The sequence below is a fragment of the Pristis pectinata genome, chromosome 14 (genome assembly GCF_009764475.1).
Source record: "Pristis pectinata isolate sPriPec2 chromosome 14, sPriPec2.1.pri, whole genome shotgun sequence".
Classification (NCBI taxonomy): Eukaryota; Metazoa; Chordata; class Chondrichthyes; order Rhinopristiformes; family Pristidae; genus Pristis; species Pristis pectinata.
The window spans coordinates 26,041,804-26,253,056 of NC_067418.1; the positions used below are offsets into that span (position 1 = coordinate 26,041,804).

General features: G+C 39.3%; 1 protein-coding gene and 1 non-coding gene across 3 annotated transcripts; both read left to right on the forward strand.

Annotated features, from left to right (window-relative positions):
• Window positions 1-11,961: 11,961 nt before the first annotated feature.
• On the forward strand, window positions 11,962-192,121 carry lrp5 (low density lipoprotein receptor-related protein 5). 2 transcript variants are annotated; one of them, XM_052029526.1, is made up of 23 exons: window positions 11,962-12,196; window positions 42,026-42,419; window positions 65,897-66,094; window positions 90,056-90,252; window positions 102,776-102,907; window positions 112,187-112,583; window positions 112,761-112,932; window positions 161,525-161,741; window positions 163,438-163,727; window positions 164,596-164,822; window positions 167,863-168,047; window positions 168,756-169,079; window positions 170,318-170,520; window positions 171,313-171,524; window positions 172,343-172,533; window positions 175,947-176,156; window positions 176,704-176,829; window positions 178,640-178,876; window positions 180,222-180,332; window positions 182,532-182,771; window positions 183,716-183,855; window positions 185,872-185,969; window positions 191,345-192,121. In XM_052029526.1, exons 1-23 carry the CDS (start codon window positions 12,142-12,144, stop codon window positions 191,616-191,618), a joined length of 4,830 nt encoding a protein of 1,609 aa, XP_051885486.1. In that variant the 5' UTR covers window positions 11,962-12,141; the 3' UTR covers window positions 191,619-192,121. The 2 variants fall into 2 exon arrangements, with proteins under 2 accessions (XP_051885486.1, XP_051885487.1); XM_052029527.1 differs by having other exon boundaries at window positions 11,993-12,196; window positions 182,535-182,771.
• Window positions 192,122-201,300: 9,179 nt separating this feature from the next.
• On the forward strand, window positions 201,301-201,373 carry trnav-aac (transfer RNA valine (anticodon AAC)). The gene has a single exon. It is a non-coding gene; the product is annotated as a tRNA-Val (tRNA).
• The last annotated feature ends 9,880 nt before the right edge of the window (window positions 201,374-211,253 follow it).

Sequence of the window (211,253 nt, forward strand, 5' to 3'; positions counted from 1 at the left end):
TGGAGGATTTTGCAGAGACACTATTAGAGGTAGTTTTCCAATGCTTTGAGATGCCTATTGTAGGTAGTCCAGGTGTCATAAGCATATAGGAAGCCAGGGATCACTGCTGCCCTGTAGACCATGAGTTATGTGCCAGGTCTGAAGTTTTGATCTTCAAATACCCTTTTCCTCAATCAACTAAAGGCTATGGTGGTGCGTTGAAGGGGGTGGTAAATTTCATCATCAATGTCCATCTTCACCAAGTGATGACTCCCAAGAAATAAGAAATAGTCCACATTTTCCAATCTTGTCAAAAATCTACTCTCTATACCCTCATGACTGCATGGCCAGGTTCTGCTCCAATGCCATCTACAAATTTGCAGATGATACCACCGTAGTGGGCCGTATTTCAAATAATGATGAGTCAGAGTACAGGAAGGAGATAGAAGGCTTAGTGACATGGTGTCATGACAACAACCTTTCCCTCAATGTCAGCAAAACAAAAGAGCTGGTCACTGACTTCAGGAAGGCGGGTGGTGCACATGCACCTGTCTACATCAATGCTGAGGTCGAGAGAGTTGAGAGCTTCAAGTTCCTAGGAGTGAACATCACCAATAGCCTGTCCTGGTCCAACCACGTAGACATCATGGCCAAGAAAGCTCACCAGTGCCTCTACTTCCTCAGGAGGCTAAAGAAATTTGGCATGTCCCCTTTGACACTCACCAACTTTTATCAATGCACCACAGAAAGCATCCTATCTGTATGCATCATGGCTTGGTATGGCAACTGCTCTGCCTGAGACTGCAAGAACCTGCAGAGAGTTGTGGACACAGCCCAGCACATCACGGAAACAGCCTCTCCTCCATGGACTCTGCCTATACTTCTTGCTGCCTTGGTAAAGCAGCCGACATAATCAAAGACCCCACCCACCCAGGACATTCTCTCTTCTCCCCTCTCCCCTCGGGCAGAAGATACAAAGGCCTGAAAGCACTTACCACCAGGCTCAAGGACAGCTTCTATCCCACTGTTATAAGACTATTGCATGGTTCCCTAGTATGATAAGATGGACTCTTGACCTCACACCTTATTTTCTACCCATACTGCACTTTCTCTGTAGCTGTGACACTTTACTCTGCATTCTTTATTGCTTTACCTTGTACTACCTCAATGTACTGTGTAATGAATTACAGTATCTGTATGATCGGTATGCAAGACAAGTTTTTCACTGTACATCGGTGCAAGTGATGATAATTGACCAATTCCAATTCCATTACTACTGGAGGGTAAGTCTGAAGCAGCAGGGGCAGGTTGCAAGAGAACTTTTATCTTAGAGATGTAAAGTGTAAGGCCCATCCTTTCATATGCTTCAGTGAAAGCATTGAAAATGGCTTGGAATGGAACCTCTGATTGTGTGTATCATTTTCCTACTGCAGCTTGATACTCAGGTGTGGTCCTGGAGCACAGTCACTGTAGGTTGAACAGATTTTCATTAGTTCTGAAGATTAGCTTTACTCCCACAGGAAGTTTGTTTGAGCTAAGATTCAAAACGCAGGAAGTAACTTTGAGAAAAGTGTTAAGGGCAATGATATGGCCTTGTTTGATACCACTCCTCATTGAGAATGATTGGTTGTAGGCCTTGTAATATTACAGCTTGCTTACCGCTATGAAGCAAGTTCAAGATGGAGACAAATTTCTATGGGTGGCTGAATTTGAGAAGGGTTTCCATAGTTCCACCCATCTGATGAAGTCAAAGGCTTTGGTGAGGTTCAAAAGGATCACGCACAGCAGCTGGCATTGTTTCCTGCATTTTCCTTGAAGTTGTTGCATGGGAAAGATTATTCCCACTGTGCATCTGAATGGCTGGAATCCACCCTGTGATTTGGGGAAGCAGCACTGTGAGGAAGTGGCTGAGGAGGACACTAGCAATGACTTTCCCTGTGGTTTCCCTGGTATATCATCCTCTTCCCAGACATGGGCAACGAGGCTGAATACTTTGACTTAAGCTTTTCACCAGTGAGTTTTAGGATTTCAGCATGGATCTAGAGGCCTTGTTATTTTTTAGTTAGGATAAGGCCTTCTCAACTTCTTATCCATCAGGAGTGGTGGCAAGGTAACCCTGATGAGTTTACCCCCCCACCCCCTTTCCCTTCCTGGCTCTCAGCAGTGTAAGGCCTTGGACACTGTGACCACAGATAGCTTTTACAGTTGAAGATTGCTCATATGTTTTGGATATTGATGAGTTGTTGAGTCTCCTGTGGACACACTTGGTCACTCAGTGACTTGCTTGTTCGAGGAAAACTCAGTTATATTGCACTTCCAAGAGCATACCAAGTGTGCCCTTGAATTAAACTTCTGTGCAATCCTAATGTTGCCTCCCAGCATTTTATTAGCCTACCAATTCAGATGATGTGCATGTAACCCATGTCTATTTGTCCCAGTGATGTTACTGTGCAATTACCTTTATGCATGCATCCTGCAAGCACTTAAAGTTTGTCCCATTAATGCACATTAAATATAAATACTAAACATTGCCGCTTGATGTTGTGCCTACATCTCTTAAAGTGAAGTGGCCACTGAATCCAACTGCAGCTGGAACTCATTGTGCACCTTGGCGAACACTCACAGGACCCACAGCACAAGAAGAATGGAAGTGGGCACTGTTGTTCACAAAAGCTCATCCTGAGACTTAGTGCAATAGGTGGATACTGGGAGTAAAGTTCTGCACATCAGGGTGACCAGAAGGCTACCAAGTGCGAGCTGATCTGGTGAATGTGCCTGTCAGATGATTGTGTGATGTCTTCCACCTCCTCCATCTGATACATCATCTATGCCTGGGATTTGTCTTAGTATTCTGTAGAGATAAACAGATAAGCACACAGTAGATATTTTCATAGTGAGGAGAAGGAGCATGTGCAGGTTATAAGCCAGAAGAAATCATGGTATGAAGAGGTGATGAGATGTGAAAAGCATTAAATGTGTTATACTCTATTATCTCTGTTCCAAGTGAAGCAATAGTGGAAAATAGTCCAGTGGCCAGCAGTGGAACACAGATCACAGAGTATGAGGCATTTCATCCTTCTACCCATCCTTCACAACTTCATATGAAAGCCCAAATATTCCTAACCCTAAATTAGCTTGGCTGCAGCCACCAGTGGAGCCTTGTGCAAAAATTGTATGACAGGCAAAGGCATGAGGAGGACAGGCACTAAGGGATGCACAGGTGCGATAAGTCTATGACTGTAGGGTGTTGCCCTTTATTGGATGTATAAAATGTTTGGCCTGTTGATTTGTTTGGTTCCCTTTGAACAGAGGGAAAACTGAATTTAACAATAACTGGAAGAGCAACTTGGAACTGTGTCACCTTGCACATTTAGATTTTTCATTATTTGTTGTGACTCATGGGTAATGGACATCACTCAGAGGCAAGCATTTGCTGTCCATTCTTATCTGCCCTTGACAGTAATGAGAAGCCACTTTCATGACCCACTGCAGTGCTAATGGTAAGGGATTTCTAACATTTTTTATGTGGGTAGCTCCAGCAACATGAATGAAAGGGCTCACAGGAAAGGAAGGATATATTTCCAAAACTTGGATTGCATATTGTCTGTGTTAATACATCAATGCAGCAGCTGCCTTCATCTTTATAACTGTTGCAGGTTGAGATCTTGCCTTGTGATGGACAGAAAACTTTCACAAGTTGCTGCCATCTAGTTGGTAAACAGCATATAATGTGTCAATGCTGGACAATGCTGATTGTCACTTCCCTCCAGTCCAGACTCCTGGGCATGGTGAGAGTCCAATTATAACTGCAGCCATGAGGTCACTATGCATTGGTGGAGTTCCATTTGGACCCTCAGATTGAGATTTTATTTCTGGGACTGCTTGGGATGCCCTACAGTACTCTCCAAAAATATTCTCACCCTTCATCATCTTCTGTAGCATCCTCCATGACCTCATAATCACAAGGGTATGCAGCGGGGGAGAAGGAACAGGAAGTGGACTGCAGGCAAATGAAACAAGGTTATGCTGGTATCAGGATGTCTTGTTATGGCCTTCTTTATAGCACTGATGTTCACATGAGGAGCTCACTCCACCAACCCTGGACGGAAAAACTATATCTATCCATAAGCCTTGTCCTTCAGTGTGGCAGAGATCACTGGTTTGGGAAGGGCTGCCCCACCAGCCTAAGTGAGCAACTACAGTGCAATTTGTATTTGATACACACATCTACTGTCTGCTGGTAGGAAATGAATGTTCAAGGTGGTTGATTGGGTGCTAACCAAGCAGGTTGCTTTAGCCTGGATGGTGTCAAGGTTCTTGAGAGTTGTTGGAGCTGCACTCATTCTGAGAATTCACACTCCTGATTTGTGTCTTGCAGGTGGCTGAAAGGCTTTGGGGTGTTGTGAGGTGAGTCACTTGCCAAAGGATACCCAGGGCATAACCTGCTCTTTTAATTACAGTATTTATGTAGCTGATCCAGTTGAGTTTCTGGTTAACGGTCACCCCAGGATGTTATTGGTGGCATTCCACGGCAATGCCATTGAATTTCAAGTGTAGGAGTTTTAACTCTCTCTTGTCAGAGATGGCCATTGTCTGGCACTTCTGTGGTGTGAACGTTACTTGCCATTTATCAGCCTATGCCTGAATGTTGTCTGAATGGTCTCGCTGCATGTAGACGTGGATGCAGCAGTGCTCAGTCATCATGCACAGGCAGCTTCTACTCCACAACATAAAGTTTGGGATCTGGAATGTCAGGACCTTCATGGACAATCCTGATAGGAGCAGACATAAAATCCTAAAGTTCAGCAGTGAAGAGCTTCAGTCACAAATCCATAGCTTTATCGCCCACATCTGGGAAGAGGAGGATATTCCAGGGAACATCAAAGATGTTATAATAGTAACCATCTTTGATAAAGGAGACTACAGCGGAGATTCCCTGTTGACCACCACGGGGAATGTCATTGCCAGTGTTCTCCTCAATTGCATCCTACAGTGTCTGAAGAGCTACTCTCCAAAATCACACTGTGGATTCTGTCAGTCCAGATGCACAGTGGACATGACTTTCACCACCCAGCAACTCCTAGAAAAATGCAGGGAACATCACCAGCCAGTATACATGGCCTTTCTCAACCTCACCAAAGCCCTTGACTACATCAATCAGGAGTGACTGTGGAACACATTCCTCAAATTCGGTTCCTTTTTACTCATGCAGTTTGACAGCATGCCAGCTGAGATACTAAGCAGTGGCCAACAACAGAACCATTTTCAGTGAACATTGGTATCGAACAAGGCAAAGAGATTGCCCCTACACTTTTCTCAAACCTTAGTAAAGAGAACTTTTGGCACTGAGTACAGGAGTTGGGATGTAATGTTGAAGTTGTATAAGATGTTGGTGAGGCCAAACTTAAGAGTATTGTCTGCAGTTTTGTTCACCTACCTACAGGAAAGATATCAATAAGCTTGAAAGAGTGCAGAGGAAATTTACATGGATGTTGCCAGGACTTGAAGACTTGAGTTATAGGGAAAGGTTGAATAGGTTAGGACTTCACTCCCTGGAGCGCAGGAGAATGAGGGAGATCTTATAGAGGTATACAAAATTATGAGGGGTATAAATAGGGTGAATGCATGCAGGCTTTTTCCCCTCATGTTGGGTGAAACTAGAACTAGAGGCCAGAGGTTTAGGGTGAAAGGTGAAATATTTAAGGGGAATCTGAGGAGGAACTACTTCACTTAGAGGGTGGTGCAAGTGTGGAATGAGCTGCCAGCGGAAGTGGCGGATGCGAGTTCAGTTGTGACATTTAAGAGAGGTTTGAATGGGTACATGATGGGAAGGGTATGGAGGGCTATGGTCCGGGTGCAGTGGATGGGACTAGGCAGAAAACCAGGCCGGCATGGACTGGATGGGATGAAGGCATGTTTCTGTGCTGTATTGCTCTATGACTCTAATGCTGCAATGTTGCATCCCACTTCCAATAAACATTCAAAGTTGTGGAGCTAATCTTCAAAACTAACAGGAAGTTATTCAAATTACCATATTTATACTTCAAAACCAAAGTTACCTAAATCTCCATAGTTGAGCTACAGTATGCAGATGTTTACATTTGCACATACTCAGAGGCCAACTTCTAAAGCATCATCAATGCTTTCACTGAAGCATGAGAAGATGGGCCTCACACATAGCATTCACAAGATAAATATCCTCTAACACCCTGCTGCACTGCACACTTAATGGTAATGGTTTATGACAAAACCCTGGAAAATTTGGACCACTTCCCATATCTCAAGTGTACTCAGGGAAAGTGGAATTCAGTGATGAAATTGACCAACATCATCAATGTATCAGCACGGCCTTTGGTTGATTGAACAAAAAGGTAGTTCAAGATCAAAACCTTAGAACTGGCACAAAGTTCATGGTCCATCAGACAACAGTGATCCCTACCCTCCTTTGTGCTCCTGAGACATAGACTACTTGTAGCAGATATCTCAATGCTCTGGAAAAATATACTATCAACATTGTCTCTGACAAATCCTCCAAATTCACTGGAAGGACAAACAAAGCAACACAGGTGGCCTCTCCAGGCCAACACCCCCATTACTGAAGCCTTAGTTACACTGAATCAGCTACATTGGGCGACTCACCTTGTTCGTATTTGCAAAACAAGAAGCAGACATTTTATTCCAAGCTCCAGCATGGGAAGAGATGATCAGGTGGACTAAGGAAGATATTCAAGGATATGCTCAAAGTGCCCTTGAAGAAATGCATCACTGCCACTGACTCCAAGGAACCTCTGGACCATAACAGCTCAAGGTGGAGGAGTATTCAGGATGTATTGAAAACCTTAAGTCCATGCATTGGGAGTGCACGAAGGCTCCTTGTAAGTGGCAGAATGAGCAGACCACCTCATAAGCTACCCATCTGCCCACCTTCATTGGCCACCACCTGCCACATCTGTGGAAGACTCTGCAATTCTCATTATGGCCTCATTAGCCAGCTCAGAACCCATTAAATCCAAGGGACTGGCTAAGAAAAGCTTTGCTGAGGAGCTGCAAATGGAATTGAACATTATGAAATCGTCAGTGAACATCTCTACTTCTGATCTTATGACGGAAGGAAGGTCACAGAGTGATACATAATGGAAACAAGCTCTTTGGTCCACTGAGCCCATGCCGACCATTCAAGCATGTATTTATGCTAATCCTACACTAACCCCATTTTATCCTTCCTACATTCCCATCAACTTCTCCCAGATTCTACCACTGATCTACATATTAGGCGCAATTTACAGTGGACAATTAACCTACCAACCTGCATGTCTTTGGGATGTGGGAGGAAACTGGAGCACAAGGAAGAAACCCATGTGGTTAGAGGGAGACTTCACACAGACAGCACCAAAGGTCAGGATTGAACCCAGGTCTCTGGAGCTGTGAGGCAGCAGCTGTACTGGTGCACCACTGTTCTCCCCATAGTGATCCTGGCAAAACCCAACTGGGCATCAGTGAACAGATTACTGGCCAGTAAGTGGTGCTTAATAGCACCATCGATGACACTTTCCATCATTTTGCTGATATTTGAGAGTAGACTGCTGGTGATTATTCTGGAAGCCTGGTGGGATTGCAATGAAGGATTCCATCCATGTAGCCATGAAAGGCAACCTAGTCCTCACAAGATAAAAAATACAGGAATAGACAAGAAAATAGGAGTATACCATCTGGCCCCTCAATATGATCATGACTGATCTGCCCCAGGCCTTAACTCCTCTTCTATGCCATTCCTCACAGTCCTGATTCCTCCATCTTTCAAAAATTAATCTATCTCCTTTTTAAATCATCTAGACTGCAACCCTTCAGGATAGAGAATGCTAGAGATTCACTATCCTCTGGAAGAAGAAATTCCTACACACCTCAGTTTTAAATGATCATCCTCTTGTTTTGTAACTATGTTCCCTCATTCGGGATTCTCTCAGTGGTGGAAATACCTCAACATCTACCCTATCATCCCCCTTAGGAACTTATATGTTTCAATAACATCACTTGCAATTCTTCTGAAATCCAAAGAATACAAATTCAACTTCTTTAGCTGCTCATAGTAGGTCATTCCTTTCATTCTAGGAATTAGCCTACAGAATCTTTGTTGGACTGCTTCCAATGCTTGTATATCCTTTCTTAAATAAGGGGACCACAAATGTTCACAATACTCCAGGTGTGGCCTCACTAATACTCTGTACAATTGTGACAATACTTCCCTGTTTCTAAACTTCAATCCCTTTGCATTAAAGGCCAATATGCCATTTGCCTTCTCAATTATTTGTTCCATCCGCCTGCTAACTCGGTGCTCACCCAAATACACCAAGCCTCCAGATGTAATCTTCAGTTCTACTGAATGCAGTGAGATCTCCTCAAGCCACCTACAAACATACAGGTTTAGGCCTGTTCAACACTGCAGGTTCACGGCTTGTCCCTGCTATTCAGATCTGACTTCCTATAGTGATTCACACTCTTATATTTGCAAATTCATAATGGAATGGCATCACCTGTGTATGCTCCACTGGTGTTGCTGGAACCTTAGCACTTATTACCCTTCCCTAATAGCTGTTGAGGTGTTGCCAAGCTGCATCTTTGAAATGGCAGTACCAGTGTGGTGAAGAAGCTCTGTTTGTGCTGTTAAAGAAACCTTGGTAAGTGGCTGCAGTGCATTTGTAGACAGCACACACCTCCACAGTGACGGACGGAGTGAATATTCAAGGTCAATCATTTATTGTCACTTCAATCTTCACAATGTTACCAAACTGCTCAAACCCACAATCTCTTCCACATGCCCTTGGGCTTATTCTTCTCAGGACAGAATTATGTATACACTACTATTTTGAAATACTCTTCTAAGTTAATCACCATCCTGAGTTGAATATGATAAAAAATTGAAGTTCACAGGACATAACTAAACAGATTTGGTCTGAGCAACCTTCTTATCTCAGGGTTTTCTTTTCATTAAGAAAAAAATAATTACAAACATCTAACAGGTACATACCAATGCAATATACTGGACTATAACTTGTGATGCATTTTATATTTTTACAATGAAATATTTCAGAAGGAATATGAAAAGGGAAATACAGTGTTGCGAATTGTATTATTTATTCTATCTACCCACAGATAGGCTGAAATACTGTCCCAAAATTTTCAACAATTTTCACATCATGAAATTCCTTCATTTCCCAAGGCACATAAACACTGAAATTAATGCTCCCTAAATAATCAGGCAAGGGTACCTAAATTTAACAAAAAAATGGTGCTGAGATAGAGAAAAGAAAAATCAATCCTACAATTAACAAGATCATCATGGAAAAATGAACTCTTCCTGGAAAGTAGAACTGATCAATGAACATTGTATTTACACCAATAGTTTGCTTTACAACTTACCAATGTTATTTAACTCCCAGCCAATAGCAATCACTAAAACTCTGGTATGGCAGACACTATTGGGCATCTAGCTTCTAGACAGATTCACTTACTCAGACCTGTTTGGGTGTTTAAGATCCTGGAAAATAGGGCTTACTTATTTTTATAACTGGTCTACCACTGGCAAGATGCAGTTTTGCAGCTCTGAACAAATACCAATACATAACTTAAGCATTTTCACAGCATCTGTGGAAGAAAATTCATTAATTTCAAATTGAAAGGTAGAACAATAGATTATCTAATGAGTGGAAGGTGTCTACGTTCCTTTTCAAAGATTATTGATCAACTTAGACTGATGAAATGTATTTTGTAATTGATACAGGTACAATACATGTTCAATTCAGGGTAAGTGATATCACATTCTTTGTCTGACATCCAATTTTGGATGAGCAGAAATATTGGGAAATATTGTCCTTGGCCTTCATTATAAACTCCATTCCCATACTACTGATTTAGTGTCTCTCTCTGGCAACTACTTTCTACTGAACCAGACTGTCTGAAGTCTTGGTGCCAAACATGATGCCAAATAAAACTTCTACTGCATATCTCAGACATTATTTAAGGCCACTCATTCTCAACATAATAAAATTGCTCAAAAGTGCCTGCCTCAGCTCATCTGCTGATAAATCCTTCATGCTGTTATCACCTCTAGTTTAACTATTTCAACAGACTCTGATTTGACTGTCTCATTCAACCCTCAAAAAATTAAGCCATCAAAAGTTTTGCTGCGTATCTCCTTAGGCTCACAAATTTCTGTTCACCCATCAGTCCTGTGCTTCACGCCCTAATTGGCTTCCAGTTAAGCAAAACCTCCACTGTTTACAAATACCTCCATGATCTCACCTTCCATGTCTTCAGCTGCATCCGTTCTCTCTGTAACTTCTCTCCCTTCTTTACTATGTCCCTTTTGGTCAATATCTTTGACCCAGCTTTTGAGTATTTGAACATGAAAAATTGTGCATTTATGTGGTGCCTTGTATGTCCCTCCCAGGAAGAACGAAAACATAGCAGAGCAAATGAGTACTTATGAAGAGTGGTAGTTTCTGTAATGGAGGAAATACTTCTTTATGTAGCTTAATGTCAAGCAGTTTGATAAATGCTTCTGAAGTTCCTTGAGATTTCAGCTACTAAAGTTGCTATATTATGTTGCAATTCCTCACAAAGCAGGTTCCTAATTTTAGCCAGGGTGAGGCTGACTGGAGTTGAGTTACTTTCTCTGGTGAGCAAAAAGTTGAATCAAACATACTGATGTTCATATCATGTAGTAAGGAAGCAGGAGAAAACAGATAATTGTTTTAAGTAATTTCCCTGGAGAGAATATCTAACCTCACACTGCTCAGTCTGAGTCACACTTCCACATCACTGTTGTGAATTGCTCCCAGACATGCTACTATTCAGAAAGCAAACAAAAATCTTAGTTTTAATGAAAGAAAATTGATCAGGTGAATTAAAACGGACCAAGTAAAAAAACTGTTCAATATTTCTATGTTGAAAATCATCTGGTAGAAGGGTGTCCAGGTTTTAATCTACCGTTGCTAAATGTAAATTAAAATGAACGTAGAACATAGAACAATTACAGCACAATTCAGGCCCTTCGGCCCACAAAGCTGTGAACTGTGGACATTTATTTCTCTGATTTTTCATAAGTCACATACAAATGTCTCTTTCCAAATCTCCAAGTCTGCAAAAATTAAAGTGAAATAGCAAAATGAATCAAGAAATCCGTGTAAGTACAATTGAACATTTGCAGTGACACGGTTCTGGTAGTTTGGGTAGGGGAGGGGAGCTCCAGATCCACACTTTGACAAAGCTAATCGGGTACGAAATTTTGTGTTTAATTTTTCTGGAATATTTAAGCAAAGAAAATAGCCATAATTGCGGTATATTTTCAATATTTCAATGGGCCAAGATTCCATGAAGGTGATAGTTGCCCATCACATTTGAACAAAGATAGTTTGCTGTTTGCCTTGACACCAATTGGTGGCAGTATTTTTTTCCCTGCATTTCGAGGCGAATGTTGGAATATCTGGCTAATTTTTTTTGAAAAAAAATGTAACCACATAGATAATCGTTCACTCTGTCTGGCTCATTTCCCTATCTTTACTGTCTAGAAGTAACAGGCGGAAACATTCACATCAGAGAGGTTTTTCATCTTTTCGATAGTTGAGAACCTACTTGATCAAAAAGAAAACACTTGTGGAAATACTTCTCGTTCCCGGGGCATATTTGACGCGCGTCTACAAACTGAACTTATGAAAAGAAGTATAAAACTACTTGTAACTTCACATGAACGCGATCGTTGCTCTACTTTAGCAACACTCTTTCAGACAGTCCTATGGCAAAGAGCCAAATCGACAAATTCTTCAGGTCAGCCGAACTTCTATTTGGAGGGAGGGAGGGCAGGGAGGCGAGAAAGTCCCACCTTCTCTCGTTTGTTACTGGACGGGTAGGAGTCAGTGATTTCGCAGCATGAAAGGGCAAACTTGCAGGACTCCCCTGGTGATTGGCCACGGAGCGCTGTCAATCAGAACGAGTGGCTAGGCTTCCGCTGGCGAGTTCGGTAGTGGCTGGGGGGAGGGAGGGAAAAGTTGTCCAGTGGGGACGGAGCTGGCGATAGGGTAGCGAGCGAAGGCGCTCTTGTGTGCGGCGGTACCTTGTAACTATGGGGCCCGAGTGAAGCGCTTTCACTTGTTCTTCCAACTACAAATGGAGACTCTGTTATTAACGTTGATCGCCTTCAGTCACTGTCTGATTGCAACAGGTAGGTGTGGGTTGTGTGTCTGTTGACCAACTGGGTGTTGTTATCTCTGATTTTACCAGGGGCTCTGCATTGTTGCTTCATTGCCTTTCTATTTGTAGTAAATGAAAGTTTTAGGGAAATCAACTGCTTCCAAGTGTTGTGTGGCAGCGCAAAAAAAGTCTTCAGACTGCTATCACTGTAAATCAATGTATTTTTTTCAAACAAAAAAGCGTGAAAGATCGTAATCCTTTTGATTACATATTCTCAGTTGGTTTTAAGTAGATTTTAATAACATTGTGGAACTTGGGCAGTAAATGTTAAACTGTGTTTTGATTAAATTGGAATAGGTTAGGTATGCAAAAAGCTTAAGTGAAAACATCAATTATTCTAAGGCCGCGGATACAGGCGTTTAAGACGTCGTGTCGGGTGTCACTTGGTCGTGTTCTGAAAAGTTCGTCAGAATGTATCTCGCGACTTGTGTAAAGTTGGCATTTGTAACGTATAATAGACCAAGCATTCGCAAAGGTAGTATTTGCCTGTGCGATTGTTGGCACTGTATTTGGCTTAGTATGATCACCTCATTTATTTAATGTGTATGTATGCCTATGTGAATGTATTTATAGTGCGATATTTCTGTTCTGGAAAATGACATCTGTACAATTTCAAAAAGCTGAGAGTTTCAAACTGTTAGCTAATCGGGTTAGTTAATGAATAATCTCCAGCAGACAGAAGCTAAAGATAAACGCACAGTTTTTCCACGAAATGTCGACCTTTTATGTAAGCATATGGTAGTGAACACGTTGAAACTAAAAACTGAAATTTTGGAATGTGAACGCTCAGGGGAAGTAAACAACTCTTAATAAAAATGTACCGGGAATGGGAGTTCATGTGCACGAAACTGTTAAAGAAATTTAAAATATTTACTTATTACTTGTGCTGACCTCCCACTTATCCAGGTTTGAAGCCAGTGTTTTATGGTTTTTTTGTAATATTAGGAAGTCTAGTGTAATCAATACTTTCTGTACTTTTTGTACCTCCAACGATTTTGTTCAATTTTAAAGGATGGGATTGATTAACTTGAAACACAAGGTGTTCTTTAAATTTATCATTCAGTGTATTGCAACTTTAAATACATTGGACTGGAAAATATCTAATTTTTAAAACAATTGTTCATCATTAAAATCTGAACATGTGTCAGTTTAACATTTACAATTAGAAAATATGGAAATCATAAATGATAGAAATGGTATTCCAAACTTTATTGGATATCTGTGCAGTGATATGCCAAATATTCTAAACTATTATATTAGGAATCCATAAATTTATTCATTTGTGAAGGATTTGGTCATGTGCTGAATACATATGTGTGATCCAGAGATTCAGATACTCTATTTGTAACTTAGCTCAGCTTTGGGAAAGCTCACCTCTGTATTAAAATATAAAACTAAATAATTGGTATGTTTCTGGTGAGCATTTTACTAGAAGAAACTTGTTATAGAATGTTCTTTGTCATAGTTTTGTAACATTGGGCTCTATTGCAGAATTGCCTCTTTTGTATATGAGAGGGTTTCAAAAACTGAGCATGTTAGCTATTTAAAATAATATTTCTCTTTTAAGCCACTATCCACACTTCAAAGATGGGTAGATGTATTTTGTTTTGGTTTAATTGTACTGAGTGGTCACGTAATAAAGAAGAGTTGAATTATCAAACTATGTATTAGTCAGTCATATGAGCCACGGAACAATGCAGATGTGTTAAAGAAAAATTCCCTCATTATGTAAAGACATTTTGGAGAATTAAAGAGGCCAAAATGACTTGGTGAATTTACTTAGCAAACTTATTCACTCCAGAAAGATCCCACGATTGTTTCTCCATTTTGTGTTGAGTAAGATAATCTCAGCTAGACAGTGATAATTGGATTGGTTTTGGGAAGGGAAAAGAAAGCTGGAATCAGCAGTGGTCAGCATGTAGTTACCAGACTGTTGTAAAAAAGCCATATGGTTCATTCATGTTCTTCGTGGACAGAAATTTGTTGCCCTTAATTGGTCTGGCAGATATGTGACCCTAAACCCATGAATGTAGTTGATTATTAACTGCCTTATGAAATAGTCTAGTTATATGAAAAACCACAACATTGGATCATAAGAATTAAACTGATGGACCACTTGACATGAACATGGGCACTGGATTCAGACACAACAGTGTTGCTCCTAGCCCAGCCAACCCATGTAAAAATCTTCTGTCTGAACATTTGGGGACAGGATCTAAATTGGGAGATCCATCCCACAGCAGGCTGATACTGTCATGCTCACAAAATTATACTTTTCAGCCAGTGCCCCACATTCCTACCTTTCAATCCATGGGTACATCCTGAATCATTGGGAGGTAGAAAATAATGATATGGAGTTGGGAAGAAGTGGCACTGGGAGTCATCAATGCTGATTCCAGACCCAGTGAGGCCCCATAGCATCAGGCTTAACATGTGCAAGAAACACTCCTGGTTACTGCCTGTCATCCTCACTCAACTGTTTAATCATTACTTGTCAATGTTGAACAAAATTTGGAAGAAGCACTGAAAGCAGCAAAGGCACAATGTATTGTTGGTGGGGATTTCATTGTTCACCACCAAGAATGGTTTGGTAACACCACTGAATTCTGAAGCATTTGGAAGAACAGAGCTGCCATGGTGGGTTACCAGTAGGTGATGAGTGAACCACATGAGAAGTAAACTAAACTGACCTCATCCTCACTTAGCTTCCTTCTGCAGATGATCTACCACAAGATAGGTAGGAAAGGGGACAATATCCTTCATGTTGTGTGGTATTACCATCGTGCATTATGGGATCCACTTGGAACAGATTTATCAGCTCATATCTGGGCATCCATGAAGCACCATACCATTAGCAGCAGGAGCAGAATTGTATTCTTTCACAATTTGTAACCTTATGTATGTTTATCGCAGTGCCACCACTATTGTGCCAGGGAACCAATCACTGTTTACTGGAGAATTTAGAAGGATATGCCAGGAGCAGCAACAGGTGTATCTAAGAATGAAATGCCAAATGGGCAAAGCAACAACATAAGACCATATGTGCGATAAACAGCATGTAATTGACAGAACTTAGTAAATCCACAACCAGCAGGCCAGATCAAAGATCTCGTTATGCCATACCTAATTCCGAATGATTACTGGCAATTATGTAGCTAACAGGAGGAGGTGGCTCCATTCACAAAAAGTGTGGAGCCCAACAAGAGACTGCAAAGATGAGGCTGAAGTATTTGCAGTCATCTTCAGTCAGAAGTCTGAATGGATAATTGATCTTGGCCACATCAAGCAAACTAGTCTTCAACCAATTCAATTCACTCCAGATAAGGTCAGGAAAAAGCTGGGGCAATGCTACACAACAAAAGCTTTTGGGACAAAACTTCAGTATCAACTGTATTTCCATCCAAGCTGCTTCAGTACAACTGCAACACTAGCATCAACTCACCAAGTGGAAAATTTCCCAGCTATATCCTGTTCACAAAAAAAAGATAAATCCACTCTGGCAAATTACCACCCCTTAATTTGCTCTTGGTCATCTGCTCACCAATGCTCAATTTAGGGTTCGCAAGGAGCACTCTACTTCAGGCTCCTTACAGATTTGGTCCAAAAATGGACAAAACAGTTGATCTTCAGAGAAACATTAGGGGGATGAACTTATCATTTGACAGAAATTGACATCAAGGAGCTCCGGTAGAAGTAAAGTTTATGGAAGTCGGAGAAAATCTTTCTACTTGCTGGAAAATTATACCAATGGAAGATGGTGGTGGTGTTAGAAGTCAGTCATCTCCACTCCAAGTCACCACTCCAGATAGTCTCTAGGGCCAGCCATCCATTTCATCGTTGACTTCATGTAAGAAATTCAGATGAGGAAATGTTTGCTAATCATTCCACAACATTCAATTCCATTTGCAATTCTGCAGAAAATGGTACAGCTTTTGTCTGTAAGCAGTAAAACCTAGCTAGCGTTCAAGCAAGGACTGATAAACAGCAAATAATATTCACACCAAATAAAAGCTATTTCTGCTAAGAGAGAATCAAATCACCTACCGTTGGCAAAGACAATGCCACTGAAAGTTAAATATCCTAGTGGTCAACAGTAACCAATAGCTTAACTGGACAAGTATTGTGGCTTCCAGAGAAAGTCAAAGGCTACTTTACTTTTGTGTGGCTTGCTTTGTCTCCTCAAAGCCTTTACATCATCTCAATGCACAAGTCAGGAGTGTGATGGAGTATTTTGCATTTGCGTGGATGAGTGCATCTGCAACACTGAAGAAGTTCAACACCATCCAGCATAAAGCAGCCCAATTGAATGGCAATCTATACATCACCCTTCCACTCCTTACTCCTACCCTACTCCTTCCACCACTTACATACTGGCTGTGTTGTGTGCAATCTACAAAATGCACTGCAGTTACTTTCAAAATTAAATGTTAGCCAACACTCATAAAATTGTGATTGATATTCAGTGACCTTTGCTGGAATAACACATAAATGGACTTGGATGAAGATACACGGACTAATACAAAAACATTAGATGATATGCTGAGGTTACAAAAGTCTAGTCCAGTCCAGTCTGCAACATTGGCCAGGGAGGAAGATAGTAACAGAGGCTAGTAAAAGGAGTTTGTGATGGGAGAGGGCTGAGTACAAAGACAATGCATCTTCAGTCCTCCTGTCCTTCAGTCTGAGAAGATTTCACTTCATCAAGGACTGAATGGTAAGCAGTTCACAATACAAAGAGTCAGAGGCAGAGGGGTTGACAGAAGTAGTGTTGAAGTCAAGCTTAGTGTCATTGGTATAAATATGGAATTTGCATTTTGGGGCTGCTTGAGGGCAGCCTGAAATGAATGATGGTAGTTGGGATCACCAGAGGTAATGGTAAAGGATAAGAAGAAAAGCTACAGTAGGAAATTCTCAGACCATACTACATAAATACAAAAGGAACCATATGAAAGTACACTCAATTAGTCAGACAAGACAAAGGCCACCATTGGGGAATGTGAAACAAGAGTGTTGAGAAAGATTGGTAGAAATTAGGAAGACAACAGCATGTTCAAGGACATTTGGAGAGAATCATACTACTTTTGCAGTTCATATGCAATGATTAGTCTAACAAGAGGATCTAACTATCCACCTTTATATTCAATGGCATGACCATTGCTGAAACCCCTCTTCTCCATCTTCAATATCCTGGAGACTAGCATTGAACAGAAACTGAACTAGACCAACCACATAAATACTGCAGCTGCAAGAGTTGGTCTGAGCCAGGGGTGTCCTGCAACGACCGTCTCACCTCCTGACACTCCAATGTCTTTTCATCATCTGCAAGGCATGTCAGATATGTGATGGAATATTCTACAGTTGCCTGAATGTGTGCAGTTCCCTCAATTCTCAGAAAGCTCAGCACCATTCAGGAAAATGGAGCATGTTTGATTGGCACTGCATTCACTGCCATTGATTTCATCCATTACCAGCACACTATGGCTATACCATCTACAAAATGCAGTACAGCTATTAGCCCTGGCTACTTCAACAACATTTCCCAGCCCACAATCTCTACCACTAAGAAGGACAAGGGCAGCAGATACATGCTTCCCTGTAAGTTTCCCTCCAAGCTACACACCATCCTGATTTGGAAATATCTTGCCAGCCCTTCATTGAATGTGGGTCTAAGTCCTGGAGCTCCTATACAGTAGCACTGTGGAATATTTTGACGAGAAGGCCTGCAGCAGTTCAAGGACAATTGGGAGTGGACTGTAAATACTTGCCTTGCTGGTGATGCCCAGAACCTGAAAATGAATTTTAAAAAATAGAAACTTTGGAGGCAGGATACTAAATTGCAGAGACAGTAAGTTGAGGGACTGATTTTTGAGAAGGGTGTGCTAATAGAAACATAGAAAAAACCTACAGCACAATTCAGGCCCTTCGGCCCACAAAGCTGTGCCGAACATGTCCCTACCCTAGAAATTACTAGGCTTACCCATAGCCCTCTATTTTTCTCATCTCCATGTACCTATCTAACAGTCTCTTAAAAGACCCTATCGTATCCGCCTCCACCACCGTTGCCGGCAGCCCATTCCACACACCACTCTGAGTAAAAAAACTTACCCCTGACATCTCCTCTATATCTGCTCCCCAGCACCTTAAATCTATGTCCTCTTGTGGCCACCATTTCAGCCCTGGGGAAAAGCCTCTGACTATCCACCCGATCAATGCCTCTCATCATCTTATATACCTCTATCAGGTCCCCCCTCATCCTCCATCGCTCCAAGGAGAAAAGGCCGAGTTCCCTCAACCTGCTTTCATAAGGCATGCTCTGCATTCCAGGCAGCATCCTTGTAAATCTCCTCTGCACCCTTTCTATGGCTTCCACATCCTTCCTGTAGTGAGGTGACCAGAACTCAGCACAGTACTCCAAGTGGGGTCTGACCAGGGTCCTATATAATGGATATTTTGACAGAGAAGAGGTGGTATCCCAAGGAAGGAAAGAATAGAAGCCAGGAGAGGAAGTTGTATAGTCATCAGTTTACTGAGGATAGAATTAAGAGAACACATTGAAATGATGGGTTTCATGGACCAAGAAAGTATATTAGGGAATTGGGAAAGAAAGTAGAAAAGATGCAAATTCTAGTCAAGGGCAGGGGTAACATTAGGAGAAGCTTTGACTTGGTGGGCAAGAGGAAAAGAGGAAGCAATTGAACAGATGGTCTCCATCTTAATGACAAAGAAGACCATGAGCTCCTCCTGTGTGGAGCAAAATGTTCTATTGAGGTGTGCCCTGGTTCTCTCACATCTCTTTCTTGTTATGCATGACACATGAAGTGTTACTTGGGACCTTTGCTTCCAGTGAAAAGCTCTCTGCTTTTCCCCTTTTAACAAATGAACTAATTGTCGTAGCATGTATTATGAAGTTTCATTATTTTAAAATGTAAGTTAGATGTGACTTTATAGTTTCTATATTGTTCATTTTAAAGAAAATATATTAAAGATTTAAATTCTGGTTTATTAAGATGTATTACAACAAATACTACTTTTAATATGTTAAAAGTGTTACATAATCAATATGTTTCACAGGAGTTGTAACAACCAAGTTTTAGCACCAGATCAAATAAGTTATTGGTCCAGATGACCAAAAGCTTTGTCCAGAAGGTTGAATTTGTGTAATTTCAGGACCCTGATACTTTTTATGACTTGGCAGCGCCAAAAATGTATACAGATGAAGATTTTTTTTCTGTTTATGATACTTGGAAAATTATAGGCCCCTTCCACTTCAAATTATTTTGCACAGCAGCTGCTTTGAACATTGTGCATCTGTTGGAGTCTGTTCAAAAGGTGCATGATTGATTTATGTTGCTTCTGAAATTTAAATTAACAACCTGAAAAGAAAAAAAGGAATGCCGTTTCTTTCAATTTTTTGGCCACCTCAGATTGTAGCTTCTGTCAGAAGCTTTTCTGACTTGTTCCTGTAATCAAGTTAAACAGATCTGCTGTTATTTCCCTTGTAACCAGAATTACTTTTTGAAAGTTAGCGATAATAGTTTACCCAGCTGCACTTGACTTCAGAGCTGATTTATTTGCAGAGGCAGAAGTTTTGAACTACGTATGCTGAATATGACTTGTATCTACTACAATGGAGAAGTTTAATGTTCTTTATAACATGTAATTATTGTCACAAAAAGATTTCTGTAACATGCTTATGGTGTCGTAATGTGCTTAGCTGTATGATGTTTCTAACTGAATTTGATAATCACTTAATCATTTCACATCTGTCCTGTTAAAACTTCCGTAATTGCATTTTGTAGCAGAGGCATAACTGGATGATTTGAATTGCTATGCAAGTGTTGTCATTGAGCATCTATAATACATCATTTTGTAATATGATAGAGAAAATTACACCAGATAGAATTTCATGTACCTTGCATTTAATTACTTTTTAAAAGCACTTGTGACTGTGTAACCAGTAGTGCTTCACTTTGCAGATTTGTATCGCTCAAAAAGCTCTTCAGACATACCCATGTTCGAAAATTTATGCCTGTGTTCTGTAAAAAGACAAAGTTGCATGTAAGCAGAATGCAAAAAGATTAATGCTGTCTCATGACCACATCTCATCCTGGAGCAGATTTTGCAGAAGAAGGACATCTAATAGCATCCGCTATTAAACCAGTCAAGTCATAACATACTTGTTCACAAAGGTGCTGACCACTCAAGCTAATAATGGTGGGGTGTGGGGGAAAGGGGGGTGGTGATTGTGGAGTGAATGAAGCATGCTGCACCACAATGTATGACGGAACCAACAACATATCTCCAGCAACTGTGAAATAAGAAGATGAAGGACTAAAAAGTCAGTTCAGGTACAGCAGGAGAAAGAGATTGGTTCAAGGACAGAACAGAATTACGAAGTAAAACCAAATAAAAAAACAGCATTTCAAAGTTTCACTGTGAAATTCAAAACCTGATAGATTGAGACTCCACACTTTTATTTGGTTTCAAAGAGATGACCTTGGGAGAAATTAACATCTATCATGTTTTTATGGTAAATTCTAGCTCGCTATATGGGGCTATCAGATAAGCTGCACGTCAGCCATTAATGGTTAGTTGCTTAACTAATAGTTTAATGGTTAGAACAAGAATGTATGAGTTTACAGTTTTTTTTATTTACGATTTTAGTTTAAATGGACTGTAACACTTTGATATACAACATAAGCCAAGTTGACTCCAAATAAACAAATGAGCAAACGATGAAGAATGTGAGCAATCCTAAAACTGATATCAGCATTCTTGGCTTTGCTGTATTATTAAAGTGTTACTTTGATAAATGAAAAACAGTAAATTTGGAAATTAAAAATAAAATTGAAAATGATACATTTTTTTCTGAGAGTTATTCTGTAAGCCTCACTTTTTACAATGCAAGCTTTAATAATAACAATGGTCTGTAAAGCTGAAGCCATCACATCAAGCAACAGATTGTAGGGTTTTAATTAGGTGTCATTACGAAGTATTTATAGCATAATAACAGGCCATTTGGTATTTCTGCCTAATCCCTCTTCATTTAACCCCAAGTATCCTTTTCTTCCTTGCACATTTATCTAGCTTCTCCTTCAATTCTTACATTGTTGTTATTCTCCCACCTATTACCTATGGTAGTAAGTTCCATATTTAACCATTTACATTTATATTTTCCATTGGATTTATAAATGACTATTAAAGACCCATGGTTTTTGTCTCATCTACACAGAAGTGGAATTGCAAACACTACACATGCCCTATGATATTCTTTAATAATATCAGAGATATCCAAATTCATTCCTTAGCCTTTGTTTTACCAAAGTTAAACCTTTAATGTAACTTCTCAGTTTTGGTATCATTTGAGTAACTTTTTTTCATCTTCAATCTTTTTTTATAAAATGGAGGTTGAAACTGTTTGGTTAGACCACATATGGGAGTGGTGTAATGTTCTGTATGGTTTAACATAATGTCTGATTTAAAATTCTCTTCCTCCGAAAATGAACCCATGTTCTATTTTGTTTACTGGCCTTATTGATTGTTAGAAGTAATGCTGCAAGTTAATAAGAGATAATAGATTACATGGAAATAAGTAGGGGAATGGGACTGATGGGATTGCACCGAGAGCCAGCAGTTATGTGAAGGGATGAATATCAGAAGAAAATATATTAAGAATCATATCTTCCTATGACTTTAAGGAGCAAATGTGACTAGTTTTAGACCAGGATAAAATTTTCATGTAAAAATCAAATGCAGGAATCTGAAACGGGTAAATACTGAGAGAATAGGTGAAATACCAGAGCAAGTCTGACTTGTGGAGCTGTTTCTTTAATCATAGAGCAGTACAGCACAATACAGGCCCTTCAGCCCACAATGTTGTGCCGACCTTTAAACCTCGCCTAAGACTATCTAACCCCTTCCTCCCACATATCCCTCTATTTTAAATTCCTCCATATGCTTATCTAGCAAGCTCTTGAATTTGGCCAATGTACCTGCCTCCACCACCACCCCAGGCAGTGCATTCCATGCCCCAACCACTCTCTGGGTAAAAAACCTTCCTCTGATATCTCCCTTGCACTTCCCACCCATTACTTTAAAGCCATGCCCTCTTGTATTGAGCTTTGGTGCCCTGGGAAAGAGGCGCTGGAAGGAGGTAATGAATATTGATAAAGAAAAAAAATGTTAGAACCTCAAATTACATGCTTTGGTTAAAATTTATTGAACAATACAGATACTTTGGCATCATCTTTACTGTAGGCATGCAAGTGCAGAGCTTCACCAGTTGTTGCTTGGATTGGAGGACTTCAGCTATGGGGAGAGATTGTATAGGCTGGATTTGTTTTCGCTGGAGCAAAGGAGGCTGAGGGGTGACCTGATAGAGATGTATGAAATTACAGGAGGCATAGATAGGATAGATAGTTAGAATCTATTTTCCCTGGTAAGGATATTAAAAACAAGAGGGCAGAGGTTTAAGGTGAGAAGGGGATTTGAGGGGAAAGTTATTTTTATACAGAGTGTGGTTGATATCTGGAACTCACTGCCAGAGGAGGTGGTGGACTCAGATATAATCTGTTTAAGAGGCATTAAGATACTTAAATAGGCAAGGCATTAGAAGGATATGGATCTAGTCTGGGCAAATGGGATCAGTGTAAATGGGCATAAAGGTCAGCATGGATCTAGTGAGTTCAGAGGTTTGTTTCTGTGCTGTACAACTCTGACTGCAAGGTACATACAATGTGGGATATGCTCTGATGAGGAATAAAGAGTGTGGTTATATAATTATTACATGTATTTTAAATTGGGAAAAAATGGATTGAAATCGTTTGGATGTGATACTTGAGTGGGTGGCAATCAAGTTAGTGATCCTATCTTAAGGCAGAATTGGGAAAAAAAGTGCCATATCTGTTATCGTTCCGATTCGATTAGCAGAGCACAAGTTGTGAGTTGGCAGCAGGGTTGAGGTTGTTGCCCACATGGAAACATAGCCAGTCAATTACAACCTGATTCTGATTTCTGTTTATCTTCTTTCTGAGTTTTGTTGGTGGAACATTCACATCTGTTAAGTTTAGGGTCTTCAGTTGGAGGAAAACTAATGGGAACATAGGAGCTTTATATGTATTCCTTCATTATTGAAGGAATTCCTCTAAGTCTTGGAATTCCCTTCCCAACAGCATTGCCCTGATCTTCACTAGAATGAATGTGGTGGTTCAACATTAATGGCTCCCACCACCTTCTCAAGGACGACAAGTGCAGACCTAGACAGTAAGACCCACATTCCCCCCCAAAAAAACTAAAAATAGGCACCATCAGACTTTTTTTATTGTGCTGTTACTACCTGAACGGTGTCCCAGACACCTGTTAAAATGGAACTTTCTACCACGCAATAATTTTACATTGAGTTTGTCAACATTTTGGAAGGTCACAAGGAACCCATATATGCAGACACAAGAGATTGTAGATGCTGGAATCTGGAACAGAAAAAAACAAGCTGCTGGAGAAACTCAGTGGGTTGAGCAGTATCTGTTGGGGAGAAAGGAATTGTGAATGTTTTGGGTCAAGACCTTGCAAAATTTGGTTGTATGAGATTTGTGCATTTATAATATTAGGGCAAAAAGGATTAGAGAGTATTAGTGAAACTTGGATTGTTTTCTCTGGAGAATCAGAGGCTGAGGGACTACCTGATAAAAGTATATAAAATTATGAGAGACATAGGTAAGGTGGATAGAGTCTTTTCCTAGGGTGGAAATGCCAAATACTAGATGGCACAGACCTTGTGGGCCGAATGGCCTATTCCTATGCTGTACTGTTCTAAGTTTCTTCTCCAAAAGATCAGAAAGCTTGGATCCTATTGGGTTGGAGGTAACAATAGGTTGTTAATTAGGTTTCCTGTTTTTGTGCTGCTTGGAGATCATTTATTTAGAATGTGCTTTAATGCTCTACCCTCATGTTAAAAGGTTAATTGATGAGACAGCCCACTTTGAGCCCACCACATTCACAGCACATATGAGACCAAACATTTTGTATTTCATGAATGTTTTCTTATAGGGTGAATAAAGGAGAGTTGTTAATTTTGTCAATCCCACAGTGTGCTTTGAATCATACTGTTCTTTCAGTTAAAGCTGAAAATTATTTGCTGGAAGTGGGTAATTATGGTTGAGTGTGTATCCTTTAATCCACCCTATTTTCATAGTTTTTTTATATATAAATTTCTAGACTTAAAAATTTTGTCAATTGAAAACATTTCCACATCGGGAGGGAATAAATAATTAATAAACCATTAATCTGGGTTTTGTACAGAATCGCATTCTTTTTGCTGTGGTTTCCTTTAGCCTGACAGAGGAAAAGAAAGATACAGTGCAAGGAAGCATTGAGTTTAGTGGATGGAGCCACATTCACAAATTGTTCTTTTAACATCCCTCGGGTGAGAATGGTTTAGGTAAGGAGATGAAACTTGGTTCAGTCTCATTAGTTTGTACATTGCAATGGCCAGAAGTTGCTAGAAAAATAATAACTAGTTCAAGCTGCCTGCTGTTATTGCTTTAAAGTGACAATGAACTACATTTGAGGAAGGGATATACTGTGAGTTGTAAAATGCCACAAGTAGTTGGACAATTTGTGCCTCACCATTGGTGTCAGGAAATGGCAATATTTTTGTTGCAAATATGTATGAACCTCCACAGATATTTATGATTGGTTTTTCATGGTGTAAGGACAATAAATGCTGAGATGTATGCTTCTAACATGAAACTTAACCTTGGTGGTGCAGAAGGGGGACAGTTGAAACTGCCTTTGTTAGGAGATTGTTAACATTAAGTTAGTGCACAATATCACAAATGCCCCATTGACCTCGCCTCCCAATTAGCAAAAATAACACAATCTGAATTGTAAGAAGAAAAGGGCAGCTGTCAAGTGGGTGATTCTTGGCCAATGTTCATGCAATTACTGTATCAGCAGTACAGTAAGGTATATGTTAGTCTTGCAAAACCATTTGAGTAAGTATGTGTTGATTTGATGACACCCTGAATGTAAAGAAAGCATGCACTGATTGTATTATATTTTTCCTGTATATGGTTTGTTGAATAAAAATTATTTTTGAAATTAAAAAAGTGCAGGTCCCAATGGATCCCATTTAATAAGATGGGAGGAAAAATAAACAGAACGGCTATTTGTTACTGTGCCATGCACCAACCAATGAGAGCTGCCAGGGTGCCATTTTTTTGATCTGAACAATGCCATTTTAAAATGTTAATAACCTCAAGATGTTAATGGAAGGGGACCTAGTGGAAATGCTGTGGAAAGTCAAGGGGAGTTAGTTTGACAGTCTCTTGTTGGAAATTGTCATCTTGCAGTTGTGTGGTACAAATGTTGTTTCTTGCACTACCACACATGCAAGAAATGCTGCAATTGGGCAAGTACCATGTCTGCAGTACAGTGAAGAAATAAAGTTAAGACTTCAAAACCTGCTGAGTAAAAGATGTTGGGCTATTAAATAACGGGTGGAAGAAATTACATTAGAGTGGGCTCCCCTGCTTCACAATCTGAGGAGTAGCAGATGGAATTAAACATTGAAAATTGATGCAATCTTTAATGGACATTCCAGTTTGTGAATGAGGGAATGTCATTACTTATAGTTTTCCTCCCCCAAACACAAGTCCTTTGTGAATTGTAATAGCTCTATGGCCAATTTGGTTAATGCAAATATGGCTCGTGATTGAAACTGAGACCACCTTGGTGCACATGACACACATGCTTGCTGATTAAAATTTATTGCAAGCATTAAATAGTTTTGATTCTATTCCATACAATTTTTAACAAGTTTTGTTTGCTTGACACTTAATCAATTTTATTAATATATGGTCTGAATAGTAAATATTTATTGTTCCCTTGCACAGTGAAAGATAACAGTGCAAAAATGCATTTTATGGATAAACTAATACTACACTGACACCTAAACCACTATATCTTTAAATATTTGAGTATTTGTACTGAATGAATGTGTATAAGAATCCATGGGAATATTTGCCCAGAAATTGGATTTTCCCTCTTTTGGTGTGCTAAAAGCACTGTCACCCAGTTAAGTCTCCCAAAAATAAACTGAAATTGGGCAAAAATATGTTAAAAACAGTGATTAAGGGGTATTACATACAGAATCATGTTAGCAGGCACGGTAGTGTAGCAGTTAGCATAACGGGTTCAATTCCGGCCATTGTGTGTAAGGTGTTTGTACGTTCTCCCTGTGTCTGTGTGGGTTTCCTCCAGGTGCTCTGGTTTCCTCCCACATTCCAAAGACGTACGGGTTAGAAAGTTGTGGGCATGCTCTGTTGGTGCCGGAAGCGTGGCGACACTTGTGGGCTGCCACCAGAACACTACGCAAAAGGTGTATTTCGCTGTGTGTTTCGATGTACATGTGATTAATAAAGATATCTTATAAAAAAAAGGGATCCATGGGATCTGCACTTTTTTAATTTCAAAAATAAATTTTATTTAACAAACTATGTACAGGCAAAATATAATACAATCAGTATGTGCTTTCTTTACATTCAGCGTGTCATTAAAACAATACATTCAATTTACAAATCATAAATATCATTCATGTGGCCTCTTTGAACTATACACCCATAAAGTGTTTGAGAGGGTTTTGAACAGGACACAGCCCCACTGGACTGGAGATAGCAGGATCTTAGATTGCAGTTCTTCTGCACAAAGACTCTGTTGGCTGCACCAAGCTTCAGTGCATCCCTTAGCATGTACTTCTGCAGCCTGGAATGTGCCAGGCAACATTCACTTAAGGACATCTTGTTGTACTGGAAGACCAACAAGTTTCAGGTAGACCAAGAGTGCCACCAAGTTGATGATCTTCCAGCAGCAGAAGATGCATGCAGAACTTGCAGCTGCTGCATATTTGCTACATGGACTAGAGGGAAGTGAGTCAGAGCTTAAAGAGCTTTGGAAATCAAAAAGAACTGCAGAGGCTGAAAGTCTAAAATAAAAACAGGAAATGCTGGAAATACTCAGCAGGTCAGGCTGCGACTGTGGGGACAGAAACAGAATTAATGATTCATGTTGAAGATCCTTCATCAAAAATTGGAGCTTTCCACATGGCAGCCACAGTAGAGTGACGGACAAGAGACTGCAGATGCTGGAATCTGAAGCAAAAAGCAAATTGCTGAAGGAATTCAGTGGGTTGAGCAGAATCCTTTGGGTGTGGGGTGGAGAAGGAATTGTTGACACTCCAGGTATGATGCAGTGTCTCGACCCAAAATGTTGGCTATTCCTTTCCTCCCACAAATGTTGCTTGACCCACAGAGTTCTTCCAGCAGTTTGTTTTTTGTGGAGTATAGTGCAGTATGGCTGCCACGGAGATGAGAATAAACAGGGATGGAAAGGGAAGGAACATATATCTGGAATCCAAACCCTCCTGCCACTCGATGGTCTGACCCAGATGACTGCTATGTTATGAGAGGATCAAATCCACTCTGAGGTGCAGATTTAATCAGAGAGCAAGAGCATAGGATACTTCTTAAAATTAATTTACACAGAGAGGCTGCAGTCAATGAAAGAAGCACTCCTGAATCATTGTCCATAATGCTGATGGTTGAAAACTGCAGCTGGCAGATACTATGAGCAAGATATCGCTGTTACAGTGCAGACACTTCAATTGCTGTCCCATGGTGATCCCTGAGCGATCAACTAAAGATCCAGTTTCTGCCAGTAATGGAGGAAACACGCACTGCGTGATCCATGACATCTTAAGGTGCGTATTTAATGCCAGGGAAACATCAGCTGCGCTAAGGCAAACCACGCAAGGAAGTGCCTGAGCCATTTTCCCAAAGGGTGCAATTTTGCATGGGAGTGGCAGGCAGCCCAATTTGCACATAAAAGCATGCACAAATGGGTCCAATTTCCAGGCTATTTAAAGAAAACTAGAGAATTCTCCAGAGTGTCCTGACCAAAGTTCATGTCTCACTTAAACGACAGGTTATCCAATCATTAACATATTGCTATTGTGGGGCCTTGTGTTGTAACTGATTGTTAATTTTTTGGACTATCGAATTACTTCTAAAGTATTTTATTGGATGTAATGCACTTTGGAACATCTTGAAGTCATGGGGACAAAATGAAAGGTGCTTCATACATGCTTCTTTCTACCCCCACCCTCTTTCTCTCTCTCTTTCTCTCTCTCTCTCTGTCTCTATCTCTTTCTCTGTCTCTCTCTCTCTCTCTGTCTCTGTCTCTATCTCTCTACCTCTCTCTCTACCCTCTCTTTCTACCCCCCCCCCCCCACCTCTCTCTCCCCTTCTCTCGCTACCTCTCTCTCTCTATTCCAATTTTACTGGCTGAGACACCAGAAAATACAATAAAATGCCAGCTGAAGCAGTAATGTGAAGGATGGTATAGAGTTTGTTATCTTTGTCTTTCATTTGTGGCTATTTAAAGCCTGGTGCAGGCATTGTTAAAGACATTAATTGATAAATATTTGCTCACAGAACAACAGTAATTGCACATTAGAAATGATCCATTGGTTGTAAAATTAGCAAGGCTTAAGGCCATCCAATGAATGTGATGAGAGACTACTTAAATGCATGTTCTTCCTTTCATATTGTGCGATGGTCTTCTTGCTCCCGGCAGTCTACCAGAACAATGATAAATGGGTGTATTGAGAGGTGGTTTTAGTGCAATGAAACAATGTGGTGTGCAGCTGCATGAATTGGGTGCAGCAATGGTAAAGCTACATGAATTTTGAACTTGCAGACTTGTAATGACACACTTATTAAAAACTTGTGAAGCCTCTGATGTTTAGATTTAAAAAAGAAATTTTGATGTTCAGACTTTAATCCAATCTTTTGACTTATCTACAATTACCATTTGCTTTAAGCAGAAATGCAGATAGAAATTGTGCTTTTCATAGAAGGAAGAGTAAACATTAACTTTCTTTGACATTGAGGCATGGCCTTCACCAAATTGTTCAACCATCTAATCCTTATTTGAAGTTATTTGCCTGCCAAAAAATATATATTTCAAAATTCAGTTTATGGTATTATTTGCAGAGGAAAGGACTTAGTCATATATGTATACATGAATTAATTTTATTAGTTTTAGTATTTGGTAATTGGTTATTTAAGAAATAAGTAGTAATAATCATGTGGGGAAACTACAGATGGTACAAGTAAGAATGTAAGTTTCTACTTGTATATTTGTTTTTCTTGCCACTGGCTTGTTGAGAATTAACAGCTTATTCTGCTTTCATGTAGATTTTCAGTATCCTCCGAGCTTTGCTTTTCTATTTAAGAGGTTCGTATACCCTTATGGTCCAAAATCTATCTCTGCTTGATATACTCTTCTTCTTAGGGGGTCCTACAGGATCAATGATGACTTGTTTCCACTCTGGTTATATGAGTGTAATATGGAAGCTCCAGACTCCCCCACAGGTGGGGAAGGATATGCCTGATGTGGTGGACATGTGGGTAGTTTGTGAGGTATTGTGCTCCTTCTGCTGCTTGCACATGGCTTTTGTATGCTTGTATAATAATGATTCACCCACAGCCGTCTTGGGTAGAGAATTCAAAAGATTCACAGCCCTCTCACCTTGGTGTTAAACATATGACTATTTTATTGAGTATGCCCCTCCCCAGTTTTAGTCTCCCCTAATAAGGAAACATCCTCATGACATCTATCCTTCCATGTACCCTCAAAGTTTTGTGCTTCAATAAATCCCTCCCATTCATCTAAGTTCTAGAAAGTATAAGTTCAATCTACACTCATGAAATGTGAAGAATTAGAAATATTTATATAGTGTGGGTTTACACAAAGGCAATGAAAGTACAAGTTAGAAGCAGGAACAGTAACATTCGACCCCTTCAGGCCTGCTCTGCCATTTTTAAGATTATGGCTGATCTGACTGTAACCTCTTGTCTACCCACAGTAACCTTTCACCTCCTCTAATGTAAGTGGCACCAATTGCAAAAGTAAACCTGGCTGTTCCTTATACAGTTTTGGTATAAATTTAGCATCATTACCTTCCGAAATGCAATTACCCAGATGTTTTACCTGGGAGGTAGGCGGGGGGATTTGGGGGTGGCCAGGTGAATGTTGGTATGCACGGGCTGCTGGAATATCTGGCGGCCATAGGCCCGATCAAGGGCTATGGTGCAGAAAAGCAGCATTGTGTGACTTACTTTCTCAGCCGATTGTACTAAGTTCTACAAATGAATGCAGAACATTCCATTTTTTGTTTTGTATTTCTGACTGCTTTAGTGAATTTCCTTTTTAAAGCAAACTACTAGAAAATATATAATTTAACTTCCATTCCATGACCAGAATATTTTAAGTAGTCAACCTATCTAACTTTATGGCAAAGATAAAATTAATAGTTTTGATTGGTCAAAATGGTTTTGATTGGTCATGATCTGACTAACTTCAGTCTGACTGCTGGATTCTAAATAGTCTGTAAGTGTACATGTAAGTACAAGGAGGCTCATTTCCATGGGAACACTGATAGCCACACCTATACCCATATATACTCTGATATTATGTTTTTCCAATTAGTACTTTTAACCATTAATATCAATAAACTTTGTAAACTTATCGAAAAAAATTATAAAAATATAAGTTATCACGGTTTGCAAAACACTCAAAGTTTTGAGTATTTCTGTAGTTTGTTACTTGAATCAATATGGTGGAGTCTGTAATTGCTCCTTCTAATTTATGTCATATATTTTTGTTTTCAGATTGGTCTGTGTCTTCAGGCTGTGTGGTTTATTGGGGGTGGGTAGGATGACATGTGAGAATGCCAAAATTACACATGGAAAGCAAACTGAGGGATTTGAGAAAAAAAAGATAATTATATAGCTTTTGCTTGGCAATCATCAGTCTAGAATCTAAAGAAGATAGTGCATGGCACGTGGAGGATCACTTCTGTGGGATGCCTGCTGACTAAGTTACAGCAAAGTGAGATGCCACATAAAAGATAGCAAATTAAAGGCATATAGAGAGCTAAAAGAAAAAGATGATATTGCAAGCTGTCCAGACAAAATGCAAGTTAAGACACACTTGAGACACTCGGGTCTTAAGTGAAACACACCAAAACATTGCTCCAACAATGGGTATAGCTTCAGGAAGCCATCATTCATCATTGCAAAAATAAAAACAGAAATTGCTGGAAATACTCAGCAGGTCAGACCACATCTGTGGGAAGAGAAACAGAATTAATGTTTCAGGTTGGAGATCCTTCATCAGAACTGTCTTTGTCAGAACTATTTTAGACTTCCAGCTTCTATAGTTTGTAATTTTCATTAAACATTGCAATATAATTTAAGCATCAAAGAACAGTGAATATCCAGCTTGCTGTGCTCAACACTTTGAAAATTATATTTATAACAATTCAGTAAGTGTAATTTCTGTGAGGAAGTTTGTAATGAAGGCCCCAGAATAAGTGCAAGAACATTAAAATTAATGTGACTTGCCAAAAAAAAGGAATATTACAAAAGGTAGTTTTGTCTCCTTGAGCATGATGACTTCATTTTTGCCCGCTCTCAGTCCACCATCTATGCATTGATCACCAACAATACATTTTAGTTCCAGAATTCTCAGTTTTATTTATTGGCCCAATATATAGCTCAACAAAAAAATCAGGTATGGTCACATGTAAGTGATCTCCTTTTAACAATACTTTTTAAAAATTACTTTCTCCCATGATTTTGTTCCCTTGTCTTTATACTCTGTTTGACATCTCTAGAATCAGCAATGGGTTCCCATGTCATGCCAGTATCCCTAACTGTTAACTGATTTATTTTCTTGTTGGATATGCAAAATGATTGTTTAAAACAAAAACTGAGTGTTTCCCCTGACTTTGACATCTTTTACTAAAAAAATAGGCAGAAGGGATTAGTGTGATTAGGCATCGTTAGGTTAATTAGTTCAGCACAATATTGTGGGCTGAAAGGCCTGCTGCTGTGCTTTGCTGTTCTATGTTCGATGCAAAGAAACCTTTACTTTGAGTGGGGGCACGGGATCAGGGGATTGAATTCCAAAACAGAATTAAAGAATTTCTTGTTTTAGAAAAATTTTAACACCCCTGAGTAATCAAAAACATAATAATCCATTGGACACAAATGAATCTGCTTATAAAAAAATTTGTGTATAGTCAAAAGGTATTAAACAGCCCTGGATTTGATAATCAGAGTTTCAGTTTGCCTGGAATACTGCATGTGCAACAGTTATTATTTAATGCATTTTCACACACCATGTGCAAGACCCTTTCATACGAAATGCACTTCCTCAGTCAAAAAATTTCAGTAGATGTCCCCCAGTTGTCTGCAGTCAAAGTGCAGAATACTGCCAAGATCTCTTCTTTTAACTTTGATTTCAGTCATGAAATCAAGAAACAAAGTTCATACCTCTTCCCTGTACAAAATCCTGCACAGAGTGAATTTATTGCACCCTTTGATCTATGATAAGGAAGGGGATTATAGATGCTGGTAGATCCATGAAAAAGGCAATCTGAAAAGGGGGAAAGGAATCCATTTAATTTGTGATTCTGTTTATTCTAATTATTCTATAACAATTTGATATAAAACTCAAATACTTTGATTTCTGTAGCCCCTCCAGCTCAACAATCTATCTTTCCACTGCTCCATTTCTGGCTTGCATATTCCCTATTTTAGATGCTCCACCTTTGGCAGCTGTCCTGTTCAGCTGCCTAGACCCTTAGCTCTCAGTCCCCTCCTAAAATTTTTTCACTGCTCTACTTCTCTCTTTAAGATCTTCCTTAAAACTAAGCTCTTTGATTTTGATCCTTACTACATGTTTATGACTTGGTGTCAAAGTTTGTTTCATAATGCATCTTAAGTTTTTTTTACATTTAAAGTGCTTTCTATGTACAAGCTGTGGCAAGAAAGGAAATATTCTTAACGAGGCTTATTAGGTAACAGAAGTAATTTCTCCAGGCAGTTAGTGTTTCCATTATTTCTGGGTGTTCCTGGACTCCTGCTGACTTTCTGGGAGTCTTGCAGTGCAGGCCCTGGAAGGGGATTGTATGTGAGGGTCTGGATTCCAGGTCTAACCAAGAATTTTGGATGTAGGCCAGTTCCAGCACATTGCTTCACAGAATTGTGCTGTTACAGTTAAGTGCATTGTTGAACAGATGTCTGGTGTTGTCCCATGAGTGACAGCCTTGTATGAAGTCAGTGTAACATATGTGGCAAAGATAATATTGGTTGGTACCACATTAAGGATTATATTATTTGGCCAGCTGCTCTCCATGTTGCAACATTGTCTGGTGTGCAAATTTTCAAAAGCTTCTGCCTTTGTGGAAAAAGCTACAATAAAAAAGGTGTCCTTGTGAGCTTTTCAATTGTTTAATAAACTACCCTTACTGATAGTTTGAAGTATTGGCAACCCTCGCGTTACGGCCATTCAGGTAATGGAAATCCGTCCTAACAGAATTCATAAATTCACCCAAAAACTTGAGATATAGAATAAAATTTGTTCTTGTGGAATTTATGTGGAAAAATAAATAAATACAAAACTTATCCTTTTTCAACTCACGGGGGTTGCCTGTATTATTATTTTCCAGACTGTTAGATACCAAGACAGTCAGGGTAGTATTAAATTAGATCATGGCCAACTGGATCCAATTTTGTAGCTCAGATCTTGGCCAAACTTCTGTGTTAATTGAGGATATAGATTTTCAGGAGGAATAAAGGGTGGGTGGAGTCTTTCCAAATGATCCCCAGTGCTCTGGTCAGTATTTATCGCTCACCCAGTATTACGGAAGAAGATGGGTAAATTTCAATTTATTATTTGTCAAACTTGCTGAGCATAAATTTTGGCTGCTGTGTTTCCTTCATTACAACAATGACTGTAGTTCTAAAGCACTGGTTGTAAACTATGTTGGGAAACCCAAATTGCTAGATTGGTTTATTATTGTCACATATACCGAGGTACAGTGAAAAACTTTTGTTTTGCATGCCTTCCATACAGATCATTTCATCACATCAGTACATCGAGGTAGAACAAGGGAAAAGCAATAAAAGAATGCAGAATATATTGCAGTGCAGGCAGATAATAAAGTGCAAGGCCATGACGAGGTAGATCGTGAGGTCAAAAGTCTGTCCGTTCAATAGTCTTCCTAACAGTGAAATAAAAACTTCCCTTTTTATCTTTTTATCCTCTTGTTTTTCTGCCTTAATTTGAGGAAGACTGCCTTAAATGTATTCTCATTTCATTACGGGTACTACTTAAGAACAAAAACTGTTAAATGTACAGTATTGATTGATGGAGCTTGGCTGCCCAGAAGATAATTGGGTAATTGTTATGCCTAATATGCAGTGGGTTTCTGTGGCATATAAATCAAGATATTGACTATCATCCAGAGGCCTGGATATTGATCCCTAGACCTGTTCAAGTCTCAGCATGGTCACCGGGGAACTTGTATTCAAGTAATTAAATTAAAATTAAAAAATCAGATAATTAAGTAAAAATACAGTATCAATCATGAAACTATGAAATTACCAAATTAATTCATGTGCATCCTCTTTCATAGATTTTTTTTTGAGAGATGTAAAATAATATTCAGTTTGATCAGCATTTCCAAGCATATACCCATTCCACCTCCAGGATTAGTTCTTCCCACCCTTGCAAGTAAAACAGTTTCATCCTATTCAGTGCAATCACTGGTCTGGAATTTCCTCAGCACTGAGCTACTTGCTAAATTCACCCTTGCCTTAACTGGATCACCTGCCAAGAGCTTCCTCAGTGAAATTGGCACTGACCTGATAGGAGAGATCCTGTTCCATGCAGAACCTTCTGATGCAAATTTCATAGAAAAGCTTTGGTCATGCTCCCCAGCCTGCACTAGCTGTCAAAGCTAACTAATGGCTTTTCCAGCAACAGTCCAAAACTATTAATAATTAAGTGTACCTTTTTAATTATTAAAACCTTTAATAAAATATAGTAACAACACAAGAATATAAAACAATTAAATTAATTAAACATAATTATATTAACTGAAACAATAATATGTAATTTACTGGAACCATGCCTGTTTCCATTGGAATGAAGGAAATTTAATCCAGAAGTAATTTTTGTATAATTTGTAGGTAGGTACCTCCTTGAAGTTCTAATGTGATGAGCCAAATTGACAGTGTGCACTTTCTTAAACTGTTGTTTCTGGTACTTCCATTCAGGTACAAATGTGTGTTGATGATGTTCGATCAAATTCTTTTCTGATTGGGAAAGAAAATGGTTGTTTGGATTTTAAAACCATGCACTTCGTCCCTTAATGAGATATTAGGTACTAAAATCATGGGGAGCATTTGCTAATGACTTTTTCTAGAATGATTTACATTAAGAGACCAAAAGACTATAGAGCTGAAGTTATTATAGTACATGCACAATGCAGAATATAAATCTAGGTTATATTTTAGTTAGTGATTGCTTAATGCTTTTGTTTGTTCACTAGTTTAACTCATGGAGTGACTCATTGCTAATGCTAAAAGCTCCGCCAAAATAGAAAAGACATACGTGTTTCATTTGCCAATACCTATAACAATTATTTCAAGGCTTCGCTCAGCATAGACATGATGAAAAGTGCCCGGAGATGAACTTTCCCATTTTTCAGTGTGATTTAGTTGGATTTTTACACCACTTTGCTGTTGTTATGCATGTAGATTTACCTTGTTCCCAGGATTGTAGGACCATGATCAACTTAAATCTAATAATATGTTTTTAAATTTTGCCACTATTTAAAAAGTTTAGTTATGTGGGAGTACATGATATTTTCACCCCATTTATACAGTTAAAATTTTCTGTTAAACTTCATTATCTGCAAGAGGTTTCATATAACAGTCCATGTTAGACTATTGATCCAACATTAAAATACTCAGATTCTGGAAAACTTCTTTGTGCTTGTTCTTAATGTACACTGTTTTAACCTTTTATATGAGTGTTAGTCAGGTAATGTTGATGGCTGTTAATGTGCTTTGTATCCTTGAAATACAATATGAAATAAATTAAAGACTGAGGTACCATTAATGCAAATATATTGAAAGATATTGGTAGTGTAGCGGTTAGCATAATGCTTTACAGCGCCAGCAACCTGGGTTCAAATCCAGCCACTGTCTGTAAGGAGTTTGTATGTTCTCCCTGTGTCTGCATGGGTTTCCTCCGGGTGCTCCGGTTTCCTCCCACATTCCAAAGATGTACAGGTTAGGAGTTGTGGGCATTCTATGTTGGCGCCGGAAATGTGGCGACACTTGCGGGCTGCCCCCAGAACACTACGCAAAAAGATGCATTTCACTCTCTGTTTTGAAGTACATATGACTAATAAAGATATCTTATCTTGACAGTACCAGTCTGTGGTGGGCTGCTGAGTTTTCTTGTATGAAATCCAAATGTTATTGCTCATGTTGGATGTAGAAATTATGGAAATTGTGTGAACTTATGTTCTTGGAATACCCTCATTTTCCACTCCTTGTTTCATAGAAAGGATTCAATGAAATACTAGTTTTTGGAAACATTAAATGTTTGCTTTTGTAGGAATGGACATAATACTTTCTTAGAATACTGTCTGTCAAGCTCTGTTTTCATATCTAGTTAGAATCAGAATTAGATTTATTATCACTGATGAGTATGAAGTGAAATTTGTTGTTTTGCGGCTGCAGTAAGTACAAAGATGTAAAATTACAATAAATTACAAAAAATAAATAAGTCATGCAAAAAAAGGAATAACAAGGTAATATTCATGGACCATTCAGAAATCTGATGGAGGAGGCGAAGAAGCTGTTTCTGGATCGTTGAGTGTGGGTCTTCAGGCTCCTGTAGCACCTCCTCTATGGTAGAGCAGTTCGATTAAATTAAGATTTACTCTGCCTGGAAACCATGCTTAAAATTCTGAAATCTGACACTTTGTTTAATTCAAAGTGAGCAACTGTGTGCATTACAAACATTCTGACGTCAAGTTCTCAAATTTGATAGTATTTTCTAAATACTAGACAGAAAAATCAGCAATTGTTTATCTTACTTCTGTGGTCTCTGACCTTCTCTATGAATTTTACTTTCAAACCTTAATCTTTATTATGTACTTTACATTCTTCTTTGGTCAATGTTATGTTTCTCTCTTGACTATGGATGATTCAGTAAACAGGACCTAATGATCGAGTTTATTCGTTTGGTTAGAAGAGAGCTTTGGGCTTGCTTGTTCATAGGTAAATTTATACTAAGAGCAAAACATCCTTGTTATTATTGGAAAAGTAATCGAGTAGTGGTTCTGAACTTCAGCAAATATGAAGTGCTTAGTCAAAGTACGCCTATTTATATTCTGTACAGATTTGCTGCTAATGTTTGGCATTTATGTGTAATAAATCCAGTGTAATAAGGGGCCATGAAGTTGGTTGTGAAAAAGAAATAGCTCCTGAACAATGTTCAAGAAAACACATTGCTCCATGAATATTTACTGATTTGTGGGATTACCCGCATCTGGACTCTGTTTCAAATATCTTCCAATACTTTCTAATATCTTCCAAATAGGGAGACATCTTAAATGGTAAGCAACTTTAATTTAACAATCATAATCAAATAATATAGTCCTCTCAAACCTTTCTCTCTGCTCTTCTCTTCCTTCTGATTCACTTGTATTTCATTTTACATTGGATTCCCTTTCCGAACAGATGGGTGAATAAGCTACGTAGGTTGTCAGGTCTCAGGTTATTTCAGAAATCAAACCTTGACCCTTCCTGCTCTATATGGCTTAACATTAGAAGGATTTTAATCCTACTATAGTGATTTTATGCTGGATGGCTTGGAGTTCATCTTATCTCCATCTGTGCAACTGTTAGTGGAAATCAAATTCCGAGTTAGATTGTTTGTAGAAATTAACCGCCCTGTGAGAATGGTGTAGATGAGTGTTCAATATAGTAGGGCTGATAAAAGAATTCATTTCTTAACCCATAAGCATCTCCCCCTCTACCCAAGTCAGTAAATTAACTTTAAGTAGGTATGAGTGCAGCAAACTGCTCCAGGCAGGCAGGTTCTGTTGAAACACCAGCGCCACAAGAAAATTTTAGCGTCCAAATTTTACTGTTGCGGACATGCAGAGGGGGAAGGTGCAAAGGAGTAACAAGTATTTGAAAAGTATGGCTGTTACAAATCAGTCAGAAGAGGTCAAGTTAGGTTTAAAAATGTAAATTTTCTTTGGAATCCTCAAGGACTAGGAGGAACAAGAATAATTCCTATGATTTCCACATGATGTCCTAGGGTCGCTCCAGCTTTGACTCTCTCCCTTCCTTCGTGGCTTGTGTCAATCATGAATACTCCTCCCCATTACTTGCTTCTACACCTGGGATCACTCCTTCCCACCAGGGATCTTTCAGTCAGGGACTGTACCTTTTACTGAATTTGTGGTACCTCGGACTCCTGACACAACGTCTGCTCCCTCCCACCAACTCTGATATCTTTTCCGGCAGCTTCAGCCTGTTGACATGTTATTCCAATGATATCCTTTTGCTAAAGTAACTCCATACGTGCACCCAATCAAAATTAAGCTTTTCATCTCAGTTGTAGGGCTTGAAATTCTGCACCCTGTTCTCAAAGACTTCCTTGCAGAATCTAGTTTACAGTACTGAGCCAGAAACATGTCTGTCTCTGAAACAAACATACAAATATAGGAATTAGGAGCTGGGGTAGGACACTTGGCTCCCTGAGCCTGCACCACCATTAATAAGATCATGACTGCTCTGATTGTAACCTCAGCTCTGCATTCCTATCTATGCCTAGTAACCTTCCATCCCTTCGTTTATCAAGAAAACTGATAAGGCCTTCACAATCTGTTGGATTTGTAATTTATGTCTACAGTATTTTTTTCCTCATTGATGCTAGTTGTCATTTCTTATGACCGAGAAAAATATGTGCCAAAGGAACCAATACAGTTAAATTCAACAACATACATAGTCAAGGGGAGCTTTAAAACCTCCAGGCATTGCATGGTTAGGAAATGTTTTACAAAGACAAAAAATGCTGGAAAACTCAGCAGCTCAAGGTAGCGTTGCTGGAGAGAGAAACAGTTAATGTGTCAGATGGATGACCTGGTTCTGACGAAAGGTCACTGATTTAAAATGTTTCCTCCACAGCTGCCACCTAACCTGCTGGATCACATTTATTTCAGAATTCCAGCATTTGTCATTTCTTGCTTCCTGATAAAAGGACGTCGCATTTTGCTTATTAATTTTTACCTCTGATAATTGTCGTCTGGAATTTGAAAGCTATTTTAAGACTTGATTATCACTTATTTTTCAAATCATTGTTCTCTTCAAATTTCTAGCAATAGTTAATTTTTGATGCTTAATTTACTATTTCTGAGCAATATCTTTTACATGGTGGTTAGGCATCCTTTCCCAGCCATATGCCAACCTCACAATTACAACGTGCACTACTACACTAAACAGTTTGCCTTCAGAAAAATGTTATTGAAAGGCTGTTGCTTTTTTCTTCAACTATATATGCAAACATATATGATTATTATATTATAAAAATACTTGTTAAAATGCTCAGGATAAAGAGCAAGAACTTTGAATTTTGGGTATGTCTGTGAAGAAAATTTGCATGTTCTACTGTTTCACAATAAAGCAATAACCTGAAATGCATCCAAGAAATTAAATGTGGAACTTTGTCCATTGTACATTTGAGGAAATCTTATTAGTTGGACAAAAATGTAATTAAAAGAGTATTTTAGAAACTGGAAAATAATTAGCTTGCTGGTTAAGATTGTATGTATAAACTAATGATAGACATTGTATCAGAACACTAATTTAGAAGCAATAGGCACTTGGAATTCAGAATTATAGAGCATGGAATCATTCAGCATACCATGTCTATGCTGATGATGAAGTACTCATCTATTTTAATCCCATTTACACCTGGAACATATGCCTTTTGTGATTCAATCATCTAGGTACTATTTGCAGCTCCCTCCACTACCTTCTCAGGTAGTGCATTTCAGATTCCAACCACCCTCTGGCTGGAAAAAAAACTACTCTTATCCCTTACCCTAAACCTATACCCTCTAGATTTAGACATCTCTGCTGTGGGGAAAAGTTTCCTACTCTCTACCCTATCCATACTCATAATTTTGTATACCTCTGTCAGGCCCTCCTTAACTTCTTCAGTTCCAAGGAAGACAAACTCACCGTATCCAGTCTGTCCTCGCAACTGAAATGCTTCATCCCAAGCAACATCCTGGTGAGTCTTCTCTGCACCCTCCCCACTGTACTCACATCTTTCCTGTCGTATAGGTGGCCAGAAATGCACATAGTGCTCCAGTTGTGGCCTAACCAGCATTTTATAAAGTTGTACCATCACCTCCCTCCAATAGTCTCCATCCTGGCTGATGAAAACAATTAACTTGTATGTTGTGTTTACTACCTTATCTACCTACCCTGCCACCTTCAGGGATCCTTGAACTTGTACATTAAGATCTCCTATTCCTCAATAATCCTAGGACCTTACCATTCATGTGTATGCTGTACCCTTATTAGTGCTCCCAAAGTGCATCAACTCACACTTAGCGTCATAGAGCAATACCACACGGATACAGGTCCTTCTGCCCAACCAGTCCATGCCGGCCACGGTGTCCACCCAGCTCGTCCCAATTTCCTGCATTTGGCCCATATCCCTCTAAGCCCCACTCCTCCATGTACCTATCCAAGTGCTTATTAAATGATACTATTGTACCTGTCTCAACCACTTCTTCTGGCAGCTTGTTCCATGTACTTATCACATGCTGCATGAAAAAGTTGCCTCTCAGTTCCTTTTTGAATCTTTCCCCTCTCACCCTAAACCTATGCCCCCTTGTTTTGGACTCCCCTATCTTGGGGAAAAGACTGATCCACCTTATCTATGCCTCCCATAATTTTAAACACTTCTTTAAGGTCACCCCTCATTCTCCTACATTCCAAGGAATAAATACCTATCTTGGCCAACCTTTCCCTATACTCAGGCCCTCTAGTCCTGGCAATACCCTCGTAAATCTTTTCTGCACTCTTTTCAGTTTAACCACGTCTTTCCTATAACATGGTGACCAAAACTGTACACGGTACTCCAAGTGCAGCCTCTCACCAATGACTTATTCAACTATCAGGAATAAATTACACCTGCCCTTGCTTTGCCTATTTTACCAACTGATCAATATGCTCCTGTAAACTAAGGTTGTCCTCCTCATTATTGATTAGACCGTTAATTTTTGTGTCATGAGTGAACTTATTAATCATATCTGGATCGTTCATGTATATAACAAACAGGAAGGGTCCCAGCACCAATCCCTGTGGTCTACCACTCTTTACAGGTTTCCAATCACAAAAACAACTCTCCACCATCACCCTCTGCCTCTTGAGTCCCAACACAAGCGCTAGTATGTAACCAAAGTATTGCCTCAGTGCTACTAACATTTATTAATCAGGCAAAGTCATGATAAAGTTCTCATGATGTGCAGTATCTAGCCTTTCCTCCAGGTGGATGTGCTTTCTTGTGGCAAACATTTTTAAAACAGTGTTTAAAATATTAGTATGTACAATTTGTCAACTTTCTAAGCTGAAGGGTGTAAGCATGTTTCATTGTCACTTCAAGATTATGCTGGGGGGGTTAATGAATGCAAGGAAGAAGTCTGAGGTTGATGTGCTCTTCTGGCTGTTGGGCAGGAAATGTTTATGAGCTGATGTGTGGCCATAAAAGGATTGGGGTGGAGCATGATTTACAAACTTCCATAATATTGCAGGAAATTAACTAATTGTGTTTTCTTGTTTCTCCTTAGCATCACCTCTGCTGCTTTTTGCTAATCGGCGTGACGTCAGGTTGGTAGATGCAGAATCGGTGAAACCTGAATCGACTGTTGTAGTCAGTGGTCTGGAGGATGCAGCTGCTGTTGATTTTTTATTTGCTGAAGGGGTGATTTATTGGACTGACGTGAGTGAAGAAGCCATTAAACAGACACATGTGAATCTAACTGGGAATTTCCAAAAGGTGATCATCTCTGGTCTCATTTCACCAGATGGATTAGCTTGTGACTGGTTAGGAAAGAAGCTATATTGGACTGACTCTGAAACTAATCGGATAGAGGTTGCCAATCTTGATGGAATGTATCGTAAAGTCCTTTTCTGGCAGGATCTTGATCAACCAAGGGCCATTGCTCTTGATCCACAGCATGGGTGAGTATTTCAGTCTGCCTTGTGTTTTCATTTCAAGAGCTGAGATTTTGATATGGCATGCGGCTGGAAATTTGAGATATATCACTGCTGCTGCAACCTTTCAAAGGTATTATTTCCCTTTTGTGCAAATGAACAGATGTTCAGACTGAACCAGGAATAATATGGCTTGCACTTGTGAACAATACCAACTTTCAAATAAAGCTGAATTGAAGTTAATGTGGAAGAAAAAACAACATTGTTACTTCCCTTTTAGAAGTCTGGTTTACTTTTCAGCAATTACCATTAAACGCTGGAATAGCCCATCGGGAATATTTTTATTCTGTATTATTTCCACTGCAGCCATCCGGAATTTAATTTCAGTTTGCTTTACAAGGTAAATTTTGTAAGAAGTGATGTTGATTAAGAAGTTAATAAAATAAGCGTAGCATGTCTCGGATGGATAGCTGTTTTACTTTGGCAGTTTATCTTAAATGATTGATTTTGCTGTGCAAAATATTTTGATGTTTGCCGTCAATATTTGTTCTGATGTTAATTGGTAATCTCTGTCCCCTAAATATGATAAGATGACCTGTACTAGTCTTTCCCCCCAACTTGTAAATATGCAGGACATAAAATGGTCAGTCAGGCAGTCGTGTAGAGAGCTGGAAAGCAGTCAGTAACTAGAGAACTCTCACCATTGTGAAGAAATATTTTGTAAATATGAGGGGAAAGCATATTGAAGAGAAAGAAAAATTAATTGTTTTTTTCAGTGGTTTGATTTTTTTTATTCTAAGAAGAAATGTGGTGCTTGGCGACTTCACAAGTGAAGATGTAGAGAATGGCTGCAATAGTGTCACTATGCAACAGAACTGCCAACTCTTCCATAATGGCCTGGATGTACCAGTAATGACACCACAAGCTGTGAGGGTTTGACGCTGGCTTCATGAGGTATATCAGAGCCACCGAGTTTAGTCTCCATCCTTGAAGGAGCTATGAGAAGCGAGAGTCAACATGTTTTTATTTGCCTTGGCTAAGAAAGGCCAACCTGTTGAAGCTGTTCTAAATACACACAAGATATAAAAGTTATATGAAATCCCCACTCTTCAGCAGCCATTTTAAACCAGAGAAACTGGGTACACCACTAAACAGTTGCTAAATATAAGCGCAACTTTTTTTTATAGAAGTTGGAGACCATAATTGAAGCTTTTTTTTGTGACTGGCATAAATAATCTGTTTATTGATGAGAGTTGAGTTCCAATCTGTATCATTTTTTTAATATGTTCTTCCACTTAATTCCTGATGATACTGGGGTATGATTCCATTGCATGAGCAGCACTTCAGAGTACGTATTGGCAGTTTTTGAATGTTAGACGTCTACCTGATCATTGTGATTGGAAGGGATATTAGATCTAAGCATGATTGACTGGACCCAATGTTCATGTGTGCATGTGCACACTCAACTATTGCTATTTGGCAGTTGGGAGATGAAACCAAGATGGTGTTTTCTTTTGGGTCCACCCACTAATCAGTTTCCTTGGCTACAGACCAGATTAATAACAAAGCTTGAAGTTTGGTTTGGATTTTTTTAAACCAAGTTCAATCTTAAAACTAAGTACACTGCAAATTACCTGGTGGTTTCTAACAAATGCTAGCTTTGTATCTTGTGAATTCTGCCATTGCTACAGAATATCCAAACAATTCAGTGCTGCATAACTTTGATATATGTAGATCTGACTAAATTAAGAGATGGCAGATGGCGAGACTTTTCTTAAAAAAATATATTATTTGTTATATGTGCTACCAGGCCATCCATTTCAGATTTAAATGCCATTTGTTATGGAACTACAGTGACCTTTTAAATTTTGTATCTGTACTTAAAAAAAAGAACTTGAATCTCACTGTAGGTTAAGTATTTGAGAAATCTCTTGGCCTTTTTTTTAAGTACAGACGTTCACTAGTGATTATCACTAGCATATAAAGATTTGTTGTGTTTCTACAGAAAGCAGAATAACTTAAGGTATTCTGAATTAGCAGAGTGGTTCAGCAGATAGTGGAATGATCCAGGTTCAATCCTGATATCTGGTACTGTCCATATGGAGTTTGCACATTCTCTCTGTGACTGTTTGGATTTCCCTGGGTAGCTCCAGTTTTCTCTCTCATCCTTAAGGCGTGATATTAGGTTAAATGGCTGTGGTAAATTGTCCCCAAGGTAAATGGATAGTTGGAACATCAGAGTGGAGTTGGTGGGCATATGAGTGAGAAATAGAGAGATAAGTGGGGGAATGGGATTGATGGCAATGCTTTGAGCCAACATAGCTTCAATGGGTCAAATGGCCTCCTTCAATGCTGTAAGAAATTATAAAATAGAATAATATAATTGTGAATGTAATAGTGAGACAAATTTAATCTGTTCTAATACTTTATAAATATCTGTATAAATACAAAATATAGTTCTGGAATTCATGGCTAGAGTGTTATTTAGTCCCCTAAATCTCATAAATATTGTACCTGTATATTGTTTCATGGAAGAATTGAATTGGTTCTTTTTCTGAATTCTGGATTGTCTTGATAATGTCAGTAATCACAATAGTTTTAACTTGCTTTATCCAAGCTTTCAGAGCTCTAAGGTGAAACCTGAAACTTCTCATTTTGAGAAAGATTTTTACAGTGAATGTAGGTTCAACTGAAGGTTTTATGTTGCTTCTTGAGATTGGTTTTAACAAGTAGGCCCAGTTAAGGAAAGTTGGAAAAAAACTATAGAAGATGTAACCAGGTGCAAAGCTTGATTTGGCACAGACATTTGACAGAATGTGTCGTATCCTAGTAGAGTAATTGAATATCCAAGGCTCAAATTTCAGTTGGGTAAAAACAATAAGGGAAATATCATTACTTCATGATGAAAGATTTTGGGATGTGAACTATATTCAATTTATATATTAGGTTCACCTGTCTAAAATAACCAGTTCACATTTTCATTTATATAGGTGGTCACTGATTCTCACAGAGCACACGAAAAGAGAGACTTAGTTAAGAGTTCCCAGCTAGCCTAGTTATTGGAGTTTCTAGAAGGTTGAAAATATAAGTGAATAGAGGTTTCATTTGGCAGATAATGAATTAGATTCACGGAGCAATACAGTACGGATACAGGTCCTTCAGCCCAACCTGTCCATGCTGACCACGGTGCCCACCCAGGTAGTCCCAATTTCCTGAGTTCAGTCCATATCCTTCTAGCCCCCGCCCCTCCATGTACCTATCCAAGTGCTTCTTAAATGATACTATTGTATCTGCCTCAACCACTTCCTCTGGCAGCTTATTCCATATACACACCACCCTCTGCATTGAAAAAGTTGCCCCTCGGGTCCCTTTTAAATCTTTTCCCTCTCTCCCTAAACCTATGCCCGCTAGTTTTGGACTCCCCTACCCTGGGGGAAAGACTGTTACCATCCACCGTATCTATGCCTCTCATAATTTTAAACACTTCTATAAGGTCGCCCCTCATTCTTCTACGTTCCAAGAAATAAAGACCTACCCTGGCCAACCTCTCCCTATAACTCAGGTCCTCTAGTCCTGACAAAATCCTTGTAAATCTTCTCTGCACTCTTTCCAGTTTAACCATGTCTTTCCTATGACAGGGTGACCAAAGCTGTACACAGTACTCCAATTGCTGTCCAGGTATGGTGTACATAACAAATAAAAAAGAGGAATTTTCCAACAGATCACTTCAAAGTCTGGGAGGTGTGTTTTTATATGAGCTTTATAAAGGAGAAATTATGATAAAGTCCTCTTAATTCTGTCATATTCTAAAATATAAGAATACTCATACTATAAGTATATATTCTAAAAACTGTTAAAATTTTGTGCAGTGTTTTATTATGAAGTAGTTATTTCTCAAACCAGTTTCCTGCCATCTATACAAATGCAAAATGAGAGAAAACTCCCAAGAAAGCATATTTATGAAAAATAGCCATGTATAGTGACATTATTCATCTGCCCTAATCTGAAAGCGTTTAATTTGATTTGTTTTGACCAAGTCTTTGATTTTTGGTTTAATTACATATTTGACCTTCAATTGGAAATCACGTGGCATTGAAGTGGTAGGATTTCACTGTTTAGTTATGAGTATATCCAAAATCTGGGTATAAGCCATCTTCACCTCAGACTAGAAAGCAAGACATATCCTGAAGGGATTTAGAATGTAAAAGACTGGAAATGTTTAAAAGAAAGAGAGGCATTTACATAATGCTTTTTATGATCTTGGGATGCCCCAGGATGCTTTACAGTCAATGAAGTATAAGCACCGTTATGATGTTGAAAACAAGGCAGTTATTTTGCCCACAAACAGCAATGTGATAATGCGCAGGTAATCTGTTTTACTGATGTTGATTGATTGCTAAATATCAGCTCGGACACTGGGAATAATATTTGTGCTCTTAAAACAGTATTATCAGATCTTATACGCACAACGGACAGGGGCTGTGATTTAAAGTCTCCTGAGAAGGTGGTGCTTTCTATAGTGTAGCCCACCCTCGATAATGCACCGGAGTGTCAGCCTAGAATTTTGTGCTCTTGTCTCTTGAGTAGGACTTGAAGCCATGACTTTTGCCCTGGAGAGGAGAGTGCTACCAGAATTTGGCACAAACTGATGAAAATACTGACTTGGAGACAAAATTTGTTAATGTTTAAATTGTAATTAATCCCTTAATGTTAAACCTCTTAATTTAAAAGAAAGGTGATTACGTATTTCTCCTTCACTGAGTAGCAATTTAATTGTGCATGCATGTGAGTGTGTCTTCGAGTGATGGAGTTTTACATTAACTCTGGGACTGCATGCTGGTTCTGCTTTCAACTAGAAAAGTAAGCGTGTACCCATCTGGCTAGAGGTATAAAAATATAAATAAATGGTTAATTTACCATATCTAGAATCACTAAAATAAATAAGAGAATGTTGATTCAATTGTTAATTTAATTCAATTGTTAATTGGTGACACTTTGCCTCAATGTCAGATGGATTGTTTGTTTAGCCTTCTTCCTTGCTCCAACGCCCCCACCTTTTTAGAACTTAAAACTTACGATCTATGCAGTGCAGTACTAAAGGATTAATGCAGTGTTTCAAATACTGTCTTTTGGGTGAAGCAACCCTTTGTTCAGATGACTAAACAAACTCCTCAAGTTGTTACTTATTTAGTGTCATGCTTTCCAGGCTGTGGCGTGAAGTGGGTATATTTTGGATGTATCTCATCGTGAAATAGCAAAACCCTATTTGCTGATCTGATCATGATTTTATTTTCCCAATCCCACCAAATTCGATTGAAAGCAAATGAGGAAAATAAAAGAACAAATTCAAATGTACTTTTGCAGATCACTTTTTGGTTATTTCTTTCAGTAACTTTTTAAAATGTTGGTTTTCTATTTACGTTCATTTCTATCAGGAAAGAAAGATGGATATTTAAGAACATCAAACATCCCTTTGCGAAGAAATTGTGATGACCAGAAATACAACCTAAATTGGTTATACTTCAGGTGATCATATCTGCCTGCTGCAGGAAAGTTACTGTGTATCTTATGCAGATTGTTGCACTGGTGACCCACTTCGGAATGGCAGGGATCAATTCGACATTGAAAAATTATTAAAGGTATCACTACTGACGTTGCAGATTTAAGTTGAAATTCTTTACTGTTGACACCAGTTTCTTAGAATTTTATGATGGCCAGTATACAAATATAGTATTTCCTAATTTTGATTTCACTTTTTATCTTAGGGCAACTATTTCTAATGTAAATTAAGAGAATACCCTGAATCCAGTTACTGCATGTATATACTCACATATGTAAACATCAAATACAATGTGTATTTAGTGCAGCTAAAAAAATGGTTAATTCAGAAGTGATTATATAACTCATGCCCAAGCACATTAGCACCTGCCCTTAAATCTCCATCTTTGGCTCAAGTAGGTTTATATTCCTGTGAAATACTTTGTGATTTTTAACTACATTAAAATCATCTTTAAGTGCAAGTTGTTATTATACCATATCTGGTAATATAAAATTATTCATTAACAGTCTTTCTGTTCTTTTCCTTAATGTAATTAAGATCAATATTAATAGGATTTGCTGTTCAGGAATTAAAAGCTTCATTGAAATTGATTTTTGTTGCTTAAAATTTGTTGAGCCTCTGTGGATTTGTTATAAAATTATAGTATCTATTTTAGCCTCAATATTAATTTGACATTTGATTAGTGAGCATTTTTATTCAGAAAATTGAACAGCTTATTGTTATTTGCCCTGGAAATGTTTTATAAGACCCAGTCATTTCCTATCAAATTTCAGGCAAGTTATGTTAGGTTTGGACAGGTGCTTCTGGAAGTTAAATAAAACTTATGACAACATGTAAGTTCATAGATTTTGTATGTCATGTCAGTTCAATAACTTTACAGATATGTTGATTTCCCAAAAGGTCATTTGCTGAAATTGTTGAAAAAATAGCATCCTGTCATCAATTGAAGAAAATATATTTTGATTGTATGTCAGTTTCATAGCTCCTTAGAAACATTAATTCTGACTATATATCTTTCTCTTGGATGGTATGTTAGTCTGAGTGAATGTTGGTTGGCTCATTCTCTTGTTACTGATGCACAAATATGGGAAGGTTGAGGTAGGGTAGTAGTTTGGGAGGGGGGATGCGGGTGGTCTCACGATCATATAATGGGTCAAGGTTTGCTGCCAGTGGCGAACATAGAAACACAGTAGAAATATGGTCATGTATTTTGCAGATCCCCTGAGGTTAACTTGATGATAAGTTCGAGATCAATCTTAAGTGGTGCCACACTGCAATAGCGGCAGGGATTTGCACACATCTCATCTTGAGGACAGACCAGGACAAATCCCACCATACAACGGCTGAAGATAATGATTCTGATGTCGCTGTCATGTTCTCTGTTTCTGAATGTTTCTGATTTTGAAAAATATTTTAAAATTCCTTAAAATAACTTTAAAAAAAATTAAAACATTCACAGAAAGAAGTAGATTATATTTACTCCTCCCCTTTACAATTGTTCCCTCCTTTCAAATGAACGACCTTCTTGTGCCTGAATGAGGTGTAACCTGGCACAAGTTCAGCAGGCAGGTCCCCCAGAATAAGTGTTGGGAAATTGCTGCAAGCTGCATTCTGTCACTGGACTCCTCATAGAGTCCAGCATTGGAGTGCATCAGAGAAATCACCAACAAAACTTGGCCACAAAGTTCAGTATTTGTCTGTTCGGGTGGGTGTTCTAAACAATAAGCAAATACTGGAAGCATTCAGTAGGTCAGACTGCATCTGGGAAAAAAAACAAGTCTTTGCTGATGGAGGGTCTTGAACCTGAAATGTTGACTCCCTTCTCTTTCCAAAGATGCTAAAAGACTTGCTGAGTGCATCCAGCATTTTGTGGTTTCCAGCATCTGTAGTTTTTTCATTGTCAATTAAGTAAATGCTGAACACAGAACTGCTAACATTTCGCAGAGAGATCTGGCTAAGTGTAATATTGTCTTCAAACATTCTTATGTTGACTAATTACTGCTGATATACAATCAATGAGATGGAAACAGAATAATGCAGTCACACTTTGGTCCTCTGAGAGTATTTACTGAATGCCTTCTTATATCAGGATTAAGAGACAGTGAGCTTCATACCTGTTTTAGCCAATAGCACCAGAACCAACATAACCTGAAGATTATAATAACAGCTTGCAATTAACCCAGCCAATGTTAAATCAGCATCTTGTCATAGCAATAGTAGATTGTTCTTTTCTGTTTTGTGTCTCAATTATTTTCTGATCTGAATTGTTTGAATTTTTGACGGCAGCTGTTATAAATCAACCAACTGATTTTAATTGACAACAGTATCTGGTAACTCGTGCTAATGTCCTATGAATATGTTATATTGCTTGAGAATTTTTTGGTTTATTGTATTGATTTTCTTGTAATACTGCAAAAGATCTCAGAATGTTTACTTTTTTTAACAGTTTTCCAGAGTCTACCAGTTGTTTCAAGGGAGGTGTCAATTTTGTTTCATAAGTAATGAATTGGACTTCTTGCCTTCTGTAAATAATGCTATTCAGTCATCCCATCCCCATGTTTTATCCTCACAGAAAATTGGGTTTCACCAAAAGAAATTGCTTATTTGGGATATTCTGGTTTTAGGAAATAGTTATTTTAAATTTTCCATTTAAAAGTGTTCGAGACTGACTTATACATTTAGAGATGGCAGCTCATTCAATTGCTGCCCGCTGGGAAACAGGTCGGCATTGTTAATGTAAACTTTTCATAGTGGCCACACAGGTAAGAGGAAGAGAGAGAAACAGAAAAGGAGCGAGATTATTCGGGTAAGGGAAAATCAAGGAGGGAATCAGGGTGGGTGAGGGGTTGTGGCATAGTGTCATGTAATGTGGCCCTCCATGCTATTAGAATGGCCTAATAAGACTTTGTAGGGATCACTGGGGTCAGGGATCACAGCAGTTAGTCAACCAGTGCTAGTATGTTTGTCAGAGCTGCCTGTCTATAAAAGGGCAGCACATGAAAATTAATGCGGTGGTGTCAACAAAATGATGTCTCAGTGGGAACAGTTTAAGTAAAGGATGGAACTCTTTAATTATATAATGGTTCACAATATTTTATGTGATGACATCCGTGTTTTACTGTGAGCAAACAACAAAGGTCATAGGTCACAACGTTTTGATCTAATTTCTGTCAGCAAGCCAGAAGCTGTGCCGTGCACATTGACGAAGTTGCCATGGAGGTGAAACATAACAGGGAAATTATGTCTGCATTAGGGTGAATCACAATTTCGCAATATATGGGACTCCAACCAGAAATGGGCATAAGCACTTCATAATTTACGCATAGTGTTTTTTGTGCACAATTTAGGAATAAAAAGCTTTAAATATCTTTTGTTTTCCTATCCAGTATTTGGATTAATATGTTGGATTTTGGCAGTCCATCTTCATATGATGATAATGGAATCTGACAGTTACATATACTGTATGTACAAAGCCATTGATCCTAACTTGTGTTTGTCCATCACACCTTGATCATGTTGCAATGTTGCATTGTTATCTGACTGGCTCAAAGTTCTTAACTATAAAACTGCAGTAAACAAAACAGAATGGTGATATACCCAACAGGAATGAACATTATCAATTACGCAGAATAGCCAATGTTGTTCCTCAATTCTGGAGAATGATCGATGTTGTTATTTTGTTTAAGAAGGGCAGTAGAGACAAACCAGGAAATTATTGGCCAATGAGCCTCCCATCTGTGGTAGGGAAATTATCAGAGAAGGTTCTTAGGCATAGGAATCGCATCTGGAAAAGCATAGACTTATCAGGGATAGCCAGCATGGCTTTGTGCCAGGAGGTCATGTCTTACAAACATGATTGAGTCTTTGAGGAGGAGATGAAAATGATTGAGGGCAGGACAGTGGATGTTGCATACATGGATTTTCATGAAGCTATAGACAAGGTCCCTCATGGGAGGCTGATCCAGAAGATTAAGGCACATGGGATCTGTGGAGACTTGGCAGGTTGGATTCAAAATTGGCTTAAACACCCCTTACCTAAAACACCTCTCATTCTTCTAATCACCAATAAGTATAGGTCCAACCTGCTCTGCACTGCCTCCGATGCAAGCATGTATTTCCTGAAGTATGGAGCTCAACTCTATATGTAAGACTCCAAGTGAGGCCTTTCCAGGTCATTGTAAATTTGCATCAAAGCTTCCCTATTTTTTATACTCCACACTGTTTTCATTAAAGGCCAATCTAATTACTTGCTTCTAACTTTATGTATTTCATGTACTTAGACTGCCAGATCCCTTTATACAACTTTTGTTGTCTCACTCCATTTAAATAATAGTTTGCTTTTACATTCTTCCTTCCAAAGTGCATAATCTTATTTTCCAACATTATACTCTATAAGCCAAATTCTGCCCAATCACTTTACTTATCGATATCCGTTTGCAGGATCTTTGTGTCTTCCTCAAAACTTGGTAATCCATTTATCTTTGTATAATCAGTGAATTTGCCTGTAGCACACTGGGCCCTTCATCAAAGTCATTAAATAGATTATAGATGGTTAAGTGTCCTGTGCTGATCCCTTGGGCACCCCACTGGTTACTGATTGCCTTCCAAAAGTGATCCATTTACCCTAGTTCTCTCTTTTCTGTTAGTTAGATAATTCTCTATCCATGCCAATATATTACCCAAAAGCCTGTGTGCCCTTGTCTTTTATGTGGCACCTTATCAAATGCTTTCTGGAAATCCATACACACTGGTTCCCCACCATCCACTCTGCTTATCACATTCTGAAAGAACAGCAAATTTTCCCTTTAATAAAACCATATTGATTCTGCTTGACTGCCTTACGATTTTCAAAGTGTACTGCTATTACCTCTTCAATAATGGATTTCAGCATTTTCCAGTGACACATGTTAGGCCAGATGGCTGATACTTTCCTGCTTTTTGATTTCCTCCTTTCGTGAATAGTGGTGTTAAATGTATAGTTTTCCAGTCCTCAGGGAACCTCTCCAAGGAACATTGATAGAATACAACCAATGCATGCAACCTCTACAGCCACTTCCTTTAAGACCCATGGATACAGGGCATTGGGTCCAGGGGAATAGTTGGTACTTAACTCCATTAGCTGCCAATGCTGGCATGCAGTTGATTCAAGCCTAACCACTCATAAAACAGAAATACTTCAATTCCATATAAGACTTTTATTTCTTTTGATAATTGCCTTGATTCTATGTCAACCTCTCTGCTAATGGGAACAATTTTCAGTCTTACACCTCTATCAGATCCCCTCACAATCTTTTGCAAGGAGAATAATCCCAGCTTTTCCAGTCTATCTACATAACTTGAGTCCCTCATCCCTGAAATCATTTTAGTAAATTTCTTCTGCACCCTTCTCAAGCCATCATCATTTTCCTAAGGTGTGGCACCTAGAACTATGTACTTTAGTTGTAGCCAAACCATCATTTTATAAAGGTTCACTATGACTTCCTTGCTCTGATGGTTGATGTTGCCTTTCCATTTTTTTTAGCAACTTCCTTAACTTTCACTCTCATTTTCAATGAACAATACACGTATATCTCCAGATCTCTTTTCTTCTACCCTTTTTAGAATGTGTCCTCGACTTTGCTTCTTATTCTTTCCACCAAAATCTAACAAATTCCTCAGCACTAAATTTCATCTGCCACCTATCTGCCCATTTAACTCGCCTGTCAGTATCTCCTTGAAGTATGTTACTATCCTCCTTGTGATTCGCCATGCCCCAACTTCTGTGTCATCTGTAGATTTGGAAAATGTGTTCTGTAGACCCAAGTTCAAGTGATTGATATTAAGAAGATCAGTAGTCTTTAGAGTCATAGCATAGAAACAGGCCCTTAGGCCCACTGTATCTATATCATGCCTATCTATACTCATTTGATGCCTGCATCAATTCCATCCCTCTATGCCATGTTCATTCAAGTCCAGTTGCCTCTTAAATGTTGTTACTATTTCTGCCTCCATCACCTCCTCTGACAGCTCTTTCCAGATACCAGTTACTCTTTGTGTGAAAATTTACCCCTTAGATCCTCTTTAAACCTCTTCCTTCTCACCTTAAACCTATGCCCTCTAGTTTTAGACATCTTGACCATGGGAAACAGATGCTGGCTATCTACCCTATCTATGCCTCATAATTTTATAATCTCTATCACGTCAACTCTCAGCCTCCCTTGCTCCAGGGAAAACAGGCCTCAGCTGTCCAATGTCTTCTGATCACTCAAGCCCTCCAATCCAGGTAACATCATTGTGAATCTTTTCTGCCCCCTCTCCAGTTTGATCACATCCTTCCTGTAGCGTGGTGACCAGAAATGCACACAATACTCCATGTACTGTGTACCATTCTCCAGAGAAGTCCATTATACACTTCCTTCCAGGCCAAGAAACAGTGTTACGTTGTTGTTGGAAAATGAGTGCAGGGATCAATCCAGTGGCTACAGACCAATAAGCTTAACTCATTGGTGGGGAAAGTTATAAAAATAATAACTGGGGGCAACTTTCACTCCTACAACTGTAGTTACCAGCCTAAGTAACCTTCAAGATGATAGTCAGTCACTGCCTTCAACTTCTCCAATCCATGTGGTTCTAGTGTACTTAGGAGAAGTTCCTGGATTGAAGGATGACGATGGCACAGTGGTTATGCTTCCATGGCAGGATTATGTGATTTGAAGGTGACTTTCTTTTTCACCTGCTGTCCATGTCCTTCCACAGTAAAAGTTGCAGACTTAAGAGGTGCTTTCCAAGAAACCTTGCAGAGTTGCTGCAGTGAATTTTGTGGTGGATATACTCTATAGTCATGGTATATCAGTGGTGGAGGGAGTGAATGTTTCCTGAATGATTAGATTCCAATCAAGTAGGCTTCATTGTTCTAGGTGAGCTCAAGCATCTTGTTGGAGCTGTGTTCATCCAGGCAAATGAAGAGTATTCCATCACACAACCATACTGTGCCCTGTCAATAATGGAAAACATTTGAGGAGTTGCGAGTCATTTAACTCAGGCTACCTGGGCTCTGACGAGTTCTTGTACCAACAGTATTTATTTGACTGGTCCATTTGAGTGTTTGTGTAATTGTGACTCCCAGGATGTTGGTGGAATTGGAGTTACCAATGAGAATGGCAAGGTGAGCCTCTCTTCCTGGAGATTGGCAAAGACTTGTATGGCACAGATGTTACTTGTCAATGATCAGCTCTTGTTTGTATATTGTCCAGATCTTGGTGCATGCTCATTCAAACTGTTTATTTGTCTGAGGAAATACAAACAGAATTGAACCTTTTACATCTCCATTTCAGACCTTATGCTGACGGACAGGTCATTGATGAAGCAGCTGGAGATACTTAGACCCAGAACACATCCCTGAGAAAGTTCTGCATTAATGTGCTGGTTCTGAGATGATTGACACTCGCCAGTATGACTATTGACACTTTGAGTCTCATTGCTTTCAACCTTGGTGAAGCTCCTTGATGTATTTTCTACCTAGCTTGATGCCTTGGGCAGTCATTTTCACCTCAGCAGTGGATTTTAGGGCTCTCTTCATATTTGGACCAAGGCTTAATGAGACTTGGAACTAAGTGTTCTGATTATTTATTTTATAGTTGTTAATGGACAAATTGGAAAAAGGGTGCAAATTGGCACCTATGTTTTCCAGTACTGGCTAAACCTCAAAAAACTCTTTATTGATTGTGAAGCGTTTTTGGGATTTCTTGCAATCAAGCAATACTGTCAGGTTTTTTCCCTCACTTGGGGAAAAACATCTATAATGTACAGATGATAGACAAAAAACATCTATAATGTATGTTTTTTGGCATTCACAGATTATAATTATATGTCATTGTAATATGTTGCCTTAAGCATCGTAGTTCTGACTTAATATTGGAAAGTCCCTGATGTAAACCAACGAGGAAAAATCTAAAATAGCAAGCCTAGGAACTTTACAGAGTAGCAAACAACTCTATCATACCTACCTTTAGAAAAGTTCAAATTTTAAAACTTATTACAGGCCTCCTAATGGGACCTGCACTGTTACAGTAATATTACAAACTGGATTTCTTTCATTGTCACCTTTTGGTGTGCATTGCATGCAGCCTGACAAAGGATTTTTATTTTATTATTGGTAGATTTGCCTGTTTACAAATTATGCCTGGAAAATATACACCAATTCAAGACATTTATGAAGCTGTTTTAAAAGCATGAGAAGTTCCTGGTGTCAGTTTCAGTGGAAATGTTGTAGGAATCCTGCATAAAGGCCAATGTAGAGTGGTTTTTCATGGAATCAGAGGAAGTAACAAGACATTAGTCGGAAAGTATGCATTAGTGTTTTTCTCCATATGAATTATGAAATCTGACCTGTTTCTCTTTGCAACCAATACAACTTTAAATGCTTTCTTTTTTGCAATTTATGGTGGTAGAGAATTCCAATATAATTTACATGTGAAAGTGAGCAGAGTTTTATTTATTGGTATTGGTTTATTATTGTCACTTGTACCGAGGTACAGTGAAAAGCTTGTCTTACAAACTGATTGTACAGGTCAATTCATTACACAGTGCAGTTACATTGAGTTAGTACAAAGTGCATTGATGCAGTACAGGTAAAAACAGCAACAGTACAGAGTAAAGTGTTACAGCTACAGAGAAAGTGCAGTGCAATAAGGTGCAAGGTCACAACAAGGTAGATCATGAGGTCATAGTCCATCTCATTGTAGAAGGGAACCGTTCAATAGTCTTATCACAGTGGGGTAGAAGCTGTCCTTAAGTCTGGTGGTACGTGCCCTCAGGCTCCTGTATCTTCTACCCGATGGAAGAGAAGAGAGAATGGCCTCGGTGGGTGGGGTCTTTGACTATGCTGGCTGCTACACCAAGACATCGAGAGGTAAAGACAGAGTCCAAGGAGGGGAGGCTGGTGTCCGTGATGCGCTGGGCTGTGTCCACAACTCTCTGCAGCTTCTTGCAGTCCTGGGCAGAGCAGTTGCCGTACCAAGCCGTGATACATCCAGATAGGATGCTTTCTATGGTGCATCGGTAAAAGTTGGTGAGAGTCAAAGGGGACAAACCAAATTTCTTTAGCCTCCTGAGGAAGTAGAGGTGCTGGTGAGCTTTCTTGGCTGTGGCATCTATGTGATTTGACCAGGACAGGCTGTTGGTGATGTTCACACCCAGGAACTTGAAGATCTCAACCCTTTCAACTTCAGCACCATTGATGTAGACAGGTGCATGTACACCGCCCCCTTTCCTGAAGTCAATGCTCAGCTCTGTTGTTGACATTGAGGGAAAGGTTGTTGTCATGACACCATTCCACTAAGCTCTCTATCTCGTTCCTGTACTCCGACTCATCGCTGTTTGAGGTACGGCCTACAACGGTGGTATCATCTGCAAACTTGTAGATGGAGTTAGAGCAAAATCTGGCCACACAGTCGTGAGTGTATAGGGAGGAGAGTAGAGGGCTGACGATGCAGCCTTGTGGGGCACCAGTGTTGAGAATAATCGTGCCGGAGGTATTGCTTCCTATCCTCATTGATTGCGGTCTGTTTGTTAGAAAGTCAAGGATCCAGTTACAGAAGGAGGTGTTGAGTCCTAGGTCTCGGAGTTTGGTGACAAACTTGCTTGGAATTGAAGGCAGAGCTGTAGTCAATAAACAATAGTCTAATGTATGTGTCTTTACTGTCCAGATGCTCCAGAGCTGAGTGTAGGGCCAGGGAGATGGCATTTGCTGTAGACTTGTTTCGCCGATAGGCGAATTGCAATGGGTCCAGGTTGTCTGGTAGGCTGGAGTTGATGTGTGCCATGACCAACCTCTCAAAGCACTTCATGATGGTGGATGTCAGAGCCACCAGTCGGTAGTCATTGAGGCATGTTACCTTGCTTTTCTTTGGTAGCGGGATGATAGTGGTCTTCTTAAAACAGGAGGGAACCTGAGATTGAAGCAGGGAGAGGTTGAATATGTCCGCAAATACTTCTGCCAGCTGATCAGCACAAGATCTGAGCATGCGGCCCAGGACACCACCTGGACCAGGTGCTTTCCTTGTGTTCATTCTCCGGAAGACTGATCTTGCGTCCTCCTCTGTGATCACAGGTTCAGCTGCGTTGGTGGCTGTCAGGGTGGATGGTGACAATCCGCTTCCCTTTTGTTCAAAACACGCATAGAATGTGTTAAGTTCATCAGGAAGGGATGCGCTGTTGTTAGCTATGCAGCCTGACTTCGTCTTGTAGCCTGTTATGGCATGTAAGCCCTGCCATAACTGGCGGCTGGTCAGGGACTCTATTTTGAGTTGGTATTGCCTCTTGGCATCCCTGATAGCTTTCCGAAGGTCATACCTCGATTTCTTGTACAGATCAGGATCACCAGATTTGTGTGCAGCAGTTTTCTCCTTCAGTAGGGAGTGGATCTCCTGGTTCATCCATGGTTTCCTGTTTGGGAACACCCGGATTGTCTTCTTTGGTACACAGTCCTCCACACACTTGCTGATGAAGTCCGTGATGGTGGTGACATACTCATCAAGGCTGGCAGCTGAGTCTTTGAACATGGACCAGTCCACTGTCTCAAAGCAGTCGCGTAGGAGCTCATCTGCTTCCTCAGACCAGCACTGCACGACTCTCCGTACCGGATCCTCCCGTTTCAGTTTCTGTTTGTATGCAGGGAGAAGGAGCACAGCCTGGTGGTCTGATTTCCCAAAGTGAGGACGAGGGGTGGCTTGGAAGGCATCTTTGATGGTTGTATAGCAGTAGTCAAGGGTGTTGGCACTTCTGGTGGAGCACGAGATGTGCTGATAGTATTTTGGTAACACACTCTTGAGGTTGGCTTGATTGAAGTCCCCTGCGCTGATGAAGAGGGCCTCAGGGTATCCTGTCTCAAGGTTGTTGACGACGGCATATAGCTCATTGAGTGCAGGCTTCATGTCCGTCTGTGGTGGGATGTAGACTGCCATCAGGATAGCTGAAGCGAACTCCCTTGGCAGATAGAATGGTCGACACTTCACCGTTAGATATTCCAGGCTGGGTGAGCAGGAGCTTGCCAGGACCGTCACGCCTGAGCACCACAAGTTATTGGTTAAGAAGCAGACCCCTCCGCCTTTAACTTTGCCTGAGGACTCTGTGCGGTCCATTTGATGAATTGAGAAGCCATCAGGTTGAATAGCAGAGTCAGGTGAGGCAGGTGTGAGCCACGTTTCAGTGAGGCATAGTACACAACAGTTCCTCAGTTCTCTTTGGTAGGTCAGTCTTGCCCTTAGTTCATCAACTTTGTTCTCAATGGACTGGACGTTAGCTAGTAGTATGCTGGGGAGGGGGGTCTTGTAACCACGCTGTTTCAGCCTCGTCTGCAGCCCAGCCCTCTTGCCACGTTTCCGAGATACGCGTCGGCGACTCTTCGTTCTTGAAGTGGAGCCACCAGTATACTATGTTATAGTAAGCTTTACCCATGTGAGCCTTGTATGCAAGCAATGATCAGATGTCAGACCTTTGGATATTTCACAGAAAATTTTGTTAATCTGAGGTATCTTGAAAAATTTATGTGAAAATACAGGTTGAGGAACTCTGGAATTCTTCTTTCAAGGTACAAAAATGGACTTACTATGACACAGAAGGAGTCCATTTGGCCTATCAGGTCCATACCAGCTCCAAGCAGAACAATTCTAGTAGTCCCATTCCCCCCCTCATTTTCCTTTAACTCTGTGACTTATTCTCTCTCAATTCTTCTTTTTGATTCCTGTGCTTTTATCTATACTTAGGGTAATTTACAGCAGCCATTTATTATAGCACATTTTTGGAATGTGTGAGGAAACCAGAGCATCTAGCAAGGCCCAGGTGGTCACAGGGTAAAAGTACCAACTCCAAGTAGTCAGCACCCAAGGTAATAATCGAACCCAGATTACATGAGCTGAGAGGCAGCAGCATTGACTGCTATGCCACTGTGCCACTCCTTCTATGATTAAAAAAAATGATTTCTGCATAGATTCAATATCCATTTCAGATAGATAATCTGGAGCTGAATTTGTAAGCAATGTCATATGGAAAAATACTTGGAAACTTTCATACAAAAGCAAAATAAAGTGGATACTAGAAATATGAAATAGAGCTCGCTGAAAGTAGTGGATTTGGAAAGGTCACTGACCTGAAATAATGACTTTGTTTTCCCTCTCCACAAATACTGTGTAGTCAGCTAAATGTTTGTGAGAATTTGTGGATATTTTTGGAAATTATTATTTGAATTCTTGCCCGATCCATCATGTTTCTTTCTTCCTCTTAATTCCGATGTGTGCCCTTGCAGGCTTCAGTGAATTAACCAATATTGATTGTTTTAGTATAAAAACAGAAAAGGCTGGGGATACTCAGCAGGTCAGGCAGTATCTATGGAGAGAGAAAAATGGTATTTTCTGTTTCTATTTAAGATTTACAAAATCTGCAGTTCTTTGCTTTTTAATTGGAAGTTTTTGTCATTTTAGGAAAATGAGTGCTTAAAAATGCACTTTGTAACTATGTCTTCCCCTTTAAGATACTACATTGCAACAATATTTTAAGATTTATATTGTACATTATACAAAAGCACTGAATTAATGATATGAGCTCCATTGGCCATGAGGCTATAAAAGATTCACTTATGTAAAGTTTTCCATCTATTCCTTCTATACACTTCTGAGGTAGAAGATAATTCATGTTAATGTTATAGAAAGGACTGGTTTAAACTTCAAAATAAAAAGCACTCAATACATGTTCATACAAGAAATATAGTTCAAAAGGATTCAGTGAATCGAAAGTGCTGCTGGATTTGCCTTTGTAGAGAAATTGAATGTGGTTTCAGTCGGAAATTGGTCTTTCAAAATCCCTTTTAAGAGTTGCTCATAGAGACGTGATTAAAATTCACCAAACTGAGTCAAATTGCAATAAGTATGCAATTGTCACAGGGAAAATGACCACAGCATCTCTACATATCCACACCCCCCACCCCCCAGTTCTATTTCAAATTATTTGTAGATAGAAATGTGTGCACATTGATAACCAATCCAGTAGCATTGTTCATCACTGTCAGCAAGTTTAGATTTTTAAACAAAGTATGGTCATTTTTTTAACTGTTTGTTTAAATGCACTTGTACTTCGATTAAATATCTTGTAATTTATGCTAGTGTAAACATACCAAAGAAAGTTAAATTTGTCTCTCGCTTAGTAGTGGAAGAATAGTTTTATAGTGATAGGTACTTTCATTCTTGGTTTCCATTTAGTTGCTTTCTTGATGCTTTCATTTCCATTGTTGTTCCTGCATCTTTTTTTTGTTGCTTATCTCTTTTCCTCTTTTTGGTTTATTTCTTTCTTGATGATACATTCATGCTTTTTGCTTTTTTTTTCATTTCTATATCCTTCCATTTTCTTTTTGTTTCTTTTGTCTGGTCTCCATTGGCCCAACCACAAAATAAACTTGTACAGTTATACTAAATTTTCATGTTAGGACATTGTTGAATACAGGCATTTGAATGCTACACCTGTTTGGGACTAACCTCTTAATTTAAAATAAATCAATGCCTTCATTAAAAGGGCCATACATTTCGGATGAATGTGTGAAGCAATCTTAAAGTCATTTCCCATGGCATAGTTTTTAAGTTTAGGTTTTAAATCTCACACTGATTAGGATCAATAATTAAATCTCAATCTCCTGAGTTAGTTAACATTGTAATCGTAATTGAATTTAATTTCAAAAGCAAAGAAAAAAATCATTGTCCTTGTTCTTTTTACATAGTTAATTCTGCCAATATAATGCAGTGTATAAATATATAAAATATCCTATGCTGGCTACAGTAGTACTGTTCATTAAGTTAAAGAAATAATAAGCAGAAATTAATACTATTTTATCAGAGGAGCAGAATTTATAAATAATGGAATTTTTTTGTCCAGCTTTTGTGTTTAAATTGTCACAACGTGTAATTTTATATTCTGCTCAACTATCAAAAAGAGCAGAAGTGAGATTTCTTTAGTGAAAAATGGAGAATCCTCTTGGAATGTGCTTGCACATCTTGATGGTTAACCCGGGGCTGGTGTTAATGAACCTGAAGTAACCAGTAAATCTAGGCAAACATGTTTCTGTTTGGGATATTTACGTATGTTGAAGGTGTTGTTGTTGTTGTTGTTGTTGGAAAGTAAGGACTCAGGTTTGTGTAATATTTTTCAAGATTACTCTCCGCTTGCCTGGATGAGTGCATTTCCAACACTCAAGAAGTCCATGAGGTATACCCCTGTTTGACAGTTTTGGAATTGGTTTATTATTGTCACTTGTACCAAGGTACAGTGAAAAGCTTGCCTTGCATGCTGTTCATACAGCTCAATTCATTACACAGTGCATTGAGGTAGTACAAGGTAAAACAAAACAGAATGCAGAATAAAGTGTAACAACTACAGAGAAAGTGCATTGCAGGTAGACAATAAGGTGTGAGGTCATAAGGAAGTAGATTGCTAAGTCAGGAGTCCATCTTATCGTACTAGGGAACCGTTCAATAGTTTTATAACAGTGGGATAGAAGCTGTCCTTGAGACTGGTGGTACGTGCTTTCAGGCTTTTGTATCTTCTGCCTGATGGGAGAGGGGAGAAGAGACAATGTCTGGGATAGGTGGGGTCCTTGATTATGCTGGCTGCTTTACTGAGGCAGTGAGAGGTATAGACAGAGTCCATGGAGGGGAGGCTGATTTCCATGATGTGGACACAGCTCAACACAACACTCTGCAATTTCCTGTGGTCACGGGCAGAGCAGTTGCCATACTAAGCCGTGAGGGGCAGGCACGGTAGTGTAGCGGTTAGCGTAACACTTTACAGCGCCAGCGACCCGGGTTCAATTCCCGCCACTGTCTGTAAGGAGTTTGTACGTTCTCCCCGTGTCTGCGTGGGTTTTGTCCAGGTGCTCTGGTTTCCTCCCACATTCCAAAGACATACAGGTTAGGAAGTTGTGGGCATGCTACGTTGGTACCGGAACTGTGGCGACACTTGCGGGCTTCCCCCCAGAACACTACGTAAAAAATGCATTTCACTGTGTGTTTCGATGTACGTGTGACTAATAAAGATCTGATCTTATCTTATCTGATGCATCCAGATAGGATGCTTTCTATGGTGCATCAATAAAAATTGGTGAGTGTCAAAGTGGACGTGCCAAATTTCTTTAGCCTCCTGAGGAAGTAGAGGCGCTGGTGAGCTTTCTTGGCCATGGCATCTACTGGTTGGACCAGGACAGGCTATTGATGATGTTCACAAGAACCACAACACCTCTGCACCATGAAGTAGAAAGGCAGAAAAGAACACTGTTTCCTGCAAGTTCCCCATTAAGTAGCACATTGTGTTGATTTGGAAATAGTTTGTTATTCCTTCACTATAGCTGTGTTAATTCTGGACCTTTGTATCCAATATGGTTCATCTTCTTGAGAGCAATTAGGGATAATAAATGCTGATCTAGTCAGCGGTGCCAAGGTCTCTATAATGAATAAAAGATCTTGACACTTTTTATAACTTAGGAAATATTCACTCTTGTATTGTGGGGAAATTTATTTTTCTCATAGCAGTGAGAAAAATGATGATCTTTTAAGGGCTGTTGATTGAAGGGCAAATATTGATTGGCTCTGGGAGTTATTTTAAATACTTCTTGAAACATAAACATTGATTAAAACACTGGGAGAATTCCTGGGACTAGGTCATGTGGAATGTTTTACATTTACCTCACAAGGTCCCTTATTCGACCATTATTTCTTCAGCATGCTGTGGCTCTAAGTGCAGCATTCAAACCACTCCTTGTTTTGATATGGCTGTAAAAGGAGGTACTACAATGAATGACCCTTCATTCATCATTTTTCCTTTCTCTTCCAGATCTGATCAGTTAGTTTTTCATGCCATCCTGGGAATGAGATTGTGTGCTTTATGTATTGCTAGTGAGAGCCATGAATATTTTTTGGCACAGCCCCAACTAAATTGCTACCTTCTACATTAATGTTCAAAATTATGGCACCTATTTCATGCAGGTTTCTGGTTTTACTACCATTCTTGTCCATTCTAGTGAGTAGCAAATACCAGGATTGGATTCACTGTCCCCTTATTGTACAAAGGTTCTAGAAATGTTTGTCAGTGTACCTTTGATTAAAAAGTTCAGAGGGAATCATACTATGGAAGAATAGTGTCTGGTGTTAAAAGTCAGTAAACAATATTTTTCTCCCTATATACATAATTAATCAATTGTACTGTGCTATATAGCTTATCAGTTTGACAGTGACAGTATTTGTATATTTACAAAAAAATTAAAGGTGCCAGATCATAAGCAACACCACAAAATCCAGATAGTTGTTGTGGTGTTTCAGCATGCCTTGACGTGAAGTGCTAGGATGTGATTTATTGGAATCTCTGATCTTGGGCAAGCTATTTTTGCAGGGACACCGATTTGAAACACAGTGTTTTCCCAGTGGATGAGGCAGAAAAAAGCCAAGAAGCAAATAATTCAGAACTATTTTATGCAGCTCTAATTGCTCAGATATCAAATGGTTTTGAATTGGTTGATAACCTTTATCCATTTAATCAATCAGTGGGTGTTCTGTAAGAACTTGGAAGAATCAACAAAAGTTAAATTTATTTGATTTATTTTTATTTTTCACACAGAGTTTCGTGAAAATAGGCTTCTGTGATTCACAAGCCAGCATTTCTCTGCTCTCTGGAACAATCTGCACATTGTAAACAATTCAACCATGTAGACATCAAAGTCAAAGCCTTGGCTATTCTTTCTTTTCTCTCTTTGCCTCAGTATGTGGCCCTTTTCGTCACTCTCTATATCAGTATGGATTGAGTGTGTCTCTGTCTTTGCCTATCTGCCCGTTTTCATTATATCTTTCTCTACCTTAGTTTTTTTTTCTCCCTGTCTCTCTGGCCTCTGCCTTGTTTTGCATTGTCACAGGCTGTGCCTTTTCAATGCTATTGACACATTGTCACCTCTGCATTACTTGAGGGAAAAGTCTTGATTTTACTTCTGTCTATTTTCTAGCATTGACTAAACTTTACATTTCAGATGAAAGCACAGAGCTCTACTTTTCTACCACCAGCCTAATCTTCTTATGGTAAGAGCACCATCAATTTGATTTATGTTTTGGGTGCAACTTTCCCATTCAGTTATGGCAGGAAAGAAATCAACTTGATGAGCTTGAACTAAAAGAAATAAAAGGGTAAGAGCATTGGTGGGGTGGGGGGGAAGATGATGAAAACTCAAGCATTTAAAACTTTGGGCAATTAGAAGCTTTACATAGATGGAAGTGATAAAGAATTCCATTTGTATAGCATTTCATACTAACTCGGGGCATTCTAAACTATTAATGTGGTGATAAAACGCAGAGTAATAACTGTGTCTGAGTTCTTCCAAGTCTGCACGTCTTACTATCACACTGTGGTCTTAACTGAGTGGCACCAAAGTTGTGAGGAAGGTCAAGTACAGTGTGGTTAAGTGAATTCTGACTGAATTTAATTCTTGAAAAAACTGAGATCACATCATGTTTGCAAATGTGAAGGAAGTCTAGCTTCCCTAACTAGTAATCACCTTTTTCATGGAGAAGGTATGGATGCATTCTGAAATGAAAGAAAAGGGTGCTCATTAGAAACTTGAGCAGAAACTGTATAAATAAAAATAACCTGCATTTTTAGCTCTATTCATTACTTTTTTGGAAAGCTAAGCATGCAACTGGTAGAGTATGTATTTTTTTAGCCTGCAACAGGTGAGTCTTCAATACTGGGCAAATTAAGACTAGTTGTTGAAAACAATTATTTGTGACAACTGCAGATTTTACAGCAGTGTAATATCTTTGCAGTGTAATATCTCAGTGGATTTTATAATTAACAAACCACATATTATTTGGGACCATCTTAAACTCGAACAAAGTCCATGTCTGTTTTTAAGTTTTTTCAGCATTTCTTCTTTGTATTTTTATAGATACATGTACTGGACAGACTGGGGCGAAATTCCAAGAATTGAACGAGCTGGTATGGATGGGAGCAGTCGTTCTGTCATTGTGGACTCTGATATTTACTGGCCAAATGGACTGACAATTGACATAGAGGAACAGAAACTTTATTGGGCAGATGCAAAGCTAAGTTTTATTCATAGATCCAACTTGGATGGTTCTTCCAGGTAATTTTCATTCAAACATTTGTCAGTTAAGATTCTAGCACACTTGCTTCATTGTACTTATTCTGATATACCTCACTGACAGTTTTTTGTTGTATTCAGAATAACAGCATTGTAGCTATTTAATGTAACCAAAAGCACAATGACATTTTTACATATGCATAATGTCTGAACCACATTACTACTTTTCCTGTTACAGTAGAACTATAATTTTTAATGATATTTATAGAACATCAGACCTTCAGACTGGTAATATTTTGCACTGATATTTTTTACTGATGCTAATTCCCAAATTTGTAATGGCCATCTCTCTGGTTTTCTTTATTGCAAGTAAACTTCTCTCCAAGCTGTGTATGCTGCACTAACAGTCAAATGCCATGCAAAACAACATCCTTGCTCAGAGAAAGAAGTTCAATTTGCTAATCTTTGAGGACTAAAAAGGGTGCTCACTATGACCCAGATTTTGCAGGAAAATGGGCAGTAGTATCATGAGAGAGTACAAAGTGTTAAGTCTTCAGAGGGACCTGAGTGTGCTTGTAAATTAATCACTGAAAGTCAACATGCAGGTGCAGGAAGCAATTAGGAAGGCAAGTGTTTTTTTATTGCAAGAGTACTTGAGTACAAGAATAAAGAAATCTTGCCCTATGGTTGTATTCTCGGGATTACTCCCTGTGCCATGTGCTAGTGAGAAAAGAAATAGGAAAATAGAATGGTTAAACATGTGCCTAAGGAGCTGGTACAGCAGGGAGAGATTCAGGTACATGCATCATTGGACTTCCTTCCAGGGCAGGTGGGACCTGTACAAGAAGGACTGGTTGCACCTAAACTGGAGGGGCATCAATATCCTCACAGGGAGGTTTGCTGGTGCTACTCGGGAGGGATTATACTAGCATGGCAGCAGGGTGGGAACCAGAGCAGTAAGTCAGCATGTGGAGATATTGAGGGGAAGGTAGAGGTTAGGTCAAGTAAGATAGGGCCAGGTTAATGAACCTGGTGGGGCTGATAGATTGAAGTGTATTTATTTCAATGCAAAAGAGTATTACGGGTAAGGCAGATGAGCTTAGGGCCTGGATTAGTACCTGGAACTGTGATGTTGTAGCCATTACAGAGACTTGGCTGAGAGAAGGGCAGGACTGACAGCTCAACATTTCCAGGGTTCAGATGTTTCCGACGTGATAGAGAAGCATGTAAAAGAGGTGGGGGAGTGCACTACTGATCGAGGAGAATATCACAGTGGCATTTAAAGAGGATATCTTGGAGGGCTCATCCAGTGAAGCAATATGGGTAGAAAGGTGCAATCACAATAATGGGGTTATACCATAGGTTTTCCAAGAGCCAGCAGGAGATAGAGAAACAGATTATAGAAAGATGTAAAGGCAACAGGGTAGTTGTAGTAGGTGATATAATTTAATTTCCTCGATGTTGACTGGGGCTTCCTTGGTGCCAGAGGCTTAGATGGGGCAGAATTTGTTCGGTGTATCCAGGAGAGTTTGTTAACATAGTATGTAGATAGTCCAACTAGGGAAGGGGCCATACTTGACCTTGTATTGAAATGAGCTTGGCCAGGTGATTGGTGTTTCAGTGGGAGAGCATTTTGGGAACAGTGATCATTACTCTGTAGGTATTTGGATAGTTAGGGATAGGTTAAGAGTGGACCTTGGGGAAAAGTGCTAAATTGGGGAAACGCTAATTACCATAAAATTAGCAGGAGCTTGGAAGAGTAGATTGGGTGTGGCTATTATTGGGTAAGTCCACATCTAAGATGTGATAGTTGTTTAAAGGCCAGCTGGTCAGAATTCAGGGCCAACATTGTTCCTGTAAGGAAGAAAGATAAGGATGCATGGTTCAGGAACCTTGGATGATGAGTGATGTTGCAAATTTAGTCAAAAAGAAAAAGGAAGCACATGTAAGGTTTAGGATTCTGAAATTGAAATGGGCCTTTGAGGAATATAAAGGAAGCGGGACGGAACTTAAACAGGGAATTAGGAGGGCTAAAAAGGGCTATAAAATTTCTTTGAGTAGGATTAAAGAGAATCCCAAGGCATTTTATGCATACATTATAAAGAAGAGTAACTAGGGAGAGGGTACAGCCATTCATGGACAAAGGGGGGAATTTATACCTGGAACTAGAGGAAGTGGGTGTTACTTTGCATCAGTATTCACCAAGGAGAAGGACTTGGAGGATAGTGAGATGGGGGGGGGGTGGGGGTGGTGGGAGAGGTATGCTGATAGTCTAGGGCATATCAACATCAAGGAGGAGGAGGTAATGGGGCTCTTGAAGAACATTAAGGTGGATGTCCCCACAGCCTGATGGGATCTATCCTAGTTTATTAAGAGAGGTAAGAGAGGAGACTGCTGGGGGCCTTGACAGAGATCTTTGTGTCCTCTAGTCACAGGTGAAGTCTCAGAGGATAGGAGAATAGTCAATGTCATTCCCCTATTTAAGAAGGGTAATAGAGATAAACCAGGAAATTATACATCTGTGACCTGTACATTAGTGGTAGGAAAATGATTGGAGAAGATTCTTAAGGAAAGAATCAACTTGCATCTGGGAAAGTATAAACTTATCAGGGATAGTCAGCATGGCTTTGTGTGAGGGAGGTTATATCTTACAAATTTTCTTGAGTTTTTTTGGGGAGGTGATGAAGAAGATGATGAGGGTTGGGCAGTGGATGTTGTATACATGGGCTTTGTTAAGCTTTCTGCAAGGACCCTCATGGCAGGCTGATCCAGAAGGTTAAGGTACATGGGTCTGTGGAGACTTGGTAGATTGGATTCAAGATTGGCTTGGCCATAGAAAGCAGAGGGTAATGATGGAGGGCTGTTATTCTAACAGGCGATCTGTGACCAGTGGTGCTCCACAGGATCAGAGCTGGGACCTCTGATGTGTGTGAAATATATATATAAATGACTTGGACAAAGATGTAGGTGACAACACAAAAATTGGCAGAGTTGTGGATAGTGAGGAAGGTTGTCAAAGAATTCATCAGGATCTAGACCAGTTGGAAATGGAGTTTAATCCGGTCAAGTGTGAAGTGTTGCACTTTGCAAGGTCAAATGCAAGAGGAAAGTATACAGTTAATGGCAGGACTCTCAGGAGCACTGATGTACAGAGGAATCTTTGTCAAGTGATCTCTACCAAGTCCATAGCTTTAAGGAGAGGTTGGCCAAACTTGGATTGTTTTCTCTGGAGAGTCGGAGGCTGAGGGACCACCTGATAGAAGTATATAACATTCTGAGAGGCATAGATAGATAGTAGATAATCGGAGTCTTTTTCCCAGGGTGGAAATTTCAAATGTTAGATGACATAGCTTTTAAGCTGACAGAGGGAAAGTTTAAAGGAGATTTACCACAGAGTGGTAGGTGCCTGGAGTGTGCTGCCAGGCGAAGTGGTGAAAGCAGATACAATGGTGGCATTTAAGAGCATTTAGATATGCACACGAGTAGGCAGGGAATGGAGGGACATGGACCATATGCAGGCAGATGGGATTGGTTTGGACTGGCATCACAGGTCAGCACAGACATCATGGGCCGAAGGCCCTCTTTTTGTGCTCTAATGTTCTTTGTTCTAATTGTAAAAGGCCCCAGTGAGACAGCACCTGAAATATTTATGTACATGTTTGGTCTCCTTTCCTAAGGAAGTATATTTTTGCAATAGAGAAAGTACAACAAAGGTCTCCAGGTTAATTGCTGGGAAGGGGGAAATTGTGCTGTGAGGAGAGATTAAGTGGACACATACTCTCTGGCGTTTAAGAAAATGAGATATGATCTCATTGAAACATATAAACTCTGATGTGTCTTGACAGGATAGATGCAGGGATGATGTTTGCACTGGTTAGGATGTCTTGAACCAGGACTCTCAATCTCAAAATTAGGTGTTGGCCGTTTAGCACCAAATTGAGGAAAAAAATTATTCACCTAGGGGGCTATGGAGGCTTAGTCATTGTGCATATTCAAGACAGAAAGCAATAGATTTTTTGATATTTGGGAATCTAGGAATATAGGCTTAGAACAGGGACATGGAGTTTATGTAGAAAGATCAACCTTGACCTTATTGAACAGTGCAGTGTGTATGAGGGGTCAAATAGCCTACTCTTGCTTCTATTTCTTCTATTCTTCTGTTCCCTAAAGTGACCATTATGCTTGCAAATAAAGTTCTGATGCAGAGTCTCAATCCAAAATGTCAACAGATGCTGCTTGACCCACTGAGTTCTTCCAGCACAAGACACAAGAGGCATGCTGAAATCTGGAGCAAAAAGCAAACTGTTGGAGGAACTCAGCGGGTCAGGCAGCATCTGTAGAGGGAAATGGACAGTTGATGTCTTGGGTCGAGACCTTTCAACTGGACTTGAAAGATACGGGGAAGATGGCCAATATAAAGAGGTGAAGCTGACAAGTGATAGGTGGACCCAGGTGAGGAGAGGCAGATGGAGAAGGGAAGAGTGGAAATAGTGACGGAGGCTGGGAGGTGATAGGTGAAGACAACTAAGGGCTGCAGATGATGAAATCAGATGGGAAAGGATGATGGAGCATAGAACCAAATAAGAGAGGCGGGGTAGGGAGACGGGAACAGTACGGGGAGGGGGGTCAGGTAGGAGGAGTGTGTGAGTGATGGGCAGATGGAGTGGGTGGAGGAGGGGAAAGAAACAAGGTGATCGGGGGCTGGGGCAGGGTGGTGGGGTGGGTGTAGGAGGAAGTGGGTAGATTAGGAGGAGAGAGAAAAAGGACAGAGGGGGAGCAGTTTGCCTTAAATTGGAGAATTCAATGTTCATGCTGTAGGGTTGGAGGCTACCCAGGCACGATATGAAATACTTTTCCTCTAGTTTGTGTTAAGCTACATCCGGGCAGTGGAGGAAGCCGAGGACAGGTCGGTGTGAGAATAGGGTGGGGAATTAAAATGGCTGGCAACTGAGAGCTCCAGATGGCCATGGTTGATGGAGCACAGATGCTCGGCAAAGCAGTCGCCTAGTCTGTGCTTGGTCTCACCAATGTGGTCTGAGAGCCCCAAATGCAATAAACAAGGTTGGATGAGGCATATGTGAATTTCTGCCTCACCTGGAAGAGCTGTTTTGGGCCCTGGATGGTGGTGAGGGAGGTGGTGTAGGGACAGGTGTTGCACCTCCTACGGTTGCAGTGTAAGATGCTTGGGGAGGCGGAGGGATGAGCGAACCAGAGAGTCACGGAGAGATTGGTCCCTGCAGAAAGCATAAAGAGGTGGGGAGGGGAAGAAGTGGCTGGTGATCCCATGAAATGTGAATTTGAGGAAGACCATTACAGTTTTCTGAGATTCAGTGTTTGCCAACGTAGGATTATGCTTTTCAGATTTTCTTTTGTTTTGCCTGGTTTTGTGCCATTTGATCCCATTTGTGATCATAGGAATGCCATGTGTTATTTAGACAAATGATTGGCCAGACCTTTTCACAATACAAGCTGTGTAACATCCCAGCCCCCATGTATAGGCAATTTGGGCTCTTGGAGTCCCAGGAAGAATCAAAATAATAGATTCTACAGAAGCCTTGTTCCAAATTGATCAAAGGCAATCTCTGCCAGAGAAACTTAACCTCGATGTGTGCAGACAATAAAATTAATTTCAATGCTGTGTGGGATACAGGGATTAGAGATGCAGCAGGATGACAGGATGTGGGTGTGCACCTGTTCTTCCATCTTCAGCTGCCAGATTTGGTCATACCAGCTCTTGAAGACTGAATATTTTTTAAATAGTTGCAACAAGGAGGGCAACTTTCTTAAAGAGTGGGAATTACAATACCGACTTTTAAAAATATTGATTATGACCTGGACAGAGTCATGTTTTCTTGTCCCAGTTACTCTCTTTGATGATGAAGGTAAAAACAGAAGTGAAAGAAGCGGGAGCAGACAATACTGCCCATTGTGCTCACTTCACCATTTAACAGGATGTTGTCTGATGCATTATTTTAAACCATTATCTTGTCTGATTTTGCCACATGGTTTGATCTCTTAATGTCCAAAAATCTGTTGAACTCTGCCCTGAATATACACAAAGACAGAACAGCCACTGCCCTCCAGGACAGAGAATCTAAAAGAGTGACAACTATCTGAGTAAAGGAGTTTCTCTTCATTTCCCTGCTTAGTAGCAAACCCTTACCCTGATACCATCTTTCGTTGTTCTATGCAGCCTGAGAAAATGTTCTGGCGTTGATCTTGTCAATGCCTCCCAGAATCTTTTATCCTTTACTCAGAACTCCTCTCATTCTTTGAAACTCATTGAAATATAGGCAAATCCTACATGATCTTCCTTAGGACTGCTCTTCTTCCAAAGGAATCAATCTTTGTAAATCTACACTTTATTGCTTTGAGGCTAAGTATGTCCTTCCCTGATCAAAACTTCAGACAGAATTCCAGCTGCGGTCTCAGAAAAATATATCCACTTGCAGAAAGACTTCCTTAACTTTTATAACATACTGTTTGCCTTTTAATTGTTCTCTGCACCTGCATGTTTATTTTCTGTTTCATGAACCAGCACACCAAGATCCCTCTGTAATAAGAGCAGAAAATGTTGGAGGGTGCAACTGTGGTGAGGGAACAGAGTGAAAATTTAAATTCAATAATCTTTCATTAGAAGGTGCTACTCTGCAGATGTTTAAGCTGTCCACATCCCTTTGTACATTTTCTACAGTCTTCTTTAAGTTCACTTTTCCATCTAGCTTTGTGCCATTGGCAAATTTTGATATATTCTATCTTTTCATATGTTATTGATATTAATGGGATAAAGCTAAGACCCAGCTCTGATCATTGTGGCACTCTACTAGTAACCGTCTGCCAACCAGATAATCCCTTACTTACTCTTGTTTTTTTGTTTCTGTTTATTGATCTTTAGCCAATCCTCTAACCATGCCAAAATATTACATCTTGCCTCACTAACCCTGTGCTCTTAATGATGTAAGATTCTTTTGCATGGCTTCTTATATTATCTTCATGGACTTCAGTAAAGTTTTTGACAAAGTCACACCCGGGAAACTGGTCCAAAAGATAAGAGCCCATGGGATCCAAGGGGACCTGGCTAATTGGATTTCAAGTTGGCTTGATGATAGGAAGTTGTGATGGTTGAGGTTTTTTTTGGAAACGGACGTCTGTGACTAGTGGTGTACTGCAGGGATTGTGCTGGGACCCTAGCTGCTTGTTTTATACATTAACAATCTGGATATGAATGTGGGAGGTATGGTTAGTGAATTCACAGATGACACAACAATTGATGGTACTGTTGTTAGTGAGGAGGGTGATCCTTGGTTACAGAATGATATTGATGAGTTGGTAAGATGGGCAGAAAAAATGGCAGATGGAACTTAAATCCTGAAAAACATGAAGTGACGCATTTTGGGAGAACTAATAAGGGTAAGATGTACGTAATGAATGGTAGGACCAAGGAAGTACTGAGGATCAGAGAGATCCTGTCTGAGGATCCCTGAATTCTGCAGCACAGTTAGATAAGGTGGTCAGGAAGGCAAAACAGAGGGAGAGAAAACAAAATTGTCTATTTCACACTTTTAATAATCCAGCCTCAGAAATGACCTGGATCCCCTTCAATTTGCCTATTGCCACAAAAGGTCAACAGCAGATGCCATTTCACTGGCTTGCCACTCTGTTCTGGACCATCTGGACAACAGTAATGCATATGCCAGGCTGCTGTTCATCGACTACAGCTCAGCATTCAACACTATCATACTGTCCAAACTCATCATTAAACTCCAAGACCTGGGCCTCTGTACCTCCAGGGCAGGCATGGCAGTGTAGTGGTTAGCATAAAGCATTACAGCGCCAGCGACCTGGGTTCAATTCCGGCCACTGTCTGTAAGGAGTTTGTACGTTCTCCCCGTGTCTGCGTGGGTTTCCTCCGGGTGCTCTGGTTTCCTCCACTTTCCAAAGACCTGCAGGTTAGGAAGTTGTGGGCATGCTATGTTGGCGCCGGAAGCATGGCGACACTTTCGGGCTGCCCCAGAACACTCTACGCAAAAGATGCATTTCACTGTGTGTGTCGATGTACATGTGACAAATAAAGATATTTTATCTTAGAGAGAATTATGCTGTATACCTATTAGTTAATTCTTATTGAGTGAGCACTTTGAGAATGAAATGCATGTATCCTGCACTAATTCGAAAATAATTGGAAAATATAGTCAAGGAAATATGGTACTGGATGCTGAGTGCATTGCAACAGATTTTTTTGTTAAATTTGGAGTATTCCTCCCCTCCCCCAGCTCTTTCTTCATCCTCCTTCCCACACTATCACATATCTAATGATTTTAAAATGTTTCCTTCATCTTTTTATGATTATAAAATTGCACTAATTATAAATTAGCTATAATGCCTCAATTGAATATGATTCTTCTTTCAGTATCTTCTGATATGAATTCTGAAACTTGTTAGCCATATGCTGCACATTAATTTGCTATAAAATAATTTGGTTGTCCCTTTGTGCTCTTGTGCTTTATAAATGCAATGTATTAATTGCAATGTTGACATGTGAGCAAATGTAATCTATAAAGACCATTCCAAACCTTAATTGAGTTGTTTCATGCAGTGCTCACCTGGTTAGCTCTGGCTGGAGTCAGAAGTACGCAGGAGGGATGGTGTTTCATATGTCTGCTTAGTCCTAGGCAAGCATAAGTTTGCTGTGACTCGGGTCAAATAAACTTGTCAATGGCATGGTTTTGATCATCTTTGTCATACAACCAGGCATTTAATAGCTGTGTCACAGACATTGTTCCGTTGCGTTGCAGTGACTTTTAATAAATGAGTTGTTGGAAGAATTTTAAATTTTGTGTAAATATTAGCTTATTATTTCAGATTACAGTTAAACATGATTCAAAGGAGGATAAAGAGATATTGACTCGCAGTTACAGTATACTGCTCTATTGGAAAGGTAGAACACCCCTGAACCAACTCTGATGTTTTATCACAAGGCAAAGGAACAGAAGTAGGCCATTCGGCCCATCGAGTCTGCTCCGCTACCTCACCATGAGCTAAACTATTGCCATCTAGCCCCAATTTCCAGCCTTTTCCCCATATCCCTTGATACCTTGACTAATTAGATACCTATCAATCTCCTCCTTAAACACCCCCAATGATCGGGCCTCCACAGCTGTATGTGGCAACGAATTCCATAAATCCATGACCCTCTGGCTAAAGAAATTTCTTCTCATTTCTGTTGTAAATGGGTACCCTCTAATTCTAAGACTGTGCCCTCTAGTCCTGGACTCACCCACCAAGGGAAACAGCTTAGCTACATCTACTCTGTCCAGCCCTTTCAACATTTGAAATGTTTCTATGAGGTCCCCTCTCATTCTTCTGTACTCCAGTGAGTACAGTCCAAGAGCCGACAAACGCTCATCGTATGTAAGCTCTTTCATTCCGGGAATCATCCTCGCAAATCTTCTCTGAACCCTCTCCAACATCGGTACATCCTTCCTAAGATAAGGGGCCCAAAACTGCACACAGTATTCCAAATGAGTTCTCACCAGTGCCCCATAGAGCCTCATAAACACTTCCTTACTTTTATACGTTATACCTCTCGAAATGAATGCCAACATAGCATTCGCTTTTCTTACCGCCGATCCAACCTGGTGGTTAACCTTTAGGGTATCCTGCACGAGGACCCTCAAGTCCCTTTGCACTTATGTACTTTGAATTTTCTCTCTATCTAAATAATAATCTACCCGTTTATTTCTTCTTCCAAAGTGTTCAACCACACATTTCCCAACACTGAATCTCATCTGCCATTTCTTTGCCCATGCTCCTAAACTATCTAATTCTCTCTACAACCTTTCTGTTTCTTCAATACTTCCTACTCCTCCACCTATCTTAGTGTTGTCTGCAAACTTAGCCACAAAACCATTTACGCCATAATCTAAATCATCGATATACAGTGTAAAAAGAAGCAGCCCCAACACCGACCCTTGTGGAACACCACTGGTAACCAGCAGCCAACCAGAACAGGATCCCTTTATTCCCACCCTTTGCTTTCTGCCTGTCAGCCAATGCTCCACCCATTCTAATATTCTTCCTGTAATTCCATGGGCTCTCATTTTATTAAGCAGCCTCTTGTGCGGCACCTTGTCGAAGGCCTTTTGAAAATCCAAACACACAACATCTACAGCCTCTCCCTTTTCCACCCTACTTGAGATTTCCTTAAAAAACTCCAATAGGTTGGTCAGGCAGGATCTTCCCTTCATGAAACCATGCTGGCTTGGACCTATCTTGTCATGCACCTCTAGGTATTCCATAACCTCGTCCTTGAGGATCGACTCCAATAACTTATTGTTCCATATTCAAAATAAAAGGATAAAATTTTGTGAAATCCAAAGTGAGGTAATAGTTGTTTTCATTTGACCTGTCAATGTGACTGCCTACTGGGCCATGAGCAAGTTTTTTCAGGCAAGTACACAAGGCAGCAAACTGCAAACAGCATGAAAATCTTGCAATTAAAACTATTAGTTGTAACAACATACCGATGTATTTATACAAATTGCTCCCATATGTTAAAAGGGCTACAGGGATTTATCTCGACAGTCAAAAGCATTAGCAAAAATTGTTTTGAATTTGAACTTCATGGATCATAGCAGAAACACAAAAGTATTTTTTTTGGTCAACCAGTGTTTGGCACGCACAAAAACCCGTCACCTCGTTTGAATTCCCGATTCAAGCTGCTGAGCAATCTACTTCAATACACTCTCCACATAAGGACACACCCTCCTTCAGGTTTAAATTAGTAAAGTCGATCCAGGAGTATTATTGGAATTAAACTTGCACTGTATCAGTACAAACTGTTGTTAAGCTTCGTACATCTCACCTGGCTGGAATCAACTTACTCTTCAAATTGTCGTCACGTTGGTATATCTGCAACTGGGCAAGTGTATGCAGGAGTATTTTTGAAATTAAACTTGCACTGTATCAGTACAAACTGTTCTTAAGCTTCGTACATCGCACGTGGCTAGAATCAACCTACCCTTCAAATTGTTGTCACGTTGGCATTTCTGTAACTCAGCAAGAAGAATCTTTGCCCTTAGTGATATGTTTCCATCTCAAACTGAGTGGCCAATTACCAACAATGCCCTGAAGTCCAGCAGATGCCTCATTATAAATCTCCCACAGAGAAATGGCTGATGGAGATTGGTGCCAGAGGTAGTTACCAGTTAGCGGTTACTTGTATTAAAAATAGGCCTTTTCCATGGAATTTACTCGTGTTGGTGTGGTGTGTAGATTAAATAACTGCTCAAGTGTGATGTATATGGAATTGGATTTACATGACCTTTATGGAAAGATTTGGAGCAGCATTTTGATGCTTTGTTTATTGGTTCCTTTCAGGTTTCATTTAGCCAGTGTTGTGCCAAGATCTCTTATACCACCATTTGCTTTGATTTGCACGGAGTATTTGGGGCAATAGTTTGACTAATAGGAATCACTCTTGTATTTTTTTTGGAGGAGAAATAAGGCTGACCTGCTGAACCATCTCATCTATATTTAACCATGCCAAACTACAACTTTTAAGTTCAACGACTAATTAATCTCTATAGTCGCCTTCAGTGAATGAATGCCATTGTCTGGGAAAGCCTGTGGTCATTTATGCCCTTGTACACTCTTTCCTTGCCTACCTGCTGGCATTTAAAATGGCATTACCTGAATTTGTTGCTCCTCAGTGTCAAAATGCTTCTTACCAACTCATTCTGCAATGCTACCAGTTCAACAGCCCTCACATGGGGAATTTGAGTGTTATTTTACTTTATCAATTGGCCATAGGAATTTTTTTTAACTTGGGTAGTTAGTTAGTGCAGATAGATATGGCTCTATTATACTTAGGATGGGACATGCGTGCTTTTTTTGTGGAATCTATTCAGTATGAATTAGGTTTTGGCAAGTGGACTTCTTGGAGGTAAGAACATCAGTCATTTATGATTCAAGTTGCATTGACATGACCTTAATTTACGTGGAGATCCAGCTTGAAAATTAAGTTGATAAATGTGAAGTGCCTGACTAATTATCTTGGTTGATTGGTCTTGAAAGGGCCTTTTGGTTGACACATTCAATGTTTTGGCAGGCATGTCCACAGCCCAGACTGAGAGGCCATTTTTGGGTATTCAGTGATTTTTCTTTGTTCCACAAGCTGAGTGTTCTTTGTGTACTTGCAGATGAAGGGAAGTTACTTGTACAGGCTGTCCCTGGGTACAGAACACCTGACTTATGGATGATCTCCCATTATATTAATAAATTCAAAAAGTCTGACATACGTACACAAGTTTGTTCCTGTGAATGGCAGGGCTAGTTTCATTTCTCTCTCCAATTTTTACAATTGCTATTTCTTATCAGTCTTATGTGCTTTTGATGCCATTCATTACAATACTGTGGAGATATGGTTACCATATCGAGTGATCTTTTTGTGTTTTTTCCGACCTAGAGAACCTGTTCATTACCGGGGAACAGCCTGTAGTTTGCCATTAGCTTCTCAAATTGAAAGCAGTGTATTGATAATTTGAACCGTTTTAATGCTGGAAACATCTTGGCTAGACTGATGCTGTTCCAAAATTATGGCCAGCCAAAAGTCCAAGAAATCCATCAGAACATTGCAAAGTATATGGCCCATTATCATCTGTTTACAGTCTGAAAGGTGGTGAACAGCACATTAAGGAAAGGTTCTAATGGCTGAAAATTGGAATTGCCTTTTATAGTATGCTATCGGCATATAGTACTGTTTGATATGTTGATTCGTTATTGAAACTTTCAGTCGTCACTCAATTCCAGAAAACTTATGAAAAAAACATAAGTTCTTTGACTATCCCAGTGATAAATTTATCCAAACAGAGGCACTCGACAATGCCCTGCTATGGGGGGTTGCAATATCATTATTAAAATAGGCAATTAGGAGTCTGATATATCCTAAACCTTATGGAGGAAGAAATAATATTTGTCTAGTAATGTGTATTATATAATCACAACACAACTGATGCTGACTGGCTCGTGTAGGTGAAAAGAAAGTTAGTTCACAATAATGTTTGCCGATATTGTATATCACTGAATATCTGGGTAGTTGCATCACAATTCAAAACAGCAAGAAAAGTAAAGCAATAAATTAACCTCTGGTTGGGTTATGGATTGTCATTCAACTTGCAATTAATTGAAAACTACTTACTTTGTTTGCATTATATTTTAATGAAAGGATCTTTACCAGCAATAGTAGTCAATTTTTTGCACTTGTGAATTATAAATTCTGTTACAGCCCATACATTGCCTTGTTTTCCCCACATGGATCAAGGATAAAATGTATTTAGGTGACTGTAATACTGGACAACACAAACTGAAAAGACTCAGTTTTGATATTGGGTTTGCTGATCTATCCTAGGGAGGAAAAAAAATAGAACCTACTCTATTTAGCTTTGATATTCTCAAAATAGAATAGAGAATCCAAAAGCTCCTGCTAATGTGGATGTTGGGCAAGGATTGAACTGGGTTTGGCTGCATTGCTTTTGGGAGCTGTTGTCCAGTAACATGAAAGAATGGCTTCTTCGGTATGGTAGTGTGCAGTGTATCTTAAGCATGAACATGCTATTCTCTGTATGTCCATGTTGTGTCTGTATTTGAATACAAATTGGATAGGAGACCCATGGGGTGTGCCTGCTTTTCAACAAGGTCAAAGTCTGGAAGATTCACTCTGAAAGAAAGACTCAGTACATAACTAGGTTAAAAGTTCTGCCCTCTAAGTAAGCCTCTATCTCTTTGGATATATGCATTTATTTGAGAATGGTGGTTTCTCTTTGAGATTGTTGAAGGACATTGATGGGAGCTGAGTTTATAGCACCAAAGCTGATTTTGTTATGGGACTTCGAACAGTATCGCATAGGAACAGGCCCTTCGGCCTACAATGTTGTGGTGAACTAATTAAGCTAATGATGCCTAATTAAACGAATCCCTTTTGCTTGCACAAGGTCCATATCCCTCTATTCTCGGCACATAATGTGCCAATCCAAGAGCCTCTTAAACATCTCTATCATAACTGTCTCAACCACCACTCCTGGCAGTGCATTTCCAGGCACCTACCACTGTCTATGTAAAAAAAAGCTTGGCCTGCTCGTCTCCTTTGAACTCCCCCACTCCACTTAAATGTATGCCTTCTAGTATCAGCCCTGGGGAAAAAGATACTGGGTGTGTACTCTATCTATGCCTCTATATAATCTTATAAACTTCTATCAGGTCTCCCGCCTCTACCGCTCCAGAGAAAATACCCCTAATTTGTCCTGTTATGTTTCTCTATGTGTGGAATCTTGTTTGTTTGAGGCCTCAGTATGGACAAGCATGAGTGCAAAGCACATCTGGCCTGAATTTAAAAAGACAGTGGCATTGACTTATCACTGGGCTGTTGCACGGATCAAGTTTAGCCACGTCACTGTTGAATAGAAATTGGTCAGTGTGGCTGTCCCATTGGCAATTTTGGCTGTCTCAGCATGTATGACCAAGCTTGAGAACCATTTAATTTGTTTGTCAAATAAATGTATATGTTCTTTGAAGTAAATAATATCATGGAGAAAGTGATAACATGAGAGCCCATAATGATGTAATAGGTGAATGTAAAATAAAACTCCTGATGGAGATTGGGCTAGAAATCCTATGGCATGCAGCCAGATCTTTTCAGATACGCAAGGCAAAAGATACCTTGTTTAAAGATATTCTGTGAAAACAGGATCATTTTAATACAAAATTGTTTGCTGAAAGCAATAAGTTTTGGACAAGGAGCTAGAAGCAGGATGGGGTAATTAGTTAAGTACATTGTTTCATTAAAGAATTGCAATTTTGGTGCCTTTTTAGATTATGCCTTGTGTGATAGATCTGAGTGTAGGCTGGCAGATGAACAAATTTGGTTAAAACTGTTGAGCTTGCAAATTCTGACATTCAAAGTTGCACATAAAATTGCAATGCCATTGGAAATGACATTGAAGGATGTGAGAGCATTTTATCCATCATAAGTGACTCGTAGAGCTCTCCACAATCCAAGGGCCAAAACAAAGTTCAAGGCTATGAAACTGAGTCCAAATTGTACCAGTGAGACTAGCTCAGTCAGTTGCTGTGTTGCAATAGACATCACTCATCAGTTTAGAACAGCCAAGTGTTTCAGTGCCAAAATAAATGTCACATATCAGCAATCTGTAGATTCAACATTTTGGCTAAGCGGGTTAAATTTTTTCATATTTCATATTTCCAAGTTTGTCAATGATACAAAACTAGGGAAGGTTGTGAGTATGGAGAAGGATGTAAGTAGGCTTTAAGGGGTTATAGACAAGTGCTTAGGTGCAAACATGGTGGACGGAATATTATGTGGAAAATTTTAAGGTCATCCACTTTGCATAAAACAGAAAAGCAGGGATTTATTTAAACCTTGAGAGACTGGGAAATGTTGATGTTCAAAGAGAACTTGGTATCACTGAAAATTAAAATGCAGGTCAAGTTAGCAGTTAGAAAGTCAAGTGCTTTGTTGACCTTTAATATGAAAAGATTTGAAGACAGGAGTAAAGATATTTTAAAGCAATTATATTGGGCTGTTGTGAGACATGTAATATTCGTTCAGTTTTGGTCTCCTTACCTAGAAAAGGATATATGTTACCATTGGAGGGAGTGCAACAGAGATTCACTGGACTACTTCCTGGGATATGGTTTGTTGTCTGAAGAGAGATTGAGAACACTCATCCTATATTGTCTTATTCTGAGATTGTGACCACTGGTTCTAGACTCCTCAGCCAGGGAAACATCCTCCTTGTATCCACCTGTATAATAATTATGTAAGTTTATGACAAGGTGGAAGCAAGGGAGCTGTTTCCCTGCATGCGGAGTCTAGAACTAGGTGTTTGTAATCTCAGAATAAGAGGAAGGCCATTTAGGACTGAGATGAGTAGAACTTTCAAAACAAAGCAGAGCATGGTGAATTCCCTTTTCCCAAGAGCTTCAGAGGTTCAGTAATTGAACTTATTTAAAACTGAGATCAAAACATTTCTTGCTCTTAAAAGGATCAATGGATGTGTGAATAATGCAGGAAATTGGTAGAGAGATAGAAGACCATCTGCCAATTGAAAGGAAGACTCCATTGTTTGGTGATCCACTCATAAAATGAAGAAATGAGATAGTGCACTGTGGTAAACAGTAACGGCAGCAGACAGACAGACTTTTGTACAAAGGCTTTGTTTAACTAGCAGAGTGTGGGCATGCAAATTGAAATTGCCAAATTGTTTGATAATGATTTAGGATGCTTATTCTAGTGGCCTCAGCCAGATACAGTTGACTGTGACAGGCATTATGACAAATGGAAAGCTCAGTACAATGTGGTGGACAGCAAATACAGTTACCTACCGTTGTAGCAAACAACGATAATAGGCCAACTTTGATGGGGAAGCTTTGGCTGAGACAAATTGAGCAAGTTTGTTAGAATGTTTGCAACAATGAAGCTTCAATATACGGTGATTTATTCAAGGACAGCTCCATTGACCTAACAGGCTATAGTGCCCACATCCGTATCAGACCTGTTGCAAGCCCTGGCTAGTCTCGTGCTCTGAAGAGTCAAGCTGAGCAGGAACTGTATAGGCTAAAATAGCGTGCTTATGAAAGATGACCAAAGTCAGTGGGCCACATCGAGATTTGTTGTGCCTAATGCAGAAAAATGATATGATTGTGTGGATCACATTAAAGCAAGCTGTAAAGAATGAAGAATATCCACTGCTCTCTTCATTAGACTTGTATGCAGAGTAGGCTCTGCCATTCCCAAGGATAATGGAATTTTGATGAAAGTTGTTAGTTGTACCTAACCATCGACACATTAAAAAGGCTCCATTGACTTATGAAGTTACCCTGTGGAGTCAATTCTTTGCCTTGGATTTTCCTTCCTACAGTGGATAAAATTTTTAAGGAATTGCTTGTGTAAGCAAGATAATCTGTTGATTGCCACAAGCACAGAAGAAAATCTTTTGATTTTTGGAAGAAACGTTAAAATACATGGGCACAGTGTTCAGCAGGAGCAAAGCAAATGCATATTTTTAAAATGAGGGATGCACCTTGGTTGTAATGTGTCAAAACCTGAAGATATCGCAAACCTCAGGTCATTCCCAAGGATGCTGCACTGTTACTCTCAGTTCCTTCTAGATTAAGCAATAATGTTCATCCCATTTCATAACATGCTGAAAGAGGATGCGAAATCCATGTGGATCAAGGAGCAACAAAGTGCTGAATGTGCAGAAAAGGTTATAAGGTGAAGTTTTTCATATACATTAGAATACATTGCTTGAGTTGAAGTTGGCACTTGAATGCACCATATTGTGATTTAAGTGACACGATGAATGATGGGCAAGAGAAATCCATCATTTTTGTTTCTTGCCCCCTTAGTAAGCACAATAATGCACATATTGATAAGGAAAAACTTGGAATAGTCTTCAAAATCAAGGTAGTTCTATCAAGTACACAGACGAGGAACTAAGACTATTCCACATTTGTCACATTAACTCGTGGAGCAAAGAACAGGGGTTTATCAAGTGGGGTCAGGATGAAAATACAAACTATTTTGAAAGAAAAGGTTTTGACTGAAAGTCATACAGAATGCACAAGGAAGGTTTAGAATGAAGACAATTGCATAAAGCTTTGTTTACTACTCCTATTATGGCAATGGCTTAAATCATGGTTGACCAAATGCAATTTCTGCTGTAATTTTTAGGAACCATCAAAAGCTCCTTTGCAGTTATGACCTTTGCCTTTTCAGAGACTAACACAGTCTATTATGAAAAAGAGAGCAACAGTTTCCTGGTCACTCAGTGTGAATTACTGTGAAACACAGGTGGTCATGTACCACAACTGAACATGCATCAGCTGACCTTTGGTGTGTATGTGTATGTCTTGCCTGAAGAGCTTGTTTCTGGCAGTATGCAAGCTATATGGAATAGAATGGTATCAGACATGCTTTTATTCTCCATTTCATCCAACTTCAAAGGGAGGGATCAAGAGATCAGTTAAAATTGTTAAAGAAGCTGTCAAGAAGCAAGTGCCGCGCGGATATTCAAAACTCTTAAGGTAGATTTCTTGGTAAACAACAAAACAGTTCTATGCACCACCACGCGATAAACACCTGCAGAACTGGTGATGGAGAAAAGATTGAGAAATGTTGAGCCTTTTTAAAACAAATTTGGCTTCTGGAATTGAATAGAAGCTGTTCAGTCAAAATAATCAGGTAAAAAAAACTTGGTTTCAAGCAAAGCAAGGACATGCATGTTCTCAGCCCACCTAACCAGTCAAGCTCACACAAGTGTGAGGTGGGAACTACAGGACAGGTTTGTGGAACCAAGAGTTGACATTTTTGACAGAATCCAACCTGATCACGTTGATAAAATGATCTCTGCTAAGAGGTAAACTCGGTGTGGATGTTGAACCACAAAATCATAAAATTGTATATGAATTGGACCTAGAGCAGACTCCAGAAAGTAAAGTACTTTTCTGGGAAAAAAGGGATCATTGTAAAGCATCTTTATGCAGTAACATGGATTCTCTGTGTATCCATTTGTGTGTTTATACTATGATCCTGAAAGAGCACATTATTTATAGAGTTTGTCTGCTTTGCAGCAATATTGCAGAAAGTTAGGAACATTCAGCTGAGTGCTTAAAGATTCAGCAGTAACTGTTCGGCATAGCAAATAAACCACTACCTCTTTGGACTTATGCCGTGCCTCAGTGCACTCATGAAGACATTGCAGTGTGTTGCATTGCCAACAAAATAATTATGCTTCTGTGTAAGTGCCCACAATTGAGAAAGAGGGAGAGAATAATTGAGAACTTAGGAGGGAAACAAAACATTAAACATAGTATAGAAATATATATCTTTGACTCCTTAGGCGATTCCCCAGGATCACGGATGACTTGCTTCCACTCAATTTCTAAGGGTTTTGAGATGATTGGTGAGATCAATGTACCTGCAGATTCCACCACAGGCAGAGCAGGAGGTGCTTGATGGAGCAGGGTGGTGGAAAGGTTGCGAGGTGGTGTGCTCCTTCCAAGAGATTTCTGTGTAATTCAATGAATTGACTCAAGGTTCCTGATGCTTTTTAGAATGCCCCTTCTCCATTTTGAATGGTCCTGCGCCAGGGAGTCCCATGAGTTGATGGAGACGTTACTTATTTTTAAGGAGGCTTCCCTGTGAACACCTGGCAAATTCTTGCCTTTCAGAGCTTGGATAAAAGTATTAGTTTCGGTGCCCTAGTCAGGCATGTGATCAATGTGGCCTGCGTTAGAGCCAATGGAGTATAATTAGGGCCTCACTGCTGGGGACGTTGCATCTGGGAGAGGATGCTAACATGCATTTCCTTCTCATGCCAGTGGATTTGGAAGATTTTACAATGATAACATTAGTAGTCTCCAGTGCTTTCAGGTGCCTGCTATATAAATCATGTCTCAGAAGCATGCAGAAGAGCAGTGTACTGTGCTGCCTGGTAGATCATGAGCTTTGTGGCTTTGATCTTCATTCTCTTCCAAAGGCCGTGTGGTGAACTGAAGGCATTGGTGAACATTGAAAATCAAGCTTTGCCTTTATTGAGACTTGGGAGCAGATCCCATTTCATGGGGTCTCACTGTAGAGCTTTATTGTTGGTGGATGGTCTGTACACCAGGTGCAAGTTGGTAGAGTACTTCTGTTTTGTGGTTGTTAGGAGTAAGGGTTACTTATGTCTGTCCTTTAGCAAAGGAGTCGACAGTGACTTGGAGCTCGGCCTGAGAAGGTGCACGTATACGAACATATTGTAGGTAGTGCAGCTTAATGACTGTGCAATTGCTTTGACCTTGGTTCAGGAGCAGATGCAATATTATTTGAAATTCCTCCAGCAGTTTTTGTAACTGTGACCACCTTAAGAGACAAATAGCTTGAGTTTTTATTTAACGGTATAGAATGTTCTGCTGATGTCTTTTATAGTCATATGCATGTTTTGTTCTCCAATTTTCCACACAGAGTTGTTGACTTCAGATGATTCATTGAAGTTCCAGCTTATCTAATTTCAGTGGCAGTTATTTAATTTTTACAGCTGTAGTAAACTTGTTGGCCTGTGTAAGCCATTTTCAAAGCTTCCAAAACAAATTCTACAGAACATGAATGAACTTGAAAATGTTCAATACTCGAGAAAGTGCCAACAAGTCCATAAGTTGCAGATATTCAGTGGGTCAAGAAGCATCAGTGAAGAGTGAAACAGTTAATGTTTCGGGTTGACGGAAGACCTAAGGAAAAGTTAGCGAGCTGGAATTTTAACTGTTTCTTTTTGCAAGATGCTGCCTGACTTTCTGATTATTTCCAACATTTTCTGTTTTCCAAATTTCCAGCACCAGCTGCATTTTACATTTGGAATCAACTGCAGGTTTTTTTTAAATACAACATTTAACAATATTTGCTGATTGTACTTTCCCAACAGGTGTTGAAAAGCATGATTTATAACCAGTTGCCCAATGCCTGCATGTTAAACTTTGCAGCAGGGCCCAGGTGTTAATAGTGGAGCCAAGCAAAAAAAAAATTATTTAGCTTTAACCTTGTCTCAGAGGTAGGAGTTTCATCATCGATTTAAAAGGTTCAGTCCCTATTCTTAGACTTGAGTAGATTATATGAAGCGCTAAACTATCAATGTTGCAGGCTTCTAGTTGTTCTCCCTGATTAGTGGTGCAACAGATCTCATGATACTACTCAAAAAAAAGACAGAGTAGAGGTTCTTTCAGTTTTTCAAGCAACATTTATTCCTCAACTGCCAGCAAAACAGATAATCTCGTCAATATTCTTACTTTGATTTGTGGGATTTAGTGCACAGATTGCTGCTGCATGATAACTGCTGAAAGACAACTAACTACATTTCAAGTTTTTTGGAAATGTTATAAAGGCATGAAAGGTGCTAAAATATTATAAAGAACCTTGATTATTTTAAGTTCTAAATTTATTTTTAATTTTGGGTTGTCATCGTTGGGATGGCAATTGTGCATAAGAGAAGTATTATCAAATAATTTGCCTTAAGAATCTCTGTCAAAATACAAGTCAAGAAACATTGCTCCATATAATTTTTATGTTCTTTGGCTGATTGCCAAGTCTTTTTGCTGTATGTCAGTATAAAGTCCAGAATTCTTGATGCCAAGAATAGGCATAGGATATGGAAATGGGATTTTCAGCTTTCCCCAGCATGCAAAATATGCTGCTTTATAATGACCATCTGTAGTCTTCATAGATATTGAGCATGAGAGGGAATGAGTTAAAGCCATTTGAACGGTTCAAACAATATTGCATACCATTAAAATCAAAGCAGAATCCCTTCATACAAGTCTCTACAATCCAATGAGTATTACAAACTCTTCAGTTTACAAATAAGAAGAATAAAATCTGAAGTTGTTTGACTGTGAACTTTTCAAAATTTGGAATGTTCTTTAAAATCTAAGGTCTGTATTTTTGTCTTTACTCTTCATCAAATGAACATGACTCTTTAAATGTAGGGGAAAAGGCAGGTAATATGTTCCACTTCTATAATAATACAGATTTTTACCATTCTTCCCTTCCGTCTTCCTCTCTCTTCATATATTCTTACAAGGCACTATTCAAGTAGGTGGTACAAGGAATAAAAATGTCACATTGCTGCAAACAGGTGATTTTTCTTGTGCTCGTATACGTTATTCTGACAGACAAATTTGCTTTCCCTATGGCCAACAGAATATTCACCTGGAAACAAGTAACTGATACCAGACTACAAAGTTCACAAATGGATACTTGCATAGTGCTTTGCATGGCAGGAGTGCACATTAGGAACTTGTGTGCAAGCATACTTAACTGAAGAAGATCTGTTAAGAATGCACTGACCTCTGTACCTAAATACCCAACATCCACTGGCATCTGAAAGTCTTGGTACTGACTTTTCATTTTAATGCTTGAACACATTTCGTGTTAAATATTAAGGCATCACTTGTTTAAAAAGCTGCATTTGGCATTATTGATAGCACTAAATTTAGGTAAAAGGTACTTAATTTATGGGCAGATTATTCTACTTAATTTGGAAGTAAATTAATCTAGCCCATTTTTAAGAAAAACTGCTTCCATCAATTTCTGTTAGGTTAAAGATCACAGTGTATAATTAAGTGAATAGCAATTCTGTACTGATCTATGTAGGAAACAATAAGATGCATGTAAAACCTGATGCCTAAGACATCTTAATTCAGTAAAATAGAAATAATTTGACTGGGCTTATTTTGGGTGAAGCACAGATGGGAGAAGAGGTGAGATACCACATACATAGAAATACACAACTGTCCAATTGCAAGCCCATTTATAATATCAACAAACTGGCAAGTGTTATATTTTGTGATGTATGGTATTTTTATGTTAAGATGACCAATATTCAAAGTGTAACCATTAATGCGATGTTTTATTAACTCTAAGGTAAATAAGAGTAAAATTTCTTTTTTGGAAGAAGAAAATGTTTGCCCAGAAACTTGACCATGTGGCACTATTTTTGTCAATGCTATGTAATAGAAAATGTGTTTACATGGAGTAAAACATAACATCAAACATTTCCTGGCCAATTCCTGTCAATTCAGAAGTTTAACCAGGCACTTCTTGGCATGAGTTGGATTTATACATCGAATGTGCAGGGGAAGTACATCAAGAAACATCATGCACACTCCACTTGGAACATTGAGCGAGAAATTAGACCAGGTTGTTCCAAGCTGTGACCAGTGAGACCTCCTAGAACAACAAATTGTTAGGAGTTATGTGCCAGATTTGGACATCACCAAATTAACTGCCGTTAGTTACCCTCAACTTAATCAAAGAGTTGGCATTAGCCTCTGATTCTGGGTCCTTGACTTCCAGCCTCGGCTGGACCCTTGATAGATGCCTATCACAGGGCTTAATCGTCAACTGATTGTGGGCCTTGATCTTCCTACCCACCCCTTCAACTCCAGACTTTGATCCTCTGCTGCCTGAAACCAACCCTCAGCCAACTTTTCATCAGCACTGATTTGGCATCCAGTCAACAGCCTTCTCTCCCCACCAGGGCATGTCACTGGTCCTGTCTGATGTATTCTCCTCCACAATGTACAAAGCAAAATCTAATGCCAAGGCCTTGATTTCAGGCACAATTGAAGTTTGCAGCAGCAGATGCTTGACCAAAACAGTTGCTGGAATGCCCCACAGTGACCTTGCACCTTTAATTGTGCACCACTGTTTCTAGACTATTACTTTTAAAGAATGGTGCACTTCTCTACCTATATCTGACCATTTGATGGGAATGTAATTTTTTGCTAACACAATATTGCTGCTTGCATGTTTGGTTTTATATTGCTGCCATCAGACTCCAAATCCTTATATTTGTCACCTCACAGATTAAATTCCACATTCTTGCTCTTACTGGTTTCCTGCCTTGTTTCCTCCACATACTCCAGTTAATGTGGAATTCCTATGTGGAATAGGATGTGGAATAATGTGGAAGCCTATGTTTTATCTGGCTGAAAGTCAAATCATTTCTGTTCTTTCAGTGTTCTATTTGCTCACCTCTTGTGACATATCAGTTTAAAAGTCAAATCCTCTTGCTTGCTTTGCATTTTTTTCCAGCCATTTGTTCCCTTCCATATCTCTGCTTCTCTAGCCACAGATTATAATTTGTTTTTTAAGACATCGGTTTTGCTTGAGACTAAGGTTCTTTAGAACACTCTCCCTAAATCACTGAACATTACAATCTCTCCACTGGAAAACCTCTTTGCTGCTCCCTCCCTGAATTTTTTTTTCATCTTTTCCTCAGTCCTTCTTTATCTGTCGTACAGTGCTTTGAGGTTTTCTTCTATGTATGGGTGGTAAAAAAAAAGGTTTTTGTGGTTATAAATCAATAACTTATTTTTGTGGTTGAGTAGCAGTATATTAGCTCTTGTCAGTTTACTTTAATGGTTTCATTTCCTTTTGTTCTTTAATAGGCAAAAAGTTGTGCAAGGTACTCTGACTCATCCATTTGCCCTGACGTTGTTTGGGGAAACCTTGTACTGGACAGATTGGCAAACCCGCTCAATTCATGCATGTAACAAGAGAACTGGGGAAAACAAACGTGAGATACTCGTCAGTATTTACTCTCCAATGGATATCCAAGTCTTCAGTCAAGAAAGGCAGCCACGCAGTAAGTTTGGGGATCGATGCGTGAAGGATGATCTAAATATTAAAAATGAGAATACTTTAGAAGATGATTTTGTAATTGTCAATTTATAAGATTTAATGAGAAAAATGGTTGATCTGATATTGTGCTTAATTTTACATTCTACGCATCAGATGTAGTCAGGTGAATTTGTCTTTAACCCTGATCCAAACAAATTTGTGAAGATAAACTAAGTTTGCAAAAATTTACCAAATTCACAATTACAATTTCCAAATAACAATTAACATTATTACTATTGCATTTTATCTCTGTGCATGTAACTTTTGTTAGTAGATGATTTCACTGTTTGGCATTCTGACCTTGTATTATTTGTAATCACACATTTTAAATTAATAACTGATATTTACATACTTGTAATGTGGATTCATTCCAACCTTGCTGTCTTATGCCAAGCATTACCCTTTAAATTTACTTCTTGGCGAGATGAAATGGGTGGATTGCAATTGTATTGCGCTGAAAATTTCCATAAATCTACAAACAGAAGTCAAGCACATGTTACATTTTTAAAATGCAAATATTATTCATAGTAATACCACTGGGCTGGATCCCAGTGAGCTTCACTGTGCTATCAAGCTAATGAATGATAAATGATGCACCTCTGTCGCTATGCTCTATCAGTGAAGTCCTGGGTCCCTTCTTGCTGTTATTCAAATCCTGAGCCAGTTGTTCCTGGCATGCAACCTGATAAAGGGAAAGACAAGTTATTTTTTAAATTATGTTGCTTCTGTTTACTATTTTAAATTTATAGGTGTTTTGTGTTTTTAAATCAATTACTGCTTTCTAGAAATGTTTTTTTTGTTGAATTTGTTTTTAAATCATTCACTTCAATTTTAATAGAAATGCCTCTGAATGTCAGCCCTGCTGCCAGTTTTACTGACTGTGGAAGCGTGTCAGGCATTTGGGGACCAGAGCCTTAGCATTAGGTCACCTATGGCCCAGCTGTCTGTGAGACAACCATTGATAGAGACCCTCCTCTTCCAGTCCAGTTAACAGTTGGGCATACAGGGCTCCAGTTGTCGATTCCAGTCAGCAGCCCTGGTCCAATACAATTGAGCACTTCTGTTTCTGCTATATTTTTCAAGCAGCATTTGACATCTATAGTGCTAACCATTCTAATTCCCAGGGCTTGTAACCAAAACAATGTCATTTTTAGTTATTTTAATTTGCAGAACTCCTAATCCCCATGAACTGTTAAACACAGAGCAGATACACCAGTGAGTTGATGTCCTTTATCATCGCTTCCCTCCTTTGTTAGAAATAAGCAACCATACACAACAGTTGACTTCAGCTACAGCAAAAGAACTCTCGTATCGGATGACCCAGAGACCTGTGTTGCTTGGCAGTTCCTCCTTGTTACAACACTGAATGCAAAATGCCACTGGCAGCAAATTTAAGTGTATTCTTGAATTTGGTTTAGAGGTTTTGCTGGCATAGTTGTTGGTGTGGTTTCTTGAATTCGTATTTCTGCCTCCCGACATGAATAGCCTCAACACCGCTGTCTGTAAGGAGTTTGTACATTCTCCCCGTGACTGTGTGGGTTTCCTCTGGGTGCTCCAGTTTCCTCCCACATTCCAAAGACGTACGGGTTAGTAGGTTAACATGGGTGTAATTGGGTGACGTGGGCTTGTTGGGCTGGAAGGACTTGTTACCGTGCTGTATAAATAAAGCTTTTAAAAATTGCAGATGCACAGTGTAGACGTAATATAGGAGAATGTTGCTCTTAAGGCTGGGAGTGTCCCAAAGGGAATTTAATTTAGACAGGCTTCTTCCTCAGACACAGGAATGGTGTAGATCTTGAGAATACTAATGGTACTTTAACATTGCCTTCTTTGTACAATATCATCTTAGTGCTCTATGAGACACTGACTATGAAATGTCAGGTTCCGTTTAATATCATAGAGCCTGAAGTTAATCGGGCTAGATGTCAACATGTCATGACTCAGAAGTGTAGTGGCTCAGTGAGGCTGCACATACCAGCACTCAGCAGAATATCTTGTATATTTGTTCTGTCACTGTACTTGTTTCCTGTGTTAAATGCATAGTGAATGATTGTTTTAGGGTTGAAAATCATGGATGTAGGATCTTGGTAGCATTGGTTATCTTGTAATCTTTCTGTCTGCAGTTTAGTGTTCTCCTTCATATGTTGAGAGGAATAACATATTTATGGACTTGTCAACAGAAGTGCAGGTGAATAAGATTAAAAAGAATGAGACTTGAGAATTATAAAACTTGCTGAGTGTAATAAGAGTATAACAGATCTTAAAATATGTTTATCTGAACATGTTAGACATAAGGTGAATTTGGAGTTTTTAATAAAGTTATATTATCCTCTCCCTCACTAAAGGAAAATTTACATTAAATTATTGAACCAGGTTAAAAAAAATCATCAGTTGAAAGAATATTCTCAATGTCTGTAGCTATTTTGTAATACTTAGTTCATTCCCTTTTGGAATTTCCAATCTTACTGGAAGTGGTTTGTAACTTTTTTTAAAATCTAAGTATACTTAGAAGTGTACCTGAAATGAGAGTGCACAATTTCCCATGAAGTAGAAATAAGCACTAGATGAATCTTGGCAGCAATTGTCTTTTCAGAGTAGAAGTAGTGAGGGCTTAGAAGCTTTTTAAAAATGTAGTCTTGTGACTAAACTACAGAATAGTTGAACTTTATTTGTTTGCTGTTTTGTAAATCATTACACTAGAATTGTGTCCTTCTTGACTACATTGCTGTGTTTCTTTTGCTTTGTCAGCAATGTGCATTTCTGGGAATCACTGCATAAAAGATAACACAAGCTAAATAAGTACTGGCACAAATTGATAAGTACCAAACTTTTGTTTGCAATACTTTAAAAGAGAATTGCCAGGGAATATAAATTGTTTTCTTGATGGCTTTCTTTGTCACTGAACCAGTACAAAAGAATTTTTGTTGAATTCATTTTCAAATAAGGTGTATTAAAGATTGTTTTTTTTAATTGTTAACTAGGAATGCACTTTTTATAGTCTGTTGAATAATAGGAGTCAGCTTCCTAGCAGAAGGTAAATGTCAACATGACTGGTGTATCTTTCAGCATGATAGAATTGCTGTTGACCTCATTCATCAATATGCTGAAAGCTGGCTTGTTGATTTAAGAATGACTCAGACAAAAGGTGTGGGTCAAATTAACTTTAATCAGTTTCCCAGAGTGTGCTGGCATGCCTCTCAGAGATCAGCTCTGTTAACCTCAAGACCAGTAAAGAAGGAAGAAGAAGCATAATGTGACCAGTGTACAGAAGCACTAATGTTAGGGATCACAATGGACTGTCAGGGACAGAACTTACCAGAAGTCTTACATTTCAAGAACATGCTTTGCATTGCTTACTTTTCTAGCATTTCTTTCAGCTTGTAAATGTCTTCCCTTGCTAGTACATGCCAGTAGCAATGAAGGCACATAAATTACAAGGTTTACAGGTATCAGCTTATACTTTCAAGGAGCAGCATTGCTAAATTCTTTCCTCGAATGATTTTCTTTATTTCTCTCCTCCAAGACAGAAATGTTGTATATCTAATTCTTAAGATAAATTGACTAAACTTGAGCACTAAACATTAAAGAATAATAGAGAAAGTGATAGGTTACCTTAGTGTGCTATTAAGGACAATTATTTAATTGATAATATCTGAAATAACTTTCTAATTAAAATCCAATTTTAGTGTTTTACTGCTCTAAGGTCTCGTATACAATACAAAATGAACAGGTAACCTATGAGATGACAAAGCACAATGTGGCACAGGTGGATTGTGAATCAGTGCCTGTGCTTCACTCTGTCACGAACCAGCAACAAAAGAAACACACTGAGCATGATTCAGTGTTAATAACTATTTTATTAATTACTACTTATGATAATACATAAAATAAAAGTAAAAATGTTAGTATGTTAGAATTCAAAAATGTTAAACCTCGAACGTTAACCCCAAAACTAAACTCGTCGTGTGTGTGTGTGTGACAAAGTCCAAAACTCCCAGTTCCGGAATGGTTCTTAAAGTTCAGTTCCGCAAGTCATAAGGTGAAACATGAGCAAGGGCTTCTTCAACAACCACCGTTGTCTGAAGATAAGACGTAGACGTAGAGAAACATAGGGAGGGTAAATACGAAATCCAAATGTTCCACGATGGAACCCAAACGACACTCCAGTGTTTACTCGGTAGTGACTTCCTCACCCCGAAAAGCATCCGAATCGTGGTCGTCCACACACAAATACCTGTTTCCTTCTACAGGTCAGCAACAAAGTGAACCCCACCAGATTACTTCCAAGTTCCATACATGGATTTCAGTGGCAGATACAGTTATTGTTTCTCATCCATCGATAGAGAAAACTAGCAGGCTGATGTCTCTCTCCCTTCTCTCTCTCTCTCTCTCCTTCTTCTTCTAACTTCTTCAACAACGTCATTACGTCCTTTATCTTCTATTGATGTAAGCACGCCCCACACACACATACACACGCACTCTCTATCTTAAAGGGACTTTCACTGAGTCTGTAACAACTCATATTCCCAAGTTGCCAGTCTGCTGTTTAAGAAGATTATTCTGCAATATGGTGGAGTTCTTGGCACTTCTTAATGCCTGTGGCTTTACTTTTGTAGTGATCTAAATAATGTGAGGTAAGTATTGACAATCCAACTCAAAAAGCAATAGCATGTGTGGTTTTGGAATGGCTAAAATGTAGAGGAAAGATAGACTTTCCAAAAATGAGTCATCCACAATGTGCACACTGAAATCTTGAACCCTGATCAAAGTCTTTCGATTAGCAAGGGTAGGTAAAGATCCTTCTGGGAGTATATCACACAAACAGAATGAGCTGGTTACAGCTGAGTAAAGGGATTAGGCAGACTTGAAATAGCATGAAGGAAGACTGTGATGGAAAAAATATTGCAGGAAAAAAGTGAAAATTACAGGATATGTGCACAATATGCCCAACTTATTCTCCTGTAGTTTTGTGCAGGGAGATTTGGGGACTGTAGTCATCTTAGAGATTGTTATCCAGGGATTTATTTGAATGTTAATGTTATAATTAAATGGGGCAATTTAGAAAGCAGAGAAGGAGAATTCATTGGAGAATGGAGGTTTTTGTAATAAGGGCTGAGGAGATAGGGAATGTAAAATTGGTGTGATTTATTATCACAGGAGAGTGCAATCAGACCATGATAATTTAAATAATTCTATAACCTATCACCAGGTTAGAATGTACCACGGGACCACAATTTGGATATTAAAGGCACCCTTTAGCTGCGCACTGGTAGGCCCCATATTTGGTCCAAATACATAATCAATATATAGCCAGGTAATAAGGTGCTTTATCTTGCCTTGTCCTCTTTGATTCTCATGGGAGTGTGAAGTGTATTGTATCATTTTGGTTTGAGCTTTACAGTTATAATTTGTGTGTTACTTTAACATATGTACTCAGCTGATTCATAAAGTTGTTGTGAATTTAGGGTCAGTTCATAGTACAGTTGATAAGGACTGAAGAGTTAGTAACTGAACGAAACTTGAAAAAAATTCTCCCTACATTATATTGTGGCTTTAGACAAAACCAAAAAGCATGTGATCAGAATAAATGTCTTGTGCAAATCTTCTGTTTGCATAGACATTGGATCAAATACGTTCAAATACTGGCTGCTTGAATACAGGCAACTTGAATCATGGTAAGGTAAACATAAAGGTTCAGGCACAGCATTGGATGTCACTGACAAGGTTAGCATTTATTGCCCAGACCTAATTACCCTTAAATGAATGACTTGCTTGACTCTTCAGAAAATAGTTCAGAGACAACAGCATTGCCAGGATCCGGAGACAAGTACAGACCAGACTGAGTAATGAAGCCAGATTTCCTTGCCTGATAGGCATTTTTCAAAGGAGAAAACTTCCATGTATATAAATGGCATAGTAATTTAGGGAAAGTTTCAACCAAGAAATTCTGCCATTTACACCAAGGTCAGAGAACCAGGGATGCCAGTGGTGTTTGGATACACTATGGTAACAAAAGCCTCTGGGAATTCAGGAGGAGTTTGTCGCAGGGCTTCTGAATCCTGGAAGGCTGGGAATCCTTAATCTGGCTGAATTCCAGTGCGGTTGTATTCACAACATTGTTCAGATGTACATATTTGAGGAATCTGACTGGAAAGGCCACATGAATGTCTCCAGAAATAGATATGGCAGTGGCACGAAATCATTTTTGAGACAAAGCATTTTATGCTGGATCCTGGGTCCTAGATCTCAATGCATACTCATAGGCAGAAGGGCAAACTTGATGGTATTTCTTGGAAGCTAAATAATCCAGCAATGAGACCATTAGTTTCTGAGAAGCTGGTGCTTTCATTCTTTGCAGAATATCCAATTGGTCAAATTATCCTTTTTTGAATACAGTGACTGGTCTGGATACACCACTACCTTATCTAACGTCACATTAAAGACTTCATACCCCTCTCTATTTGTATTATCTGTTTCTGGAGTGGGGTGAGTTGCATGACTAGAGTTATCAAAACTTTCAGCCCACTTTAGTTTAGCTCTTGGCACTTGACTGTGCTAAGATTTGGTGTAGACACTTAATAACTTAAGAATTTTGTTCACGTAGCATAGGTTGCAGAATTGGTGGAGCAGAATACAATTAAGAGACTTTCATAAGTCTCATTGCCTGAAGGAAAGGGGAGCAGATGTGTGATACTTATTGCAATAATTTTATCCCTGGTATTAGTGATTAAGGTGCAGTGGCCTAGATTTTATGGTGAAATGCTGATGAATCAGCTTGTAATTGTTGGCATTTTGCCATGTAACTGCAGGCACGTATGTGTACAGGGGTCTCAAACTTGCCAGTAGCTGTTTGCTGCTGTATTTTTTGACTGTGTTTGGACAACAGACTCCTCAAAGAGTAGAACAAACTTTAACCAGTGTCAAAAACCAGCAACAGAAGAAACACACTGAGCATGATTCAGTGTTAAAAACTATTTTATTAATCACTACTTATGATAATACGTAAAATAAAAGTAAAAATGTTAGTATGTTAGAATTCAAAAATGTTAAACCTCGAACGTTAACCCCGAAACTAAACTCTTCGTGTGTGTGTGTGGCAAAGTCCAAAACTCCCAGTTCCGGAATGGTTCTTAAAGTTCAGTTCCGCAAGCCATAAGGTGAAACATGAGCAAGGGCTTCTTCAACAACCACCGTTGTCAGAAGATAAGACGTAGATGTAGAAAAACAGAGAGAGAGTACATATGAAATCCAAATGTTCCACGATGGAACCCAAACGACACTCCAGTGTTTACTCGGTAGTGACTTCCTCACCCCGAAAAGCATCCGAATCGTGGTCGTCCACACAAATACCTGTTTCCTTCTACAGGTCAGCAACAAAGTGAACTCCACCGGATTACTTCCAACTTCCATACATGGATTTCAGTGGCAGACACAGTTACTGTTTCTCATCCATCGATAGAGAAAACTAGCAGGCTGGTGTCTCTCTCCCTTCTCTCTCTCTCTCTTCTTCTAACTTCTACCCCGTCATTACGTCCTTTATCTTCTATTGACGTAAGCACGCCCCACACACACATACACACACACACTCTATCTTAAAGGGACTTTCACTGAGTCTGTAACACCAGTTAAAAAGAAGCTGAGAGAAACATCGATAGCCTGCAATGCCACACTCTCTAGTCTGGAGAATCACTCAAATAATCTGTGCAAGATCTACTTCATTTTAATGGAGGGGGATAGCTGCAAGTATTCAGGTAAGTATTTTTTAGACTTTTAATTGTTTTTCAAAGTATTTTAGAGCATTTTAGACATTAGCTTTTTCACTTTTTTTTTAGTATCTGGAATGATTGTGGAAGCTTTTGAATGTTTCTGAAAGTTTTTGACAGCCAGCTGAGCAGGGGGTGTGGCTTAGCCAGCTGTCAGAAGTTTCATCACCATTTTCGAGGGCAGGGATGGTTCTTCTGCCCCACCCCCATATTCTGGCATTTGCATGGCAGAAGGCCTCAGTGCTAAAGATTGAACTGGTTTCCATCAGCAAGTTCCCTTGAGGATAAACCATACAATACATGAGGGAAATTTCTCCTTGGGTCAGCAGTGAGTTTCCTGCAAACCACAAGATCAGCACCAGGAATATAATTTTGTTATCAATTTCCACCTATTTTGTGTTCCTTTAAATTCATATTTTATTGGTTTGCAGCTTGCATGTTATGGAAATGCAGAATTGCATAGAAGTTTAGATATAAACACAGCAAGAATAAAGTCCCAAGAGACTAATGGGGGAAAATTTTGGTTTGAACAGGGAATTGAATCAATAATATCTTTGCATTTGAGAGAAATGCTGGTAGGCAATTTAATGGAGTCTATTTTATAATGGGCCAGATGAAACTGACCAACAGCCAATGGTTTCTGACTGTCATTTGCTCATCTTGGACGTCCACACATGCTTAACTAAATACAAAAGCATGAGACAACTAGAGATTAGGTATCAGTGCTGGTGAGAGGGACTGTATACATTTTGCATCTGGGCCCTCAGCTTTACTCCAGGGATGACTGGCCTATGGACATCTATCCATTAATTTGAATGGAGTGGCTAATCCTGTGGGAAAAGATGCATACAAATGTATGCTTTCACTTTATTGTTCATAAATATATTTTAGTATTTTAACATGTTTTAAATTTTGAAGTTTTCAAAAATATTTTGTATTTGTTTAATTCCTTAAAGTTATTTGAGTAGTTTTTCAATGTCTACCAAATCTCAAAGGGAACAGCAGTCAGTATTCTTGCACATTTATTTTTACTTATTTTTATTTAATTTTTTTCTTATTCCCAGTGTTAAATGGAATAAGTCCTGATGCAGGGTCTCGAACCGAAACTTTGACAATTCCTCCCCCCTCCCCATCCCCCACAGACGCTGCTCGACTTGCTGACTTTCTCCAGCAGTTTGTCTTTTGCTCCAAATTCCAGCACCTGCAGTCTCTGGTGTCTCCATATTCCAAAGGTTTAAGGTTGAATTTGAACAATAATATTCCTTGGGTCACCATATGAAATAATTTTAAATATTTGTGTAATGATTGTAAAGATCATTTTATCCAACTTAATACTGTTTGTGCAGTTGAGACAATTTTGAATTTTCAACAGACAATGAGATACATGGGAACTTTGCTTTTGGTTTACATTTTCAATATATAGTTCTCAACAGGTTAAAGACAAACCTTCATTCTGTGGTCTTCTTTTGAAGAAGAATAAGCTATGTTATACTCTTGTAATTCTCTGGTTGCCTGCAGAAACATGGAAGATTTGCATTTGTGTGAACATTGTTTTTAAACCAACTACTACCTATAGTGGGAATAAATCACTATTTAACAAGAAAAATACTCTTATGATTAGAGCGACTCTTATTGGCAACTTCACCTATTAGACAATAGTTTTTTATATTTGCAGGGAGAAATTCACCTTGCATCCAAAATGGGTGCAGAGGTGGAGAAAAGATTTGCATAGGCTTGCTGCCCAAGCCAAATTTGGCTTAGAACATTATACAGCTTGCTCATCACAGAATGGCATGTAATGGCCAGATTTCTATACTCTGGCAAGCTGGGAGGTAGAGTTGCGATGGATGTGTGTTGGCACCTGGAGGGGATGGGGGCAGGATTTTCATTCAATCTAGTATCAGGGTAGAGTGCTGTTTCATGTATGAGCTTGTGTAGAAATAAAAACAAAATATTTTGGGCTTTTCTTTTGAACCATCTCCGGTGGGTTGGTTTGAGGATAATAGTTGGCTAGGCCATTCATTTCCCTGGTAAAATGAGGTGAAATGCAGGCAATGCGTACTTTGCACAGCAATACTTGTGTTTCCTTTGGTACTCAACCAGTATCAGAAGCTGACTTCCCTGTTTTAGACAAACGAGTATGACATCCATTGCACCTCCATTGCACTTTGAACTCACTGGGAACAAGGCAAGAGTTCAAAATCTAATATGATTTTAATACAGAACAACAAGGAGCATGAAGTGAATTTCTACTCCATTTAAATCTATGAAAATATTTCTTTTAACAAGCCTAACTCCTTCAGCTGTGATGTTAATGAACAACAATTGTTCTCTAAAAGCTATCTACAAGCTCAAAAATACCATCAAAATACATGAGAGAAATTTCCGCCTGCCTCCATTCACTCCTTATAGCAGGCCGCTGAAATACAATGTGACTGGCCTTAAATAGGAAATGTAAATTATGTTGGCACTGTGTAAGACCCAAATTATTATGTGTCATTTCAGTGGTTTTTAGCCATCTAATTTAGTTAGCTCACATAGTCAAGCCTGATTTCCTGTAAATTGAAAATGAAATTTGAATTTTCAGAATACCAATTTAAATTTACAGTTTAATCAATAAGAACAATGATTGAGCAATGTGCAGTAATTAGTAATGCGTTAAAGTTTCTTTTCTCCATGTCCTCCCCCAACTAATTCCATTCCAGCCTCAAAATATCTGCAAAAAGTTAATTAAAGGCTAAAATCTGTGCCAAAAGTCTTGCTTTTATTGTAAGCTTAGGTGGATCAACCCAAAAAAAATCCCCTTATGTTGTGTGGCAAAATACTTTGGTGGTGCAATTCAAATTCCTTTTTTAATGAAATAACTGGAGGATGCTTTGTAATTAATGACCTGCCATGAAAACTAGTTCTCAAGAATCATGCATATTCATGTTTTATTAGTGTACTGTTAGTTTAAGGAGAAAGACAAATATCCCCTCTTTTGCTGCTTTTAAGGATTAATGTTGGTTCCTTCAGAGAGGGATTTGATGATGATATGGTGAAATTTTTATCACAAGCTTATCAGGTAGATTTAACTTTAAGAACATTCACATTGAAGTGAGCAAGTTAATATCAGTACAATCCAAATCTGAAATTGAGCAAGTCTGTCCAAAAGAAAACCCTCTTTTAAACATACTTAACTTCAAAACATGGTAATTAAACTAAATTGTTCTTTGTCATGCCATGTAAAACTAATCTCTACATCATGCCAGCCTTGCTAATTTTCAGTTTTATGAGTCACTTCCAGCCTTGCTGTTTCAAGGATAATTGGATCTTAATTAGGAAAGAAGGAATAATGCAGTAGAAAATCAAAGTCTACTGTTTGCATGCTGGCAAAGGTGTCTTTAAAACAAAGAAAACAATTGTATCTGTCTGATACCATTTTATGTGCATACTTAGCAACAGGAATGGAAGACTTCCACTCAAAGACCTTTTAAATAGGCAGAGGAAATAAAAAGGTCATGTCAAAAATTGTGATCAGTTAAGGTGCTGAACCACATATAGCTAAAAGATTCCAAGATTTTGTGGTAAAACTATGCAAAGCTTGCCACTGCTAAGGTTGTTCCAGTTGACCTCTGGACTTCAGATAAGAGAGACTGAGAAATCGATTGAGATTTCTATTGTTAATCCCTATCCAACAAACTCTGGAATGTACATGGATAGGATGGGATTTGTGATAGTGCAATGTCCAGATGAATAACCTATTTATACTTAAGGGTCATAGAGTTGTACAACACGGAAACAGGCCCTTTGGCCCAACTCATTCATGCTGACCAAAGGTGCCTATCTGAGCTAGTCCCATTTGCCTGTATTTGGTCCATATCCCTCTAAAGCTTTCCTATCCATGTACCCATCTATATGACTTTTAAACCCTCTAATTGCACTCGCCTCTACCACTTCCTCTGGCAGCTCGTTTCATATACCCACTACCCTCTGTGTGGAAAAACTTGCCCCTCAGGTCCTCTTTAAATCTTTCCCCTCTCTCCTTAAACTTATACCCTCTAGTTTTAGACTCCCCTGCACTGGGAAAAAGACTGTGACCATCCACCTTATCTATACTCTTCATGATTTTGTAAACCAATGTAAGGTCACCCTTTAGCCTCCTACGACCCAGGGAAAATAGCCGTAGCTTATCCATTCTTTCCTTGTAACTCAAGCTGTCCAGTCCCGGCAACATCCTTGTGAATCTTGTCTGCACCCTCTCAAGTGTAATTACATCCATCCTATAGCCAGGTGACCAGAACTGCATACAATACTCCCAAGTGCGGTCTCACCAACATCTTGTACAGCTGTAACATGACATTCCAACTCTTGTACTCAATGCCCTGACGATGAAGGCAAGTGCACCAAACACCTTCTTCACCACCCTGTCTACCTGTGTTGCTGGGACATAAACTATGCTACTCACCACAGGTGTACTGTTCTGTAGCATGTCACTGGATAGTGATCAAAAACAAAAGCTTACTTTTAAATCTTTCTTCCTTTCACCAACTAATTGCAGTATTCTTGACCCCGTCATGTATCAATCGATGTCTTCAGAAGAGGAGAGGTGAGAAGTTGAAACAGAAGGGGGAAAATAGTCAGATTTTGTGCAGGAGATGTATAATTGATTCATTTTGTTGAATGTTTTATTTTCTGCGATAGAAAAATGATGAGATCTTCGTTTGTTTTCCTCATCTATTGCAGTTCCCACCACATGTGATGAAATTAATGGAGGATGTTCCCATTTATGCCTGCTGTCACCAAAAGAACCATTCTTCAAATGTGCCTGCCCAACTGGTGTCCAGCTGAAAAAGGATGGAAAAATTTGTAAAGAAGGTAAAGATTCCTATCAATATGCCTAAAGGCCAGCTTAATGTTTGTAGTTAGATGAAAGAGAGAACCTAGTTTCATTAGTTTGAACTGTAGTTGGATAAATGCAATATTCAGAAATTTACTGGTTGCATCTACAGTTTGTTCAGTTTTGTTACACCCTGTCTCCTGGAATATTTCGCACCTATTTTCTAAATGGGACCTATTTTCTAAATGGGTAAAAGGGAGACTTTTCATCAATGGCAAAGTAGCAAAACAATCCAACGATACTTGTAAATGCAAACAAATTTCTAAGCCTATACTGTAAAAGTAAAACACAACTGTCTAGAAATTGGAACATGTATTACTACATTCCTTTGCACTTGTGATCCAATTTCAATGAAAGGTGAACCTTTCAGAGACTTCATGCGGTTTGCAATTATCACTTCCATGCACAGATGCATGGAAGACCCTTGCTATGCACATTAGCAATCTTGTCTACCCACTACAACACTCTGACTAGCAAAGCTGCACAATACCCAGCTGATTAGTGATCCAATGTCCACTCATGGCTACCAACAGCTACTAACTCCCCAAGAATAAAGCCCAGGCATCTACCCCTAGCACCAGAATTTATGGTGTTCCTACCCTCCATTCACCAAGCTTCCCCTGATAATCATCAGGAATCTGACCATCGCCTATCAATTGACCCAGCCATGTATAGAGAGCACAAAAGAAAAGTCTTGAATGTGCATGACTTGTCCAATAGCAAATTTTGTCTTGAACCTCGTATACTGATGCATATACAAACTGATCAAGTAACACTCCTTCAGAGGCAGCACCCAATTCCTGAACAAAGTTTGTCAAATATTTTCTAGTAGATACCTGAATAATTACTGGTCTGGATTACATAATTAGATTTGGAGGGTTGGTCGAGAAGGTTTGGAGTTTGGGGGTTTCCAAGCATGCTGTTTTAATTCCAAAATATATCTTTTAGTCTCGTATTTGAGTTTGTTGTGGTTGGGTGTTGTGTTTCTAAAGGTTAGGGAGTTCAGCAGTTGCGCTCCTGCCCATAAAGGCACTTGCCTTTTCCCTGAACCTGTCCTCACCTCACTGCAGCTGCCAGGTTCCTAAAGCCTGAGAAACCCAACCACCCACAGTGAAACTTGAAAAGGTTAAATTAGAAGTTCACACCCTCAGTAACATATTTAAAATGGCAACCAATCTGGAAACGGTTTGACTGCCTACCCCCTTTTCCCATCTCAATAAAACATGGAATTCAGTCATTGTCAATTTCTCCAAGTTTTAATCTCTATCACTCCCAAACCTTGGTGGATTTTTGATGTCCAGGAGACCACAAAGTTTTAATATGAGTTTTTTTCATGTCTGCACTTTAATCCTCAAACTTTAATCTTCTTGGCTTAATAACAGTTCTTAGTATTCTCTCCAATGTTATGTAATTTATTTTTGCATATATTTCTTACTTCATATTTTTCTGATATTAAAGCATAAATTTAGAATAACAGTGTACACATTAATGGGCATAGTTCAATTTACTAAATATGATAACTTCCACCATTTTATTTTCAGATGTGAATTAACTTTATTTCAACCAGAGTTTTGCTGTTTCAACTGGCTAAATTTTCATGATGTGAAAATAGAAAATGTTGGAAATACTCAGCAGATCAGGCAGTATCTCAGCTGATGAAAACTTGTTAACCTGAAATGTTAATCCTGTTTCTTTCTCCACATAGCAGCCTAACCTACTGAGTATTTCCAGCATTCTGTGTTCTTATTTTAGGTTTCCAGCATCTGCTGTTCTTTGTCCTCAGATCCAGATTTTGCTGAATGTAAATTTGAATACATTCTCTATGAACATATTCAAATAGATATATGTTAGCATGCTTAAAATTTACATTCTGTTTTTTATTTGTATGAAAGCGCCGGGCTGGCTTGCACCTGGTGCCTGCAGCAATATTTTAAAATAAGCACAATTGCCTCTATTTCAGTGCAAAGTTTAAATGGGCAGATGGATCATTTTCCCCTCAGGAATATTGAAGTGTCACCCCAAGCAACTCACATTCCATTCAGTTCTTCTTAAATCAACTTTGGTGGAAATAGTTTGAACGTTCCGGGCAATGCATGAGCTTAACAAAAAGAAAGGAAAAATACTTACTTGAAAATAGTTTAAAAGGGATAATATTGTTCTCGGCTTTATTGTCTATTACGAATTTCCTGTTACCGTTATTCTTACGTGACTGTGGTGCTTTGAGTTTCAAAAAATGTTGCATGCTCTTTGTATACAAGTTGAAATTCTGAACAAAGGATCAACATTGTTTGAAATCATGCATGTAGTGTAATGAATGGTGATTATTGAGAGTCAAGCTTATTGATGCTTCCACAGTCTTGAAACACTTAGCATGCTTGATGAAAAGTGCCAACGTTGTGCTTTCATTCGGTAACCTTAACAGCTTCCTGGCACATTAGTTGTAAGTTAAAACTAAAGCGTAGATTGTAAAATAAACAACCCTTCTCAAGGCAAGAATCACATCAGGCCCAAGCATAGCTTATATGAATGCTGGAAATTAGTTCCGTTCAGGCTGTAAGTATTACAGTCTTGACGTTCTTTTCTGCATTTAGAGAGGATAAAGAATAGCTTTGGATCTAAGTTGTTCACTGCCTATTTCATTACACAGTTAGAGAGTGGAAAGGACAAGAGTTCCCAGCGGTGTTGACTGAGAAGTTGGATGAAACAATGACGCATTGTACTAATCTGATTAGCAGAAAGACAAATGGCAAGGCATTCTGGCAGGGCTTGGGGAACTCTGGCTGCTCTTTACATTTGTTTGTGTTAGGCTGATAAATTGACACATTTGTTACTATATTATAAACTGTCTTGTCATCTGTCAAATGTGAGGTGGTGCAGAGAAGGATAAAAAAGCATTTTTGTCAGCTTGTGGGATGTTCTCTCATTTTTCTTGTCACTCTTGACTGAGGTTTGACGAAGGTGACTTAACTGGAATTTTCAGTACTGAAACATGACTTAATAATACAGCCTAATCAATAATCAGTTAATGACTTGCACAAACTCCGTTTCAAAATTAATTATACTCTCCATTGATTTACATTGTGCACTGCTGCCATTTAAAATTCTCTTCTAACATCACTGAAATTTTTTAAAGTCTCCTTTCCAAAGATTAGAAATTCTATAGGGGTTTCTTAATTTCTTGAATTTTCTTATATTTAGCATTTGAAACACTATGTCTTGCTTCATTAATGAATGTTTCTTTTTCTGTTGGTCAGTTTTAAATGTTGGATGATTTTAGATTTGAAAAGAAGTTTTATCTTTGGAATCTTGCATGTTGGAAATTTGGAAAAAAATTCAGATATAATAAATATAGAGGCTAGGAATCCTTTTGTGCTCACAGGAGAGCATTAATCTGTTATGTGATTTGCCAACTACTATTTTGGTCATGGGCTTGCCTCTTTAAAGTTCAGCAGGATCCTAGGCCCAAGGCACCAAATGTTATTGAATGACCCATATATTCTTTCTTTCATGGGCAGTGCACTGCAGGAAAATACAGGATAGAGGAAGAGAGGCTTGGAGATTAGGGGTTGGGTCATTGTTTAGGACCTGTTGGGTCTGGAAAGAGTTAATGATTGAGTCTGGATCGTGGAGAGGCCTGTGGATTGGGTTACTCAGAAGATCAGTGGGTTGGGGGAAGATTCAGGAGATAAAATAAAGAGGGGGACAGTTGAAGGTAATGAACAAAGTGGGGTGGGAGGGGGGCAGTCCAATAGGGGTGGTGCACTATTGGGGACCGAAGGAGCTTGTGCTGAGAGGGAAACATGGTTCAATATTAGGTTAGTAGATTTTCACCAGCTGAGATGCTGCATGTTCTGCTAAGTATTTCCAACATTTTCTGTTTTCATATTTTGTAGCTTTTTGAAGTGACAAAACTCCAGTTGTAGTTGTATGTCTCCATTAAATCAAATCAAACTGTTGCAGACAGATCATCACTGTTTAAACAGTATTGTGCTGAGGGTGACCAACAAACAAGCACACCCAAGAATCACTCTAAAGGAGATTAGCACAAGGAAGGATTTCAGTGGGTCTTTGTTGTGGAAGATTAATCATCAAACATATTTACAACTAGGAGTTCCCAGTCAGATTTCTGGAGTGGTGCACCTTGACCCAGATATGACTAGAAATGAGTCCCAATGCAAAAAGGAGTCAATTCTTCATCTGTGTGGCATGGAAATAAAGAGTGCTGTGGATCCATATTTCAAGACCAAGCGTGATTGCTTGTGTATTTTTTTTGTCTATTGATAGATGTAAGCCTCTGAAAATCACTTGGAAATTTAGCTGCTGTATGCCAATCAAGGATCACATGCTCAGCTGAATAAATTTTGCAATATGGTTCAATTTAAACTTGATGCATTATGTTTATTGGAACAAATTGATCACACAATAGTAATTGTGACAAATATCAACAATTGTATCATTCTAATTTGTTTCAACTGATAGTTTAGTGGCTTAGCACATTGCAGCTGCAACTCTAAGGAATGCAGAGGTGATGGATTGATTGTTAAGATGATTTCCCCATGTGGCAAACACCTGATAAAAACTGCAATGTCACTGGATAATGTTGAACAGAGGTGAAGAGCCTCCTCAAAAGACAAGGGAATGCACCTAATTTTACAAGCTTCTCTTCTGTATTTTCATGTACCTACCTAAAGAGAACCTCTGTCAAGGGCTCGGGAACAATTTGCTAAGCCATCTTCCTATACTGGATGATTAAACATCATCGGAAATATGTGAGGTTGAACTCATGTTGTGTGCCATTAGTAAAGGACATGTTTACATGAAAGTGCACAATGAAATGCATTAATCCACTGTTGAAGTAATTCACAAAATATTTTTTATAGTAATTATCTATAAGCATTGGAGAAAAATAGAAAAGAAATGCCTCAAAATAAGACCCATTAGGGTCTGTTTTATAGGATGCAGATTCAAGCATGAAAGCTTAAATTGGGTAGTGATTGGGATAATCATCAACTATTGGGAAATTGGTCCAGGCTCTTCAGTAAATTAGATTGTGCAAGTGATCATTTCTGGGATAATTTGGAACCATCAGAAAATTGACCTGAACTCTTCCAACCACAGTGCACCTGTAATTTGTGTGTTGTCAGTCACGCATCTAATGATATCATCCAGTGCACTTAAAGCTGCGATCCTTAAATTGAGTTTTTCACTCACAATAAAACAAGGAGCAAATCCCACAGCAAATTGCCAGAGACGGAAATTAATGGATCCCCATTGGCATATCGACATTTTGTCTGCAGCATCTACCAGACTTATTTTTCTGTTCTTCACTCATCCACATGCATCACAGCTTCTCTATATTAGTTAATGTGATGCAAGATACTGCAGTCACTTGTCCCTAGATGAGCACATACCTCAGTGGCTTAGGGACTCTCACGCCATGAGGCCTGATTATGTGAGGGCCTAGTGAGGTGCCCTTTTACACAGGAGAGCACTTTGTGTTGCTCCCTTCTATTCCATGGCAAGCATTTATGCTGTTGCATTCTGGTTGCCACAGTATGTGTCCTTTATGAGACATCTTAGTTCCCATCTATCAGTGTGGCGATAACACGGCAGCTGTGAGTTCTGCAAGCAACTGCCATTGAGAAATGCACAGGTATAATACTCATGCATGAATATGGGTAAAAACACCCTAAGGTAGACTGTTTAGTTTTAGGGTTTTGTTTGAGTCACAATTAAGAATGAATGAATTTTAGGGAATTAACAGTGTACAATGGATTCAATTTACAGAGTGACAGATGTTAATACATCAATGTCTACCCTAATCCACTGGATTTCATGTTCCAATAGTCTTATTTTGCTCAGATTTTGGAGCTTTACATTGGGGAATTGTTGCTGAGATCTTAAACCAAGTCAGACCTGGTGTAGAATTGAAGACACTATTCAATCAAATGGGGATTCTTAGCCTGTGGACTGGAAAGATTACTAAAATTATTTAACTTCAGTTTAGCTTTTTCAGCAATTTGTAAGTGATCTTGTACATTTTTAATGAACATTTTTAAAAGTAATGCCTTCTTGAAGTATTTGCATCACCTTTATAATTTTTAAATGCTTCACAGCTTTGATAGAAGGCAAAGCTCTGCCCCTTGCTCACCCAACAATTGCATGAAATTCAGAAGTAGGCTCTTAACAAGACCTTGAGGCAAAAGTTGACCTGATAAATTCCATATCTAGAAACATATACAGGTAGAACTCAAAGGTTATGGCATTATTTCTGGGTTCTAAACATAAACAGAAGCTTTTTTTCAGGTTTAACTAATTCAGCTGCAACACCTTGCAGCTTATCATTGTGACCTTACTTTAAACTGTGTACCACTGCCCTTGGCTGGATTGTTCATTTTCTTCACACTGACTTAAAAGTGGCAAAGAGACAGGTTTTGCTAGCCAGATTCCCTGCTCAAAATCACTACCCCTGATGTTGCCCCCAACAGCAGTAGTCTAGATATAGACTGCAACAAGACTACAGATGCTGGTATCTGGAGCAAAAAACAAGCTGCTCAGCAGGTCAGGCAGCAACTGTAGCGTGACATGGACAGTCAACATTTCTGGTTGAGACCCTTCCTCTACACTGAAAGAGTAGACCAGAGATGACCTGTATAAAGAGGTATGGGGGAGGGGTGGGGTAAGAGCTGTCAAGTGATAGGTGGATCCTGGTGAGGTGGGGTTGATTGGCAGATGGAGTCAGGTGATGGAGGAAGGGTGGAGATGGTGACAGAGACATGGAGATGATAGCTGGAGGCAACAAAGGGCTGCAGAATGTGGAATCTGGTAAAGGAAGGTGAAAAGGAACCAAATAAGGGAGGTATGGTGGGCAGATTGGAGCAGTGGGGGTATGGGCTAAGGAACCCAGTGGGAGAAATGTGTGGGTGATGGCTAGATGTATGTGGGATAGGGGAAAGAAACTCGAAGATTGGGGGGGTGGGGAGAATTGCTTGGAAAGTAGGGTGTGTAGGTGTGTATGAGAGGTTCTGGGTCGATCAGAAGGCTGAGAGAGAAAGGGACAGAGGGGAGCTGGTTACCTGAAATTGGATAATCCAATGTTCATGCCATCAGCTTGCAGACTACCCAGGTGGAATCTGAGGTGCTGTAGACTATCCAAGTGGAATATTCCTCTGTCATTGATCCCAACATGGTTCACGGTTTCTGGCTTTTTACTCCCCCCTTCAAGAGGTCTGCAACTATTCAGTGATATCCTTGACCAGGGAAGCAACATGCCATCCTGGAGTTATGTCTAGAACCACAGAAAATGTCTGTCTGCCTGTGCCTTACCCCTTCCCCCAATTATTGAATCCCTTTTCATATTGCTATCTCTCTTTTCATATTGCTATCTCTCTTTTCTTCCTCACTTCCCATGCAGCAACACTCATGGCACTATGCTTCTAGCTCTGGCTGCACTCTTGAATATCCACACCACCACCAATAGTATACTAAAAGAACAATCTATGAGATTGACTCAGAGGACCTCTGCACCACCTGTTTGCTCCTCCTAGTCTTTTTGGTGGTCATCCATGCCCTCTATGCCTGCTCATGTTTAAACTCCTGTTTGACTAATCATTCCATCCATAAAGTTCTCAGCCTTGCAGATGCACGCAGTGACTCTAGCCCCATTCCAACTCTGAAACACCGTACTCAAGGTGTAGCAGCGGGAGATACTTATAACTGAGAGGTGGTTATCTGAAACACTGGAACACCCAGGACCTTCCACATGGTGCAGGATGTGCATTCCACTCAGTCAAGCTGCCCTGCCCACCTCCCCCTAACGAAAAACTTACAAACTATGAGAATCAAAAAAGAGTCATTGCCCACCTACTTGACTTGTACTGATGTCATATTGGTGAAGCAAAAGCCAGTGTTAAGATTCCCCTACATACCCTACTCAGTATCATTATCCCTTTCTGAAGCCCCCTTACTACCAAAGCCAGTACTCTAAAGATCACTGTACTCAAATATTGATGTGTACAAATCCAAGACCAAGTTGGGATGTGCTGATATCCTGAAGGGTGCTACATTAATGCAAGCAATTGAAAATTAAAAATAACTGCAGATGCTGTAAACTTGAAATAAGTATAAAAAATGCTGGAAACACAACGAGTCAGGCAGCATCTGTAGAGAGAAAAACAGAGTTATCATTTCGTCAAAGACCCTTCTTCAGAGGCAATTGAAGATCGACCGCTTTAGAGCAAGTTTATCAAAATAAATGCAAATCAATTGTCATTGCCACACACGGTACAAATTAGGTATCTAATTGATAGGTATCTAATTAGTCAAGGTATCAAGGGAAATGGGGAAAAGGCCAGAAATTGGGGCTAGACAGGAATAGTTTAGCTCATGGAGCAGACTCGATGGGCCATATGGCCTGCTTCTGCTCCTTTGTCTTATGATCTTGTGAATTATACTCCATAGTTTCTTGTTGTATGTTTTGTGATTTTTTTCAAATAATCGAGTGACTTGAGGTAGCTGGTAGAGTATTTAACTGAATAACTATTGCCTAAATAAAAGTCACATTAATTGATTTCAAAATTAATCTGTCCTAAAATAATTATCACGAAGAAAAAGAGCTAAGTGTGGATATATATCTTCATGCTAATTTGTAAAATGCTTAGTGTATTATTTATTCTTTTGTGAAATGCTTAGTGTATTATTTATTCATTTTAGAAACTGAATATAAGTAAGATTTCTGTTTGGTTTATTGAACTGCAAATAGCTTTCTTCAAACAGTAACAGCTGATGAACTTATCAGAACAAACTAGATGTGACAATCTGCTTCAGTGGATTTGTCATTTCAACTTTTTCATCTTAATTCAAGACTAGCAGGTCTGCTTAATCAGTTTAATTGGGTGATTTTAAATGCAAATATATATTCAGCTAAAGATATCAGAAGAAAGTTTGATGTTCAAGATTATTTTTAATTTTGTTTGTAAAAAAGATACTGAGATGAAATTTTGCTACAAGATGCCCCGTTGCAAGATGCTGTTCTGTTTATATCTGTTCATTCCCTTTTATTCTGGTTGGTGATACAAGAATGAATATGACTAGAGTTTTTTATTATTCCCTTTTGTCTTGAGTGGAGGATGCTGTATTTAATTTAATTTTATTTAGTTTTTGCGATTTAAAAGGTCCGAACCCAGTGTGTAATATATTTGTACTGATTGAAGTTCTGAGGCAGCACTGCAATTAATATTTTTTCTGTTCTATGATAGGTGCTGAAGAGGTGTTGCTGCTTGCAAGAAGGACAGACCTACGACGTATCTCCTTAGACATGCCAGATTTCACAGATGTCATTCTTCAACTTGATGATATTCGGCATGCAATAGCAATAGACTATGATCCAGTGGAGGGATATATTTACTGGACTGATGATGAAGTTAGGGCTATTCGTCGTGCATTTCTAGATGGCTCAGGGGCCCAGACATTGGTGACCACAGAAGTTAACCATCCAGATGGAATAGCCGTTGATTGGATAGCACAGAATCTTTATTGGACTGATACAGGAACTGACCGCATTGAAGTGACTCGATTCAATGGCACGTCTAGAAAAATATTAATAGCAGAAGGTCTTGATGAGCCTCGAGCAATTGTCCTTAATCCAGTAACTGGGTATGTGTAAAAATGTTCATTTATTTAAACATCATAGAGAGTATTATTGTTTATTACATATCATGTTTTAAATGTAAATATTGAGGAATTGGTCTATTAATTTAAAATTTTCAACAGCATTTATGTTGCATTATGATAAAAAAAATCAAAACCTTAATGGTACAAATATTCTTACAGCTATATGTACTGGACCGATTGGGGTGAAAACCCGAAGATAGAGCGTGCAAACTTAGATGGCTCTGATCGAATAGTTTTGGTAAACACTTCTCTGGGTTGGCCCAATGGCTTGGCATTGGACTATGCTGAAGACAAACTGTATTGGGGTGATGCTAAAACAGACAAAATTGAGGTAAGTTCTGAAAGGGAACTCTGGCTGGTGACATGACACCATTAGCAACAAGGTCAGTATGCATTTTGGGCCCTGATTGAGGCAGTGGCACAGGAAGTGAATAGTGGGTGAATCATTATATTTAATGCCATTACTGTTTTCTATCCAGCAGGTAAGGAAGACATCCTGAATTAATTTTTTTAAGACTTCATTTGAGCTATAGAGGTGGGGCGTAAACCCCAGAGATGTATCAATATTGCATAAATCTTTTAATTCAAAGAATACTGGAATTTATAAAGCATCTTTCACTGCCAGGATCAATGAAATACTTTTGAGGTGCAGTCACTGGTGCAATGTAAGTAATGTGGTTACCATTTGGGAACAGCAAACTCTTACAATCAGTAATATGGTAATTACTTGACAATCTGTTGCAAGATAATTAGCAAACCTGGCCTTTTAGTTTTGTTCCAATGAGGTTTTCATTGTCTATACAATTGAACTTGGAGAAGTGGCTATAACACTCCAATTAAATTTCTCTATGGCAGAGTGACAATGTCTGCTCCAAGTTTCCTTAATTCAAAGCTGCTTAATTCAAATTATTGAATGCCTCAGCCTTTTAATGCACAAAGACAATAGAATTATTTATAGAATATAAAATTCAGTAGCGTAGTTCTGTGGGAACAACAAATGGTCATTTGGTTGATCCAGACTGGATCTGTTTCAGAATTTAATCTAATCACTTGTTTGTTTTCTTCCCACCATTCTTATCATTGGATAATTTAATGAATAAAATGATTGAACTAATTCCTTTCTGCAGGACCACTTTAAACATAAGGCAGCAACATATGTTACAGTAACAAGATATAGAAACACAAATAGCGCCATCAGGTCACCTTGGCCAGTGATAATTTTTTAATCAAACCATTCTGCCATCAGAATGGTCTATTAAACCCATTTATAGTGCTAACATTACTAACTATAACTACTCGATATTTACCCTTCAAATGGAAAAGCTTCTGCTTTACTCACCATTTTATACTTAAGTTTTTCTCTGCAGCTGATCTCTAGCAGTTTAGTAGATTTATCCACCTCGACCTCATTATCTTCCTCCCAATGAATGCATTATACCACTTTTCTATTTAATGCATGCTCCCACTTATGGGTCCATATTCCCATACTAAAAATTTTACATGTATCTGCATAAAACTGTTCTGGACACTTATGAGCCACGTCACTTAACATGAGGTTGATAGTCAGTAAATATTTCATAAATAGACAATGCCAACCATGAAGAAGCTAAGTTGAGCTCATGGCTCCTGGAATTTAAGATTGTCTCCTTTGACTTTCCTGCCCTAATTTAGTGAAAACTACCTTTCTGTATTCACATTTCAAATTTCCTCTTGTTATTTTAAAAACCTCTGGTGCATTGTAAAGGGAGTGCAATTTTGAAAGTTCTTTGGTAGTGCTGCAGTGAGAATATTAATAATATGCTCACAGGTTTCTGGAGTTTAAGCATATGTTTTATTCTGCTTCTTCAGTCTTTAACTTGTATGGGCCTTTGAAATAAAAAGTATTATGCATAACATCAACATAAATTATAAAACATAGAATCACACTTTTAGTATTTATGTAAAGTGGAAATATTAAGAAAACATGGCAGAGAAATCATACGTGAATTGTGGGCATATTTTACGGTTTCCTTTGTGTCATGTTTCATCACTTTGATGGGAATGGTAGTATGTGATCATCACTACTTACCCAGGATGGTATGCACTGGCATACTGTGCACCATGCAAATAAACAAAAAATAAAATGATATTCCTGTGGCACCTCTGCCCTCTATAAATTAATTGCATGGAATGCTTAACCTCTTAAACTACTTGGCATTTCATCGTGTAATAAATTTGGGAAGTGAGAGGAATGGGGACAGCTGTAGTGGCTTGTACAAGGTTCAGTCTTTGGGATTGCAGCAGTGACCACTTTTTTTTTCCAAATGGTTACTCGGTTAACTGTTTTAATACATATTTCTGTGTATCAAGCCTCGCGGTTGGAAGAATTTTTATATGAACTACAGATTAATTGCATGGCTACGTAGCAGGTTTCGTTATGTGTGAAATTTCATGCAGTGAAGCCAGCAGTTATTTTTCTTGGCATAAAGTTTTGCATCTGTGCTGTTCAGTTGCAGCACAAAGAATCCAGTCACTTCATTAAAATCTTGTATTCTGAAGAAGCCATTTGGCACAGCTTGTCAAACCTTTCGTTACAATAGACTATAGGGCTTTCCCTAAAGCTTTGGCACCCTGTGGTAACATTGTTTGAAACTGCCAGCTCAAAGGTTTTATTTTAGAGACTTGGAAAATTGTTATAAATGGTGCCCATTAAAATTTTGCATGGTTTCTGTATATTGAATGATTTACAAGTTAAAATTAAAGTATAAATAGGAATATGGTGTTAACGGAAACTTTTAAAACAGATTCAGATTTGTTATAGGTATTAAGGTACAAAAACAAGGTTAAGTTTCTTGTGTCCTTATTGATTCTGCATAGCTCATTACTAACAAACCTCCCCTCCCCCTTTCTCATGTCAACTCTAATGCATTTTAACATTAGTGCCAAACATATGCAAAATAATAAGTGTAATACCATATAAAGTGACAAATTTGCTACAAGCTTGTTCATATTTCTGTTGTGCCTGCATCATCAGTAACCCAATCCAAAAAAAAAACAAAATTTCCAACTCTCTGGAATTGCCTGAGGCATTATCTTGTATTGTGAAAAGCATTGCAAATAACTAGTACTGGAATGTGTCCAAAGAAAACTACCTCATGTAATGTCCATAAGATTTTAATTGTGATCAGGTTAAAACTGACGTAGGCAAGAGTGATTTGTGGAAAGCAATAGCAGGATTAAGCCAATGAAAATGAATGTACTCGGGAATTAGCCAGCATTCCTCATCCTTCAGAATTCTAATGCTTTGGTGAATGAATCTTAGAGCTCACCCTCCTGAGCATGCGCAAGTGCATGCACCATCTGCATAATGCAGCTTGACCACTGAGGTTTAGGTGACTTTGATTCTGGAGTACAGTCCCTGTAGGTTGAGAGTTTCCTATTAATTCTGAAGATTAATTCACTCCCACAGAAAGATTGCTGGAGGTGAGGTAGAACGTTGTAGAGGGAAGTCCTGAGGCAATGATGCAACTTTGTTTATCATTGCTCTTCACTAAATTCACTTAGGCCTTGCCCTCAAAATCTGCAAGACCAAGGTCCTCAACCAATCTGCTCCTTCTGCACCACACTGTGCCCCCACAATAAAGGTTCACAGTAAGACCCTGGAAAAAAGTGGATTATTCCCCATATCTCAGGAGCCATTTCTTGGCAAAGGCAGATATTGATAATGAAATTCATCGCTGCCTTCAGTACAACAGCACAGTATTAGGTCGAATGAGGAAAAGGTATTTGACGATCAACGACTCACACCTGGCACAAAATTCATGATCAGGCAGCAGTAATTCCTGCCTATGGTGATATGCTTCTGGGACTTTGACATCCAACAGTAGGCATCTCAAAGCACTGGAAAATACCACCAATGCTGTCTCTGCAAAATACTCCAAATTCACTACAAGGTTCATTCTCCTCTCCCAGGCTAGTGTTACCAATATTGAGGTCCTGGTAACTCTCATTCAACTACATTGGGCAGGGCATGTTGCTTGCATGCCAACATCAGAGTCCTGAAACGAAGACTCGATTCTATTACTCTATTCTGTGTCCTTTCATGGGATGAGATTGTTAGGTAGCCAGCAGAAAAGGTTTAAGGATATATTAAAAGCTTCCTTGAAGAAGTACAACATGCCCATTGATTTCTGGGAACCTCTGGCCCATGATCTTTCAAAGTGCAGAAGAAGCATTTGGGGTGGATATTGAGAACCTTGAGTCCATATATTGGGAACACACAGAAGCCCCGTGTAAGCAGTGGACGAAGTACACCACCTCGCATACTGGCCACCTCTTGCCTCATCTGTGGAAGAGTCTGCATATTGGCCTCATTAGCAACCACAGAACCCACAAACCTGGAATGGAAGTACGTTATCCTCAATGCCGAAGGATTGCCTTGGAAGAAGAATTCTAATCCCACACAGAAAGTTTCACCAATTCTCTCAATGGACTAGTTTGTAATGGAAATAAGTAAATAAACTTTTCATAACCTGCAGGTCTCTGGTAAGGTCCATGGTCTGTGCTAGTTGATGCTAGTCAAGAAAGCAGGAGTGATCTTACCACAGGCTTCCAAGTTAACTGTAAGCCACTTTTGCCACCAATCAGTCATGGCCATTCCTATCTTTCCCAGTGCCTGTTCAAACTCCCAATGGACTATTATAGTATTGAAGGCGGAGCTGTAGTCAATAAACAATAGTCTAACATGGGTGTCCTTACACTCCAGATGCTCCATACTCAGCGGGTGAGGCACCATCTCGGAAGAGTAAAAGAGCTTATGTTTTGGGTCCAGGACCCTCCTTCAGATCTGGGAAAGAGATCTGAGAGCCAGCTGCAGCTCTTTGACACCTCCACCTATCACCTCCCAGCCTCTGTCACGAATCCCACTCTCCCCCTCCTCCATCTGCCTATCACCCCCCCCCCCCCCCCCCCCCCCACCTCACATGGATCCACCTAACACCTGCTGGCTCTTGCCGCACTCCTCCACCTCACATCTTTGTACCAGCCGTCTCTCCTCTGCTCTTCCAGTCCCGATGAAGGGTCTCAACCCGAAACATCAACTGTCCATTTCCCTCCACAGATGCTGCCCGACCCGCTGAGTTCCTCTGGCAGTTTGTTCATTGCATAGCTAGGGTAATCAGTCTTTTTCCCAGGGTGGAAATGTCAAATACTAGAGGGCATTCCTTTAAGGTGGGGGGGGGGGGAGGATTTTACAAGGCAGGTTTTTTTTACACAGAGAGCGGTGGGTGCCTGGAATGTGCTGCCAGGGGTGGTGGTGGAGGCAGATATGACTGCAATGTTTAAGAGGCATCTAGACAGGCCCATGAACAGGCAGGGAATGGAGGGATATGGATCATGTGCAGGCAGATGTGCAGTTTAAATTGACATCGTGGTCAGCACAGACATTGTGGGCCGAAGGGCCTGTTCCTGTGCTGTATTGGTCTGTGTTCTATATATATTAGAAAAAATCAGAACAAGAGACATCTTACTGTTGTGTTGTGTTGTGGATGATGTGGAGGATTGTCGAGGATTGCAGAGGGACATTGATAGGATGCAGAGCTGGGCTGAGAGGTGGCAGATGGAGTTCAATCCGGAGAAGTGTGAAGTGGTACACTTTGGAAGGACAAACTCTAAGGCAAGGTACAAAGTTAATGGCAGGATTCTGGGTAGTGTCGAGGAGCAGAGGGATCTGGGGGTCCATATCCACAGATCCCTGAAAGTTGCCTCACAGGTGGATAGGGTAGTTAAGAAAGCTTATGGGATGTTAGCTTTCATAAGTCATGGGATTGAGTTTAAGAGCCATGAGGTAATGATGCAGCTCTACAAAACTCTGGTTAGACCACACTGAGAGTACTGTGTCCAGTTCTGGTCACTTCATTATAGGAAGGATGTGGAAGCGTTGGAAAGGGTGCAGAGGAGATTTACCGGGATGCTGCCTAGTTTAGAGAGTATGCTATGAGGAGAGACTAAGGGAGCTAGGGCTTTACTCTTTGGAGAGAAGGAGGTGTACAAAATATTAAGAGGAATAGATATAGTGGACAGTCAGCACCTCTTTCCCAGGGCACCAATGCTTAATACAAGAGGGCATGGCTTTAAAAAGTAATGGGTGGGAAGTTCAAAGGAGATATCAGAGGAAGGTTTTTTTACCCAGAGAGTAGTTGGGGCATGGACTGCGCTACCTGGGGCAGTGGTGCTGGAGGCAGGTACAGAGGTCAACTTCAAGAGATTGCTTGATAAGCATATGGAGGAATTTAAAATAGAGGGATATGTGGGAGGAAGGGGTTAGCTGGTATTAGCCGAGGTTTAAAGGTCGGCACAACATGGTGGGCCGAAGGGCCTGTGTTGCGCTCTACTGTTCTATGTTCTATGTACTTTCTGATCTTCTCCTTCACAACCTCTGATTTCCATTGCTCCAGCCTCCAGTCTCCCTTTTCTTTCCCTCTTTAAAGTTGTCTCTTCTGCAGACTTCTAGTTTTTTTAAGTCTGAATTGTTAAATTGTTATTCCCAACAGTGGTCCCTGCACATTTCCTTGTAGAGGCTCACCTTGACCATTTTGATTAGCTGACATTTATCCCTACTTTTTACTGTGGTATCTTCTTGAAAGCTTTTTGGAAATTTGGATAAATTACATCTACGATATTACTTACCCCTACTTCCTCTGTTATCTCTTCAAAAAATCAATGGGGCTGATCAAGCAAGACTTCCCTTAGATTTCCCTTTTGGTTTCTAGTACTGGATCTAGGGAACTAGCAATTGGAAACACATGGGGTATAAAGGGAATTTCAGGGTTGGACGGGTTCCATTTCATCAGGCATAGAGGATTGAGGCATATTCTGCTGGCCGATTTAGTGCATAATGAAGCCTGGTGTTTACATGGAAAGTCTGAGGAACAAATGTCATTTAATGTTTTTTGCAAAGAAAAATATTGCATGTGCAGTCTGCAGAGACTTTTTTCCCCTCTCAGATGGCCTTTTTATTTATTAGTGCCACTTGCCTTATCTGTAACTCACAGGTGGGCCTCAAAGTTCTCCTCCCTACTTGTCCAAAAAGTATTACTGCCTTCAGTGTGACAACAGCTGTCTATGCCAGAAACAATTCTCCCACAATCTCTCTCCTCTTCAATTACATTGTGAGCAACAGGGAGCAACGTTTAAAATATTCAAAGAAGCTAATTTTACATTATTTTCAGCTGATGAAAACAGGAGCCATATCATTTGTTCTTCTGTGCCACATGGTGATGGATATGGGTTTCTACACAATGAATTCCTGTTCTCAACCACATTCATAATACAAGTTCTTACCTTGTTTTCTGTTACAGTACTTTGAAAGCAATCTTCTAGCTTTCAAGAATTTTGGTACTTGAAAACCCAAAGAAATTATAGGAAAACTACATGTGGAAGATGTAAATATTAATGATAAATCTTTTTAGCTTTGAGTAAAAAAAAACAAACTCTTGTAGTTTTCATTTGGTCTAAAACTGATCTCAGTTTGTTACATATCCAGGCTCTCTCTGGCTTGCACAATATTTCACTATCCAGTGTCTGTTTGCAGGTAGTCATTGTTCATCCTATCACAACACTGGGGTACATCTCTTTTCTCTTAGACAGCCGTTGTGAGAAGGAAATTTGTTTCAGATATTCAGTGGATACTAGGGTGGCATCAGTCGGGTTTGGCTATCAGTTTATCATTTATAGAAAGAGACTATCTCTTCTGTCAAAAATTAGTAGTGGCAGTAAGTTGCCGAGTTTTCCAAATTTTCATTTATCAATGTGTTTCTACTTAGATTTACTGAAATGTAAATATCCTGCACAATGGTCTCTGCAGGTTTGGAAGCAGATCCTGTTCTGTATAATGACTGTGCTGAAGAGGGCATCCTGTTTTTTACAGATTACCTGTTAAATCAGTGAGTAACAAGTTGCTGATATGAATTTGTATAATGCCGTTAGTGCATCAAAATAGCTCAAATCAGTTCACAGTGAGATATTCAGCAGACTGATAGGTAGGCAGAGCAAATTACAGAGGAACAGATCTTCAGTTGAAGGCACACCTGCCAGTGGTAGAGTGATTCATGGACACTCAGATGGCTGACATTAGAAGAATATGGATAATTCTGAAGATGGTAAAGTTAAAAGAAAACACAGAAATATGGACAAGTGAGACCATGGATATGTAGAGGTGACAAGTGCACAGGACACGGAGAGAGGTAGGATGTGGGCGGCTGAGGCTTTGGATGACCTCAAGTTTATCGACAGCAGAAGGAGGGAGGCCAGCCAGCAATGCCCTGGAGTATTCTTTAGATTGTAGCAAAAGCTTGAATGAGTGTTTCAGCAGGAGAGAAGCTCACCCGGGGTAGAACTGAATGATGTCAAGCATGTAGAAGTAGCCAAATCTAGGTTGGCTCCTACTTAGATAGTTACCAGGGAGAAGGATGGAGTGGGTGAATAGGGAGCAATGACTGAACATATTACCTTTGTCTTCCTTGTATTGAATTGCAGAAAATTTCTACTCATCCAGTATTGGGCATTGGACAAGCACTCTCACAATGTAGAGGCAGTGCAGCAGTCAGGATAGGTAGTAGTGAGACAAAGCTGGGAGAAATCAGCATGTATGTGGAAATTGTGGTCTAAAAATTTGACTGGGCAACACAGCATTATGCAATTTTGCACACGTTTCAAGGGTTGTTTTTGTGTGATGTTTTCTTGTATGTTTGTGCTGTGTTTCAGGCATCCAGTTTACCCAATGATGTTAACAGCAGTGCAGCACCCAAATTTCACCTCCAGCATGGTTTTCAACTGCATTGCTGAGGTTAATGTGTGGTACTGAGAAGAATTAACTCTTACCAACTCTGAAATTGAATATTATTTAAAGGGTTAGGCTTGTCCCTGCTGCAATCAAAGGCAGGATGGTGCTCAACTCTCTGTATTAGAAGAAATAAGCCTCAAGTATACTACCCCACTCTGAGATCCCAGTTTACGACACCTTTAGGAGGTTTCTGCAAGTTCCCTCAAAAATTAAGTGCCTGAAATGCCATTTCAAAGAAGAAGTGATTCCATGTTCATCAATTCAGAAATAAGTTAAAATAGGAGCAAGATAACTGAGCAAACCGGAGACACAAAAAGTCTTCTCCACTTTTCCTCTCAGCTCTGACCTCAGAAAGCACTCCTTAAAGGGTGACTGTTCATTAGAAGCCTGGGCAGGTTCCCTTGCCTCCCTGGGAGAATTCTGCCAATCCCTTCCCATTGTTATAGACTGCATTCATTCCTTGCCAACACTCCCCGTCGCTGAAAGAATGCTGGTTACATTGTGGTGTGACCCTTTAAGTGCTACCTCTTGAGGTCAGATCTGTAAGGAAAGGAACCTTGAGCCCCTAATGTCTGCCATTCTCGATTCAGAATCATGTTGAGCGAGACAGCCTATACCATTGTTTTGGAATTGGGGCTGATAAACTTTCCAAATTCTTTTTGAGCTTTTTAAAACAACATTAGGGAGATTAGTGAGGACACCTGAATGCTGGAAAAATGACGCAGATTAATTTGTAGACCTGTGTTTTCAGAAGAAGGATGGCACATTGATGAAAAATAGCATTGAGGGTGAGGTGGAAAGAGTGCAAGGGAAGATCAGGGACACCAGAAGTAATCATGCAGGAAGGGATGGGAAGCCATCATGATGACTGTATGACTACAGCTGGAACTAAGGGAGTGCAGCCCTACATACCCAGTTGGACAAGGATTGAAGGCAGCTCAGGGGGCAAGTCATCAGAAAAACTGCAGATGGTTCAAGATGGTTGAGGATGAACAGATTATCTTTGTCAAAGTGTGACAAGAGGCATTCTTGTGTACTGTGACGGATGGAAACTAAGATTCAAGTAAGAAGATATGGGAAAGATAGACATTAAATTTTAAAGAATTAACTGCTTTTATATAGGCCGATACCAAACATACTTTTTTCTCTTTAGTATGAACTGCAGTAATTTGTATTTTCAATTTTAAAATGAAGGTTGAATATGTATTTTTTTTAGTGAAATTGGCAATTTTATTAATATTGACAGGAAAATCTTTGGGAACCTTATTCACATATTTTGTTGGTGTTGGTTTGTTTTTTCTTTATCTTAAAATTTTGCAAAATATTTTGGGTGCATTATAAATGGAGTATTTGGAATGCTCTACTGTTTTAAACTTGCTTCAGCATTTTCCTCTTTAAGTGCTCTGGTTTCTGCATCTTTCTCTTTTTAATTTAAAGCCCCAGACAAAAAATTACAGATTGATTTTGTGTAGGGCAGGGCAGCAGTGAACATTTTAACATTTTTTTTTCCAAATGCTAAGGAAATGTTGCACTCCAGGGATTATAGCTGCTGAATGACTTAATCAAAAGGAAATTGATTTGGGTTTAGTGACTGTGTGTTATAGGTTTGTATAGACATCTGAATTTTAACAGTGTGTTGAAAGAGCATAAAAATGGTGGTTGTACTGAAGCAAAATAGTTAATTTAGCTAAGCCTTACTTTCGGAAGCATTCACAATTAAAATACAGAAAGTACCATGATAAATTTAGAATATTTGAACCTAAAAAGAAAATTTGTTTTTTCCCCCCCCTCCTCCCACCCTCGCCATTCTTTACAAAGTAGCGCTTTCTGTTTAACTGTCTTTCTTAGAATAATGTTCCTACTGCACATTCTTTTTTTTTTCTTTTTTGGGGGCTTTGTTGAATCCAAATGACATTAGTACTCAATCATGGCTGCAGAAAGAGGCTCGTCTTTCGGAGCTTTTGATTGACCGGCATGGTTCTGTGGGAAAGGAAGCTGTCCTTTTCTTGACGGGAGGTGACCCTCACCTTCTTCTCTAACAATGAAGGCATAATGGGGGCCTGATTGGGACCTATGAGAACCCCCACAGTCTGCCACACACTCCTTTTAACAGAAGGCTCTCACACTCAAACTTCCATTCGGCAATCTTTCTTTCAGCATTCCTTTTCCTGAATTCTCTGCAATTAAATTGTGCTGTTTTTATTTCAAAGTCCAGAAATAAATTAAATACAATTTTTAAAAAGTTTAACACAAATTTTGAGCAATTAAAGATGATGACTGTGGTTTTATTTTTATTTCAGATTGTTTTCCAGTACCTAGAAAGTATTGTCATGAATAACCTGCAGAATATAATAAACAAAAATATATGCCTATTTCTATTCAGTTGAAATATAATGCAGTATATCTTTAAACTGTTCATTGTCAGAGATAAAATAAACATCAGGTCAGTTGATTGAAGGGACCTGAATATGCCTTGTGGCATTTGGAATGTGCCTATTCAGTGCCTGAATGACTATAAATGGAAGACTTTTGGTTGTGCAGCTTCCCTCCCAGGCTCCCTGTGTAGATATCCCTGTGCCTATGAAAGCTAATTTTCTGAAAAGAACCTTGTTCCTACAGTCAAACTGAATTATTCCTGCAAGTTTTTTCTCTTGCAGTCTTGAGAAAAGTCTTGTGGTCTTAAATTTCTTCACCAGCTGTGTACCTCCTTATTTCTGACATTGTAGATTCTTGTGCCAAAAGGCCCATTTGAGGGAAAAAACAAACAGATGCATATTTCTCTGAATTTAATGTCCAAAAAATATGCACAGAACAGCATCAGCAGAACTCTTTGGTTTCCACTGAAAGCTAGTTTCTGGCATGCATCCAAAGATGGTTGCCTAGAAATTCAGTGGTATAACTCTGGATTTTTTTTCAACATTATTCAATTGAAAATTGACTTTCAAATGCTGTTCAAACTCTTCCATGCTCTCTTCCTCCCTGCCTCTGTAATCTCTTTGACCTCCCTCCATATCTACACACTTCCAATTCTGGCTGCTTGTGCATCGCCAATATAATTGCCCCAGCCTTATCAGCTGTGCCTTCGATTGTGAAGGCTAGGCTGCTGAAACTTACTTCCTAAACTCTCTGCATCTCTACCTCTCTCTCCTCCTTAAGGAAACACTATAATATCCACCTCTTTGACTAAGCTCACAATTATCTAACCCCTATGTGTGGCTTGATGTTAAATTTTGTTTCATCATGCACCTGGGACATCCTAAGGATGCTTTACCGTGTTCATATTGTCACATAAATCCAAGTAGTTGTTGTGGTAGATATTGAAATTTCATTGTTCTCTATTCTATTTTTAATGCTATAGTGGAGTGGTGTTCTGGATTAATATTTAGTCACTTTTTTTCTCTATCAATAACGGAGGTTTAGGGTTAGCATTCTCTTTTACATGTTATCTTCATGATATCTCACAAATAGTTTGTTTGTTTACAAAGTCCTACTAGTTAAACTAAATCTTCACGTGTCCCAGCAGGAAAATATTTTATGCAAAGTATTTTAGCCTAGAGCTGCTACAGGTGTTGCTGAGCATTTTCCAAAGCCAAACTGGATAAATTTGTTGTTGAGATGCTTTGCACTGTATACAGTAAAGTTGGGAGGTCACCTAATAGGAAAGCACCTGGAATGAGCTCTTAGGTAAATATTTCCTCCTCTGAGCAATATGAAGAAAGTGTTTAAGAAAGTTCTTACTGCCAGGAGCAGGCTGCCTGCACTTGTACTTGCCCTGTGTGGTAAGTACCTAATTACACGTGTGAGTTCACCAGTGCTGACTTGCTGATAAATGCCATCCCAATCCTTCATGGTGAGACCCAACCCAGAGCTTTGTGCAATGATCAACTTGAATTTCTCTTCCATGAAACACTTGAATAAGACACTGACAGCTAACTAAGCCGAGCCCCCAGGATAGGGTGACCACCTTTTTACAAGTGATAAAGTGGGTCACATTCTGTTTTAGAAAAGTGCTTTTATTGTGGTCATACCCGTTTGGAGGTTTTCTGACAAGAAAAGCCCTCATGATGTGCTGAACCTCTCCATCATGGATTGAATTGACTCTGGATTGTGTTTTCTAGTGAATACTTAGGTATTTTTGCAAATTAAATTTTTTTGCTCTCAATGCCAATGTTACTTAAAATTAACAGGGACTCACATTTAGCATTATCATTCCTGACGCTGCTGGTAAGCAATGGGGAATGTTGTTGGTCAGATAGACAGGAGTTTATGTTAGCACTACTTTGGCAGTGATCTAGCCTGGATGAACAGGACAGGGTATTCATTCAGAAAAGGGAAATGAGCTTGAGCTGAGGCAAAGGGGACGATGGATCTTGCGGCCCTTATTCCCACCGCTGTCTTTGTCATTCCCGCTGCCTCTGCTGTGGCTCCTTCCACGGCACAGCTGCTGCCTCAGCTGTTCTTGCTGCCATCATTACCATGAGCTTCCAGGTTTTCCCTCTATTGACTGAAAACATGGCCAGGCTTATTCCTTTAGTAACACCTGGAATTACCTGCACTGTGCAGAACTGTTTCTGATGAACACCCACTGGAATGGTGGGGCAAGGATGGACTACATGAAGAGGATATTTCAGCCCAGACATAATGCAAGTCATGTTGGAGTTCAAAAGGAGCTGATGACTGGATCCAGTATGCTTCATGGGGGCTGGAGAACCTCTGTGGGGAGGGGCTTGTCGGAGTTTGGTGGGGGGGGGGGGGTGGGAGAGGAGGCTTCAAAACAAATGCTTGATTTTCAGAAACATCCAAAAAGGTTTGAAAAACTATTGCAAAAAGCAAAACAATTTTTAAAAGATTAAAGAAGTTAAATTAATTTAAAATACCATTAAATATTTAAAACATTCATTCAAAAAATACAAATTTATCCACTGTGCAACCATTCATCTCCATTGATATGAATGGACCTGTCATTCCTGCAGCAGATCTAATATCACAGATTCATGAGACGGTGTAAGTGCTGGGTAATTACCGTACATTTCTGTTCAGCCATTGGACTGGTGTGTCCTTAATTTCTGAGTGCAGTTAATACAGCCCCAGTGATGGATGATGCAGAAGTGCAGCTGGGAGAGCCGTGGCCTCAGAGCTTCAGCAGCCTGTGTTCAATCCTGACCTTTGCTGTGGTTCATGCGGAGTTTTGTATATTTTCCATTTGATTGCGTGGGTTTCCTCCATGTGCTTCAGTTTCCTCCAACATCTCAAAGACATACTGGTTGGTAGGTTAATTGGCCACTGTAAATTGCCTGTGGTGTGGGTGAGTGGTAGAATTGAGGGACGTTGATGGGAATGTAGGGAGAATAGGTTGTATGGAAAATTAGTGGGGGAATGGGATTGCTCTGTGAGCTGGCATAGCCTTGATTGGCCAAAATGGTCTCCTATTTTGTAAGGAAAATGAAACAAAAATAGCAAGACAGATGCATTCACATAGCAATCCAGAACTTGGTGGCACTTGCACAAAAAAATGCTGGCCGTTTGGCATAGAAATGTATGTAGTAAAAACAAGACCATACCATTGCAGAGATTGGTGTGATTATTATGTATGTTTTAAGTCATGACCTAGATAAGAATGAGGAATGTTCTCCGTATCAGTGTGTTGATGGTATTCCATAGAACCATACAGCACAAAACAGGCCCTTCGGCCCACCGTGTTGTGCCGTCCATCAGACCACCCTCACACTACCTAACCCCTTCCTCCCGCATATCCCTCTATCTCACATTCCTCCATATGCCTATCCAACAAGCTCTTGAACCTGTTCAATGTATCTGCCTCCACCACCACCCCAGGCAGTGCATTCCATGCACCAACCACTCTTTGGGTGAAAAACCTCCCTCTGACATCTCCCCTGAACCTCCCACCCATAACCTTAAAGCCATGACCTCTCGTCTTGAGCATTGGTGCCCTGGGAAGGAGGCGCTGACTGTCTACTCTATCTATTCCTCTCAATATTTTATATACCTCTATCATGTCTCCTCTCATCCTCCTCCTTTCCAGTGAATAAAGCCCTAGCACCTTAAGCCTCTCCTCATTTTCAATACTCTCCAATCCAGGCAGCATCCTGGTAAATCTCCTCTGCACCCTCTCCAATGCCTCCACATCCTTCCTATAATGAGGCGACCAGAACTGAACACAGTACTCTAAGTGTGGCCTAACTAGAGTTTTGTAAAGCTGCATCATCACCTCGCGGCTCTTAAACTCAATCCCGCGACTTATGAAAGCCAACATCCCATTGGCCTTCTTAACTGCTCTTTCCACCTGTGAGGCAACTTTCAATGAACTGTGAATATGAACCCCCAGATCCCTCTGCTCCTCCACACTGCCAAGTACCTTGCCGTTTACCCTGTACTCTGCCCTGGAGTTTGTCCTTCCAAAGTGTACCACCTCACACTTATCCGTATTGAACTCCATCTGCCACTTGTCAGCCCAGCTCTGCATCCTATCAATATCCCTCTGTAAGCTCCGACAGCCCTCCACACTATCCACAACACCGCCTATCTTAGTGTCGTCCGCAAACTTACTAACCCAGCCCTCCACCCCCTCATCTAAGTCATCTATAAATATCACAAAAATTCATCGCTTCGTAGTTTCTAAAATACATTTGCTGTCAAGATTGAATCTGTTGTCTGTTGTGAATCCTGCCTGATTTGCACCTTGAGTGATCTGATCATTCCCATGTGCAGTTTCATACATCAGATTTTCATCATTTTGGTTGTAGGCTTGCCAACTATCTTTTATTCTTTATAAAGTATATCATAATGCTGTGTCAATACTTGTGCCAGAAGAACATTTCTTGGAAAGCAAAGTCAAGTTTTATGTAAGAATATCAAATCAATGTTGTCAGCCAAGTGCCGTGGAGGGGATTGCTCAAGTGACCTAGTTTTTATCCTTGCAATGAAAGAGCTCAAGTGTCAGTTTGACTTATTGGATAAGAATCTCTTGTTGTGGCAGAAACAGGCATACATGTTTAGCTGAAAGCCATGAAAGTCCCTAAAATAATTCACAGAATTAAAAAAAATGTCATGATTACCCCAAAGCCTACTGTGAAAATCAGGTTTGCATTATGCATAATGTTTACATTGTATTTCAGATATCAGCATGTGGTATGGGATCTTATTTATAAAGGAAACAAAAAGCGTGCTATTAAGAGAAGCTGTTCAGTAACTTGAGGATTACTTTATTGTGACAGTTTTATTTTCATAATTCCTTAAATAACGGAGCTAATTTTACTGCTCCCGCATAGCCCCTGCAATGGGTGCAAGATGGTTAATAAAGTATTAAATTGGTAAAAATGGAGCAAGTGGTTTTTTTGCTGGTTCAACTCTAGTGGGTTTGTGGTTGGGTGAGTACTCTTTTCCTGAGAGGGCTGAGCACTATTTCATTGTATGCAACTTTTGTCTACATATTTTTACTGCTAGTTATGCCAAACAGGCTTCTATTTTTGTTTGTACTATTGTGTCACGTGATGAACATTGTGGTTTAAATCAAATGAAGTGCCTGTTATTATGGCACCATGTTATAAAAGTTTATTTTACAAAGACAGTTTTAAATTTATTAAACAATATTTGGATTTACAATTGTTTTTTTTACTGGACCCCAGCGCTCATGTGCTAAAGACAAGGCTGAGACATTTGCAAGCAGAAGTGTTGGTGGATGATCCACCTGGGTCTGCTCCTGAAGCTGTCATCATCACACTTGGTCTTTGGCCAATTCAATTCACTTGAAATGAGATCGAGCAACAGCTGAGAGCAGTGTGTACTGCAAGGACTATGATCCCTGACAATATCCCAGGCAAAGTGCTGAATGCTTGTGCTCTAGAACTGAATGCATCTCTAGCCAAACTATACTGGTACAGTTACAACAGTGGCGGTAATATGGAACCTTGCTCAGATATTTCCCTTGTAAAACAAAATAACACATATCCAATCGGACGAATTGCTGTCTTTGTGGTCTGTTCCCAAAGTGAAGGAAAATGTTGATGGCAGTGCTATCAAGTGATATTTACTCAGCAGTAAACTGCAAACAGGTGATCTTTTTGGGTCATCGCAGACACTCCGCTCCAGACCTTTCACAGTCCAGGCTCAAACATAAACAAAGAACTGAATTCATGAGAAGAAGTGAGGATGTCATTGATGTGAATGGAATGTTTGACCTAAGGCATCAAGTAACCCCAGTAAAACTGAACACTGAGAAACCTGTCCACTGACTGGAGTTGAACTTCACTCAAATGAAGATGATTGTTGTTGTTGGAGTTAAATCACATATGTCCTAACACAACATTGCTGGAGTCTATTTCCATGGGCCCAACTAATTTTAGCTACTTTATTAACAACTTCCCTCTCTCATAACATGAGAAGTGTGAATGTTTGTTGATAATTGCACAAGGTTTACTTCCATCGCAATACCTCAAATGAAAATGAAACCAATGTGGGCACAGCAGAGTCTTCCACAGATGGGACAGAAGATGCCTGACAGGGCAGATGGGTGGGTAGTTTGTTAGGTGGTGTGCTTCTTCCACCACTGAAGCGGCTTCTGTGTTCTCCCAGTGCAAGGACTTGGGGTTCTCAATGCTGGCCTGATTGCCCCTTCTACATTTTGAGCAGTTACAGACCAGGGATTCCGAGGAGTCAATGTGGATGTTGCATTTCTTCAAGGAGATTGATTATATCCTTGAACCTTCTCTTCTAACTGCCTGGTAATCTCTTCCCGTGGCAGAGTTTTGAGTAGAGTGTCCGTTTTGGGAGTCTAATGTCAGGCATGGGAACAACTTGACCCTCCCAATGTAATGAGCTGATATCAGATGTGGCCCAGGAGAAGATACTGATATTGGCTCGATTCACTTTCCAGTGAATTTGGAGAATTTTGCCGCAAATCAAGTCACCTGTGCCACCTTACGAGAGGGGCATTACACTCTTGGCTTTCTCATTCTCTGTGATGTGGAAGACCTCAACATTCTCCTCCAGTGCCTTTTCTCTGTGGTTCAGCAGACTACTGTTGATTAATTCTAGTTTTAATTAATCAGCTGTCAAGCAAAAACCATGCATGCTTTCTGCTATGTAATCTCCCACAACTACAGTTAATAAGAAGGAGATAAATCTCTTCGAAAGGAAACCAGAGAATGGGGAAGTTCCCAGAAGTAACAACTTTTAAATTTTAAAATATATCCTTTTCCTTCTGTTTATTCTGGGATTCAAAGGAAATGATGAAAATAAGATATGATAAGATATCTTTATTAGTCACATGTACATCGAAACACACAGTGAAATTCACCTTTTGCGTAGAGTGTTCTGGGGGCAGCCCGCAAGTGTTGCCATGCTTCTGTAGCCAACATAGCATGCCCATAACTTCCTAACCCATACATCTTTGGAATGTGGGAGGAAACCAGAGCACCCGGAGGAAACCCACACAGACACGGGGAGAACGTACAAACTCCTTACAGACAGCTGTCGGAATTGAACCCAGGTCGCTGGCGCTGTAATAGTGTTATGCTAGCCGCTACATTACCGTTATTATTCATACTTATTATTCATACTTGGATGGAGATTGTAAATAAAAGTTCTGAATATTGTTGTATATATTTGAACAGAACTTTTTAGAACTATGGTGCTATTACAATAGTATTCTTTAAATGGAGAAACAAATCACAGTAATGTTGCCTTACAACTTGTATACATTTTGACCACTTATGTTTCTTAAAATTTATCTCCCAGACTGATGGACTGTAAGGAACTGCCTCGCATGCTTCATGAGATATTTATTTTGTAAGGAGCAATAATGCAGAAGACTGCTGTTATAAAATTTCCTGAGTGATCTTGCAAATCACTATTCAAATACTTGCAGTGGAAATGTCCAGAATCCTCTCTCTCTTGACCTCTTTGTCACTCCAATGCCAAGCAATGACAAAAGCACTGACTCATTAGGAGTAAGCCCATTGAAGAACTACTGGTATTTCTAATGAGCCTTGTATGCTCTAATCAGATTGTTATATCTGCTTTGAACTAAAGTACACTTTGCCGCCTAACATACCTCAAAGTTTGTGCAATATTGGCTGAATCAACACACAGGTACGTAAGATGCACCATTTTCCCTCAGGCTGATTTTATGCAATTTTCTCGTGATAATATTTAATAAGCAAGAGGTCTAGCTGGATAATGTTAATAATTTACTGTTTTTGCCTGTAGCCACCTTATAAGCACTGTGGAACATAATTGAGTATCACAGAAATGCGATGACTGGATGTGTGGCCCTGCCAAATAATGGTGTAAAATATTAAATGTCTGTGAAGCAACCTCAGTCTACCTTTTGAGTCTTATACAATGCCTATTCAGGAAATATTCAAATGATTCATATCTTAATAATTAAAGGAAACATGTGTTTAAATACATAATAAAGCCAGAAAATGCGGAAGCTAAAATTTCGAATGACTTTCATCAGAACTGAGATAAAGAATTTAACAGGATGAAACTTCTTCATCTGGTGAGAGAATCCAGAAGGAAAGGTTAGATCACTGGTGATGACCCTTTGGAACTACAGGACTATTTGTTCAGTGCACATAGCTCTTATATGCCAGGTGCCTATTTCATGAGAAAATGGAAAGCAAACTTAAGATATTGTTTCCACAAGAACTGTAGGTTGAAACTAATATTCAAAAAATTTCCTGAGTATGACATGGAAGAGCATATTATTCTCCTGCGGTGTGTATTCTCCATCAGTCACCTCAGTGAGACGGTCGTTACTTTATTCTGCCCTGATCAGTTGTAAAGACAAGTTGCTGCTACCTCATCTCTTGCAGCTACGGATGGCAAGAAAGAGAAGAACCCAGCTACCTTTAGAAAGGAAATCAGAATGTGGGGAAGTACCCAGGAGTAGATATCCTACTTGCTGTGATTGTTTTCTTAAAGTTAGACCACAACAGTAAAGGGGTGTAGTTCCTCAAAATAATGCCTCTTACACTGCATGTGATTTAACATAAAATAGGTTACCGTCTGTTTTGCAAAGAGTAAAAGCATAGCAGAACAGCTAGAATACTTTTTTTTTGCATATTGATCTTTCTCTCTGATATCCAGAAAATGCTGACTCCCACATAGCTATGATTCCACCAAAGGCATCAGCTGCTGTTCTTTGCCTTGCATAAATGCCAGTCTTCACCTCTAAGCCTGCCCAATTAACAGAGTGCAACTTAACCATAGATGACATTATATCTTGTCTCAACAATGTCCAACAGTTGACATTTGAACAGAGAGAAACTTCCAGATTCAGCCATTCCCACACCCTTCAAAGGCCAGGACCCTGAAGATATTTGGAACCAGGTGAAGACAAAAGGAACTGCAGATGCTTGAATCTGGAACAGGAAACAGAATGCTGGAAGAACTCAGCAGGTTAAACAGCATCTGTGGAGACAAAGGGTGTAAGTCGATAGTCCATGTCGAGATCCTGCATCAGTCCTAAAATGTCCCAAAGCACTTCACAATAGAACAATCCAACAAAAAAAATGAAAGATGTCAGGGGACAAACAGCTAGGCTTTAATGAACACTGAGAGGTTGGGAGGGTAAGAAATTTAGTGAGGATCTGACTGTGCTTAACACCACATAAGCTGAAGGCAAATTGGCTAGTGCTAGAGTAATTAGTTTCAGGTATAAGACACAAGAATCATAGTTCAGAATTAGAATTAGTCGAATCAGTTCAAATCCATTAATCATCCTTAGATTATTATTCATCTACATATCATACTTGTTGATGGTGTTTTTACTTGAGCCATGAGGGAAATTACACTTAAAGATACACCAAAACAAAAAAATACATGAGCACAGAAACATACTTGCATTCAAACTCAAACAATGTTATTTTTGTTCTGTTATTCCTCATTTTATAATGACACACATGTCCTTGGTGTCTGAGACAGAAGACCTGCACATGGTGATATTTATTTTGTATTTGGTTTTGTTTGTGGCTTATTAACACCATTTTTGTGAAACTGGCATCAATTCCACTTGTTTGTGGTCCACAGTCACCACAGCAGCTGGTGGACAGTCTGCTTACAATAGATTCCATATGTGCATAGACCATTGTGTTGGAATTTACAGGGTTCAAGCCATTTAAATAATGGGCATTGAAACACAACACTTTTTCTCCCCCTCTTAAAATCCATTTATAGCAGACGAGATCTAACAGAGGGATAAGGATGTGCGTGTGAACTCCATGTCTACATTCAAATGCAATTTAGTGTTGGCAAGTGAACTTTAGTTTTGGCAAGATGTGCTTTGCCTGTGTAACAAGAAAATCTTTATAGTTGTGTTTATTAAATATATCATAAAACTCTGATATGGTACTGGAAAACAAAAGAATTTCAAAACACACCAAGCCTTGAAAGCAGTTGTGTAATTTTCTACAGTTATTTGATGGATATATGCATTTCCTTACAAGACATTATATGAATTGGGAAATCATATTTGTTCTTGGGCAGATGAAGTACCAGAAATCTAAAGTCAAAACAGATTATGTTGCATGTTCTCAGCAGGTGAGGCAGCATTTTTGGAGAGAGGAACAACGCTAGTGTTTCAGTCTGTGCTCAATCCAACTTGCTGCTTCTACTTGCCTTCTGCACAACCCCATCCTCTCCACTAGACCTGCAGTACAAGTAGAATGAATCAGAGATATTTAAGGACTGCTGAAAATGATTAAATCATTTCTGAAAATTAAAACATATTTAAAAATAAAGCTACTTTTAACAAAAAGTAAATACACAGTGAGATAAAAATGAACAAAAATCCAACAAATAGACACGTTGGATGATGGTCAGAAGAATGGGTCAATGCTAAATATAATGCGGCTGACATAAAACTGAGTGGCCAGATATGAAGTGTATCTGGTCTCGTATGTGGCTCCTTGTCGCAGTAAGTTACAGAATGCTTTTGAATTCAGTGATGAGTCCAAGGGAACAGCAGAAGGAGAGATTTGCTTACATCTATCCTCTAGTATATTCTTCAATGCTGCAGACCTTCTCCACAGTACTGCCAGCTAGCCATCAGAACGATCTTCCCAATAATTTGGTTTCTCTCTCTGTTTATGCTGCCTGACCTGCTTAGAATTTCCAGTATTTTTTTTTCATTTCAAATGACTGTAAAACTTCTTTATTTCTCATCTTGAAGGATTCAGGATCTGTTACTAAGTTCCATTGCTTTCTTTAAAATGAGCAATGCTTTGTTGGAAAAGCATTTTGATGATAAGTCTGCGTGTGACTAGGCTGTGACCCATGTTCTTGTCATGTGTTTGTGCTGTAAATAATGTGGAAAACATACCTGTCTGTTTAGTCAGTCGAGGTGACAGAATGTTGCAGTGGTAACCTTCGTTGTGGTTAAAAAAAATAATTCTCATGAATATTTATTTCTGATTTTTACGTTTGTATAATTTGAGGTTCTTTTTATCAGCTCCAGTCAGGCAAGGAAAGTGTTTGTTTCTATCATAGATGTCAGCATCGTGCTTTGGCAGTTTTAAAGCAGAGGAGTCAAACAATGGTTGATGAATTAAATGGAAACTGAGGCAGTTCATTTTTCACTGTACTAAAATTGCTCTTGCAAATTTATTCCCTGCTTCTTTCTTTCCAGTAAAATGAGTTAATGTGGCTCACTTTAATATCTTCCCCAAAAAAGCAGGCTACTTTTACTGGGGCAGAATGAGCAACCCAATTACAAGCAGCTGACGTTTTTTTTATTGGCGATGTAGGATAATAGACTGTGAAGAATTTTGGGAAAAGGAAATGGTGTTTTTGGACCTTGAGCAGATTGTGAAAAATGTTTGCTGTGTTCAGACCTAAACTCACATCTTCACCGTGTTCCAAACCACCATCCAGCCACTATATCTTGTAGTAATGAGATTTAATAAGCTCCTAGTGCAGTAAAAATCCAATGATACAGAATGTGGCAAGTTCTTATGGAAATTAAAAGACTGACATCAGCCTTTAGTGCTGACAGGTTAAATCTGCAATGCAATGAAATTTTTTGCTGAAACTGTTTTAAAGTGTTTTTTCCAGAAGGGTTTTTGGCACAGTGATGAGTAGTTTTGGATCAAACCTGATAATTTCAATAGTATGTTTTAGGCCTTTATGAAATCAGAGCTTTGCACAAGACTGAGAGATTTTAGTTTTGATGTTTCGGCACTCTTCGTTTTTAAGCACTTGAGAACAAATGTAGCTGTTCATGGTTGATGCCAGTTGTGCCTGTATGTTCTTCCTATAAGTTTTGTTTTTGCACAAACTTAGTCCATTAATTGAGTTACATTCAAATGTTGCAGAAATCTATATTGCAAGAAATTGAGAATGAATGACAGGTGCTGATGTGTTGCTGCGTTGCTGCACGATCACAGCTGGTGACATGATCGACAGTCACAAGTGTTCAAATGCATGTATCGATGGACATACACATTAATATCTTTGTTTATACAACAAAGTTCTAAAAAGTCTGATTTGCTGAGTTGATTATGTGAATTTGAACAAATACCTTTAGTTAGAAAAGTAATGGTGGTGTTGTATTATGATACAGGTCATAACCAAGTTTTAAAAGAGCCCTGAAGATTTTTCCCATTTTTCAGTATTTCATTGTGCCCAGTTTTGCATTTTCACTCCTTAAGCGATTTTTGGAGACATTCTGGCTCTAAGTATTATTCTACATATCTGTAACTAATTGAAGAGGGTTATTCAAAAGCTGGCTTTGTATATTTCCTCACCTCACCCATCCCAAGCAATCTAGTGGTAAACTAGCAGCACTCTCAAACCTCTGTACCTGACAAGTGGTTCTTGAATGTTCTATGATCCACACCATCCTTCTCTAGTGAATATTCCACTATTTTTGTTTCGGAGGTAACTAAAATTGGCTTAATTTTGAATCAAAGGATCAATGTAAGTGCTACAGCAAGGAGTACTTTAAAGGAGTTGCCTTGGACCATATTTGTTTTCAATTACTTTGTGTAATTCATTTTCTTCATTCAGACATCACATGGTAGATGTTATTCTGTATTAAATGTATATTCATGTTTTTGCTATATAAATGATTTTTAAGAATTTCTTTTTATAATCAAGGAAATGGAATTTGAACACACTTCCTCAGATTCAGGAAGTGCTGAAGTTGATATCGGTGTGTTTCCTCCAGCTGGTATGAATCATGCCCTAGTCTGGACAGGAAAGAATACAAGGTCAAAGAAAACATCTCTGAGAGAGCTCTTGGTTTTGTTGATTTTTCTCTAAAAATTGGTTAGAAGTCAGAGGCTAATTTGATTGGGATGTACAAGCACTATTCATTCACTAATTTTTAGTGGTATGTTCTCTCCTTGTTTTCTGAGTTATTATGTCCCTAATTATAATGGAAACCACCTATGTAAACTTGCCCACTTGTAAGTTCATAGTCCTGCATGTGGCATTGACGACAGAAGAGCTAGATGGAAAAGGGAAATAGGAGGCAAGAAATATAAGGAGTAATAGGAAAAATTAAGTAGAAAGGAGAGAAGATAAAAGATGGACAGAAAGAATGCAGAAATTAAATAAGGAGTTAAATGGGCAACCCTAATTTTTAAACAATAAATCATAGTTCTAGCATCTCCCACAAGAAGAAAGATCCTCTGCACTCCTACCCTGTCAGGACCTCTCAGGATCATATTGGTAAACTGAAGTGAACTAACAGGCAGATGGTAAACCAACCAAGAAAGTTTCCTTATGGGTTTTGTTCTACGTCCAAAAAAGTTAGGCTTTATTCCCTGCCTCCTTTCTTTCCAGTAAAATGAGTTAATGTGACTCACTTTAATATCTTCCCCTAAAATGCAGGCTACTTTTACTGGGACAGAATGAGCAACCCAATTACAAGCAACTGATATTTTTTTATTGCTGATGAAGGATAATAGACTGTGAAGAATTTTGGGCCTAAATTCACATCTTCACTGTGTTCTAAACCACCATCCAGCCACTATATCTTGCAGTAATGTGATTTAATAAGCTCCTAGTGCAGTAAAAATCCAATGATACAAAATGTGGCAAGTTCTTAAGGAAATTAAAAGACTGAATGCAGAAATTGGATAAGTAGTTCAAGTAATTGAATAAGTAGTTTGAATAAGCAATCTTGGGAAAAGTTACAGGTATTCTAGTCCTGTATCTTGCCTTCTCCTCTCATACTCTACCCACCCTCTGCTTCCCATTCCTCTCCCATCCTCCTCAACAAGGACTGAATGATTTTAATTCTGGAAACTCAGTTACCAAATCAAGATGGCAACAGAGGTGGTATAAAGTTGTTTCACTCCATTCACAGTTGTTTTGTCATTGAGGTGAATTTATGTAGACAAAACATAATATAAATGTGGAAATAGAACATTATAATAGAAAGAGTTGATACACAGCATGTTAAAAATGTCAAATGTCACAAACATTAAAAACATGCTTTTTTTTCTAAATGGGAAGAAATACACCGATTTTCTGGTCATTTGCTATAAATAGGAAAAAAAATCACTTAAATCTTTTTAAGTTAGTAATTAAATATAGTGCTTGGATAAGGCCCATTGGGAAGTGTGGAAGATGGTGTAGCCAAGGTTGAAAATAGATCTACTGATGAAGTCAGAAAAGTGGATGAGTACTGGAAAATTAGTGTTGGTTGAAATCCAGTGCTTTTCAGAAGCGCAAGATAGTTAGATTTCTATTCCTCGCTCAATGAGTTGCTTAATCCTGATTTCACACCCCCCCCCCCCCGCCCCCAACAACCCCATCAGGCATTCTGCCAAATGCAGCAGCCAATACTACCACATCCTACCCCCAGAACTGCTTCCCTACTCCTCTGGATGCTGGGACTCAAGGCTTCCATTTCCCAGTCCATGAATTCCTATCAGTATTCAGAAACACTAGACTGCATCTGTAGTTCTCTTTGATATCAGAACTGATCCCAGTGATTCTGAACACTAACATAATTTCAAATTTTCCAACATCCCAGCATCTGCCCAACATTCCTAACATTTCCCTTAGCTTGGCCTTGGACCTCAACCAAATCTTGACACTCTCAGGTAACTCCTAGTTTTGAGAAGTCATTTTGCTTGATTCTACTATTCTTATAAAATCTTCGGCTCATCATGACTTTGGCTATGGAAGATCACCACAAAGAGCACAGGAATACACATCAGTAGTGAAGAAAAGTGCAGTGTTACTTTAGAAATAGAATTCCCCTCATTTTCTCAGTAAGTGTAACAACTTCAACAAAATTTGAAGAAATGAATGTAAAGTTTGATTTTGAACCATTCAGTTCTTATCTGAGATTAAAGCTCATCAGAACTGAAACCCCCAAACTATCTTCAGAATGAACTTACTTTGTCAAGAAATTTTTTTACAATAGAAAATGAAATTGTAATCCTGAATTACCAGATGTGTTGGAAGTACAGAATATTGTTGGGAAATGTGAAATTTACAGCAGTGTAACAAAATTAAATTGTGACACACCTTCCACAATAATGATACGTTGCAAATGGAAATCGTTGGGAGAAATAAAAGCAAGTTTCAAAAACTGAATGCACAAATAATTCATAGAAAATAAATGGTATTAAGTAATTCCTGTCAGTTGATCATACCTTGACTGATTTGAAGAGGCCATTTTCTACATTGATTCTTTTTTGTTTTACAGTCTCAAGCAGGATACAAGCCTAACTTTTTTGTATGTAGAATAAAACCCATAAGGAAACTTACTTGGTTGATTTATCATCTGCCTGTTAGTTCACTTCAGTTTACCAATATGATCCTGAGAGGTCTTGACAGGGTAGAAGTGCAGAGGATTTTTTTCTTGTGGGAGATGCTAGAACTATGATTTACTGTTTAAAAATTAAGAGTTGCCAGTTTAAGACAACGATGAGCTGAAAGTTTTTTCTTGAGGGTATTGAGTCTTTGGAACTCCTCAAAGAACAGTGGAAGCAAAGTCTTTGAATATTTGAAGGCAGAGGTAGATAGATCCTTGATAAGCAAGAGGTTGAAAGGTTACCAAGGACAGGCAGGAATGCAGAGTCAAGGTTACAATCAGATCAGCCGTGTTCTTATTGAATCGTAAAGCAGGCTGATATACCTCTGCTTCTAATTCACTTGTCCATAGAAATATTCTGTACTGAAATTTCTACCACCATGTTCACCAGCTTTCATAAGTCAAGTTGTGATCAATTTTGACTGAATCACCTTTTAATTCAGACCAACATTTTTATGTTGATCTTATACTGAATCATATTCAGTGTTTCTGCTTTGAGAATGTGAAAGCTGCTGCAGAGCCACCAAGTGCTGATGCATGGAATCTTCAGGCTTCAATTTGGGCCTTGGAAATAAACTATTATTCAAATTTCAGTATAGACTCGCCCATCTTAAAATACAGATTAGAATTTTGGATGATATTTAAATGTTTACTTCTGTGTGTTTGCCTTTCCACTTTAAGTTCTGTTTCCGTTTTGTAAATAACTCTGTTCCTATATTCTACATAATTATATACTCGTATTTCTATATTTGGGGTGTATTCCCAATCATGCCTCTTGACTTCAGCTTTACCAGAGTGCCTGAATGCCACAGTTTGTCAAGTGCTGCCTTAGTGTCAGGGGCAGTCACTCTCACCTCATCCCTTGAGTTCAGCTCTTTAATTCATGTTTGGGTGAAGATTGTAATGAGATGTGGTGTCCAGTAATCCTGGCAAAAGCCAATCTAGGCATTGATGAGCAAAATAATGGCAAGTAATTAGCCCTTCTGATGATGCCTTCAGTCACTGCTGACAATTGAGAAGTAGACTGATTGGAAGGCAGTTAGCCGAATGTGATTTGTACCTCTTCTTAAACAAAATGCACGTCTACCATTTCCACATTGTTGGGTAGATGACAGTGTTATAACTATAATGAAACAGCTTGCTTACTGTTGCAGATGGTTCTGGTGCACAAGTTTTCAGCACTGCAGCTGGGATATTGTCTAGCTCCGTAGCCTTTGTTGTATTATGTCATCTCAGACCGTTTTCAATGTCATGTGAAATGAATCATATTGCTTAAAGACTGGTTTCTGTGATGGCAGGAATTTCAGGAGGAAGCTGAGATGGATCATCCACTCAGCATTTGAATATCGTTGTAAGTATCTTATCCTTGTCTTTAGCGCTTGCATATTGGGGCCCCCAACATTGAAGACGGGGGTGTTCTGGGGCACCTTTTCCTATGAGTTTTTTTAAGTGTCCACCACCATTCACAACCAGATGTGATAGGACTGCAGATGCATTGATCTTGAGATTACGTAACTATGTTACATACTGCTTTTGCTACATAGCACACATTTAGTCCTGTACTGGAGCTTCACTTGGCTGGCATCTTTTTATTTTTAGGTTGCCTGGTGCTACTCCTGTTATATCCTTATGCACTGAAGCAGAAGTTAATCCCCTAGCTTGATAGTAATGGTAGAGTGATGTTGGATTCGACTATTTTAAGTAGTTTTTAACACACCTCAAGTGGCTGCAGAAGGAATGGCTGCTTCCTAGCTTATTGGTTTGTCCATTGTTTTCCCATTGGATGGTTTTACCACAGCTATCTAATAGGTTTCCTGATTGGACTATTGTTAGCTAAGGAGTAACTCTTATTTCAGGTATAAAAGGAGTTGTTTTTTTGTTAATCACTCTCTTGCTCACATCCCCCCCTGGCCCTACCTCATCTTTGGTTCCTTTTGTCTTGGCTCATCTCCTAGCAGTGAAGCTAGTGCCATGTGCTCTGTGACTGTTTCTTTGTTTTAAACTTTTCCAATAAAACTTTGTGAAGCACCAAGTTGTTTTCAACTCATTCTTGGACTCCTGAAAGAACCTGCGGATTTGAAAATAACCAGATCTGATGGTGAGGACATAAGGACTGTCTGGTGGTCATTCATACCAATACTGTTGTGGACAAATACATTTGCAGCAGACGGATTTGTGAGGGTGAAGTAAAATAGATTCATTGCTCATGTTGTTTTGTCTGTCACGTGCCACTACCCAGTATGGCTGCTGTGTCCTCTGTTAGTGATGGTGCTGCCAAGCTAGTTATGATGGTGGATTTTAAAGTATATTCTGTGCCCTCACTATTTTCTATGCTGCTCTTAAGTGTTGCTCAACACAGGAGAACTTCTGCAGCATCCACAGAGGATGGGAGATGGTAATCAGGTGTTTTCCTTGCCCATGCCTGAACTCTGTAAGTTTTCGGATAGTTATAGATAAGGATAAGAGTGGTCCTTGGGAAATTATGAGAGGCACAGATAGAGTAGCTCATTATAAAATTATGAGAGGCTTAGACAGGTAAATAGAATCTTTTTCTCAGGGTTGGAATGTCAAATGCTAGAGAGTATTGATTTGAGTTGGGGGGGAGTTTAAATGTGATGAGCAAGGCAAGTTTTTTGCACACAGAGTGGTAGGTGCCTGAATGCGCTGCCAGGGAGCTGGTAGAAGCAGATATGACAGCATTGAAGAGGCATTTAGTTTACTGCACATGAATAGGCAGAGGATGGAGGGATAGAGACCACGTAGAAGCAGATGAGATTAGTTTAAATTGGCATCCTGGTCAGCACAGACATCGTGGACTGTAGGGCCTGTTACTGTGCTGTTTCTATGATACCTTGAGCATTCATGGGGTCCAAAGTCAATATCATGGACTTCCCAGTGCTGCTACTTCTGCCTGTTCTAAAAGTACGTTTATGTCTGACTGTTGCATAACTAGTTTGTGGCATAATTTTCCCAATTTAGACAGTTCTCATATGTATTTCTTTTAATTTTCAACCAGATTATTTTTAACTGAAATTAAATACCACAGTTGCTGGGGTGGGATTTGTCTTTGGGTTTTTCATCCTGACATTTGGATACAAATCTGGTACCTTAACCACTTTATCACCACCATTCTCACTGGTGGTATATTTTCTGTTGGTAATTTTACCCCTTTTTAAGCACCAATTTTCACTTCAATCTGTTTTGCAATAACAGTCACCACATTCAAATGCAGTCTTTCAGCAAGTAAAGTAATGATCAAGATTATTCCTCCTGTTTCACCTAACAGAAACAAAGTCAGAAAAGCAGTGAAACAAAAGCACAGTTATTCCATACAAAAATTACTTTGTAGTTCAATGATGTTGGAACCAAAATATTTGTTCCTTCTGTGTGATTGACCTCAGGATTTATGAATTGTATTACATTTCAAGGTTTAAAAAATAGTACGCCTCATTTGCTTGCATAGCTTGTTTTGCAAGTTGTGTTAATCATTTTCTTTCCTACCCGATTATTAAAATATCAACTCTAAGATTCGTGATTCTGTGGGATGGAGAATGAAATGCATAGCCAAGCACTGAGGTTTCAAAGGTGACCTGTTTCTTTTGCCTCTGCTCAGCAGATTTAAGTAATGGAAAACACTACAGAGCACATTGTTCAAAATTCTCAATGTTAGGGATTGGTGCTGACAATTTTTTTTGTTTTGGGGCAGTCCTCTGTAGCCAGTTTTTTAACACTGACCTGGTTATGATAGTGCTAACGAAAGCCAAACTGAATTCTATCCTTCCATAGGTTCACAGATTTGTGCCGTAACCTCTGGAGGCAAATGGTGAGGAAAAGAGAGCTGTAGTTTATTAAATGGCCAGAGTTGTGATGTGTCTAAGATGAGTTAAAGCAAATGCGGAAAACAATTTTGGACTAAATGGTTGTATGGGTCACTACCAAATAAATCTATGTACTGTGTTATTGGAGGGGGATTTTTTTTTGTGACAATTAAATTGAGAGTTGGAGTATTTTTGTTTTTATCACAGCTTTTTTCCTCAGAGAATTAGCAGGGAATCTTTCCTCATTCAAGAAGAGTATTTTATATGAAATTATATTCAGAGATCTTAACAGTAGTCTTATTACATTTTGAAGGATTTAATTGTTCATTTGCATAATAATTAATTTCTTTCATTTCAATAGTTGTTTGACCAGCTTCAAGGCAAAAAAGTTTTCTTAAAATAGTCTTAAATTATACCTGGATGTAAATAAATTGGATACAATCAGTAACACGAGTTAATTGTTTAAACACACACAATTTTCGATTATATAGCACTTACAGCAAAAAAAGTGCTATCCTGATGCTTACCTTGCACAGAAATCTCCATTTGCCTTTATTTTATCCTTTCAATTCTATCCCTTATGCCATCATTTTGCTCCTGTCCCCTTCATGTATTTATTTAGCCTCAACCTTTCTAAATAAAAATGCATTCTACAATCTCACTACACTTAGAGTAAAGAAATTTCTCTTGAGTTCTTCTTTGGATTTATTAGTGATTAACATTAGTGGTTTCCACTTCTGATTTCCGACTGATGGGAAAGCCTTCTCTATGCCTTCCTCTATATAATATTAAAAGTTCTACGAAAACATCTTTCATTTTCTTTCCTGGAGGTAATAAAAGCCCCAACTTTCAGTCGTTGCACTCTTTCAGATATGGTGTAATTGTTATAGTTTGTACTTTTCTAGTACTTCAGGTCATTCAGAGACAGAAACATTTCAAATGTTGAAAGGACTGGACAGAGTAGATGTGGCTAAGTTGTTTCCCTTGGTGGGTGAGTCCAGGAGAAGAGGGCATAGTCTTAGAATTAAAGGGTACCCATTTAGAACAGAGATGAGGAGAAATTTCTTTAGCCAGAGGGTCGTGGATTTATGGAATTCATTGCCACATACAGCTGTGGAGGCCCGATCATTGGGGGTGTTTAAGGAGGAGATTGATAGGTGTCTAATTAGTCAGGGTATCAAGGGATATGGGGAAAAGGCCAGGAATTGGGGCTAGATGGGAAAATAGTTTAGCTCATGGTGAAGTGGTGGAGCAGACTCAATGGGCCGAATGGCCTACTTCTGCTCCTTTGCCTTGTGATCTTGTGAAAATCGTTAACGAATATTACAAATTTGATCTAATCAGGTCCCATATATGTTTCAAATTTATCATTCAATATTTAATCCCTTGTTAAAATGGAGATGGTTCTTTTTGCGTGTCCCATCCCACAATACTTCACAAATAAAAATAACTCATTTAAAGGTGCTTCACAAGACTCTGCCCACACAAATTTGCCGAAACCTAACAGTATTGTTACGCCTATCATTACAGATACATTGGGACTTAGCGTATCACATAGGAATGAGATAATTGAATTGACATTAAAAGAAGCCATTATAGCATTATATAGGGAGATGTATTATTGACAGTGCTGATGTGCTGGGAACCTGGGTGCCAGAAAGCTGGTGGGAATCCCACAATGGCTATCGTATGTGCTTCTTGTGGAGCACCTGTATGTCGAGCCTGTTTCCGTTGAGAAATCTTTGGGCTGGGCAGAGATGTGAAGACAAAAAAACACAGGGCAAGACCGCAGCTTCCATCACATCCAGGAAGAGGTGATGAGAGAGACCACATGATCTTGGTGGTCTGTAAGCACATGGGCCAATTTCCAGCACAGTAGCACGCAATCCCAATGAATATCTTTTATAAAGTATATTGTGGTATATGCCCATGAGTGATCGGACTTCAGGATCATGAGTGCTCTAAAGGGCACTCCTAAATGGATTACCAGTGCAAAGAAAAACTACCTAATGAAATGGCCCTATTCCACCGTTTTTGGACTGATTCTGATGGCAAGGATTTTGGTTCTTATTTCAAGGTTTTGGGATGGCATAATAAACCTGTCCAAACAGGTACATATGTTTTAAATGGGGGATACTTAAACTGCATTCCTTCAAAATTTGCCAGGCTTTAAGCAAAGTGGAACTTGCAAATGTTTCAATCAGAGCGTTTTTCACTTGTGCCTTCAGGCAGGAACATTGTGTGCACTAAATTCCCTCAGCTATTCATTTACTAAGTATAATCAATGGTTATTTTTTCTTCATTATTCATGGAACGGTGTAACAAGACTACATCAATATTAGGAGCTGTCATTGCTTCAACATCCAGTAAGCATGTTTGTCTGTCCTTCTTTAAATGATCAAATCTGAATTGAGTTTTGAATTTAGGTAAAGTTACATGTTGGAATCAGATAATGGACAAACGATCAGCTTTGGAAAAATACAAAGCTGTTTGGGAAGGTGAAATCTTAGGAAGACAGCACCTTTAAAGGGATACTTACAGATTATGCGTGGCAAGGAAGTGATTTTATTATGTGAAAAAATGTGAAAATATAAATATGGGTACAAAGAATAGAAAAGCAAATTTTAAAAAAATTACTGAGAAACTAGTAAATGTTGGCTGATGAAGGAATAGGGGCACCTAGTTCGCAAACACAGAAGATTAACATGAATGTATAGCAAGCAATTAGGCTGGCATTCTTGCTGCAATTTTACAGGATTTTGATGAGACCATACTTGGAGCACATTGTGTAGTTTTCGTCTCCATACACAAGGAAGGACAGGTTTATCTTGGTGGTAGTGCTACATGGATTCATCAAATTGATTCCAAGGTAAGAGAGATGTTCAATTAGCAGGATTGTCCAATACCCATTGGAGTTTAGATGAATATTTAGAGGTGATTATATTTAGATTTAAAAGATACTTTGAAAGATTGACAGGTTAAATGTTGAGAGGTTTGTTTCCTTTGGCTGGAGAGAGAGAACAATGGAACATTAACTCAAGATAAGGAGTCAGCCATTTAAGACTAACATGAGGAGAAATTTCTTTACCCAGTGGGTTGGGAATCTTTAGAATTCTCTGCATCAGAGGAATGTGGATGGTCTATCATTGAAAATAGGTAAATTGGTTCATTATTGTCACATGTACTGAGGTACAGTGAAAAACTTTGTTTAGCACGCCATCCATACAGATCATCTCACTACAACAGTCTATTGAGGCAGTACAAGGGAAAACAATAACAGAGTGCGGAATAAAGTATTACAGTTACAGAGAAAGTGCAGTGCAGGCAGACAACAAGGTAGATTATGAGGTCAAGAGTCCATTTTATCGTATTAGGGGACAGTTCAATAATCTTATAACAGCGGGATAGAAGTTGTCCTTGAGCCTGGTGGTACATGCTTTCAGGGTTTTGTATCTTCTGTCCGATGGGATGTGGCTGCTTCAAGGCAGCGAGAAGTGTAAACAGAGTCCATGGAGGAGAGGCTAGTTTCCGTAGTGTGCTGAACTATGTCCACAACTCTCTGCAGTTTCTTGCAGTCTCAGGCAGAGCAGTTGCCATACCAAGTTGTGAAAAGGTGGTCCATTTTAGGAAAGAAATGAGAGTGATTTTTTTTTCTCTCGGAAGGTTTATGAATCTTTGGAACTCTCTACTTAAGACAGCATAGTGGTGCAGCAGGTAGTGCTGCTGTCTCACCGCTCCAGCAACCCAGGCTCAATCCTGATCTCGGATGCTGACTGTGTGGCGTTTGCACATTCTCCCTGTGACTTCATGGGTTTCCTCCCATATCCCAAAGATGTGCAGGGTCAGTGAGTTAATTGGGCCCTGTAAATTGCCCCCAGTGTGTGGGTGAGGGGTGGAATCTGGGGGGATTTGATGGGAATATTGGAGGAATAGGTTACAGGGAAGGTTAATGGGGAACAGGATTGTGCTGTGAGCTGATCTAGACTTGATAAGTTGAATGGTGTCCTTATAGCTTGAGGTTTTTGGATTTTTGGAATATGGAGGAATAAGTAGTTATGAGGATCTGAAAAGAACTCCCTGTCATTCAATAAGATCTGATTCTGTGCTTCAAGCCTACTTTCCTGTCCAAATCTTGTAATTTCTTTTGGTATCCAAATGTCTCTTAATGTCAGCCTTGAAAATGCTCGATGAATGTGCATCCATACCCTTTTGAGCTGGACAATTCAAAACTGCTGGTCTACAAGAAAATTGCAGTGATTAGATTTCTCATATTTCAGGCCAGCATAACTTCAATGGCCAGAATGGTCTCCTTCAATGCAGTAACCCACCAGCAACCATGATGTTTCCTGATCTTGGTGGAACTATAATGCAACAAGGCCTTCTTTTATGCCCTAAAAGTCTCCATATAATAAATCCTTAGAAGGAATAGGTGTTTTTCAGTGTAGATACCACTTTAAGGTATCTTCTGTGTTTATCTGGCATCATTTCTCATTGCACTTACCCAGTGAAAATGTTAGGACTGGTTCCTAACTCATTTCTATTTTATTGAAGGAAGAATTTTCCTTTATTTTTAGTGTCTTTTTCAGGGCTTACATTATCAAAAAGCCAATTTTAGTCATTATTGCATTTATAGAAACATAAAATGACAATTTGTACTCTGGAAGGTCTCAAACAGCAATGGGATAACCAAATAATTTGTTGATTTGATAAATATTGGGCAGCACAGCTCTTTGAGTGCCATGGGATCTTTTATGTTCACCTGAAAAGGCAGGAAGGGGCTTTTAGATGGCATGTTATATTGACTCTCCAGAGTCACTGTACAAAAATCTTATGACTGAATTAAAGACAGATTTATAGTCTTTGATTATGTAGCACAGTAGCGACTTACCAGTGAGTGAAAAGGTACATGTGCAAACATGAACAGTTGTCACTCCTCAAGTTTATAGATTCTGTTCTTGGAACAGGGATTTTGGACATTTTTCAGAAAGCTTTCTTCAGATATTCTGACAAAGCTATTTTTGTCTACTTTTTTTTAAGGTTTTGCCTGGTCAAAGGGTGTAGATTTGAATGAGGTGAAGCTGAGGAATGGGGTCAGAGAACACTTTGTAACCAGCACCACCTATTGTAGTCTCTTCTCTTATCATCACCATCTCCCTTACCTGCTGTCCATCTCCCCCTATTCACTGAGTTTTATTCCCTAACCCACACTTGTTCTGTACTCTTGGCCTTATGGCACTACTGAAAGACCTGTGCTACCCAATATTTATTACAACAACAAATTATCTGGTTATTCCATTGCTGTTTGAGACCTTCCTGAGTCCAAATTGGCTGTTGTAGCGGTTGCTACCGCGGAATAAAACAAGACTCACTCGGAGGATTGCCAAACAGAACTGGTTTATTTTCCCGCCTTGTGCGGGCCCTTTAAGGGAGAAAACTCCCGCCCAAAAAACCGGCAATGACGTAAGTCCTATGTCATCAGGACTTTCCCGCGCGCGGGTTCTCCCCGTCGCTCGGAAAGACGAGGCCCGCCGCCATCTTGGGCCTCGTCGCTCCGACACCGCGCGACCCGACTGCCGAGCCGGTTCGCCCGACTAGACGGTGAGTCGCCACACAACCCCCCCCAGAACCGGTGAGACAGTCCCCAAGGTCCGTGGGCTGTGCCAGCTGCCGCTTAGGGGGGGCGGCCTCTGCGTCGCGGCGTAGCAACCTCAACAGGCTGTTGCAGATCCAAAGGGGCCGGTTTGAGGCGGTCCGCCGTGAAAACCTGTTCCCTGCCTCCAATGTCCAAAATAAAAGTGGATCCGTTATTCTGTATGACTCGGAACGGTCCCTCATATGGTCGTTGCAATGGCGCCCGAGGTGTGCCCCTGCGAACGAAAACAAACTTACAGTCCCGTAGTTCCTTGGGCTGGCAGGATGGGGCTTGACCGTGCCATGAGGTGGGAATCGGGGCCAAGGCGCCAAGCTTCTCGCGCAGTCTTTGTAGGACTGCTGGGGGTTGTTCCCCTTGGTCCCGAAGGGCAGGTATGAAATCCCCGGGGACAACTAGTGGCGCCCCGTATACAAGCTCAGCTGACGAAGTGCGGAGGTCTTCTTTGGGGGCAGTGCGTATGCCGAGCAGGACCCAAGGCAGCTCGTCAACCCAGTTAGGACCCTTCAGGCGGGCCATCAAGGCCGATTTTAGATGGCGGTGAAAACGTTCCACCAACCCGTTTGATTGAGGATGGTGGGCCGTGGTGGTGTGCAGCTGCATCCCTAGCAGGTTCGCTAATGCAGCCCAGAGACTGGAAGTGAATTGGGTGCCTCTGTCTGAAGTGATGTGGGCCGGAACGCCAAAACGTGAGACCCAAGTTGTGAGCAGCGCTCGGGCGCAGGAATCAGTTGTGATGTCAGTCAGGGGGGTTGCCTCAGGCCACCTCGTGAACCGGTCCACAATAGTAAGGAGGTACCGGGCTCCTCTTGAAACCGGCAGAGGGCCCACGAGGTCGACGTGTATGTGGTCGAACCTCCTACGGGTAGGCTCGAACTGCTGTGGTGGGACCTTGGTGTGTCGCTGGATTTTTGACGTCTGGCAGTGCGGACAAGTCCTGGCCCACTCACTGACCTGTTTGCGCAGGCCATGCCAGACAAACTTGCTGGCGACCAGTCGGACAGTAGATCTGATGGACGGGTGCGCCAACCCATGTACCGAGTCAAAAACGCGTTTCCGCCAGGCTGCAGGGACTATAGGGCGGGGCTGACCAGTCGCAACGTCGCAAAGTAGCGTCCGCTGACCTGGACCAACCAAGAAATCTCGGAGCTGTAGACCCGAGACTGCAGTTCTGTAGCTGGGCAGTTCATCGTCGGCTTGCTGTGCGTCAGCCAGGGCCGTGTAGTCGACACCCAAGGATAGGTTGTGGATGGTTGGTCTGGAAAGTGCATCAGCAACAACATTATCCTTTTCGGAGACATGTTGGACGTCAGTTGTGAACTTGGAAATGTAGGATAATTGTCTCTGCTGACGAGCTGACCAGGGGTCGGAGACTTTGGAGAAGGCAAAGGACAGAGGCTTATGATCGGTGAAAGCGGTGAAAGGCCTGCCTTCTAGAAAGTATCGGAAATGCCGGACCGCCAGATACAGCGCTAGAAGTTCCCGATCAAAAGCGCTGTACTTCAGTTCGGGCGGTCTAAGGTGTTTGCTGAAAAATGCCAAGGGTTGCCAGCGGCCTTCGAGTAGCTGTTCCAGTACCCCACCCACCGCGGTGTTGGACGCGTCTACCGTGAGGGCAGTCGGGGTCACCAATGTAGCGGTTGCTACCGCGGAATAAAACAAGACTCACTCGGAGGATTGCCAAACAGAACTGGTTTATTTTCCTGCCTTGCGCGGGCCCTTTAAGGGAGAAAACTCCCGCCCAAAAAACCGGCAATGACGTAAGTCCTACGTCATCAGGACTTTCCCGCACGCGGGTTCTCCCCGTCGCTCGGAAAGACGAGGCCCGCTGCCATCTTGGGCCTCGTCGCTCCGACACCGCGCGACCCGACTGCCGAGCCGGTTCGCCCGACTAGACGGTGAGTCGCCACACTGTTATGTTTCTCTAAATGCAAGGGTGACTGCTCAAAAACAATTTGATTGGCTTTTTGATAGTGAAGTGAGAGAAGATACTATATAAAGGCAAATTTGTCCTTCAATAATATAGAAATGACCTGAGTAACCAATCCTGACTTTTTCACTGTGTGACTTTTTTTTACGGCATTCGTTTTTCAGAAAAGAACCAGTGTTCAATAAAATATGTTGGATACATTTGTGTATATGTTGCTGTATGTAAATAACTTATCTTCAGGTAACTTGACTTTAATATCTCCTTTCATCAGGGAACCAAGTTAGTGGCTATAAAGATCTCAAAAAATACTTAAAGTAACTTCATTTACCTTTTTTATTGTAACCTAATGATTTTTTTCAAAAGTCCAAAGTTTAGTTGAAAGTCTACTTTGCATCTGACTGATGATATCATTTGAGCCAGTCACTTACAAGTATCGTTCATTGTTGCAATTTAAATGTGATGCTTAAGGTGTAGAGTAAGTGAGGACACTCACAACCCATCTGAAGAAAGTCTGTGTTTTCCATAATTCAGAGCACTGCTGTAAAATGCCTCTGAACTACTCACTGCATTAAAAGCACTTTATAAATGCAAATTATCATGTTGGTAATCTGAGGAGTTTTAGTTGGACACGTTGTCTGCAGCCGAGTTTCCTTGATGTGTGTTTTGAACCTAAATGGATGTGGTTGAAAAAACATGTGGGAAGGATTCTTTTAAAGAAAGCAGCTGGTATGCCTGGCTAAATGTAAAGCCACAGGAAAAAGGAGTCAAATGTTGAGAATATCACAATGTAGATATACTTTTTTTTTACTGTGTAGGCTACTGCATCTTTTCTGCTCTTATGGCTGTCACAACACAGATGCTAGTAGTGTGGCGGACTAACTTTTGTGGTCATTCTAAGTTAAACAAAATTATACTTCTGCTCTCATTGAGCCAAGACCCAGTTAAAGAGGGGGTGGCAGCTGGCAGCAATGTTAGCACAGCCACAAGAGATAAAGATATTTAGCTTTACTGGCTGCTGGCTCAGTCTTGGAATATACTTTTTATTCATTTTACATGCCTTTCCCAGATTTCATAGAATTTTTACCACATGGGGAAAAGACTGCAACAAGATTGAAGAATGTAGGTGTGAATAATTGTTTTTACTTCCTTCTAAGGACTACAGCTCACACTACCATATGGAATGGACACCTTGTGGTGTATTTTAGCACAATGTGTAGACCTCACTAAGTGCAGGTCCACAAGCAAGACTTTGGTAAATAAGGAACTTCATTGAGATGAGGGCAATAGTATAGCTTTATATTTAAGCAATTAAACAAATTAAATTATTCAGATGATTAAATGAATGGCAGGGCACTTGGTGTGTTGCAGCTACAGCATGTGGGAGATAATAGAAATCATTGTGATCCACAGTGAACATATCTCCAGCAAGAAATTTTAGTTCAGAGTTGATAAACTGGAAACCGAGATTCAGACACTGTGATGCATCAGGGAGAGGGAAAGTTACCTGGATACTTTGTTCCAAGAGGTAGTCATGCTACTTAGTTTAAGAACTACAGAACTTGTCAGCCAAGAGGGTCAGGAGGATGTAACTGTGACTAAGGCAGGTATAGAGATCAAGAAGTTAATGTTGGAGGAGTCTCAACTGTTGCTCTTTACCAACAAGGGCAAAGTTCTTGCAGCTTGTGTGGATAAGAGCAGAACTCACAGTGAGGATAAACAAATTGCCCACAGCACTGTAGTACAGATCAAGGGAATGGTAGGGCACAGTATAGTTTCTTAGATTCAAAAAGTTATACAACATGGAAACTAGCCCTTCGGTCTACTTGTCCATGCTGACCAAGGTATCTATCCGTGCTAATGCTATTTGCCTGCGTTTGGCCCATGTCCCACTTAACCTTTCCTATGTATGTACTTGTTCAATTGCAACTGTACCCACCTCTGCCACTTCCTCAGACAGGATGTTCCATATATCCACTATCCTCTCTGTGGAAAAACTTGACCCTCAAATCCCCTTTAAATCTTTCCCCTTTCACCTTAAACCTATGCCCTCTCATTTTAGACTCTCCTACCCTGGGGGAAAAGACTGTGAGTATCTATCCCATCTATGCCTCTCATAATGTTGTAAACTTCTAGAAGGTCACCTCTCCACCTTCTATACTCCAGGGAAAACAGTCCCAGTCTATCCAATCTCTCTTTATAACTCAAGCCCTCCAGTCCGGGCAACATTCTTGCGAATCTTTTCTGTACCCTTTCAAGCTTAACCACATGCTTCCTAATAGCATGTTGACCAGAACTGTACACAATACTCCAAATGCAACTAACCAACAATTTGTACAACTGTAACATGAAATCCCAACTCCTATACTCAGCATCTCAGCTGATGAAGGCAGGCGCACCATATGCCTCCTTCACAACTCTGTCTACCTGTGTCACCACTTTCAAGGAACAATGTACTTGTACCCCAAGGTCTCGCTGTTCGCTAACACTCCCCAGGGCTCCAGGTTCTGGGGACTTGTACGGTCCTTTGCAGTCAAGAGTCCTGAAAGCTATGTTGCCTGCCTAATGTTAGAGATCTCCTCAGGGTCAGTGATGAACTTGGAATGGGAGGGAAAAGATCTCATCATTGTCCAAGTGGGAAGCAATGACAAACGTAGAACAGAGATGTAGGTTTGGTTGTAAGAATTTGAGCAACCAGGATCCAAATTAGAAAGCAGACCTAGAAATGTAGTAATCTCTGGGTTACTTTCCAAATCACATGCAAACTGGCATAGGTCAATAAGATCAGAGGTTGAATGAGGGGTGCAAAGACTCGTGTGGGACAAGTGAGTTTCAATTCAAAGGGCACAGGTACCAGTTCCAGGGCAAGAAAGTGAAAAATTAAAAAACTGCAGATGCTGGAAATCAGAAATTAAAAAAAGACAGAAAATGATACAAAAGCTGAGCAAATCAAACAACACTTGTGACTTCTTTCCCATTTGTTGTGGTCTCTCACCTAAAACGTTATCTCTGGTTCTGTTTCCACAGATACTGACTGACAAGATGAGCGCTTTCCAGAATTTTTATATCTGGGGAAAGAAAGTTGTTCATGGGTCATTTGCAGGCTGTGAATTGTTTGCAGGGATCAATGCTGGGTCCCAGCTGTTTGTCATCTATATCAGTGATTTGATTGAGGGATGAGGGAATCAAATCAAATATATCTGAAATAAAGTCAGAAAATGCTGGAAGCACTCTGCAAGTCGGGTAGCATCTGTGGAAAGAGAAACAGTTCACATAATCAGGTTCAAGAGCCTTCATCAGAACTGGGAAAGAAAGAAAACAAGTTAGTTTTGAATGGCAGAGAAGACGGAGGGAATTAATGGCCTCCAGCTTCCATTTTTTATGTGTTCATGTTAAGCTCATTGAGCACTTGGACAATGTTGTTCGGTCAGCAGCAAGAATAAGTGCAATTTTAGTCCATGCTGAATATTGACTAATCTCCTGACAAACTTCCATTTGTATAATGTTTACATCTTAACTATTTTCACATTAACATAATCAAATTTGACATTGTTTTAGAAGAGTAAAGAGCAGTTAAAAAGGCAAAAATGTAGGACGGAATTCCATGGTTTGGGGGTCAAGCAGCTGAAGGCAAGGAAGGCAATAATAAAGCAGTTAATCAGAGAAAGAGGCCAAATACTGAGGCCTCTTAGTTGTCAAACTGGATGAGGTAGGGACGGGTGAGGATCAAGAAGGGTTTGACATCCAGGATGAGAACTTCAAAACTGAGGTTTTGCTTATTGAGACACCAAGGTAGGTCAACAACATGAGATTTTGGGTAAATGTGCCTTGATGCAAATTGTTGGCAGCAGAGTTTTGGATGAGCTAAAACAAATGAAAAGAGAACCTTGGGCTCCCAGCCAAGCACACTATGGAGTTTCAAAGACTGAAGGTAACAAAGGCATCACTGAATGTTTTAGCAGCAGGTGTGCTGAGGCAGACGCAGAATCTGTTAATGTTACAGACATGCTCAGAAGAAATTATAGATAGAACAGATGTAACACCACAGTTGTGAGAAGACTGGTTCAGTTTCGGACATTTGTTGTGGAGCTGGGTGTGTGTGTGTGTGTGTGTGAGAGAGAGAAAGGGACAGAGAGAACGAGGGATAAAAAAAACAGAATTTGGCTTTCCCAATATTTCATTCAGCCAAGTATCAGCTCATTCAGATGTTCAACAAGCAGGCTGGCAACTTAGGAAAGTTGGAGGGTCAAGAGAGGTGACAGCGAGTTAGAGCTGGGTGTGGAAGCCAGTGTAATGTTTTTGGATGATACTGAATAACTGCTATTGTGTTGCATTGTTGGCCCCACTAGCCAAATCACTGTAAACTGGCTGCATTCACCAACGAATCCAGGAACCTTTGCACTTTGCTGGCCTTTTTAGACTACATTTTAGAGAACCAGTTGTTGCTGTTGCCATCAGCCGTGTCAGACTTGTTTGCAGAGAGCTATTAGAACTAATACAACATCATGAATTCTGTAAACAAACTGTACAGAAAGGGAAGAAAAGGCCACGCAGACTGGGCAATTTTCCCACTGGAAGTAGTGTAAATGTTATTTGATCTGCAGACAAATTAAGTTAAGCAAATAATATTAATAATATATACAATGCATATTTGTTAATCAAGTATTTAAAATAATTTGGATTTGCTTTATTTTTATTTTAATTGATAATTCATTAACTTATAATAAGGTAAATTTTTTTGTGCTTGTTTCTACATTTGATAATTGCCCACCAGATCTTAATAAGCTCCAGGTATAATTTTATTTCCTTTCACTATCCTTAAATAAGACTCTTGTCTTTTTTCCCAGCCAATATACCTTAATCCCAATTCCAACACCCTTTGGCATCTTCACACCCTCTTGAATGAAGTTTTTCAAAAGTACAAACAAACTTAAACAGGAAAATATAGACCAACTAGCCAAGTGATTATTATGACTAACCTTCAGAGTTTGTTATATGGAGTGGAATTATTGAGAACTTTCTGAGCCCTAGAGTAATCAGAGAATCATATGAATTTTAAAGAAGAAAATAATGCTTGATAAATAAAGAAATAGACAAATAATGTTGCTGTTTATTATAATGTATGAATTTTCAGGTGATTTTTAACATGCCTCTTAAGGGCTAGTTATGAAATTTTGTATCTGCAACATTAAAAGAAATTAATAGAATAAATCAAAATACAGCAGATGAAGCAATATCAGTGGAGAGAGCCAGAATCAGGTTAATTATCACTGACCAATGTCCTGAAAAGGAGTTGACATTTCGGATCAATGACCCTTCATCAGAACAATTCCCTGTCCACAGATACTGCCTGACTTGCTGAGTAGTGCCAATGTTGTTCATTTCATTTCTGATTTTCACAGTATTTAGCTTTTGAAATTGGTAAATGTTGCCTGGTAGAAAACACTGAATAGTGGCAAGTAGAGCTTTTTGTGGAGAGCTGAGGGTAGATGACTATGCTGGAAGCTCCTTTTCACCAAACTTGTGATCTGGACATGGTGGCAAGAAGGTTAACTGGAAACTTACTCCTGATAGCAAAGTAACAAAATACAGTCTTTAAGAGAGAATACAGGAGTAAACAAGATTGTATGGAAAGTAAAATTGATGAAGACTGAATGAAGGGAAATGCAATCATTGTGAAGTGGCATATTTTTGCAAAAGAACGCTGTGAAAAAATTTGTAGAATCCATAACTGGATAGAACAGATCAATTTGAAGTTGCATTTACATTGATTGCTGGGAATGCAAATAGAGAAGACCACAAAATGGCAAGTGGCAATAATTTGCTGCCTAAAAATATATGCAATTTATGAAACATAGAAATAAATCATTATTGCTAAATCTTTAATGAGACTTTGTATTTGGCCACACTTGCAACAGAAATACTGGTAACACCTGGTCTCCTTATTAAATGAAAGATACGGAAAGTAGTGGAAGAATGTAGTGAAAGTTCACTGGCATGTTAACAGAAAAGAAAAAAGTTAGGAGAATTGGAACTCTGAATCATTTTAACTGGGATGTGAAAGTTTGAGAGGATCAGGTAGAAATTTTCAAAATTCAAATTGATTTTGAAAAGGAAAAGAATAAAGATTTTTTATTGTTAGTTTTGAAATCAATGACAAATCTAGGCTGAAAATTATTTCTCAAGGGAGGTTGAAGAAAAATCTTCACATACAATATAGTTGAACTTGGAAGTCATAATTTGGTTTTAACTCCTTTTTTGATTAATTAAACAGATAGTGCTGGCGTCCAATTGGATTTCCTGCAAGTATCATGTAGTTATCCAAAAATACTTTAGAAATTGTAGTATGGTGGTTCGTACCCAGAATCATGTGCTAAAACGGGACTTGTGTGGTTCCAGATGTGACCTGACCAAGTTTAGCTCAGTTGGAAACACTTTGCTGTGCAGCAGTCATGGAGGAGTGTCAGCTCTTTAAGGCACACTCTCTGTGGCAACAAGTCAGCAACAAAACACCATGTGAGGGAGAGGGAGAGAACTCCAGTTTTCTTTCTGGAGAGAAGTCCTGGTGGCTGAGACCAGGAAGGAGGTCTGGTGTTCTAAGGGTTCAAGAGACCTGTTAGGGTCACCATTCAAAAGGTGTGGTGGGAAGTAGCAACAATTGTCTTCTTCTGGTTTGAGAATCCTCATACCGTGGAGAAATTCGAGATGAAATTTTAAGATCTCACAATGTATATCAAAGTGAGCTTCAGACAGACAGAAGTACTGTTGTTTCATTCTATCACTTACTCAGACACATACTCACACCCACACAAACTGTTGTTTCATTCACACCTCATAGAGTGAGAGGGGGTTAAATTTATTTGGAAAGGTTTTTGGGAAAATGTAGAAGAATAGCACAGATATTAGATCAGATTGAAAGCATAAGAAATTGAAACAGGATTAGGCCCTGCAGCATAAACATTTCTGTTCTTGAGTAAGGTTGGTTATGATCTTCTGCATCACTTCAATTTTCCCACCCAAGCCCCAGTTCCCTTGATTTCCTTATTGTTCAAACACTTATCCGTCTTAATTCTGAATCTACTCAAAAAGCTGAGCATCCTCGGCCCTCTGGGATAGGGAATTTCAAACATTCACAGCTCTTTTGAACATAAAAAAATAAGTCCTCCTCATCTCAATCCCAAATGACTGACCCTTTTCCTTGAGGCCATGAATCTTAAGTTTTAGAACCTGAAGCCAGGGGAAACAGCCTATCCAAAACAACTTTTATTGAATCCTTACAAGCAGAGTGGGCTGACAGACCTCCTTCAGATTTATAATTTTATGGTTCTGGCAATAAAAATATGTTAGGAAAATCTGTTGCCTTTCTTTGTTTCAATTTTTGATTACCACAGAAAATGGAAGAGCTTGCATTTATACTCTGCTCTGCACTACTTCAGAACATCTCAAAGTCTTTTACAGCATTGAAGGGCTTTCTAAAATATGTTAGCTGCTGTAAGAAAACCTGCAGACAATTGGTGCACACCAGGATCCCACAAACAAAGTAAACTACATGTTTCCAGCATTTTCTGTTTTTATTTCAGATCCCTAGCATCTGCACTTTGTTTTAATTTTTACTCCCATAATGCTGTTGGGAAGGAAATTAAAGGTTTCAGATCCGGATGGCTAAGTGGTGATTTATTTCCATATCAGGATAATGTGTGCACCAAGCTTCATGAGTGTTGTGGGGCTGCACTCATCCAAGCAAGCAGAGTGCATTCCATCATGACTGGTTGTATGACTGTCTGGTATGGAGGCTCCAATGCACAGGATCGAAAGAGGTTGCAGAGGGTTGTAGATTCAGCCAGCTTCACCATGGCACAACCCTCAGGCTCCTGCATTTTCTCCCCGATGGTAGTAACGTGAAGAGGGCATGTCCAGGGTGGTGAGGGTACTTAATGATGGATGCCGCCTTCTTGAGGTACCGCCTCTTGAAAATGTCCTTGATGGTGGAGAGGGTTGTGCCGTGGTGAAGCTGGCTGAATCTACAACCCTCTGCAACCTCTTTCGATCCTGTGCATTGGATCCTCCATACCAGACAGTCATACAACCAGTCAGAATGCTCTCCATTGTACATCTGTAGAAATTTGCAAGAGTCATTGGTGACATACCAAATCTCCTCAAACTCCTAATGAAGTAGAGCCGCTGGCATGCCTTCTTCGTAATAGCATCAATGTGTTGGGCCCAAGATAGATCCTCTGAGATGTTGATGCCCAGGAACTTGAAGCTGCTCACCCCTTCCACCACCCTTTCATCAATGAAGACTGATGTGTGTTCTCCTGACTTCCCCTTCCTGAAGTCCACAATCAATTCCTTGGTCTTGCTGATGTTGAGTGTGAGGTTGTTGTTGCGACACCATTCAACCAGCCTATCTCACCGATCTATCTCATTCCTGCATGCCTCGTCATCGCCATCTGAGATTCTGCCAACAACATCAGTAAATTTCTAGATTGCGTTTGAGCTGTTCCTAGCCACACAGACATGAGTGTAGAGAGAGTAGAGCAGAGGGCTAAGCACACACCTTTGAGGTGCGCCTGTGTTGATTGTCAGTGAGGAGTAGATGTTACTACCGATCTGCACTGAGTGTGGCCTCCCGATAAGGAAGTCAAGGATCCAGAGGGAGATACAGAGGCCCAAGTTTTGAAGCTTGTTGATTAGTACTGAGGAGATGATGGTGTTGAACGCCAAGCTGTAATCAATAAACAGCAGCCTGATGTATGTTTTACTGTTTTTTCTGACTTTTTCCTGACTTTGGGATGTCAGGAAGTGAATCATCAGCACTGGATACCGTGCCTCTAAACTAGTGTTATCGGCCTAGTATTTATGTCACTGGTTCAGTTAAGCCTCTGGTCAAGGATGACTCCCAGGATGTGGTGACTTAGTGATGGTAGTGCGAATGTCAAGGATAGATGATTAGGTTCTCTTTTGTTGGGTTGGCCATTGTCTGATGCATTCAAGGCATGAATGTTACTTGCCATCTCTCAGCCCTTGAATGTTTTCCAGGTTTTCTTCATGTAGATATGGACTGCTTCATTTTCTAAAGGATTGAACATTGAGAAATCATCAGCAGGTATCCCTATTTCTGACCCCGTGATGAAAAGAAGGTCATTAATGAAGCCCCTGAAGATGGTTGTGCTTAGGAACACCCGTGGCAGTACCCTGGGGTTGGGAACATTTACCTTCAACAACCACAACCATCTTCCTTTGTGCCACATGTTTTATGCCCACTGACTTCAGTTTTACCAGTGTTCCATGATGCCACACTCCACTCAGTGAAATATTGCCTTGAAGTCAAAAACAGTCACTCTCACATTAACTCTGCAGTTCAGCTCTTTAGTCCATATTTGGACAAGTTTTTGAGGTCTGGACATAAGTGGTCTTGGTGAAAACTCAAAGGGCATCAGTGAGCAGTTTTTTTCTTGGTTAACTGCTACTTGATAGCATTTTGATAACTTCTTCCGTTATTCTGCTGATGTTTGAGGAAAAAAAACTGATTGGGTGATAATTAAATGGATTGCAATTATCTGTTTTTTGTGAACAGCATATACCTGGGCAATTTTCTACTTTGTCAGATAGATGCCAGTATTGTAATGCTATTGGAACAGTTTGGATCAAGGCACAGCTAATTTTGGAGTTCAATTCCATAATACTATAGTGTGAATGTTGTCTGGTCCCATAGACTTTGTTGTATCTGGTGTGCCCAGCCATTTCTTGATATCATGTGGAGTGCATCAAATTGGCTAATGACTGGCTTCTGTGATGGTGAGGAACTCAGGAGGAAGCTGAGGTGAATCATCCATGAAGCACTTCTGCTCAAACATGATTAAAATTGCTTCAGCCTTATCTTTACTGCTCAGCACATTGAGGAGGAAAGTTTTCTCAGAACCACTTCCTCCCATTAGTTGTTCTGTTGTCCCCACCACTTAACACTTGCATATGACAGGACTGCAGGGCTTTCATCTGAGTTCTTGATTATGAGATTGTTTAGCTAGTATGTAGTCCTGGGGTTATTTGTTCGAATGTTTTGAGTAAAGCTTCAGTCCATGAACTGACTTTGAAATGTGATCTATCTGCAGAGCTGAGGCTAATGATTGATTAAGGTATAATGCTGGTTCTGACTAAGTTTTAATTCTTGCATATTCTTTGAGTATAAGTGAAATAGTATATTTGCTGAAGTAGGCAAAAAAGATCCTGAATAATTCGTTACATCTTGAGTGCATGACCATCAAGTAGCAGTTTATTATTGGTAGTCTACCCTTACTATTGCTAGACAAACATTTGTTAATTCAAAAATTAAACTGGCTCTTGTATGCTTTAGTTACCAAGTTGGACATACAGATCTATAGTTGATAGTCCTTGTTTAACATTTCTTTTTAATAGCATTTTCATTCTTTTAAATTCTGTTTTTTGATATATACTGTATATTCACAATAAAGTTAAAAATATTAAATTTTGTTTTGTTTCAAATGATCTGGGTTCACATGGTCTCAACAGAGAAGAATATGAAAACCATGTGCCGTAACTGAATTATGAATTAAGCATATTTTAATCCCTTGAGTGGTTGTGGTTTTAACTGTGGAAATTAAATTTGCTTCCTGTTTTCATCTTCCTTCCACAAACATTCTGAGCCAATTGTTTCCCCAGCTCAGTTGGGACTTGACATTGGATTGGTGCCCTGTAAGCAAAATGATATGAAGCATACCAAGCTCTGTATGGGCAGTAATAGGTCTTACCATATGAACTGATATTGAAAAATGACAGTTTGGAGCTGTTTTAAAATGTACACGTACCTTCTTGATATTTGGCATTCAGATCCTTCACACCAATCCTGTCTTTTTCTCTGACCTGGATATTTTTGTGTCTGCTTTCCACAGGTAATCAATGTAGATGGAACAGGCCGTAGAACACTTGTGGAAGATAAGCTTCCTCACATATTTGGGTTCACATTACTGGGTGATTACATCTACTGGACTGACTGGCAGCGACGGAGCATTGAACGTGTTCATAAGCACCGTGCAGAGAGGGAAATAATCATTGATCAGCTACCGGACCTAATGGGATTGAAGGCAACAAGGGTTACAAAAGCATTTGGTATGTTATCTTGGTGGATGAGCATTACTTGAGCTTATGGAAATATCATTCAGGATCCCTGCCTTTATTGTTGACTATTGACCACTTTTCCAAACTGCAATTTGCACTGGTTTGGTTCTCCTTTGCTGAAGCCATGACACATATTTCCATCGGGTGCCAAGTAATTTGTGGGTGATTATTCTTCACACATAAAGACAAGATAGTTTTAGTGGCTTCAGAGTTGAATATCTTGCCAATCCTTTATGTCTGCACCAGCATATGGAGAATAGTGAGCTGGAATATCCCTCATATTAGTCTCCCCTGGATACCAACAGTCATACATGAGACCTTCACCTTCCGTTGCTCCACCACTGCAATGGAATCTGGAATCGTCTTCCTAAATCACTCTGCCTCTTCCCTTCGAGATTCTACTTATGTCCCATCTCTTTGATTGAGTCAATGGACACCAGTCCCAGAATCAAAGTCAAAGTTGAGTTTATTGTCATATGCACAAGTACGTGTATGCACAGGTGCAATGAAAAACTTACTTGCAGCAGCATCACAGGCATATAGAATCATATAAGCAACGTTCACAAGAAAAACACAAACAAATAATACACAATTTTTACAAGAAAACACAAATGGAACAAAAAACAAAGTCCATTTTAATGCGAAGTGGTCATAGTGTTGCTAAATCTAGTGATTAGGGTTTTGCCGGTTGGTTTAAGAACTGAGTGGTTGAAGGGAAGTGGCTGTTCTTGAACCTGGTAATATGGGACTTCAGGCTTATGTCCCTCCTGCCCGATGGTAGCTGCAAAAAAATTAGATTGTGCTCATGTGAAGCACATTGCTAAATTACAGTTTCTACCTTATGGCAAGTTGCTGTTATGTTGTTCACAACCTCACTATATTGCCATTCTGTGAAGCAGTGCTGACTGCGAACACCAAGTATTCGTTGGGTATTGTAAGCTCACTTACTCTTTTCCATTGTTTGTAAATCTCTCTGATGAGAGAGACGCTTGGAAAAAAATTGGAATAACTTTTTAAAAAATATATATACTAAAAAAATTAATAGAATTTTATTTTAAGACCCATTCAACAAATGTAAATTGAAAACATTAATATTAGTGAAAATTGGCTTGTGTAAAGGCAAAGGGATGGATACTAGTTGTATCCAGCCCATCTCTCAGTAAGATTAGGGTCCACCCTTCTGCAGCGCTGACTTTAGGGACGAAGCAGGTGGTCAGGTGGGCCAGCATCTGATCTCTAGTGTTTTGCATACTACTGCACTGTAGTTTGCAGGTGCTAAAGTCCAAAATGCACTGACATACACTGCAGCTAGTCAGCCTTTATCTGTTGAATTGTTAGCTCACCACCTGCGTGGTCTGGCCCAATCTCTTGAGAAAGGTACTCAAAAGTACTTGACCCCTGTCGTAGTGCAGTTTACGGGTTCGTGACAGGAGAAGGAAATGGCTAATGCTGAAAGTCACCTCTCTGGGGTGTTCATTTTGCAGAGTATATTTATTACTGAGTGGACTTCACATATTCAGAGTGGTCTGCTGCTTCTCCTCTCAACACAAGAATATTGTTTACAGATATGCACTATCCCCACTGTGGAAGAACTGCAAAATTAAGTCTCAAGTTGCTCTATGTCCTTAGTAATATTTTTTGTTGTAGTGAATTCCTTAAATAATATTATTTTATATTACTGTTACAGGAACAAACCCGTGTTCAGAGAATAATGGTGGCTGCAGCCACCTATGTCTGTATGTGCCTCAGGGTCCACGGTGTGCCTGTCCAATGGGCCTGGAGTTAATAATGGACATGAAAACTTGCATTGTACCCGAAGCCTTCCTCTTGTTCTCCAGTAGGGCAGATATCCGTAGAATTTCCTTGGAAACCAACAACAATGATGTGGCAATTCCATTAACAGGAGTGAAGGAAGCGTCTGCTCTTGACTTTGATGTTTCTGATAACAGAATTTATTGGACAGACATTAGTTTGAAGGTAACAAGTAGTCATCTGTTCTGAAAATACATGAGAATTTTTTGTATATTAAGGAAAGGGTTTAGCTTTGAAATCTATCAGTGAAACCAAGAGCGAGATTAGACTTCTGCAGAGACTGCAAAGGCCTTGTGGATTGAATGGCCTATTTCTGCATTGTAATATTGAATGGGTATGTTTAAAAAAAACAGAAATATCATTATTAAAACTCTTTTGCATATGAGGTCATTTCTAATTAAATAAATTGTATGCACTCATACACAAAATAGATGCAGGTCACAATTGCCAGTAATAGTTAATTGAATTAATAAATTTGATTTGGGAGAATTTGGGACTGAATAGCTATTTCTTTTGGAAAGATTATGGTTTGGCAGAGGAACTCCCTGAAAATATAAACAATATTTTTTAATGTAGAAATTATGTCATTATTTTCCAGTTAGTTCAAATATTGTTTTGAAGAGAGCCTGTACAATCAACTAGACCAGTAAATCAAGTTTCAATGATTTATAGCATGTTTCTAATTGAGAATTTTGGCTATTCCATTGCATTTACATTGCATGAAGATAAATGTTTAATTTTTTTGGCAGTTTCATAATTCATATAAATTGATAAAATTTGAGAGGTTAAAATTTCCACTTTTAAATGCAGATCTTTGGAGAGAAAGTAAACAGTTTTTGAGTGTTGTTTAGTTAACAAGATGTTCCCCTTCTCGAGAAACATTTGGCTAATATTTTGTTTTCTATAGAAAATAAGCAAATATTTGAAGCTTTTGAATGGTGAATAATTAATTTCTTGTTGACTGCTTAACATGAAATGTTGATTGATAAGTATAAGGTATTTCATCGTTTTATATTGTTTTCTTCTCTTATAGACTATCAGTCGTGCTTTTATGAATGGAAGCTCTGTTGAACATGTGATTGAGTTTGGTCTCGATTACCCAGAAGGAATGGCAGTGGACTGGTTGTCAAAAAACCTTTACTGGGCAGACACGGGCACCAATCGAATTGAGGTGGCGCGGCTGGATGGGCAATATCGACAGGTCTTGGTATGGAAAGAGCTGGACAATCCTCGGGCTTTGGCTCTTGATCCTTCTGAAGGGTAAGGGAAAGCTAAGTATGTTATGTTATCACTTGTTCTAAAGGTTAAACTTTTGTTAGAAACTTAATTGTAGGCTTGAAGATAAATTATAATCCTTTGGTTTACAGAAATAACATTAGCTTGCAAGCATTGTAACATTTCAGATTTCTTGGGTTGTAATTTACAGCCTATTTTGTTTTCATATTAGTGCCTGTTGATGTAATTGAAGTTGATTTCTAATATTTATCTTACCAAATTAAGAATTATCAAGACCTTATGAATCCTGAAAGATTGAAAATAAAAACATAAAACATTAACAAACTTTATCAGTTTACACATGGGTGTTTTGTCCATTATAAACAAGTCGGTTTGTTTTGTGTTTCAGTGCATTGTTTAACATGAAATCTTGGGTGTCAGTACAGTAAGTAGTCAGTATGTTAACATCAACAGTAAAGTCATACAGCATGGAAACAGGCCCTACGGCCCAACCAGTCCATGCCAACCAAGATGCACATCTAAGCGAGTCCCATTTGCTTGCATTTGGCCCGTATCCCTCAAAGTTTTTCCTATCCGTATCTATAAAATGTAGCACAACTGGAGCTACAGGAAAACAATAATCCACTATTTGATTTTTTGGAAATCTCAATGGGTCAGTATCTGGTTCACCTCGTTTCCTGTGCTCCTTCTAAACTCACTGGGCCCCATTTCTTGTGCTCCCTTTAAACTCAACAAGGTTTCATTTCCCACAGTCCCTTTAAACTCACCCCAGCCCATTTTCTGCACTCCTTTTAAACTTAGCAAGGCCCGATTCCCACACTCCTTTTGTAATCACTAGGACCCCATTCCCACATCCTTTTTAGACTCACCAGGGCCAACATTCCTATACCTTTTAAATTCACTAGTGCGCTATTTCCCATGCTCCCTTTAAACTCACTAGGACCCTGAGTCCACTGCTTCCTTTAAGGCTCATCTGGTTCACTGACAAATCCATTATACGACTATGTAACATTTTTGAAAAAATAGTGTTAATATATTAATATCCAGTAGTACAGAAAATTTGCCAGTCCAGCACAACCAAAGTCCTGAGGATGCTGGATTATCGTGGTTTAGTGTTTATAATTAGTTGCGGTAGACTACAAAGATCAGCTGATTTCAAGTTTTGTGGGGAATCAAACTCAATGGTAGTTCATTGGGGGAATCAGCCTTTACAGCTATTTCTTGGCTGAACATCCAACATCTTAAAAACGATCTTGAATCTCAAGTTATTTGTGTATAGTGCAAGTTATCATTATCTGAAGCTGCATTCACAAAATTTGCAAACAATAAATCATATTGAATTTGATGCTTGATTTGGGATTTTTTGTGCTGCAAAAGGCAGTTCATTACATCATGCTTGATGCCTGTGTAGTTAATTACTCTTTCTAACCTTCTTAAGATTTGGTTGGGTCAAGATGACAACTGATCTCCTCAACAGTGGGAATGAGCATCTATTTAGAAGGAGAAGAACATACCTAACCTGTTATTAAATCCTGATTATTAACTGCTTTTGAAAATATTCTTTACGGAATGAGTTTGGGCAATCTGCTTTTTACGATGCAAGATGAATGAAACTGTTGCCAATCTGTCAATAATTTAACCTTTCAGATGACAGACTTAATTCAGTAATAACACTATTGCCAAATCAGAAAGAGGATCATGGGTGCACGCTCCTCCTCAGAGACTTGTGTATATAATTTTGATTGATACATCAATAAAGGAGGTAGCAATGTTGCCACCTTTCAGATGTGTTGGGCACTATCTCCATTCTAGGTGAAAGTAAAGGTTCTACCTTCCTTTTTGGAGAATGTGGGATTGTTTTCAAAGGTTAATGTAATCCCTTTACCGAAATAGAATATTGGTAATCGAGTCAAGTACATTTCTGTTCTGTATAGGACATTGCTGTGCTCAAGTGGCAGTCATGCCTCTCCATATTACAACAATGAAGTAAGTTGGAATATCTAAGGTTGTGTGAGGTGCTATACTAATCAAGGTTATGTATTGTGGAGGTCATGGCTGTCATGTGATTGTGGAGGTCGTGGCTCTCACGTGACAACACTGCCCCCACCTGGTCGGATGACAGCACTGCCCCTAACTGGTCGGAAGACACACCACTGTCAATCAAGGTCCGGCTCCACCCCACCCATCAAGTGCACACTTGATGATTGGTCTTTTAAGCACCTTTGTACTGGGCCATTGGTCCTTTTGAACTACCTGGGCTGGACCACCCCCAGCCTTCCAGCACTATAAAGAGTGCCGCATGTGCTTGGTTCTTTCTCTTTTTTTTGTCTCCGAGGGATGCTGAGGTAAGCTGTGCACTGCTTAAGGAAATTAGTTAGGATATCCCTCTAGCGTAGAGCTGTGCCTGCACTGAATCAAGGGGTGGCTGGTATCGTATTGACTGTTACTTGCTTTTATATACCCAGTTCGTTGTGTGTGTGCGTATCTTACCCTTGTTGTGATTCCTCCATGCTCGCTATCACCGGTGTGCGCACGCATGCGCGTGTGTGTGTGTGTGTGTGTGTGTTGCTCCCATTACCTTTTGCACATGTTTGTCTTTGTAAATAAATCATCTTAACTCCAAAGACTGTGTCCAGAGTCCTTGCCCTTCGAGATCTTTCAAACTTGTTTCACAGCAGGTTACTCCACCATTTTTAATCTAAAATGAAGCAGAACACTTCTTATAGATTCAACAGGAAGTGCTCTTCTCAGACTAAGCTTAAAGCAGCATATTGGTAACTTAATGTTCATACTGGGTGTCCAATGCCAAGACCTATAATTGCAAAGAGAAGATTCATCATCTTTCTGTGGCAAGTTGTATATAAATGGACTTATACTGGGTAAAAAAAATTGGAATATTCCAATGTTTTAACCCAATAACAGTCTGTACGCAACTTGCCGTAGAAAGATGAATTTTTGAATGTTTACTTCGCCAGGGTCAGTCTGTTACAATGATGCAGGATCATTTAAGAAATCTTTTTTGCTGCCTCCAAAGTACTTTGATATCTTTGTTTCCCTGCATTAGGTACATGTATTGGACTGAATGGGGTGGTAAGCCAAGAATTGTCCGCTCCCACATGGATGGCACAAATAGTGCTGCTCTGGTGGACAGAGTGGGGCGTGCCAATGGACTTACCATTGACTATGCAGAGAAAAGACTCTATTGGACTGACTTGGATACATCAATGATTGAATCTTCAAATATGCTAGGTAAGAGAAAATTCTAGACTTGGCCCTAAAATGTTTTGAGGTAATGTGAATTAGGGCTCTGCTCTGTTGTAATTATTTATCGTTTAAATAGGAACATATGTCTTTTTAAAAGGTTCTGTGAATTTTGGCATTAATGTGCTTCTTTCAGTTGTTTCTGAAATTTTGAACTCTGAAAACTGCTGCACGTTCTTAATTCCAAGTATTTTGCATACTATATTTTCTATTGAAGCCATCTGTTCAGAACAATATAATTTTAAGTTTGATATTCTTCCTTGTATGCTTGGCAGTTAAACCTTCTCTCATCATCCCAAATTTGAAGTCTCCAGCACTGATACTCAAAAGGAGGCCTCAGTCATTGGCCTGCTCACACCACTATTTAACAGGAAATAGCAGAATTCAGATACCAGCAAGGCATTTTGTTTTTCAGTCTCCATCTGTGGTCAGTTTCTTTGGATTAAGAGTTGATGAAACAGTCAGCTGCTTTCAGTGAATTTACTGCTCGAAATTGTTTTTTTTGTATTTTAAAAAATACTTAAGCTGTGGTTGTTGAGCCAATATAAGTTGGTGTTTAACCAAAGTCCACATCTTGAGCTTATCCAAGTCATGCTGACAATTTTGTGTTTGTCTCATGGCATCTGAAACATTTATGCATTCACGTAAATTGGTTGCAAAAGATAATAGTTGATTTTTTATTATTTGCAAATCAAGGACAACAACGTGAAATCATAGCTGATGATCTTCCTCACCCCTTTGGACTAACGCAATACCGGGATTACATCTATTGGACTGATTGGAATTTGCGCAGTATTGAGCGTGCTGACAAAATGAGTGGACAAAACCGAACACTTATTCAAGGACATTTGGACTATGTGATGGACATCTTAGTTTTTCATTCTTCACGCCAAGATGGCTGGAATGAATGTGTGCAAACCAATGGACACTGTTCTCATCTTTGCCTTGCTGTGCCAACTGGCTATAGGTGTGGATGTGCATCACATTATGTACTAGATGGCAATAACAGAACTTGCAGCTGTAAGTCTTTATTTTTATTCCTTCAAAATTATATTTATTGTATATGAATGCTAAGGCTATTAAAATTATTCTTTTGGCTTTTATGATCAATTATTGCCTATAAGCGATACAAGGGCTTTAATTGCAGAACAAGAGTAAATCAATAACAGTTCCCAATTTATAACCTAGAGTAGGTGCAAATGAAGCATAATGAAAGCACAATTAGCAAAAGTTAGTGAATATTAAACATATTCATACCAGCTGTAACTTTATAAAACTGCTTCAGTGAAATATTACTATGTTTTTCATTAGAATATTATTAATGCACATGTCACTGGGTTTGGACATTATCCTGCTGTGTCCCTGGCTGCAACTGAAATATAACATGATTCACTCTCGGCAATCTGCATCACTCAAATGTCAAAGAATTTGCTAACAATATGATGTTTAAGATGTTGTTTCAAAAGTGCACACCAAAATTCAAACTGTACATTTAAGGTATCACAATTCGCTGAACCAGCTGTTCACTACATCTACACTGGTCTCCAAACTTTCAGTGATTTTTTTTTGTCCTTGAACTTGAATTGTTTAGAAAGCAAACAATGCAGTGCCCAGCACAGGAACCAAGGAAGCTTTGTGAACATGGACTGCAATTATGTGTCGCCATAATTAATTATATTCAAGAATCTTTATTAAGCCATCGATCTGAATCAAGAAGTACACATCAGAATACCTAATTCAATGCCAGCACATATACAGAAAGAAGCAGAAAGATAGAAGGAACTGATGGAAAGAAACCTTTTCTTAACATTTTTGAATTCCACTCAGGATTATAATCTAAAGTGATGAGACTCTACAGCTGTAAAGGTTAACTTTCAGTGTCAGATGAGTTGTTTGAAAATAATTAAGATGTTTAGAAACATGGTTAGAAACTGACTTGTGCTTGAAAGGACAAACCCTGTTTTTTTTTCTGATGTGGAAATCTTTACAAATATTGAATGCAGATCTCTAAGTACAACAAAGCAGGAAATTGCTTGAATTCTATGCTTAACTGAGCACATGCAACCTCTAGAAGTTCTGTCTGATTTATTCTTCAGTAATAGTGAACACTGGTAACCTTGCTCTTATTTTTAAGTCAAGATCAACATTTTCAGTACTGTTTCAATGTCATTTCCTCTCACATTATAATTCAGTTTAGAAACATTTGGTCTTACAATTTTTAATCATAATGTTTGTTTAATTTGTCTCTACTATTTTAGCACCCATTAGTTTCTTGCTGTTCAGTCAGAAGACTGCAATTAGTCGCATGATCTTGGATGAGCAACAGAGTCCAGACATAATTTTGCCTGTACATGGTTTGCGAAATGTGAAAGCAGTAGATTATGATGCTGTTGACAAGTTGATTTACTGGATAGACGGACGCCAAAATATCATCAAAAGAGCTAGAGATGATGGTTCTCAGGCAAGTAGCTCAGCTATCTTTATGAAGAAGCCCTCACAATAGATTTATAGTTTATTTTTGATTAAACTGGTATTTTAACCCTCCCCACAAATGTTTCCTCACATTTTCTTCCCTCGGGTCCTGAAACATATGTACCTTCAACTATTGTGATGAAACTGGCCTGACACAAAAATCACTGTCTAATCTGGATCAGTGCAGAGAGTTGATGTTGCTAACCTTCTGTACCCAGGAGTTAGCAGCAAGTTGTATGAGACCTCAGATTTGATATAGTCATAGTCCTGTAGTCTGCCACCAGCACAAGCTACAGGAGATGGCTACAGGAACCAGAAATGGAGCTTTGCCTTGCATCAAAGCCAGAGGAGCTTTTTAGTTTAGTTTTGTGAACTATCTTTGATGTTAAGAGACATTGAAAAACTATTAACTATTATGTAATTAATTAAAAGAATAAAAATGATTAAGAAAGCTAATTGTAGATAGATTGAAACATATTCAAATCTGTAAAAACATTGAACTAAAGTGGAATAATAATTTCTTTAAAAATCACACTTTTTGCATTCTCTGTCCACACAATGTAGGAATACATTTATGTAAAGAATGACAGCAATATTGTTTGCATATAGAAATCTTTTTTGATACGTTATGCATGCATTTTAATTTGGTGGGAAAAATTGCTCTTCAAGACCAACAGTGTTGTAGTTGATGCTGTGAGGTAGTCATGATATTGTCTCACAATTGTTTCCAGAAAAAGATGAATCAATGACCCGTTTTTTATTTCATTGTTTATTAATCTAGGCATTTGTAGTAGTTTCTGGGCCAAACCAAAGCCAAAATCCAGATATTCAACCCCATGACTTGAGCCTTGACATTTATAGTCGAACTGTCTACTGGACTTGTGAAACCTCCAACACTGTTAATGTTAACAGGCTAGATGGAAAGCCCATTGGAATAGTCCTTCGAGGAGAACATGACCGGCCTAGAGCTATTGTTGTCAATGCAGAACGGGGGTAACTAATTTTCTGTTATGTATTTATTGCTGAAGGCAAGCTTATTGATCAATGGAACTGGGAATAGTCGTGTTACAACTTGCTTATTATTCAATTTAATGTGAAAAGAAATTACTATTTTACAAAAAAATTATCAATTTTAATGTCTTGCTTTTGACTGGTCTATAAGGAATGGTAGAACTCTGTAAACATATGAAATACCAGTGGAGAGACTCGATTGCAGTTTCTTTTTTAGAAGTGCTTTCTGACCAACCTCTCAATTAATTCATCTACCTCTCTACCAATTCCCTCATTTGCTTCACTGCTTCAGAGTTATTGCATTGCCTGTCCAACATTCACTCTTGAATGAATCAAATGTTTCTCAAGGTAAACATTAAGAAACATGAACTCCATACACTCACCATGACTCCAGCCCTTTGCCCACCCTTGATCTGATACTGAACAAACTCTTTGTATCTTCTTTGGCCCTGAACTGAATTTCCAATCCTGAATCCCCTGGTTCACAAATATCATCTAATTCCACTTTCATTACCTTCCTTATGCCTAACCTTCCCCTCCCCCTTCACTGCACCCCACCCCACTGCAGACTTTCACCAAAATCTTCATTCTTTTATTACTTCCAGCTTTAATTACCACAATACTTTCTTTAACCATGTTAATGAAACTCTTAAGAATTGTTGCAACATTATTTTATTCCTCCCTTAATTTTAGGAAAAGAAATTTTGTTTTATCAAGAGTAGTAGTGTACTGTGTATATATGTATATCCTGATAGCTATATTGTTGTTTTAATGTTCCTTTAAAAAAAAAATTCATACAGGTACATGTACATCACAAACATGCAGGAAAGGTCCCCAAAAATTGAGCGAGCGGCACTTGATGGTACCGAAAGAGAAGTACTATTTTCAACTGGATTGATTCGGCCTGTTGATTTGGCAATTGATAATAAACTAGGGAAACTTTTTTGGGTTGATGCAGATCTAAAGCGCATTGAAAGCAGTGATTTGTCTGGTAAGTTTCAAGATCTGCTTTTTCTCTCCCTTTATAAAAGTTACTCTCAGAATATTCTATTGAAATGTGAATTTAGAACTGGTTTCCAGCTTTATCTTACTTTGGTTATATTCAGTGAAAATTTAAATTCCACTTGTGTCATATTTCTGCCACTTTTTGATCTAATGTAGTTTGATGAAACTGGCATCTAGTAAAATTTTTGTATCATTTTACAGTAATATTCTTGGTTCTATTATCTCACCTGTCAACGTTCAGGACAATGTAACTTTGAAATACAAAGTTTACTTCAAAAAAAACAGAAGAGGATTCTTAAATTGATCATGTCATCAAATTAATAGCAGACCAGTTCAAACTGCAAAGCACTGTCCAAAGGTGACTAATTGAACATGACCTAAAAACTGTGCACTTTCAGAGGTAGCTTTAAGAAATTTAATAAGGATTAATACCTCTGTTGCAATATAGAGAGAGTGCATAGTATTGACATTAGTGCCTCGAAATTGGACCTATTTGCATAAAAGTTTTATTGATATCAAGGGCAGGCCATATCATTCACATGCTTGATTCCAGACTCCTGACACAGACCCTTGACTCCAAACTCTTGACATGTCAAAAGAGTACCAGAGGAAACAATTCAAGAATGTTCTCAAAGCCTCAGCGAAAACATGTAACATCCCCACTGATTTGTAGGAATCCCTGGCCCCTGACCACTCAAAACACTGGTTAGGCCACACATGGAGTACTGTGTGCAGTTCTGGTAACCACGCTGTGGGAAGGATGTGATTGTGTTGGAGGGAGTGGAGAGAAGATTGACCTGGATGTTGCCTGAATTGGAAGACTTTAATTATGGGAAGAGGTCAGATAAGCTGGGCTTGTTTTCCCTGGAGGAAAGAAGGCTGAATGGTGACCTGATAAAAGTATCTAAGAATATGAGAGGCATGGATAGGGTAGTCGAAATCTTTTTCCCATGGTAGGGGAATCAAAAACAAGAAAGCATATATTTAAATTGAGAGGAAGGAGTTTTAAAGGGGATCTGAGAGAGAGTTTTTATTTACACTGTAAGTGGTATAAACTGGAACGTGCTGCCAGATGAGGTGGTGGAATCAGATACAATTACTATGTTTAAGAGGAATTTAACATGCACTTAAACAGGCAAGGCATGGAAGGTTACAGTCCTAATGTGGGCAAGGGATTAGTGAAACTGGAGGGATAGAGTCCTAATGTGGGCAAATGGGATTAGTGTAGATGGTCAAAAAGGTCGACATGGGCGTGGTGGGGCAAAGGGCCCATTTCTGTGCTGTACAACTCTGTGACCCTATGACTCTCTGAAAAGTATTTGGAATTGCACTGAGTCCATGCACCCATAGCCTCAGGAGGCTAAAGAAATTTGGCATGTCCCCTTTGACACTCACCAACTTTTATCGATGCGCCATAGAAAGCACCTTATCTGGATACATCACTGCTTGGTATGGCAACTGCTCTGCCCAGGACCGCAAGGAACTGCAGAGTTGTGGACATAGCTCAGCACATCACGGACACCAGCCTCCCCTGCATGGACTCTGTCTTTACCTCTTGCTGTCTTGGTGAAGCAGCCAGCATAATCAAAGACCCCACCCACCCAGGTCATTCTCTCTTCTCCCCTCTCCCATCAGGCAGAAGATACAGGAGCCTGAGGGAACATACCACCAGGCTCAAGGACAGCTTCTATCCCACTGTTATGACTATTCAACGGTTCCCTTATACGATGAGATAGACTCTTGACCTCACAATCTACCTTGTTATGACCTTGCACCTTATTGTCCTCCTGCAATGCACTTCTCTGTAGCTGTGACACTTTACTCTGTATTCTGTTATTGTTATAACCCTGTACTACCTCAATTCACAGTGTAATTAATTGATCTATACGAACGGTATGCAAGACATGTTTTTCACTGTACCTCGGTACAAGTGACAATAATATACCAATACCAAGTCCATTTGTTGGAAGCATGCAGAAACTACTCTGAGCAAGGCCACTTTAGCTGTGTGTGTTTTCCAACATCACTTTTTTTTTTCAAACCTCAATTTTTGTTCTAAGATTGTAAAAGGCAAATTTAGCCATGATTTGGTGATAAGACTGTGGGTTTTATTTCATCTTCAAAAGCATAATAATATTTAGGTTCTAATTGGACAGATGTACTTATTTATTGTTTTCTCATCACAAGGTAGAATGAAAATCTTTTTCATAGCCTCAAGAGTTTCTGCACAAGTTTTTACCCTCTGGCCTATACACATACCAGGACTAGGGAGCCTCGTTTTCCAAATAACATCAAGAATATTACATATTGTTACTTGCATAAATTTATCAGATAGTAGCTGTTCTAATTTATGTCTAAAGTAGCATTTAGATTCATTGTACATGTAACCTGGAAACAATTAAATCAGAATTTTTTGTCACCATCCATTAACATGAAAGAAAGATTTGCATTACTAAACTTTTTTAAATATTATAAATGTTATAGTATCCTAGCATGCTTAACAGCTAATTTTTGTATTTATTATTATAATGTAGGAAATATAGCAATTGATTTTTCCATTTATATTGGAACTTCAACCTACAACTATTAAATTCCTGGAATGCTGTTATCTGAGACAAAGTGATAATAAATTCTCTGATTAGTTTAAAATGAAAAAGTCATACATTAAAAAAAAATACAAAGTTGATACCAAATATAATATGTAACTAATACACACAAATATAAAAAAATGAAGTAGCTCATCGGACAAGGTTAATTCACCAAATTTACTCAACTTTCATTTACTTTGTAAGTAGTGATTCTTGCTCATATACTGTGCCATGAGCATTGGCAATTGTCTACCATTTAATTATCCATATGGCTGCTATGTTAACCTTTATAATAAGAGGGTTTAATCACAGAATAATCATTACTGCTCATAAACACAGTGATCAGCAGACAGAACCCAGGATCCTGGACCCCAGTTGAAGTTAACCAGGTCCAGAATAACTGAGACCAAATTAGTTTAAATGCACAATAAAATCTTTGGTTTACAGCACTGTTTTCTACCACAGTTAGCAACTGAATGACAAAGTGAAGCATTACATTTGTTGCTAATGCCTATATTCAATAATCCCTTTTGAAGTCTTCCCATATTCTAAAGTTGGGCAACAGGCAGGAAACCTCCAATGCTATTTAGCCCAGCTGTATGGTGGGCCAGCAGGAGTGACCTGAAAGACACAAGATTGATTTTCTATATGAGTATTTTTTTCTCCTCTCATTGTTGTTTCCTGAAAGAAACTGCTTTGTGCAAAATCACGTTCTACAACCGGACTGCCCTACCAGTTTGCTTCATTGCTGTCATGATGTTTTTCAGGATCATTACATTTTAAAAGTAAAGCTTCTCCTGTTAAATTATAGGTGCTAATAGACTGACATTGCAAGATTCTAGTATTCTTCAGCCAATGGGACTTGCTATACTTGGAAACCACATTTATTGGATTGACCGTCAGCAACAGATGATTGAGCGCATTGAGAAAACAAATGGAGATCAACGTACAAGAATTCAGGGCAGAATCGTTCATCTTACTGGTATTCATGCAGTGGAAGAATTGGATGTGGAAGAATTCAGTATGTTTGCTCTATTTCATAATCTTGATATTTTATAACACAAATGCATATTAAATATGTTACTATTATATCACAATGCTGTGGTAATGTATTGAAGATGAATCAACTATTGCTGGTAGATGCAATCTTTTTACAAAAGCATATTTAACTTGTTGCTTTTGGTGTTTAGTATTTTTCCCATTAGTAAAACAAACTTAAAACATAAAATCTATATAATTGCTGCTATACATTTATTTAAATACAGCACAAGAAATGCATGTTATAATTCAACAAATTTTGTAATGTAAGAGTCAAAATGGTAAACTAAATTAGAGTGGATGTGGTCATTAACTGCATTTGATTCCTTAGTACTTAGTACTTTGATGTTAAATCTACTGACTGATCTTTTGAAACAAATCATGTGGCCTAAATATTGTTACTTAATGTGCTGGCTCTCACTGTGCAGCTGGAATGGCTGCTTGTAAAGCTAACATGAGATTGACTGGATCACGATAAGGATGTGAAGCATTTATTGCTGCTGCTAAATTCCTGAGTTAATTCTTCACAGGTTCACATCCTTGTTCCCGTGATAATGGTGGCTGCTCACACATCTGCATTGCAAAAGGCGATGGCACTCCACGATGCTCGTGTCCTGTACACTTGGTACTGTTACAGAACCTACTGACATGTGGAGGTACTACACCTATACACCATAATATAGGTTTCTTTCTTTGATTTATTATCATACTGCAGGGCATTCAGAAATTGACCTTAAACATGTTTTTTATTTTGAGACATAGTGGCCTACACATACAGGAATCCAAGCATGTAGAGTCATGTCATTATTTTGATTGCATTTGCACAAAATTCATGTGTGTCTGGGCCCTGTGAACAATGCTGCCCTTGCACAATGAAGCAGGGCTTAATTGGAGTGCTGAGGCCTACTTCAATATTAATTCAGTAAGTCTGATGAAATATGGTCATCTGCTAGGGAAGTTCTCCTTTGACTGATTTTCTGTTTTCCCCAGTTTGACAACCTTCTCATTTCTTCTTCTTTCATATTCCATCGCCTGTCTCTCACTCCTTCACAAGACCCTTGCCTGATCCCATCTTTGACCAACCCCATCCCCCTTCCCCTGACATTGGCCCGATGCTATGAGATCCTTTTATACCCTTGTGCCACCTCAATATTCTGTCATCCACCTTCTCAATCCTGTCTCATTGCATCAATTATCCTCTCTCAATACTCCCATAATTATCTATGCACCCCCTCTAATCCTCTCTCTACCACATGATCTTCTTTACCCCCAATCGTCTCTGTTGTAACCTCCCCTATTCTTTATCTATATTCCTCCTGATTCACTCTCTACATCCTCCTTGATCCTCCCACAACCTTTCTCCTCAATCCTCTCTGCACCTCCGATCCACTCCCCCACCCCAATCCACTCTCAAATGCTTTCCTTATCCTTCCCCTCCTTGTTCTTCACTCCTTGTTATCTTACATTAACACCATCCCATGCAGTTCACAGATAGACTAATTTACTCCACCAGATCTGCAACAGCAGAGCTCCCAGAGAAAAGACTATGCAAGGTCTGTTCTGTCATGCATAATGCTTTGGGCTGAAGACAATTTTGCTGCTAAAGACAACTTTGCTGTTGGGGTACATTGCACAATCCTGATGTAGACATCCCCTCCACCCATGCATTGCCACTTTCATGCACCTTTTTTGGCGCTATTCAATTTCCAGCCCAGTCTGCACAGTCCTGATTGTTCCATGTGATCTTGATAAACTGGAGGATTCCCGCAGAGTCATTAGCAATTGTTTCTTTGGATAATCCAATCATTTAAAATGCTGCTGTTAGAATTTAAACTTTTATTTACGGGGCAAACTTTCATAAAGATTCTGAATTTTATTTTGGCTTATATATAGGAACAGCTGGATTCACCTCCATAATGAAGGCTGATCAATCAAATGCTGTTTTGTTTTAAAATCAGAATTGGAACTCTGAGGCTCACAAACCACCCTTGTAAAGTGGTCAGCTAGCTGGGAGGGCAGTCTCTATCTGCACATAAACTGCATGACCAATAATATGCCTCCAAATCCTTAAATTATGTGATCTTCAATGATGTCGTTGGAGAACTGACCCGTTCTCCTGAAGTGCAGTATCCATTTGGAATGGATGTTGAAGGATTTTAAATTTGTAAAATCACTTTCGAGCCTCTGCCCAAGAGATTGTGCCCACACCCTGCAAGTTCCCTGGTCTGATTGACTGGTGTTGTCTGAAATCCTGTTCTGTTTAAAAACATGCAGAGTAATTGAAAAGTGTTGGATGGGATGAGCTCAATGCTGGTGAATGGGGTCCTCATATCAAACCCCTTAGACTTTTGATAGTTTCTTCATTCAATGAATGATGAGTGTGCCTTTTAGAAAAAGATGGTAAAAATGTACAACATCAAGAATGAAATGCTTATTCTTAACTGAATGAAACAAATCTTCTTTCAGAACCACCAACCTGTTCACCAGAGCAATTTACATGTGCAACAGGGGAGATTGACTGTATCCCAATGGCGTGGCGTTGTGATGGCTTTGCAGAATGTGATGATAATAGTGATGAGGAAAACTGCCCAATCTGTTCTGCCAACCATTTTCAGTGTGAAAAGGGCCAGTGCATTGATGGAAGTTTACGATGCAATGGTGAAGTAGATTGTCAAGATAAATCTGATGAGGAAAACTGTGATGGTAATCTTTTTTCTCATCTAATTACTCAGTATTCAAGTATATTGGGTTTGAATTACATGGTTTAAGCTAATCTTTAATCAGGTGCAGAAATTAAAGTTTAAATTAACTATGACATTGAAGAGTTGATGTATCATATATATTGTCTCAAAATGCATCATTTAGCATTCTTTGTCCTATCATTGGCATTCTTGGAGAACATTAACTAATTTGGTTCCATTACTGTGGAAAATAACTACAGCAGTCAAGTGATATCATGGAGGCAATGTTAATGTCAAAGCAGAAAGCGGGAAAAAAAGAGATTAAAATGCAAACCAAACATATTTGTGCTCAAGATCTGACTGTCAAAAAACTCATAATGCAATTTTTGAACATTGCACCTGTAGGACTAGAGGATGAGAATGGTAATCTTAGCAAAAGAGTTGTGTTGAATGTAGGGTGAAAATTTTATTGAACTTGACCTCCCTAAAGAAGTTAAAAATGTGTAGCAGAAAGTGAGTCTTTGCTCAACAGCTTGTGCAAACTGTATGGACAGCTATCATCTCAGTGAACAGTGAGTGTTGTTGCCTTGCCATAAAAGTTGAGCTTTTCACACTGGTAAGGTTAACTACTGACCTGAGCAAAGGAGAATCTGAAGAATTATCTAGCAAAATACAAGCTAAAGACTTCAACTCAAGAGATTCTGCAGATGCTGGAATCTGGAGCAACACACACAAAATGCTGGAGGAATTCAACAGGTCAGGCAGCATCTATGGAGAGAAATAGACAGTTGACGTTTCGGGTCGAGACTCTTCATCAGGACTGAAAAGGAAGAGGGCAGAAGCTAGAATAAAAAGGTCGGGGGAGGGGGAGGAACACAAGCTGACCCCTCTCACCTGGACTCGCCTATCACCTGCCAGCTAGTCCTCCTCCCCCTCCCCTGACCTTTTTATTCTAGCTTCTGCCCTCTTCCTTTCCAGTCCTGATGAAGGGTCTCAACCCAAAACGTCAACTGTCTGTTTCCCTCCTGACCTGCTGAGTTCCTCCAGCATTTTGTGTGCCAAGCTAAAGACTTGTCATTCTGGACAAGGCTTGCTGAATGACTTGTAAAAAATATATCCAAGTCTAAATGGCACTTTCAGATGCAGTGGAAATTAAACATAATGTTTTTTTCCTTCATAGCAGAATTTTACTTTAGTAACACTTCATATTCAATGTATACCCACTTTTGATAGCCTTTAATTCTGTTGTATTGCATGATAAGCTGAATTCTTGCATTTGCTCTTTGAGTTGCACAGAATGTCAAGCTGGTTGGTCATACCACAAAATGTTCGATTTCTTCTTCAAAACTGATTTCCTTTAATTCCAGTTATTTGTCGTCCGGGCCAGTTCCGCTGCAACAGTGGTCAGTGCATTTTGAAGAAACAGCGTTGCAATTCATTACCTGATTGCCATGATGGATCAGACGAACTCCTTTGTGGTAAGGATCCGTTTACCACAATGTTTTTCAATTTCTCTGGCCTTCAAAATGTATCAAAAAGTATATGTTCTGGTTCTTGAAGCAGATGTGTGAAGAATTCTTTTGAAACCTGATTTAATGTTGAAACATCTTTTGATACCCTTGCAATCATTAAGGTGACAAATAGAAAGTTCCTGTCTTTCCACACCTTGCTACATACAATAGGTACAGCTCATGGACACTGCTGCATCATTATGATATTTGAATTGTCGTTGTGAATTGAATTGGCCTGTTACCAAATGGATTTCATTTGGGTTCATTTAAATGCATGTCAAATTAATGATTCTATGTAAATAAATGAAGCCTGTTTAGTTGGCACCTCATCCACTGGATAAAACATTCATTCCCTTCATAACTGTTGCATTATGGCTGTATTATTTACCATCTAAAAATGCACTGCAGTTCATTTAGGCCACGCTGACAGCATCTCCCAATCTACTGACAACAATGAAAGGAAGCATATGGGAAGAACGCAACTTGTGGGTTCCCCTCCAAGTCACACACCATTCTGACCTGGAAATATATTGCTACTGGGTCTAAATTCTAGAACTCCCTGCCCATCACTGTGGGAGTACGTTCACCAGAGGAAGTTGTTGGTTTAAGATGTTGGCTCTCAAGACCAATTGGAGATGAATAAACAATTCTGAGATGAACAATTTTTGTACAGATTAGCCACATTGGACCTGCATTTAATGACCTCCTTTGCTCTGCCACACTACTTAAAGCCAAATATAATTAATTCATTTTCATTTGAAGTGCACCAGTTTCAGGTACAATCAGTCCAATCAGGCTTTCATAGCACTTCAAGCTCCATAAAGGCCCAATTTAAAGGGGGTCTTCCCAGGCAGATCACTGCTCGTTGACGAAAACAGGGCTCAGGTTGATTGCTTTAATTTACTTACAGTGTACTATCAGCAATCTGAATGAGGAAGAACCAGTTGCATGAGAATTGCTACAAAAAACATTACTGTACATCACACATTAGTATTCTATGTCTTTAATAAATCCCCAAACTATTTGTCATCCACTTTTCCTTTTAAATAACAACGTTTCACACTGCAATTCTATATTTTAGGGTTAAACAGCATTAATGTAAAATACAGCAAAAATAAATGAAGTGCCAAAGCTTCGAAGAAGATGGTGCTGCTAATCAGCCTAAAACTGCACTGCCCTTATGTGTAAATATACATAAACTAAAAATGTCTTTTCAATTTATTTTGGATAACACTTAAAAAAAAATTCACCGTGTGAGCTTTTTTTTAAATTGTCAGTTGCATGAGAATTTTGGATGCATAAATGCCAAATAAATTAGAGTTTACTGTACATACCTGTTCCCCAACAACCTCATATCCAGCCACCCAAGACACGAACCAGCTACCTTGATCAAGTCACTGATCCAGACCCTGATCACCTCAAATGACCCTATCCCAGATGGCAGTCACTGGCCTTTGTCTCAACGCTCAACTTCATAACCTCTAATTGCAGACCTTTGTCTCACCTCATGCAGGCACCCAACTCACTGCTCCTGACAGCCTCCCCCAATCACCAATCATAGGCCCCAGACTCAGTGGCACCAACACCTTTGACTTTGAATGTGCAAATAGCAGGCCCCTGACAAAGCAGAAGCTGGCATGTTGTGCAGTGTTCAGTTAATGTGTCTTTGCTAGAATTGATGGATTTCTATCCACTGTATCTTGACTAAACGTCACATCCCAACAATGTAGCATTCAATCTGTGCTGCACTGAAATGTCAACACACATTGTGTGCTGAAGTTCTGGTTGAGTGATTTAGAGGTCAGAGTGCTCCCAATGGACACTTTCATCTGTATGCTAGCAAAACAGAATATTCAGGAAATACTCAGTAGGTCAGGCAGCATATGTGGCAAATGAAAATGAGTTAACACTTTGTACTGAAGTCTTTTAATAGAATTCAGTTTTTCCATCATTTTCTATTTCAGATTTGTGTATCTGTAGTATTTTTCTGTTAAATTTGTTTCATCTGTTGATTATTGTTCCTAATTGCTGTACTTGATGACTTTCAAATAGTATCATGATTAATTTATTCTGATTACAATTGCTGTATAAATTGTAAAATATCTTATTTAATGATTGACTTTATTTTGTAATATCTTCTCAGACAATAATCTGCTTTCTCTCCAGCAGAATTATCGAAAGCCTCATTGAATGAGTTCCAGTCTCAGAGCAGTGCGATTGGACCGGTGATTGGTATAATCCTCTCACTCTTTGTCATGGGTGCTATGTACTTTGTCTGCCAACGAGTTGTCTGTCGTCGATACAAGGGACCCAATGGACCTTTTCCACATGAATATATCAGTGGAGCCCCACATGTCCCCCTTAATTTTATCGCTCCAAGCAGCTCTCAGCATGGTACATTCACTGGTAAGGAGTCCTGCAAATTATCCCTGATGTTAGTGATTGAATTTTGTGTTTGCTATTCATAGTGCTTAATAATATGCAATTTTGAACAATATTTCATACTTGTATTTAAACTAACATTATATCTTATGTTTCCTGAATATTGAAATATAACATACACATGAATGGCATTTTAAATTGCCAATGCCAACAGGAATTAATGGTTATCAGTTTTTTTACTTTTGTTAAATAATTGATTTTACTTTCTTTTGGCTTTGCCAACTGAGAAGCATTTTGGTGAAATTTTGTGGGCAAGCAGTTGGCTGAGCTACTCTTGACAAGAGGGCCTGATAATTTGTATGTCCAGAAAGATGCTTTAATAACAAATAACCTACCAAGGTATGATCTGTAGGTGATTTGTTATTACTCTGTAAAATTAACCTTTGAACCCCTGGGCTCTAATGAGTTAATTGATTTTGGGTGGAACTGCAGTTGGGTGTGATGAAGGGACAAATCAGTGAATTTTCCTTTGACACATTCTGGAAAATGCACACTTGTACAAGTCAGGTGAGGAAAGAAGCAGACTCATTGTGCTGCTCATTCTGGTTGTGATCTCTCACTGGCTACACTCATCTGAAACTAATGGCTGCATGGTCAAGGCATCAAAGACCTTTTGGAACCCAATGAACTGTATTGTGACATGTCAGCATTTTCAAGAGGGAAAGGAGATTATTATTGCAAACAAAGGTGGTGATCTTTTAGAATAAAGGTCATACTGATTCCTTTTTTAAAAGAGGGAGATTTTGCAAATGACAAAGTAACTATTAAAGACGCATAATTTTCATTTGAATATAGATGAAATTGTCATGAAATATTGGTATGAAAATTCCGATTACTGCATCTTTTGAAGAATTTTTTTTGCAAATGCTGTAATAACTCATTTTGTACTCTTGAATTGCTCTGTGTAGGTATGTCATGTGGCAAATCCATGATCAGCTCCATGAGTCTGATGGGAGGGAGCAGTGGTGCCCCATTGTATGATAGAAATCATGTGACAGGAGCATCATCCAGCAGTTCATCAAGTACAAAAGGAACCTTCTACCCACAGGTGTGCACTTACTTTTTATTCAGTAGTACAAGAATAATGTCAGTAGTTTTGATAACAAAGTTCTCCCCCTTTTGGGGCTTTGCAAACTTGCATTCTGAAGTTAAAAAATTCTCTACTTTTCATTTTCCAAACATTGCTGTTTGATGAGACTTGAAACGTTGAATACAGGTCTATTTCTGAAAGTTGTGGCATGTTCCATCCCTGGCAGTGTACATAGAGTATCAGTGATTACCTCATTTTGGAGTTCAAGTGGCATGACAGAGAGTACAGCAATTATGGTGAGAAAGACTGAAAATAACTTATCACCAGTTTTCACTAAAATTGGCTCTGTTATAGACCCATTGTCTATGATTGTAGCTTTCATGAAGCTAATGTAGGATGAAGACAAATTTCTGTGGGTAGTGGAATTCAGTGTTTCTGGCTGATGGAGTCAAAGGCTTTAGCAAGGTCAAAAAAAGTCATTTATAATGATTGGTGCTACTTCCCACATTTCTCTTGGAATTATCGCACGGTGTTCACTGAATAGAATTCACACTGCACTTTCAGAGCAGCTGGGAGGAATTGGTTGAGGAAGATCCTGGTGATAACTTTCCCTGTAGGAGACAGCAGTGAGACTCCAAATTTGAGAAGTTTAGCAGGGACACCATCGGCTCCCAAGGCCTTATATTTTAGTTGAGGCATGGTCTTTTTAATTTCTTGGTCAGTCAGGAATAGCAGCAAGGTTGGACTGAATAAGCTGCTGTGGAATAGAGCCAACAATGCTTGTGTCGAGCACAGAGTCATGTTTGAGGATTCCTTTGGTATTCTTTCCAGTGAGCATTTACTATCTGTGATAAGCTTACCTCCATTCTTGGCTCTTGGGGGCTGTATTAGTGACAATGTAGAAATGTGGCATTGAAATACTCTGGGAAGTGTTACAGATTTTATTTCATAAAACTTTCCAGATTGAAGACTTAATTTTGAAAACTTACAAATGCTTGCATGCTAAGCTGACTCTATAAAGCAAATACCATTGGACATATTGGCACAGATTAATCCAAGGTTCTTGTGTAAAGAGAACATTTTGAATACAAGGCATCCCAGTTTTCATTTGCACTCCTCCTAATGCTCAAGTTCAGTGTGCCACTAGCAAATAGAATAGCTCACTAATTGGCATGCATCTCAGGAGAGGCAAGAGGTTAAATTTTTATTTCAAATTAAGAAATGGAGGTGCTAAGCAGTAGAGAAAATTCAAACCAATCCTTACACTCTGGAGATGGTGAGGATATTACAACATAAAAATAGACCAGTGAAACTTGATTTAATCAATGAATTTTGTAAAATGGGAAATACTCTACTTAATGGTCAATTAAGTGGCCGGAGAAGTAACTTTAGATGTAGTCTCGTACAAGACCTTAAATTTATTCATAATAATTTGGCACCAGCAATGTGGAAAACTTTCCCATGGCACCATGGAGAGAAACCTGAGAAAGGAGTTATTGCAAAGGATCCAAAGATTTGGTGAAACAAAAGACCTTTAAAAAGTAGTTATATTTACTGATAGGATTCTGGAACTGGGACCAACATGGTTGAAGGCAGACTCATTAATTATGGGGTTTGGGTTGTGTGAGAGCTTAATAAAGGCCTGATTCTGAGAATAGTTAATTTCAGGTTAGGACTGGAGGAGATTAGAGAGAAAGCATGGTATAAATGGGCTGGTGGAAAGTGGACAGTGGATGTTTGGTCTACTCCCCTGATCATGTTAGTGAGAGGAGGGTTACCAGCGGTGACAATCTACTGATGGGAGATTTAACATCTGAAAATTCAGTGAGCCAACCTTACTTAAAGGAAAGGTAGGTTTTTTGAAGGCAATCAGTTGGCAGTATGAAACTGAGGCAGTATTAACCACAAGATCATTTTCATTATTGTAGTCAATGAGGAAAGCACTTAGTAGTGCTTTAGTGATTGCCCTGCACAAACATGCAAACATATTAAGTGTTTAAAATAATTTCAACTGCATGTTTTTGCCCCCAATAGATCTTAAACCCACCTCCATCCCCAGCCACTGATCGTTCTCTCTATAATACGGAAATGTGCTATTCCTCCAACAGTCCTTCCACTACCAGGTCTTACAGGTGTGTATATTTACTTGTTTCTAGCTTGTTAAAACCTATTTGTTTTAAATATTTGTAAACATTAAAATAGAGGACAGAGATGCAATCATTTTATGTAAAGAATGAGATCCAGGAGCCCATAGCAATATTCTTTTTAGAAAGTTCAAAATGATGCTAGTGCAAATAGAGGTACACTCTTACAACACCATCTGAGAATATTTATTTAGGGTTTTTTTAATTAAACAGCCTTAGTTGCATTTGGAACTATTTTGTATTGAGCCTTTGACAAATAAAATCTGTGATCTCACAGGAAGCCATACTTCATACTGTTACAGTATCTTCCTGAGAGGAAAAAAAATCAGCTATTCCATCAGTCCAGCTATCTGATTGATTTGTAACTTAAGAAAATTCATAGGACTAAAATCTAAGAGATTCTAACATCAACATAGCTTTACAGATAGAAAATGAAGCCACAAATAAATTGGTTCACAAAATATAACGTCATATTTTGCAATTCATTAATAATAGTGATATTAGAAGATATCTAGCGGTTCAAGGAAACATCATTGTTTTTGTTGCTAGAAATCTAATGCATTAGGAATGCTTCTACAAATACCAAATTTACATGGTCTGGTAATACGTTACTGGTTTTTGATTAAAATTTGTTTTAAGTTATATTGAAATATCCTCACAAAGAGGCAACTTGCAAAGGCCAGCTGCTTCCTCAAGAGGAAATGAAAATCAAGGGGTCTTACCATTCAGGCCTCCAAGCAACCATACATCCGTATAGAACCATAGAACCATACAGCACAAAACAGGCCCTTCGGCCCACCGTGTCGTGCCGTCCATCAGACCACCCTCACACTACCTAACCCCTTCCTCCCGCATATCCCTCTATCTCACGTTCCTCCATATGCCTATCCAACAAGCTCTTGAACCTGTTCAATGTATCTGCCTCCACCACTACCCCAGGCAGTGCATTCCATGCACCAACCACTCTTTGGGTGAAAAACCTCCCTCTGACATCTCCCCGAACCTCCCACCCATAGCCATGACCTCTCATCTTGAGCATTGGTGCCCTGGGAAGGAGGCGCTGACTGTCTACTCTATCTATTCCTCTTAATATTTTATATACCTCTATCATGTCTCCTCTCATCCTCCTCCTTTCCAGTGAATAAAGCCCTAGCACCTTAAGCCTCTCCTCATATTCAATACCCTCCAATCCAGGCAGCATCCTGGTAAATCTCCTCCGCACCCTCTCCAATGCCTCCACATCCTTCCTATAATGAGGCGACCAGAACTGAACACAGTACTCTAAATGTGGCCTAACTAGAGTTTTGTAAAGCTGCATCATAACCTCACGGCTCTTAAACTCAATCCCACGACTTATGAAAGCCAACATCCCATTGGCCTTCTTAACTGCTCTTTCCACCTGTGAGGCAACTTTCAACAAACTGTGAATATGAACCCCCAGATCCCTCTGCTCCTCCACACTGCCAAGTACCTTGCCGTTTACCCTGTACTCTGCCCTGGAGTTTGTCCTTCCAAAGTGTACCACCTCACACTTCTCCGGATTGAACTCCATCTGCCACTTGTCAGCCCAGCTCTGCATCCTATCAATATCCCTCTGTAAGCTCCGACAGCCCTCCACACTATCCACAACACCGCCTATCTTAGTGTCGTCCGCAAACTTACTAACCCAGCCCTCCACCCCCTCATCTAAGTCATCTATAAATATCACAAAAAGTAGAGGTCCCAGAACCGATCCCTGCGGGACACACTAGTCACTGCCTTACAATCCGAGGGCACTCCTTCCACCACAACCCTCTGCTTTCTACATGCAAGCCAATTCCTAATCCACACAGCCAAGCTTCCTTGGATCCCTCGGCCTCTGACCTTCTGAAGAAGCCTACCATGAGGAATCTTATCAAATGCCTTACTAAAATCCATGTAAACCACATCCACCACACTGCCCTCATCAATCTTCCTGGTCACCTCCTCAAAGAACTCTATCAGGCTTGTGAGGCAAGATCTTCCCTTCACAAAGCCATGCTGGCTGTCCCTAATCAGTCCATGATTCTCTAGGTGTTTATAAATCCTATCCCTTAGAATCCTTTCTAACAGCTTACCCACCACAGACGTGAGACTCACCAGTCTATAATTCCCTGGCCTATCCCTATTACCTTTTTTGAACAAGGGGACCACATTCGCAATCCTCCGGCACCACCCCCGTAGACAACGAGGACTCAAAGATCCTTACTAGCAGTTCAGCAATCTCCTCCCTAGCCTCTCGAAGCAGCCTGGGGAAAATCCCGTCAGGCCCCGGAGATTTATCTGTCTTAATATTATTTAACAACTTCAACACATCCTCTCTCTTGATATCAACAACCTCAAGAACATTACCCCTACCAGCACTCCCTTCCGCATCATCAAGACCCCTCTCCCTGGTGAATACCGAAGAGAAGTATTCATTGAGAACTTCTCCCACTTCCGCCACCTCCAGGCAAATTCTCCCACTTTTGTCCTTAATCGGACCTACCTTCACCCTAGCCATCCTCCTACCCTTCACGTACTTGAAAAAGGCCTTGGGATTTTCCTTAACCCTACTAGCCAAAGCCTTTTCATGTCCCCTTCTAGCTCTCCTCAGCCCTTTCTTAAGTTCCTTCCTCGCCACTCTATATTCCTCACAGGCCCTGTCTGAACCTTGCTGCTTATACCTCACGTATGTTACCTTCTTCTCCCTAACAAGTCGTTCCATCTCTCTCGTCACCCACGGTTCCTTCACCCTGCCATTCCTTCTCTGCCTCACCGGGACATATTTATCCCTAACATCCTGCATAAGATCCTTGAATATCGACCACATCCCCATGGTACATTTTCCTTCAAAAAGGACATCCCAATTTACACTCCCAAGTTCTCTCCTTATAGCCTCGTAGTTAGCCCTTCCCCAATTGGAAAAACCTCTTGTCCTCTCTGCGCCTGTCCCTGTCCATGACAATTTTAAAGGTTATGGAGCAATGGTCACTGTCCCCCAAATGCTCACCCACCAATACATCCTTCACCTGTCCCGGTTCATTTTCTAAAACTAGATCCAACATGGCATTCCCTCTAGTCGGCCTGTCGACATACTGCGTCAGGAATCCCTCCTGGACACATTTAACAAATTCTGTCCCATCTAAACCTTTGGCACTAAGCAGGTTCCAGTCTATATTTGGGAAGTTGAAGTCTCCCATTATAACAACCCTGTTATTTCTGCTTCTCTCCAAACACTGCCTGCCAATCTGCTCCTCTATATCTCTACTGCTACCGGGGGGCCTATAGAATACTCCTAGTAGAGTAACTGCTCCTTTCTTGTTCCTTAACTCCACCCATACGGACTCTAGAGATGATCCTTCTACAACATCCATCTTTTCCACAGCCGTAACAGTGTCCCTGACCAGTATCGCCACCCCTCCACCTCTTCTCCCCCCTTCCCTATCCCTCTTAAAACACCGAAAACCAGGAATATTCAATATCCACTCCTCTCCTGACGTCAGCCACGTCTCAGTAATAGCCACGATATCCGAGTCCCCCATACTTATCCAAGCCCTCAGTTCATCCCCCTTATTCCTGACACTTCTTACATTTAAGTAAACACACTTCAGTCCATCTACCTTACTACTTTTACAGCCTGTATTCTGCTTCTCCTTCCCCAAAGCCTCTCTACCTGTTTGATCTAACTTTTCCCCATTCCCTTCTTCCTCTGACCTACTCCTCCGGTTCCCTTCCCCCTCACAAACTAGTTTAAACCCTCCGGTACCACCCTAGCAAATCTCGCCGCAAGGATATTGGCCCCCTTCTGGTTCGGGTGTAACCCGTCCTCTCTGTACAGGTCCCACCTTCCCGAGAAGAGATCCCAATGATCCAGAAATCTAAAACCCTCCCTCCTGCACCAACTTCTCAGCCACACATTTATCTGCCACCTCCTCCTATTCCTACCTTCACTATCACGTGGCACTGGCAGCAATCCCGAGATTGCTACCCTTGAGGTCCTGCTCCTCAATTTTCTGCCTAGCTCCCTGAACTCACTCTTCAGGACCTCATCCCCCTTCCTAACTATGTCATTGGTGCCAATATGGACCACAATTTCTGGCTGCTCTCCCTCCCACTCAAGAATTCTGTGGACCCGATCAGTGACATCCCGGAGCCTGGCACCTGGGAGGCAACATACCATCCGGGATTCATGCTCACAGCCACAGAACCTCCTGTCTGTTTCCCTGACTATCAAGTCCCCTATCACTACCGCATGTCTCTTTCCCACCCTTCCCTTCTGAGCAGCAGTACCAGTCCCAGTGCCAGAGACCTGGTAACTGCAGCTAGGCCCCTGCAGGTCATCCCCCTCAACAGCTTCCAAGGCAGAAAACTTGTTACTGACGGGAACAGCCTCCGGGGCTCTCTGTCCTGTCTGCCTGCCTGACTTCTTCTTCCTCTTCCCTCCCCTGACCGTCACCATTCTATCTGCCTCCTGAACCTCAGATGTACCTACTCTAAGGGGGGGTGACTGTCACCTGATGCACCGTGTCTACATAACTCTCTCCCTCCCTTATGCTGTGCAGTGTTTGTAGTTGCAACTCCAGCTCATCAACTCTGAGCCGAAGTTCATCCAGCCTCAAGCACTTACTGCAGATGTGGCCATCTTGGACCGCAGCAAGGTCCACGAGTTCCCACATCAAACAGCTGCAGCACACCACCATGTCCTCCATCTGACTACCTTTTTTTTTCCCTAGTTAGTCCCACCTACAAATCTATAATGACCAAAAGCTAAACCTTGCCTTTACCTACTTAGCAGCTACTTACCCTCCTTGCCCCTTCACGCCGAAGCCCCTTGAGCCAAAGCCCAGAACACTCTGTTGCCACTCACTCCGCTGCCCGCTCCGACGCTGCCCGCTCTACAGGCTGTTTGCTTTTTAAGCTGCCCGCGCCGCGCCTGCGCAGTCCAGCCCCCACTCGACTACTTAAAAAACTTATTAAAAAATCTAAACCTTACACTAAAAACCCTAACCCTTACACCCAAAAACCCTAATAAAAGTGATAAACAGAGAAAACACTTAGCTGCTCCGAAGTCCTCCGAACCGAAGCCCGAGTCCTCCGAAGTTTTTTTTCTCTCCTTTTTAAGCTGCCCATTGAACATCTCACTGCAGCCTGTCACTTTGACCAAGAAAGGCAGATGCCATGAGAAGATAATGCCCCTGCAATAATAACTGTTGATAATTTAACCTTGTTGCATTCCATATTCATTCGGTTTACAATTTTAAACATGTTAAGGCAAAATTATGCACCCCAGCTCTTTCAGATGTAGTTTTTGGCCATTGAAATGAAAGGAAGAGAAACTAACCAATTATTTCTCAATTTTACAGACATTACATTATGCAGAGTATTGCACCACCTACAACTCCATGCAGTACCGATGTATGTGATAGTGATTATACCACAAGCCGATGGAAAAGTCCCAAATACTACATGGATCTGAACTCAGATTCAGATCCTTACCCACCTCCTCCTACTCCTCGAAGCCCATACATGTCAGCAGAGGAGAACTGTGAAAGTTGCCCGCCATCACCTCCTTCTACTGAACGAAGTTATTTTCATCTCTGCCCTCCCCCACCATCTCCTTGTACAGATTCCTCATGATCATAACAAAAGAAACATTTTTATAATTCTGTACATAGCTTTAAATACATACAGAGAGAAAGTATATTTTATGAATTAAAAATAGCAGGTGGGTGGGATTATCCAAAGGAAAGTGTACAGAGATTGTGAGAAGAAGCAATGAAATATTGTACAGATGGAAAGAAAAATATTTATGACCTTTTTTCAGGCAAATACACCACTTGCATTCTTGTTTCATACATTTATTGTACAGAGCCAAATAGAAAAACAAAAGTATAAAAAGTTCACATGCTAGCACAGGCAAAATAGTTTGCTTCTGTGCAGTACATTTCCATTGGATGAAATCATATTGGGAATGAAATTATAAAATGCAATATTCATTGATACTAAATGGACAGTTGTTTCTTTTAGACTTTTTCTACCTATTTATCAAAATTATATTTGCTGTTCTTTAGAGTTTACATTTTACATTGTTGATATTTTCAATCAGAATCTCAACATGTTCTATTATTGAATTATTTCAATGTACACAACCCTCATATATATATATATATATATATATATATATATATATATATATATATATATATATATATATATAATGTGTGTGTGTGTATGTGTATGTGTATATATATATATATATATATATATATATATATATAAACCACTAGTCAGAATTTCTGCATGTTCAGTACAAAGCAGGTTACCTTAAAGTGTGTATCATTGCTGTTTGTAAGGATTGTTCATGAAATGAATTAAAATAGTATCTATCCAGTTCCTAGAGGGTGCAGGTTCATAGCAGAGTAACGAGCCACAACTGTATTGTAAATTAGCATTGTTACCAAGAGGAATCTTGATATGCAAAAATGTAATATTCCATTGGTCCATTTAAAGAGTACACTTGAGGTCAGGATGAAAATGTATTGAGTAGAATATTTAACCCTATACCTGACCTGACCTGAGATACTTTACAACATCCATAGCAGTTGAAGGTATAAACAAATGAATGTTCCACCCTCTTAACATAGATATTCCTTACTTTGATAAGCACAGGGTTACCCACAAAACATTACAGGGCAAAGTTCTATCTGATTGGTGTGTGATTTGTAATTTGATGTTAAATTATTTATCATGGATGGCAAAACCAAATTGTTTTCCTTTAGGAATTATTTTAATGTTTGGCTATATTTCTTTTGCTTGTATGTACAGAATGCTGTAGCTATCACTGCTGAAAGTATTTGTAGAGTGCCCTTTGTAAATCAGTTACAGGAACTTGCACACCAGTAATAAATAACTAAGATTTTGTTGGATCACCAAGCTGCCTTATTTATTCATAGCATGACTATCCATGCTTGTACCACTAATTTGTTTGGCAGTGTTGAATTTAATTGAGGGACTGTTTCCAATTGCTTTTGATAATATTGAGGTACGTTGTATCTTTAGTTCCAGAGAAATCTTTATATTAAAAAAAGTCATAATATGCATTAATGTTTTAAACATTTACAAGACTTTCCATTTTTCAAATTTACCTTTTTGCACCATGGAAGTAAAATGTACTTTATCTCATTAAATTTCTTTATTTATAAAAAAACTGTTATTTACAAATTATATATATAATTTTCAGCAGCACCGCTACAACAAAAATACTGTTTTTCTTGCAAAGGCACAAACTTTAGCTTCACAAGACAAAACATTATTGCAGAACCTGAGGGTGCCTTCTGTTGTCTTTATTGTAATAACTGTGGTTGTGTTTTAGATTAAGTCCATAAGATGTGTAGAACCCAGTTTTTTCTATCTGTATTGAATAGTCTACTTTTTACAGTAAGGGAAATTATTAACTTTGTTTTAAAAAAAACTTGCAGTTTTGGAGTGAAATACAAGTATACAGCTGACCCTAAAATGTGTGTTAAAGTAGAGAGGCAGATTACAGAATGTTTCCTTTTATTGTTTTAACCTTGTATACTATACTTTCCATAATTACTTTAAAAAGCTTAGAGGGATTTTGTACACCTTTTTGATGTACTCACATGCAATTAATCTTATCCTAGAAATATTGTTTTGATCTTTCATCAATACATTTTTTTCTTTCACTTTGGTGCACAAAATATTAAAATTCATCATAAAGCAAGTCAGAGTTCTTAAAAGGCAAAAATGGATCTTGCATTAGCGCTTAGCTACTCGACTCAAACCAAGATCAGACAGTACGTATCAGGTTCAGGGCTAGACAGGCTTAGCTGGCGTAGTCCTTTATCACACTGAAATGTACTAAATACTTTAGAGGCAGTGTTTTTTTCATCTGTTATACTGGTTAGAGTAGGTACATGCTGTGTGCCCTGAATGGGATTCTCTGGATGATTGTAGGGTTGTGTTGGGTATGGAGAAAAGTCTTGGGGGACAGGTCAGGTTCAGATTGGCTGTTAGGTTTAGATCAAGTTTTAATAAACAGATCTCTAGTGGGGCTTCAATGAAAAAAAAATCCCCAGAGGAATACTTAGAAAATTGTTTTTATTTCATCATTTACACTCCATGTTGTCTACTATTGTCAACCATACAGAATTCACATTACCATTCACTTTTCTTCAAAACTGCTTTCAACACACATATATAAACTACTAACCAATCCCACCCGTTTATCCTTTGTGCAAGTCAGAACTTGACAATGGTGACCTGTGAGAAGGTGGAAAATTTTAATAAGTTAATAATACTCGAATGTGCATGTTGCTATTATTACTGATTTCAATTGTGCTTCATAGAACTGAAATTTTATTTGACTTGACTAACGTATTTTAGTAACTGAAAATACCCATCTTCCACAAACACTAATAAACACAATAAACAACCCCCTGCTGAAAAATGGAAAACTGAGTCCCTAACCTATGAAATACAGTTGGCTAAAAATTCTTGGTTGGTCGCACTAAATGCTTTGTATTGTCTTGTCAGTGCATTTTAATCTGCCTCTGAAATTCAACCCATTGAAGTTTAGTTGTTACTGTTTTACAAATTCAGCACGACTAACCAGGAATGAGTTTCCAGTAAATGTGCTTAGTTCCTCTATTCTTATTTTAAATAGCTGCTTCAAGTCATCTGCCTCATTTGAATTATTAACGGTCAAATTTTTCTATTAGTTTATTGCAAATGCATGTGCTTACATGAGATTTTAAATTAGAATTTGGTATCACTGTGATCCCAGTGAGACTGTGAAAGCATCAGTGTAAACAGTTTGGGAGGAGAGAAGGAAGAAGCATTTTCTCTGGGGCGCGGGTTGTAGAGAAGGGAAATGGTTCCTGTATTTCCCCTCATGCATGCTGCATGCTCTTTCTGCTGTAAATATATCCCTGCTGATCTGGGAAAGTATGATATTGTCAGCTGCAAAATTTTTGGTGGTTCTAGTACTGCCTATGTAATGTGATTAATTACTGTATTTTTTTATTTGTTTATCTTTTTGTTGATTTTATGCAATATATGGAATATTTGAACAGAAACCAGCCATTAACCTTAGGATGAAGTTTCTTTTCCCCAAAGACACATCTTGTTTAATCGTTTTATTGTGTCATCTCCCCATTTATAACATGTAATATTTCTTCTTTCCAATCAATTAATGTGTAATTCCCTTTAAAGCAATTAATTCCTGCTTTGTGGTAAATTCCAAATTCTAATCACTCTTCTTAAAGTATATTTTTCTCTAACATTCCTTTGATTTGTTTTCTAATTAAATTAATGTCATTTTGTTCTCATCTTCCCAACCAGCAGTAACAAAATTCTCTATCAGGTTGCTTGTTAAAACAAAGTGTCAGCTGCTGCCCTTAGAATAAAGAAGCTAAGACAGTTCTACATCAGGGCTGAAAAATAAACAAGTATTGAGATGATCTTTTTAATTAGAGGATGGGAAGAAACTGTTAAAGAAATCCCAGACATAAGAGAACAAAGTACATATAAATGAGGTACCACATTAAGTTTGAGATAGAACCAGAAGCTTTTAAAACTGGTGGGATCCACATCCCAAAGAGAAAAAAAAGTAGCCAGTATCAAGTACTCTGTTCTGATAAAGATTCTTCATTTTGGATTTTTATCTACCTCTTCCCTTCAGCCCCACCCTCAACTTCCACCAAAGTCACATTGTTCATTATCAGCCTTCTTATCATCAACCTTCTTCATTCCAATGAAAAAGCCATGATTTCTCAGGACTCACATCAACATCCTTAAGATAATGTTCCTCAGATCCCAAGTTCAAAGTCCTTTTATATAAATATTTAATATAATTCCATTGTAGATCTCTTAAATTTTGTTGTATTAACCTTAAGTTATTATTGACCTAGAATTGATAGCTGATTTTAAAAAAAACAATACTTCACAATCCATTCAAATGTCCGTGCTTCCCTTGTTGCCTGTGTACTCCCTAAGTAAAACGCATCATTTGCAGTATGTGCTGCACTTGAGTTATGATCTTAAAAACTTGTTTTTTCTTATACACAATTCATTTACAACTGGGTATCATCTAAGTAAACCTGCAGACTTGTTTTCCAATACCTATATTGAAGCACATGTCTGTTTAACTGCTTTATTATTTGTTTTAGTGGTTGCTATCCATTTTAAGATCCCAATATCTGTCAGTCTTGTACAATAACTTTCTGCACCCAATAAATACCTTTAATACACTGTTACATAAATCTGAACGGTATGGAATCTTCTCATTACCATTCCTATTTGATCTTTATTTTAAATTATACCTTTATCATGGGTACATTTAAAAAAATTTCCAACTTCATTAACCAAGCATTTTTCTAAAAAGTGGGAAACAAAGTTTTAACCCACCTAATCAATTCAAAATTTGAAATTCTATTCAAACATTCTTGTCAATACTTGGAGATTTGTGAGCATTATTAACTTCTCATTTATTTAATAATTTTTAACCATGTCAATCTCAATCTTGTACTTAATGAATAGAAAGAACCAACTTCAAGTCTTAGCAGTGCTGTACTTCATTCAACTACTAGCCACCCTTCCACCTCTTTTGCCCCAAGGCTCTCAGATCCCCAAGCATCTATTCAAGTTTCTTGCCCAATCCCCACATTTTGTTTATGATTGTGATTTCCTGAACTTCGTGTAAAGAATCATTAATTTTGATATGCATCTGATCTATGAATGCTATGTATCAAGCAATAACTTAAGGTGCTATTACAGTACAATAGATGGACCTGAAGGTACTCGACACTAAACCATTACAATGTGCCTTGTGGTCAATCTTGACAATTTGTTTTTTTTAAAGATTCAGAAGATTAATGTCTATCAAATTCCTTTCTGTTTTGATTTTTAAATGAATTGAAAATAATTTAAATAAATATCTGTCTAGTTTAACCAGCTGCTTGGTACTTACATAATTCCCTTAAAGTGTGAGAACAGGTAGGTAAAGCAATGAAAATGCTTACAGCCTTTTACCAATAACAACTAAAACTTCATTACACAAAATAATGATTTGGCCAACTAGAGTAGAGAGATCTTGGAATACAGACCTAATAAATTGTTAAAGGAAGCAACTCAACTTGTTTAGCCACATTTAGAGTTCTGCAAACAGTTCTGGTACTCAAAGAGCATAAAAGCATTGGAGGAATTTAAAAAATTATTACCAGAAATGTTGTGATGCAAGAACTAGAAAAGCTTGAACAGGTGGTGACCATTTTTCACGGAAAAGATGAGACTTAATGGGGCTCTTTAATATTTGGAGTATTGGTTCAATAGACTTGCTGTGAAGGAACAGTTCCAACTTTTAGTTAAGCCCAGATGAGTGAATAAACACTTAAAATGAACAGAATAAGAATTTATAAGCAATATTTTTGCAGAAAGTAGTGAAAATGTAAAATTCACCATCTGCTGCACCAGATAGCATTGACAAATGGGGAATTGGGGGTTTAATATGTGTACAAGGGAGATGGGAATAGAGGGAAAGCTAGAAGAGGTAGTTAGAATGTGAGGCAGCTATATAGAGCATCAATAGATACTGACGTTGGGCTGAATGGCCTGTTTCTATTCTCTTGAATCAATGATACCGGACTCTAGTGAAAATACTGTGTAGAATTTTGGTTCCTTATCATAGCAAAGGCATAAAAGTTGTAAATAGTGAACTAAGGAGCTTCACCAAGAAAATACAATACCTGGGAAATTTCGACATCTGGGGATTTGAACTTGACTGTTTTATAGTAGCAGAGAAGGTAAGATAAACTTCAATATAGTTCTAAAATTTTGAATTATTTTGGCCATGAATATGGAAAGATTGTTTGCTGCAGTTTATCACATTGTCTAAGCAATTGAAGTTACCATTTTCTTCCTTAACGGAAACTTGATAAATTGTGAAAACAGAGGAAGATGCAAAAGTGTCTGATGGTGGATGATTAATTGAAGCATTGTAGAAGGTTTAATGTGTACATGAGGAAGATGGGAATACAGGTGAAAGAGGTTATGAGAATGGGAAGTAACACATTGCAAATACTTACTTAAGACTAGAGTAGTTGGATAATCTTGGATAATTGTTCCAAAACACAGTGAGGGCAACAATTAGAACTCTTGCTCTAAAATTCTGTTTCTATCTTTTGGGAAGTATTGGAACAATTTAACAAAAATTTAATTTGTATAAATTTTGATATAAACGTAATTTATTTTTCCGTAAAAATGTATCAAGCTTTCCCCCAGCACATGCAACAGAAACATTTTTTTTAACTTTCAATAACAGCTTTAAACTTTGGATCAAAGACAATGGATATGTTCTAGTAAAGGTGCCCAAACCTCAGCTTTTAAAACATGGATTTACTAAAGTTACACTTGGTGGGATTTGATTGTAATTAGAGTCTACAGACCCTCTCTCTCTTCACCCACAACTGCAAACCTCAAGTGATATTGTTGTGCTGCATTTCACAAGATAGTGATATATAGTTGGATTGAAAGTTGGCGTTAGGAGCATGTTTCACAGTGGGACTCAGCAAACATTATGAAGTTTTCAAAAAATTGCTTTAATGTATTGCCATAAATAATATGAAACATTCAAACAGGAAATAAGAAGTATCGCTAACTGATTTGATCTTTTAAAAATGCTAGACTGCATGGAATTTCTGCATTTAAGTTTTGAAAAGTTCAATGCAACTAGACTGATTATAATAGCCTTCTAACCTTTTACTGGCAGCTGCAATGGGGTTGGCTTTACTTTCTTAGTTACCAGCCTTTCTGTTAAATAATGTTTTTCTCTGATGTTTAAATTTATGGCCAACATTTGGTCAATTTTCTCTCTCAATTCCTCGTTCTTGCATGTTGAAATTCTATGCTTCTATTTCCTTGTATAAATATTTGTAAAGACAACATCAAATCACTTCATTTGTAATAAAGATGCTGTTGATTTTTATAATAAAATGTTTTATTTTAAAACTTGCGTTTTTTGTTGTCCATTGAAATTCATCCTTTAAATGTGCTGCTAAAAAGGCATAACTGCAAGAAATATCCTCTAGTTAAGTATATGGCATGCAGTGGAATGTTGCTACATTTTTTTTGAAGAACAAAATATCATTTATTTCTATTTTCAGTAAAAAAAATTAACCTCTTTATTTTCATGTTAACAACTGTTCCAGGAGATTGTATTTATTTGTCTTCAGAGAATAAATGTTCACAAATATTTGCCATTTTTTATGTTGCCCATGGTTTCTAGAGATTACCAAGGTGTCCAACAGTGTTGTCATCTGCTACTTTGCTGTAAACCTGAATGGGTACTTCATTGATGCTTTCAGAATGATTTCCTCTTATTCCAACCTACAAACCATTGCAGTATATTTATCCAAATGCTATTTAATATCTGGCGCAAAATCTTTTTTTATGATTCTCCCAGTTTGCCATTGATAGAGTATAATGCAGTTACAGTCATCATTTGCAGTTACAGTTGAATAACACACTAGACACATTTTGCACCAGACTGATTAATAGGCATAATCAGAGGATTTTGCTGCTACCTGATTACCACCTCCTGTTAATAATTATTTCTTCATCTAACAAGAGTCACAAAATGAACAGTACAAGGCCCTCACTAGGCAACTGAGAAACTTGCAGGTGGTAAACTATAAGACAGTTTTAGTTGGCAGTTCTAGAAGCCATATAAGAGTGTTGATAAGATTTGAATGCAAATGTGTTGTGAGCATGGAGAAGTTATGTAAAACATACAGAAAAACTGAGTCTCCATCTGGTGCTACGAGAAGCAGCTGGGAGACTCAGCAGTCCGTGACTCTATGTTTAATTTTCAGAGTGGTATACATCAAAGTTAATCCCAATTTTAAATCAGCTGTTGCTCACCTGGTACAACTCTTCTCTCCCAGTCAGGCTGACACGTGTAATACTGAGTGAATCCTGCAATGTTACATGAGGTGAAATGTTAAATCAAAACCTGGTCAACATTCTGAATCTATTGAAGGATACCATGGCACTGTTTTAAGGGAAAACAATAGAGTTAATGTCATTTTCCTTGCCAAAATTTATCTCTCGTACAACACTAGAAGAGCAGATGATCTGGTCATTTTCACATGCTGCTTGGGCAAATTGGTCGCCACGTTTCCTACATTACAACAGTAATACACTTAAAATGCAATTAATTAACAATAAAATGATTTAGGGGATGTCCTGAAAGGAACATGAAAGTCCCTATTATTCCTACACCTGCTAGCACGTGGTACCAGAAGTAATCTAGAGATTATAACCCAAGAGGTACTGCATTCTAATCTGCTACCTAGTTTCCTAATTTGAGATGCAGGACTTCATCCCTCTTTCCTGTATCATTTGTATCAGTATGAAACATGATCTCTAATTGTTTACCCTCCCCCTTCAGAATGCCCTGCAACTGTCCTGTGATATCCTTGACTCTGGCACCAGGGTGGCAACATATTATCCTGGATTCAAATCCAAGGCAACAGAAGAACCTGTCTATTTCTCCCCACTATTGTGTCTTCTTCCAGTCTTACCTTTGGACTCTTGCTCCTTCCCTCTTGTGCATCTGAGCCACCCATTATGCTCCACCCATAACCCATGATCTCAGCTCTGGCTGCATTCTCCAGAGAAGCATTTGCCCCTAGTATAATAAGAACAGAAAATGCTGGAAATGCTCAGCTGGTCTGGCCGCATCTGTGGGAAGACAAACACGGGCAACGTTTCGGGTTGAAGATCCTGTGTTAGAACCCCACAGTTTTCCAGCACAGACAAATGGTTTTGAATCTCAGAAATGTGATCTCACAAATTTATGACTGCATCATCAAAAGTTCATCATTGATTATTAATATAAGTGCAAGGTGATTGGGCTGTTATTTTTGGCAGTTTGAGTCTCAGTTGAAGATTTCCCCAGAAAGTGGGCACTCCCGACAGTGCAGCGGTCCCCCGGCACTGCACAGGAAACAATGTCAGCCCAACGTCTGCAGCATCAACAGTGCCAACACAAATATTCTGTGTTGAAGTCGCTGGCTGGGAGCTGCCTCTATTTAATAACAATGTATTTGAAACGGGGATGAGAGTGGAAACTTCACCCCGCTCGCTGGAGGTGTCCGGAGCGCTCCTGCTCGCTCATCTGCACCGAGATCCTGTCCGGGAGCTGGCGAATCGACCCGATCCGCGGCTGTCCATTCACTCAGAGCACAGTGTGCGGCCTCTCTGGAATTGGATACCTGTGGTTCCATTGATGCCCATGGCGGTTTCCGTAGTGTAGTGGTTATCACGTTCGCCTAACACGCGAAAGGTCCCCGGTTCGAAACCGGGCGGAAACAATTTTATTTTCAGGTTGTCAATGTCACAAGAAGTATAACTATTAACCTTATTCAATTTTTAATGAAATATGTAATTTACACATCTATTCATGGAAATTTGTATTTTTAATTTTGGGACATTCTAAGCTGACCTATATTTCAAAGAACTCAATAATCTGTTAGGTGCATTTTTAATGGTAAATTAGATCTGATTTGCACTCATATAATCATTGGGAAGACTGAGATTAAATAATCATTAAATACACTAATGATTATTAAATGCAGTAACGTTTGCCTCACCGAAGGAACTAAATTAATTCTTCAAAACCACGTGTAGAGGCAGCACTGTCCCACGAGAACAAAAGCATGTGAGCATGTTATCAGCCATACGAGTTGGGAAAGCAAAATGTTTGCGGCAACCATTTAGAAATTTCAGATAGCTCAAATTTTGCTTGAGGTGGTCAATAATTTTCTATAGTCAGAAATGCTGCTTTTTGGAAACTTCAATGTGAGCTCTCAATAAGAACACAGCTGCGCCATTTCGTAAATGAACAGGAAGAGTTCTGAGTACGAACTCAAACTGTTCAAAAGAGGCTGAAGATCCTGCAGCTGGGTGAATGAGGTGGCACATGTTACCTAGTGCGTAATCAGGCTTTACAATGGCAGAATGTGAACCGCATTAGACTGTCCTTCATCTGATGAGCTAATGAAGTATGCAGGAGAATTTTGTAGTCCAAATTTGAATTAGTATCAAAATCAAAGCTTTTAATTGTCAGAACCTGTACTTAAAGAGCTGTAACATGCAGAACTATGGACCCAGTGGTGGAAGGTGTAATAAGGTTTGGTAGATCTCTTTTGACAACCACAGACGTGATGGGTCAGATGGCCTCCTTCCACATAGTGAATTTTCTATTGAGACAACCAATTTAAGAGATGTTTCCCAGCCTATTGCCTGATTTCCCATAGTTGAACCTGATTGGAGAGAGATGAAGGAGAAGTAAACCCAAAGCAAAACTTTAGAAACAAATAAGAAATTAACTAATTTTTATTAAACATTCAATATTCTTCAAGTAATTCCTCTTCTACGCTCAATAGTTGTATGCATGAATTAATTCTATTAGTTCTTCATTTGTATTAAATGGTACAAGATTTTATCAATAATCACTATGAATTTGTTGATTTTTAGTTGTTTCCATTAATACAGAAGGGTAAATGCTGAAAATCTGGCATTTGTGCGTTCACCAGTAGATGGCACCATTGTCTGACTAAACTTGTTAACATTATTTATCATTCTCATTCTGAAATGTGACGCGTGGAAAGAGAGAACCAAGAAATCAGAACGTTTGGGAGAACAGTAGAAGATAGCGTAGAGAAAGCGCAAGATATAACAGTATACTTGGCTAACTTATAACTCAGTAAATTTACTTTGTTTAACTGGATTTCTTAAAATATTTCAAAATATGAAAAACTACTTATCAAATTTACTAAATTACATTAAGATTAATGAAATACGATAGTTTAATTTGGTGCACATGTACTTCAGTCTCAATCACCATTCTGATCCATGAGATTGCTGTCTGACGTACTTACAAGAGTATGCACATTTCAGATATTATGTATGCTGTATTTTTAAACAAATGAACTTTATCATTAAATATGATTTCTAAAACTAATTAACATCTGAAGCTTATTTTGCAAAATAGAACATGTCCAAGTAAGTTTAATCATTATGAAAATCACGTAAAATGTAGAAGCCCAGCAGACATAAATATTAATAAGAACAGAAAATGCTGGGAAAAAATGACAGCATTTGTTGAAAGAGAAACATTTAACATTTTAGGTCCAGGATCTTTTATCGGAACCGAAGGAAAGATAAGAAGATCACATTTTAAATCTGGGACCCTTCATCAGAACAGTTTCAGATTTCCAGCATTTGTGTTTTTTTTTAATGTAAGTAAAGGGTATGCATTCATATTATTAGCTGGTCATTTGTTTAGATCATCATAATATGGATTAACATTTTAACAAAGCCTAAAGTTAAAGACTGTTGTGGATATTTGCCAAAATGCCAAATTTTGAATTCTCACGTCTTAGTTTCTTGCGAAATCTTATTTAAATATTTACAGACATTCAGTAATCACAAACATTCCAGAAAGGTGAGGGAGGATGAGTGGAAGAGATGAAGGTAAAGGCTGCAGAATTCTGCAGACTTTTCTGATTAAATCTGGGTTCGGCACAAATGAAAATGAAGTGCACCCTCATTCTGCTTCAAAGCACTCCAGGTAGTATCTGTGGAAAGAAAAACAGAATTAACATTTCAGGTCAGAGACCCTTTGTCCAGTTCTTTAGAAGGATCTTTAACCTTAAACATTAATTCCTCCTTTCATTCCATGGATGCTGCTTGACTTGCTGGTTATTTCCAGTATTTTTTTTATTTCAGACTTCCAGCATCTGCATTTTTTTCTTGATTTTCATTTCCTGTTTCCCACCACATTTGCCTGCCAGAAAATTTACAATCACATCCAGCCAGCGGGATTCCAGTTGGGCCTCAATGACATCACTGAGACCCAAAATACTTAAAAAAGAAACCTGGTGACTTTGTACAAGTGTCCTTGATGCTTGTTCTGCATCACGATGAAAGATAAGACAGCAGCAGGTTGACTTCAGGGAAATAAGACACCAGGCCATTTTTAAATGACCACCTGCCAGCTTTCACAAGGAAAAGATCCACCAGGAATCCCCATAATTTCCTCTGCAGGTCTGACTAAATTTGATTTATAAGGTTGCTCGAAGTTTAACTGCAAATGAAAATCAATTTAATCAAAACACATTGTCAACTCCAGAGAAGTCATATTTTGAAGAAGCTTTGCAAGAATTGTTGGGTATTGTCATTTTTCATTCCTAATGCCAGAATGCAAAAGTGGGAATACCCCATAACACAGCTCTGAAGAAAGGCTGTGTAATGGCATCAATGTAAGCTTGCTGACAATTAGAGAAAGGAAAACAGCCAGAGGAGGAAATGAACTTGAAACTGGAGACTGTCCCACTTCTCATCTCCACCACCATTCATAGCCTTCCTTAAAAGGAATTTATATCAGACAGGGTAAGCAAGTTTGAGATCTGCCACCTGTTGTTAAAGTCTCCCTGCAAGAAGTGAAAAGTTACAATTGCTAAAATGACAGGCTGTTAAATTCACTGTCAGCATACATCCCATGGTTGAAGTGATGGATAATAAATGCAACCGTCAGGGACATTAAATTGGAATATTCTTTATGATTTAGTAATTGAATGAAGGAACTTATTAAGATGAAGGCCAGAGATGACCCTGCTGTTGTGAATCAGTTACCCACACAGGATGAAACGGCAGTGCTTTAATGTTTAGAACTTTATATAACATTTAGTCTGAATTGTGCATCATTTCTGATTTTTGTTACAAAATTTTCTCTTCTCCTACCTTTGCTTCACTGTAAGATGACTGGTAATATTTACCGCAGCAAAAAGCTACCAGGTTCATTTCTGTCATTACTAAGGTAATACTTTCAAATCTCCATCTTTTTAGAAATAAAAGACTCCACCAAGACAAATGCACAGTTTTTAGTGATCTACCAAGTTTAGATAATTTTGTATTTCTTCTTGTAATTTACATTTAATGAAGCTTTAAAAGCTAAAACTTAGCTTTTTGGAAGGATGAATTGGATGAATTGGAAATGGAATACTAATTGGTTTGAATTGCTTTTACAGATTTTGTTTAAGCACATCTAAAATTTCACTAAAATTATGCAACCACACCGTGGGATACAGGGTGAGAGTACAATAGGGGGTGAGGAAGAGCCCAAATATAGAAGGAAAACTAAGTCAGTCCAGTAGGCAGAGCATGCATAGATCTAATGGGATAAATGTAAGGCCCAATTACATCTATTTTAACACAAGGAATCCGACAAATGTGGTGGTACTGATTAACATTATCTTGTTGTAACAGAGATGTGGTTGGATGATGAATAGGACTTTCAACTCAACATTCCAGGGTAGAAACTCTTCAGGCACGACAGAGGGGGATGTAAAAGAGGAGCTGGTTTTGCAATATTGATCCATTACTGTGGGTTTTTCAAATGAAGCCATAAAGGCAGAGCTTAGAAATGAAAAGGGCCAATCACTTTGCTGGACGTGCAGACCTCCAAACAGTCAACAGGAAATAGAGGAGCAGATATGTGGACAAATCACAGAGAAAATGTAAAAAATAATGGGGAAATATTTGTATGGGATTTCGACATCCCCAGTGTTAACTAGGATCATCTTAGTGTGAAAGGCTTAGAAGGGAGCGGAATTTTTAAAGTGTGTACAGGAGAGCATTGAGCCAGTACATGGATAGTCCGACTAGAGAAGAGGCAAATGTGGACCTATCTTTGGAAATGTATTGGTATTGGTGTTGGTATTGGTTTATTATTGTCACTTGTACCAAGGTACAGTGAAAAGCTTGTCTTGCATACAGATCAATTCTTTACACAGTGCATTGAGGTAGAACAGGGTAAAAACAATAACAGAATACAGAGGAAAGTGTCACAGTTACAAAAGAGTTGCAGTGCAGGTAGACAATAAGGTGAAAGGTCATAACAAGGTAGATTGCGAGGACTAGAGTCCATCTCATTGTATAAGGGAACTGTTCAATAGTCTTATAACAGAAGGATAGAAGCTGTCCTTGAGCCTGGTGGTATGTGCCCTCAAGCTTGTGTATCTTCTGCCTCATGAGAGAGGAGAGAAGAGAGAATGACCCAGGTGGGTGGGGTCTTTGATTATGCTGGCTGCTTCACCGAGTGACATGCTGGGCTGTGTCCACGACTCTCTGCAGTTTCTGCAGTCATGGGCAGAGCAGTTGCCTGACCGAGCTGTGATGTGTCTGGGTAGGATGCTTTCTATGGTGTCAAAGTGGACATGCCAAATTTCTTTAGCCTCCTGAGGAAGTAGAGGCACTGGTGAGCTTTATTGGCTGTGGTGTCTTCGTGGTTGGACCAGGACAGGCTATTGGTGATGTTCTCTCCTAGGAATTTGAAGCTCTCAACCCTCTCGACCTCAGCACCATTGATGTAGACAGGTGCATGTGCACCACCCCCCTTCTTGAAGTCAATGACCAGCTCTTTTGTTTTGCTGACCTTGAGGGAAAGGTTGTTGACACGACACCATGTCACTAAGCTCTCTATCTCCTTTCTGTACTCCGACTCATCGTTATTTGAGATTCAGCCCACTACAGTTGTATCATTGCAAACTTGTAGATGGAGTTAGAGCAGAATCTGGCCACACAGTCATGAGTGTATAAGGAGTAGAGTAGAAGGCTGAGGATGCAGCCTTGTGGGGCACCAGTGTTGAGAATAATCGTGCTGGAGGTGTTGCTGCCTACCCTCACTGATTGCGGTCTGTTGGTCAGAAAGTCAAGGATCCAGTTGCAGAGGGAGGTGTTGAGTCCCAGGTCTTGGAGTTTGGTGATGAGTTTGCTTGGAATTATTGTATTGAAGGCGGAGCTGCAGTCAATAAACAATAGTCTAATGTCCAGATGCTCCAGAGATGAGTGTAGGGCCAGGGAGATGGCATCCACTGTAGACCTGTTTCAGCGGTAGGCGAATTGCAGTGGGTTGAGGTTATCCGGGAGGCTGGAGTTGATGTGTACCATGACAAGCCTCTCAAAGCACTTCATGATGGTCAGAACCACTGGGCAGTTGTCATTAAGGCACATGACCTTGTTTTTCATAGGTACCAGGATGATAGTGGTCTTCTTAAAACAGGCAGGAACCTCAGATTGAAGCAGGGAGTGGTTCAATATGTCAGCAAATACCCCCGCCAGCTGATCAGCACAAGATCTGAGTACACGGCCAGGGACACCATCCAGGCCAGATGCTTTCTGTGGGTTCACTCTCCAGAAGACTGATCTTATGTCCTCAGTGGTGACCACGGGTTCAGTTGCATTGGAGGCTGTCAGGGTGGGTGGTGACAAACCAATTCCCTTCTGTTCAAAACATGCATAGAATGCATTAAGCTCATTGGGAAGGTATGCACTGTTGTCGGTGATGCTGCCCGACTTTGTTTTGTAGCCTGTTATAGCATGTAACCCCTGCCACAACTGACGGCTGGTCTGGGACTTGATTTTGGACTGGTATTGTCTCTTGGCATCTCTGATAGCTTTACAGAGGTTGTATCTCGATTTCTTGTAAAGGTCAAGGTCACCTGATTTGAATGCTGCAATCCTCAATTTCTGTAGGGAGTGGATCTCACAGTTCATCCATGGTTTCCGGTTTGAGAACACCCATATTAGTACACAGTCCTCAACACATTTGCTAATAAAGTCTGTGATGGTGGTGACATACTCATCTAAGCTGGCAGCTGAGTCTTTTGACATGGACCAGTCCACGGACTCAAAGCAGTCGCATAGAAGCTCATCTATTTCCTCAGACCAGCACTGCACAACTTTCTGTACCGGATCCTCCCGTTTCAGTTTCTGTTTGTATGCAGGGAGGAGGAGCCCAGCCTGGTGGTCTGATTTACCAAAGTGAGGGTGAGGGGTGGCTCGGAAGGCATCCTTGAGGGTTGTGTAGCAATGGTCAAGGGTGTTAGGGCCCCTGGTGGGACAGGAGACATGCTGGTAGTACTTTGGTGACACACTCTTGACGTTGGCCTGGTTGAAGTCACCTGCAATAATGAAGAGGGCCTCAGGGTATCCTGGTTCAAGGTCGTTGACCACAGAGTATAGTTCATTGAATGAAGGCTTCATGTCCATCTGGGGTGAAATATATATTGCCATCAGGATAGCTGAAGTGAACTCCCATGGCAGGAAGTAGGGCAGAATGTAGCCGGGCAAGTGCAGTGAGTGTCAGTGAGAGAACATTTCAGAGTTAGTGACATAACACAGCAGGTTTTCAGGTCACGTTGCAGAAGGATGGCACAGCTATATATAACATGAGTTAGGCTATGACTGCAGTACTGTGTACACTTCAGATCCAAGCTTATGATTGCACGGAAGAGGGTGCAGAGGAGAATCATCAAGGCAAAGTGGGAATCTGATTGAGGTAGAGAGAACTATGAGGAGCAAAGTTCGGGTAGATAGTGAGAAACACTTCTCCTTAGCAAAGCTATAACCAGAAGGCATAGGTTTAACATCAGGGGTAAGAGAGTTAGAGGTGACTTGAAAAAATCTGAAATGCACAGCCTGTAGGGATAGTGGAGGCAGGTACTTTTGCGACTTTTAAGAACTATTTGGATATGTATTTGAAACACTGTAGCAAAGAAGGTCGATTGCTGAGAAATGGGATTAGTACAGAGAGGAACTTGATGGCTGGCATGGACATGGTGGGCCAAAGGGTCTGTCTCTCTATCTCTCTGAGAGAGAACATATGGTCCCTGGTAATCTAATGGATGTAAATTGCTTTTTCACCAGGAAGGCATATTTGGGGTCATTGACAGTGAAAAGGAAATAGTTACATAGAGCATAGAACAGTACAGCACAGGAACAGGCCCATCGGCCCATGACGTCTGTGCTGACCATGATGCCAATTTAAACTGCACATCTATCTGCTCATGGCCTCTATCCTTTCATTCCCTGCCTGTTCCCTGTGTTTGTCTAAACATGGCTATCATATTGCCTTTTGAAAGTTGCTATCATAATGTAATTGAAAGGGAAAGTTTTATATTTCCTGTGCTTGCCTGGAATGTGAAAGGGATGCTGGTATTGGGGGTGACAGAAGACCCTACCAGGATATTGCACAGGGAACTGTCTCTTCAGAATGCTATACAAGGAGAGGATGATATGTTTGGCGGTGCCATTGCAGTGAAGGTGGTGAATAAATAAAAGATAACCATTTAAACATGAAGGACAATTGAATGGAAAGAGGACAAGAGTGATTCCGAGAGGGAGGAGAAGCTGTGAGAGAAGATTAGGAAATGGGAAGTGGTGAAAACACTGTTTTAGTTGGAATTACAACGACAGCCCAACTGATCCATGCCGCTATTTAATTGCCAGATGAACCACTCCCATGCTGCTTTGTCTAGCCCTAATTGTACACCCTTATATTACTATTCCTCACACATATTTATCCAGCTTGCCCTCAAATCCATCCACGATATTTGCACAGATCTGTTGCAGAAGTTACATTGTGCAGTGGGGTAGATCTTGAAGATTATTAAAGTGTAAAATGGGCAATAGTGAGTTGTCAGCATGTTTCAAATTGTTTTTCATTTTCATTGTTGCCCATTTTATGTTATTTCACAAAATCAATGTCCGTAAAATATGTTTAGTCCTTCTCTACAGCAGAAACATTTCCCTTTTAGACTAAACTTAGAAATAATCAAAAAAGGGGTTAACATGCAGTATAATTTTATGGGTTTTTTTTGTGTTGGAAAGCTCAATTTTCACTAGTGTAGAAGAAAATGTGTATGGATGAACTTCCACATTATAAATAAAACAAGGTTTCATAGTCTTAAATAGAAATGGCTTTCCTCCATTTAAAACATCATTGAAAAATAATTTAAAAGCCATATTTTCTACCAAATTTAAAACAGTAAGGATTCAGCTTAAGAATACAAAATGATCATCTTCTCTGCTAACATGGTTTGGTTTATTATTAGAATTATGCAACCAGCTATATTTAAAACATTGAAAAAACAGCATTTTCTAGGATATCTTTTAGAAAAACATTACAAATAGTTTTGTTCTTATTTATTTCAGGGTTTAAATGTCCAAAGGTTTCAAAATAATTAAAATTAGTCATGTAAAAATTGCTGGCATTCTTGTAAATACATCAAATCAACTAATCCAGCTTTGAGATAATAGATGAACTGCTCCAGAGGTTATGTATTGGAAAATACCATAAGGCAGGACTTTTTAGCCATTGTTGTCTGAATCTGGAAATGAATATTAAAAATGGTGGAAATGCTAATAAACCTTCAGCATTGGCTCTTAAGTAAGTTCAGCAGGGAATAAGGTTGGGTTTGTTTAGGGCGCTTGTCCATATTCTGAACAGTCAATTATTGTTTGTTTTAATAAAAATGTTTTAAAAATAATTAAATAGGTCTGCTTTTAAAAATGGGGAACAGAAATGTGAGAATCTTGTATCATGTTATATATCCAAAAATTCCATTCATTCACATCATGTTTGGAATTAGTCTGTTCGTATATTGATTCAACCAGGCAGTAAATCTACCATTTTCTTTTACACAAAGCCATCTGCAAGCTGTGGTTCTGGCATCCCTTCCCCCAGCTCACAACTGGCCATGTGTCAATTGGTCATCAGCAAAGGATGCAGCATGACTAATATAAACTGAATAATGTAAATTAAAATGTCAAGCCATCCAATTTTCTGGCTTATCAGTTTGTTGCAAGGTTAAATCTCAGCTTTGTTCACTAACAAGTTCTATCACAACTGCTAACCTCCTTATAGCAGGCAGAATAAAAATTAAAAATCAAAGTTTTAAATATGAAGGGGCAGCTGATAATCATTACACTGCTTTTGTGGAAATAGCAATGCCAGGACTGGGTAAAAAATGATTGCCGTCTCTGAAGCTGGTGAATATGTTCTTGTATGGGGCTGCTTCAAATTAAACCATCACATTGACAGCCTTGGGGCGTGTAAGTTGTGTGGTTGTGAAGGATGCTGTGTTTGGGGGAAGGGGGAGAAGAAAGGCAGCCAAGAGCCATGAAATATGAACCGAAGACTCCTTATTTCCTTTTTATTTTCTTTTTAGAAGAATTTTTCACAGCTTTATCCCACCAAATCATTTGGTAAATACCTTACAATAAATAATTTCTTATGGCACCGCATCCCAATCTCAATTTCTGACAAAAAAATCTAAACAACTAAGTTGATCTATATTTTCCCTTGCAGATTCAGACTTGCTGTGCATTTCTATGATTCTTCTGCAT

Excerpts from the sequence above, each read along its gene's own strand:
- lrp5 (XM_052029526.1), top strand. The coding sequence starts at position 12,142 with ATGGAGACTCTGTTATTAACGTTGATCGCCTTCAGTCACTGTCTGATT. Across the intron at positions 164,823-167,862 it reads GCTCTTGATCCTTCTGAAGG|GTACATGTATTGGACTGAAT; the intron begins GTAAGGGAAAGC and ends TCCCTGCATTAG. Across the intron at positions 182,772-183,715 it reads TCAGCATGGTACATTCACTG|GTATGTCATGTGGCAAATCC; the intron begins GTAAGGAGTCCT and ends TGCTCTGTGTAG.